The 277,135-nt window shown below is 45.7% G+C and overlaps 8 protein-coding genes and 1 pseudogene across 11 annotated transcripts; 5 read left to right on the top strand and 4 right to left on the bottom strand.

Annotated features, from left to right (window-relative positions):
- Nucleotides 1-12,124: 12,124 nt before the first annotated feature.
- Nucleotides 12,125-54,236, top strand: LOC142572289 (carbonyl reductase [NADPH] 1-like). Of its 2 annotated transcripts, none has more exons than XM_075681280.1 (8): nucleotides 12,125-12,271; nucleotides 41,696-41,777; nucleotides 42,905-43,083; nucleotides 47,308-47,420; nucleotides 48,403-48,528; nucleotides 48,623-48,764; nucleotides 49,197-49,260; nucleotides 53,940-54,236. In XM_075681280.1, the coding sequence occupies exons 1-8, from the start codon at nucleotides 12,248-12,250 to the stop codon at nucleotides 54,041-54,043; spliced, it is 834 nt and encodes a 277-aa protein (XP_075537395.1). In that variant the 5' UTR covers nucleotides 12,125-12,247; the 3' UTR covers nucleotides 54,044-54,236. The 2 variants fall into 2 exon arrangements, with proteins under 2 accessions (XP_075537395.1, XP_075537394.1); XM_075681279.1 differs by lacking the exon at nucleotides 12,125-12,271 and adding an exon at nucleotides 28,021-28,175.
- LOC142573526 (U2 spliceosomal RNA) lies at nucleotides 39,656-39,828 on the bottom strand (annotated as a pseudogene).
- A 2,478-nt stretch (nucleotides 54,237-56,714) lies between the features above and the next one.
- LOC142572288 (palmitoyltransferase ZDHHC20-like) lies at nucleotides 56,715-59,654 on the bottom strand. Its single transcript, XM_075681278.1, has 2 exons — nucleotides 58,463-59,654; nucleotides 56,715-57,332 (listed from the first exon to the last, which is right to left on the bottom strand). The coding sequence occupies exons 1-2, from the start codon at nucleotides 59,060-59,062 to the stop codon at nucleotides 57,036-57,038; spliced, it is 897 nt and encodes a 298-aa protein (XP_075537393.1). The 5' UTR covers nucleotides 59,063-59,654; the 3' UTR covers nucleotides 56,715-57,035.
- Nucleotides 59,655-59,688: 34 nt separating this feature from the next.
- LOC142572287 (palmitoyltransferase ZDHHC15B-like) lies at nucleotides 59,689-60,955 on the top strand. Its single transcript, XM_075681277.1, has one exon. The coding sequence runs from the start codon at nucleotides 59,768-59,770 to the stop codon at nucleotides 60,737-60,739; it is 972 nt and encodes a 323-aa protein (XP_075537392.1). The 5' UTR covers nucleotides 59,689-59,767; the 3' UTR covers nucleotides 60,740-60,955.
- A 17,843-nt stretch (nucleotides 60,956-78,798) lies between these two features.
- On the top strand, nucleotides 78,799-93,347 carry LOC142572285 (uncharacterized). Its single transcript, XM_075681276.1, has 9 exons — nucleotides 78,799-79,028; nucleotides 79,132-79,209; nucleotides 79,292-79,339; nucleotides 79,459-79,513; nucleotides 79,584-79,673; nucleotides 79,742-79,799; nucleotides 79,967-80,033; nucleotides 82,346-82,466; nucleotides 93,028-93,347. Exons 1-9 carry the CDS (start codon nucleotides 78,959-78,961, stop codon nucleotides 93,137-93,139), a joined length of 699 nt encoding a protein of 232 aa, XP_075537391.1. The 5' UTR covers nucleotides 78,799-78,958; the 3' UTR covers nucleotides 93,140-93,347.
- Nucleotides 93,348-103,967: 10,620 nt separating this feature from the next.
- On the bottom strand, nucleotides 103,968-112,612 carry PIG-M (Phosphatidylinositol glycan anchor biosynthesis class M). The gene has a single exon (XM_075681272.1). It carries the CDS (start codon nucleotides 112,481-112,483, stop codon nucleotides 111,212-111,214), a length of 1,272 nt encoding a protein of 423 aa, XP_075537387.1. The 5' UTR covers nucleotides 112,484-112,612; the 3' UTR covers nucleotides 103,968-111,211.
- Nucleotides 112,613-114,003: 1,391 nt separating this feature from the next.
- Nucleotides 114,004-180,693, top strand: RasGAP1 (Ras GTPase activating protein 1). The gene is made up of 20 exons (XM_075681270.1): nucleotides 114,004-114,102; nucleotides 114,715-114,835; nucleotides 118,719-118,920; nucleotides 120,458-120,537; nucleotides 120,627-120,786; nucleotides 123,072-123,139; nucleotides 124,436-124,748; nucleotides 129,188-129,336; nucleotides 135,396-135,510; nucleotides 138,284-138,358; nucleotides 149,911-150,141; nucleotides 151,680-151,757; nucleotides 157,454-157,537; nucleotides 157,823-157,896; nucleotides 158,698-158,804; nucleotides 161,408-161,490; nucleotides 162,581-162,741; nucleotides 165,325-165,476; nucleotides 173,006-173,198; nucleotides 174,492-180,693. The coding sequence occupies exons 1-20, from the start codon at nucleotides 114,051-114,053 to the stop codon at nucleotides 174,694-174,696; spliced, it is 2,703 nt and encodes a 900-aa protein (XP_075537385.1). The 5' UTR covers nucleotides 114,004-114,050; the 3' UTR covers nucleotides 174,697-180,693.
- Nucleotides 180,694-185,002: 4,309 nt separating this feature from the next.
- LOC142572284 (GPALPP motifs-containing protein 1) lies at nucleotides 185,003-197,642 on the bottom strand. 3 transcript variants are annotated; one of them, XM_075681274.1, is made up of 7 exons: nucleotides 197,512-197,642; nucleotides 197,169-197,292; nucleotides 196,650-197,047; nucleotides 196,185-196,352; nucleotides 193,884-193,985; nucleotides 193,746-193,808; nucleotides 185,003-185,215 (listed from the first exon to the last, which is right to left on the bottom strand). In XM_075681274.1, exons 2-7 carry the CDS (start codon nucleotides 197,197-197,199, stop codon nucleotides 185,072-185,074), a joined length of 906 nt encoding a protein of 301 aa, XP_075537389.1. In that variant the 5' UTR covers nucleotides 197,200-197,292; nucleotides 197,512-197,642; the 3' UTR covers nucleotides 185,003-185,071. The 3 variants fall into 3 exon arrangements, with proteins under 3 accessions (XP_075537389.1, XP_075537388.1, XP_075537390.1); XM_075681273.1 differs by having other exon boundaries at nucleotides 197,486-197,626; XM_075681275.1 differs by having other exon boundaries at nucleotides 193,884-193,982; nucleotides 197,486-197,626.
- A 57-nt stretch (nucleotides 197,643-197,699) lies between these two features.
- Nucleotides 197,700-256,717, top strand: U2af50 (U2 small nuclear riboprotein auxiliary factor 50). Its single transcript, XM_075681271.1, has 11 exons — nucleotides 197,700-197,889; nucleotides 202,333-202,423; nucleotides 215,799-215,932; nucleotides 222,556-222,791; nucleotides 229,200-229,316; nucleotides 236,323-236,461; nucleotides 243,734-243,813; nucleotides 253,537-253,659; nucleotides 255,181-255,270; nucleotides 255,379-255,609; nucleotides 255,926-256,717. Exons 1-11 carry the CDS (start codon nucleotides 197,862-197,864, stop codon nucleotides 256,055-256,057), a joined length of 1,401 nt encoding a protein of 466 aa, XP_075537386.1. The 5' UTR covers nucleotides 197,700-197,861; the 3' UTR covers nucleotides 256,058-256,717.
- The last annotated feature ends 20,418 nt before the right edge of the window (nucleotides 256,718-277,135 follow it).

The following is a 277,135-nucleotide window of genomic DNA, read 5'->3' as shown; positions in this document are numbered from 1 at the left end:
AGAAGAATGCAAGAACTCTCATTTACTTGAGTTATGTACTACATGAAAGGGCCAGGGCAAGGGGCACAAGGACAAGGGCTACATGAAAGGGCAAGGGCCACAGATTGTACCAATCTATTTTTTTCTTTCTTTTTCTTTTTGCACTATGTCCTTGTCTTTGTCTTCAACATTGCTATGCTGCTGTTGTTGCCACAATCAGTAGCTTGATGTGGGGTTTGATGAGGAAATTGCATGAAATAGGTCATCACACAGTAAAGCTCAAGGTATTCAAAATCAGTTTGTAGCTTTCCACTGTGGCATCCCTCGTATGCTGTACACGTTTGGTGCATAAAATCTTATCAATCTATTTAATTGAACCTTTTTTTTTTGTTTTGGTGCTGGATTAAGCGTGCTTTCAGGCATAGTTACTGCTTTACTTGCCCATTTTTCTTTTGGGGATTAAGAAATAAAATTTTTCTATGATATAAAGGACTCGTTAAGTAATGAGGGAGTATGAAAGGTTTATGTTATGAGTACTCATGATTTCTGTGGTTTGACAGAATTGGCATTTTCACCTCGGTTCGGAAAATTTCTTTATTTAGGTGCATCTGTAAAAGTATGCACACTTTAATCTTTACACGAGGGGAAGTGAAAAAGTGAAAGGTCTTTTGCAATTTCTTGCACTAGTCTTTGATAACATTGCTAGTATCCAGCGCTGAAATAGTGTCGTCTGCAACATTTCTTTGGAATGTGTCACTTTTATTTCTGCTTTAGTTGTTAGTGTAGCAGACCATTAAACATGGCAGCTTCAGTGTTGATCTGCACCAAGGAGGAGATGGGGTAAGTAATTCGCTTTTTGTTTGCCGAAGGTGTTAAACCTGCTGAAATTATTTGTCGAATGCGAGCATGGTGTGGTGAGAAAGCGTTTCAAACAGGGAAGAACTTCTTTATGTAACGAGGAAAGATCGGGTAGGCCATCGACGTCACGGACTGAGGGCAATTTGAAAGTAGTTGAGAGTATGGTGATGGAAAACAGATGAATTGCAGTGGACGAAATCGCCAATACTTGACATATCACTCATGTTCCAGCGTATTCCATCTTAAACAACAGACTAAATTATCGATAAGTGTGTGCAAGTTGGGTCTTGAAAGAATTGTTAGTGCGGCATAAGGCACAAAGGTTGGACATCTTTCGTAAGCATTTGGCCCGTTATCGTCGTAAGGGGGATGGGTTTTTACAGCAAGTTGTTACTGTGGATGAAACTTCAGTACATCATCACGAACCGGAGAGTATGGCTGCGAGCATGGTTTGAAAACACTCATAATCACCAGAAGTTAAGAAACCTAAACTTTAACCATCAGCTGGTAAGATTATGCTAACACTATTCTGGGACATGGAAGGTGTGGAAGTCGTTCATTTCACCCCAAGAGACGAAACTGTGAACAGTGAGAACTATTGCGATGTGTTGCGAACTAAACTGATGCCTGCAATCAGATGTAAATGTCATGGAAAACTGCGAAAAGGTGTCATCCAGCAGCAAGATAATGCTAGGCCATATTCTGCCAAACAGGTGACCGAAACAATAAAGGAGTTGGGATTCGAATTGCTGGAACACCCACCATACAGTCCAGACCTGGCTCCAAGCGATTTTCATATGTTTGGGCCATTGAAAGAAGCACTCAAGGGAAGATTTTCAACCGATGCAGAAGTCATTGATGCGGTGCAATATTGGTTACAGGTGCAACTAAAAAAAACCTTTTTTTCTGACAGAATGAAAAAACTTGTAAAACGTTAGGCAAAATGCATTGAAGTGCAGGGAGGTTATATAGAAAAATAATGTATGTCTCAGTTTCTATCATTAGAATAAATATACCTTTTCTCAAAAGTCTTCTTACTTTTTGACTTCCCCTCGTATTTAAAGAAAAAAAAAAACTGGTCATTGCAAATCTACATTTTAGTACAAGCTTTATGTGAAGCGTATTGTGCATTTTACAGGAGTCAAATGCACTTCCCTCTCCTCTATCTCTGGCAGACACCTGTGCTTGAAAACAAGTTGCAGTTTTGGGAAAGGGACATGAGTGTCGGAAAGAAAAAAAAATTAATTTCTTTTACTTTTTATCTACATATCGTGGTGCACCTGCTGGCAGAAAACTAGCTCGAAACAACACGTCGGTGTGGAAGAAACATTGCAGGCATGCTCGACTCTTATGCGTCCTCTGATGTTGTTTTCCCCACATGGTTGTCGCATCAACTGTAATCCGGCTTGTCCCCATAGCTAAGCGCCGGTGATGGTCGGTGTGGTTGCAGCATATTACGGGAGACGGCGTGAGTGTTGCGCTGCTAATGCCACCTAACGGCGGGGTTATTCGGGTGCAACAGGGAGTAGGCTCCATAGATAGGCTCTTTCTCTTTGGCTTGGGGTGGTGAACTTCCGTGCGTGCGCCAAACCACACTTCATGGAACCATCCAGGGAAAGCAGCACTGGATTAAGGTGGGGCTAAGGGGGCTGCAGCCCAGGGCCTCACCTCGGACAGTAGGAGAAGGGGGCCCATTTATTCTAACCTGCTTAGTATATAGAACCATGGGCAACGGAACTTTGAGCAACATGTATGAAGCGAGAAAACCAGAACGAGCAGACAGGGCCCCCCCCCCTCGCCTAATGTTTAGCCTGGTCATTTGGGGAGAGCTTGTCGAGCTGTAAAAACAGAAATCCCCCGCCACCCCGACAGGGCCCTTTTTCTTACGAAGCGAGGTGCATTTGCTTGGAAGAGTTTTCGTGGTTTCCTGTCAGTCCGTCTGTCCAGTGCTTTCTGGAGAGGAGGGGCAAGTGGGAAACACCTAAAACATGTAATGTGGGATGAGGACCTAAATCTCCCTTGCCCCTCATCACCACCACGCCACCCCTCCACCTCTCATGTAGTTCCGCCGCTGTCCTTCTCATAGAAAGGATGTGCTGCAGTACCCAACAGTGCCTCCCATTCGACTTTTCTTTACCGTGATGGTAATTTGGGTGAGGAGGATGAGTTCAATAGCAGATGATGATGATGAGTCTGATGGCAGAATCTAGGCAGGAAAGGAAAGAAGACGTCACACATGCTTTTGTCCGGGTGACGTGGAGCATGGAATGGTCACTGTTCAGGCTAAGGTTGTGGAAGAGTGAAGGGGGAAGTTGGAGAGCTGGAGGCCTCCAGGGCCCATTCCTGCCTAGTGGCTGCGCACCCTCGCGTGCGCTCGACGGAAAAAGTAGGTCAGACTGGCCGCCGAACTTTCCAGAAAGAAGTAGAAAAAGACGACTCAGAGGCGACGGAGGGCACGTAACTTCGCCCGCGCTAGGAGTCACCCTCTCCCCTTCGTTTTCGCGCTCAGCGTCGACGGGGCGAAAGAAAAATCGAGAACCTCCCAGAACAGACGATTGCTCCTAGCCAATAGGAAGACGAGACCGGAACGGGAGAAGGAGTGAGTTTGTACAGAAAAGGAGGGAATTTGTACAAGGAACTCTATGTGTATGTGAACGCCTGTTTGGCCCGTGGCGCGCGTCTGTAAAAGGAAGTTGATCGCGGGCTGCGATTCAGTCCCAAGCCACCGGTTAAGCTTGCATAAGCCCGCCCGCTGAGGAGCTCCCAGGGGACACACCACTCTCGGCTAGCCATGGCCGGACCATCCAGGCAGCGTGCGCCAATCATCAAGACGGCCACTGTTGGACACCTGTGGTCGTGTCGGACTGACGAAGTGCCCGCGGTGAACAATTAGCATCCATTCATGAGAAAATGCTCGGTCGAAAGCATCAAAATGGTGCGTCTAAACGAAAGGCTAGGTTAGAAAGAGAAGAGCGTGAAAAGAAGCTACCAAAGATGACAAAGTACCTAGCTATATTGAATGCAGCTTCCGCGGAGCAGTATATATATATGATCGCTCTACCCAGAGTGCGTGTCAAACTCCCAATAGTACCGACTGTGCTTCTGTGGAGGACTTGCCAACTCCATCATCACGGTATCCTGGCAAGAAGCAAGGTTTGACTCACCTTGGTTGTCTGGATCCTGTGAAAACGGTGCTAGCCTCGGGCGTGCATATTTATGAGCAACCGACGCTAACCGAGCCCTGTCCTGTTTCTGAGTCAGCAACGTCTATGCTACTCGGCCGGGCCCCTGCCACAGAACTCCAGGTGTCCGGTCCGCCACGCCCGATTTCTACTACTGCTGATCAACAGGTGCTAAACCTCCCCGATGAGCCTCCTTCTACTGACGAGTGCCAGGAAACAGAACTCCAAAAACCGACTCACTTGTTTCCTGTTAGTTTGGCGTCAAATAATCATGTTCCCACCCACAAAGTGTGCCTCGAGAGGATGAATGAGACGGCTTCTCGTTGCGGCAGCGGAGAAGTACAGACACCCCCGCAGCAAGAGGTACGTTGCGAGATTCTCCGAAGTGACCCTGCTAAGTGGCCGGACATTATTACTGACAGCTTTCAGAGTGCATGTCTTGAGAAAGGGCCATTGTATTTTCAAAATCGGGCGGAAAATATTCCGTTTTCCGAAAGGCAATACAAAACTCAGAAACGCTATATATGTGACCTCATCTTTTGGTGCGAAAGGCTGTAAATGGGGAGGCATACGAGCGACACTGGTTAATGTACTCAGAGTTCAAAGGTTCCGTTTACTGTTTCATGTACAAACTATTTTAGTCTTCAAGCAACCCCAGTGCTTTCACCACGCACACAGCTTTTCTGATTAGAAAAAAGCAGAAGAAAAGGTTTGCGCACATGAAAATAGCGTCGACCACCGGAACTATGTGGCAGCTAGCATGGCTCGCCCGCTCTAACTCGAGCAGTGCAATTGACAAGGAGCTGGTTAAGCATCTTGTCACTGAAACCACTTACAGGACAGAGGTGTTGAAGCGCGTAGTCGTTGTAGTTAAGGTTCTAGCTGAGCGCAACCCAGAATTTCGGGGCAGTGAGGAGATTTTTGATTCCCCGAGAAATGGCAATTATATGGGAGTGCTTGAGGCCATTGCCAAGTTTGATCCCTTTCTAGAGGAGCACATCAAACACTACGGGAACAAAGGAAAATGTCACCCATCGTATCTGTCAAAAACCATTTGTGATAAATTTATCGAGCATATGGCAAAGGCTGCCAAGGAACGTCTTGTTGACGAAGTGAAACGCGCAAAATACTTCTCTTTAATTGTTGATTCGACTCCAGACCTTACTCACGTTGATCAGCTGTCAGTTGTTTTACGATACTATTTAAATGGGAAAGTGTACGAACGCTTTCTTGGATTTGTTCCGATTGAATCGCATACCGGCTTGTATCTTTTCGATACCATGATGTCCCTCGCATCTCAACTGATGATTGTAACAAGCTTATGATAATGGGAGTAATATGTCAGGAAAATACAAAGGACTGGAAGCTCAAATCAAACACCTGAACGAATTGGCAGTCTACGTCCCGTGTGCTGGTCATTCACAGAACTTAGTTGGCGCGTGCAGCGTTGACACTTGCCTTGAGGCAGTCAAAATTTTCACTGTAATTCAAAGACTGTATGTGTTCTTTGCTGCCTCACCTAAGCGATGGAGGTATCTTTTGGAGAGCATGGGCGGAACTGGCCAGCAGCTTGTTTTGAAAAGGGTCTCTGAGACCAGGTGGTAAGACACGCTGAATCATGTAAGGCCATTCTGAAAAATTTAGTGCTGTCTTTTAGTTGCGCCTAAAGCACAGAGTGCACAAGGTGCAATAGGATCTAATCGCACTCGGACTTTATACGGAACAGGATGTGACTCCACTTCAGTGGGCGCTCTTGCCACGCGGCGCGCAATTTGAGGTGCGTTTGCAAGCCTCCACTTGTAATTCAATCATTTGACCGTCTGCGTCCCCGGATGTTTCCATTTGTTATCTTGGCATTCCCTTGCGGCGGCAGTGAAATTTTGTTATATTGAAATTGTGTACAAATACACTTATTTATATTGAGGTTCTACATACATGGTGTTCTATGGACAAGACGGTATGAGAAGTTAAGTACTTCGCTATATTGAGAATTTCGTTATATTGAAGATCGTTATATTGAAGATTGTTATATCGAGGTTTAACTGTGTGTAAGTAGCACAAATACACATCAACGAAAAAAGCCATGTGACATCTTGTGCGCTGTCTCCCCGTGCGCCTAGTGTTTTGTTTTCGCTGGTGCTTATACGGTGGATAATACGCTTTCTTCTCAGCTTCAGGCGGGTTCTGGCGAAGTGCCAATAAGTGATGTGCCCACTCTTGGCTTTGTCATTGGTGCTCATGCTATGTTTGTAGCCGGTGCACATTGCGACCTCTGTAGCCGCAGTAGAGGTAACTCGACACATGTTTTCTATTTCTAGTTTTATTGTGATATCAATTATATTGACACTCAGGGTAAATTTTCACTGTCGTCGCCATGATGTTCCGTATAAAGTGGAAAAGCCATATGAATGAGTGACCCATACACTGTGGGTGCGAGAGAAAGCACGCAACAGGGAGTCAAAAAGGATGGCAGTTTGATGGGCACTATCTTACCGCGCACTCAATATTCAGGTTAGTTGGAGCTCATGTGACCAAACGCGCGCTTGGGAAGAAGAGTGCACGTCTTCTACTCTAGCCTTGCTGTAGCTGTGAACGACTGTGCGCGACTAACACTTACACAGCCCACGTGCCATACCTAAATTTTGGTGATCATTGGTGGATGCAATGATAAAGCACAAGCAGGGATGGCTGTTAACCTCATGTGCGATGTCTAACCTCCTGGGTTGTCTTCCCATACCCCTAGTGCTGCAGATTGCATAGTCTAAGAGACAGGGGTTATTGGAGGTCGCTGACAGATCGCTGATCGCTGACAATCGTTACGTCAGGGTGCCACTCAGCGCCAAACGCTGTAAGTATACCTGCTGCGTTTCCCCTCGCTGGAATAAAGAAGATTCTTTGTCTGGTCCCTGACTCGAGCAGTCCGGCTCTTCTCTTACGGCGCTTCGCACCAGGTCGTTAGGCCTCATGCCATAGGCCTCGCGTCTGCCCGCCCCGTTGAAGCTACTACAGTATATTTCTGCGTTTCTGTCCTGCCATGTTACTTTTGATATTTCTTTTAACAGATAGGATTGTCAGGACGTCCTACACCAAGAGAGCATTTGCCATTCATTATATCTGCCATTTTTCCATTTCTGCATAACCAAAAATAAACTGTTGTGATTGTTTTATAATATCTGAGAAAAAGACCTGATGCTGCGAGTGTGTCACTTGCAAAAAAACCTAACTCTGAGAGGGTTAAATGCACTTGAACAAGACATTTTCGGTTGTCCTAGCACAGAAGGAAACTTCAAAGTAATTGTCAGGAGACCCTCACCCTCAAAAAGTGAATAGCAACTAAGATAAAAATAATGCACATGCGAGTGTCAGTAGAATGTGCTGAAATGTCTGAGAAAGAGTGTTAGAAATGTTTCATTGTGGCCCATGCAGCTATCATAAATTTACACTTTTAACTGAAATCTAAAAGGAGTGCAAGTCATTTATAACCTTTAAGTGTGCTTACCTGAGTCATATTGTTATATAGCTCTGTTTCAAGTTTCTATATCTAGCAAGTTTTCATATCACTGCTGATATTTTCACTAGAAAAGCAGGGACGGTGACTGCCAAAAATTTTTAAAAGCAATTATTAGTGAAGATGGACAATATGTGAGGGGCTGCAGAGAATGCAGCATGCTTGTTCTATTTACTGTATATATACATTGTTAAAAAAGCTTGGAGAAAAGTAATTGATTACTTTTTAGTAATTCATCGATTACCTTTGTGGGTCAATAATTGGTCACTCACTATAATCAGGTATCTATTTTAAAAAAGTAATTGCAATTTTAATCTGCAACTTTTTTTTCCATAAAATGTATTAGTCTGGTTCCAGAAACGTAGCTTCACATGTGATTATTGTATGAAACTGAGTGGTTAAATCTGATCAATATTTCATAGGCATAGTTCAAGTGCTGTCTCATGTTAGTCCTAACTTTGTGATTTCTATAGAAACATGAAAGGGCCTTTTGCAAATAACTGGTGAGGTCTGCTGGCAATGATGCACTTCTGACGGCATGCTTCTTTATTTCTCTATGTTCATAAACATACTTGCAAGAAGTGCCTGCATGTGGTAAGCTCTTCCAGATGATTGGCATAACTGTCGTGTCCCAGGGAATACATCCTTGAAATTAGCTCAAATTCCTTTATTTTCTTTCGCAACATTTGGTTGCCAGTGTATATAGGCTAAGGGTAGTGTTTCTAACAGACTGCCGTGAACTTGTTTCAGCAGACCCAGCAGGATCCTGGCATCCCTCCAACAGTGGGCATGTTTATATGCGTAGAAAGGGGCCACCATGCACACAGCTAGGTGTGTCAGTGTGGCAGATTCTAGGAAAGGATATCTGGTACTGGGACTAGTCCTTCAATTTCTTTTTTTAATTTTGATATGTTTTTATTTTGATTATAGCAAACATCTGCCTTTGCCTCACCTGGTACTGATTCTGTCCGCTATCTGTCTCTACCTCAGTATCTTTCGACTTGTGTGAAGCTCTCATCTTAATATGCAAAAAATAAATAAATGAACGCATTAAAGCTACAGTCAACTATAGACAAGCGTCTAGTTCACTTTATACAGCCCTCATCATAACTCACCACGATGCATGACACAGTTGTAAATCAGCGACCGAGCGGAAAAAGTTAGTTAAAGGCCAACTGCAACGAAATTTCACCTTGGCTAAATTAGTAGTATATACAGCTGAAACAATCATGACAAAACTGCAGGGTGGGTTGGTGATTGTCTAAATTTAATTATATTATTAGCGGCTTTTATATAGCCCCTTGGCATTCAACTTACGCACTTGGTGGTTAGCAGATATGGTGTGACATTCTGCACATAGCCTCCGAAATGTTTCATCATGCGACAGGCAGCTGTGGGCAGCGCCTAATCTCGGAGGTCATGCCGAGGGCTGTAGTCTAGGTCATGTTTCACTTCCAAAAACAGTATAGCTAGGGGGCATGTTTTTCAGTTTCAGTATTAAAAGTGTCTACGTTTTCAAGCTTTTCTCGATGCATCCGTTCGTATTTCAAGCAAAGCCTTGCATGGAAGCTGCTCTTTATTTGCACTATCTGAATCTGTGCTTTTTACACAATTCAAAATTTTATTGCAGTCGGTCTTTAAATGATACTGGCAGTTGTTAACTACATGTGCCGATGGATGGATGGATGGATGTTATGAGCGTCCCCTTTGGAACGGGGCGGTGGCTTGCGCCACCAAACTCTTGCTACTATGCTGCCTAATATCCTACCTTGGTTAATCAATGAGAAACAAAAAAAAAGACACTATGAACTACCACGTCCAAATTTTCTGATACCCTATTGCGAACTGTGCTTTTGTACGTCTCCGTCTTTTGTCGTTTCCCTACTTTTCTTCCACCAATCCTCCAATCGCCTCTTACTGATGTCTATTGCGGACCTGTTTGCTTTACCACTGCTCCCGCTGAACCCAAGGGCTTCAAGGAGGCCAGTGGTGCCTAAATCGACCGCTGGATAGACGTCTTCACATTCTAATAAAATATGCTCCGTCGTTTCCCTAGCTTTACCGCAGCAAGCACATGCTTCTTCTTCCTTCTTATATCTCGCTTTATAGGTGCGTGTTCTAAGGCATCCCGATCTCGCTTCGAAAAGTAATGAGCTTCCCTTTGAGTTATCATAAATGGTTTCTTTCCTAATTTCGTTTTTTCCCCTTAAGTAGTTACTCATGGCAGGTTTCTTTTCCATTGCCGCCACCCATGAGATTAATTCAGCCTCTCTGACTTTCCGCTTGACCTTCTTTGTTGCTGTGTTGCCCACCCCACAGGCCGCATACTTGCTGGTAAGCTTCCTAGTTCTTTTCCTCCACTGTGAATCAATGTTGTGCCTGTACAGATACCTGAACACTCTCCCAGCCCATTTACTTTCCTCCATATTCCTCAGCCGTTCTTCATACTCAATTTTACTGCGAGCTTCCCTCACTTCAAAACTAGTCCAGCCCATATCCCCTTGCACAGCTTCATTTGTAGTCTTCCCGTGAGCGCCCAATGCGAGGCGACCCACTGACCTTTGGTTCCCGTCGAGTCCTGATTGTACCCCTGATTTAAAGCAAACAACCGCATTTCCAAAAGTAAGTCCTGGAACCATTACCCCTTTCCACATACCTCGGAGGACCTCGTACCTATTGTATCCCCATAGCGCTCTGTGCTTCATTATGGCTGCATTTCTCTTCCCCTTGACTGTTATGGTTTTTTCCTGTGTTTCCATATATCCGTTGCCTTCGTTTATCCATATACCAAGGTATTTATATTCTGTTACCCGAGGTATTTCTTGGCCCTGTATCTCCACTGTCTGTTCACTGTTATCATTGAATACAATAACACCTGATTTTCTAACACTAAATTTCAAACCTAAATTGTTGGCTTCCTGTCCACAGATATTAGCCAGACGTTGCAAATCACTTTGCTTGTTTGCGAGCAACACAATGTCGTCCGCATAAAATAAACCTGGGAGTTGCTGCTCTATTACTGTACCTGCCTGTTTGTATGATAGATTGAACCCGATATTACTTCCTTCTAGCGCCCTCTCCATCCTCACCATGTACATCATAAACAGCAGCGGAGATAAAGGGCACCCCTGCCTCAGTCCCTTGTTGATATGAACTTTCTCCGCGCTCCTCCTCCCTTCCCATTCAACGCAAACAGTATTTTCTAGGTAAATCTCTCTGAAAAGCTGTATACAATCGTTACCTAAGCCTTCCCCTTCCAGAATATCCCACAAAATGCTGCGGTCTACGTTGTCGTATGCTCCTGTAATGTCCAAAAAGGCCACATACAACGGTCTGCTTTCTGCTTTTGATATTTCAATACACTGAGTAAGAACAAACAAGTTATCATCCAAACGCCTACCTATTCTAAAGCCATTCTGAAGCTCTCCCAAAATGCCATTATTTTCTGCCCATGCTTGAAGCTTTAATTTGATTGCCTGCATTGCTAGCCTGTATATTACCGATGTAATGGTCAACGGTCTATACGAGTGAATTCTGTCTTTCTCCCCCTTACCTTTATAAATTAAATTCATTCTACTTTGTCGCCAACTGTCTGGTATTCGTCTATCTTTTAAAGTTTTTTCAACTGCTTTCACGAGAGCTTCCTTACTTTTTGGTCCCAGTTCATTTATCAGCCTAACGGGAACCTCGTCTAGCCCTGTGGCTGTGCGCTTAGGAATTTTCTCTTCCGCTTTCTTCCAGTTTAAATTTGTAAGCACTAGCTCCTTTCCCCCTTGGGTCTCTTTCATGCTCTTTTTTTCTTCAAATACAACCTCGTCCTTGCCTTTGAAAGATTCGGCTGTTACTTTTTGGATGTAATTTATTGCTGCTTCTCCTTCCAGTCTGTTTTCATCTTCATCTAGGATATGTTGTTGTATTGTTGTTGACTTCCTGCCTAATGATTTTATGTGATTCCAAAATATTCTAGGTGCGGCCTTCTTTTTCTCACGTATTTCTGACAACCAACTTTCGCTTTCACCTTTTAATTTTGCTTGTACCAGTATTTGAACCATAGACTTTTTCTCCCGGTATATTTCCCATTTACTGGTTACTTCATCCTGTGGCAACTGCGCCTTCTTTGCCTGCCTGTGCTCTCGAGATGCTTTCTGTCGTTCGGCGATCGCTTCTCGTATCTCCTTGTTCCACCAGCTTTTCGGTTTCTTTTTTCCTTTCCAATGAACATGTTGTTTCTCTTTCCGTAATTCTGTCGTTACTACACTTAGAAGCTCACCATATTCCCACCCCTTACTTGGCGACTTGCCAATTTCTTCCTCCACTCTAGTGACTATATTCGCTATTTGTTCAGCGTTCAAATTTGGACTGGCCATTTTGCTTTCGTTGCTCTCTTTCCCAACTACATATCCCATTTTCAAAATGATGCGTTTATGGTCACTCCCTATGCTGCTAAACCCACCGCCCCGTAGCGGTGTAGGCAGCGAAGGCAGCGAAGGCGTATGGGGGAAAATATACACAGGTAACCAAGGTAACGCAGGCACAACCATGCAACCATGGCAACAACTCCGGTGTCTACGATTGGCGTCGGGCGCAGCAGTCGGCGGCGTTACACTGTAGCGGCGTTGAGGCAGGTGTTCTGTGGTTGAGGCAGTTGAGGTGTGGCGCGAAGTTGGATATCTGGAGCTGCAATCCCTTCGACGCGAAGCAGAATTTGAGTCGTCGTACAATGTCATCGCCTCGTGTCGCTGTGGTAAGATAAACAGTGTAATCTGTTCTGTGCTATACTGAAAGATATGGGCATTAATTACTTTTCTCTTCAGCACAATGCATACGTGCGCGTACGATACACACTAACGGAAGTGACTCGCAAACGGTGGTTGGCCTTGAACTCGGGTCAGCCTCGAGTTGTTTCCTGCGCGGCTTGATTGATGCATGCGCTCGCCTTCGGCATACGTAATCGTGCACGCAGTCTCGGGCCCGTTACTTGCGAAGAACGCATCTTAAGTTGTAGCTGTAGCACATATCATGTTCTTTTATGTGCGCTTTTACGCGCATCTACAGTCTTTAATGTTTTACGCTGCTGTGCGTGCTTCACGTGTACGCACACAAGTGGTTACGTGACACATATACCGGGTGTTTCAGCGATCACTCTCAAACAAATGTGTGTTTTCTTTAATTGCCTGTGTCCATGAGCAGGTCTACTCGAAGAGGCGGACATTACTAGCACAAGAAATTGGAATACATAATCGAATAATTAACAAAAATAATCTAATTAGGTTTTTAAATAGTTACATTATCGCACATATTGCAATTTACAAATTCTAGCCGGTGAGTTCGCAAGACTAATTTTGGAACTAATTTTCAGAATGACACCAGTTTCGAGATATTAATTCCCGAAATTTGCGGTGAAATGCTAGCGGAACGATCGACAGTGCATTTGTACCGGAAGTTTGATGGCGCGCATATCTATAGTAAATGCTACGTGTCATCCGCACAATTCTTTTCAAGTGCATATATGCCTTGCAGTCTCACCCGCTAGAATTTCTAAATTTCAATATGTGCTATACGGTAATTAGTTAAAAGCTTAATTGGTAAATGCTCGTTAACTGTCCGATTACGCTTTTTTTTTTTTTTTTGTGCAAGTAATGTACGTCCGCCTCTTTGAGTAGACCAGCTCATGGACCAGAATTGTGCTATCTGCCTCAGGCAATTAAAAAAAAAAATTTGAAAGTGTTCGCTGAAACACTCTGTGTTTGATAGAGGCTGTTTATAGGAACCGAAACGAAAGATGTGCATTATATGCGAATTTAGCCTCCGGTTTCGGCTTCGCGGCAATGTGAAGCGCATTGCCGGAAAGCAGCCCCTAAAGGCAAAGTTTTCTTCTGTTCATTGTTGGGAAGCTGGACCTGATGGCTAAATTGGCGTACAGTGTGGTTTACTCTTGAAGGGAACACATGACTGTAGAGCATGGGCGAATTTCCCTCTCTGAAGAGCGTGCAAATGCCCGACTTTACAACATATAACTCAATGGTGGTTATTCCATGCCATGGCGCGTACCCCTCTGCTCACGTGTGCAAAGTGAAGTCCGCACATTAACGAGTTCCCTCTAGCAGTGAACTGCACTGTACAAATGCATAGGTGTGCGTTGCCGTGAAGCTGAATCACGATAAGACAACAGCAGTGAAAGCGGTGATGACTCAACAGGTTGCTTCAGGAGTTTTTATTTCTGCCAACAATTATGCAGGGTTGCTTTTAGAATCACCTAAACTATGTTGCATGCTTGCGTGCATTTATTTGCTTTGGTTATACGCATTGGCCTATTTTGCGCCTTTATGGATGACCTGATAAAGGTTATGTGCGTAGTGAATTATACTAGTGAAGATGCAGCATTTACACGAATACATGTTTCGCGGACAGTTAATTGTACCCAGTGAACCATTCATGTCCCATAGATTTCCATAGAACATCACGTTTTAGACATTGCACACATACTATAGATATCTATATTTCTGCAAACAACATTACAAATACGTACTGTGAATAATCTAAGTCCCATTAAGATCACGTTGCTGTAACGTTGAAATGATGTCGCAGCTGAACATAAGTGACCTCTAATAGATGCTCCTTTTAAAGATGCAGGAGGTTCATAGAACATCTAATAGATCATTCCAGTTCACGCTATAATGAGCTGCATGTATACATACAAGTGCCACAGCTGATGTACTATCGAATAAAAACGAAATGCGAACAGCAGAGCGTGTGGCCGAAGCTTAACTGGGGGGGGGGGGGGACAGTGTGCGACGTGGGCCAGCCATCATTGTACACATGCGCGGGCACATGGTTTCGACGCAGAATGCGGGGCTGCTTGTCCTAGAGCAATTACGTCACTTGTATTTTGTTAAAGCTTGTATTCTCACCCCGCCATCGCAGTGCCATTCTTATTTACGATTACTGTTAAGGTGGCTAGCGCTGTTATTGCTCCTCCAGTGCAATACATTTATGATGCTATTCAAATTACGATTAGACACTGGCACCTTTGGTGGTGGTGGTGGTGGTAAATATTTATTACTTGAGTCTTTTGACAACATTACTTGTGAGGGGGCTCAGGAGCGCGTAGGGTGTCCGGGAGTTTGTGGCCCTCGGCGACCCTCAGAGCCCAGTCCACCAGCCGTATTTGGTCGGCTGGGTTGGAGCTAGACACCGCGGTTTACGATCCCTCGACGTCGGTGAGCTGCCACTCAGAGGGTGGCTGGAGCTCAGGGCATAAGAACATTATGTGATGGAAGTTGGCTCTAGGCGCGCCGCAGAGCGTACATTCCTGTCGATATAGGCCTGGATGAACCAGGGCGAGAAAAGCTAGAGAAAGGAAGGTTTAATTGTGCCTGAAGCTGGCGCCAGGTACTTTGTTGGAATTTCGTTAAGGATTTATCTGGGGGAGGATATCTCAACCGCATTTCGCGGTAGTGAAGGGTGATCTCATGATATTCTACCAATCGGTCTCTGGCGTTATCCAGATCATTGGACGGCGTAGCTCGGTTGAGGGCTACTCGAGCGATAGAATGGGCCATCTCATTGCCTGGATGGCCTGCGTGCGCGGGCACCCAGATGAGCTTAATTGGTCTGAGGGGTGTCTGATGATTGAGAATTTTCCGTGCCGGTTCATGAACTCGGCCTTTCGAGTAGTTGCGGATTGCAGTGCTGGAGTCGCTAAGGATAACCTCGGCAGCGGTGGTTGAGATGGCCAGCGCTACGGCAGCCTCCTCCGCCTCTATGGACGTGCGCGCCTGTATTGTGGCAGCTCTGATGTAACCAAGTTGATGTGACACTGCACTTACGGCATAGGCCGGTTCCTGTGGGTGGCTAGCGGCGTCGACACACACAGTGAGGTGGTCGTGCTGGTGTTGTTTGTAGAGTTCTTTTGCCCTGGTCTGCCTGCGTGCCTCGTGATGCACGGGGTGCATGGTTTTAGGCAGGGGGAGAATAGTGATGCAGTGTTGTGGTCGCACCGATGGCACGAGTTGTTGGGAACTCGGCGCTGACGCCCGTTGTTGCACCTGGGTCGCAAGCCCCACGGGTAGCGTTGGCCTGGCGGCCTGGGGTACAACTGGAAGCATCCGAAGGTCCCGGCAAAGCATGAGTCGACTGGTAACAACAAAACAACTTGTTTATTCTAACATCGCAAAGAGTTGGCGGTCAGGTTGACCGAAGTAGAGAGACGGGAGAGCACGTTACTCAACAGAAGAAATCGGAGCCCTCCTTTTGGCGTCCGGGGGCAGCTGCTTTTATACTCTCGCAGTTGAGGGCAAGAAGGAACCCCTCTATAGACGAGCACGTGACTGTGCCGCTCGGGCACAATGGGATAAGGTGACGCATACTGTCGTGTCGCCGCCGGTCGGGCACAATGGGGAGGAGAAGGTGGTTCATACTGTCGTGTCGCCGCCGGTCGGGCACAATGGGGAGGAGAAGGTGGCTCACACTGTCGTGTCGCCGCCTGTCAGACCCCCTCGCTTCACAGTTGTTGGGAGCTCCTCTCCCCGGCTGCCGCGCTTCGACAAGCGTGGGCACCAATATGCACATACACTCACACACGCACATGAAGACACGTGGCATCGGAACATGCCTGGACGCGCTTGGCGGGGAGGCGTAGCGGCGACGCCGAACGGGCCAAAATGTCTGCCGCTTTGTTGCAGCCGCGCCGGCTAAACCGCGCGTCGTAGGCGAAACGTAACAGCAGTTTTGTATGTCCGATGGTAAGGGACATGTCTGATTGGACTTGGAAGTAGGGACTAGTCCTAGTTTGTCCAGGATGTGCCGACCTGTGGTGGTAGAGGACAGCCTCTCAATTTGGGCTGTGCGATGGGCTTCCGTGAGCTCATCAAATCTGTTATGTACCCCCATGCGAAGGAGGCGCTCATGTGGCGTGTGCCCGGGGAGGTTAAGTGCTGTCTTATACTCTTGACGTATAAGGGCATCCAATTTTTCCGTTTCCGCCCGGTTGAGATGTAGGTATGGGAGCGAGTATACTACACTGCTTATGACAAAGGCCTGCACTAATTAACTTTCTCAAGTCATGCTCTGTCATCCCATTGTGTCTATTGGCTATCTGCTTAATCAGGCGCATAGTGTGATGTACTGTGGTGGTGAGTTTGTTGATGGTCGCCGTGTGTCTGCCGTTGTTCTGCATGACCATGCCAAGCACTCGTAGCTGTGTGACCACTCGAAGCACTCGTAGCTGTGCACTCGTAGCTGTGTGACTTGTGGATACGGATGCTGGGGGGTGGAGTTGGGTCTGTGCGACTCTTGGAAGGGTGAAGTTCCAACTTAGTGGGGGAGCACGCGAGGCCTATTGCCGTAGCCATCGGCCCATCGGCACATCGGCCCCTGCTTGTAAGGTCGCCTCCATGTCGCCTATGCTGCCTGTAGTGGTCCACAAGGTAATACCATCTGCATACAGGGACTGCAAGAGGTTGGGAATATTTGCCAGGTCTCTGGCCTTGAGAATGAGAGTAAGGTCGAAGAGGTGTGACGAGAGCACTGATCCTTGCGGTGTGCCTCTGGTATACCCAGTTGAAGCTTGTCTGTTGGGAGTTCTCCCACAGTAAGGACCGCAGTCCTGGCCTGTAGGAAAGCTATGACATAGGCGTGAGTTCTCCCGCCTACGTGTAGATCGGATAAGGCGTTCAGCACTGCGGTATATGTTCCACATTGTCAAAGGCCTTGGTGAGGTCGAGTGCTAGTATGGCTATTGTGCGTTTGGCATGCCGGGGGTGCAGGACTTCTTCAGAGAGCTGAAGCATGACGTCTTGCGTGGACAGATGCCCGCGGAAGCCAATCATTGTGTGAGGGAAGAGATTATATGTGTTTGCATATGCTGTTGGAGTCTTTGTAGTATCACATGTTCGAAGAGCTTACCTAGACATGAAGTGAGTGAAATCGGACGTAGGTTCTTTAATCTAGCGGCTTGCCTGGCTTGGGAATAAAGGTTACTTTTGCATGGGTCCACTGTGGTGGGAGGGTTCCTGCGGCCCAGTGCGAGTTAAAGAGTTGGGTTATCGCCTATATCGATCTGTCATCAAGGTATCGAAGGGCTTTGTTCGTGATGTTATCCTCCCCTGGAGCGGACGTGGTTCTGAGCTTATATGTAAGGCGGCGCGGACTTCCCAGGCAGCGATGTCTGCATCTAGTTCTGGATTGTCCTGGCCGGTGTAAGGAGGTAAGGGGACCCTTGTGCTGTCCGCCAGATATAGGGTTTGCCGAGAGACCAGTAGTGCTTTGTCTTCCGCTGGGTTGCTGTGCAGCAGCCGCGAAAGACTCTTGCGCTGTTGGATCTTGTTATTTTCGGGGTTTAGCAGGCACGTTAGGAAACTCGGTACGTGCCAGCTATACCGTGCTACAGATGTGGCGATGGGGCTAGCCACCATAACAGTGTACGGCCAGGTGCTTTAAATTAAGATGCCTTAAACGATGCTGCGCGCTTTCTTGTGCATGCCTTAATTATGTCCATTGCACGTACAGTGATTGTGTCCAGCGTTCGTGCCTGCGTATTTTACGGTCGTTTCTATGGGGCCCTACCTGTACCACGTTGATGGTATCATTCGTTCCAAATTAAGCGTTCTGTTCGCCGCAATACTTCGGGTCGACGAAATCGATCAGCGTCCCCTACATGATGAACGCAAAGAACAAGAATGAAACATTGAAACGACGTTGGTGGTCGACACGTACGTACGGAGTAAGTAAGTACTAGCTCCAGCCATATCGTGTTCCTTTTTCTGTGGAACACTTAAAAACAAAAAGAAGAAAAAGCGAAAGAAGGAAGAAGAAAGAAACTGTCATACAGGCCTCTGCTGTTTCTGCTGACATTAGCAGCAAGAAATATCTAAACGTTGATTTTGCTTATTAACTAAATTAATTGCTTTTATAATAGTAACTGAATTTAGGGCACATATTTTATAATTGTGAAGGAAGGAAGGAAGGGAGGAAAAAGTGGAGAAGAAAAGGCAGGGAGGTTAACCAGTTTAGCTTAACCGGTTTGCTACCCTACACATGAAAGCGGGATGGGGGGATGAAAGATGGGGAAGGGAGAGAGAGAGAGAGAAAATAGCACAGCACACAAATCGTCAGTTAGAGTCAATCACTCTTGCGTGGTACGTGATATCACTGTCACAGCCGCTTGTCCAATCCCGTCTCTTTCAAAAACCGAAGTATTCCATTCGTCACCTTCAGCTGCGATGTCCTCTGTCGCCGGCATGTGAAAATCGTTTCGAGGGACAATGGTCTAGTGTCAAGGTGCGCTAGAACGGATGCCAGGGATTGTCGCTGAACATTATATTCAGGAAAGTCTCACAGAATGTGTTCCAGCGTCATAATTGCGAAAGTGAAGCCGATGGGTATAGGGAAGCCACGTCTGCATAGCGGAAATACATACAGCCAGGACTAGCATTACTTTAATTTTCCGTCCCGAAAATCTGCTGAAAATGCCTCGGCGTCCCATTTATTTAAGGTCGTCTTGAACTGTTTGGGGCACGCTTCTGGGAAACTTTCGCGATTACTTGTGCCCTAAATTGAGTATTTAAAATGTTAATTACGGTATTATATAATGTTATAGCGAAATACCGTTCAACATTTTTCCTGTTGCTTATGTCCCCCTAGGAGACCATGGTCTCATAGGGGGACATGACACGTGTTGCTGTCTCCGTCAATAGAACGAGAAACACCAACCATCTGCGCTGGCCGGGTGAAGTAGCCGTAAAGAAAGCTGCAGCTTTTAAAATGAAAACTGGGGCACTTTTGCCTGGCGGCCCACCTATAGACATGCCACTACAGATGCGTTGAATAGCGTCCATTAGAGCTATCGTGTACAATGAATGGCGATCGAGTAGCAATCATCAACACAGAATAGGCAGCGATTCTTGCCAGCAAAACAAAAAAAGTCATCAATAACGTTTAATTACTATACTGTCATGCTCCGAGGACACCGGGCGAAACGACTGAATTAAGGCGAAGTGCAGAGACGGCCCATTGAGGCAAGGGAGTGTGCGCCACTGATATATATATATATATATATATATATATATATATATATATATATATATATATATATATATATATATATATATATATATATGTATGTATAGATATATCGGAGTATCTTATTGATTTCACTCTCTCGCCGGAAGGTTAAGTAAAAGCGCCTTCGTATAGCGCCGGACTCGCAGGCAGCGATGTTCCACGTGGGTCAAGGTATCGCTGCTGAAGGCGTAACGCGATGCGCACATCTCACACAAGAGCGGTCCTGCGGAATGTACAAAGAAGCTGCAAGAGCAGATTACAAGCGAGTTGTTGTTGCACTCGTAGAACACTGGTGAGTCCGAACGCTCAACTTTATCTGCAATCGAATCACCTTCACAGCGAGCGCTTGACGCCTCCAAAACACTTCGTTGTATACAGGTCACTTCGCTGTAAAAATCGCGCGCCGTACCGCTCGCAATAGATCTAGGTATAAGCATATGCACGTTCAGCAAAATAAGACATCTACTTGAAGATAATTCAATGCATAATTAGGGAAATGAGCCGCTAACTTCCTTCTGCGCACTTCGTCCGACGGAATGTCCCGTCGAATGTCAGAAGGTGTCGTGTGCGACTGCACACGACACCTTCTGGCAACGATGTCCACGGCGAAGTCCGGGAGCGGCGTGAAATTGCAGCTGCAGAGCGTCGAATGTCGCTATCGCCACCCCATTCACCCCCCCCCCCCCCCCAAAAGAAATAAGAATTGCTTCATGTGCTATTCTGAGGGCGTCGATGGTGACGCCGGCCGTCAGTTCCGAGCAGATACGTGACATATTTGCGGCGGAGTCTGGACCCTCTCGCGTGCTCTTGGTCGTAGATATATACGTGGTGATCAATTTTAAGTATTACGGAATTTTTTAAATATAGACCATTGCAGATATCGTAATTCTAGTCCTTGAGCTGGATATTACTTGCACGAGAACTCGAAACACATATGCAACTAATTGACGAAAATTCGCTAATTAACTTCTCAATTAATTACTTCATGGCACATATTGCAGTTTACGAATTGTAGCCGACGAGCTTACAAGGCGTATCCACTTGGAATGAATTTCCAGAATGATGCCAGTTTGGAGATATGCGCCATCAAACCCGCCGTAATAATGCACTGTTGTTCCACTTAATTTTTTACAATACGTTCTTTTATATACTGAACCACAAAAGTAAATGGAACGCCCAAGTATTTCGTCCCACACTTTGGGAAATATCATCTCGAAACTAGTGCCATCCTGGAAATTCATTTCAAGTGGATACGTCCTTCAAGCTCAACGGCTACAATTCGTAAATTACAATACGAGTCGTAAAAATAATTAAGAAGCTAATGATTTAATTTTTATTAATTAGCTGAATATATGTTATAATTTCTCGTGCATGTCCGCCTCTCTGAATAATCCAGCTCAAGGACTAGAATTATACAATCTGCAACGTACTATTTTTGAGAAATTCCGTACAACTTAAAATTGATCACCTTGTATAACGTGGCGTTGACCGGCGCTCCCATATATATGCACGTCGCAGCTCAGTGGCGGCTGCAGAGTGTGGCACCACTATATTTTTGTGCGTTGGTTGTAAAACAGCAAATCAGACGTCGGGGACTCCTATACTTGGAAACTATACTCGGAAAAGCAAGTTTGTTATAGTCGTCGTGGAAGCGTTCACAATACACATTATACAGATCGATCGGTATTCGGCCAGGACATATAAGCAATCCTACGTTTTACAGATAATTTCGTCGTATAACGTTGTTCCACTGTATAAGAAACACTAAGAAACACTAATGGCGCGCCATTACACGCCATTACAGTTCCGCACGAACGCGGCGTGCGGAACTGTAATGGGTCATAGGTGAGGACAGAACCATGCTGCTGCTGCTGCGAGTCTGTCCAGATGACACGCGATTAGCTCCACGCGAAGGAGACGCAATAGCTGATCCATCACATCTATAATAGAGGAAAATATAGGGAGTCGCGCTTACGAGTTGTAAGCAGAATCAGCAGCGTAGTCAGCGTGTATAGTACATTGGCAACTGTGCCGCAGACACGTTATCGAAAGTCCAGGAATACACCTATTGTGACATGGCGTACAACTGCGTTAATTACGCTTGACGCAGTTGGCAAAGGATGTTATCTTGCAATGATGTTGCGGCCTCCGGAAGCCTTATGCATATGTGGGGTGTCGGAGATGAGATGGGAAAGGCGGTATAATGTCAACTGGGTGAGCATCTTATGTCTGTGGTTCAAACCAGTGATAGCCTTTGTCATACGCTCGGGTACTCGTCATAATTGCCTGCTCCTTCAAGTCTCACTGATCACGTACGCTCTTTTATTTACGTGTTTTGTCCTCCTATAGCTCATATCGACAAATTTATGGCCTGATTCCACCGCGATTAATTTCGTCCCATTCATTTTGGGCGAATCCAAGTAGCAGAAGAGGTGCCGAGAGTTGGAAGAAGAGGTGCCGTTGGGTTCCAACCTTTGGTAAATGCAATAGATGCTTTATGGAAGATGGCAAAGTGCTGACTGCAAAAGGGAACAAGATGAGGACATACGTAATCGTTTACGCGATTAATATGGTAGACACCTTTGCATGTTCCTCGCCGATCGAAACGTTCGCGTTAGATGTACTATAATGCGCAGAGTACAAAATATATGGCGCTACAGCCTGAGGCTAATGTGGGCAATTACAAGTGAAGGAGCCGCCCAGTGTTTTTCCCAAGATACCGCAATATATGAAATACGGCCCGTTTGACATACCCCAGAGGTCGCCGGGACAGCTGGGTTTATCTAAATTCATATGCAAGCCAGGCCTCGTCGGTTACCACGAGTATTCCGACGAATTGTTAAGAATCAGGATCGCGCAGACTTGGCAATTATACAATAACATCCTAAATAAAAAAAATCATAACCTCGTTATCTTTTTTTTTATCAGATTTACAGCTGTCGGGTAATCAAAACGGATAGCGGATTCTTTACGCATTTGTTAACTCAGTTTTCTACTATACCGAAGGTCTGGTCGGTAGTTGCGAACAATAAGACACAAGCCGTAGCTAACGGCAGCCTATAGAGCTCTTTGACACGTTGGTTTTAAGTCGTCGTCATTACCGCACGTTGAGCAGTCAGCGCGGTGCGAAGTGCCCTCAGTACAGGGTATTTGTTGCCGCATTCGCCGAGGTAATCATCAAAGTCCAGGTCGAACACGGCCAAGCCGTTGGCCAGCTCCGTAGTGAAGCCGGTGCTTTGAGGCCCCAGCGAGGACATCCATCCTCGGTCGCCATCCCAGGCCACGAAGCACTCGCTCACGTTGTCGTGCCAGTGGCGCCAGCGCTGCCTGCAAATCTCGCGGTACGGCACGGTGCGAAGGAACGTGGCCGGCGACCCGACGTCGTGGCGGCTGCGGTTCTTCAGTTGAAATTTGAGGCCGCCGAAGGAGACGCCGATGAGGTAACGTGGCACCGGGGTCCGCTCGTCCATCGAGGCGGCGCGGCCGAACGCGTAGTCGGCGGCGTCGTCCGCCACAGAGGACAGCAACGTTCTCGAGAGCTGGTAGATGAACTCGAGAGAGGAACCCTCGCGGACGCTGCGCCGAGGGTGCGGACAGGTGGCGAACGCCGGCCGTGGCTGTCTACCGCCGTAGCCCTGCGACGGTGGCGAGATGACCAGCATGTCCTTGGTGTTGGCGTAGATTTCGGTGCGGTAGTAGCGCACTTGCTGCTGCAGGTCTCGCGGCAGCACCACTGCCACGGACACGCCCCGCACGGCCATGAGGAGGTCGTGGACGCGGAACGCGTGCTGCAGCGGCTCCACGTCCTCAATGTAGACAGCCAGCCCTCCGGCACCCATACTCTGCAGCTCTTCGGAGAGCTCGGTAGCAAAGCGTGCGGTATTTCCCAGGGCTGCGTCCAAGTGATGGGCCAGCACGCGGTGGCCGCCCAAGGCCACGAACAGGTGACTTGGTGGTAAAAACTCGTGTCCCACGACCTCCAGGAACAACTTCAGTTCCTTGCTGACCACCACCCGACCCTTAACGTTCACGTCGACGCAGCAGAAGGCGACGTCCGTGCACAGCTGCACGGGAAAGTCATACACCGAGAAGCCCCGAGAGCGGATGGCACTCCGGTCGTCGTAGAAGCAGAACAGCAACCGCGACGAGGTGCGCGAATTATGTTCCGCTGGCTTTGCCTCGTCGTCCACGTTAAGGTCAAACATATCAGCTTCTCCGACCAGGTGCATTCCGCTGCTGGCCTGGCTGCTCCCCGGCGCCTTTGTTTGTAGTTCCGTGATCTTAAAAGAATCTGGAAACACCTCTGTGGAAGCCGCCGTTCTTGTGCGCCTTGCCGTCGAGAACTGGCTTGCCGACGATTCCTGCGATGGAGACGAACTCGAAGTCTGTCCTGACGAGCTCTTTTGGTGTAGTTCTATATCACGCGAACCTTCCACCCATGTTTCGCCGCCGTCCTTTGCGGACCCATTGAATCCATTCGCCCCGGAGTAGTCATCACTGGTGATAGTCGGTGCTTTCCTATGAGCTACGTGGGTGGCGTTGTGCTCCTGAGTAGCAGGAGCAAAACCGTCAGGCGTTGTGCGGGCTCTCCTCTTGGTACGAGCTTTCCTCTCGGGAAACGTGGGCGCGCTACTTGCCTTTCTTGCTGCGTCAACTTTTTTCCCGTGCTTCTGCACGACGCCCTGAATCTCGTCAGCCGACAGCGAAGCAGAGTGCTTAGGATGGACGTGCAGTTTGTCTGGCACCGACTGCGGAGGCGCGGCGTCTCTTCGAAGCGGAGCCACGGGAAGCACGCTTCTGTTGGCCGCAGGGCTCGCGGTCTCCTCCGTCATGTCCGCCCCCGACTCGCGCACGACGAGCGTCAGCACTGTAGCGGTGCCGCACACTCCCAAGAGAGACAGCACAGAGAAGAGAGCGATGGCCGTGCCCTTGCTGATGGTCAGGGCGCTTCGCCTAGCGTAAGTTTTGTGCAGGAACGCGGACGACTCTTCGCTCATCCTGGAACAGGCGTACAGAGCAAGGAGCAGCAGAGCGACAGGAGCGCGTCCGAGCTGACGGGCGGTTTAGGAAAAGAATAATAATTAAAAAAAAACCCTCGCGAGAACACCGCGCTCCATGGTTCATGCTGCACGTGCGGCGCCGAACTTCTTCGTCAACCGTTGAGGTACACACGCCGGTGCCGTCCGTTAAGGAAATGAAGAGATCAAGCTGACTGAATATTTATTATTGCGACTATATGGGACACCCCAGGCGCATTTCCGCCGTCGCCGCCGCCGCAGCGTTTTAACAGCGAGTGCACGTCCGCGGTCATCGAATGAGATGTGTTTATGTTGGCCATTGTGCGCGTGACTCCGTGTTTGTTAATTTAGTTAGTAAGCGAATATTGGCATGCTTATACGGCCGGTAACACTGCTATCCTAACTTTGTATAGCTGTCTAATAATTCGCTATTGCAACCGATGCTTCGCCTTTCGAGCGAAACTGCGACGTTCTTTGTTTTTTTTTTAAATTTAGTTGGATCACTTATTGTTATCCAACAATGAGTTGACGCCACTACGAGCCCACTCCACTTTAGTATTGAGAGTAGCAGACCCCGTGAGGATATTTAGATGCCTTTTGTTGTATGCGAGATTCCAGCGAGACAGATTTCTATAAACTGGGTAGCTATAGCGGGTGTTCGAAATTAGGCTTTATGGCTTTCTTAAGATTATATAGGCACTGGGAGGCACGCGAAGGCCACTTGTGCAAATAAGTTATGTGGCCAGAGGGACACAAAGCGAGATGATAATTATCGCCGTCAGCAGCTCAATTAACTAAAACTGAATAATTAACTTTCTGTTAGCAGCATTAAGTGGGTTTGTTTGCATTGAAAGGTCAGAGGCAGTCGTGTTTATACACACTATCAGTTGAAAGAATTCTTCTATAGCGTGTCCGTGCTCTGAGATATTCGACTCCAAATTTTAATTGTCGTTCGCATGATTACGCATGCAGGAGGGTGAGGATCGGCGCAAAGCTCCTCCCTGATGTGACGCGGCTATTGCGTGCGGCGTTTCGTCTGACAACAGCGCGGAGGCATAAAGATGATAACTGTTCTCCGTCCCCTCTAGGCGGGCGAAATAAATATATGACAGCGCCGTGCAGTTGTTGCTCTTGATTTCAATAACACTTACAATACTTGGAAATCAGCAGTCACTTCATTTGCGTAGCCCAGGCAAGGACCATGCACACACACCATTACGCACGCACACTGCCCACCGGCTTCTCCGCTCGCGCCATTATCTTGGTACGGCAGCTGCCGCCATCGTTACATGTTGCGCGGTCGCGTGTTACGACAGGGGTTCCGGGTTCTTCGATTTTTTATTTCGCCAGCCTAGAGGGGAAGGGGAACAGTTATCATATTTGCCTATGCCTCCGCCCTGTTGTCAGACTAAACGCCGCACGCAACATCCGCGTCACATCAGGGAGGAGCTTTGCGCCGATTCTAACTCTCTTGCATGCATAACCATGCAAACGGCAATTAAAATTTAGAGTCGGATATCTCTAAGTATGGACAGCTGGGCTAGTTGGTTATGATTAGCATTATGAAACATCGTTCCAGCGCACAATTGAACACGGACGAGAAGAGAAGATATCTCGGAGCACAGACACGCTAGAAGAATTCTTCCAACTGATACTGTGCAGAAACACGACTGCCTCTAACCTTTCAATACAAACATACCCACTTACTGCAGTCAACAAAAAGTTAATTATTCTATTTTAGGTAACTGCATGCGCTGCTGACAGAGATAATTATAATTTCACTTTGTGTCCCCCTGGCCACATAACTTATTTGCACAGGTGGTCTTCGCGTGCCTCCCAGTGCCTAATTAAAAATACCATAAATCTTAACTTTGAACACCCTGTACATGTATACCACATCTCGTCTCTTAGCGTTCCCGGTCAGATACCAGCGAACCAGCCACCAATTGAAGGATTGAATCATCGCAAAGAAGCTAACGTTAAAGAAAGAAGAAAAAAAAAAGCGACAGAATCCATCTCATGACGATGAATGTCGACGTTAATAAGATTAGCTAGCACAAACGAACTGTAACAGCACCGTGTTGCTGCCACCGAAACGCGTGATACATGAGGCCCGTACTGCAGCCGGGCTCCTCTCTTCCGCTTCCCTCTGGGCACTCTGCGCCATCTAGTGGCGGCGACGAGAAATCCTCGCGTAGCCTCCGAACTACGTGGCGTGTCGGTTCGTGCGAACACTGATAATTGTTCGCTCTCTCCGAGCACGCATGCATTCATTGCGCAGAGCTAAAGCGTCGGGCTGCTGTGGTACAGGAACACGTGTGTCGTGGGTTCGATTCCGCCCAGCACCGAATAAATTTTAAGGAATTTCGTTGTTATTGAAGAGCGGAGTGAGAGGGGACAGATACGGACATACATAAACATACATGTATAACGCAAAGTGGGGGAAGTTGCCCAATAATGCTAATAGCATATAAACCTGGGTTGTTCGCGCTAGCGATGGAATTGGCAGGTGAAAAATCCCATAGGAAATTCGCGCGCGTTGCCGTAGCCAACGTCCTGAACCTTCTAGGAATTATATACGCGCTATTTATTTACACATACCGCAGCCCCTGGTGGGGCTATAGCAGGAGTGGATAATACACTATAATACAAGAAATACAATAGGCAACAAAGAAATAAAGTTAAGCGCAATGTTGAGGGAGCACAGACAAGAATTCATTTAGTGGGAGAAAACGGTTGGTTCCTGGTAGTGAATTCCATGTTTCAATTGTTTTAGGGAAAAAGCTATACTGAAAAGTATTAGTGCATGCAAAAAATTGTGTAATGTTACCCGCGTGATGTCTCCTACTAGAAGAGATCACGGCCACTGGACCAAAAAGCAGCCGTGGTATTGTACACTGCGCACAAGTCCAAAGCGTTGAGAAAAACTGGCAACTTAGGTCATGGCTGTATGTGCTTCAGTCGAGCGCGGACGCATAGAGAGATCGCTCCACTAAACGCACGTGCGGCGCACGCAGAATTCGCATAGGACGCGCAGCCATAGACAAACGCCGGGACTGCTTGGCATCGGGGAGGCGCTCGTCTTCGCATGGTTAGCACGATGCACACAGCTACGCAAACATATTCTCGCGAACAGAAATCGTGACTGCCCGAGCATCGGGGCGTACCGGCGTGCGAGTTACATCAATATATACCGCCGCTTTTCCTGTCGATGACGTTACCCTTAACATACTGCCGCGCACAGATATATCGGTAGTGAATAAATCGGTAGTGTTCCCATGGTTTTAGCGGCTCTGCGCAACACATCTCCACACCCCGCCCACCTCCGCTCTCACTGCCGCTACGTTCGCGTCCGGGCAGGTGCGCCAAGTACTTCCGTAGCGGCAGCAACGCGAAGGAAGAGCACCCCGAGCGCCTCCTCTCCTTGGCCCCTCGAATCGAAGTGGACAGCAGACGCGCACCAAGCCAACCGCTTGCAGTCAGTCCGTTAGGCTGGGTGTCCGGTAGTGGCGGCTGTCTATCCTCCGAAGAAATCGTCGAGCCATGTCGTCGCCTCGGGTCGCTGTGGTAAGATAAACATCGTGTCGGCATTCGTATGGTAATGCGCCTACGCACCGCGTGCTTAGATTGGCCTTCTTTTTACGAGTGATTCGAAATGCGCGCTCGCGATACGTGTGTATACGATCCGAAATAGCGTATACGGAACCCTTGAAACTCGTGCCGGCCTTGAGACGTTGCTTGCGTCACGTAATCCCTGCATTCTCTTCGTGCGTCCTTGTGCGCGACTGTCGCAAACGTCGGCGCTCTTGTGCCGACCTGTTCTTCGCACCGGCGGAGTCGAAACGGACGCGCAATCGGTCGCGAGCGCGTGAGGGCAGTTAGACTCTTCCCCTCTGCCACCTCCTCTCCTGGCAACGCCCCGCGCGTGTGTCCGGCTGTCCGTTCGAGATGTGACCATTGATTTACTCGTACTTTCATCTTCTTTTGTGCAGTCTACTATCTCTCAGTGCATATGTGCTTGCCTATTTTTATACGCTTTTGTGTGCGAGGGAGGGATTGAAAGGGACTTTTTCAACTGCCATATGCCACTTATGGTATAAAGGTTATAAACCGGGATAAGGTTCCTCAGAAAGGCTGGTGGCCAGGCTTTCTTAGGCACCTTATCCCTGTTTATAACATACCACAGTGTGCTACTTCATTTGTCAGCCCCTTTCTTGATTTTGGATTTCCATATGCCACCTATGTGCTTTTTCTGTGCACTTGCACTGCGTTCTTTTCTTGAGCCGACGTTAAAATTTGAGTTTTTTTGTTCCCGTTTATACATGTGTGTATCAGATTTCTCACGCTTTCTGTGATGTTCGTACGTCGATGACCAAACCAACATACAATCCTATTGTATACGGTGTTTGGATCCGACTGCTGGTACGATCGGTTGGGAACTCGGCGCTGACGCCCGTGGTTGTACCTGGGTCGCAAGCCCCAAGGGTAGCGTTGGCCTGGCGGCCTGGGGTACAACTGGAAGCCTCCGAAGGTCCCGGCAAAGCATGAGTCGACTGGTAACAACAAAACAACTTGTTTATTTTAACATCGCAAAGAGTTGGCGGTCAGGTTGACCGAAGTAGAGAGACGGGAGAGCACTTTACTCAGCAGAAGAAATCGGAGCCCTCTTTTTGGCGTCCGGGGGCAGCTGTTTTTATACTCTCGCAGTTGAGGGCAAGAAGGAACCCCTCAAAAGACGAGCACGTGAATGTACAATGGGCTAATGGTGACGCACACTGTCGTAGCGATGCCGTAGCACCATGTCGAGCACGATCTCGTAGCACCCTGTCGTGGCGCTGCCGGTCGGACACAATGACTGTAATGAGAGGATGGTCCCTGCTTTGGCATCGCCTGTTTCGGGCACAATGACTGGAACGAGATCCCTGCTTTGGCATCGCCTGTTTCGGGCCCAATGACTGGAATGAGATCCCTGCTTTGGCATCGCCTGTTTCGGGCACAATGACTGGAATGCGAGGATGATCCCTAGGCGGTCGCATCGCCGCAGTCGCGCCTGGAAACACCTGGCGATGAGTGTTGCGGCGACGACGATCGGGCCAAAATGTCTGCCGCCCCGCCGCAGTCGCGCCTGGAAACACCTGGCGATGAGTGTTGCGGCGACGACGATCGGGCCAAAATGTCTGCCGCCCCGCCGCAGTCGCGCCGGCAAAACCACGTGTCGCAGGCGAAACGCAACAGACCGCCCCGCCGGGGGAAGGAGATCCCGATGGACAGGGGACTGCATCCGCTGTCCGGAGGGATGTCGCTCGATGATGCTCATAACCGAAGTCGGGCGTCCCTCGACGTTTCTTGAGCGCAGCGCACAGAGAAGGCCTCGTTCTCTTGTTCAGGTTCGCACGGGACACTGCAAAGTGACTTCGGGAGAGTTCACATTTTTGTTCTCGTTCCCGGCAAGCGTTAGAACTACGCTGAAACTCAACCGCTCAGTCAGCAAGCACGGCACAACCCTCACTAAGCCCTGCCAGGCTCTTTCCCCTTTTTATACCACTGCCTAGTTCCTTACAGTAGTCTAGCATCACTCAGAACGCGTCCACAAATTGAAAACTTGCACTAGAAAGCATATCATCACTTTGAAACACTAAACAAAAGCAATATGTTAAAAAAAAATCCTGCCTCAGGAAGAAAAACATCAGTAACAAACAATTTTGAGGCTGATTCCTACGTTAGGGGCTTCGACTTAAGCCATCGGCGTTACCGTTGAGACTCCCCTTTTTGTAACGCACCTCAAAGGAATATTGTTGTAAAGCGAGGCTCCAGCGCAGGAGGCGGCCATTTTTGGGAGAGATGGTCTGCAGCCATTGGAGAGGGCAGTGATCCGTCTCAATGATAAACCTCGAGCCGGCTAGATAGCATGACAATTTCTGAACGGCCCACACGAGACACGCACACTCTTTCTCGGTGGCGCTATACGCCTGCTCACGACTGGTCAGCTTACGACTAGCATACAGGACGGGGTGTTCTACTTCTCCATTTTCCCGTTGGCACAGTACAACGCCCATACCTCGCTCACTAGCATCGCACTGAACAATGAACCCTTTTGTATAGTCTGGCGATCGTAGCACAGGCTGGCTTGTTAGGGCACTCTTTAGGGCGCTAAAAGCTCTTTCCTTTGTCTCGTCCCAGACGACTGTTTGAGGCTCGGTCTTTCTTAGAGCATCCGTCAGGGGAGCCGCGATATCAGAGTACCTAGGGATGTACCTCTGATAGTAGCCGGCGACACCCAAGAACGACCGAATATCGGTCTTGGTGCGCGGTTGCGGAAAGTCTCGCACAGCGGCCACTTTTATTTCAGAGGGGCGGCGACGACCCTGACCAATCACGTGACCGAGGTAGACAACCTCGGCCTGTGCTATCTGGCACTTAGGAGCCTTGACTGTCAAGCCCGCTTCGCGCAGGCGGGTTAGCACTGCCCGCAAGTGTGCCATATGCTCAGACCAGGATGCGGAGAATATCGCTACGTCGTCTAGATACGGTAAAGCGAATTCTTGCTGTCCCCGCAACACTTTATCCATGAGACTTGAAAAACAGTATGGCGCGTTCTTCAAACCAAAACTCAACACTTTAGGACGGAATGTTCCCATTGGTGAAATGAACGCCGCATACCTACTAGCCTCTTCTGTAAGTGGAACCTGCCAATAACCCCTGACAAGATCTAGGGTGGAAATAAACTGAGCGCTACTAACTTTCTCAAGGCGCTCCTCGATGTTAGGGATCGGATAAATTTGATCCTTAGTGATGGAATTAAGCCTGCGGTAGTCGACGCAAGGACGAGGTTCCTTGCCCGGTACCTCAACTAAAATCCAAGGGGAGGTATAATCACTCTCACCTGCCTCAATAACACCGAGCTGTAGCATTTTCTTTACCTCAGCCTCCATAATATCGCTCTGGCGGGGTGACACCCGATACGCCTTGGATCGTACTGGCTCTGGGGAGGTAAGTTCTATATCATGAGTAAGTACAGAAGTCCTACCAGGCCTCTCAGAGAACAGACCTTGAAACTCTTGTAATAGCTGGTGTAGTTCGGTTTTCTGCTCGGGCGACAGCGGTGCTTTACTGATAAGGTCACTAATGACTTGACCGGTGTCTTCCCTGTTCGTCACTGAGCCTAGTCCTGGAAGCTCGACCGGAAGTTCTTCAGGAACGTTTATCATCATGCACACCACTGCTTCCCTTTGTCTATAAGGTTTGAGCAGATTACAGTGGTAAACTTGCTGTGCTTTCCGCTTTCCTGGCAGACTTACCACGTAGTTAACGTCCGACAGTTTCTGAACAATTCGCGCTGGGCCCTCCCACTGCACGTCTAGTTTGTTGTTTAGCGATGTGCGCAATATCATGACCTCATCGCCAACCTCAAAACGACGGGCCCTGGCTGTCCGATCGTAATAAACCTTGGCCCTCTGCTGGGCCTTTGTCATTGCTTCACCTGACAACTCCTGTGCCCTTCTTAAGCGTTCGAGGAGCTTAAGCACGTACTCCACCACGACTGGGTCGTCGCCCCTACCTTCCCACGATTCTCGAAGCATGCGAAGCGGAGATCGAAGCGAGCGACCGTACACCAGTTCAGCTGGCGAAAACCCCGTAGCCGCATGCGGCGCGGTCCTTAAAGCAAACATCACCCCAGGCAGACACAGCTCCCAGTCAGTTTGATGTTCAAAACACAAAGCTCTCAACACGCGCTTCATGACGGAGTGGAGCTTCTCAACGGAATTCGACTGTGGGTGGTACACTGAGCTGTGTAACAGCTTTACCCCACACCTTTCGAGAAAAGTTGTCGTCAAAGCGCTAGTAAACACTGTGCCCTGATCTGATTGGATTTCCGCAGGGAAACCAACTCGCGCAAATATGGACAGTAGTGCATTAACTATCTCAACTGAGCTGAGTTCTTTAAGCGGCACTGCTTCAGGGAACTTTGTCGCTGGGCAGATCACAGTCAAAATGTGTCTGTACCCCGTGGCTGTTACCGGCAGAGGTCCCACTGTATCAATAACGAGCCGTCTAAAAGGCTCCGTTATGATAGGTACCAATTTCAACGGCGCCCTCGATTTGTCCCCTGGTTTGCCCACCCGCTGACAAGTGTCACATGTCCTCACGAAATGGTCTGCGTCCCGAAAACACCCTGGCCAATAGTACTCTTGCAAGAGACGGTCCTTAGTTTTCTTAACTCCTAGGTGTCCGGACCACGAACCCCCGTGTGACAAGCGCAACAGATCCTGACGATAGCATTGAGGCACGACCAGCTGATCGAACTCCACTCCTCGGCGGTCTAGATACTTCCGGTACAGGACTCCACCTCTTTCCACAAAACGCGCAGTTTTCCTGGCGATACCTTCTTTGACATTGCAGCGCACGTTTTCCAGGCTGCCATCCTTTTTTTGCTCGGCTATCAAAGCCGACCGGCTGACTTTTAGCAACCTATCAAGTCCGTCTGACGTAGGCGCGATGAGCAAATCAGTAGATAGCTCTTCTAACTTTCCCGAATCGGGATTTTCCTCTCCAGTATCTGGCGCCTTCAACGCTACAGACTCAATTTTATTCTGTTCGGGCGTGCTCTGAATATCAGCTTGCTGCGCCTCTGACCCTTTTTCGTTGTTTGATAACGTCGGCCCCGCAACTACCGCCTTTGCAGCGAGCTCCCGAACCTTCGATCTGGTTAAGGCCTGAACACTAGCTTCACCAAACAAAAGCCCCTTCTCGCGCAGGAGGTGATCGGACCTGTTTGAAAATAGGTACGGGTACTGGGGTGGCAGCATAGATGACACTGCCGCCTCTGTCTCAAGCGCTCCGAAAGGTCCTTCAATAAGCACCTTTGCTACTGGCAGACACACGCTATGAGCTTCCACGGCTTGCTTGATCCACGCGCACTCGCCCGTGAACATATGGGGTTCTACGTAAGACGGGTGAATTACATCCATCGTAGCTGCGGAATCGCGAAGCACCCGGCACTCTTTCCCGTTCACGAGGAGGTCTCGCATGTAAGGCTCGAGAAGCTTCATGTTCTCGTCAGTGCTGCCTATTGAAAAAAACACAACTTTTGGTGTTGTTTCCGGACACTGCGCCGAAAAGTGACCCGGCTTCTGGCACGTATAACAAACGCGCGCTCGCCTCATCTCGAACCGCTTTCTGCGTTTGGCTGCCGCCGTCTCTTTACGTTTGGTCGGACTGCTTTCACTCGCATCCTCACTACGCGTGTCCCCCTTTAATCTCATGGGCGTGAATTTCGGCCTCTCAAACTTCGAGCCAAATTCACCCTTTTGACCGTCCTTAGCTCCGCGAGCCCGACGCGTCACAAACTCCTCGGCTAGCTCAGCGGCTCTAGCCACCGTACTCACGTCTGGCCTATCCAAGACCCAGTATCGCACGTTCTCAGGTAACCGACTATAAAACTGTTCTAGCCCGAAACACTGCAGAACTTTATCGTGGTCACCAAACGCTTTCTCTTCTTTGAGCCACTCCTGCATGTTCGACATAAGCCTATACGCAAACTCTGTATATGACTCACTTTTGCCTTTCTCATTTTCCCGAAACTTCCGACGGAACGCTTCCGCAGACAGCCGGTACTTTTTTAGAAGACTCGATTTCACTGTGTCGAAATCCTCTGCTTCCTCTCTATCCAAGCGAGCGACTACGTCGGCCGCCTCGCCGGGTAACAAAGTGAGCAAGCGCTGTGGCCACGTTTCCCGAGAGAACCCCTGCTTCTCGCACGTTCGCTCAAAGTTAACCAGGAACAAACCAATGTCCTCTCCAAGCTTAAACGGCCGCATCAGGTCAGTCATTTTGAACAATACTCGTTCTCCTGCACCGTGTGCCTGACTTCCATTACGAGCGCGTTCCATCTCTACCTCAAGACGCTTCATTTCCAAAGCGTGTTGACGGTCACGCTCTTGTTGCTCTCGCTCTTTCTGTTCTTTAAGTTCGCGCTCCTGTTTCTCTTTTTGCTCTTTAAGTTCGCGCTCCTGTCTTTTTGACCTCTCCTCAATAGTCTCAAGGCATTCCGACAGCTCGTCATCCTCAGCCTCTAACTCAAGAATAGCCTTTAGCAGTTCTGGTTTTCTGAGTTTGTCTGAGACATCCAGACCCAACTCTCTTGCAAGCTCCAACAATTTCGGTTTGCGCAACGACTTCAAATCCATGGCTGCTCTGAATGCTGCTTTCTCTCCTGCTTACTATTGTCTTGCCGCAAACTAACCCGGCAGCAACGACAACCACAATTACCAGCTCTGTTTCTGACACTAACAAAAGCCTGGCAAAGCTCAGAAGAAGAAAGTCCCGCACTCACCAAACCTCGCAGGCAGGAATTCCGCGCAGTCGTTCCGCTGCAGGCAACCAGTCGTCACACAGGGCTCGTTGCACTGCTCCCGGATCGTCGATGAGCTGCTCAGCATACAGTCAACTGCATCTCTTCGCTGCTGGCCTCCGTTGTCGCGATCTCACCGCTGGCAGACAGTTGTTTGAAGTCGTAGGCGATCTCACCGCTGCCAACCAGTTGTTTGAAGTCGTAGGCGATTTCACCGCTGCCAACAGATGTTTGGGATCGGACTGCTGGTACGATCGGTTGGGAACTCGGCGCTGACGCCCGTGGTTGTACCTGGGTCGCAAGCCCCAAGGGTAGCGTTGGCCTGGCGGCCTGGGGTACAACTGGAAGCCTCCGAAGGTCCCGGCAAAGCATGAGTCGACTGGTAACAACAAAACAACTTGTTTATTTTAACATCGCAAAGAGTTGGCGGTCAGGTTGACCGAAGTAGAGAGACGGGAGAGCACTTTACTCAGCAGAAGAAATCGGAGCCCTCTTTTTGGCGTCCGGGGGCAGCTGTTTTTATACTCTCGCAGTTGAGGGCAAGAAGGAACCCCTCAAAAGACGAGCACGTGAATGTACAATGGGCTAATGGTGACGCACACTGTCGTAGCGATGCCGTAGCACCATGTCGAGCACGATCTCGTAGCACCCTGTCGTGGCGCTGCCGGTCGGACACAATGACTGTAATGAGAGGATGGTCCCTGCTTTGGCATCGCCTGTTTCGGGCACAATGACTGGAACGAGATCCCTGCTTTGGCATCGCCTGTTTCGGGCCCAATGACTGGAATGAGATCCCTGCTTTGGCATCGCCTGTTTCGGGCACAATGACTGGAATGCGAGGATGATCCCTAGGCGGTCGCATCGCCGCAGTCGCGCCTGGAAACACCTGGCGATGAGTGTTGCGGCGACGACGATCGGGCCAAAATGTCTGCCGCCCCGCCGCAGTCGCGCCTGGAAACACCTGGCGATGAGTGTTGCGGCGACGACGATCGGGCCAAAATGTCTGCCGCCCCGCCGCAGTCGCGCCGGCAAAACCACGTGTCGCAGGCGAAACGCAACAACGGATACCTGTGTGGTTGGCCTACTGATACCCGTGGGGGTGGCGTTTTCTTTTAGTCAATGGCGCTTTACGCACATTGTTGTAGTGTACCTATTTTCTCCGTTGTCTGCGGACTAACTGTAGCAGCTCTAGAAGCACGGATGAAGCTTGTGCGTAAACATGGACAGACAGGTAGACGCGATGGCTCTGTAAGGATACTGGTGAGCTTGGACTTGATAATTCGAACGTAGCTTTACACACAGAAGCTTGCAGTGTTAGGTGCAATATATATTTATGGAGAAGACTGGTTATAAGGCGGTAACTTTTCTCCCGGCCTGAGCAGAGCTTGTGAACGAACAGGAAGCCAGTAAGCATTCAGTGGCGCGAACACAAAAGAAGGAACGAGCGCTCCTCCGGCGTTTGTCCCGTCCCCTTCTTTCACTGTTGTGTAAGCATCTCTTCCCTGGTTTTCTGTTTATTCACAAGAATGCACGAACTCGCAAAGCAAGAAATTCTGCTGGACTCAAGATCAGTAGCACCTGACCTTAATAAGCTATATCGGACCCCGGGAACCATTCCGAGGCTTCGTTTTAGAGACACGGAAGTCTGGCATCGAACCTGCGTCCTTGTTATCGGCAAAACGGCATAGCGCATCAGCCGTACTATATTTTCTATTTCATTTTCCTCTAGTCACCAAAAACAGCCTTTCCTATATATATATATATATATATATATATATATATATATATATATATATATATATATATATATATATATATATATATATGCAGCTCTCGATATAGTTACGTATATATCAGTTATCCAATACGACAGCATTTTGTGATACCGTGCTTGCTAGCTATTGCATGCTGTAGGTACCGATCTAAATGAGCGACACTATATGCAGCACTTACCGCGAGTTCAATGTTCTCCAGCCATTTTCTGCATACAGATAAATGTACCAGAGACAAGAGAAAGACAGGAAGACACACCGCAGTGGCTTAGCTGCTACGGTGTTGCGCTGCTAAGCACGAGGTCGCGGGATCAAATCCCCCATGGCCGCGGCGGCCACATTTCGACGGGGGCGAAATGCAGAAAACGCCCGTGTCCCGTATATTGGGGGCACGTTAAATATCCCCAAGCGGTCAAAATTAATGCGGAGACCCCCCATTATATGGCGTGCCCCGATCATAATCAAATCGTGGATTTGGCACGCAAAATCCCAGAATTCATTCATTGAAAAAGACGGGAAATGACGTATTTAAGAAAAACGATAAAATAACGTATGCTTTATTCCACAACAATTGCTTACTTAGAGCAAAAAAAAATTGCGCTGACTGTTGCAGGTGGGCTTTGTACTGTGTTGTTTTCTTATTTGAGCTGTATACATAGCAGTCCATACTCGGTCGCCTAAGTTGCGGGACGGACAGAACGCGCACATTGTGAGCTGTTATACGCTGCTCTACCCAAGAAAACTGCAGGGCAGTGAGTGGCTGAGTAAACATGCACTATAGATAAGGGGATTCTTGCACAGACGCCGCGTCTGTGCAATCTTCGCTGGGGGAGCGCAATCGGCGCGTTCGTCGGCTGCGAATTTTAGGCAGCCGACACAACTCCCGTGAAGTTCCCCCGCATGCTGGATTCGGAATTAAGCCGTGTTTACCGAGTGTCCCAGCCAACGTTAAATATTTAAAAAGTACGGCGCAAGATACAACTATATAAGGCCTACAGTGTTCGGTCGTCAGAGTTCTGATGGCCGAACGCCGAGGTCTTAAAATCGTATCTTGGCATCATGTTAAAAAAAAAAAATTCTGCTTGTTCAACAGCTCGGCTAACGTAGCTGGGACACGCTATATATGGTGTCTATTCATGAACGTACGAATACGCGCGCACAGAAATACACATACGCTCACAGAGGATGCCCAGAAGGTCAGCGCATATAATACTGTAATAATTTGTGTAATTGTGAATCAACTTTGGCGAAACATGTTTCGCTATAGTTTGCGCTAACCTAACCTAGCAGCATCCACTGATATTCGCTATAGGACGCCTATAGCATACGTGCTCCTTGTTGATCCACGGTTTGCTGCGTGGTTCGATATGCATGTATATATATGCGTTCACGCATACAATGGCCGTTTGATAAGTGTGGTAAGAAGTAATTACATATACTATGTTTGCGGAAAACAATATTTGATTTTGCAACATACTTCCCTTCCAGCTCCACACACTTCTTCCAGCGGTGCTCCAATTTTCTTTCCCCTCAAAAGAAGGATGGCACGAGGCCCTTGAAGTAGTAATTTATCACAGAGATAACCGTTTCATCTAACAAAAATTTCTTTCCACTCAGCCAATCCTTCAGGTTTGGAAAGGGGAAAAAGTCGCATGGAGCCAACTCCGGAGAATAGGGTGGATCAGGCACAACCTCGAAGCCTAACTGGTGCAATTTGGCCATTACAACAAGCGATCTGTGAGGCGGAGCATTGTCTTGGTGAAAGAGGAGTTTTTTCCGTGCTAACCCAGGTCCTTTAGTGCGCAATTCCTTTTTCAGTTGATCTAGGGGTGTTGCATAATATGGTCCTGTTATCGTTTTGCTATTTTGTAAGTATATATAGTCTACAAAGATTATTCCTCGTGAATGCCAATAGACAGTCGCCATCACCTTTCCGGCTGAACAAATAGTCTTTGCCTTTTTAGAACACCTTCATCAGGCCCAGTCCGTTGCTTTGACTGCTGTTTAGACTCTGGAGTGTAATGATCTATCCGCGTCTCATCAACTGTCACAAATCGACGGCAAAAGTGCTGCGGATTGCGATCAAGCATCGATAAACACAGTTTCGAGATGTCTACCCTCATGCGCCTTTAGTCGATCGCCAGCGCAGTCACGGCACCCTGTGTGCGCAGATCTTCTTCATCTGCAATTTCTCTTGAAAAATATTGTGAACTCTCTCTGCCGAGATGCCTACGATGTCAGTTATTTCACGTACCTTCACGCGGCGGTCTTCCATGACGATTCCATGAATGTTCGATACCGTTTCTGGCGTAGTGACCTCCACTGGACACCCAGGATGTGCTTCATCTTGCATCGAAGTTCGGCCACGTTCGAATTCATTTATCCAGTAGTAAATGGTCCTCAGTGATAGTGCAGAGCCTCCATAAACTTCGCTCAACTCGGATTTAATTTGGCAGCCGTCCAGTGTTCTAAGTAAAAATGTTTGATCACTGCTGGAAATTCACCTTTTTCCATTTTGGAGGGAATCGCCACACAGATCAGTGCCAATGGCCATCAGAAGCTTACTAACTGTCGCTACCCAGCATAAACAACTTCTGCCCTCATATGAAGGGTGCTTCTCGCGCACCACTTAGAAGAAAACAGAATTGAAGCGCCATCTCTTGTATTTTTACCATACTTATCAAACGACCCTCGCACTGCGATAACTTCGGCAGCGAAAGCACTGACCCGCGGCGTCCGCTAGAATGTGTCCGAATGGTGTGGCTCGAGGCGGCCTCGTATATGTAGCAGACGGCTCGTCATTTCAGGATTCGGGAGCACTGTCGTGAGGAAAAGATCTCGAGACCACAAATGCCGCATTTTTTTTTTTAACAGCGAAGCTGTATATGGGGCTAGGTTCTAGCGGATCGATGTCCGTAGACCAAAAACCGTGGGCCGATCCCGAAGATAATGTACTACGGGGCCGACCCGCGGCGGAGGTGATGCAGGCTTCATGCTCTGCGCCATCTTGAGAAAATAAGTTTAATAGGTGCAAACACAACCGGTATCAGATATTAAGCTGATAAGAACAGATATTACACTGACTCGCGTCGGCCATGTCTACTTTCGCACCACCCTGCCTTTGTCGGCGTTCCAAGCGCTTGCGTATCTCCTTCCCTTTCCTTCCGCTCTCCCGTGGTGGCGGTCCCGTCGAAACGTCACGCGTGTCTAGTTTCCTCCAGCTCCACGGGGCGGCGGTCCCGTCGTCCACGCGAATGTAATAAAAATCACTGTAAATGAGTCCGTAACTATGTTCCAAATTTTGTGTCACCTCTGTGTCGTATGCTAAACAGCTTCTCTGCAGGGTCATCCACTTTCACAGAGTGGAATGGCTCATGATATTTTTTTTCGCGCGCTATAGACATATACAGGATGAAACCAAGTGATGCAACTTACTTGTACCTGTTCGACCAATGCAATGCGTTCACAGTTGCACGTCGCACGACAGCGCTAAAAGTTTGTATATTTATTTATATTGCTACATTGCTGATGTGGCCTATATCGACCATTGATCCCACAACTGCACGTCTGCGGAAGTCAGCATCGCCGCCTTCTTTCTCCTGATGTCATACCCATTTATATATATATATATATATATATATATATATATATATATATATATATATATATATATATATATATATATATATATTGTGGGGACGCGTGACTTTCACGCGTCCTCTGATATGTTGTTTTCCCGCATAGCTCCCGTCTCCTGTAATGCGGCTTCGCCGCTGGCCTGGTGCCCGCGGCAGTCGGTGTGGTTGAAGCGCATTGCGAGAGATGGCGCGAGTGTGGCTCTGCTAACGCCACCTGACAGCGGGGTTACTTGGGCGCGGAAAGGAGAAGGTTCTTCCTCTTTGGCTCGGGATCGGCAAGCGGCGCGGACGTTCAGTGCGTGTGCCGATCCATGCTTCTGCGAGACCGTCTCGCGAGGCCTACCCCGGAATGGACGAACACGAGCGTTCGAACGCGCCACCGTTCGCGTGACCGTACGCGCGAACGACCAGGCGTTGGTGTCCAGCATGGGGCGAACACATTCGCTCCTTATCCGGTCGCGGTGAGTCGGATCGTGTTGTTCAACTAAATGCCATAAGTTGACTGATGAATTTACTTAATTAATGGACACGGTCGGGTTCTATAGTTAGCGAGAGCGGGGCGAATTTATTTAAGGGAATTCAAAGGCAGGCTTGAGGAAAGACTCGTCTAGCCTGTTTCTGTATAAGAAAGGGGAACACATGTCAGATTTCTTCTTAGGTGGACAAGCTGCAGGCATGGGCTCGGTTGTTGAAATCGAATTTTCCAACGCACCCTATTGTTGATACGTTTAGTGCTGGTGGTAATGGTGTTGCAGCTAGTAGGCGGCGTTAGCCAGGCATGTTCGACGTTGGTTAGCAAGGATGTGTCACCAAACGTTGGACAATTCTGCGCCTTGGAAAAAGGCAGTTAAGAGTCGTATAACTTTCCTGATTACTCCGGGCTCTTCAGAGAACACTAAGTCTTGGAAGTTCATATGTGTTGCGGAAGACCTTACTTCTGCGGGCCCTGCTTTCAACATTGAACTACGGGCACCACTAGGCGAAGTGTTCCACATCATCGATTTCAACACGTAATGAACAAAGTGGGGAAGCGGATCGCCCAGTCTTATATAACTAAGCCTGCGTGTTTGCGGAGATAGCTCTAACGCGATATAGCATGTGTACCTCCTTCACGAGTAAGTCCTTTTACCACAAACGGTTTACGTATGTTGGCAGTGGCAACAGTGCGTCTTTCTGTGTCGACCTCCCTGTCATGCACGCGCGGATCTCTTGACCCGCTCGCAGACAATTCGAGAGCCTTCCTCCAAGTATACGTTTGTTCTGTCAAGAAAAAGCGTGCTCACAAAGTCATCGATTACAACAGAATGTGCGCTTCCCTATGCGCAGGTCACAGGTAGCAACAAGGGCATTGGGTTCTGCATAGTGAAGTTCCTGTGTCAACAGTTTGAAGGAGATGTCTTCCTGACAGGTAAGTGGATTGTATTATGCGTTAATGCAATGTTACGGCATATATAATATGTGTTTTCTTCGAAATTGTTTAATATAAACAGGCAAAAAAGGATGGATGCACGTTTTAATTGGTTCTGACGTCAATGCAGTTAATTGTACATTATTTTGCTTTTTATTGTGTTAACGATTTCGTGGATGCAGTTTAACGTTACAGGGAATTGGATTTGTTTTGCTTTATAACATTTTATGGGGCACTGAAATGATAAAAACAAATAATGAACGCTAGCTTCAACAGACTATAAGAGAGCGTTGCAATTAATAAGTGGGTGCAAAAGGCGCATTTACGCACGGAGCACTTTCTTCAAAGGAAACGCACCACGCAGAGAGCATCCAACACTGTAAAATATAAATACCGGTGCATTTCCTTTTAGCGATATTCATATTGCTAAACAGGAATTTCGCCTTGTGCACTGTTAATTACTCCACAGAGAGAGAAAGTTTAATGAGATGAAAGACGGAGAGGTTGGCTGGAGGAACAGATCTCTTGTCTGCTATTCCATGCAGGAATAAATGCGAAAGTAAAAAAATAAAGACGCAGGAATACAGAAAAGGAAGAGGAGTGATGATGGAAAAATACTATAAAAATACTGGAAAAATACTATATGTGATAAGCACCTGGCTGTCGTTTAGTCAAACTTGACGTGTCCCTGACAAGCGACACAAGAAGGCACATACCATAGGTATAAAATTAACGCACACATGCATAATCTATCTATGCACACAATACTATATAAAAATATACATATACATACGTTATCTACATGCGTCATAGCTCGAAATCGCACGGCTCATAACAATCAATGGTAGACATCACACCATCAGTTCACTTGTCCAGACTGCATGCATGCCTTCACGTGAGAAGTCTAAAACAGCTTTTGCTGCTCGTACGCGTATACCCAACTCCCGGCATTTTCCCAGGCTCTTAGAAGAGTCTCCTGAGAAAAAGACCTGAAGTCTATAGATGACGCAGTCGCTACAGTCAAGAAGGCGACGTTGTTAACTGTCTCCATCAACGCGGTCTTTTATAGCGTTATGAATGGAAACTTTTGAATTCCTGTATTCAGACGTGTTCCCTTTTACGAACAGCCAGGGATGAGAAGCGCGGGAATGCAGCTGTGGCAGAGCTCAACAAGCAGTTGCTGCGCCCAAAGTTTCACCAGCTTGACATCGACGACATTGAGAGCATTCGCAGATTTCGCGACTTCCTCAAGAGCACGTACGGTGGCTTGGACGTGCTCGTGAACAATGCTGGCATTGCTTACAAGGTAAGTGAATGCAGCGCACTATTCTTAAGTAGAATGCTGTTGTGTTGAATTCTTGAATAGCATATGTTAGATGTGTTTGTTTAGTACTCTGCGGAGACAGTGCGGAAGAGTCGACTTCTCGCCGGAACTGTCATGACCCGCGAAAGACTGTATGTCGAATTATGGTGGTTTTATAGTAGTTAGTTCCGCTTTTCTGACGCATCCGCTGTCTCAAATCGGACTCAGGCTACTGAAACACAGAGCAACCATTTCCCGATGCTTACCTGCACTGGCGATGCATATTCTCGTCGACTCGTTTAATTCTTTCGAAGCACCAAACACTGTTGTCACTGTTACGTGCACCTCAACACAACCAGAGACGTTAATTAGACGTTTGCCACGAGGCAACCACCTCCCATCCATCAGCGCCTACCAAGAAGTCAACGCAGAGTTGACGCCGACTGCTGACGGGTCTACAAAAGGCACCCACCCCCACCACTACCTCAAAGCCTGAAGTAATGATGAAGAGGGCCAACGCCTAATGTTGTCGAAGGACAGCGCCGACCGCGGATTCCCAGGTTGCTATCCTGTCCCCTGAACGGAGGCTTCGGACATGGGGAGACGCGGAATGTTGCGATAGCATGGGCGTGGTATCGCAACCGATTCGACGATTGTGATTGGCTGTGATAGAGCCATCAGATTCCCTATAGTCGAGTCGCCTAGAGAAGACGACGGTATTAAAAACGGAGATTTTTCGTGCAGTGAGGCCGAGGTGTCCTGATGTGAACTCGGATGTTTAACTTAATTTTAATTGCTCCTGCATGGAGTGGGCTTCCGTAACGGGAGCCGTGTAAATAATGTTAAGTAAACCCCTTTTCCTTCATTACTACTACTGGGCGTATTCGTCGATAGGCTTGGTGGATTCCTTGCCCTAACGCCACCCCGAGTCGCAACATCACTTCGAAGGCGAGCCTTTAATCGCAGTACCGAGAGAACTTGCACACATGCTATTCCTTGCCCGTTTTACCCATCCTTACGTGTGCGCGCACACACTTGCGTTTACTCGTTGCCAGAAACCTTCCAAGCGCCCATATGTTTCTGCAGAGTATCGTGTGAGAACACGCGTCACTTTCCATACGGTAACTGCCGCCTCGTGTCGCACTCCATGCACGAGTGTGTGTCATTACGACATGCTGGCTTCTCAGCGTGCCATGCTAAGCCTTCTTGCGCGACTCCTTCTGTCTTGAGTGTGCCGCGGGCGCGTACTTACGCAAGGTTCACTCCCTGCGCTGCATAGACGCTGGGTGTCTGTGCGGCTATGTCATGCGTGAGTTTGTGAAGCACTGTCTTTGTTGCTGAGAGACTGGGGCGCCTCCTTTCCATGCCGATGACACTTGTAAAGGGACTATTTCACGAAGCTCGAAGCGAAGGGCGGGCGCGTCACGCTTTTCTCGAAAGAGCCTCGTCTGCCTATCGGCTCGTACCTCGTAACTGAGCGAACGAGCACAGCGAAGGATAAAAGCGAACGCCGAGTGCAGCGGGAGATTAAGGACGGCGATAAAGAATAGAGCGCGAGGAGGAGGGCAGGGTGAAAGCGTGAGAAGAAAAGCATAGTGCCGCGCAAGACGGGCTTTGCGGCGACGATGGCTACGAGATGGCGCCAAAGTAGCGCGCGTCGTCAGTGTGAAAACAAGTCAATCCATGAGTAGAGGTCTGTTTGCGGTGGCTGGTGCGAATCGTGCACACGCGTAACCCACGTGCTGCCTGTCGTGATCTCCCGATTAGCAAGACAGTGGCGCCACACTTCTCGCTCCGTTTGCAACGTGCCGCAGGAGACAGATTGTTCGCGCTAGCCGATATATCGCGAAATGGAAGCATAGAGCCGCGTTCAAATTTCGCGTTATGGAGTATCGTAATCGTCGTTGAATTGACAGCGATAGTATCGCGATAACGTGAAAGTTGACCTGTGCTTGGCTACACTTGTTTATAATATTCGCGATCTGATGCACTGTGACAGAGGCAATCCCGGTGTATGGAGGGCCAGCAAGCGATATGCGTAATAAAGTGCGCATGTGCAATAACTTGTATTTTTTTTTACCGTTTGTTTTGCGGATTTCCGAACTATCTTGCAATAAAGGCGCCCATAAAAGATTGGGACCCGTTTTGTAAAAGCTTTTTCATTTGCTTTTCATTTGCTCTTTCTCACTCAGCGTAAGCGAGTGGTGCAGAATGCAAATAGAATCTTGGCTTATTATTTAATCGTATCTTATGTTTAATGTTCATGTACGCAACTATATTACTGTATGATCTGTTTGATGCTGACGTATGTAGGCTCAGAATCACTATTTTAAAGCGATAGTAAATATGGGGCCGACAAATGAAAACACAGTGTGGAATAATATTTGGATAAACCGGGGTAGAGCAGCTCAAATAGGCTGACCGGCGTTTCGATAGGTGGACCATTGACAAGTCTACCTATCGCCGCCACCAGCCTGTTTTAGGCACTTTACCCCTGTACCTATCTTCGAAAGAGGTGTATATGTCTACCTATCGAAACGTCGGCCAGCTTGTTTGAGGCATTTTGTCCCTGTTTACCTATAACGTTTCTACCATTATATTAAAGCGAAGCTTTCTTCGGCTCGACTCACCTATATATCTGTGACTCATGCAACTGTGAACAGACGATCCAACACACGTTGCGGTTTTGCAATCTTCATGCTGTCTAACACGACGTTCTTCGGAGTGTGTTGAACCGACTAGATGATAGACCATTTGCAGAGACAAAAATCCGTGAACCATGCCCCCCGCGCATCGCATGCTTACAAAGCGACGCGGGCATTGCTGCGGCTTATGAAATCGACTGGCCTCAATGACCGATCGCAGGCGTGATGGACAACCGCATGTGTTCGCGTTGTTGTGCCACCCTCCCTCACTCTTCTTTTGTAGCGTAAAGCTACACTACGCGGTTTGGAGCCGAGCTTCGCGTGCTTCTGCGCCTGTCATACTGCGCATGCGCGAGAGCCGCGTGACGTCACGAGAGGCGCAGCTGCGTCGCCGTCGCTGCTACCGCGGCCGCAGCCAGCGCGCTCCTCGCCGCCTCCTCGCCGACTGCAACGCATTCCAGAGGTGTGACGTCGCAGTCTCCGCAGACGCGCCGGCGCCGTGTGCGCCCGCTGCTGCATTTACGATTGCGGCGCCGTTAGGCACTGCGCATGCGCGAGGAGGGCGCACCATGCGTATAGATGCGAGGGATAAACAGGTGCAGCGCGCTCGACATTGAGGTTAAGGATAGTCGAGCCGCTGCCAGTCGGCGCGAAAGACTGGAAAACCTAAATTCTTCAGACCCCGAGGTTGTCGCTTGGCAGTTGGCCGTCGAGCGTGGAAAGAACGAGCGTGCCAAGGCAAAACTTGCGGTCGAGACACCGGAGCAACGCGAAGAACGCCTAGCGAAAAGATGTCGCCAAGAAGCTCAACACCGTGCTATGACCTCCCAACAACAGCGGCAGGATCAAGAGAGTGTCACAGACGATCCCAAGACTCGTCGGTGCACTGAACATGCTGTGAAACTCGGTGAAAGTGCGAGTGCGTCTACACTCTTCCTCTCGGACTTAGTGAACAATCCGTTTGGACACATTTGTGACGTATGTATGTGAAAGATTGTGGCATTTGAATTACAAGGCCAAACAAGACCATAGCCGGATAAGCTAAGGTTAGCAAGCAAGGTAAGATATTAACCAAGCATAACCGTACCTTTACGCTACGTATATCCTGGCATAGCTGAGCTAAGCCACTGCCAATTTTTTTTCTTTTTAACCATTAATCCCATTTCCCCCTGCGTAGGGCAGCAAGCGAGCCGCGCGTCTGGTCGACCTCTCTGCCTTTCCTTCCTTCGTTTTCTCCACGCCCCCCTTCTTCGGCTTTCCTCTCCACCGTTACCGCGTAAACAAAGCCGATCTCGGAGACAGTGAAATCAAAGGTGGTGACTAATTAGGGTGCCAATCCTGATACCAGTGCTCGATACGTGTCCTCGAAAGTATAACGTAGGCCGATCACGGAGGCAGCCAACGTCGCAGCAACGACGCGCCTCATGGCATTTGAACAATAGATCTGATCAATAAGCGTCCTCGGCAGCACATTTCAGGTCGTCTTCGGGTAGCTATCGCCTAACTGTGACAATAATCCTATGACGGAATTTATGTCCAAATTTCATTTCTCGTGTGCCTTCTGTTCTTCCTTTAACTGCAGCAAGCCTCTACAGCACCGTTTGCAGAACAAGCGGAGGTCACTGTTAAGACGAACTTCTTTGGGACGCTCAATGTCTGCAAGGAGCTCTTTCCTTTGCTGCGGCCACACGCCAGGTTCGTTTTTCTAATCTCATGCGCTGAACTTGGGATTTAGTTACGCTGAAGGTATAGTAATCTGAACTAGCGATGCATAATGCAGACGCGTAGCTGTGCTTTAGAATAGAATGTGCTTTTGTAACGTGATTTGGCGACCGGCTATCGCATGCTGTAGCGTTTTAACATAAACGCGCAAAGCTGTTTAGACTCGGACGCGCTTGTGCGGCTTTGTTCGCGCAGATGAGTCCGCACCGCAGCGCATCTCGGTGGGGACTGCGGCTGCTTAACCGCGTCTGCAGCTGCTCACACGATTACCGTTCACTATTGGACATCGATAAGTTCGTTTTTCCGCAAGACGTAGGCTTGTGGTTGGTTGAGCTTGTTGCTATAATTGAGGCTCGAAATCGGGAGTGGGAGGACAAATATTTCTCGTCTCCGTTTATCTCTCGTAGCATGTTTCCGTATAGAACGCGGCATGCATATTTACGGTGATTATTCTATAGAAACTACCATACCGCACTTAAATAAAAGAACATACAAACGCGGTACATGCAGGCTATCTATGTGTATAGTCTCTATCGCCAATTATTTCGCCGCGATGTGAAGCGTTCGGCTGGCTGTCATATCGGCTGACTGTGCACCCGACGTGCCCGTGACAGACAAAATCTTCTCAAGCACCAGCCACTAATTTCAGCAGAAAAGGAACAGCCGAAAATTCAACGCGTCATTCCTAGCTGTTCCATACTTGCAGAAGAGCAAAAACAATAGCGGAAATGTTTAAAATGAGAGGGAGCCAGACATAGTGCTCTTATCTATGGAAGGACTCTACACTGAGTCCCCTTGATTTGTTTATTCGCTTAGGGTCAGAAGTTTGTCGAATGTGGACATAAATACTGCACTCAATGTTGTCGTGGATTCCACATGGGTGCATACGGGCTGTATTATGCGCACCGATAGGCTAAATGTTTACTTTGTGATTGTGTGCGCATCCTGTTTACAGAGTGGTTAACGTGAGCAGCTTGGCCGGCATGCTCCAGAGAATTCCTGGAGAAGAACTCAAGAAAAAGTTTAGCAATCCCGCAATTACTCTGGAAGAGCTTTGCAGCCTCATGACGGAGTTTATGCAGTGAGTATCTACTCGTCTGTACTATGGAGGGTTTCCTTACATGCGCGCCGCATGACTGTATCTGTGCCGTACCGTAATTTTTATGACAAAATAGGGCTGCTAAGGATGGCAAGGCTGGTGAAAAAGGATGGGGGCAGTCGTCTTACAGTGTGTCAAAGATTGGAGTCACTGTGTTGTCCTTCATCCAGCAGCGTGAATTCAACGCAGACCCTCGAGACGACCTGGTTGTGAACGCTGTAAGTATAGGGACGTTTAATTTTTGTTGCAGCCATTTATATCGAAGCGCATCGAAGCAATATGAAATGCATATTCACGCACGCATGCATGCACACAGAACACACAAGTCACATGTGCGGACCTACGCTTAAACACGTGCACTTACGTGCAGATGATAAGACCATTAGTCTTTAGGCTAGTTGATTCGCACTTATCTACGACAACGACCGAAGCTTTTGGCCTGCTTATAAACGCGGAAGTAAATCCTCGCATTAGCTTCTTTTTCTTTCTTCAATGGGTATACGTTGTGCACACTGAATTCGTAGTCGATGCAGAGCGGTAAATTTTAAGTTATGCATATTATATAGCAGACATTTTATCTTTGCGCACACCCAGAAGACTGGACATTTTTTGGCTGCGCAGTGATTTCTTTCTTGAATTTTTTACCAAAGGTGCATCCAGGCTACGTGGACACTGACATGTCAAGCCACAAAGGGCCCTTAACACCCGAACAGGGTAAGCAGCTATATGTGTATTGAGCACTTATTCCTTTCGCTTCGTTTTTTATTGTTATCGTTTCCTTTCCCCATTGTCGAGCCTTTTCATGGATAAAATTCTTTCAGCTTCTTTTTCAAGAGCTTAGCATGCAAGTACATTAAGCAAGCTTTGCTGAGCCTCGTTGCTACACGCGTCTATGTAGCGCATTTAAACAACAACAACAACAACAACAACAACAAAAAGCAAGGCTGATTGGCACTTAGGTTTACTTTTCTCAGCCGTGGCAGCTAGGTGTCTGGTACGCGACGCAGTTCTTTCATCTTTACCACTTAATTCACCGGTTTAGGCTATAACATGCCAGTTACCTGCACATACCTGCATCATACCAGTTAATGAACTTACGAGCTCATTTACTGCTACTGGTGAACTAATCAGTGGAACTGGTGCTGCATTGCACCCCTCCATGGTGCAGCAACAGTTTTTTCTTTGTTGGTTTGCACTCAACGTTCAGCAAAAGAGACCCTAAACCATACTGGAGGAAAACGTAAACAGGAGAAGAAAACACTTACGTCGTATCGCTTTGTAATTGATTGCAGTTTCAGGGGGACTTCCATCCGCATCCGACAAGAACCTTGTGTTATTACCGAAAATTATGATAACCATGTCGTCCTGCTATAAGAAATTAAGGGCCGCGGCACTACTTTGCTATGAAGAGGGCACCTGAATGATTTAGTGACTTTATCGAAGTACCCCCATGGTCGCTGTTCAAGGAGCATCGTGCCGTCGTGTTCGTCAGTCGTCGTAACTAGAGGTGTTACGGGTGGAGCTTGAAGCTGGGTGACACTATAGTTACCGTATGTGCTCCCAAACGGAGCATGTGAGACTCTGTGATTTATTTGTTGCGTTCCGTTTCGTGGCGTTTTAGAACAGTCCTCGTTAGTATGACTCCGCGAGGTGGCATTTATATCAAAGCGCCCACAGCTTCAATAGTTCATTATACGAGTGAAATACTTAAGAGTTGGTTCGTAAAATGAATTTCGCGTATTCCAATATCTGCCCATGCACCATCCAAATAAACACCGAGAGAAACCGCAAACAGCTCGAACAGTTTCGAAAACAAAGGTTTAAACTATGCACATCAAAAACACCATAACACATTACTGAGCACCGTAAGTAGGTAGCGAATATCGCCGTATGTAGGTTCGGTATTGTACTGACTCCAGGATTGACCCTGGCGCCTTGGATAAGTGTCCTTGAAGACGGGAGCTGTGAGTGACGGTTTCTCGTTGTCGTGTTCATGGGGCGTTAGCTGTCTGCGCCGTGCCAACACCTCCTGAAGGCGTATCCTATTTTGTTGTAGCGCAAGCTGAACAAGGACAACAGCGCTGTGTGTGTCAGATGCGCCTTTTTGTTGTCCTTGTTCAGCATGCGCTACCACAAAATAAGATATGCCGTACCAACAAGCCCCGGCCTATAGCTATCCTCTTCGACTCCTGAAGGTGTTGGCTGTAATTTTGCGCGTGTACGTGGGAGACACAGGAATGGATGGATGGATACAACTTTCTTGTACGTACGGCAAGGTTTAACGCGACCCGGGCTAAAGTCTCCCACGGGGGAACGTCAAGGCCCTACCTCAACGCCGCCTCACGGAAGAGAAAATAGAAATGCTACAGAAATTCTCAGAATTGTCTACTAATGCGTAGGCATTCTTTGGCTCGGATGCAGCTTCGCTTTTGCTTACTTGCTTTTCCTAGCGTTGTTGCGACCTTGACGCGGCGACGTCACCAGTCTTTTTTAACTCCAACAGTAATTTATTACTATTATTATTAAACTATATTAACATGTACCAGTCACTTATTCTTATTTCTATACTGGCACCGATAGCATGGTTCAGCGTTGCGATTGAACTCCTCGGATGCTGTTGTAAATATATATGCGGGTGCGATGTTGCTCGAAGCAGCACGCAAGGCAACTCCTGCTGGGCAGAAGGAGAGAGGGGATCTGCACCTACCACCAGATTACCACGTATTACAGGGATGGTAGACGAGATTTACCTCCCCCTCACCATTCCCTTACCGCCCATCAGAGTTCAATCTGGCGCCAGATCCAGACCAAAGTATTTATTTATCCCTATCTGGCACGTTTATATTACCCTAGTCTCCGTAATCCACAATGTACCACCTGCCGAGGGCTTCGGGCATGTCTTTTCCACTGTTTGTGGAGCTGCCCCACGCCCATGGCGGCAGAGCCCATTCCCAAACCTTCCTCTTGCTCGTGAAGGACAGCTCATCGGGCCACTTGCTCGGATGACCAGCTCTGGCTGTTGGACCGTGCTTGCCTAGAGATGGCGGGTAGGGGCTTCCCGGACGTCTAGGGGCCCAACCAGATTTAAATAGATCCAATAAAGTTTTATCCATCCACCCATCTTATACTCCGTTCCATACATAGCGGTCAACGCTGTGGAGCTACGCAAGAAGTTTGGTCAAGAAAAGTTATCACTTCGCGTTTTCTGTTTATGCTTCGCTGGGCATTCCGTCCATGCGTCGCTGCGCGCCAACAGCGTCCTCTCGCGCGAGAATATGCACGTGAGGCTCCTTGCGACTGGTTGCAAATATAAAACCCGAAAAGAAAAACAAAAATAAAAATGACCTAATACAACGCATTAGCAGCCGCATACCACAGTGTGTTTGTTTCTAAGGGTTAAACTTGTTTCATTACTGAGCCTATATAAAAGTTTTGGTTTAGCTTGGTTAACCTCTGATTTAGCTGTAATTATATTACTTAGGTATACAATCATTGTTAAGCTAGGTATGGCTGCTGTGCCTAGGTTGATGGCTAGACATGATTGTGATTCGGCTTGGGTAGACACAGATCGTTCGACAGTACGACGCCTGTTTGCCACAGGGAAAGCGCAAGTGCTAGACGTGCAAAGAGACGCCCCGAACATGCAAACGGACAGGGCGCGAACGCGGTCGCTACATTGATCTCGACGTTGCTACGCCTGTTGCATTCCGGACCCTCTCCAGAGAAGCAGCATGCCGGGCGATATCCGCGGGGTGGTCAGACGCCGCTTGGCGACGACGGACGACGAACGCTCAGAGGAGAAGGCCCGGCCTCGTTCTCATCTATGGCCAAGCTCGCACTGACTACATAGCTGACTAGGCGAGCGCGGCGGTGGCTCTTCTCTTAGCCAAGCGCGCGGTGAGTCACGTGGTGAGGTGGCGACCCAGCTGCGGAGAGCGCATGCGCGAAGCCGGTGGCTGCGACGGAGCTCGGCGCGGCGAGTCACGTGATGCGTTGCCACGGCTACGGCGCAGCTGCGGTCAAATGAAGGTCAAATGGGTGGTGAAGCGCCGAGAGCTTTAGCTATAAAAATAGTTGCGCGCGGTCAAAAAGCATCAAACGATATCCAAGCGCGAACGAGCCGCTGCAAGAAGTCTCTTTAGCCTCCTCAGCGTTGACTGCTATGTATGGAACGGAGCGAACGGAGTATACTTTTTTTTTTGTAGACGCTGCATGCACGAGATGAAACTGTAAGAGTTCGACGGCAAACCGTCGGCATTAGTCGGCGCCCAGTGAAATATTAGATCCGTGAAATAGTACCACTTTGAGATTGTGAACCCAAGTATCGTTTCGTTTTTTTTAATGGTTCAGGATAAAAGGCATACACTGTGAACGAAATGTTCTGTGACTGCTTTTTGGCGCCCTACAATTGCCTAAATTCTGATGAATAGACCCGTCAAGACCATAAAATCTTGTTAGAGCCACTTTGGTGCGTCAGTAATAAAGCGTATATCTAGAATATCGAAAAATCTGTGCGGACCACCACACCGCGACGCCCGCGCCGGCTAAAATTCGCCAGCGCAGTGTCCATCTCACTGCTATCGCAATAAATGAATGCAGGGCGCTTTCTCTCTCACCCCAACAACTCGCATCGTCAGTCGTTGTCTTTGCCTGTCGTTCACTGCCCAATGCAGTGAACTTGCAACTTTTCGTCTTTCCCTTCCCTAGCGCTGACCCTCACTCTGTCCTTATTGTCCGAACATATCACCTCCGGCGGGACATGCTGGCCCTCATATCCTCATCACGTGTCCCCTCCCCAATCCCACAATGTTTCTCGAGTGGAGTAAGTCTCACTGCGGAGACTGTGAGCCGGGGCGACCCTTACACCAGCCATCACTTGTACCTAAAGCCAACCGCGCGAAGAACCTGTGATGCCCAGTGTCCGAAGTGCTCCGCTCCCGTGTATGCAGCGGATTCCCGCCAATTATTTTGGACATATGCTCACGGACAGACAGTCCATGAAAATGTACTTAGGGATGCGAAGTTAAGAAATGACCAACGCAACGAATATGGGCGATGGCTCATAGACAATACGTTTCATGAGTTGCTATTGCAATATTTGAATAAAACTGGCCTCCGTGCTTTTGTGTAGTTTCAGTCCTTCATTATGCCGCGTGGCAAACCGAACGAATAAAAGAGAAAAAAAAAGTTATAACGTTGTTTATGCTTTTATAGGGGTGTGTATATAGCTGCAATGCGTCTAACCTACCTTCCTACCTATGTGCAGTTATTAAAGAAAAAAAAAGTCGGCTTTGCCAATGCAAGTGTAGCGTGCAGACTTTTTTTTTTTTCATTGGTTTCGCATTTAGCTGTAGTAACTGATATTTTTCCTTACTTCTCACTTATCAATACAGGTGCCGATGCTGCAACCTACTTAGCTCTCCTGCCTCCAAACATCCAGTCACCCAAAGGAGAGTTTGTCTGGCATGACCGCACAATTACCCCGTGGGACAAGTAAAAGAAAAAAAAAGTCCTGAAGGCACTGAACTACCTCTGATCTTGTAGTCGTATTATCCGGCACTTTCTTGCCCCTGAAGAACAAAGCCAGTAAAAACGTGCTCACCGATTACTGTTATTGCCGAGGAGGAAAAGCGACCTGTTTTCTTTTTGTATTTTGTTCTTGTGAAAATAAAATTTGATCTGAATTCATCGCTGATGGCAGATAGCTGCTGAATAGCACATCAATTTCTAACGTCGGCTTTAGGCTTGGTTTAACGAACCACAGAGCAGCGCAAAAATTAGAAATTTAACGATCTCTTTGCCACTACCATAAAGAGCTTCCAAATAGACTACTTATTATCTTTCTCGATATGGAGACATAATTTTACCTCGCAGTGCGAGATTGGCATAAACTTGTGCTTTAATTTTCTTACGAAAGCTCCTTTAAAATACCACACTGTCACTGTATTTTTTCTTCGCCCAGTCGCCTACTTTATCTGGCTCGTCTTCATTTTCCTCTCGTTTTAAGTTTCGTCCTTCCGATGTGCTTCCTTCAGCTTCACTTTTAAAAAATGCGAATAAACTATTTATGTACCTATACGCTGCTACGTATACAATGTGCACCACACGTGGCTATGCATACACTGCGCATAAACATGCATGCACATGTCGCTTCAGGTCCTTCTACATACTCGAAGCTTGCGTTTCTCGTGCTTTATGTTCACGTATATTTTTGGGGTTCATTCATACCGGGTGCTTGCGGTGGTCGCGCGACCTATTGCGACTGGCTACCAAAAAAGCGACTCATAGGTTGTGGGAAGCTCATCCGTGCTCTTGGGACAAAGGAACGACAACAAAGTAGTGCAAACAATCACAAGGGCATCACAGTTGCTATCCACAAAACATGCCGATGGGCGCGCGACAAGCCGCGGAAGACCGACTCACCTCGACTGGATAACGGGCGAATATGTTCGCCCCATGCTAGACACCAACGCCTGGTCGTTCGCGCGTACGGTCACCCGAACGGAGGCGCGTTCGAACGAGGCCTGGCGAGATGGTCTTGCAGAAGCATGAATCGGCACACGCGCGGTACGTCCGCGCCGCTTGCCGATTCCGAGACAAAGAGGAAGAGCCTTCTCCTTTCCGCGCCCAAGTAACCCCGCTGTTAGTTGGCATTAGCAGATCCACACTCGCGCCATCTCTCGCAATGCGCTTCAACCACACCGACTGGCGCGGGCACCAGGCCACGCGGCGAAGCCGGATTACAGGAGACGGGAGCTATGCGGGAAAACAACATATCAGGGGACGCGTGAGAGTCGCGCATCCCCACAAGGTCACCGACGTTCACACCGGCATGTGCGACCGGCCCGTCGCAACACCCAAATATCTCGCGATTGGTGACGTTCACGCCTGCTCGCAATGCTGTCGCCACGTGAAATAATTAAGCGTCAGCGTATATATAGACGCCCCGTTGCTGCGCGCCTGATTGGTTCAGGTGCTTTGCGACTGTGGTCGCGCGACTGGAAAATCGAGCAATGAGCGACTGGTATGAAACAATAGCTTTCCAAGAAAAGTGACCATTTGCGACCGGTCGCTTTTTGCGACCAACTTGGTCGGATCACTTCGCCAAGTCACCGGTGTGAATGAGCCCTTATAATGTTAATCTGGACATTCATCCGAAGAAAACATTTTTTCCATTGTTTAATTATTTTAGAAGTGTTCTTTTCTTTTTTAGGTAAGCAGAATTGCACCCTCCTGTTTTTCTGCCTGTTGATACAAGATACGCATGCACATATGCGCTTTCGATGTGATGTCGCGCTGAATCGGAAGCTGTGTGGTGGACTCATTAGGTTGGACATTTCAAAAAGAAATAATAATGAATCGTTAGTCACAGAACAAACTTCACACTGAAGCGAGCCACGATGACAAAAGTGGGTGTCGCGGCGGGCCGCCGCCCCCGGGAGCCGCTGACCTACATTGATGCCGCTGCGTAGCGCAAATCGTAATTGATGGCTAGTATATTAGTGTATCGAAGTGGCCGCCAATGAAGGGGAACCTTTGCCTAGTGCAGCAGCGGTGTGCTGAATTAGGATATTTGCTGGCGTATATACAGGATGGAGTCGGCTGACATAGGGTTAGGATGACTGGATGTTGCTATGAGTGGCCTTCATACTGGCGTGAACATATAGGCTGACGATAATAAATCACAGATTGCGACATTGCATTCACGCTTACATGAAGGACCTATAATTCCGTGGTCAATTCCGTGGTCAATTCCGTGGGCTGGCACGGCTGTATTTATTGTCCCACATGCTGTCACCAGAGGACAGCTGTGCAATCGCAAAGAGTGCTGCTTACACATCACATGGTGCGTTGTGTGTTTTGCTCCACCCATGACGACTCCAAACACAAATCACGAGCTCCAGGGATGCAAGAGTTTGAATTTGACGTGTTGCTACGATCCTGCACGTGCTACAGCTCAGACAACGTGTGAACAAGCTGCCAGATGCCACGTCTCCATAAGCTTCATTACTGAATACCGTGCACACCTTTTTCTTTTGTATTCTTGCTTCAGATTTGGCTTGTTAAATACACAGACCGGCATGAATACGTTCGAGGCACCTAAGCAAACGAAAGTCCCGAAAATCTTTGTGTTCTTGGAAAGTTCAATAAAGTATTTATTACTCGGGGACATATTAAAGAGGGCATACAATATATTCTTAAGTCATTGCAGAACGATTATAGTTACGAGCATGCTTATCTTGGCTTATTATTCATACAACGGGCACGACATAAGCAATTCACGGTACGATATTTAGAGGAGTTTGATGTGACGTAAGAGGTTGCTCAGTTCCAGCAAAGTTGACGTGCGCACAGTCAAGAGAGCACGCGGCAACGAATCCTCCACACTGCACCCACGACACGCCGGCGGTAGGTTTTACAGGCAGGGCTTTGGCTTCACAGAGGCACTTTGCGTGTCAGCGTGTACGGGGCGCAGAGGAGGCCGCACTTTAAACGGCGCCGGGCCGGAAGTACTCGCGGTTGTGCGGGCGCAGCTTGGTGGGGAAGCGCGAGCCGTCGCCCAGGCTCGTGAATACGGGGAACAGCCACAGGAGCCAACTGCGGCCGAACACCTCGACAAAGTTGTTGCTGCAGCCGATGTCGAACGTGTCGCCTTTGTCCACGAACCGTGGGCTGCGCAGCGACTCCAGCGTGGTCCGGTTGAGCGCCAACAGCGTGACGTGGAAGTGGAAGAAGGAGCCGACGGACACTGAGAAGGCTACCGCCACGACAGCCATGGTGGCGACCTGCACATAAAATAAAGAACCAACTGCACACGGGCTTGCCGACTGGTCTCTCTCTCTCTCTCTCTCTCTCTCTCTCTCTCTCTCTCTCTCTCTCTCTCTCTCACACACACACACACACACACAAACACACACACACACACACACACGCACGCACGCACACACACATCGCATTGCGATGAACGGAATGCGATTCCTTTCGCGGCTGCAGTTAGCGTTACGGGAACGCTGAGTGCTGGCCTTGTTCGTAAGACATGCTCAGTCTAAATGCTCAAGAGCAATAAAATGCACAGGCAAAGCGAGTAAAAGTATACACACGAGTGGGACACACATGGGTGTGTCGCTCTGTCGGTGTCTTATTGTTGTGCTTTAGAAACCGCAGTAAATTAGGGACCGCAGTAGCTCATTCTGTGCTGCGCCTGTCCAATGGGTTCTATTGGACATGGTCAAATTCTGCGCTTTGAGCTATTCGCAGACGCCGTAGCAGCCGCGTAAGCCAGTCAGAGCTGACAAGACGACGAATTCGATAATATGACGGAATTCGGCAGTCTCTATAGAATAGCATCCATGATGATGCATGCGAATGTTTTTGCCTGTGCCGGCCCTCGGCTATAGTGCAGAAGTGACCAAATGAAACATATGAGCTCCGACTGACTACCACGATATATCGACGCGGCCTGACGGACAACCGCTATCTCATTTGAAGACGGCTTCATTTATGTCCCCAAGACAAGCTGAGACGTTATGATGGTGCCATTGTCTTCGTGCAGACAGGACAGTATTCGTCTGCGGAGGGTTCTTCCTGAGGAGGCTATACTTTCGCATACATGTATTTTTGGGCTGTTTCCAGAGGCGTGTATGATTTAAATAATACTTGTTGTTGGGTGTGTTGCTTAAAGTTAACTTTACTCATGTTAGTGCAACGAAAATATCCTACACGGAGAAGAAAGGTGTTGTGTTCCTGTGGTAGCGCTTGTCGCGTCACGTCTCCACATTGCACTATAATCCATATCAAAGTATCTACGTTTCCCTTCTGATAGAGTTTCGCAAAGATTTGCTTGCAAACCTTTAAACAATCGCTCGCTTTTTCCTTCGCTGACGTGTGTATACACACACAGCCACGGCGAACTGACCTGTACGGCGGGCCCAGTGACGCGCCAGTGGTTCCAGGGCACCTCGTGGAAGTGGCTTGCGGCCGTGAACAGCGCGTACGTGCACAACAGGATGACGTACAGGTTGGTCAGCAGGAACGCCTTGTAGGTGCTGAAGCAGACGCAGTTGTTGAACCACGGGCAGTGGTGGTCCATCTTGAGCACGCAGCGCCGGCACACGGAGCAGTGGTGCGCCCGGTCGGGCTTGATGCGTCGGCACACCTCGCAGTAGCGCACGGCGCCGTCCAGACCCCGGGTGAGGACGCCGCGCTGGCGGCCCAGGATCTCGAGGAAACCGTTGCGCTGCTCCTCGGTGCGCGCCTCCTGCAGCAGCTGCAGGTCCAGCTCGCTCAGGGTGAAGTAGGCAGGCACGGACGGCGCGGGGGTGACGATGGTGGCCAGCTCGGACCACAGCAGCAGCGCCAGCAGCACGTGGAAGCCTACGATGAAGGCCAACCGCACCGCGTCGTCGTTCACCACGGAGCCGCAGAACACGATCACGTAGGCGTAGTAGCCCCACGCCTTCACCAGCCAGCCGCCCACCACGGGAAGCCAGTCGATGCACTCTGTGTTGCCGGTCATATGTGTGGGCCCTTGCGAGCACTGCGCGTGTCGTTCCTTCTCGTGAGACGGGGCGCTCCCGATGATGCAACCGCCACGCGCTGTCTCATTTTTCTTCTTCCTCCGCTGGCCTCAAAACGTTGCGCGTAACCACGGGCGTCAACTGTTGGTCCCGACGTCCCGAGTTGGACGTCGTGGTTGCTGCAGCTCGTGACGCTTATACCCACAATGCATACCACAATGACCTCGATCGCACAGTTAGCACAACACGGCACACATCTGCGAAAAGGGGTAGACCATGGAACCTGAGATACGAGACGTCATGTACTGTTAAAGGAAAACAAAATACACATAGCCAAAAAATTATTTCAAAGAGCGTTGAACACTGATGTTGTTGTTGCCTTTTACACATGGCACGAATGTACCTACAAATGGCAGCATTTCTCCTAGATCTCTTCTTTGTCTTCAACCTCGTCCGACTACACACCTCCTCGCACTTTTAATGTTTTATTTGCAGTTATTTATTTCCTAATCCTCAACATGCCGTGTTTCTTTTTTTTTTCTTCAGGAAACGCCTTAATATTGCTCGATATTAACTAAACGATATGCGCACCTACACCGGCATCTCATAGAAAGAAGAGGAAGCAAACGTTTCGAGTACACCACCGGCGCGGCGCGGACGTTCGTCATCGGCTCCTCCGTTTACTTGAAGAAGGTTTACTCGCCATGGCGCTACTGGGTTCCGACGGCAGCGGGGAGACCGGCGATCTCCCGCCAGCCTTCCCGCGCAAACCTCGCAACGCCTCTGGTCGGAACCCCTGCGTCACGGCCACGGGCCATTGCATCGCCGCTCTGGTGCGGCTCCTGCGGGCCTTGCTTTGCCCGATAGTCGGCTGCCACAAGCGGTTCCGAGGCGCCTTCGCCCTGTTGCGGCTCATGCCCATCGTTGTCGAGTTCATCGTGCTCGGCTGGGAGTACCACACGTACGTGCTGGTGATGTGCCGGCACCTGCTGGCGGACAGCGGCCTGGCCTACAGGCTGTCGCGCCTGCTCGGCTTCCACGTCACGCTGTTTGGCGCGCTGTGGCCTTTCGAGCGGCTACTGCGCACGCCGCTCAAGCCGGTGCCTGTCTGCTTCTACGTGATGCAGCGCATGGACAGCGACGACCGGCGCCGGCGCTACTGCTACCGTTGTCACGTGATCAAGCCCGACCGGTGCCACCACTGCCAGATGTGCGGCACGTGCGTGCTCAAGATGGACCACCACTGTCCCTGGTTCAACACGTGCGTCTCGTTCTCCAACTACAAGTACTTCATCCTCTTCCTCTTCTACTCGTTCGTGCACTGCGCCTTCGTGTCCTGGACCACGTTTCCCCACTTCGGCATCACGCCGCGCCTCGTTCTGGGCTTCTGGCCCGAGCTCAACATCACCTTCCTCTTCCTCCTGTCGCTATTCTTCGGCCTGGCCTTCGTCGGTCTGCTGCTCTACCACCTGTTCCTCCTGTGCTTCAACTGCACCACGCTGGAGATGATCGCGCGGCAGGGGTTTCGACGCTACGATGTCGGCGTGTGCAGGAACATCGCGCAGGTGATGGGACCGCGCAAGCTGCTCTGGCTGGTGCCCGTCTACACCAGCCTCGGAGACGGGGCAGTCTTTCCCCTGCGCTCGGACGTAGCCAAAAATGCGTGGGCGGTGTGAGCCTGCAACGGGCGCGTTCGTTCGCGGGAGTAGGTCTGGCTGCGTATTTGTGACCAATGGGAACGTGACGCGACCCGGTTGGGACACATGGTTCGTGATGCAAGCTGGGATGCGCGTATGGCGTTGCGTGGAGTAATATTTGCGAACTGTCAAGGCCACCTTCCACGGCAGACCTTCGCCGGCCTAAAGCGAGGAGTAAACGTGGTCCTTTCTTTCTTTCTGTTCGTTTAATCTCCAGTACTTTGTTAAAGCGCTGAAGAACGAGGACAGACTCGGCTCGTTGCAAAAATAGGTCAATAGAGCGCAGCTCTATCATATGCAGAAGTTTACAACGTTTGCTACAAAAGATGTATACATGCAGATAAGGCATATTCAATTTGCTAATACTGGGAGTCGAGGACCGTGCAATGAGCGATGAAATTAAATATGGTAGTCGTCCCGTTAAGAGACACAATGCAACGGTAGAGCAAACGGGTGTCGCCGATGATCTAGTTTAAGAGGAAGAAATGGAGTTGGGCAAGCCATGTAATGCGCGGGGCAGGTAACCGGTAGTGTATTATGTAGACTTACACGATTGGTGCCAACAGAAGGGAGGTGCAGTCGAGGGCGGGAGAGAACTGCGATTAAATTTGAAAAAATTGGGGGCATAAGTTGGTGCCATGCTGTCGCAAGACATAGGTAATTTGAGATCGCGGAGAGGGGCTTTCGTCCTGCAGCGGACATAAATAGGCATGTGGTAATCATGAATATTGAAAAGTTTTCCCACTCGGGAGACCCGCAGATGCATAGCACCTGACTTTTGGTCAGAACCCTGAACAATGGTGTTCTGGGTTTCATATTAAAGCGTGATATTCCGCCCGACAAATAACAAGTAAGCAGTTACGCCGTTGCCGAAAGAAGTGGCTTAAGGCCGCCCCACATTCAGCGTTTTCCCGGCGTTTTCTGGCGTTTTGTCACCCGGCGTCGCTCGGCGTCGACGCTGAGGCTGGCGCCAAGCCAAAACGTCGTGCTCAAGGGACACCAGATCTCGCCGCCGCCGTCGGAAGCAGCTCGACAGCGCCGACCAATCAGCGCGTGGCAGGGCGTGGCCGCGCTGCTGGCAACTCTTGCAAGAAACTTCCGCAGATTCCGGCAGATTCGCAGTTCGCGCCGCCATTGCTGTTTGTTTGGTTGCTTCAATCATGCTACCGGCGAACATCGATAACGAGCTTCTTATAGCCATTGTAGAAGCAAGGCCGATATTGTGGCAGACCAAACACAAGGAACACAAGAATCGTGTTAAAAAAAAAAAAAAACGTTTTGTGGATTGAAGTCGCCGCCATCGTCCTGCCGGGTGTACCAAATGAGAAGCAGGAGCTTCTTTTGTAGCAGCAAAAGCTGCTGCCTTCTTTCCATGATGTGGCGTATGGCGTCTAGCAATAAAAAGCACCTAGTTCCCCCTCTATCATAGAATAAAGAACCCTCGATGCTCAGCTTCGCACGCCGACGCGCCGACCGCTCGTGATGTTCACGCCGATATTGCTGCCAGTTTTCTGAAGCTTAGCCGTGTGTAATTTTTCTACACAGCCCTGAATATTTTATTTAGCGTAAAACTATGCAAAAGGCATAAGTATTGCATTGAAGAATACTTATGACAGCTCTTTTCATTGATATTACACAATTAGCTTAGGAGGTATCTGGTAAAATAAATCTGGTCACATTGTGCGACGCTGCGCTGGCGCTGGTCCGCGTGCCGCTCGTGTGGCTGGACGCCCTCTCTGGCGCCGTTCATGCGACCACGCCGGGAAACGCAACGCCAAAAAACGCCTGTAGAAACGCTGAATGTGGGGCGGCCTTAAGGGGCGTGCTGTCAACTGAGACACGCTCGTCAACATTGATACCGCTACAAAAAATTTCCCTGTTAAAGAATAGCAGAGAGAACAGAGTAAAAAAGAAAGTACATATGTATTGAGGGCGAAGCATCGATTGCGATGGGAAATTAGTACACAGCTATACCAAGTAACGATAGATAGTAGCTTTATCGGCCATATAAACTCGTAAACATTCGCTTACTAACTAAATTATTATAACAAGCACGGCGTCGCGCGTGCACGCGTACACTGGCAAATATTAACACATCTCACTCGATGAGCGCGGACACTCGCTGTCAAAACGCTGGCGTGAGGTGATGATGGTGATAAACTTTATTGAAAGGGGGGAGGGGAAGGAAGAGCGGCAGCAGCAGCTAGCGAATAAAGCCCCTTAAACTTCTTTTACTAGCGAATTGATAATCCTGCTCCCTCTCGCTTCAACGCGAACTAAGCGGCGAGAACACAGTGCACACGAAGCTATAGACGAGAAAACCATGGCCAGGCGGCGCTACTGCGCCTCCTGACATAAAGCTCCTTAAACTTCGTAAAGTAGTGCCACGCTTTGAAGAACGCCGCCTCCTCCTCCAGCGCTCTGGCCGAAGCCGACGCCGCGTCGCTATTGGCCTAATGGCATCACGTGGCCCCTTGCGCCGGCTTCGTTTGTTTACAGTCGCGCTTCAGTGCCATCTTTGCTCGTGAAGCGGCGCTTGTTGGCGGCATTCCTTCCGTTCCTATTCTGTGTTGTTTTGATCTTGTGAACGCCTTGAAGGATGTTTTGTGGCAAGTGCGACTTCGCTTCACGTCATTTTCTGTTACCATGACCGGCTGCGCGTTTGGATGCCAATACAGTCTTAGCAAAGGCAAGAATATGTTCGCGATACCGTCCGGTAAGCGCAACGCGTTAAGAAGAAAGACACGGCTTCACCGAATCGGAAGGGAGAACTTCCGACCAACTTCCTCCGCGCGACTATGTGATGTAAGTTGTGGCTCTCTCAGAGTATTGTATGTGCCAGGCTTGCGTATTGTGCTGCGGGCAATAACGTAGTAGATATTGCACAGTTCACTGTGCATGTTGTCATTTGTACGCACGCTTTAACATGATTTTTACGCAACGTCTGCTTTGCTTATATGCGCACTACGTGGTCGTGTTAGTCATATTTGGTGCGCTTAATCGTTTTTAACGCCAACCGGCTTGAGTTCGCGGGCACGCGAGGTTGCGTACGATAACGTGATTACGAAATTTGTAAGATTCAGCGCAGTCCTTTTGATAAAATTTCAGTCTCGATCATGAAAGCGCCTCAGGAGAGCAACTCTCTGCCTCTTGTGGTTACTTACTAGCCTTCTTTAGATAGACTAGCTTTGTTTGCCACATTTGTTCGTGTTCCTCGTTGGCGGTCGCCCGGTGGATTTGCGATACAGAGGCACCGATGAAAAGCGTGCGTGCTCTCCCAAAACCGTGTTACGCGGTGCGTTCGTCGTCGAGCGACCGCATCATAGGTAATTGAGACGTATGTGCTAATTCGCGTGAGCTTTAAAGTGTGCGAAGCTTAAGATACGGCGGTGGAGCACTCGCAAAGAAAACGTGCGGTCGCCCGCCCGTTCCCTGGCTGGTTTAGTCGTCGTTCGTGCTTAGTCGTTTGCTCGTTCGTTCGCACGCTCGTTTAGTCGTTTGCTCACTCGTTTAGTTCGCGCGCTCATATACTCGTTCGCTTGCTCGTCTATGCCACTATTAGTTTCTACAGTCATTATGCCTAATTGAGACGCGCTTGCTGTAGGACTCTTAGGCTGGTGCGTTTATTTACGCAATGAGACAATAAATGGTGCACACGGACTTGTGACTGCAAAGGCAAATCTGTAATGCATCTATGTGAAAATAAACTGTTAACTTGCAACTCGAATGCCGTTTCATATCATTTTAACCTATGGATAAAACATCATTTCACTTGCTGCAATTTCGACCGCGTCATGGCGGGGGGATTCTTTGCGCGATCATGACTTCACTAATAAAGTCATGTCTCGCAAATGTTACTTCGAAGGGAGTGCAACCGTCCTGAATGCATGCACCTCAGTGCAACTCGGTTCGCGACAAGTACGTCACTTAGTAAACGGACGAACCAACGCACGATGAAGGGTTATTCGTGATAAGTCATTAACCTGAAAAAATTACTGAAGGCCACAGCGGTCTTGTTTGAGATTGAGTCAAGCATTGTTATCGCGCTCCCGCTTCGCGCACGAATGCTAAAAACTCATTTTATTTTCTTGTGTACGCACAGTCCCGACTCGATGATCGGCCGCGGTATTTCTGTCGGCGTTGAGACACGAGAAACATAATGACCAGCGCCCACCTCTGAGGCTTTGCGCGCGTTTAGATTGGCAAGCACGCACGTTGGCGGCACTGTAGCTTGTAATACACTTTCGAACCTCCAGAGCAATGATCTCCGTCAGCCTTTGTACGTCATAGCTCATACGCGCCGCGAATTCACATGGTAAGGGCGGCGCGGATTCTTTAGGCTGAGGGCTTGCTGGAAGCCAAGAGGTTGTCATTCGATGGTAAACGTGTTATTACAACCATTCGCAACAAGATCTTGCGACACGCCCTTGACAAATGTTGCGTACCTAATTGTAGGGCACGCGATACATTCGCAGTCGGCAATGCACAGCGTTAACACTCCATACTTTTTTAAGAAATAGTTATCAAAAAATGAAACAAAAGCTGCCGTTACCGAAGTTGTACAAGCATCCGAATAGAAATTCTATGCTGCACACGAAGTTACGCGGAACTGGAAAGCCAACGTGAACGCCTAAAGAGCACTGCCTTGCTATGCGTGCATTCACTCTGCGAAAGGTCGTCTGCTGCGCTCGAGCATCGTAGGCGGCGCCATGGTCGAGGAGTGAGCGTGAAAGAGAGGAGAAACGAGGAGGAGTGAAGGCGGAGGAGGAGAGTGGCACTACTTTACGAAGTTTTAGGGGTTTTATCCTGACAGCGCCCCAATGTGGAAACGCCAAGCAGCGCGGTCGCGTCGTGGCGCAGTCTCCGCTTTGTTTACATTGTGCCGTCCGCGCTTTTCTTCGCTGCTCGTTCTCACGGCGCTCCGTTTTCGACGGCGGCAGATCGCCTGCTTGCGCAACAGCGATGCAAAGATTGCCGTGCGGTTTCAAGAAGGTTGCCGACGCCGACAGCTTTTTTTCGCGGCGGCAACCTCACGATAGGGGAGCGTCTGCTTCCGAACGTGTACGGCGTTGAACAAATTGTGGACGGTGATGTGAGAGTGAAAGCCAAGTGCGTGTCACAGGTGTCCGACAAGATCGTTGACGACGTCGAGTTGGAGGTACGCACCATGTTCAGAAATTTAGCCACCTTTATTTCAATTACAACATAAGTCACACTGGCAGCAGGAACTTCTGTTGTCATACTACTCGATGACTGCAGATCCATTGGGCTGCTTCTCGACGGTTCCGTCACTTCACAAAGGCATGTTCTGGAGTCTGTTTAACACGTGTCTTGCTGCTGCTCAAGAGCTGTGTCGCTGCAGCACGAAAGCAAATGTCCCGGTGGTGCTGACTGCTGAGAAGATTGTTGTGATTGCCATTGGTCTGTTTGGCGCCGCTTCCATCTGCATCGCATATAAATGAAACAGTATGTGTGCCTATTTGTTGTGGGGATTAAATTACTCCCATTATTATGTTTGCAAAGGTAACGTTCCTGTGATTGTGTGCATATATTATTCTACAAGAGTGGTACCACTACAAGTTATGATACTTGCACACTTAGATACTTAGAAAGCATGGGCAAACAACAAACATAACGCGCACGTCTCGAGCGGCTGCTTTCCGATCTGCCGCTTCCCGACGCACGCGACGACCGCGGCTTGCATTAAATACGGTCTGCTACCACACAAAAGTAGCGTGCGGCCCCTTTCGTGTTACCTGCACTACTAGTAATTTAAGTTGCAGCGTTTGGAAAAGGGAAATAATTCTCTTGAGCTCGTCCATGCCGATCGCGAGGGAAGGCACAGTGCAATAAAATAAATTCGGGGGTTCTCAGTGCCATAACCACGCCAAAACCACGAAATCATTATGAGGCCCGCTGTAATGGGGAGTCTCAAGAATAATTTTAACCTCTGGAGGTTCCTTAACGTGCATAAAAATCAAAGCACACGGTAACAAGGGTGTTCTTGCATTTTGCCCCTATCGAGATGCGGCCGCCGTGGCTGGGAATCGAGCACGCGTCGTAGAGCTTAGCGGCGCAACACGCATGCATTTACCGCTAACAAACGGCGGATGCCATCACAATTCAACAACGCGACACGACTAAACAAACGGCCGTGCACTAAAAACAGGCATATGACTATTCCGCTTTCAAGATATTACACGCGAATGGGAAAGTATGAGACTTACTTGACTCGGCGCACTGCAGTTATCCATGCTTGTCGTCTGTCCTTCTCGTACCACTTCCCAGGAAATCTGTAGAACTTCACGGGCGGCGTACGACCTTTCGTGTTTTCGAGGCTGCTGTGGCAATCAACAACACATCAGTATTGCGTGCCACCTTTCCTGGCTGATGAGGTCGCACTCGGCATCGCAAAAACCACGCGCACGAGCGCTCCCGCCGTACTGAACACGGGCGCGTGCTAGCGCAGCGACGACCCTCGGAACTTCCTTCGGTCCGCTAGGGGAGCATTCGGCGCTGGTGCCGCGCGGGCAAACTTTAGGTTGCCCCGGTGCGCCTAGACGCTGTACTCATCGCAGATCCATTTCGAGATAGGGCCTACGTGGCAGCGCGCTACTGCGCCATAAGCAGCAGCCGCCGGAGTAGAATGCCTCCCCCTCCCTCCCTTCCTCACGATGCCTTGCTCGCGCGGGAAAACGGCGCCCTTCATCCCCACTTCCCTCCCTTTCGCACGCGAGATTGAGCCGCCATCGTCGGCTCACCCTCGCGCGCTTTCGCTCGCACATACAGCTCGCGGCGACGATGTTATCACCCTTGCACTTTATACGGCGCGTCACGGCTAGGTCGACAGCTGAAAGGCGCCTGCATGGTGCGTTCATATAATGTTATCACAATAAAATTTTGGTGCAGTTAAAAAAAAAACGCCTGGTATCTTTCACTGCGATTGGAGCACCCTACAACTACGCAGACAACCATCTTGAATTGAAAAAAAGTCGAAGTTTCGCCAGAAAGACGAAGCATCGATTGCGATAGCACATTAGTAGACAGCTATGTAAGGTAAGGATAGTAGTTTTATCGCAGTCAGCGAAGTGACCTTCGTGCGGTCTAACGCTTCAATGCAATAACGGCGAGAACACAGCAAGCACAAATGTATGAGCCGTCTGTAGATCCCTTTCGTAGCGCTAAACAGTCCTTTAATACCGAACTATACCCAAGATCCTCAACAGTGACACAATAAAGTTCTGGAAAATAGTAAACCCTAGGAGCACTTATGCTATTACTTACAAACACAGTGAGTCAGTGACGCTGAGTGTGTTGAATATGTTAATGTTGCTTTTTCATCCGTATTCACAAATGAACCTGGCGTCACATATCACCTGCCCCTCCAACTACTGCACTTCCACCCTTGCCCTCTATAACATTCTCCAGTTCTGGTATTCTGGCCCTAATCGAAAATATGAAGTTCTCGTCATCAGCAATACCAAACTGTTAAAGAACACTAAACACATCACTGTTGAATATTTGTCATTGTTCACGCAGTCAATTTCTACAGGTATCGTGCCAAACCAGCGGAAAGAGGGGAAGGTTGTTCCAGCGTAGGAATCAGGCGACAAAAAATCTCCCCTTAAATATCGTCCCATTTTTCTAACCAGCGTACCATGTAAAATCATGGAGCATGTCATTCACTCCCAAATCATGAGCTTCTTGGACGCTAACAATTTTTTTACCCTTCACAACATGGCTTCCGCAGAGGCTTCTGCGAAACCCAGCTCACACTTTTCGTCCATGATCTACCTGCTAATCTTGGTCGTAATATCCAAACTGATGCCATTTTCTTGGATTTTGCAAAAGCATTTGACACATTACCTCACGCGCGTTTAATACTAAAGCTGGAGAGGCTAAATTTGCACCCTAACGTCCTCGCATGGATCAAGGAGTTTCTAACTATAATCGCTTGCAGTTTTTTTCCGTTAACAACCAAAATTATACCACCTTCGCTGTAGCTTCAGGATCTGTCCTTGGACCATTGTTGTTTCTTATCTATATTAATGACTTACCAGAGCATCTAACATATAACGTTCGCATGTTTGCCGACGATTGCGTCATTTATCGTACTGCGACTTACAAATCCCAGCAAGCAGCTCTTCAAAATGATCTTAATCGCGTTCAGGAGTGGTGTGAACAATGGCTCATGAAACCTAATGTTAATAAATGTAAACTTGTCTCCTAGCTTTCACCGTCGCCGACAACCCCTCGTATTTAACTACGTTATAATGTCCTCCATTGTTGAACTTGTACGATCTTATAAATACTTAACCGTTAGCAGCGATCTTTCCTGGTGTACTCAATCACTAACGTCATATCATCAGCAAACAGATCTCTATGATTTCTGAAACGTCACCTACGACATGCACCACGGCACGCTATGCTGCTAGCATGCAAATCGCTCATCAGGTCAAGGCTCGAGTATGCATCTCCAATCTGGCAGCCACATCAAACTTATCTAGCTAACGCAATTGAAGCCTTGCAGAATCGCGCTGTCAGATTCATCCATTATGACTACTCATTTAATTCCAGCGTAACTGCATTAAAACTTCAACTCGAACATTTCAACCTCACAACTCGTCGTCGGATCGCTAACATTTGCCTCTTTCATAAGGTATTTCAGAGTTCGTTAAATCGTCCTCTAAACCCACCCTCACGCATATACCACCACACTTGACATCCTTTTCATGCTGCCCGGCCACTAACCAGAAGAGCTACGTTTGTAGGCTCATTTTTTCCCCGAACAGCTATCGATTAAAACGGCCTTCCTCACAACGTTGCCACCGTCACATGCCCCTCGACGTTCGCAAGTACCGTGACATCTCATATGCAAGACTTGTGATCATCCCTTATATGTTACCGCACCCCTTATGTAATACCCCAAAAGGGGTCTTTAAGGAAATAAAACAAAACGAAACTAAGATAGGGTGCGCGGCCGTACAAAGTACGCACTTGTTGGCAGAGTTGAAGCCGGCCCCCCTCCTTCCTAAACTCCCTCCAGCGCTGCCTCCCCTCTTCCTCCATATACGGCACGCGATCGAGATTGAGCTGTGATGATCAGTCGCCCTTGCGCCTGGTCGCTAAATGTGCAGTTGCTGGCGGAGCATAACGCCGCCCCCCCCTCCCTCCACGACCTTTCGGGCGACTGAAGACGGCGCATTTGCTCTCCGCTTTTTTCCTTCGCGCGCGCCAGATTGAGCCGCGATCGCCGACTTCTCTCGCATGCTCTCACTCGAACATAGAGCATACGATGCGCGGCGACGGCGTTATCACCCTTAGAGTTTATGCGGAACGTCACGGCGACGACGACGGCAGAAATGCGCACGGAGTGTCCATATAATTGCTCGCAATAAAAATGCCCGCACGACGTCAACTGCATCTTTAGTATACCTTCTGCGGCAGTCAGTCGGCATTCCGTGGTCCATCGTGACGACGGATTGCAATCCCACGATTCCAAGCCGTTGCGTCGATGCAAGCTATGTATAGCTATGTGTCCGAAAGGTAAGAGCGCCAAAGATTTTTCAGAACTCTAAGAATGCAATCCGCATTCACTTTAGGGCGATCCACCAGACTCCACACCTAGCCTGTGTGGCCCATGGACTTACTCGCGAAGAAGCAACGCTGTTGCACCACATCAGAATCGACTCCGCTTACACCCGGGCTTGGTTATTCAAGACTGGACGATGCGCTTCCCCGCTCTGTGCCTTCCGCGGTGATATCGGCGACATCAAACATTTCATTTGGATATATGCCTGCAGTTTGACACAGAAAGAAAAGCGATGGTTGACAGCCCGCAAAGTGATGGTCTTTCGCAAAGGACCTTGGAAGACGTCGTTTTGCCCGGAGGGCCGGCGGCAATCGGTAAGAGTGCAACGACTGCTGACTGCCTTCGTGAGATACACGGAGCTCTTCGACATCTGATGATACGCATAGTGATACTCACAGGAGGCTCAGGCGGAACAATTGCCGGCTATATATGCCAGTCTAATCCCGCCTGTTTGCAACACCACCAGCCAGTCAACAGTCTAACCCAGTCTAACCCCGCTTGTACCCAGTCCACATCCTGAAGAGTGCGTATCACTGTTAGGCTTATGCAGTAATGAAGAAGCTGCCTTTATAGGATGAGTTACCTCCAGCCCAACTACGATTTACCCTATTCAAATACACACGAAATAATTCTGTAATCACAGCAGCCAGTGCCCGTTAACATTTTTATGTCTATATATAGATATCTCACTGGTCCTTTTTTTTCTTCAATTAACTTTTTTCGCTGTTTTCACATCATCTCATTGACTTGCATTGGAAGTAGCAAGCCCTGCATGTATAGTAGGGCTGATCCCCATCTTCATAGTTATTTAATTGAACTTTCTTTCTTTATTGAATAACACTACCGATGAATTTATTTAAATAAAATTTGCTTCATTTAACGGAGAAACATTGTTGTGCATATACTAATAGAGCAAAAACAAGGGAGAGACAGGTTAGACACAAGAGCACAGTGTTGACCAAGAATGTCGGGTGCAGTTGATGAATTCTGAGCTTTTACGTACATGTATCGGTGGGTGGCATGAGAATAAACAGTTGCTAGTAGCGTCCGTCCTTGTCCACTTCGTTCCTTTGTGTCCGTGTATCAACATGTGCCAATCTACTGTAACTATAACTCAATAAGACCAACTAGCCAAACAGTCAGTCCTCCCGAACAATAACTTGCCGCACACAAATTGCCCGACAGGACACACCAGGCGCTGTTGCGTAAGGACATATTGACAGTAGTTAATCCAGAGATAAGTTCGCGCCGAAAGGCCACAACAGTAACAAAAGATGTGTTTTCTTGGCGCAGCTGCGTCCTCTTTCCTCTTTATAGGACGCCCATCTATGTGTGAACACAGATTCCGAATGGATAGTTTACTTATAGTGCCTCATAGTACAGGCCTATAAAAACCATCGCCTCCGCAAGTGCGTTGCGTGTGAAATGTATAGGGAAGTTCTTTACCCCCTAGCTCTCCTGCCTGAAACTATAAGAAGAAGCGATGGCGCGGCGTAAGGTCCGTATAGCATGCGTGAACTTCTGCTCATAAGCAGCCAGTAGAAAGCAGCCGAGGGTCACGACGGCGATGTGGCAGGTTTTCTATTGGTGGCACAGAAGCAGCGGCATTCCCGCTTTCTTATTTCTCCCTCTATACTGAAGCCGTTTACAAATCGTCGACTTCTGTGTGCTATACGGGAGCGCGATCGTATCAGAATAGTCAATTAAGGTAAGTTCAGTGACTATCTGTATACTCTTGCTAAATTAAGCAGCTTACTGCTGAACACAAATTTAGTTTTTTCCGGTTCTTTCTCTCTTTTCTTTTTTTTTTTAATGTATACCCTGCAAAGCTTCAGCGCACCACCCTAAGTCCTCTCTCTGTAGCAATTGTTTGAAAATAGTTGTTCAAAGTTGGGACTAATGAGGTGACAGTGAGAGACGGAACCATCTGAGAATTAGGCCCACTGTAGATGTGCTTCTCATAATCTACCGGCGAAGAAGATAACCGACGCTCCGGTGAGGTGGAGATAGAGGGGTGCCCCAGGAGGCTGTTCTGTCTCCTGCATATACTGTTTAACCTGTTAATGAGTTCAGTTCCGCTGCGCCAGGGTGTGCATCTGTATTTGTATGCAGACGGCGTCACACTTTTCACGGCAGCGCGCGACATCGATTTCCTCTGCAAGCGTACATTTGTATTCTAGAGACGTGGCTTCGCAATCTTCATCTGTCACTAAACAAACAAAAGTGTCGTCCTTGTCTTCCCGCTTTCCGGGCCGATACAGTTATCAGTAGTATATAATCAGAGAATAGTTCGCCAGGTAGAGTCGCTTAAGTACCCGGGGATCACGCATGACGGGAAACTTAACTGGTGTTTTCACATAGACCACATTGCAACTAAAGGGACACGAGCCGTAGGTATACTACATATAATCAGTAACCAGCGTTCTTTTGTGCGAAGTGAAACGCTAATCATGATTTACCGTATGTATGGACCGATTGTGTAATTTTGCTGTGTTTTGTTTTCCGGAAGTGCAAAATATAGAATAAAACCACTTGTTCTTTTAGAGAGGGAAGGTCCTCGACTATGTTTAGGCTTTCCTAAATTTGTTGCTAATAATGTGTTATACCAGGAAGCGCGCCTACCTTCTTTTCACACGAGATTCCGCATGCTTATGGTTCAAACCTACTTAAATGCATTTATTTGCGAACCAAATTCATTTTTTGAGAACACGTGGCCACGGTTGCACACCCCACATGTTGCGTTTAATTATGCAGGCACAATTAGCACCTTTAAATTTTCGTATTCAGGAGCTCATTCCATTCGATAGTTCCACGTCGTCGGTCAAAATTTAATTTGCGGACATTTTTTTCCAATAACACTAAACTGCTACCCCCAACATATCTGAATGCCATTCTGTAAGACTATTTGGCCCATTTCGCAATAAACGTAGTAGCGACTGATGCTTAATTCCTCGCGTGATTAGAAGGCAGGCGTGGAAATCTACTCACCAGCCCTCGAGTGGACTTTTTCACTTCGCCTGCCAGATTATACAACAATTTTTCAGGCCGAACTTTTAACAATTGTTCTGGCTTTGCGAAAGTTAGTCCTTTATTCTACGAGAGAAGTTATTGTCGCATATTCGCAGCTTTGAACACATTTTATGCATTAGCTCCGCCCCGCTTTAGTTCTTTTAGTATGGATACCAGGGCACCAAGACATTAATCTTAATGAAAGAGCTGATTCTCTATTACGCGCCTCTTTAAATGGCCCGGTGATATATCAGGGCTATCGGCAACTGCGCATGCGCATGTCACTGCGGCTAGACAGAAACAGTTTTCTTTGACCCAAGACAGAAAAGCCTCTCATTAACGAAGTCTGCGGACGTGATGCGTTTGTTATTCTTGGAACCGACAATGGTGTCGTATACCCGACGATTCGAAGTGTCATTAACAAGGCTGCGTTGGTGTATCGCACCGCTTAACTTTTACTTGCAGAGATGCGGTCTGGCGGTAGCTCCTTTATGCTACCTCTGCAGTGAGGCGGAATCCATGGATCACATTTTAACGCGATAGCGTTAAGGACTCCCTGTCGCAGATAATCCGGCGTCGACGATGTCCGTATGCGAAAAATGATCCCGAACCACGCATCCCGATCCACGCAGGCCCTCCACGTGCCGCACAGGCGTTATTGAACTAACTGAAATTCTCAAAGTAAAATGCGTCAGAAAATTCGTAAAGTACGACTTGCACATAACATACAGACATGATAGCGTCGGATTATAACTTGAACTTACACCCGCCGTATAGTTGCTTAGTGGCTTTGGTGTTGCGCTGCTAAGCATGAGGTCGAATCCCGGCCACGGCGGCCGCATTTCGATGGGAGCGAAATGCAAAACACCCGTGTACTTAGATTTAGGTGCACGTTAAAGGACCCTTGCAGGTGGTCAAAATTAATACGGAGTTCCCGACTATACGGTGTGTCTCATAATCAGATCGTGCCTTTGGCCTGTAATGTAAACCCCCATAACTTATTAATTTTTGGTAATCTGAATATACGAGGAAGCATAATTCTGTTACGCGGAAACCCCCTTTCCAGCTGCTGTTTGCTGTCTGTATAGCCTATAGGAGCGGCGCGTCTCGCTCGGTTCCTTGCAACACCATCCAGAAGGCGCTCGCCTCCGCGCATCCGCGACAGCGGCGGCGCCCGCCATGGAGAAAGAAAAAGAACCAGAAAGCTCGCTTTTGTGCATAGCGTTCGCCACCAGCGTTTCCAGGAATACATTACTCTAAATTTTTTTTTCTGTCGTGGCGGCGGTTTTCAACTCAACGAAAAAGTTGTTTGGAAATTCCGCTTCGTAATCCAAGGTTGCCTTTACGCAGTACTATTATACTCTCACTTGAAGCATTGGTATTGCGATATACAGCCACAGGAACATTTGCCGAGTCATTTATAGTTACTTCTGCGACGCAAAACGATTACCCTATTAATGTATTCTATGCTGAAGTAGATGTAGAGCCCTAGACATTAGTGGCACCTACCCACTCTGGGGGATTGGCCAAGAACCGGGTAGTTCCACATAACAATAAGAAAAAAGAATGATAAAATAACTGTAAACAAAATTGGCGTATAGGTTACGAGGGTAACTAGGTAGATTCTGGCTTATGAATTTAATAGAATGTACGAATAAGTGAAAACAAAATAGAGCTAATATAATGGATTTTGTAGAATTATAATAAAACCTTAAGTTTTGATTTTTTTGTATAAATCTTTCGGAACCTGCAATAAAATCCTGGATAGCATTGCCAACCTTCCTGTCGCTGTGATCAAGAGTCGAGGACCCCAAAGATAGTAAATTTTGAACATTTAAGTCTAATATAAGAAGGTGGAACGGTGTTTCTAATGCCAAGCTTTTTCGCAGTTTAAAATATATTTGACAATCAATGAGAAAATTATCTATTGTTTCATGTTCCCCGCAAGAGGGGACAGTTCGGTCAGAGAGCCAGACCAGCTCTGAGTAGGTAAAAATTTAGAAATGGAATTCGGCAGCGTAGTCTAGTGATTGCGACTTCAAGTGCTCGCCTTTGTCAGAGTTTACTATCCCAATAATGTGGCAAGTGGTGAAAATCTCTAGAGTTTGTTAAAGAAGGGGCGTGGAATTCGCGCAGCGTCTTCTGCTTCGGAAATCTTGCCCCTATATGATGGAAGCTGATGCCGGTAGGATTTCAATTACTGAGCCATTTTTTTAGGGACGCTTTCGCCAACAAATCTGCCATATCGTTTAGAAATAGGCCCTTATGTCCTGGTGCCCAAATCAATCTAATTAAAGCTAAACGAGGAGGTACTGACGATTTGAAAGCTCGCAAAGCGTGGAAGTCATCAGAAGCAGTGTTGATGTATTTAGTTTTCAAATCACTAGAATTACAGCTAAAGAATTCTTCTAGAAAAATTGATACGATGTCTGGGAGGCGAAGAGAAACTTACTAATCGAGAATAGGAGAAAATATTCCGATTCCACACTTTTCTTCATATTATGAAGCGTCGGTGCCAATAACTGCCTTGATCGGTACGTGCAAAAAGTAATCATTTAAGATAGAGTTTAGCATGTGGTAAGATAGTGCCTTTTCATTTTTAGGGAACAAGTCATCGAACTGAACTTTAATGGAATTGGTGTTGCAACAAACAGGAGTCACCTCACAAATTTGAACGTTGAACTGATCTAGGAGAGTTTCTATAAAAATAATTTGAGGTGTGTGGAATCGCGGCCGATACAAGCCAAAAAAAAACAAACAAATCCGGCTGGGAAATAAAAACTATTTGTAAACGCCTTATATAGGATAATCATATAGCATTTAAAGTCATTGCACAGCTAATAATCGAAAACGCGTTACAAGAGAAGGGATCACATATGACTTCCAAGTATAAAACTTGATTCGCTACAAATGTACGTAGCCCTTAACATTGTCGCAAGGCCTAACTTTTCATAGGAAACGAAGTTCCACGTTTTTCACGTTTAAGTGTGTAAATTATTTGACAGTGCAGAGCACAATACGCACCCAAATTCCAATACCGGGCGAATACACATGCGGTAGGTTGATGATAGCGTTCTTCTTCGCTTTCCTGATCGACTGCAGCTCACCCTACGTAGCAAACCAACCGCACGCACACCCTTTGCTGCAATATATATCAATGTGCGCCTTCCAAAATAGAGAGCCGGCATATATCGCTCCAAGATACTTGACAGTCTCTGCTTGTGAGATGGCACCTAGATGATAAGAGAGAGAGAGAAATATATATAGTATCCTTTAATGGAAATGCGAGCACCGAGCATTTGTTAACGTTGAGACAGAGATGCATCGCATCAAGCGATATTTTCATAATAGACAGGTATGCCTGTAATACGTTACAAAGATTTTAGATGTCATTTGCGATGAGAAAAACGCTATGTCATCAACATACACCTAAGTATGGGCATTATCATGACGTGGGGTGGAGCTCATTAGCATATTAAATAAGACTGAAGAAAGTGCTGTCCCTTTGGAACGCCCGCGTCTTGTCTGCGCGTTGTTAGAAACGGCCTGCAGAGGTGCCGACATGCAGAGTTTTCTCAGCCAGCTGCAGCTGCGAGCGTGGCGAGCTTTCCCGAAGAGATTGTGGAAGCCTTCACCACCTGCCGCGGTGACTAGTTTCGTAGGGACGACGATGTGCCGCGTCAACACCCCCTCGACGCCGCTATGGCTAAACGCGATCGGCGGACCAACTATTGTTAGTGAAATCGCCAACACCTTCGACTGAAGCAGGAGGAATTCCTGGAAGGAGATGCTTTGCGGTGCCTTCTCATGAGCCTTTGAAGACTCCAGACAATGGAGAGCCGAGGCTGCCGCTGTACGAGGTCAGCTCGGGGATTAATAAGAGGCGCCTGCTCGGGCCAAGCACCGGGACCACGAGAACCCACTCTCCTCGACGTGGTCAGTAAAAACTGTGTGGAAGTGTGTCTAACCCTCCCCCTAAAAGGCGGGTCGACTACGATGACGTTGGATGCTGCGAATCGGCGGTGAACTGCCGTTTTCCCTCCCCTAGGGATCTAGGGAGGACAGAGTGTTTATAAGCAGCTGTTGTCGGCTGCTAGACAGTGCTCGTGAGCGGTGTGCTTGTGCTCGTGAGCAGTGTGCTGGGTGTGTTTGGAGCTTCGTGCTCGTGTGCTGTATGCTTCATCTTGCGGGCTCCATTTGGGAGTCACGCTAGACTGTCGAAATGTATCTCTTGTTTTAATGTAAATATGTAAATAAATCACGTAGCGCGTAGTTCCTCCCGAGTTCCTCCCTACGACCTTCAACTCCGACGACTGGATGCCAGCGGTAAGATAATCCTACAACTCTTACAACGGGTCATAACAGCTAGGCAATCACGTATGGATACCCACCGCGCTATTCTCGAATTAGGTGCGACTTTAAGCAAATTTTAAGCAAATTTTAAGCATGAGGGCGCATTAATATGTGACTGGCTTCAATATGTATAATCGCACTTCAAAAGTAGTCTAAGCTAAGACGACTGTGAGCAATATACCGTTGTTATTGTTGGTGTAAGGTGTACCATTCTATTTTAAACGTTTCGTTCAAGTCCGTAGCACGTACCAACTATATTTCGGGAGGGGGAAGTCTCTCTCTCTCTCTCTCTTTATATATATATATATATATATATATATATATATATATATATATATATATATATATATATATATATATATATATATATCGCGTGTCCTATCTAACTTGGACCAAGATTTTGAAAAAAAAAAAAACCTATGCGTTCTTCAGAACAGGAATCGCGTGGATGTTAGCGTTTATCTAAACTTGCATGGGCCCTATGGGTCATATAGTTTCATACAATAATTGCTATGGGTAGCTTATCCTCTAAAGCCAGTATAGTAACTCTATGTACCGTTATAGTGCACTGTAGCACCCACCGTTTATAAAGCTTTAAAGGATCTATAAACGGTGGTGCCATCATTCCCATGACGACACCGGCGCCCCTTTGGAAACTCCTAAACTCCCTTAGACGGTGGCGCCAGATTTCTCTCTAGGTGTTGTAGAGAGAAACTCTATGGCTGTGGCAGATAATTTAAAACAATATTCAGGAGTTAAGAAAGAAATTGTAAGAGTGAAAAGTCGGCAGCGATAATAATTCAGCATTGCTTTGTCAAACACGCAGTGATGGCTTGTTCGTAGCGAAAAATGCTAATCTCGAAGGCCATGCTTCTGCATATTGCAAATGGCGAAAGCAAGTGAAAAAAAAAACAAACCAAAAACCCATGACAGCCATGCTTCAGACATTACTTGTTACATGGTTTGCTATCCCTCCTGCAAAATTTATTTATTTATTAATTCGATTGTTTGAAACTCCTCGATACCGCGAAACGACTATCGCACCATATTCCTATTATTTTTTTTTGACGTCATGCTATGACGTAAAGCCAACCGACGCGACCTCCGCGTCTGTCGGAGGAGGTTGTGATCCGTGCGAGTGCCAGTGTAGAGGATATTAAACAGCAGACGACCATACAATAGGTTTGATAATCTTGTGAGGCATTGCGAAGCCTCTGAGTATGATTCAGTTGTAAATCCCCGTTATGTCGGACGACAGAAGTGAGAACTTCGACGCTTCGCGCTTCGTCAGTCTCCTGGAAAGTGCTGCAGCGGGTGCGTTCGCCGCTCTTGCCTCGGTTGGCCGACACGCCTTCCGAACGTTCATTGTTTGCCCATCGCATTGTTTGACGTGTTATCGGCTCACTTTTGCCTTTAGAGCGTGCGGTCGTGGAGCAGGACTTGCGGTCGCTGGAAACTCACAGCTCACAACCTCTGAGAGATGAAATCTCGAGCGGTACGCATTTTTCTAGAATCACAAACAGCGCTAACCTTTGACTATGTTCGGTTCCATTTTCTGTCACTTTTCGTTTCTACAGTGGAAAATGAACTTGCTGCTCTGAAAACAAGACAAAGCAGTGCTTTAGGTAAAGCTATACGTCTTTCCTTACCTAAATGATACTTTATACTTTATCTGTCAGACTCGCGTTATGCGTTGGTATTTCACCCTTGCTCTGAACGAGATATTGCCTTTTTAATACCCCAGATGATCTTGACACATTGAAGGCTGCGGCTGACAGTCTGCAGACCCAATCTGAACAGTGAGTATGCTGTGCGTTTTTAGAACCTGTCTACAACTTCATGCCCTGATGACTGACCCTCACGTTGCAGGTTCGTCAAAGCAAACGAAGAAGCTTCTACAAGGATTATAGACCTCTCAACAAAAATTTTTCAGGAAAGGTCTTCAAGGCTTCAGAAATTGTGAGGTTTCCTTGCTGCCAATGAGCTTTTGTTTTGTAGAGTAAACATCTTAACTTTTTCTTTTTCAGGACCACTTTTGAGCAGTATATCAATGGGATTCATAATGCGTTGGAAAAAATTGTATGGGTAAGAGACAACCTTATCTCGCAGCATTGGGTAGCATTAGTACTACTTGTGCTTTCTTGTTAGCTTGATGTAAGTCAGAGCAAAATCATTACACGAAATGTAGCCTTAGACCATAGAGATTGCGTTGAGTTCATATATGATACTGTATTTTTTCTCCTTTGTTTTAGACTCCAGAGGCTCTAGAAAGGTTGGCAGCAACCCTGAGGATGCAACTTCCAGAGTTAGAGCAGCGTTGTAAGTGATCTAGCATTGGACTACTTAATGTACTGTCTATTTTTGCCCAGTTATTGTGCATGGCAAACATTTGTGATGAAAAAAGAAAATGTGCAGCTTTGCAGGACTTTAATGTGGTACTCTACTTCCATCTATATAGCTTATTCTTCAAGTTAGAAAGAAAAATTTAGGATCAATCAATTCAATCACATGTTGTATTGACAGGTAACAAGTCCACTGAATGATATCAACCTACATTTAAAGCAGTAAATGGAGATAATTGGAGGAGCTGCTGAATGATGCTTTTGCATCTCTGAGATGCCAGAGGATAAAATGAATATGCAGTAGCTGTGGCAGTTGAAGGAACGATACTAAAGTGAATATGAAGCAGTGTTATACAAAAACAACACTTGGTGCATTCTAAAAGAAATTGTGCATAAACCATTGATAATGAGCTTCTGTTTAAGCAAATAGTCGAACACTTAAGCTATTTGCTTTATTATAGTGACTTTTGTATACTTTGTATTTCTTACAAACTTGGGATATTGTACTCACGGTAATGCACCCATATAAACGATATGTACTTTGAGTTTTCTGTTAACCACTGGGTGAAGTCTGCCTATAATGCTCTCAAGAAATGCGTGAACCAACGGTAGGACTGAACCTTAGTTTTGCAGCGCAGGAGCCCAATGCTCAAGCCATTAGGCCACAGTCGCACGAATACTTCTATCTTGCCAAAGTAGCTCTTTGGAATGTCTGGTGCGTGTGTCACGTACCAGTCTCCTGCATTGTTCTCTTGTAGCAGCTACCACTTTGAGATGCTGTGTTAGACTGCACTGACTTCGCAATCGGCCCATAAAAACAGTTAGATGCAGGGAAAGAAAACAAATTTGATAAGCCAAAGATAGCTACAGACTAGTGCATTTACAACGAATGCCTGTACATTGAAGTGACTTGTATAATGAAGGAATAATTCTGGTTCTGGTTATATTGTGAGCTGTGCAGTGTGCGACTTATAAAGTCGTTGGACTTTATTCGCTTGAATAGTGGCAGTGCTAACAGCATTAGATATCGGACATTGCAACAGTGTTTCTGTGTCCCTTGGTTAATAAAAATTTTCTGTACTCTGAATTACAGGTGTGCGAGGCTTCATCGATTCAATTAAAAATGGTCTCCAGTGTATCTTAATAGGCACAAGCAGTTCAGTTAGTATGGACCTCGTAATAGAAGGCTACAGCTTTTCCTCTGCCTAACGTGCTCAGCAATTGTCTATACTGTATAACAGAAGTACCATACCACAATGACTACTATACTTCGTTTCATACTTATAGCAGGCAACACATTAGAAGTGATGCAAGTAGTGTGGCTGTAGAAATCTCATTCGGCGTGTTTTGCAATAGTACAGTTTTTGATATGCGATGCTTTCTGTGGAATAACTATTTAAAATATTGCAACTTTTGGGCTAATATGACGTCAAATCACGTAATATTTGTGCAGCTTTGAGCTTCCTGTATGTGACATGCTGTGTTTCGTCTGCAAGCGGCAGCAGTGCGCTGCATCTGCGGCTAACCAGTGTGCTGCAGCTTGCAGAAATTTGGTACTCTGCTTGTTCTGTGGTAAATAGGTTCAGATCTGAAACACGTTCCTTGTGTTGATTTCATGATATTTTGCATCATAAAATTGAGACCTAATGTTACATCCAGCTACATTAAGTATATCTATACCTTTCATATGTGATGCACAACTTTTCGGTCACGAATGCATGCAATGAGAGAACTCTCTAGACTTTGCAGAGTTGCCTGTCATGTTTGAAAACGGAGTACAGTAAAAGAAAATGGACCATTTTTAAAATGTGCTGTTCACTTGAGCTCCAAGAGAACTTGGTACTTGGGCTACCTGGCTGATGGCTGTTATCAGTTTACAGATCAATGCTTGACACTAAAAGATGATGAAAACTATGCGTAATGAAAATGATGCATCAAAGGTGACATACAACAAAATGCAACATCTGTTGTACATGAACAACTTCCTATAGGCCATTTGGTACTCACTTTCGTTGGCCATTTCGTTTTTGCAGAAGGATGCCGAAGAGACTGATAGCCTTATCTTGCATATAAGGTGGCACTACGAGATACCCTTCGGTGTTAAAAATCGATAGCTTTTTCTGTTTAGATTGTGTAAATTTCTTTGTGGGGAATGTTTCACGCTGTCGGATGTTTTTGTCGCCCGAGCCAAGACTTAATTTATGCAGCATTTTTGACTTTGGGGCCTGTTGACTGTAATGGGACAGATAGCAAATGGATAAAGTCTCATTTGACTTCTTATCTTTGCAGCTGCATGTTTGGATTCGCATCGAGAGAGCAAACGGGCTGAGCTGGACCAGTTGCAGGGGCAGAGCACTAACTGCTCAGCAGAAGATGTTGCATTTAGACCTGAGGAGCAGCAAGCAATCCTGTGAGTTCTGGTCCATGAAAGTGGTAGATACGCACATTAACTTCACTCCAACATTGCTTTCTTCAATAATGGAAGAGTTACAAGAAACTGACTTTTGGAAATAGGAGGCGTTCATGAAATAGCACCTCCTGAAAAGGTCACTTTTAGTGTTTCAAACTATGGATCACAGATCATCAGGATTGTGAGTGGTTAAAGTGATTCTGCTATCGGTATGAAATTCATTATTAGTATATTAGCACAGTATTTATTGCAAAATCGTCATGCCGAATAATGATAGCTTCATGTGCTCCAAGACCGCACACCTGTTCACTTTACGACAGTAGCAAGGAAAACCCATGGTCATCATTTGTCACAGTGTGCGGTAGGAATGACAGTCTGTCACTGAGATATTGACACATGTACTTGTTTATCGGGTGACCGCGTTTTCATTCCCTAGCAAATGTCACTCAGCGCAGGACGGGCCTGCATATATCGGAAGTTTATAGAATGTTATCGATGGTTCTATCCACTGTCTGTTGTCACCGAACCTTCTGTAACCTAATTGCATGTATGCGTGACGCGAATGGTGTAGAACTTTCTGGAAGACATGCGGGCACCAGCGATTATTCTGGAACCTATGATGACTGTTGTATAAAAGCCGACGTGCTTGACCCACTGATCAGATTTTCCACAGTCGCCGGCCGTGTTGCTGCTATTGCTGTGCTTTGAGTGTAACTTGCTTTTGTGGGCACAAGTTTGCCCACTTAAAAGTTAGCTTTGTCATACACAGTTTTACCGCTGTATTATTCAGTCACTACCGCATGACACTTGGTGGAGGTGCTAGTGCTAGTGTACCCAATGCCCCCGCAAAGCCGTGATCCAAGTTCGAACTACGAAGACAACACCAACGTTGCCAAGGACCAGCAAACTAGCCGCAGTCTGCAAGGACTGCCACCGAAGCACGGACATTTGCCTTAGACGACCAGGAAGAACAGCCACAACCAGGCTTCAACAACTGAGGGAGCCACCTGCCTTCCGTGGAGCTTCATCGGAGGATCCGGAAACCTGACTCGACGCTTTCAAAAGGATCTCGGTCTTCAACAACTGGACCTCTGAGGATAAGCTGCGCCACGTGTACATCTCCTTGGAAGATGCCATGAGGACATGGTTTGAGAACCAGGAGTCCAACATTACAATGTGAGACGTGTTCTGCAGTAACTTCCTGAGTACCTTCACAAGCATCGTTTGGAAAGAAAGGGTCGAAGTTCTATTGGAAGCCCAAATGCGGCTACCTAATGAGAATGTTGCCATCTTAACGGAAGAAATGAGCCGTTTATTCTGCCACATCAACCTGCAAATGTCCGAGGAGAAGGTCCGCCTACTCGTGCATGGTGTGAAGGAAGAACATTTCGGCGGAATGATACGAAGCCCACTGAAAATTGTTGAAGCGCGACACAACCAATACTGAGAAAACACTGGAAATGCGGAAACGACAATTCAACCGCCGCATGAACTAAAAAAACTGCGCCAGAGTTCATTCACTGGCCACCGACGACCTGCGTGAGACGATCAGAGCGGTTGTGTGGGAGGAGTTTCAGAAGTTGTTCCCTTCATCACAGCCTCAAGTGGCTTCGATTGCTGACGTCGTACGTGAGGAGCTCTGACAATCACTCGCAGTCCCTCAATTGCCACAGCCGCAGCCGCAAGCGATGACATACGCTGCCGTTGCCCACTGTCACGTTCCCCCTCTGTGCCCGCAGCAAGGCCCGGTAATACCACAGTTCCGTCGTCCACCACCACCGCCGCCGCCAGCACACCATCATCCTGCGCAACATTCCAAGGAAGACTGACGTTTGGTGTGCCCCTCACCCCCGTCCACTTTGCTAGAAGCCGGCCACATCTACCACCGATGTCCTTACCGCGAGATGGGACTGCGAGGGTTCGTCGTTAATGCACTGCGCACGCAGTAAGGCGAATGCCCATGTGACATCACCGACTACCTCGCTGCTACGATTGAATACATAGAGGAAATTGTACAAACCAGCAGTGTGTTTGTCCTTTCGGATTCTGCTGCATCTACCCCGACTACCATAGTTCCCGAACCAGACTTAAACATAGATTCAAGTCTCCCCATGAGTAAGCAGCAACAGCTCAGAAGTCTTCTCCGATGAGACAAAGACTGCTTTTCGACGTCACCGAGGATTCAATGAACACCAGTTGCAAAGCATTGCATAATAACTGAAGAGTGCGTTCGACCACTTCACTGGAGCCCTTTCCGAGTTTCGACATGAGAATGTGATGCTATAAGGCAACAAATAAACGAAATGCTGCATGACATCATCCAGCCGTCGAAAAGCCCGTGGGCATCTCCTGTAGTCTTGGTGAAGAAAAAGGACGGAACCCTGCCTTTCTGCGTCGATTATCGTCGACTAAACAAGATAATGAAGATGGCTGTATGCCCCCTCCCATGGATAGACAACGCATTGGATCAGCTCTGCAATGCTAAATACCTCTCATCGATGGATCTCAAGACTGGCTACTGGCAAATAGAAGTCTACGAGAGGGATCGCAAGAAGACCACCTTCATAACACCAGACGGCCTTTATGACTTCAAGGTCATGCCATTTGGACTGTGCTCAGCGCCTGGAAAGTCCCAGCCCGTCATGGACATGGTGCAAGCAGGATTGAAGTGGCAGACCTGTCTCGTTTACTTGGACGACGTCGTCTTCGCCAGAAATTTTGACGACCACATCAGGCGGCTTGCGACAGTACTACAAGTCATCAAGTCATCAAGGCTCACTCTGAAGCCAAAAAGTACTGCTTCGCTTACGACAAGCCACTGTTCCTGGGCCACGTCATCAGAAAATCTGGAGTGCGCCTTGACCTGCAGAAGACAGCTGCTTTCACAAAGTTCCAGCAGCTCATCAACAAGAAGGCAGTGCATAGATTCCTTGGCATGTGTGACTACTACAGGCACTTTATCAAGGACTTTTCATGCATTGCTGAACTTCTGACACACATAACTAAAGGTGATTTTGAGTTCAAGTGGAAAATGCTGTAGGCCGACACATTGCAAGAACTCAAACGACGTATGCAGTTGCCACTGGTATTTGTGCATTTCGACGAGGACGCTGATACAGAAATCCACACTAATGCCAGTAGCCTAGGCCTTGGTGCTGTCCTGGTCCAGAGGAAAGACGAATTTGAACGGGTGATATCTTAGGCTAGCTGATCGCTGTCAAAAGCGGAAGGCAATCATTCTACGACTGGAAAGGAATGCCTCGCCTGCTTATGGACTACAACAAAATTCTGCTCTTACCTATATGGCAGGCCATTCAAAGTCATCAGTGACCATCATGCACTGTGTTGGCTAGCAAATTTAAAAGGCCCTTCAGGACGCCTAGTGAGGTGGAGCTTCAGACTACACAAATACGACACCACTGTAATCTACTAGTTGGGATGAAAACACTCCGATGCTGACTGCCTGTCTCGCGCTCCTGTGGACCCGCTGGTCCAAGATGACAAAGACGAGGACGCCTTTTTGAGTACAATAAGTGCAGACGACTTTGCCGAGCAGCACTGAGCAGACCCGGAGCTCGGAAGATTTGCTGAGTGCTTGCAAGACAAGGCTAACGTTGTGCCGAGGGTATTTAGGCGTGGATATTCTTCATTTTTCTTACAAAACTATGTCCTGGTGAAGAAATTTTCACCAGCCCGCGTAAGGTACCTTCTTGTTGTGCCCACAGCACTCCAGTCAGAAGCGCTGCACACCCTGCACGATGATAACGGCAGCCTGGGACCTCAGGTTTTTCGATATGCTCACAAGAATATATGAGTATTATTGGCCCCGCCTGAACGCCGACGTTGCGTGCTGCGTCAAGACATGCCGAGACTTCTAGCAATGCAAGACACCACCGACAAGGCCGGCGGGATTATTACAGCTGATCAATCCTTCTTGCTGACCGTTTCAGCAGATCAGGATGGATTTGTTGTTGACGTTGGAAAGGGCCCCACCTGGAAACAACTGGATTGTTGTGGCTACCGACTACCTTATTCGCTGCGCCTAAACAAGAGCTCTGCCTAAAGGTAGTAAGGCCATTGCTAAATTCTTCGTCAAGAACATCCGGCTGCGACATGGGGCCCCAGAAGTCCACATCGCCGACAGAGGAACAGCCTTCACTGTACAGCTCACCCAAACCATTTTGCAACAGTCAGAGAAGCCACAGGAGGATAATTGCCTACCACCTGCAGACGAACGGTCTTATGGAGCAACTGAACAAGACTTGCCGACATGCTTGCAATGTACGTCGACGTCGAACACAAGATGTTCGATGCTGTCCTACCATATGTAATCTTCGCTTACAACATCGGATCATGCTGTTCAAGCTGGTTTACAGCATGAACACTATGATGACTCTTGATGCCATGCTCCCACACGTCACTGACGGGGAGAATCTCAACGTCGCTGCCTATCTCCAACGTGCCGAAGAAGCCTGACAGCTCGCCCGCCTGCGCATGAAGAACTAGTAGAGGATCGACAGCTGACACTGCAATCTTCGACGACGATACATGGAGTACGAGCCTGGCGAACGTGTTTGAGTTTGGACCCCGATACGCCGACGAGGTCTTAGCGAGAAGCTTTTATGCCACTATTTCGGACCTTACAAGATAATCCGACACATTGGTGCACTGGACAGACGGCATTTCGCAATCACAGCGCTGCCGCTCGTGACCTAAATTAGTTTCTGTTGTGCGACTTAAGCCATTCTACCTGTGCTAACGAACTTTGGGACTTTGCATAGCTGAACTTTGGACTTTCTTTGGACTTTGTTGCTTTGTACTTTGTTTCTTTGTTGTTGTGTTAATGTTTCTTTAATAAGTGTACTTTTGTTCTTCCCTCTCCTTTTATGTTTGTAGCATTGGGATGATGTTTCTTAAGAGAGGGGTATTGACACATGTACTTGTTTATCGGGTGACCTCGTTTTCATCGTCTAGCAAATGTTATCGCTCAGCACAGAATCCGCCTGCTAGTGTCTGAAGCTTCTGGAATGTTATGGATGGTCATATCTGCTGTCTGTTGTCACCGAACCTTGTGTAATCTGATGCATGTATGCACAATGCGAATGGTGTAGAACTTTCTGGAAGACATGCTGGCACCTGTGATTTCTCTGGAACCTTCGATGACTGATGTATAAAAGCCAACGTGCTTGACCTGCTGATTAATTTTCGACAATCGCCAACTGTGTTCACCGCTGTTACTGTGCTTTGAGTGCAACTTTCTTTTGTGGGCACAAGTTCACCCAGTAAAAAGTTAGTTTTGTCATTCATAATTTTACTGCTCAATTATTGACCCTCACTTCTACGTGACAATATTTAGATATGAAGTCTGGGCCATGTGGCAACCAAACCATTCTTGGAAGCCATGAAACATAGAGACATGGTGCCAGATAATTCAATTTGTGCCATTTCTCTGAACATGCTCCACAATCCAATCAGCAGCATCCCTGCGTGGTTTAAATGACTGCTTGTTTTAAGTGACTCATGGTTCAAATGCCTGTTGTTGGTTCCAGTAACAGATGTTACTTCCTATTATTTTATTGAAACTGTTCCATCTCTTCCGCAATTGTTCATTTTGTTCTTAAACATACCTTCACAGTGCCATTTAGGCAAGGAGATAAGCAGTGTGTAGTTTGTTGAAGTAAATATGACATGGAATAATCTTTACGAACGCTTGACTTTGCTGGTGCTGTACTCCATATTTTGTTGAGCAGAGGGCCACTGGTTTGATTTCGGGCCGAGCTGGCCACATTTTGGTCCGTTGAATTGAAAGAAAAAGGGAAAAAAGAAGCACTGCATGTAGATTTCAGACCATTTAAAAAGGCCCCTCACCAGGTCTGGCCATTTTGACAGTCACAAGCACAGAGCATACACTATGTGCTAACAAGCGTGTTTGCAAGGTATTGCATCGCTACGCACTGTGGAAAGGTCTGAAATTTCAATCTGAACGCTGTCTTCCCTTTCCCTTGTGGTGACCGCGCTCCGAGCCGGATAGTGACGTACTCGTGTCCCTGTGCCTGCGTACTCATGTCTGCAGTGTGACGTAGCTCGTGGTAAAGTGTGACTTCGAGAATTATTCAAGGCAACATCTGTTATTTGTGTGATCTGTTGTTTGAGCTGATGAATTGAAGTTTAGAAAAATAAGAAAACGCACAAGTGGAATGTCTGAGTGTTTTTTGTTTTACTTCGCTCCGAGGCAAGAGAGATGTACTTCCGCTTCGCCTGCTTTTTCGCATGGTCGTGCAGCCACGTGAGCAAGTACTAATACTATGCCATTTTCTACCGTGTTCCAGCGCGTGATCATGCTCTGCGATACGTTGTTCTGCCTCAGTATTCATGTCGCACTCAATTATACCGCTAGTCATGTGTCCTAGTGCGCACCGCGTAAAATTGTGCGCTCCACGAAATGAGAGAATCGCAACAGCTGGCGCATTACGCCGTCAGTGGAAGTACGCAGTGCTGCAAAAAAAAAAAAAAAAAAAAACCCAGTGAGGATAAAAAAAAAATGAAGGCGGGGCCCGTGGTGTGTGCGTCACGTGATCCTCGAGGTCCGGTATAGGAGAACGCAAGGAAGGAATTTCGCTTGCGGCGCCTAGACAGGACAAGTGGAGAGAGTCTCACTTTGCAGTGGAGCTCGCCTTCTGAAATCATAGGTTTGCAGCACTGAAATATTTCTGTCTCGGCTATTAATGAGCTGATTTGAAAACTGTTTGCAGCAGAACGCTTCTTAGAGGACACATAAATTCCAGTATATAACAAAAATTTGCTATGGCGCCTGGTGAGGGGCCCTTTAAGGAAAACCGTGTGATCAGGCTTGATCCAGAGCCCTCCACTGCGGTGCCTCTCATTGCCAAGCTGTAGCACTAGGATGTTTAAACCTAGCAGCCAACCAGTTGAATTCCTGTTTCCACTTTCAATAACTTAGGTGAATGTCGAATTCATTGTTTGTATATACTAGCTATAAACCTGACTTTCCATATTTTTGTCTTGATGGGTACAGCCAACTATACTATTAATTCAACCTATTAGAAAATGCAGAATCGGCTCAAGTTATTCAATGTTCAAATGAAATGGCGAGTCCTGAGTATGCCACAAGATAATCCTATATATATTTGAAGTGCCTTCTGATGGTGGTCTGAACTTGGCCCTTTCATGCAGCAAATAATATGCACAGTAAATGTGTCAAAATGAAATTGTGGTGTTGAATGCGCCAAATCCAACACATGGGCTATGAGGAACATCGTAGTTGTGGGCCCTAGGTTAATTTCAACCATCCAGGGTTCTTTAACGTGCAACTAAAAATACATGAGTATCGTAGCATTTTACCTCTATTGAAATGCAGCTACTGAGGTTGGAAATTGAACCTGCTATTTCATGCTTGGCAGCATAATGTCATTGCTACCAAGCCACCAGAGCGGGTGCAAGTGCAATTGGCCTTGTGCGCAAAGATGTGTTGTGCCACTCTGCTTCCCTGCCAGGCACCATCATAGAGATATGTGTGCATGCCTAATTGTGCACCTGGACGAAGAAAAAGTACTTGTGCTATGCTTGTTAAGACAGGAAACATGTGGAAGACATCAAGGAAAGCCAAGCATGGCAGTGAAACAATGCACCAATATATGAGGAGTGTTTTTTTTTTTTTTTTTTTGATGTGAGCCAAATTTATCAAAATTGAAATGGAGAAAAACTCAGTTATGTTACGGTGGAGTTACTAAATGTCAATGGCAAATAACTTTTTCTGGGCTCACTGGCAGCAGCGAGATAAGTAACTGTTAAATTTACTGATCACCACTCTCCTAGTCAAATCAGCTTCCTCGACAGGACGGTCTACATAGAAAATGGAAAACTGAGAACTACACTTTACCGGAAGCCTACGGATAGCCAGCAATATTTAGACTACAATAGTACTACAAGCAACACTTCAAGCAAGGAATTTTTGTCGGACAAGCGAAATGAATAAGAAGAATCTGCAGCAAAGACTATTATATCCTCCACCTAAATGACCTTAAAACAATGCTAGCAGAAAGAAACTATCCACAAATTGCTATTGATAGAGCTTATAATGTCGCATCAAAATTGGAGGGAAAGTTGGAATTAGCTAAGAAACAGCTGACACAAGAATCTCACAGACTGCCAGCCTTTATAACAATATTCTAATGCCCTCCCAAACATAAACAGCATCTTACGAAAATACCACCCAATATTATCAAGTAACGAGCGTCTGAGAAAAGTGTTCCCAAATGTACCAAGTGTTACCTATCACTGCAACAGAAACATTAAGGACATGTTAGTGCACGCAAAAGTCGGCCAACATGATTCCCCCGTAATAAAAGCCCCAGGTGCAAAACCTGCAGGCGCCTTCAACATTAAAGTCAAAAGCACTGCAAATAGTTATACATACTAGCTTTACTTCTATAAGTTCGGATGTTCGGATGTGTTCAGTCAAAAGGGACAATCAATGAACGTCTGATTAAACGGATATTGTGCGGACACAGCTAAACAGCTTCCCAAAGCCGTCGCTGAGCATTTCAACCAGCCAGGTCAAAACTTTGATCAACTTAAACTCTACATCTTAATCAAACTTACGTTCTGAATGAGAAAGAAAATAGATTCATACCTTATTCATAAGTTCAAGACATTGAAACCAATAGATATAAACGTTTCAAAAGGAACTTTAGAGCTATTCGCTATGCTAAATTTCAAGCTATAGGCAACACTTAGTTTGGTTGCTTAGTGTTCTTTTTCCTCCCTTTCTTTCATTTTTTTCTTTTATTTATATGCTGCTTATTCCATTTCAGTAATTTTATATATATATATATATATATATATATATATATATATATATATATATATATATATATATTTATTTATTTATTATTTTTTTTTTTCATGAGCACCGTTTTCTGCTGCTCCTTTTATTATCTATTTCAGACACACGATAGCCCACGACCTCTAGCGAAGCAGATAATATTGCACCCTTTTATTGACATGTTGGCTGACACACGGCCATGTCGCCGGCCTTGTGCCAGCACTTCTTTGTTCTCAATTCTACACCCTCGCCACTAACACACCTTTGGTTGTTGGCATACCCACCCGCCTTACCCTGTCTGCCCTTTAGAAGTACCCTACTTATATATACTGTGCCAAGGAAAACACATGTCGCGTTCAAAAAGGTCAAGTCCACTTGTCGAAACGTTGGCTTCCGCTTTTACCTGGTTCTCGTTTTGCTCATAATCCTGAATTTCCATCTCCTGCCTTCCCCATGTCTTTCCTGGTAATAGGGACTCGTAACCTTACACAGTTTAAGTGCAGTTTGACACTAAATCTTAGATTTGGCTCTTTTTTGTGTCACAGCAAATTGTCCTACTTTGAACGCAAATACTCAATCGAGGCGTTTTGGGTTATCTCGATTTTCTGCTTTTGTCTTGTCTTTGTTGTGTTGTACATGAGAGGTCGTGTGAGTATACTATGGCCAAATGCAAGGACAGCACTTAATGTACATGTCTCTGTAAAAAGCCACCTCTTTCTTGTTCTCGAGCCCTATTTTGCAGTGCGCCGCTAAACTTGGAACCGATGTGCGATTTTCGTTAGGCCCCTAACACGTGAACCCACAAGCTTCATAAGCCATTAAATTGAAGTTTGCTTGCTTTGTCAAACTATTCACAGTTCACTAAATTTCGCTCAACTTTTCAATGATGCCTCTGATACAAGCATGCATATAAATGCTTTCTTTGTGTGGTCACATTTTGGCAGAGGTGCAGCTTTTAGAGTTCTCTTAGCAGATGTACACTTGCCCACAAAACATGCCAGGGCACGCGAGAGCATAACCGTACACCAGAGAGAGACAGTGCAGTTTGCACAGCCGTGTGTCAAAGCAAGCCTGTGCACGTGCAGTGACTGCTAGATGCGTGACTGTATACTCACCGACAAAATATTGCAAGGCACATGAGCGCAACCACGCTCATGTGGATTGCAATATTTTGTCGGTGAGTATACCTTTCAAGGACCACCCTGTCTAAGTGCCAAATTGTCGCCAACTTCTCCACAGACACCGTAATCTATAGCCAGGGACTACTACACTGGCAAAAACGAGCAAGACTAGACAACATCCTCATGCAAGAGCTCACATAGCACGTCATACTGGTGTAGTCACATAGTGCCGTTGGAGCACTGCAATTGGATAATTAAATTTGGCTCACATTGATTAGTGCAAACAAATGACTTGGCTCATTTTCGACTAAAACACTATGTTCTAGCATGTTTTTACAGCCTAAAATGGCCCATTTTTATATAACCTGATCTTTTGGAGTGTTTGAAGGTCCAGCTTTGAATTCAAGTGTTTCTGGTTTAGTTTCAGTTTTTGGATTTGGCTTGCTTTGAAAACAAGAAGAAAAAAATGAACACTTCTCATATACTGCTCTTTCAACCATTTGTGCATGGTAAATAATAAAAAGTGCATTGCCTGAATTTCGTTTGCAGGCATTACTGAATCACATTATCTTTGCCTTCTCTCTTCCCATTGCAGACAAATCTTCAGAGAAGAGATCAGCAAACTTCAGACTATGCTTAGGCGTCTCACATTGCAGAAAAAGCACTTGAAGGAAGAGGTTGATCGTCTTTCACGTATGGGTAGTTAGCTCACCATTAATGACCATGCCCAACATGCCAAAGAGCCTGTGATAACTGCCACCAATCACACTATACCTGGTGTACCTTAATTTATAGTCATATACATGACCTTGCTGAACTATTTTACTTTCTATAGATTGATGTAGCACTCAACTTTTGTTTTATTATACGTCATGGAAAATTACCGTGATGAGTGAAATAAAACATTCCAGCAAATTTGATGATTCACTGCTTTTTCCTAGGAAACATAAAAAGGCCTCCTGATGCATTTTATCGCTGATAGCAAGCTGGTGTTTACATGTTCACTAAGATAGGATCATTCAACTGAGTACAGTTGCGTACCCTATCTCTGCAGCTTTCCTGAAACAACAGCATGCTACCTGCCACTTCAGTGTGCAGGCTAATTTAAGTGTTATGCAGCCTTTCTGTTTGTGATGTCTGAACAAAGTGCATGGGCTGCTTCTTGCAGCCATTATTGCAGAGGTGCTATGTAGTGCTCCCGGTTCAGGCAAGTTGCACCTTGTTAGTGTGGTGCCCCGCTTTTCCAGTGACAGCATTCTGTGTACCACATCCCCGTCTCCACTGTGTTGCTTTACAGCTTTTGCACAATGAAGGCTAGACTGTGACTGCAGTGTTGTGTAGGCATAGCAAACATTCCATAGAAATTGGAAGTGTTATCATGTTAAACTGATGAAAGTAAGTGCATGCACAAATTATCATGACCAAATTGCAGGCATTGGAAAATCATCAGATAAGTTGCCACCAGAGAAGTTAAACAGCCTGTTGTACCACCTGATAACACAAGTGGAACAAGTACAAAGTAGAAATTTACGAGGGGTGTACTATAACGAATTGCACTTTTTTTTTTTTCGGCAAACAAAAATTTGTTGCATATCTGTCTGAATGTCCACTTTCTCAACGTAATCACCCTGGACAGCAGCGCACTTCTCCCATCTGTGAGTCAGTCTTGCTAGGCCCTCCTGTAATGACTTATTTGGATTGATGCACATCCACGCCGAGACAATGCCTTGCAGCCCCTTTATGTTAGCGATATGCTGACATTGCAGGGGTCATCTCCACGACTCCAAACAAGTTATAGTGGAAAGGGACCCAGTCGGGGGAACATAGTAGGCGCGGCAGCACACGAAAGCCCATTGTGGCGAGTATCTCGGTTGTTGCTCAACTGGTGCAGAGGCAGGCGTTATTGCGTTGCAGGAGCTTGCCTTTCGCCGACTTCCCTGGCTCGATTTTCAGCCATCCATCCAATTGTAGACAGAGCTTTGGTATGCTGCCTGCTCGCCACACACTGCCACAAGCTGCCAGTGAATCTCCACTCTCTTTCCACAAGAACCATCATGTCCAGCGCTGCCCCTGCTAGTCATTCTCCAGGCTGTCCACTCACCTGTTGATGTGCGGGCAACATGTGTGTTAGCGACCACAAAACAGATGCTGCCAGCACGTGCTGCCGTGTGGTGCTGAAACAAGCTCTCCCATACTCAGTACAGGCACGCCAACAGATAAGGCGACTCGTGTAGTGCGGGAGATTCACTGGTGCAGTTATGGTGTACGCCTCTTATTTCTGTTGTGCCACTGTCGAAACAAATCTGACAGCTATGTGCACTTGCAGAAACAGTTTTCTGAACATATTCGCTAGGCTATAAACCTGACTTGTTCGAACTACAGATCCCTCCGGCAGTATTCTGTACGATGGGCGCACAGGTAAGCACTGAAACAAAAATTAAAGGCCAACTGCAGTGAAAGGGTGGATCGTGGTAAAAAAATTCTTGTGGCGATAGTTTAGTTAGCGAGAAGGCTCGATGCGAAATTTTTAGTTCGTTGTCTGAATGGTTGCCTCAGAAAAAACTCAAAAATGTGTGTTCTGCATACTGAAACTGAAAGAAATGCTGCCATTACAGCTTTTTGGAATTGTTTATAGTTCAGAAACACTTTCTTGCTGTGCTAAAAAGTGTTTCAGTGCCCCTTTAAAATGCAAACAATCCAGCAACAAATGCCATCAGAGTAGACATAAATGTCAGTATTGATGCCTGTATGCAGTGCGTAACCTGCATAAGTACGAATACAGAGATGCACTGCATAACCTGCTCAAGTACAGATTGTTGCCAAGCTTTACAGGAAATAAATTGGCTATGAATAAAAGGGTGTGCATGGATACTCTGGAGGGGATGATGATGAATCAACATTTATTGGGGCCGAAATAAAGTTCTCTAGTTATGGGACCCATATGTTCCCAGCAGCTCCTGGCCCCTGTCCGTCAGTGCGAGCTGAATCGGTAGGGCGGGGCTGGATAACAAGGTCTCCCATCGCTCAAGGGGTTGGGGATTGGGGGTGCTGGTGGGAAGGGGAGGAGGAGGGGGGGCCTTGAGTTCTGTGCACTCAGCCAAGACATGCGGCAGGGTGCCCTTTTCTCTTTTGCAAAAAGTACAGAGCATATCGTGTTCTGCAGGGTACATGTGGTTCATCAGTACGGGATGCGCAAGTGATCCCGCCTGCGCTCGAAGCAGGATCGTCTGTTGTTGCCTGGTGAGTTTGGGGTGCGGTTCTGGCAGTCTGCACCTTACCTCTCGGTACATCCAGGTAATGTCTCAAAAGCTGGTAACCGGTAGCTCCTCTGGCTCGTGCTCGGCCTGGATTGACATTTCTCGGGCATAGTAGTCGGCGATGGTGTTGCCTGCTACCTGCGAGTGAGCCGGGACCCATATGAGCTCTATGGCTCTTCCCGGAGGCTTGTGTTTGGATAGAATGGCTCGGGCCATGGAGATTACCCCCCTGCGAAAGCTTCCGTAGCCTGTCTTTGAGTCGGTGACCACGGTGTCCATGCTTGGCTGTGCGAGTGCGAGGGCCACGGCCGCTTCTTCGGCAACTGCGGGGTCTGTTGTCTTCAGGGACGTGCTGACAATGAGCCTGTCTTTTGACGTAACCACCACCGCTGCACGGTCACTGTGTTTTCGGAGCGAGGCGTCCGCATAGAGGACCCTGGGGTTCTCTTCCAGCTTCCGGGCTATGGCTTTGGCCCGCGCGGTGTGCCTCTTGTCGTCCTTGCCCTAAGAAGTTCCCCAAGTAGGAGGCATTTAGGACTACATGCTGTAGCACAGCATGAAACATTGCTCAACTGCACTGCAGTGCTAGATTAATTGCAATGTTTCACAGCATGCAGTGTTTCAACAACCAGGTGCTCAAACATGTTCACAGTCTTGTAAGCCACGTTTCAAGTAAAACTACAATGCGACATGGACAAAGCAGGGCATGTAAACAACAAGGGCGATTGCGGACTTGCAACAAAGAAAGTTCAATATCTGCGATCGTTCCTGTCGTTTATTTGTTTCACATTGTCCAAATTGAACTTCATGGTATTGCTTGAAGCTTTATATGCACCAACAATGCCACAAGGCTGATACAATGACCTACTATGTTTTATTACAATAGCACTTGTATGGACATTCCAAGCGAGTGTTTGCTGTTGCTCTGAGGTTTCGTATGAAGTTAAAATTCGATAAGATCCTATCAATGCCATGTGTCATATGCTGTGGGTGCAAGGATGAGCGAAGAAGGATGGTGGCTTGATGTATGCTGTCCTGGGGGGCCACGTGCTTAAGCACACGCAAGAGTGGGAGGGGGAAGTTGAGCAGTCTGTAACATGGCCAAGCGTGTGCTATGGAGGCAGATGAGCACGCTTCCCATCTAGCCTGGCTGTGGCTATGTGTAGCTGTCCTTGCAGCTGACTGCATCTGCGGTCTGCGCACCCTATCTTGAAGATAACAGGCAGTGGGTGCATAGTTTGGTTGAGCTGAGATGGCACGTGGCTTTATGTATGCTGTTATCCTGCGTGCCTGTGGTGTTGGAGGTTGTGCAATCTCTAGTTTCGGGGATGCAGTGAAGTGAGAGGCAGTATGAAGAAGTGTCTTTGCTCCCTGAGGCCAGCGATTTTTGTCGTGCCAGCGTTGAGACAGCGAGTGTTCGCGGTCAACGAGTGATACCTGTTCATGTTTGCTGTGCCTGCGTGACACCATGCTGTTGTTAATTTAATTAGCAAGTGAATGTTTACTGCAATTTACGCGGCCGATAAAGCTACGAACCTTGCTTCGCGTAGTCTGGTGTACTTCGCTATCACTATCAATGCTTTGCCTTTTGGGCAAAACTACAACTTTTTACTAGCCATTGTGACTGGATTAAATGTCTTTGTTGCTCTTATGGTTCCAGGTTCTGCCCAGATTTTTTTGCAGATAATCTAAATATGATGTCCAAAAAAGATTTTATAGCCAAGCACTAAAGGTAACTTTTTAGTGACATGAAATTTTGTTCTCCACATTACCCGATTGCAGCTCTGGAAAATACTCCACAGGGAAAAAATATTGAGGAAGTCTTACCGCTATGCATTACTAGCACATTTTTGGGCAAAAATATAAATGTTTGAAACTTTAATTGAATGGTGCAATGTTAAATATTAGTTGTACAACAAACCTTTGAAATGTTGCAAGATTTGTGGTGCGAAAAATTCTTTAGCAGAAGCTTTATTTTATGCAATAGACTGCACATCCAGCTGAGGTTTAATGCGGGATTTACTTTCGCATGGCGACCTGCTGTTGCTTAAGTTGCTGTAGTGAAGGCAGGTATGTTCCTCTGCGGTGCTCTTGACAAAAATGGGGTAGATGGAATTACATGGACAAAGCTTATTTCTGATCACACTGTCATCCGCCCTGGTTGCTTAGTGGCTATGGTGTTGGACTGCTAAGCATGAGGTTGCGGGATCGAATCCCGGCCACGGCGGGCATATTTCGATGGGGGCGAAATGTGAAAACACCTGTGTACTTAGATTTAGGTGCACGTAAAAGAACCCCTGGTGGTCCAGGTTATTACAGGGTCCCTCACCACAGCGTGCCTCATAATCAAATCATGGTTCTGGCACGTAAAACCCCCATAATTTTTTTTCATCACACTATCGTATACAGAGGTCTACATGCTGAAATTCAGTATTCATTTTGTTCAAATTGCAGTTATTTGTGATTGTCTCTTTTCAGCAAACCTGTTCACTACTTCCATTGAGCACTTTATTTTAGAATGACAGAAAGCTTAGCAAGTTGGTATGTATTTGTGATACTGAAATGCAGGCATACAAAACACCAATGCAAAAGGAGGAACAACAAGAACGTTTGTGTTGCTCTTCCTTTTTATAGTGTGTGTGTTGTATATGTGTAGCGTAGTCACATTTGTGCACCCTGTGCGATGAAGCCAAGTTTTAACTGTTGAGTCTCTTGCATCCTGCTTTCCTATACCATGAAGCACTTCCCCCCACTTCCCTCACCACTATTGTTTTTTCTGTTCAATTCTATTTAACCGTTATTCTATCCTAATACACACTTGATTCCTGGCTTATCACCCATAGTGAGTTGCACAATTTTGGTTGTGCCCAAAACAGATTTGTGGCCGGCACATCATTGCCTTGGTTGCTTTTGTATTGATAAGCCCTACATTTATTCCTACAGGGAAAGTTCGCCTTGCATGAAGATTGTGTTGCAGTGTCTGCACTTGTAAGCATCTGTAAAATGCATTTCTTTCATAGAACTTTAGTCTGTGTGATGAAATGTGGTGTTTGTCAACGTAAACCTGCCGCAACAGTTTAATCCACTGTAAGGCATCTCAGGACTCAATGGGGAAAGAGGGAGGGGGACACCTACCATGTTGCAGACATCGTAAAAGTGCTTTTGCTGTGACGAAAGTGCAAAACCGGATTTGCTGTGTCGGCCCTTTTCGTTACACTGAATTCGTCATGGTGTAGTTGTCAGATCATCTCCATATCCTACCTTTGTCGTATGTTGAGGAAAAACTGAAAAAATTTGGCAGCTTCACCTGAAGGGCAAAGCATTGACAGCAATAGGAAGATTTAGCATTGCACTTGAACTCCTTGGATGCTGTTCCAACTATAAGCGAGTGCGACATGTTAGTGATGCAGCAAGCAGGACAACTGCTGCTGGGTAGAAAGAAGAGTATCCTGGCAGCTACCAGGCATCTCGCAACGCTGACCTGATGAGGAGCGGCACCAGTAGCATTGGAGGCGTCAAACCTCAGTGGTGCACGAGATGAAATGAACTAGAAACCATTGGCGTTTAGTCGGCGCCCAGTGAAATACTATATAACAATAACTTGACATTATTGTCGGCTCAGCAGGAATGTTAGCGTGCTTATAATGTGCATTTGCACAATCCTCATGCCAGCAGTGGAAGGCAGAGCACTGTCCTGGCTGCCCCTCTAAGCAGATTGAATGGAGTGTTGATGGCACTGCCACCTTGCTTTGACATTTTTGCAACTGTGGGCCAATTTGTGTGGAGTCTTGCATCCCAGATTCTGGGAGTCCATGCACATATTTTGGAGGCCACAAAGACTACGCAGTGTGCACCACAATAAAGTTCTTGAGAAGGCACTGTTCACTGCGACGGCCTGGTACTGTCACAGTAAACAAGTTCAGAGCCAAAGGAATTGCTGAAGTCTGCCGTTTATTCTGTGTCCGTCATTTTCCTTTTTGTTGAAATGCTTGATTTGCACGTTTGGATTAACACAGTCCTTTGACATCAGTAAATATGTTAAAGCCATGGTGTCCTGGAGCTGAACGGAAAGCCTACATCTCCTCACACAGACATATAACATGGCTAGTTTAGAAGAACCTTTTGCTGGGTGAGTTTATGCACGGCTATGTTTTAGGAAGAATTGCACCTAAGAAAGAACGAACACAGGAAAAAACAAGGTAGATAAAGAGAGCACGAACTATCAACAGGGTTTGTGTTGAATTTGCATATATAGGCAGTGTTCACATGTGACAAAAAAAAGGAAGGGGGAAATGAAGAGGAGAGGGCAAGTCAAGCCTGCCTCGTGTCGGCACAAGCTGCACAGGAAATTGTGTTCAGCATGATATGAGGCAACAGAAGCGTCACTTACGCAGTCATTGCCCTTTTTCTTGATCTGAAAAGCTTGTAAAAGCTCGCGAGCTATTTTATTCTCGCTTCTGCCTAGAATATTAATTTTGTTGAACAGTGGTCTACATCCTTTGCATGCAATGAGCGGGCAACTGTGCTCCTTCTCTTTTCCTAGTTGACAATGCATGCTCCCCTGTGTGTTCATTAACGCAGCACCCTGTTTGGCCCTCATATACTCGCCACATTTTAGCGGGATTTGATTACCACGCCTGTGGCGCATTTCACGAAAGTTTCGGCATGCTTTATTCCCCAACCGATTCGTCGGGCTCCTTCTCCGCGTATCCTCGGACATAACCCAGCAAACTTATTTGGGGCAGGACAAAACCACAGGGACGTCATGCCTTTTTGCCACTTTTTAAATGTTGTGGGTGGCTTTGCGCATATATGGCACAACTGTGGGTTTCTTGCTGAGCAAGCATTCAGTGCTGGTGCCACGTATTTCTTTTTTTACCTTCTTAAGAACGTTCTCCGCCACTGCTGTGATGACCTCGCAGGAGATGCCGGCTGAAAGCAGCCTGTTAATTTGATCATGGAAACTGTCTTGCATTGCATGCGGGCATGATTTTGTAAGAGCAGATTCCAGGCACGAACTTGCAATTGCCCTCTTAGCTATCTTCAAATGTACAGAATCATAACGTAAAAGCTCTTTCTGTGCTCGTGGTGCATAATGCCAGCAGATACGATGCGAGCCGAACTGCATTTTAAGATCTAAAAAGTGCAACGAACCGTTAGTAGGAAGTTCGTGCTTGAAAGCCAACTCCTTTCCATATTGTCTAAAAAGAGTTGAAGTACTGCTCACTGAATCAGTACAGGTCAAGGTACTTTGTTTGGCTACAATTAAAAAGTCTTCAACCTGTCCAAAAGCCTCAAGTGCCTCCTGGTTAGAAAACTCATGATTCAGCGAGTGGTCAATGTCAGCTAAAAATATATTGCACAGGATTGGGGTGACATAAGAACCAATACAAACGCCTTGCCATTGAATGTAGAAGTCATCGTTAAAAGATATAAAGATGGCTTGCAAATAAAATTTGAGCAAAGACTTGAAGCTATCTACTGGTACTGTGGAGTTCTGAAACCCTATTTCACCATTGTTTTCAATGCATTCTCTGAATGCTATGAACAGTTCATCCTGAGGCACTGAATAAAATAAAACCTCCACATCAACAGAAAAAAAACGTAGCCAACATGAACATTGACATTCAAGAAACGTACATCACCAGACTTTTTGTGGCGACTGAGTCTTCAACCTGTAAAACACTCGAATGTTTCTGCAAATTCTGGATAATTAGGAGCTGCCACGAACCCTTTTCACTGACAATTGTTCTGAATGGCAGAAAGACCTTGTTGGTTTCTGTAGTAAAAAACACCGAAAGCCCTTTCTTCCTACTATGAATTATCGAACTTGCAAGCCTAGACAGTTCAAGATCCCTGCATAGAGCTGCCGCTCTGCTCTTGATTCTTGTGGCACTGGGTTTTACGCATACAAAGTTCTTAGTGATAGTTTGACCCACCTTTTCGTTGAAATCTTGTTCTCGTAAGACGATGACGTTTCCATTCCTATCAGCCTGAAGAAACCACAGATTGTTTTGCTTTAAGAACGAGATTACACTTCTAGTCGGGTCGTTGGTGTGCTCACTGTTTTGTTAGAGCATCTACGCCTTCTAGAAGGCATCTTTCATGCCCTTCTTGGTCAGCCTTGCTTGAAACACGCCGGTTCAGCGCTAGTAGGCCAGGGGCTGGAACTGAAGGTTCATAACAGTACTTTCGAACCTCGTTAAGTATGCTTGCAATTTCTTCAGGCAACACATTTCCAAGGACTACAAAGCCTCTTAGCCCATTCTTGCTCGTTGTTCTGGTACAGGTGAGAACTTGGTGAAGGCACCAAGCCCACCAAAATTCAGTTATCTGGATGGCAAATCTTCTGATGGAGCGTAGCTTGATATTGGCTAGTCAGGCCGGGTCGGAGGCATAGCAAAGTGATCTTAAAAGTTCTTGGAACCTTTGTGCTTGGCGCCACATTTCCAATCTTAAATATCTGCATATGCGCTTCAAATGTGCTTCAATGTTATTGAACATTAGGAAAAGAGAAGGAGCACACTTGCCCGCTCATTGCAGTAAGATTAAGATTCCAGGCAGAAGCAAGAATAAAATAGCCTGTGAGCTTTTAGAAGCTTTTCAGATCAAGGAAAAGGGCGATGACTGCGTGACACTTCTGTTGCCTTATATCATGCTCGGCAAAATTTCCTGTTCAGCTTGTGTTGACACGAGGCAGGCTTGATTTGCCCTCTCCTCATTCCCCCCTTCCTTTTTTTTGTCACGTGTGAACACTGCCCATATATGCAGATTCGACACAAATAAACCGAGTTGATAGCTTGCACTCTTTTCATCTACCTAGTTTTTTCTTGTGTTCATTCTTTCTTAGGTGCAACTCTTCCCAAAACATTAACATGGCTAGTAACCACTACACAATGTCAGTGGCTACTGACCCCACAAGAAACTAGAAGTGGAGCATTTATTTGTTTCTGTGTCAAATGCTGATTGCCGAGGAGGTTACTGACCAAAATTTACTGGAGATGTGATGGTATACCAAGGCTGAAGGTCTACACTACATGGCAAACTTTTTGACGCTGATTCGTTCGAACATGGCATATACACGCTAGGGGGATTGTCCAAAAATCTGGTGGCAGCAGTACAGTGCTGCTCACTGATGTGTATAGGACCTGGACAACCCGCTCAGGCATAACGAAGGCGCTGATTAAGCGTCAACGCTCGCAAAGAGCAACATTTGCAGTCTTACATAATAGTGTCGCCACCCATGCGCTGAGGCGGGATAAGCATGGGTGATGTGGAAATCATTAGCCGCAGCCAGTAGTTGATCGTGTAACCGAACCTAGTTGTTCGTGCGCTATACATAGCTGTGAACGAGACTGTACATTTTAGTCAAATAGGCCACAACCTCGCCTGTTGTATGTATTTATTCACTTATGTGCACTTTTGGTCTAATATGTTTATCATAGCCATGTTTGTGCACCCTGTGTGATGAAGCCGAATTTTGACTGTTGAGTCTCTGTGCATGTATTACATCGTCTGTGCATTTTCTTAATCTGTGCGCCTGCTCATCTTGGGCCACATTGCGGCCTCATGTACATGTTCGTAAATCATCATACACATGTGCTGGGGCTCATTATTGTGTGAGGTGCAAGCTGTCCTTACTTTTGTCTCTCTATGTTGTAGTGTGTCTAAGACGTCATGTACTCGCTTACCTAACTGCTCTCTACATTTTTCAAACCTGTGATGTTACTTATCTCAGTGTTTTCCTTATTTTTACTATTGCATGAAAAGCAGCAGCTGTCACCATTATATAGGTGAATAAATCTTTCATTTTAATTTCAATGAAATGGAACAAAAAGCACTAGAGCACTGCAGGCATCATGTGGAAGCTGTGTCCTTTTTTATTTCTGTTAAGAATAAGAAGGTAAATACAAGTTTAGTGCCCATCCATAATTTCCAGTCATCTTAATTAAATGGTCAATAATTACCCTCCTTGGCTTCTGTTGGCTTGCGTAGTGGTTACCTGACTAAATATAAAGCCTCTCTCTCTGTGCATCAAAGAGGTTGCCGCACATGTACCAAACTACCCGTTTGTGATGCATTGCATCTTACAACTCAATGGACATTGCATCATTAGAGGGGCATGATGCCTCCATTTTTGTGAGGTGTCCATATAGTTCTGTTGTGACTATTGGCTACCATGCAAAAACTTTTGAAACAGAAGTATTTCTAGTAGAGCTGTTGGCATGTGTTGGCGATTGAGGGGCAGTTAAAAATAGCAAAGATGTGCGAACACTGCTTTTGTTTTGCCTCTTTATTTCCCTTTTCAAGGGATGCACACGTCAATGCAAGAAAATGTGTAAACAATACATTAACAAATAATCCTTAATTGGGTGTTTTGGGCCATTTCAGGAGCAAAACAATAGATTTGCATCTCTGAAATGCACAGTCACACAAAAACAAGCGGGTGCATATTGGAGAAGAATCACAAAAATAGCTTCATTTGACCATAGATACAGCCATATTTGATAATACAACCAGGAAGTGCATACAAACGGGCAATACAGAAACTGATAAGCTACAAATTGATGTTTGCACTGAAGGAAAGCACTTACGAATCAAAAACCAAAGGGTGTTTCTCAGCTGACTAGGATATTTACAATGTACAGAGCAGACCATCCTTGTCTAGAGTGTAGATGGTGCACTATGGAGAAAAATATGGTGGAAATCTCACCACAACTGCTGGGTACGAAGTGCAATGGTCATCAGCATGGATAGTGGAGAGGATGTGTGCACTCTCTCTCTTGTCACATCTGAACTGTTACCCAACACATTGACAACAAACCAGCTAGCCTAACTTCACACTGTTGTATGGTGCTTGTGTCTGTCTGGCTTTTACCTCCAGGCAGACGTGCCTTTTCAAAGGCACAGCCACTTTCTGAAATCTAGCATCCATAGTTAGATGTTGCTTTTTTTCTCTTCTTTGCGTTGCATCATACAAGCGTTTAAAAAACTACTAGCCACCTACATTCCTCTCCACTACTTTTGCACGCGAAGGCAAACAATAAACACTTAATTCCTCACAATAAATACTAAGTACACACAACAGAATGTTCACATCACACAAAATGTGCAGCAGCACAGCTGGACTTCATACATGATTTTGGACTTCATACATGACAATGTAGTGGACTCGAAGCTTGCAGCACTGCCTTTTTGGTTGCGTAATGCGTGCATCTGTGTCATCGTCACTTCTCTGTTTCCCATTCCCCCTACATAGAGCAGCAGGCTACAGTACACTAGGTCAGACTGACATCTCTGCCTTTCTACAAGTTCTCTCTCAATGGGACAAGATCACTGAAATGTTGCAGAAAACACAAACTGAGCTGGTTCTGCTGCGAGGCGTGCTATTGCATCTACGTAACACTCTTCGCAGGACCAAAGTTGCTTACTATATTTAAGCACACATTCTCATGAACACTGCTCATGGCAGCATAACACTGCAACTGTGAGCCACCATAGCAATGAAGAAGGGAAGCAAACTGCTCGCAAATGACATGGCTAACTATTACAGGTAAAAAAAAAACTATTATGGTAATTGGTGCACTGAAAGTGGCAAATTAGTTGCTTCCATGTGAATTACTGACAAGGACTGAGGTAACGTAAAACTATTCCAATCTATTTTTATTCCAAGGTCAAATTGGCTTGGGCTGGTGGGGCCTGAACTATTTGTTATTGCATCGAGCCAAGATATCACATAAATTCTGTGCTGTGACAACAGCAGCTTGTAGCATAGAAAATTTTCCTGAGGCTGTAAATCTTGTAGGTGTTGTGGCGAGCTTCCAGCAGTTCTGACTGCATTTTATTCCTTAATTTTTAAGCCAGAATATCTGCTGTCTTCTAACAGATAACATTCCTGTGCAGAAATAGCATATCCAACTTTCAGGACTACATTGCTTAAGTAACAATTGTTTAGCAATGAACACTGCTAAATCTGGACAGTATTTTAGCTGTAAATATAATTACATTTCTTCATATCAAAAGCCAGAAATTCTGTAAACATAAGTCAAATGGTGACACTTGTGACATATGTATATATAAAAGTATTTTTAATTAAGAAAACTACTACAAGAAAGAAAACGACAATGCAAGGACAAGATGCCAACTTTTTCAAGAGCAATAAATGAAGTGCTATAATATGAACGTATGACCTTTGGTACTATCAGCATAAATTCAAACATGAGTGAAGAAATGTGCAGAATATAACCAACCCTTATATATAGCTTTCATTGATTACGAGAAAGCGTTTGATTCAGTCGAAACCTCAGCAGTCATGGAGGCATTACGGAATCTGGGTGTAGATGAGCCATATGTAAAAATACTAAAAGATATATATAGCGGCTCCACAGCCACCGTAGTCCTCCATAAAGCAAGCAACAAAATCCCAATAAAGAAAGGCGTCAGGCAGGGAGATACGATATCTCCAATGCTATTCACAGCGTGTTTACAGGAGGTATTCAGAGACCTGGATTGGGAAGAATTGGGGATAAAAGTTAATGGAGAATACCTTAGTAACTTGCGATTCGCTGATGATATTGCCTTGCTTAGTAACTCAGGGGACCAATTGCAATGCATGCTCACTGACCTGGAGAGGCAAAGCGGAAGAGTGGGTCTAAAAATTAATCTGCAGAAAACTAAAGTAATGCTTAACAGTCTCGGGAGAGAACAGCAATTTACAATAGGCAGCGAGGCACTGGAAGTCGTAAGGGAATACATCTACTTAGGGCAGGTAGTGACGGCGGATCCGGATCATGAGACGGAAATAATCAGAAGAATAAGAATGGGCTGGGGTGCGTTTGGCAGGCATTCCCAAATAATGAACAGCAGGTTGCCATTATCCCTCAAGAGAAACGTATATAATAGCTGTGTCTTACCAGTACTCACCTACGGGGCAGAAACCTGGAGGCTTACTAAAAGGGTTCTACTCAAATTGAGGATGACACAACGAGCTATGGAAAGAAGAATGATAGGTGTAACGTTAAGGGATAAGAAAAGAGCAGATTGGGTGAGGGAACAAACGCGAGTTAATGACATCTTAGTTGAAATCAAGAAAAAGAAATGGGCATGGGCAGGACATGTAATGAGGAGGGAAGATAACCGATGGTCATTAAGGGTTACGGACTGGATCCCAAGGGAAGGGAAGCGTAGCAGGGGGCGGCAGAAAGTTAGGTGGGCGGATGAGATTAAGAAGTTTGCAGGGACGGCATGGCCACAATTAGTACATGACCGGGGTTGTTGGAGAAGTATGGGAGAGGCCTTTGCCCTGCAGTGGGCGTAACCAGGCTGATGATGATGATGATTCTGAAACTACCACAATGCATTGTTCCATTTCCAGGTACACCTGCATTTGCAACAGTGCCTTAATTCAGACTCCAAAACATACAGTTGGGACTACTTCACACTTAGAAGCCGGCTACACAATAATTACACGTGGCATTACGATCAGATATTTCTTGTTCGCAATTCAACTTGTGCTAATGATACATTCTGTGCCATGGTGAAAAATTGACGCATCTAGAGTTGCGAAGAAAGTGAGTAACTCATCTAACCACAATCCTTTGGAACTTGAGAAAAGTTTTCCAGCAAGCCAGTGCAGATTCCCACTTCAGACTACACTGTCATATTATAGCACTTCGTTTGCTTCTGAGTGCTCGTACCTCTTAACACAACGTTAAGTACCACAGCACTTCTGCTCAGCATTCGAAGCTGCAGATTTGGAGTCTAGGGTGCAGAAATACACGATCTCTTGGCCTGCAGAATTAAATGCATAAGCTTGTTAACAGTCCTGAACCTGGGGGGGGGAGGGGGGGGAACTCTGTAAGTGTCCACCTAGTGGACATGTCCATTTCATTGGCTGCTTAAGTGCTGATTGGCTTGGGGTGCCTGTCGCCTGCTCACGCGTATCCCAGCCCAGCCTATCAGAACTTCAGCAACATTGGGAGCTCCCACAAGCATTAACGCTGCATTTCCATATGGCAATTTTTGCCAGTGAAAAGTACCATTCTCCATGTTTGCTCATGCAGCTTCACTACTGTAACAGAAGTCGCACTTATCTCAACGACCACCCGAGTCACCATTTCAGCCCTTCACATGACTTTGGATCATTCACAATGCACATGCTTTTGCATGTTACCACATCTAGATGGTTTAAACTAGAAAGTGTCCTGTGATTTTAGAAATTATAAATAAAATCTGTGAATGGCTCGATACAAGAAACAAAATAAAAAAATAATGTTTAAAAGAACATGTGTTTACATTTTCTTTATATTTTATTCCCTTGTTTGAAAAAATAAACCAGTTAGTCTGCGCTCGTATTGTGTACTTCCTTTTGTCCTTCGTCCGGGTTGCGCTGCCCATCCATAGGAACACATGCCATATTGGTTGCATTGAGATCATACAAGTTATACATAAAACGTGTGAACTGGCTGGACACAAGGAAAGAAAAGGGAGGGGGGGAATAAAGAAAATAGTTACATTTAAAAAAAAGACTAGGATGAGTGTGGAGAGGGCCTATCGAAATGGCTATGCATGTCGTGCTTGTTGCACCTGTAGCTTACATTTTACGCAAAAGAGAAGTCACTGTTTTGTTACAGGATAAGACAGCCCAAAAATACCCAGTAGCCATCACGATGGGGCTCCACTGCACCAAGTTCAGGACCTATCATGTTCAGAAGGGGGCATTTTGGTCATTTCACAAACATTAAAAGTTCCAACACGAATCCCTTTATGGGGTTATTTCTTTAAAAGAGCAGAGAGTAAGTTTCCTTACATCTAACGTCCATGAAGAATTTGATATTTTGTTGAGAAGGAAGCTATTTTGCAATTAACAGAATTTGTGATAAAAGAAGGTGCACCGTACATCAATAAACTCTGGTGCCAGGATCTTTAGAAATTCGATTTTGATTACCATCTTGCAAAATGACATTTTTTTTTTCCAAATTTTCTGGACTTAGATTGCGCATCAGGCATGCTCTTCAAGAACTGCTGAGAATACCACTGATACTTAGAGGGATGCCAAAAAGAAACATTTAATCAGTTTAGAATAGCCTGATATTCCTTAAAAACTCCCTCTTTGCTAATTTTGTGGTAATAGGTTGATTACTAGAGGAGAAAATGAAGGTCAAAGTTCCATGTTTTCTCATTTCTCGTTGAAACTCTAGTGCGCGTACGTCAGTGTGACACCACAGATTGTAAAATATTTTCTCATATTTCGACTGGTGCAGCTCAATAATAGAAAATCTCTAAGTTCAGGCTCTGGGTCCTTTAGAATAAAACACATTCCTTCTAATAAAAATTAACAAGGCCCAGGTAGACGCAGTCAAAATACATCATGGCAAGCTGGTGTGGAAACTTGAAGGAATGCGTCACTGGCCAGTCTTTTGTTTTTGCATCCTTTATGGCTTATTAAGCCTCCTCCCAGAGTGAGGGTGGCTTTTTTCGCATTGTAGAAGGGTAATTACAAATACAGCTCAACCTACTTTTCTCTTTAGCATCTCCTTAATCTTAACAGAGGAAAAAAAGAAAAAAACACATTGCCCTTTGCATGTGCCTGTCTGAAATCTTCTATACTTCCTTCACAGTATACCATATTACCGTGATTGAAGAATATTTGCAGGCATTGAAAGATTTCACTGTCTGACTTCGATATACCCACCCCATTTTAATGATACACCTGCAAATGTCCCACAACATTTCCAGCCTTGCATTCTTAGAGGTTCTTCTGCTTGGCAGACTAAAGTGATTATTGTGCTTCAACAGATACAATATTGATGCTCAGTCTTACGAATAAAACCTTGTAACTGGGCACTCCTAACACCTGCTCTTCTACTTGAGAACACAGGAATGGAGATGTATTCCAATCGATTCTTTGTTTCAGGAATAGCTGAAGAATGTTACTGAAGTACAGACTGTTTCAGTCAAGGAGCTGCCCTGTCCTACAGTAGATGAAGTTGAGAAATTCAGCTTGAGGTCTGTTTGTGAGTAGGGAGTTCAGGTCATTAAAGACATTAATCTCTCTCCTTCACATAACTTCCATTGCGGAGTCCTTAAATAAAATACTTATATTCACCTAAACAAGCAAAGCTTGTGATTTAAAGGGGGGTAAAGGTGTGCTTAGAATTCATGGATGAATGTGTAGATCACTGAGCACACTAAGCTAGTCAAACAAAAAGGTACTCTAACATTCGCATGTTCTTTGCTGTATTGAACTGTCAAAGGAACTTGGTTGTGTACAGATGCTACATCACAACTACTGATTGTGTGTGCTTTCTATGGTTACAAGTAGCTTCCCCAGATGATGGTCACTTGCAAATACGCTCCTGTGCTGGGTGCCTAAAGTTAACTTATTATATATCTGGCTGAAGGCATTGCTTACATAGAGTGGCACTAATTTTTGACAAAAATATATGATAAGGCCATGCAAAATGAATTTGGTTTTAAGGGTTCAGACTGTCACTATGAGAACAAGCACAGAGATCAGTCAACAAGCCATTTAGCTTGCCCATGACTTAAAAATCAGCTTAACGGATACATAGACAGATGTTCATATGGTGGTATTATATGTACAATATGTTTTCTGCATCATTATGAGTACATACTACAGTGTACATGTGGGAGACATCTACAGTGTTTTGTCACACAGCCTTTACGCTTGCTGGCAATAGTTTCTATGGTAACCTTCAACTTGCATGGTCTCCTAACACATTGTGTATTGTCATATCTTCGTGGGCAGCTATGTACACAGGCATTTGTCTGTGGCCCTTAAATAATGGCATACTTTACTTTTGAGTAGTCAGTGACTGACAAGCTTCTGCACTTTAGGCATCAGTAAAATTTCTGTGCTCAGTTCAAGACTAGCTCCGACAAGCTGCGTACGACGTTGAGCAACTCACGAGACAAATTGTGACCTTACTGGCTTACAAAATAATGTCGGATGGCTTATGGAAAAGTTCCATGATGGTACGTCCAAGGTAGCTGCATTGCCTTCCTGTTGTCCCATCTATTAGATTTACATTTAGTGCTACCCAGCCTTCCAAAACAGGGTGACAAAGCTCAGTGTTCCATCTGTGGTGCATATGCAGGGGTTCTGTGAAACATACAGGGCACAAAGCTTTGCTCACGACACCAAAAACCCTTACGTGAACTGCACATTCTCATTGTGCTTGACATGCATCACCTCTATTTACAAATTTGCTAGCTTTACCATGCAAGGATGCCGTGCCAAAGTTCACAAGATTGTAATTTCACATACACAGGCATAAACTGCTGCTTGACAGGCCAGTGTGTACCTTCCATCAGCTACACACACTACTGCAGGTTTGAAGACACAGCCATCTCTGGTGGACTATGCTGCATTTGTAGTTCTGAGTGGCTACTGTCAAGAACAAAAATGAGCCTGCTGACTACAGTTGAGGGACACAATTCCAGTTTTGGTTGCTCTCCAACAACAACAACAAAAAGCAAACTAAATTCAAACCGGTACATTCACTTGTTCTTGGCCTTCTTGCTTCTAGGTATGTGGCTCTGGTAGTGGGCCATCATGAAGCAAAGGATGAAAGTGTTGGCCACAAGGAACATGAGGCCTGCTACCCAGACGTGAAGGAAGAGAGGCTTGCCGCCAAACTCGAGGTAATATGCCTGCACCAGCCACAGTGCCTGGCCTCCCAGCCACATGAGCAGCAGAAGTACACCACGCCTCATGCTCAGGCCCAGCTTGGGCAACACCAACGGCAGCAGACACAGATACCACAGGAAGTACTGTGATGTGCACACCTTGTTGAAGCTCACTAGCACAAATGTGACGCAGAACAGGGCAAAAGGCAGGTCATTCAGCTGGCCATACTTGAAGGACATCAGCAACATCAGCAAAAGCTGTGGCAAGAGCGCAGCAAATGTGTTGCCACCACTGCTGTCGGACGTGTTATGGTTGGCCAGATACAGTGGGTAGAAGAGAGGAGAGAAGTTGTGACGGACATCTCTCCGGGAGACATGGTAAAGGAACACCTCCTGGATGTACTCTCGACCATAAGCCAGGTAGCACAGAAGGGTTGGCAGGAAAAAGGATGCTGCGCTGGAGCCAAGGAAGATGAGCTTTCGTCGGTTGGGCAACAGCAACCGGGACAAGTAAGAGCGCCAGCTCTCCAACTCTCCCTTTGCTGCAGACCCAGAGGGCAGTCTTGTCTGGAGGGCTAAGTAGATGGGGAGCGCATAAACCACTGTGTACATCTTGAGGTGCACCGAGAAACCATAAGCCAGGCCGGCAGCCGTGTCTCTGCTCTTGAGCAGGGCGAAGAGAGAGAACACGACGATGAGTGCCAGGATGGAATCGGAGCTACCACGTGTGGAAACGGCGAAAGTAATGGGGTTGTAGAGCCACAGGCAGGCACAAAGCACAGCCTTGCGTTCACTGAACTTGGCCGTCCGCACGATGTGATAGGCGTAGTAGCCAACCAGGACATCTACTGCAGAGAAGAGGACTTTTCCGAAGGCCGGATGAAGAAGCACGTTCGGAACAAGAAGCATGGCCAGCAGGGGACTGTACCGGTAAGTCTCCCTCAGGAACGGCGACTCCCCCTTGGCCACGTACGCAGCGCCATCGGTGAAGACGTGGTAATCGACATCGGTGTACTTGACTTGCAGGTTCTGGTCTTGCCATTCCCCGACGACGATCAGCCCGGCGCGTATGAGCCCCGCAAGCACGAGGTGGTGGTAGAGCTTCACTTTGCCCACGTTGAACCTGCTCGACTGCTGCACCATTGTGGCACCTAAAACTGATGGCCGTAGAAAAAAACCGTGGGAAACACAGGCGGATGGAAAATACTTCTAAGGCCAGCGCTCCCGAATTCTAAATCCCGCCAAGATGTTTCGTCGACGGTTGCAACCTACTTCGACTTCTCGTCTTTCAGAAACCCGGCGCAGCAAGCAGACATTGTTTTCCACTTCTCACAACACTTCAACATCTCCTTGATGAAGGACGAGCAGGCTTCTTCTTTGTAGTTGTTTGCTTCGGGAACAAAAGAGAACAAACAACAAATTGGTTAACTAAGGCGCACAGGTTTGAAGTCGGTCACGCCTGTGTACTGCGGGTAGGACGTTTTTAGTTGGAAAAGCTTTCTCAAACCTATGCAAGCGGACCATGGTCTTAATCTAGCATGCGCAGCTGGTAAATGCTTGCATGCAACGGTCTAACTACTACCACTGTTCATTATTCACATGCATGTAGTTAGGATGCGTGCAATGGAGGCGCGAAATCGAGTCATCCAAAGCGATGTTGCGATCGATCGAAAACCCACAGTGGCTTGCTTCGAAGGGGTATCCATGATACCCAGATCTTTCGCTAACGTTATTTTGGCGAGCATATGCCTGCACAAGCAGCACGCTGACTATTATAAATCATATATTGGTTTACCTTGCAGGCATTTTTGAATGGCACATGCCTGTTTTTGGCAAGGGTCGACAGCGTCTTTCATTTTCGTAATCACTGCAAGTAAACAAGCAAACAAACTTCGGGTTCAAGTACAAATTTTAATACAAATATATCTAGTGCCGATTTACTAACTAAAGTTTACATTTTGAATAAGTTATCACCATGGACTTTCTAAAAGTAAACATCGGTTTAGCAAAACCCAAGTTTTGTTCATTTGTGCATATGATTTGTACACTAACCCGACGCGCAGCGGTGCGGCTGTCGCAATTTTTACTTCAGCGCCGACACTTAGTAGGCGTCTAAGCAGCTGAAAACAAACTTATAAACTTGCAGTTTGTGAAGCGTCTGCGAGTTTAATATAATTATGACTGTGTACTACCTTGCACAAAATTTTGCTGCCGATCGGTTACAATCTTATGAAGCAGCTTCACCACGAGCTTCAGCTTACAGATAAAACTCGTGCAGCACCGCCAACAATAAGTTTCCCAAGTCGTTGACTTCGTAACACTTCTACAATAAAGTACAGATGTTGGAACTTTTTCGTGCTTAATTCTTTTATGGAGATGCAATACAGCGTAAGGATATGTAGCGTAGCCGGAAATCGTTGCGAAAGTGAGAGTGGTGTACATACATATATCCAAGAGAAAACCGATGAACAAATAAATAGCAGTACGGGTGTTTAACTACTTAAATCCCGCTAAGTTGAAAGATAAAAAGTTTATTAAACCGCTATAGCCACCTCAGTACGAAGGAGAGCTTTCGCCATATACAAAGTATGTCTATCTACTGCAATCTTTTGTTTGTATCGCCGTGCCGCCGTGCGCTCTCATGAATGAGCTCCGTTGCTCTCGCGAATTCTCGCGTAGTGACGGGATTTCGTGAAGTAAAACATGGAAGATGGCGGCTGATAGTGATGTGCGGTTAATAGAGCGATTACGCGTTGTGATCGGTAAGTCATTCGTTTTATTTTGGTTATTCCGAATTCTGAATGTCTAGTGCTATGGTTTAAACCCTAGTTAAGGCTAATGTGTTGCTACACGCTGTTTTCTAGCGTGTGCAGAAACGGGAGCTTCGAGTAGGCCTATCCAACAGGTTGCCGCTTGCTTCGTCGTAGCGTCAGTTCTCTGTACTTTAGATTCGTCCGGTCCGTTCCGCGTGTCTTTATATCGTGATACGCCCGTCATCAGTGGCATTTGATGCCACCGCTTTCCGGCCGCGTGGTTGGCGCCAGGAACGACCTTGGGCTCTTATGAATGATCCCGGAAAAATTTTTTTGCTTCCTTCATTCATTCATGAGAGTTGTAGCGAGGATTTGTGAATGGGGTTTCGCAAGCTGCTCGATCGTCACACCCCCGTTCTTGCCTCGCGTTGGTGACTCCGTTGTCGATGCCGCGCCCCAAGATGACTCCTCGAGACTACCCACGGGTCCTACAGGTACCCGAAAGTGTGGCAAACTGAAAGCAAACAAACAAAAAGGCTGCGATCGTCCGAGCTGCGTTGTGGCGTCGTCGGAGAAAGAGGCCTAGTGTGGCATTTTCTTTTCTTTCTCGGTGCTCTCCAGGCGAAGCAAAGAACCTGCCGCCTAGGAGCCATGGCTCGGTGGAACAGCGTGACGTCTACTGCGCCATCAAGCTCGACCAGGAGGAGATATTTCGCACGACGACCAAGGAGAAAACCCTCAAGTGAGCCCCCCCGTTGCTTCTATTTATTATTTTTCTTTGAAAGCGGTTCTTTCCCACGCGTTGCGCTAGATCCGCGCTGCACGCGTGCGTGCCCGTTTCCGGTCTCCTTTGAAGGCAGATCGTCTTAGATCGCCTCACCGTTTCTTACGCCCGATAAGAAACACGCAAAGCGTCCTCTCCTCGTCTTTTATCGGCGCGATGCTTGTGTCACGGCGCTGGGCGCGCGCACACATACACACCTGTTATCTTGCGGGTAGTCGGGAGTGGATGTGACAGTCTTTTTCACCATTTAATTACGCTCGCCACGAACCCGATAAGGGTGACCTGTTTTCGCCGGCAACCCATTCTGTTTTCCGTCTGGCTTTCTCTGCGGCCGCTCGCACACGGATGTGCGCGCCTCCCTTGATTATGCAGCACACGTCTGCCTCGCCTACATCCGCGGTGCCTGTTGTAGCGGGCCTGTCCTGCGCTGACCCGACGCTGCACTGAAATCAGATTGTCTTGAACGAAACTGCGGTCGCTTCTGTTGCTTATAGTCGGCCCATTTGAGCGACCGAAATGTTTTCACGACTGGCCCGCCGTGATGTGAATGATTGTTGCTGGGACGTTTCTTTTTTAATCAGCTGCACCTTGCTGACAACCAAAAGTGCGTCTGGGATAAGAGCCGTCAAATTCTTTGTTTCAGTTCAACACACAGTTGCATGGTAGTTTGCAGTGGTAGTGAGCCAAGTCCCTTGATCGTGCACGCTCTTTATCAATCAGAGTTGTTGAGTGTCGCTTGTAACGACAACTGAATATTTGTGCTTTGCTCATTACAGCAGTGTAACTAAGAAAAAATTGACCTTATTTCATTAGTGCATTGCATGCTCTTATTTGATGACACAGCTATGGTCATCACTTGACAAGAGGCTGCAGTGGCAATTGCCTGTTTTGTACAAACTTTGATTGCGATTGCCGTGATGCACATTTCCACGCACACTCTCGAAACGTTGCGATCATTATATAGTGAGGTAGCTTACTTGTGTCAAGCAAAGCAGGCTGCTCAGGGTCGTTCGTGTATAATAATTAAGCTGCATTTGAGAAGCACATACAAATACGTGAATGCAGAAAAGTACACACATAATGGCTGGGCTGGAAGTTGGCACTCTACATGTCTGTCTTTTCCTGCTTTCATGTCTATGTGCACATTTCAAAAATTTCAAAATGTTTCCTACAGGTCTAACTGGGTGAACACCTTGGCATTCCATTACATGCTGAGTCACCTCTGAACTTTTGCTGCAGTAGACACATGCCTTATCCTGTTTCTAATATTTGCTTTGATATGTTCTTATCCTCAGGCAGCCAGCTCGGTCCTCATATATTTATATTTGAAATCTTTATTTTCCACCATGTACATTAAAGATGGAGGACAACGAATAAAAGCTGACAGTACGTGGTTGTGTTATTGTACGGATTTGTATTGTGAAATACAAGAGAGGTAGCCACCAAAATTAGAGTTCGAAATAGCTTGCAAATTAGATCTTCCTGATTTAATAGTCTCCACTAGTGGGCACCAGTTTACATTGCATTCATTTGCAATAAGCTCTCCGACTTCCTGAAAATTGAACCAGAGGGAAAATGTTAGGTTTAAAAAGCTGTTGCGTTGCCCCTTTATACTTCAATGTCTGGAAGGCTCCGTGGCTTAGTACATTCCATCATTGTTTTCTCAACAAGCCTTTGTTTCCAAGTTGTTTCATGTATTCTGACATAATCACCTTCTTAATGTGCCACGGTCAATGACCACGATTGAATACTGCTTGCAAGTGCAAAATATTGAATTGCAATCGTGTCCGTAAAAGTGATCCCTAAGTACATGTTAGATATTCCAGGTAGGGTCCTGACTAAAGATCACAGCGCCAATCACACGTATAGGGCCAAAGGAACAGTTGCATAGTTGTTCATGCAAGGGTGGCAATTTGGTGACTCACTCCCACATACCTGCAAGTATGCAGTGGCTCACTATTGCGCCAATAAGATGTTATTTTCTGCCTTAACCACTGTCATCGCTTCATTTTTTCATGCCCAGTGAGGCCACATTTTCTTTTTCGTTTTTTGCACATCATTATCATCTTTCTGCCTGCAGCAGAGTCTGGTGGTAGAATGTTATTCCACACTAGCCCTGTGAATGTGGCTTCAAAATACACCACGTGACAAGGAACAGGGGCAGGAATTTAGTGGTTCGCCACCCATCTTTCATTTTAATGTGAAAGCATTACTTGACTCATTGTGCGACTCCGCCATCATCAGAAAGCCATGGCAGAAAAATGGCACACAAACTATGTCACCTTCATCTGACTAAAAAGAAGAAAAGTTGCCACGGTGAGGATTTGATCCTCTGCCCCACCGCCGTTGCTACCACTCCGTACTCAAGCGCGCTAACTACTGTGCTGCCGTTGCGTTGCTCCTCTATTACAACGGGCAACAGTGATGAATATTTTTGAGCCTGTGCATGTGGTTCTATGCCCAATGAGTCCACATTTTTCTTCACATCATTATCATCTTTCTGCCTGCAGTGGAGTGTGGTGCTAGAATGTTATCCCGCATTTGTGAGTCTAGTGAATCGCCCACCAGGGTGATTCACTAGATGGCAGAGCGAGCCACAGCCGCCTGCTCTGCCTTTTATGTTGTTGAGGACCCGCAGACACCGTTGCCGGAGCCCTTGGACGACGACGACGAATAAGATGCAACGCGCTTCAAGTACTCGTCAGATGATGACCACAACACCCCCCCATAGTATGAGGTGGAGTTCACCTACAAACCCAATGAAGAAATGTAGTGTCAACACCATGGTACCGCTTGGAAAAGTACTGTCGTCGCTCGGCAAAGCTGTGTCATCGTGCTGAAATAAGGTGTCATTGAGAAAGAATGCTCAATGCAATGTGCGTGAAACACTACTTTAGTGAGAACACCACAAATAAAACTCAGCTGAGAGATCGGCCAGTTCGTGTCTAGTGTTAATGCGACCTCATAAGCAGCATCATTACACTCGGAAACATAACACAGCAGCACTAAACTCAGCAACATTTCACCGCAACACTAAATTCGGCGACAAGTAATCCACTCGCATTTACACATCATGAGTATTGATAAAGTGCCTCCATAGTTCTTTTTTATCCTTTATGGTTTATTAATCAGATCACAGTTATACTGACATATTTGGTATTTCAGAAGCACAATTTCTCAGTCTGGTTTAGTTTAACTGTGTTCTTTTAAGTAGCAGTTATTAAACACCAATCGACAAACCTAGCTTGCTTTTGGTAGACAAGCACTTTTTTATTTAAGGAAGTGCGAAAGAGAATTATTAAGTTCAGCTGTATCAGTAAATTGCACTTCTGCGATAGCAAAACGACCAGTCTTGCCATGACAACATGGTGAGGCAAAAGAAACGAAAGAAGGGTGGCAACGCTGCCATAAAGTTCTTTCACCGGCTTGCAGTGACGGCATGGATTTTGAGAGCTTCTACACAGGTCTTGCTAACCTTTTATCATTAAAGGACTACATTGCATCGCAAAACAACAACAACAAAATAGTACAGCTGAATGAGTTTTGAGATGAGTAAATACTTCGAAATCTGCTGTGTCACACAGTTGTACTGAAGCTGAGTTTTATGTGCAACCTTCAAGAAAGGGAATTTAGGCCTTAATTTTCTGCTGGAAGAGTCAAGCTTTTACTCCTAATAGAATGAATGTAGTGTTTAAAAAGATGCTTTACCAGCCTTGTTTGTCTTTAGTATCCCCTTGAACTTTGAGTTATAAGACTGTCTCGCTAAACTTCTGTTAGGCTGACGCTGCGCTGGTGTCTTGAGAGCTAGTTCACAATATCCCTGCACACTTCTTTCTTACAGTCCCTTCTTCTCCGAGGACTTCCAATTTGAAGTGCCACGGGAGTTCCGGTACCTCTCAGTCTATGTGGCTGAGCGAGAGCGGGCCTCTAACAAGGACAAAGTGTTGGGCAAGGTCTCTATCAAGAAAGAGGGAATGCACAAGTTTTATGGCAAAGACAACTGGTTCCCTATCATGCCTGTAGATGCCGACTCAGAAGTGCAGGTAGGTTGAAAATTTATAGGCGCACCTGCTATGTCTTTGGTATCACTGCAGAGTGACCAGTTCGCCCAAAGCATAAACTGAGAGAAATGGTGGTGCAAAGTAGGCATGGCCGAAAAGAAAAGATAGCAAAGGGTTGCAGACAGGTATAAAACTCTGTAAAAAAAAAAAAAAAGAAAAGAAAAGGCTCCTTGATCACATTTCAGTGCCTAGTTTCATTTGGGGGAGGCAAATTCGGAAAGGTTTGGACAAAGGTGCCTTTGTGGGCACACATATGTGAGCATAAGCTTTATTCCCAACAGCGCTTAAGTGTACCATGTTCCCACCCACCTACAGAGTAGAAATGTGCAACTACGTGGCAGGGCATGCTGTCGTTACTGTTTTTGGACACTAAAATTAGGACACTTCAACAAATTTTTTTTTTACAGTTACCTAGCTGAATATAACCTTGTAATTTCACAACTACTTTTCCAAGAAGTTGCTATCAGCATTCTACACGTCTTTAAATGTATACATGCAAGAGTTCATTAGTATAGGACAATTATAAATGCACAAGGTTATGCTTCATGTGATTGTGAAAAAAATTTGTTGAAGTGTCCTAATCTTTTTTGCATAGTTCCAGTAATTGTGCACGCTTTTCAGTTAGTTATTGACACTTTGCAATCTACAAAGAGCAAAATAAGCTACAGCACAATGCTTTTTGAGAAAATTTAGCGCACAAAAGGTGCCCACAAGGATCCTATATATTGCCATTTTGCAGGACATAACTCAAGAACTACAGCAGCTACACAAGAACTGAAGACATATTTCGAATCTGCTTTAAAAACTATAACATCAGCTGAATTTTAAATTTTCAGACCACTAGAACATATAATACAAGTATGCAAAACCAACTCGCCCACATCAAGCTTCTGCTGCTTCACATAATAAGAAGTTTTTTCGAGGAGCATGCTTGACAATTCCTTTCAGTGATGTGCAACCTGTAAATACTGCACTGACAATAACTGCAATAAAAGTTGCGTGTGCACGGCCACTACATTAGGGGCTGTCTATAGCAACCAAGCACCGACGTCAAGAAACTATGCAGTTATTTGCTCATCCCCAGAAGAAAATTTTGCGATAGCACCATCAGAAGATTTTGTTCTGTACCAACATTTACAAAAGGCAACGTGTTTCATAGTAATTAACAGCAAGAGAAGTATGCCTGGTGCCATGGAAAAAATGCGTAGCCGTGTTGTGCCTCCTTTTATTTTTGGCATTTGTTCCCATTTTTTTTCTCATCCACTGTGGTGGCTCAGTGGCTAAGGCATTGCGCTGCTTAGCACAAGGTTGCGGGTTCAATTTGTCAGTAGCAGTGGCCACATTCCAATGAGGGCAGGTTGCAAAAGCTCATGTTTACTTAACATAGATTTGGGTATGTGCCACTAATCTGTGGCCTCTCTACTACAGCATCTGTCATAGCCTGCATGTGGCCTTAGGGTGTTAAACCTCCCCCTCCCCCAATTTAATCATTCTTTTTTTCCTGTTTTTGTGCTTGCAGGGAAAAGCTCACATTTCAGTTAGGTTAGAGCCGTCAACGAAGTCTTCCATATACGGACCCTGTGCAAAACTTGTTGTAAGGCAAGTACATTTTACTGTTTTATGTTTATTTTGAGATTTTGCTCGTTTTCATTGCATTTACCATTGCTCTTGTCACGTTTGCCCACTAGAGTGACAGAATGCAGTGACCTGAACTTGGTGAATGGCTCCTGCAACCCATACGCTCAAGTGACCCTGTGCCATGGCAGCACTAAGCAGGAGACCCGCAAAAGCAAAGTCCGTCGGAAAACAGTCTGCCCCCGCTTTGAGGACACCTTCTTCGCCTTTGATGTGAGTGTGCAAAACAATTAATTTTTTTTGTTTAGCCTGTAGCTTAAAAGGTGTGGTGAATGAATAGTACTTGAGGCTGAACATTGGATATAAGCAGGCTTAACTGTAACCATTTCTAGAGCGGAGCTTTGCTGGCCTCTTCTCACCTCTTTGTGGCTGCTGGTTGCTGGCTTGCACGACGGGCTGAGGCTGGAGTTAGTGCAAACCGACGTAGCTCAGGGCAACCAGGTGCATGATGGCCCAGATGCAAGTGCCAACAGAAAGAAAAGTGGCAGAAGGGTCTGTGGAGGAGACAGTGGCTCAGAGGAAGCATCGGTCAGAGTGGGAACGCCTTCAATATGCAGCAAAGCGTGGTTTAGAACGCAAGTGCCTGCTAGTTCGTAAACACTAAATGGATCAGTAGTAGTGATCAGCACTGGGGAGTGCAGTGAACATTTTTCCCAGAAAAGTGAAGCGGTCTAGCATCAATGTGCAGTAAGAGTGCCTTCTAGTGTGAGTGGCAACTTGCTCGTAAATGTGAAGCTGGGTGTCATTTACGCACAGTCAAGAAACAGTGCTGGAACTGGACTGTGTCGTTTACGGGTGCAAACGGGTGGTACTTTGAGAAAGACTTCGTGCAGGGTGAGTTCAGTGGGGTGTGAGAGTGCGCGATAGGCTCTGGTTTTTGTCAACCTGTCTGTGGTGTTGAGGTGTCGCAGTTACGTTGACTGAGATGTTTCCTAGTGGAAAAGCTTGTCATGGTGCTCCATACTCGCAAATGGTCACTAAACAATAACGGCATTCCTTGCAAACACCCCAGGAAAGCATTGCTTTAAGCAATAATATATTTAGCCTTGAATCTAGGGTCGCGCATGTATTTCAAATTTCAAATATGAATTAAATAGTTTTTCCTGTTCAAGTCCTATTTGATTTGATAATTCACAGTTTGAAATTGTTGAATATTTGTTGCTGTTCGAATATTCTGGACTCACTTCAACACTTCAAACCCTTGAGGGAAAGAGACCAATATAAGTGATGAGTGTTCTGAATGATTTTGTTGCAGGAGAGCCGTAATTGTTGCTCAGAGGAATCAATTTCTAATTGACTGCATGGGGCAGATAACTTCTGCTAACTGTTAGGCAGTTTAGATGCAAATTTGTTATCTCAATGTAAGCAATGTAATTTATAATTTCACCAGTTAGTTCCACTCTGTTTGCATGCTTTTAGAACAATGTGAAGCTGCCAGGCTTTTTCGTTCAATGAATATGACAATCTACATGCATCTGGTGACAGTCTGTCCCCTTGTTTCATTACTGTCAATTACAAGCTCTTTAGTTGGCTTTGCATTCAGTTGTGAATGGCATTACATGCATGTATAAAATAAATAACAGCCTCTTTGTTTTTCAATCTTTTACAAAACGGACTCCACTCAAACTATGTTCACTTTGTTTAGAAATAAGAGGTTATTCAATATTAGGAGGGCATTTTTTTTCTTGAATGTTCACATTTGATTAAAAAATTTTAGTGTTCGAACACACCTGCTTAATCTCAGCAGTGTGCTGTGTTCTCCACTCAAAGGGAACACCCTATTAGTGTAAGACAAATGTTGCTAAAAGAGTATATCTAAGGAGATTAGAAACCACGCTGCTGTGCTTTCTTCCAGATTTGTGATCACTTTTGGTTCTGTAAGTAAAAATATTTCGTTAATTTGATCAGTAAGGTAAAGAACTGCATCATTTGTTACATGGTCCAATAAGGATGGAACGAAAGTATGGGACTTTAAGCAGAAGGATGGACACAGTGCTGACATATATTTAATTGTGCATTTTTAGGCCGTCATTCTTGATCATTGGTGTTTTGTGTTTAGTTTATGCGTGAAAGAAGTAATGTGACAAACAAAAGAACATGTGCACCACATTTATTCACATAAGAAGCTTTACTCAAGTTTTTTCGAAAATTTGACGACTGCAGGGCTCATTGATCATATTTTTCTCTTTCTTTTCATAAGTTTTAATCTTCAGTAGTTAAATGTCATTGTATGCAAGTTGTTTAGTGATTCCTTTGTGCAAGCTTCTCTTCTGATGATTTCTGTTGTATAACGTGCTAACATCATGGAAATTGCATGATAGCACCTGTTTCAATAGGACTTGTGTGTATTATGGTGTGTTTGAAGAAATGCATGACCCTTGGCTCTGTAATAGTCATTTCCAACTTGTATGTTTTGTTCTGGGCAGTTTTTTTCACTTTGCCTATGTTGTAGTTGGTTATTTTCATGTGGCAGCATTCTTTGATATGCCTCATTGCAGCTCAAGCCGCAGCGGTCAGACAAGCAGATACGCTCTATAAAGGATGAGCTCAGCAACCTTGAACTTAGGTGAGAATAATTTTGATGTAAGTTTTGTAACAGGGGCTTTGTTAGCTTGACACATGTATTTACGCTGACTTTGTCATGGATTAAAATATTTAGTTGTCATTGTGGTGCTCAAACTGATCTTGTCGTGTTATTACTTATTAGATTGAAAACATTTTGTACCAAAGTTTTTCACATGAAATTGCTTCCATGCTTAAAAGACGTGAGGTGTTCCTTATCAGGCTGAAAATGTTGAAAAATAGTTTCAGTGGAAATCTACATTTTGCCCGGTGTGGGCCGGATGTTTTCATAGCAATAGTCTAGACTTCTAGAGGATTCTGAGAGTGGGCTGCATAGATAGTCCAGGGCTTTGTGTGCCTTATTTTGCATTGGCCTGCTGCTCAAAAAGTAGCAGTGCTTGCCTGTTACGACTTGTCTGTTGCCCCACACAAGCTACAAGAAAGGCTTCACACACATACTCCTACCTCTGGCTGAACTTCAAGAAGAGTTAAAATACAAGGGGTGGCTCACTAGGGGGAACATAAAAGCGCTCAAAACCTGCTTTTATCACGCCATGCACCATAGAATCAAGACAAGTGCTCAAGGCACCATTATGCCCAGGCATGTGGCTTATGTTTTGTTTGTTGAGAACAAGGAAGTCGGGGGTTTGATTTTGCTGTGGCATCTCCAATTACAACATGTGGAATGCAAAAATAGTCATGTGCTGAGATTTTATAGCATATTAAAGAACCCCAGATGTTTAGAATTTATTAGGACCCCTCCTCTGTTATGTCGCCCCTCGTAGCCTACTGTTCTTGGGACACATTATCACAAACTAAATATTTCACCTCACTCTTCAGATGAACCAGCAGTTTGATTATATTTCCTAGAGTCAGCTGATAGGCGATGCATAGAAGGGCTTTGTTTCTTTTTACATATGCTGTAAATGCTAGGGCATGCAAGTTTGTGCACCAGGTTCTTAGCAGCCATCCTTGAAATAATAAATTCAGTTTTGCATGTTTAGTTTTTAAGCCTTTTCGTTTGCTGTGCATAAAATTATTCAATTTTTATTTTGTCTAAGCTTAGTAGGATAGCAGCTGGTCCAGTCCCATTTAATTAGTTTTGTGGTGGTTAGATGTGGGTTGCTCCCTTGTTAAAACCTTTAGCCCTTGAAGATACTTTGTCACAGACTTGGAAGCCTTTGAAACCCTTTGACTTCATTGTAAAACATGCTGCTATGGTCATAGCAGCTTTGCACAGCTGGGCTGGCCAGTGGTCACACTCATTGACCTCCTGTTGCTGCCGCTGTTGTCATTGCAGGGTGTGCCTGCAGCATGACCTGAGTGGGGTAGGTGGCATGTTTGGAAGCGTGTTCCTCGGGGAGGTGCGGATCCCCGTCCGCGACCTTGGTTTGGAACGAAGCTGTTCCCACCAGGCCTGGTACCTTCTGCAGCCACGCTCAGAGGGTCAGCGCTCACCCCCAACTGCCATGGGACCATCTTCAGCCAATGGAGCGGCAGCAGTCAGCCTCGGCTCCCTGCGACTCAAGCTCTTCTTTACATCGGACCGGGTCTTCTCTAGTCACTTCTACATGGACCTTCGTGAGCTCTTGCTCATGTCACCCACTATAAAGGTGAATTTTTACATTCTGGAATAAAATGTCGCTAATCCTATACTACTCATAGAAAAATAATAATAAAATGGGACGTTAACTTTGTGATTTAAGCAAGGTATATTCATTGTTGTCCCTTGCCATTGTATACTCTGTGGTCCCTGAGTACCCATTTTAGTACCACTGTAACACATGCCTTCAACCCTTTTCAAAACTACACCTATAGCGATTACGTAAAACATTCATCCTGGGTATAAGGTCAGATCCATGCACATCTGTATTGAAGGGTTTTAATGATATTCCTGTCGTCAGCCTTTCATGAAAATTGCCGCTGATTTGACCTAGACTGTTGTGTCATCGCAGATAAAGAAATGTACCCATCAAATAGTGTGGAAATCCAGAACGTACTAGCACCAACATGTCAGCGTGCCACATGGTGTTGCACCTTCAGCTCTGTGTTTAGGCAAAGAAAGACATTTTTCATAACAAAGAAAACATAAGAAAACAGTCAGTTTCTCCACATACATGAAGATGCTGGCTTCAGCATCGAACCGTGGTGTGCAGTCGCCGATTGATTTTTCGGACTCCAAAAATTCGGGCATGCTCGATTATTCGGTCTGGTTTCGCGGCACCGCCATTCTCCCCATAGACCATAATGTATAACTGCCGAAAGTTCGAACACCTTGCAACTTCTTGTCTGATTTTTCAAACACTCCTTGAGCCAATTCGATCGAGAGCACCATGCACCGACGCTGACCGGTGCATGGTTTGACTTGCTGAACGCCGTTTTTGTTTTGAACGGAGCCTCCTTGCTGCCCCACGAAGTGGCGCTACTGCAAATCCCCGCTCATCATCATCATTTCTGCCTGGTTCGTAGCTACAGCGGTTCCGGTCTCTGCTTAGTAAGCCATGTCAAGACAATCCAGCAGCTGATTTGTTTCTTTCTTCGTGCACGACTCTGCAAGATGCAACCTTTTTCGTTTGTGCGACTAGTGTTGGCGTGACGGCGCGGTGATGTTTGCTTTGTGTGCTGTGTCGAGGTTGCGGTGATCCAACGCGGCATACGGAAACATCATGTCAAGTGTCTAATGGCGCCGACTGTGCCCGCACAGACTGCGCACTGTGCTGGGGAGTGCCGGCAAGCGGGCACCAGGAGGCCTAGGATTTGTCGCCTTCCAATGTGCTCTCTACTGACGCCGAAAATGTTCTGCCGAGACCTGCGCAGTGGTTGGATTGCGATTCCGGACACCGTCTCATTTGACAGTTTCACAAGTGCTGACACTGTTGTACTGACATGCGCAGAACGCGACGACGGCGAGATCATTCATCAGGTTTCTGCTGCACCGCTGGACGATGACTCCGAGTCGAAAGATGACGCACCATGTGCTAAGCTGTTGTCGCATGCAGAGCGTGTACAAGCAGTGACTGTACAAGCAGTGACTCTTCTGTACGGTTATTTGCTGATGACTGCATTGTATACTGTTCAACTAACTGTTCCGCTGACTGCGTGGCACTCCAAAATCATCTTGAACGTATAGTATCGGTGATTGGTGCGCTGTGTCGCTCATGTCCCTAAACGTGTCGAAGTGCAAAATAGTTTCCTTTTCACGAAAAACTTTCAACTCTTACTTTTCTTATCATTCTGATTCTAACATAGTTGACCACACTACAGAATATAAGTACTTAGGAGCTCTCCTTAAGCATAATCATTCATGGACTAGTCACATCACCTCCATTTCATCTAACGCCTCCAGATTTTTAGGATTCCTGCACCGAAACTTAAGAACTGTTCTTTCACCACTACGAAAACTAAGTTACATAACTATCATATAGCCACAAATTGAACACGCCTCTTCTACATGGTCTCCTCCTCATCAAAAATACCTCATCGAACTACTGGAGAGCATCCAGAATAGAGTGAGCCAGTTCATTTTAAGAAATTATAGTAACCAGTCAAGTGTAAGCCAAATAAAAGTCTATCTTTCGTTGCAACCTCTAACTACTCGCTGTGATATTTTCCTTCTATTATTATTTTGTAGATTTCTTCACACAGTTGGCCTTTCCTTATCAAACCTGAAGAAAGCATCAATGTTGTCACAAAGATGGAACAATCAGTTCAGCTAAACCCAAATTTATGGCAATAGATGCGCTTTTAATTTTTCAGCTTTGCCTCGTGCAGTTCGTTTATGGAACGCTCTCCCAGACAACATCGCTTGCCAATCAAAGCTAGTGCATTTTGTAATCTGCTAATCGATCAATATGCAGTTTAAACCGTGTAACACATCTTGCCTTCTTCTCTTTCCTGCATTTCTCTAGAAGCTAATTCAAGAATTGCAGTTATCCTTTCTTTTACTGTATTTATTACTGTATGTGGGCAAAACGTTTTTAATGTTATCATGTTATTGCTTTTACTGTTCTTTAATGTTATGGCTCTTGATATTGCATTTGCTAATAGCGTATTGATGTTCCATAGTGCTGTGTTGCGTGAATATTCCTTCCATTGTTCTGATGCTTTGTTTTGCTTCCTAATTCCTTAAGAATATGTTAATCCTTTCCCCCCCTTAAACAATGCCTTCTTAAAGGCCTGTGAGGTACTTGTAAATAATAATAATAATCGTAATAATAATAATAATAATAATAATAATAATAATAATAATGGGGTGTGCTTTCAAAGTCGCATGCACAGAACAGACTTTTTTAAAGGGACAGACAACCGCTCAGAACATGAATCAAGATAACCTCGCCGATGGAAAGATTGGCTATCGTAGTGGCTAAAACGAGCCATGTTTTTCTCATTAAACATTAATTTATATTTTTAATTCATCTCTAAAAGTTGCAAAAAATGACCTTTGGCACCCCATGTGGCATAAACATGAAGCTGCATAAGAGGTCCCCACGTGCTTTACTACTACTAGTGTATGTACTAGTTATAGGTGTACTAGGTGTACTAGGCATGTACTAGGTGTGTGCTAGTTCTACTAGTGTATGTGGTTACTGGTCTTTTTATTAGTATTGAAATGCAGTATATTTTTATTATAAGTTTTTCCTGACACACAGTGTGCAGATAAGCCTTCGTTTGCAGTGAGCAGAAAAGTGGCGCTGCCTTCGTTTTCACTGATTTGGCTTGGCTCGTCTATTGACAAAACGCGACGACGACGGGGGCCAGCCAGTCATGATGTAGGCGTGTATTTGTGCAAAAATGTGGTGCAAACATAAGGAATGTCTGTACAACATCGCGAACTTATTGCACCAGCTTCTTGTTTTCAAAAGTGGTTGAAAAGGTCGAAATGTAGGGGTTCAACCACAGTTACACTCACTCCTGTGAACGCAGAACGTTTGGTGACTTTCACAATTTGAGAGGCGGGCTATCGACGTCGCTCTCACTTCTCAGCATTGCTAGAGGAGGGACTCTTATTTTTTTAGAGGCTGCTCAGATTGAAAAATTCTGCTTGATAAATATTCATGTGCTTTTGGAAGCAACCGCTTCAGGTGTAAACACTACTGAGGGTGAGTTTGTGTTGCACCATAAAAAACTAAGTCCTTAAAAATTGGTTATTAGCCCCTTTGAGAAATAAACACTGCTCTTAATTGACTTTTTATTTTTGTTAGCAATATGGAAAGTTAACTTACTACGAACTCCGAATATAACAAATGCAATTAGTACCGTTAGGTTTATTATAAGTCAGCTCGGCTGTATTTGTGCAGAAACACGTGCTTTCACATTCGTAACAAAACAGACAGTACAAGTAAGAAAATTCTGAAATTGTGTTTGTGCGGTCCTGGTACAAAAAAAAGGCAACAGATTTTTGCCTGTGTAAAAGGGCATGGGCATCTGGGTTTCTCACGAATGTGTCACTAGCAATCTCACTTGTTCATTTGTTTGTTTCATTACATTTACTGGTAGTGACCAGTGGGCTGTAACAGGACTGGCTAAGCAATACTGAAATGTAGGAAATGATACTTACAAAAACATGCCCAGGCTCGGTCATCAAAGAAACAGGCAGAGTGCAAACAATGATGCGCATTGCACTGGCATTGATATTCTCTTTCCTGTTCAGTGTTCAGCAAGATTTAGCAGAATATAATGTTGGGCAAGTTGGTGCGTAGCTTTATACTTGGTTTCACTTATGTCTTAATTAGAGAAATTGCTCTCAGTCAACAAAAGTTATTATGCATCTTCATAGGACGGAAACCAGCCATGGCAATGTTGTTCTGTTTAAGTTGCTGTCTTTTTTTTTCTTTTCTTTGTTCTTTGTTTAATTTGCGTTTTATGTATTTGTGTGGAGATTTCATGCATCACCCTTATTATGTGAACTAACGAGTTGTGTATGGTGGCCCCAACAACTCCAATATCCATTTGAATATGTATTTTTCTGTCTGCCTGTTTCTTCTTTGGGAGCTTTTGTCATACGCCGCAAAATTTGAGATTGATTGCCCACCTTGTGTGCATTTACTTGCAGCCAGTGACATCAAGTGCAGCTTATCTGTTGGGCGAGATGGTGCAACACAAGGACGACGCTGCTCAGCCTTTGGTTAAAATTTTCAAGAGCCACAGCTCTGTTCTGCCCCTGCTGCGAGCACTGGCGAGCTGGGAGGTGGCTGGTGCGACGTAAGTGTGGACTGTTGTCATGTTCACTGTGCTGTACTGCTTTCATAGACTTCAGAATGACCGCGTTGCCCCAACAACAACAAATACAGTAGTTCAGATGTTTAGACCACAGTTAAGGGATTTTATAAATTTTTGTTATTTGTCTAGAGAGAGAGTGCACTCTGAAACCCCAAGTACTGTCAGCATTGCACAAATTAAGGAGGTATGGTAGGGTAAATGGTACATGTTAGCTTTAATGTAATATTTTAGAAACGGCTGCAGATATTTGCATCAAGTTTCACGCGCTTACAAAAGATGCTCTTTGGTACAACACGAGATACTTTGTTTGTGTCTAGATGGTTTGCCTTTCCTGTGGCCCACTCCCCAAATTTCAGGTGTGTTTAATTATTTGATGTACCTTTTCTCCGCAATCAAGCAGAGGAATGTGATGATATTGCACAGTGTTATGCTAAATACCCATAGGTTACATCTGAACTAAAGAGATATCATATCCACTTTGGAGTTCGCACCCCAAAACAAATAATATTTGTTTTGGGGTGCGAACTGGCTGAGACGTGTGGCTGAGACGAATGCCAAAAATTACGACGCACACCAACTTACTCCATTCCCTTGCCCCTCCCTTCATGCGCATTTGAACCTCTGCTTGCACAAAACCACAAGGTGGGTTTCTTGCGGTGTAAATTTTTCCAGGGTTATCATTCATATCATCAGAAATTTTTTTAGTTCCGAATATTTATGACTGGTTGTAGTACATGTGTACAAAGTTTCGCTGGAACGGGATGAATACTTTCTGAGAAAAGGTACCTTGAATTTGACAAATTCATAAGAAAAATGCAATTTGAGAAAAATGAAGTTTTATGTTCGAATACTGCTTGTGGATGCTCAAAATGCCCCAAGAGAAGACATTCCACTGCAGGTGTTTCCATAACCCTTCTTAAGTGTTCCTTTTTATCCGTCATGCTTCCTTGATCTCGGCAGAGTCATAGAATTCTGCCCTGTCAACACGCTCTTTGTCCATCCTGTCGAGGGCAGTATTACAAAATAGACCTGGAACAATTCCAAGTGCCTCCAGAACAGCTTTTCATGCAGAATTACCATCATTGTAGTAGGCTACAGCATTGTTGGTTGTGTAAGCACTGACAAAGTTTTCTTAGGGCAGTTGCACCGGATGAGTTGGTTCAGCAACTCATTGGTGGTCTGTGTTCGTCTATGAATACATTTGCTCAGAAAACTGACTACCTTTGAAAGTTATCTTTCTGCTCCATTTGCTGGATGATCGTGCCATTTTCTGGGCAAGTAATACATTTGAAACTCGGAAACAGAAGCGACCACGACCACATAAGCAATACCAAGAGTTTGACGTAATAGTTCTTTTCTACAAAGGACTATTACGTCAAACTCTTGCTTCGAGTTGTTAACAAATTCGACTTCGCTGTGCCATCTGCTAGCCGCCTGGTTAGCTCAGATGGTAGAGCGGCTGCCCCAGAAAGGCGGTGGTCCCGGGTTCGAGCCCCGGACCAGAACGAATTTTCCATCAACTGCGATGCTTTCCTTTCAAAAAACCTCTATGGAATTTCTTTGTGGCAATTGCCACAATTGGGTGAATGTCTCATTTTCTTTTAATTAATATATGATTTTTTGTACAAATCATTAACTTATCACCCACACACACACATAAGCAAAAAAGAACCACGCCATAATGAAGAAAACTGCGAACGACGACGATAAACAAACCGGCCTCCGCCCACGATTTTTAAACGTCAGGGCGCATGGCACATTTCGGCGTGACATTTGAACCGCTTTGAGTGGGCGGTCGAGGTCGCACTTCCGCAGGTTTGTTCCTCATAGTGCAGTCGATTTTTCTGTGCCAAATTGCAAATTCGATTTTTTGGGGGGGTTTACCTTACCATACCCCCTTAAACATTGAAAGGCTTGGTGCACAAGGCTTCTGCACCAGAGCCAATGGAACACACTGTACTGTATCTTCCGCGATTGGTGAGAAGTTGACGAGGTGCATCGTGGTGTAAGATAACGTCGTGAAGCAAGAAGTCAGCGACAGCTGTAGCGCAACTGGTCAGTAGGGCTCTAGTAATGGCATAGCGGATTGTATAGTCTGTAGTGACAGCAATCCACCTATTTCCGTCATTTGATATAGGGAATGGTCCGAGAAGATCAACGCCAACCTGAAAAAAAGGGTCGGTCGGTATATCCAAAGGCTGCAGCAGACCAGCAGGATGCACAGCTGGTCTTTTCTGGCGTTGCCACAACTCACATGTGGCAACATAGCGCCGGTTGAGACGAGGCTAGGAAAACCGTAGCCGAAGTCGGTCATAGGTCTAAGTGATGCCAAGGTGGCCAGTGATGGGAATGTCGTGCAGCTGCTGGAGTACAATCTGTTGAAGATGAGATGAAATGACGGTTAGGAGCATGAGCGCGTTGGGGTGCATGTTGCGGCGATACAGGATGCCACTTTGTAGCACGGAACATGTGAAGGGATGGGTCAGATGGATCAAAGAGCTGACATTCGATAATGTGCCATAATGATTCATCGCGCCATTGTTCAACTCCGTCGTTCCAGCACCAAGAAAGCAGATCGGTGTGACATCCACTAAACTGTCCGATGCATCGACAGGATGAGGAGGCAGGCGGTCGACGTCCTGATGTAGACGACCCGACTTGACCACAATGCGTGTATTCCTGCAGCCGTAGGGCCCAGCGACCGAGGTGTCCGGTGGGATCCTTGAGGGAAGAAAGCCAACAAAGGGCGTGGTGATCGATAGTAGCTGTAAATGGTCAACCATATATGTAGGGTCGGAACTTGCCCGCCACTCAAATGAGAGCGAGACACCTGCACTCGGTAATTGAGTAATTGTGCTCGGCTGGAGAGAGGAGGCGGCTGGCATAGGTGACAATGCGGTTGTGCCCACATTGGCGTTGAGCTAAATTATGCCGATGCCATAGCCACTGGTGTCGGTGCAAATTTCTGTCAGAGCGGAAGCATCAAAATGGGCGAGAACACGAGGTGTGGTGAGCAGCATGATGAGCTGCAAGAAAGCAGACGCTTGTTCAGAGCCCCAGCAGAAAGGAACATCTTTCTTGAGGAGGTCAGTCAGGGGACGGGCAACATGGGCGAAATTTTCCACAAACCTGCAGAAGTAAGAGCAAAGGCCAAGAAAGCTTTGAACAGCTTTGGCACAAGTTGGCACAGGGAAATTCTGCACATCATAAACTTTAGCGGGGTCAGGGTGAATGCCTGACGAATCAACAAGATGTCCGAGCATGGTTATTTGGCGGTGACTGAAGTGGCACTTGGACGATTTGAGCTGTAAGCCAGCGGTGCGAAACACAGAAAGAACAGATGAAAGTCTTTCAAGATGGGTCGCAAAAGTTGAAGACAATACAATGACATCATCCAAGTAGCACAAACGGACCATTTCAAGCCACGCAAGAGCATGTCCATCCATTCAAAGGTCGCCGGGGTAATGCACAAGCCAAAAGGCATTACCCTGAACTGATATAGGCCGTCTGGTGTGACGAATGCGGTCTTTTCACGGTCCATTTCATCCATGGCAATTTGCCAATATCCAGAGTGAAGTTGTATAGATTAAAGATAAGTGGCACCGTGGAGACAATACAGAGCATTGTCAATGCGGGGAAGTGGATATACATCCTTCTTGGCGATCGGTGTTTGGATGATGATAGTCAACGCAGAACCACCAGCTGTTATCGTTCTTGTTGACGAGAACAACAGGGTTGGAAGAGTGTTCAATAATCCCTTTGGCAAGTATTTTGTCAATCTCGCTCATGATAACTTGTCACTCAGAGGGCAACACCAGGTATGGGCATCAAGAAAAGGTGCTGCATGCCAGTATTTATATGCTGCTTCACGACCGTAGATTGACCCAAAGGGCGATCGTTCAGGTCGAAAATGTCGAAGTACGACTCGAGGAGGCCACGGAGCTCTGTCGCTTGTTGGGTTGAGAGGTCCAGTGCAATCATCTTTGTAAGATCGTTGGTTGGGGCATATGCAGAAGGCTCAGAATGAGCACTGGTCAAAGACGGCACAACAGATAAAGATAAAGCGCAAATGTGGCACTTGTGTGACGGTGACATGGCAAGAGACATGCCTTGAGGAAGTACTTGTGGGCAGTGTCTGAAATTTAGGATGGGAAGACATGTCTGATTGTCCGCTACAGAAACAATGGTGTGTGGGAAGGAGACAGTGTGAGAAAGCAGAACTGAAGTCGTGGGAGTAAGGACATAGTCTCTGTCAGGTACAGGTTGGCAGGCTAAAACAGTGATGCAGGCTGCTGCTAGAGACGAGAGGCGAATAAAATCCACAGAACAAAGCTGAGTTGGAGCTTGAGCAGGAAGGTCAACAGGAAGAGGTAGGTCAAGTTGTACAACACCGGCTGAACAGCCAATCAGAGCGGAATGGGCAGTCAAAAAGTCTAGTTCGAGAATCACATCGTGAGGGCAACGTTCGAGCACACTAAACAAAATGGGCGTATGGTGGCCGGCGACACTCACACGTGCAGCATGCTTTCCAAACGCAGCTGGAGTTCCACCGTCAACGACCTGGAGCAGTCAAGCGGGAGCAGGAGTAAGTACTTTCTTCAAGCGCGTTCGAAGCTCCACACTCATGATGGAAATTTGCGCTTCAGTGTTGATGAGTGCTGTAATAGGCAAACCATCCAGTTGGATTTGGACTGCATTGGCTCCTGTGAACAGGGGCAGAGGCAGCAGACGAAGCAAAGTCAGGATGGTTGGCAGAGCAGATGGACGGAAGACCCACATTGGCAAGTTCTTGGCGAATGACCAACTGAATGAGAGACACAAGCGGCCGAGAATCATCAAAGCACTGCGTCACTGGCATCGCAGGAGACACTGCTTCGATATCTTGCCGGACGATATGTACGACGTTCTCGGAGGAGGTGGGCTCATGCGGTAGACAAATGTCTTCACACGTAGATGAAGCTGCGGTATTTGGTAGACGCGTAAACTGTTGAACTTTGCCGGCGGCTCTTCGTGTCTTCAAAGAGAGATGACATTCGTTAATGACCTCACTGACCATTGTTATATTCGTGTAAACAAGCGGGTTAAGCACGTCGTCCGCGATGCCTTTTAAAACATGGCTGACCTTGTCTGTCTCTCCCGTATTATTATCCACCTTGCGGCAAAGAGCGAGGACGTCCTGGATGTTCGCCACGTAACAGTCAATGGACGTCAGTGCACGGGTCCCTAGGTCCTTCTTAGCAGCAGGTTGGCGGTCGACGGGATCGCCGGACAAATCTCTAAACTTCTGTTTGCACTGGTCCCAACTTGTAATCTCTTCTTCAGGTGTCTTGAACGAGACGTGTGCTGTTTTCTTTAGGTAGGATATTGGCCAGCATAAGTGTGCTATCCCACCTGCTGTGTGCGCTGACCTGTTCATAATTGTGCAACCAGTCATCGATGCCGACGTTGTCAATACCGAAAAACATGCCAGGGTCGTGAGGCTGGGCTAGGATGACCATCGGTGGCGACGACAGAGCTGTGGTTGAAGACTCTCCTTCGGATGACATGGTGGCCAGGTTTTGTCCACTGCGCCACTCCATCTTTTTGCAAGTGGTTACCCAGCACCTCCACCAATGCGGTTACGAGAAGGAAGAAGCGTTTGGCTAATCACAGATGGCTTTTAATGGTGAGCCAACAAGCGTAGACCAGCGAAAAAATTAAACTCTTCTTCTTCGTCTCCAAGGCCACCATCAGCATCCTCTTCTTCCCACATTACAGACTGTGAAATTATGTTTTTGAAAAAAACTCGAGCTATATTCCGCACTATGCGGTAGTTCTGCTTGGTAACACAGTCACACAGTTGATATATTGCTGATCCCATAGCCACTCTATTTTGTTTTAATAAATGGTTTTGCCTTGTCATAGTGCTAAGATTTCTTTTGTGTGGCTGTATGAAAATTTGCAGTTGCAAACAAAGGGGTATATAGTTACCTGTGGAGCTTGTTTTTATGTTTTTCCATTTTGTATATATATTCTTTTATTTTGTCTTTGACTGGTTGCAGGGACCCGCACACCATTTTCCGAGGCAACACGTTGGTCTCCAAGTGTGTTGATGAGTACATGAAGCTGACAGGCATGCTCTACCTGCAAGATACTCTCAAGACAGTCGTGGCAAAGGTGAGAAAAAATAAACGTCTTCTGTGCCTCCTGACTTTTTAATCAAACTGTTGCAGGCATGTCAGTACAAAAACTGAACTGCACGGGACATACGTGTGCAGAGAAGAGTGTTCATTTGTTTTTTAATGATACAGTAAAGCCTTGTTAATTCGAATTTCACAGGACCAAAAAAAGATTTACAAATTAACTACATGCCGAATTACCGAGGGTATCAAGAAAACAATAACATATGCTTCAGCAAACATAGTTTCTATTTTGCACAAAAGCAGTGTGGAAGCTGCAATTCTTGTCATCTCGTGATTGTGAAGTGCTTGTGAATTAGTGCTTGTGAAGGCGAAAGCCTCTTGACTTACTTTGCAGTGTGGCTGTGGCGCACATGTTCACCTGAGACAGGCATTTCACTGCTGCCCACACATCCCGATTATATTGTCGCCAATGAACTGGGTTGCCAACAGCTTGTCCATCCATTATGATTTAACTGGTGCTCTTCAGCCTCTGTTTCATCATCTTCTGCCATGTTTGTGGCATTGCGTGCAAAGCCATACATTACAACTATCATTTGCTACAGCGGTTGCTGACGAAACCGTGGTCGCTAGCGATGCGATCATGGATTGTGACTGCAATTCAGCAGGCATGTGGCCAGATGCACTCACCGAGTCAAAACTAATATGCTTGCCGCAACTGCTGTGGATGAAACTGCGGTCACTATCAATGCGATCATAGATGGTGATTACACAATTTGGAAGGCATGGGGCCGACACGCTTACAGAGTTGTGACAAAAGTACTGTTTGCCGCAACCTGACGCGATCATTGATGGTGTGACCATGCAGTTCTCAAGGCATGCAGCCAAAGCACCCCGAGTATAAACGAAAGTGTGGTTTTCCACAACCGCTGCAGATAAAACCACCATCGCTGTCAACGCGATAATGGATGGTGTGGCCATGCAGTTCTGAAGACAAGAGGCCGACACGCGCACAGAGTCAAATTGAAACTACGGATTGCCGCAACCACTGTCAACTGTGGTCTTTATCGACGCGATTATGAGTTGCGACTACACAGTTATGAAGGCAGCCACCATGGTCATGTTATGCGCGGCGGTAAACTCGAGACTAAAGGCTTTAAAGGCACGAAGTCTTTCTGGTACGATTTCCGCTGATGACTATAGTGATGTGGAATCCACCACTTCTTTTCAGTTGGATGCTGGCACTGCTTGTGCTCATATGCATCAGTCCGTGCTCAGAGAGTTGTCTGAATTACCGTATTTATTTGATTCTAATGCGGCCTCTATTGTAGCGCACACTTGTTTTCCATGACAAAAAAAAAAAAAACTGCGCACGATATTAATGGTCACTCGTTCACCGAGACCTAAGTCCTTTACAGTACTGCACATATCATTCTTTCATAAAGAAATACAACTTTCTCCTATTTGGGAAAACAAACATTTACTTCCAGTGCACTAAAATTGCGATGAATGAAAGAAGTCGTAGTTTTGCACAAAAAGCGAAGCATTGATTGCGATTTTTAAATTTGTGGACAGCTATATGAAGTAAGGATATAAGTTTTTTCAGCCGTGTAAACTTGTAAACATCTGCTTACCAATGAACAAGCATGGTGTCACGCAGGCACAAGCAAACATGAACTTGTCTCACTCAGTGATCATGGAGACTCGCTATCAAAGCGCTGGAGTGAGAAAGGGCTGTAGCAGGAGCAAGCGAATTGGCGTTAGTGCTGCTTCTCACTTCAGTCTGAACTAGGTGACAAGAACACACCGCTGTGTGCCTAGACACGTAGGCTCTGTGCTCATCGTAGATCGCTTTCAAGATAGCGGCCACGCCGTACGAAGGAGCCGCCGGTGTCGAACACCACTCGTTATTGCACCAGTCTTGCACGCAAGTTTTGGGAACTCCGAATGCCCGTGATGCGGCCCAATTTCCGTCCGTCTCCGCTCACATGATCACTTTCCTTTTATTTGAGGCATCATGATGAACTCGACATATGTTTGCAGTCTGCACTTTCATGCTGATAGAGCAAACACAGAAAATGAGAAGACTCATGGAGGACTAATCTAAGCACACCTACTATTGTACATGGAGGAAGCTACAAAAGCTAGGCTCGAACCACGTATGAGACGGCCATTTTTAAATGCTGATGGCGATACGGTAACACAGATTTAGGGTTGTACTCGATTCTAACGTGCGCTCAACTTTCGAAGCCGCTTTCTCGGAGAAAAAGCGGGCATGAGATTCGAGTAACTACGGTAACTGATGTGCGGCCAAATATGTCCAAATTAACAATGAGAGTTTGATTCCATTGAATAATGCGTACGTCTGCCAGGACGAGAGGATGCGACTGAATTATCCGATTTTCTGGGTTAAGGAGGGTCTGCTGAGGTTTTAATTAATGAGGTTTTACTGTGTTACACTGCTACATCACATTATGCTGATGCATACTCGCGATATCTGCTTTAAAGCTGCAATACTTGGCAAATATAACATAAAGGCACGTGCAGACCTTCTGCTCTTTTCTGAATCCAGGGCATTTATTTAAGCCATAGAGTTACCTATTTAGATGGAACTCTTTTCTGGGTAGGAAGTTGTGGTATAAGTGGACACACAAAAACAGTTAGGCATACAAAAACAGTAAGTGATAAACTGCTTTTTTGTTTGTCGCCCTTCAGGATCGTGTTACCTAGTGCACTTTTCACCTTTTGACTGTTTGTTTAAACCTTAATAGATGCACACAGGACCTTTCTTTTATCTTCCTTTTCACCAGATTCTAACTGAGCGGCTACCGTGTGAAATTGACCCCACAAGGCTGAAGGATGGAGAGTCCCTGAAAGTAAATGAGGTAAGCGTACTTCACAGGCGGTTACACTGTATTTGATACCTGGAATGGACTGTTACTATCTTGTATGTGTGTGGTCATTTGTCTATATTTTGACTAGATTTGTGCTGACTATGTGGCAATGAAGTACATACGATTCTCGTTACAATGGACTCTGAAATTCAACAAAAAACGCTATTCGAAATCTGTAATATCCAAAATACCTCACTTCTAAAACTGATTACGATGTCTTACAACGTTATTGCGAAGAGCGAGTGACAAACGTTCAAAGTAAAAAACAAACTAGAAAAAGGTCGCAGTTTCGCTCTAATGGCAAAGCATCCATTGGGATAGCAAATTAGTAGACATTTATGCGAGGAAGGATAGTGGTTTTATCTCGTTTGATGATCGCAGAACGTTGCTGCCAATACGTTGGAGTGAGGAAATGTGGCAGGAGCAGCAAGCAAACTGACCTTCATGTTGTCTCTCACTTCAGTGCGAACTAAACGTCGAAAGTACAGCTCATACGAAGCTACCGGCACTGGGTGCAGTTTGTCCACATTGCAGATCGCTTTCAAGATACGGCAGCTGCGCAGGCGAGCTCTTTGTCCACATCACAAATTGCTTTCAAGATACGGCAGCTGCGCTGTAAGCAGCAGCCGCCGGAGTAGAGCCCCCCCTCTTGCTTGCCTCCCCCGGTGCTTCGCGTGGGAGAGAAGATGGCGCGTTTTCGCCCCGCCTTCCTCTCTCTTGTGCGCAATATTGAGCCGCGATCGTCAGCTAACTCTCACAAGTCAGTTATCAGCCCATGTCGACATAGCAAAAGATACTCTTAAGGTGCCAATACACTTCGACGTGACTCGGTGCGCGCACGCGGTGGTTGTGCTACGTCACGCCAGGTCGGCTACGCCGCGTCAGGCGTAAATCCATCCCGCTACAGTACAACGCCGCGCATCTGCCGCAGCTGGAATAGCGCATGCGCAGAACACCACGCCTCTCCGTGCTGCCTGTCGTGGAACGTCGAAACAAATCTTTTCGCGCGCTTTCTCTGTCGTTAGCAATTGCCACCGCGGACCGGACTGTTGCTCGACGATGGCACGGACGCAGACACATTCCGCAAGATGAAACCTCGCTTTGTTGGTGCGTCGTCTGTGTCGCAAGAGGAACAGGTCTCTCTACATAACAGAGACACGTAGCCGCTGCCACTCCTTTTCGTCGCTTCAATAGCTTTCAGTTCACGAGTATAGTGGTCCCTCAGCCACTTCCATAGTTTCAGGCACTCTTCGACTGAAACAGGGAAAGCAATACAAACAAACAGGCGCTGAGTGCATAGCATGTCCGGAGACGTATACACACACATGCATAGCATTGACGCTCCTTTTGAGAGGCTGGAGTACATGCGTATCTACTCCCACGCATTGTTTTCCTCCTCCGCATCCCAGTAGTCTTTTGGTGTCGTAGACACAAGGGTGTTACTGGATGGCGTCCAGAAACTTTTCGATTTCGGAGCCGCACAGGTCGGGCATGCTTTCTTGCGAAGAGGCCATCTCGTTCTGGCTCAGCCTGCCGAGTAGCGAGTCTCTACCTCGACGAGAGAGGGCGCTAGGCGCTAACTTGCTTGGCGCGGTCGGCGTGAAATGCAGTCAGTTGCATTCGGCGCCGGACGACGTCCAAGCGCGCTGAATGCTGCCGGTCGCGTCGGCGCCAGATGCCGCCGGACTGTAGAGGGTCGTGTTTTCGCCAACGTAACGTCACCATGACGAGCGCGCGTTACTTCGGAGTGTATTGCCCCCTTTATACTCATGATTTGGAAAAAAATTGACGATAATTTCGTTTGCTGTAGCCAATAGCTAGTTGTAGCGCTGTCCATTAAAAGCTAACTTCGTTGCATTAATAAAATAGGTAGAACCAACTAAGGTTGAAATATGGTCCGTTACATCCGAAAGTCTGTTGTACTTGGGTCCGTTGTAATGATCATAGACTGTATGCAGTATTTAATTGGCTTGTTCGTATACTTGGACCCTGTGCATGCCCTGCTTTATTGAGCCAACTGCAAGCTTATAGGGAAGCATTGGGCCATATGATGATTTGTTATGTGTGCTTGGTTTTGGTGTTTCTAGTGCAACATATTGGCGTGACAAGGACATGAGTCGTTCCCATTCTTGCCTTACTTGCCTTACTTTTAAATCACTAAGTCTGCACTTCACTGGCCTTGCCTTTCACCAACATCAATTGCAGCATGTGCATTCCAACCAGTTGTAACATATGAGTAGGCTTTGGGTTCACAATATTTGTGACGGGGTGAATTAGGCCACCGTGTTTGTGCCAAGTTATTCTTTCTTTCTGGCAGCAACAAGGCAAGCAGACGTTATGGATAAAGTAGCTCCCCATGTTGCTCTTGCCACAAGTATCTTGCGATAAACTGCTTTCTGTCTTGCTTCTGAAAAACTGTTAGCTGCTTATCATAATACAGTACAATCTGGTTAATTTGACCCTTGTTAATTCAGAAAATCGGATAATTTGGACTCGTCCTCTGGTCCCAGCAGGTCTGTGCATTGTTGAATCGGATGAAACTCTCCTCAATTCGGATGTATTTGGCCGCAGAGCGGTTAATTTGCACAACCCTAAGACCATGGCAAGTGTGGAGCACTGTATGGCCTGCCAGTACAGTTATTAGGCGCCTCTGTGCTCGTACTGCGTCAGGAGACGGCAGGTGTGCATGTGTATAATTTAACGCAGTTTATGGTCCCGTGACTGTAGTCCCTTTGCACTCTTGGAATGCTTCACCGCAATACATTGCATATACATTCGCCGACCATTTATTTGGACCTCACGGGGACTGCGGAAATGTCTGAATAAACAGGTGTCCGAAAAAGCAGATTAAGAAAAAAAAAAAAGAAATCCTTTATTTCCACGCACTCATTCAGGCTCGGCAGTAGGCTTGAAGAAATCTTGAATGCGCCATTGCACGCTGTTCCGTTTACGCGCAATCAGATAAGCCTGAATCTCGGAGAGGGTCTTACGGTCACTATAGGCGGCTGAAAGCACAGTCACTGCTTGTGCACGCTCTGCATGCGACGGCAGCGTAGCACATGGTGCGTCATCTTTCGACTCGGAGTCATCGTCCGGCGGTGCAGCAGAAACCTGACAAATGATCTCGCCGTCATCGAATTCTGCGCATGTCAGTACAGCAGTGTGAGCACCTGCGAAACTGTCAAAAGAAACGGTGTCCGGAACCACTGAACAGGTCTCGGCAGAACACTTTCGGTGTAAGTAGGGTGCACATCGGAAGGCAACAAATCCTAGGCCTCCCGGCACCAGCTTGCCAGCATTCCCCAGCTTAGTCTGCGTGTGCACTGTCGGCACCATTAGACACTTGACGCGATGTTTCCGTATGCCGCGTTGGATCACCGCAACCTTCACGCAGCACACAAAGCAAACACGACCACGCCGTCACGCCGACACCACTCGCACAAACGAAAAACGTGGCCTACTTGCAGCGTCGTGCACAAAGAAAGAAACAAATCAGCTGCTGCGTAGTCTTGACATGGCTTACTAAGCTGAGACTGGAACTGCTGTAGCAACAATATCGAACCATGCAGAAACGATGATGATGAGCGGGGATTTGTAGTAGCGCCACTTCGTGGGGCAGCAAGGAGGCTCCGTTCAAAACAAAAATGGCGCTCAGCTAGTTGAACCATGCACCGGTCAGAGTCGGTGCATGGTGCTCTCGATCGCGTTGGCTCAAGGAGTGTCCAAAAAATCAGACGAGAGGTTGCAAGGTGTCCGAACTTTCAGCAGTTGGTATACATTATGGTCTATGGGGAGAATGGCGGTGCCGTGAAGCAGACCGAATAATCGAGCATGTTCGAATTTTCAGAGTCCGGAAAATCAGTCAGCGACTGTATTCACGCAAAGTGAATAGGCATGAACCTTACAGCATGATGAGTCATTGCATTTTTTGCTTGCTTATGAGGGTATGAGCCATTTTTGACAGTTTTCGACATACTGTTCTGTATGTTGTGTGCGTGATTAGAAAGAATTTAAGCACTCTTCGCTTGACTTTACTGAGTGCTTGTAGTCTCTGCCTTATGGGGCTATGAGCCATTGCATTTTTTGCTTGCTTACGGCTTGTATGAGCCATTGATATTGATAGTTCTAACTCAAGAGCGTTAAGAGCCCTGTGTCGCAGAAAATCCGGCGTCAGACATCGTTCCGGCAAAGTTTTCGAACCAGGCGCTCCCTCCATGTGGTGCAAGGAAGCTATTGAACTAATTGAATTACTCAAGTTAAAACACATAGAAAAATCGTAAAGTACAGCTTACACACAACCTACAGACATGATAGCGTCGGATTGTAATGTCACTATACACGAAAAAATTATTCTCTTCTGCGAAAAATGAAAGAAAACCTTTTTCCAGCATTTCTACCATTCATAGGCTGGTCACGGCATCTCCCATTTGCGGGTGCCTTTGTGTGAGTAGCTCGGGGGGCCATGGAGTGGCGCTCCTGGTTCCTTGCTATCGCTGTTACGTTCCTCACTGCTGCGTTTTCCCGGCTGCTACGTCGTTTTCATCCGGTCCCGGCATAGCTTCCATAGGATTCAATGTATAAGGAACCCCGCTGTTACGTCATAGCTGTGAAAACGTTCCCGCATGATACGTCGCAACTTAGCACCCCGAACCCGCCTGGGCTGAAGTAGGCAACGCGCTCCAACCGCCATTTTGGCTTTTAACGAGTTTTGGCTGGGCTTGGCCGGGCTTGGCTATGGAACTGGCTGCAAAAAGCCGCACGCCAGTTCGAGAGGCCGCACTAAGTGGCCATTCGTGAAAAATGCTCTCACTATCATCACTGTGATTAGAGTCACCGCATGGTTGTTGGACGGGTCGACTCACGGAGGAAGGAAACTCGGGAGAGGCCCTCACGTCACTCTTTGTAAAGCAAAAGTGAAACCGGAAGTTGGCGTTGCTCGTGGCGTTGCTCCGCCTACCGGGACGCGTACACGCTACCGGGACAGCTCTCCTCTCTTGTTTACATTTCTCCCACGCCGCGCCGCGCGCAACCGGGCTGCTCGGACGCGCGCGCTCCGCACCAATACTAAACAGTCGTTAGCAGGTTAGCATGATTACGCCAAAGAGGGCAAAATTTCCCGCGGATATTCCTTCGTCCGTTGCCATTGCCGTGGCGCGGTGACGACGAGGAGCACGAGCCGCATGATGCCGGGCAGTGGCCAAATCCTAGCTTTGGAGAAGCCGTCGCGGCTCTAGACCTCCTCTGCAGGTACGTCGCACCTCACAGCGACGCTGACAGCAATGCGGCCTTCCAGGCTATTGAGAAACGTGTGGCGATTTCTACCGAGCGAAAGAAACGGCAAGCCACAATTCTGGACTTTTTTTTAGGTCCTAAGCGCACTCTGTGGAAATAAATTGTCTATAGTTGAAGCTGCCCTTTTTTTCATTCATTTTCGGAGCTTTCCTCACTGTTGCGTTTTCCCGGCTGTTACGTTTTTTTCCCCCGGTCCGGTGAAAAACGTATGAACGGGGTTCCACTGTACCTCCAGATAACGCTTGCCTCCGTCACATTGCAGCCCACACAAGAGGCTATGTTTCTGCCAGAAAGCCCGCCTTCGTGCATAGCGTTCGCGGCCAGCGTTTCCTGGTAAACATTGCGGTTATATAGACTCTAGTTCTTGGGAAGTGTGAGAAGCAGTCATGGATCTGAGAATGCTCTCATGTTCCACTCTTAAAGGCGAAGCTTAAGCGTCCTCCATCTATTTTATTCATGGGGAACAAAAATGCACAGAACCCTAGTCATATACAGCTTTGCTGTAAAAGGCGCCTTCCACTTCGGCAGTGCTACTTCGCCCGTGCATGGAGAATATGCAATGCCAACAAGGAATCTGCCATGCAAATGTTTGTCGAGAAGAGGGGGCTGGCTTAAAAGCTGGCTCGCTGCTTCAGTAAGCTTGGGACTGCTGTCGTCGCTGCTAGGCCGCCTAGGCATCAAATGAAAATAACAGACTTTTGTTGCGTGAAGTGAATATATATTGTATATCTTTGCCCTTTCATCACACTCCTTCCGAGTCTGTTTTTGACAAGTGAGTGGGCGATCTCATGCTATTTCAGTAAGCAGTACTACCATTTAGTGCGTACTTTTTCCATGCTCCGGCCAACAACGGTTTTTTGCCTCTCAACAGGCCACACAGGAAACTTCAGTTCTACACTGGAAGTTGTTACGTGTCGTCTAGGGAGCATTCTGCCACAAAAGATTTTTCAGATCTTATTAATTGCCGAGATAAAAATATTTCGGGGACGCAGACCCATGATTTCAGAAGGCAAGCTTCACCGCAAACAGATGCTCTCTCCACTTGCGCCATCTAGCCTCCACAAGCGAAATTCCTTACCTGCATTCTCTCATACCTGAGCTCGAGGATCGCGTGATGCATACGTCACGGGCCCTGCCTTTATTTTTTCAGTTTCTCCTTGATTTTTTGTCTTGTGGCGCACTTTCGCTGATAGTGTCGCGCGCGAGCTGTTGTGATTGTCTCATTTCGCACAGCACACGATTTTGCACACTGTGCATGAGGACACCTGACTAGCAGCATAAGTCAGTGCTACACAAATACTGAGGCAGATACAAGCAGATCATAGAGCATGATCGCGCGCTGGGACATGGTAGAAAATGACATAGTTTTGGTGTCTGCGCGCGCGATTGCATGACGTGGGAACAAGCAGACTAAACGGAAGTATGTACATCTCTCTTGCTACGGTGCGAAGTCAAACAAAAGACACGCTGACATTCAGTTTGTGTAATTTATTATTTCTTTAAGCTTTAATTTGTCTATTCAAGCAACATATTACACAAATAACAGATGTTGCCTTGAATAATTCTTCAAGTCACGTGTCACCACGAGCAATGTCACAGCATGAACACGTGTGCATAGGCGCACTACCACATCTACGTCATCCTCCGGCTTGGAGTGCGGCGGCCGTGAGGAGAAGGGAAAACGGCGTTTGGTTTGAAATTTTATATCCTTCCGCGGTGCGTAGTGGTGTAATACCAAGCAGACACAATAGTTGTGCATTGTATGCTCTGCACTTTTCAGCTAAAGATGGCCAGACCTGGTGAGGGGCACTTTAACGAGGTTTCACTGTACCCACTTCAACTGGTTGGCATTCTTTGAAACCAATATCATTGAAAATGATTGGTTAATAACCACCGTCACAAGGACAACTTTCGTAATTTGTGATTTATGAATATGATGCATCAAGTGATGTTAGGTTCTTGTAGGACTGTAGGAATGGTGATGTTGCAGAGACAGGAGGCACAAAAAAGGTCATGATGTATTGGTGAAGCATTTTTTAATTATGCATTTCTTATTAAGTACTGTAAAGACCAGAATATAATAGGAGCAGATTTTGGACCATATAAAAAAAAAAAAGAACATTTTGTCCACATTTAATATATATCACGAAGGCTTGCCGCTTTTACATATTTTCTTATTAAAGCGGCAATGCATGCTTATTCACCCTAGCTTTTGTCAGACAAAGCATTGCCCAAGGAGGTCCATCTTAGAGGTACTCATCCGTGCCATCCAATGTGTTCAATATTCTGCACTTCTTGCACTGACATAATGGGGAGCCAATGCGGCTCATAAAACAGGCAGCCCAGTGCCTACAGTCCTTTGGCACATATCACAGTGCTCCGAAGTTCTAAATGAACGAGCATAACACAAGTCTGTCAAATGCTACAGGAATATTGCTGAAAGTATCTCGCTCGCAGTGAACGAAACAGATTTCCGAGTGGCTGCAAGTGCATTTAGCATTCTTGTATGCACGTCATGCAGCCAAACAGGAAGTGTTGACCTACATGACCTAGTTCGTACATAATTATAATCATTACTCTTTCAGAATTGTGATCTCCATTGGGTTTTGCTGCAGTAACCTGATGTTCAGTGTAAGGAGCACAGAGCATTGCTGTAGGCATAGGCTGCCAAGTCTGCCTTGATCTTGGAAAGGCTTCTTAAGACCTCGAAAACTTTTTCCACTGCACATTAAAGGGACCCTGAAATGGTTTTGATGACTTTGTACGCACATACTGAGTCGTTAGGCTAGGTCCTTCAGATCATTAAGTGACTCATTTAAGTGTTCACGTAAAACGTGTAATTTATTATAAGGTTTTAAAAATGTACATCACTACCGGTCGCAGCGGGTACCGCTCCCCAGAGTTTTCAGCCACCTGTTCTAATCTATACATTTGGCCCCACTGATATCAGTTGGACGAGCTATCTGATTGGTCTACAGGTCGTGTCATCGATAATTTGTCCAACATTATGGTGAACAAATGATGTTTTTGATAGTTGGAATGTTGGTTAGCTTGTTTCTATGAAATAAAAGTAACAGAAAGAGAATACACAATGACAATTTATCATACACTCAAGCAGTTCCGGCACACAGCAAGTGTCATCTATTTGTGTTATGCGCTTGGTGTCAATGCGAGCTGCGCAGTCAGTCAGAGCTTTCTTTTCGTGAGCATCATGGGTCGCCCTTATTGCATTGTGGGCTGCAAACGTAGCGATTGGCGGTATTTCAAAATGTGACATTGTGTCGCCCTGCAAGGCAGCAGACGAGCAAAGGCGCTACAGCGCATCAGACTGTCGGTAGCCGATTGGCGCCAGGATCTACGTGTTTACAGTTGTCACTTCATGCCGCAGGATTGGTACCACAATAGGGAGTTTTACCATGTCCAGTATTCAGGTAAACGCAAGTGTAGTAGGACAGGGTCTTTTACCAGATGAGTGGAGGTGAAAATGTGAATGGCCTAAAGCCCCTCAATCTCTAAAAGTAGCACCAATCGCTTCCCTCCTCCTCCGCTCCACTCCCGTGTTTGGCGCGGCCTCGACACTGGCGCCGCCTATGCTGGCCCTACCGTAACAGACAACGGCTAATGCGCTACCAGAGGAAATCTGCGGTAAAGCTTGTTCGAGCCCTGTGGAGCAGTTTTTGAGGCGAGATTTTGCTTCGTAAGCCGGTAACTGCCTTTGATAATGTCGTGTTGGAAATGCACAGAAACATAGAAAAAAGGACCATTATTTAAGACGTAAAGTGCCCGCACGTTGAGAGTTTGTGTTGCAGAAACACGACGCATGCACACGGTGTGCTCAAGCACGTGCGTAATTACCTCAGTTTCAGGTTTTGACTGTGTGAAAGTATTTGCATGTGGTTTCCTAGGTTCATTTACGTACTTGCGGGATACTTTTGTTCGGCCGGCTCGTGAGAGATTCTAACTGTCTGGAGCCAGCAATGCCTAGAAACGTGGCCGCTTCTGCTCCGCGCCTTTTGCAGATGTGTGTAGCTCATGGTTGAGGAGGCCATGAGCAATGTTTTCACATGTAGACAGTATTGATCATTTGAACAACACACCAGCACATGAAATCGTTATTTATTTATTTATTTATTTATTACCATGCAAGTTGTTGGAATTCGATAGCAAGAACGAATTTGTTGGGACAACTGGACAGATGTTCCGAAAAAAATTATTCCCCACCCCCCTCACTAGAACCAGTAACACTTTTGTTGAAGTACTTATTTTATATCTGTATACTTTCTGTATCTGTATTGTAAGTTTTCGCAGGGAAGCAGTGTTGCTTTAACTGGAACACTCAAGGCACACAAGACAGAAAAGAAATTATTCTTAGGTTTTACGTGCCAGAACCACGACCTGATTATAGGCACGCCGTAATGGGGCACTCCAAATTAATTTTGACCAGCTGGGGTTATTTAAGTGCTCCCAATGGACGGGACACTGGCGTCTTTGCATATCGCCCCCATCGAAATGTGGCCGCTATGGCCATGATTTGATCCTGTGACCTCCCGCGATCAATCCGTCTGCATGTACTTTCGTCGCACTGGGCCAGCAATGGCTGTCGGAGCGCGCCGGAAAGAAAAAATATACAAAAGCGCTACTCGTGCTTCTCTGTAATACAGATTGGCCAAAGGGGGAGCGGAGAAGGTTGGGGAGACGCGAGGTGTGGAGGAGAAAACGGTGGGGAGAGCGGAGGGGTGGAAAGATCTAAGAATGTCGCTACTTTTGGAAAATTGAGGTGCTTTAGAATGGCCTGCACGGTGCAGCCAGCTGGTGGCACAGCGCTCAACCAAACACATACAGCTGATTAAGCAGTAACCAAATGTATTCTACTTTGCTGCTGGTGTAAATTTTCGGCAGGTACGTAATCATGAGCACCTGTAAAATGGTTTAAATGGTTGCTGTGGTTTAAATGGTTGCTTGTGTAAAATGGTTTACACTTGGTTATAGCAATAGTAGCTCTGTGTTTGGTTGGTTAAGCTCTGCACCACCAGGTGGCTGCACTGTGTGGGCTGCTCAGGCTGCTCATGTTTATACTAAAACCCCTTCATCAAAGTCGTATGTAGGGGCTTTAGTCTACGCCTCTGCCCATTCGTCAAAACGCCCAGCTCACCTGTAGTTATTGGAATACCAGACACACTCGGCGCTGTGACAGAATGCTCGCAACGCAAGCTGCTTGGATAGCAATTGCGGGGAATTGACGGCCAGGTGGCTGGCTGAGAGGTTAGAGAAGCTTTGCGCACTGGCTCCAAGACAACCGGAAGTGGATGACAGGTCACATCATGACACAGAGCCAGTGAACGTGGAGCTTAGCCCTGATCATTTGACGAACGAGTCGAGGAGAAAAAGCATGGCTAGGGAGGAGGGTAACTTGTAATCATCTGTAACTCTCTTAATACGAGACGCTTCACTTAAATTGTGGTGGTCATGTTTTACTGTATCTGTACCCTATGCGTTTACAAAATTTGTCTAAACCATTTCAGTGATGCAAGCTGTCCAGCGGCGACAACAGCAGACCAAATCATACAAGAGTCCATTACTAATGCACGCTATTTATCCAGACATATACACAACAGATAGATGCAAATTGTGTGGCACCAGAGCCGCACTAGAACACATGCTATGAAAATGCTGATTCGAAATAAAAGTTTTCTCACTCACTCACTCACCCTTTAAAAAAGCTCTTTGTTGCTGCCAGCCCCAGCTGCTCCCTTGAGTCACTTCGACGTGTAGTGCTGCAGCACTGGTTAGTTCCTGGTAGTTTCAGCAACCAAAATTGCTGTTTGCTTGTTGCCATTGTGTAGCTCGGTAATGGGGAAACTGAACGATTGTCAGACTTGGTTAGTATAGTCACTGGCGTTGGCATGACGGGCATAGGCGTCTGCGGTTTTGGTTTTCCACTTCTACTATCACAGTACATGTTGCCAATAGACATGCGGAAAAACAAGGGAAGTTTTCGTACTTGAATATAATGCAAGGAGGAAATTATGCAAGTCAAACTTTGAAAAAATAAATCTGTTAATAAACTGTATATGGGTTTCCTGGTACTTTTTCAGAGTTTTACAGTAATCAACAAAAATTTTTCCTTTATGTTTACTTAGTTAAGCGATACTTGCCTATACCTAGTGAAGACGGGGTGCAAGGTAGCCGGTTTGGTACACTGCAGCCAAACTTGGCCACATGGCAGTTTCCCTGTTCCCCACTGCATGCAGGCACACCTCCGAGGCTACGTAGGTTCAGCACTGTCAGCCATTGTGGGCTCATGGGTGGCCTGCCCATGGGAACTATGTGACCTATTCTCCATGCTGCGGAGCCTGGCAGCCGATCGTTTCCCTGGCCGCAAGGAGCTGCAGTACTCTGTGATTTCTGTCTTCCTCTTCCTGCGCTTCTTCGCGGCAGCCATTCTCAGCCCCAAGCTCTTCGAGCTTTCCTCCCAGCCTATCGTGAGTACCATTGGCTGCTTGTACAGGCATGCATACCTGCCACCTCTCCTGAATTTTCTGTAATATTTATGAATTTGTATCCATTTTACGATTTTACTAATGTTTTGTCACGTTGTACGAAAAATAAATTCTGTTAGCGAAAAAGATTTGCTTGTCAGTCTCCGACCATACCCTTTGAAATCTGATAGTGAAAGGACGCTAGAGGGGTACGAGGTTGTGGCGAATTTGTTCAGATGAGATTTCAAAGCAGACAAGGCCAGCAACATTATAATCACTGCAAAAGTCACTGTGATCTAAAAGACTGTGTGTTGCTTAACAGGTCGTACTGTTCCAAATTTGGTGCTACAATTCAGCCTCATTTTACCATTCATTATTCATTAGTTCAACCTCTATTTAACGAAGTCAGTAAAAATGGCACTTCACTTTATTACAGATGAAATCTTGTTATAGTATTGAAATTGGACCTTTTAGGCAAATAGTACAGCCGTGAATAGATTTATGTACTCGGAAGAGGCCATAAAGCTTGCCAGATTATCGGGCAACCTCCACCCCCACCCCCCCACCCCAAGAAAAGAAAACTAGTTGCAATGAGGAAAAAATTCATTTAGCCGAGTTTGAGTTGGCGACCAAAGATTGATTTCATGCCTTGTCGTCGATGATACCTTCACATTGGCAGTATGAAGCGGAACCTGTGAAGCTTTCACATCCGCTCTGCCACCATGGCTGATAGTGTTGTCCGCAGGGGGATGAAGCCATCATGAGCGTGGCCAGCAGGGAGGGAACGCTTTGTCTGCCTCTTGCTTCAACGCGTCTCCGAAACCCTAGATTACGGGACCTCCAGCACAAAACACACATGAAGGTGACGCACATGAAGCCACAGGCCAGCTTGGCTCGGCCACTCTTTGCACCTGTTGCAGATTACACTCCAAGATTAGAGCATACAGGATGCGTATGTGCTCAGCCTGCACGCATACGCACTGACAGCCATGCGCAGCCACAACCGGGCTAGAGGAGGAGATGCGCACTCACTTATGGCTATGACACTGAAAGTGGACTTTTTTGTTTGTAGTTTGAATTATACTGGCCGATGGTACCTCTATTACATTATATGATGCAGCAATCAAGCGTATTCATAATTAAACCAGAAGAGAGCACAGTTATGCAGTGTCAATAAATGGTAACAAATATGAGTTTCCGACACAGTGTTCCATATATGCGGGTATGACTGTATTAAAGGATGTTCAGAAAGTATTATTCGCATTCGCAAATAGTGTCTATTCGATTTCTTCTTTGAGAGTTTAGAATATTGGCGCATCCCTTTTGTTTATCTTAGGACCAAAGTACCTGCAAGTCTGAGTAGCTATGCTGGCATACACAAAGCATTTAGAAGTGCCCGAAGAAAATGTTCATAATAACTTATCTTCCATGTGTGTTTTCTTTCCTCCTTAAAATTGGGAATCAAATCTACATGCAGTATTCAGACCTGTCTTTGATTGAGCCGCTCTCCCTCTCCCTCTTTTTTTTCGTTCCTTTTTTAGGATGAGCAGTGTCACAGGACACTGACCTTGGTGTCCAAGTCCATACAGACCCTTGGGAACCTTGTCAGCTCCACATCAGTAAGTTTTTTTCTTGCCTGCCCAATGCTAAAACGTTTATGTAGAATTCACTTTCTTGTTTACTATTTCTTTTCTTAGATAATAGAAATGGACATATTTTAATGTTGCAGTGATGGTGAAGAACCAGACAGGGCTAAATATATGAGTCTTTCTATGAATTTAACTCTTTATTTTGTTCGAACTTGTGCCCAGAAAAACAAGTAACACTCAAAGCAAAACGTTAGCAGTGAGCACAGTCGGTTGTCAAAATCAGATCTACAGCTATTTAACATGTCATTGTATATTCCGATGTAATCACTATTGCTCACATATGTTCAGAAAAATATGCCACTATTCATGTTCTGCACAATCTAATTAGATAGGACCCTTTCACTTTAGAATCGGCGATCATTCAGGATAACATTCAGGAAATTTTGGAGACATTTAGGCATGTTTCGCAACAAGTGTTTGCTTTGTAAGAGTACAGGGTGTCTACCAACCAGGAAAACCGAGAAAACCGGGAATTCTCAGGGATATTGAGTAGTCTGGAAAAACTCGGGGAAAGCTCAGGGAATTTGGGCCTCTGTCAGGGAAAATTAGCTGTAATTTTATTGAAAGGGTCGAAAGTCGTGGTAATGATGGTTCAAGTAACAGACAGGAATCGTAATGAATCGTCTTTGACGCCCTGTCGTCAAAGGCCAAAGGGGTTGCCAGTGTACAGTCAACGACCGACTTTCCGGATTCCCAATAATTTGGATGGCTTCGTGGCACCAGCACGTACACCATAGAGTCAATGTATCAAAACGTCTGAAATTTCGGACGCAAGAACTCTTCGCCATCCAATTTTCCAGTGGTTTTGCCGTAACTGCAGGTCTGAAACGGCATTAATCAAAGCCACCACCGCTGGCATTTTGATTACCTCGCCGCCTCGAACCGGCGCTCTAGCACGCAGTTCCACTGGCAGCCATAGCCACCACTGCGGCAACGCTAGGCCTAGCTGCTTCGACGTTCGCTATGAAGCTTCTTGCCGTTGGGTGCCAAGTTTTTTATTGAAAGAATTCGCTGCTGTCAGCAATGGCACGAACTCTGCCCTTGTGGTCCTCGCGATTGGCTTAGAAGCTTGGAAAGCACGGTGTGTTGCATAATGCCGGCTCCCGAAAGTCAGCTTCGCCTCTGTACAGAAACGTTACTTGGTGAAGCATATGCAAAAGTATTGCAGTGAAGCATAACAAGCATGGGAAGGGGCTATTTCCACGGGACACAGTATGTATTCCTTAATTATACACGTGTGCACCCGGTATTTCCTGTCACAGTATGAGCACTGATATGCCTAATACATGTACCAACAGGCCTTCAGAGCGTTTCGAATGTGCCTGTGGCGGTTTGAGCTCCTAATGGCAGTAAATGACATGGAATTGTTTTTTCCAACTGGCCGATTTTTGATCGTTTTCGCAACTCCGAGGGAGTTTGAAAAATCGGATGTGGACTGTCCAACTGACCAAGAAAATGCTTCAAATGGTCTGCATGGTGAACGAGTGGCGGAAGGAAGACAAGAACAGAAAGGACCTACGCATTGAGGAATAAAAGGGAAATGAAGCGTGATGCCGCTGTTTTGAAGGAGCTTGAGCTCAAAAAACAGTTGGCTGATGCCGAGATGCAGGTGTCCCTCATCCAAACCAAAACTCTTTAAAGCAGTGAAACACAACAATCAGGCGTCGTTCGCGGGCTGAGAATATACCTCAACTCTCCTGACATATATGTCAGGACAGTTGAGGTTGATTTACGACCTATTGAGAGAGAATCTCAAATGTGAGAAAGTTCAGGCCTCATACCACTGAGCTTGCTATCAGTTCATATCATAGAAATATCATAGAAATAGTTCATATTCGAAAATATTTGCTTCTGCATGCATCTCCTTTTTATTCATATCTGATAATGTCAGACTCCATTTGTAATTTTTTTCGAAGACATCTTATTTGGTGTGCATTTTACTATCCCCACTACCCCCTTTCTATTCTCTTTTTGAATAACATAAACACCACTCCTTAGTATGCAAAATTGGATTAAGTCGTTTTTTCAAAATTTTTTTCATATGCTTACTAGAGAGTGACAGCATTGGGTGATATGGTTTCAGCCTGTCTTGACATAAAACATAGTTCTTAATCACTCAGGGAATTTTGCAAAGGCACTCAGGGAAAAGCTGGAAAACTCGGGGAAATTGGAAATGTCACCTTGGTAGACAAGTGGTTGGACAGTGAAAAATGGTCACTGGAAATAAATGTAGTATATAGGTACAGTCAAACCTTGATATAATGAAATTTGCGATGTAACAAACTATTTTCATTACCCGATCTTAGTTTAATTGAAAACCGTGTTGTTTTTCTTTTTACAAGTTAACGAAGTAATTTCATGGCATGGTTCTGATTTAATTAGTATTCCGGCCATTTCATGCATGCACTTTTATCCTGTATGGCTATTAAACCTAGCAGAAAACTGTCAAAATATCGAACAAGCCACAGATTATTTCAAGTGTTCTTCCGCATTAAATGTTTGAGCATCAAAAACACTGTCAAAGTGAGTGCGCCGAGTAGGCAGGAAACACTGCTGTGCTATTTGTCGGGTTGGTAAACAACTTGACAACTTGCAGATGCCGGAGGTGCGCAGCTGCTTGCAGCACTAGGAGAAACACAAGAGCTGATGTTCCTTCTGCACAAAGGGGATGGGGAGGGCATGAACATGGTGTAACGTGATTAAGTGGGAGGAGTGGGGGGGGGGTGCAGGAAGGCACACCTATCTGCCTTCTCCTCCATCACGCATGCATGTCCTCCTTGCATGCAGGCCATGTGCAGTATCTTGAGGGTAATCTATGGCAACTGCAAAGGCTGAGCTGAGATTGTTTTTGCTTTGATGTGCATTGTGTTTCTGCTCATATAGTGTTGGCGGTCCTGTAACTTCAAGTTTTCAAGAGACGGTGCGGTGCAAAGCATTCAGTTTGCGTTTTGACAGCAAGTTAATGGTCATTGAGTGAGATCTGCTCATGTTTGCCTCTGGGTGACATCGGTAAAGCTACAATCTTTGCTTCTTGTAGTTGTCTCTTTGCTATTTCCATCAACGGTCAGCCTTCATGGTGAAACTGTGACTTTCAGCCTATCTGGCAAAACTCTGACTTTTTATTTTTTTATTGCTCATGAGGAAGATCCGTATCGGTTTGCACTTCTCTTTTTTAATTCGTGGGCACCATCTGATGACAGCTGCAGGCACTAAGCTTGGTCGCCCATGGTGTCCGAAATTTACAGCGCTGCACGGTGCAACAGGCAAATGTCTTAACGCCATGGGCCCCATCGATGCATTGCTCTTGGCGCAATCTGCGCTGCATACGCGATCGCTCATAACTGCTCTGTTATGGCCCCATCTCCTTGCACTTGTTTATAAGTGCTTACTGACATATTATCCACCAGGAATGCTTCGGAAAATTTAGAAATTGTTTTTACGGCTGAAACTTTAAAATCCCGAATGAATTAAATTTGCAATTTCGCGATGTTTTTAGCTGCAAGCACAACTTTGTTATATAGAGCTTTTACTGTATTTGCTGTATTATGAGGACCCAGCAACCACAGTTGCTGACTTATAATTTGGACTCATGAGGTACTACTGAAATATATGAATAATTGTGAGTTTGAAATGAATGGATTGTCAAAAATAAGTGAATTAATTTCACAAGTGCCGAAAGTAACTTGTCATTATGTTGTTGCATGCGCATATGCTTTCATGCAACTTGGTCAGTCTATATTTCAACCATTGGCATGCTGTTGCTACAGGTATAGATGAAAATACAATCAATACATGCTTCAAACCTCCATTCTCTGGCAATCTGAACAAAGGTTGACTGTTCTCATATAGCTTAATCACCAAGGATTTCTTTACAAGGACCAGTGTCTGGTACTTTTATAGCCACCCTTGTAGCTGCAAACATTGAGAATGGAGTTGACACCATAGGAACCCAGTTTGGTGATCCCGAGTGCCAAAAAATTTGTAATAGCAAAAAAAAAAAAAAAGAGTGGAATGAAAAAGCTTCAGACTGTGTTACTATTTACCGTATTTACACGATTGTAAGTCGACCCCTTTTTTAAAATTTGAAAGTCTGAAGTTGGGGGGTCGACTTACAATCGAAACCAAAACATGGCCCCGCCAAAAAAAAAAGCGATACCAACGAGAGCTACAACGTAGTTACAATTTTATGTTTGCTCTATGGCCCTACCCGTATCTTTTCGCTATCCCGCATGTTTGTTCGCTTTTCAGAAGGGTTTTTCAACATTTTTGAGAGTCTTACAGTGCATGCCACACTCATGGGGGGGTGTCGATAGTTGATGGAAGCGCCGCTGTTCCCATTTGCGGCGGCAGCCTCAGAACGGCGGCGCTTGCGGGGAGTATCGGTAGTTCATGGAAGAGCAGACACCGCTCGCGGGTTTCTCTTTCTCTGTTTAAAGGCATTGGTATTGGTTTGACAAACTTTTTGACGCGCTCCACTTGACTGCCGGCTACGTGCTACTTCTATGCTTCCCCAGTCGTCATAAGTGCTGCAGGCCCACTAATCTTTCGGCACTCGTTCACAGCAGCGTTCAAGAGAGCTGCCATCCTTTACGCCGAAGAAACAAATCACTGCGCAGCGGGCCGCAATTTCGATGTTTCTAAACGGGTGGTGCGAGAGTGGCGACTGCAGCGAAGCGAAATTTTCACCCTGTGGCGGCAAGTGAGAAATTTCCCACGTGAAGTCTGGACGCTTTCCGGAGCTGTAGGCTAAGCTTGCGGCGTACGTCGCTGAAATGCGTGATCGGTCCCTGCCATTGAAGTGCGACGTGGTCATGAAACAAGCCCGGACCTTCGCCTTAATTTTAAGGTTCTGCTCCGCCGTGAGTACAACGAGTGGCTGGCGGCAGAAGACTGCGAAATTACGCCAACCGGACCTGTCAAAAGAGCCTCCCTGACGGCTGCGTGTGGTTGGGTGCATTTGGCGTGGGCTGCTGTTCTGCAAGATGTCCTGGTGCGGTCGTTTGCCAAATTTGAAATTTCGTTGGACCACGACGCGCTGTGGCACCGCAGCAACGATGACGATGGCAGCACTAGTGAAGACGAGTAGTCCAGTGACCATGTCGGCTACTAATAAATTTTCGTTATCGAATACGCCCTCGGGTTTGCTTTTTTTTTTTTCCCGGTGAAGCGATATGGGGGGGTCGACTTACATTCGAGTCGACTTACAATCGTGTAAATACGGTAACACCATAAGGAAGAAATGCTGGATGCACATAACATACACATCACACAACAATGCAGCCTCTACAATTTAGTAGCCTGGCATTGCTTAGCTTGTCATTGCTTGGCTACACTTGGCAACTATTGGTTCGACTAGGCTCCTCATCAGTTTAAAAGGCGTGCCAATGACTTCTCAAAACAGTACAACCACTTTCTTTTTAATTTTGCTCTAACCAAGGCTTCAATTAGCACATTGTGATCCAGCCAATCGGAATTATTGAAATTGCACACTGTATGGCTCTGGTCATCTTTGTGCGTCATGATTATGGGGCGAATCACAGTGGTGGCAAAGATGGCTGAATTATCGCATGGCAACTGTAGTAGGAATTTTTGTTTAAAGGTCCTGTGGGAGCTGCTTAAGACAACACAGGCATGAGTTTGATATCCTTGCTTGTTGTGTGTTGCAGGCACAGCCGTTTTATAAAGAAGACTACATGAAAGAGTTTTATGAAAACTTCATAACGGACGAGCACAAGGAAGCTGTGAGACAGGTATGACTGTGCTTGTAACCTTGTCTAGCTTAGAGAGTGTATCGTTGATGTGATGGCTTGCACTGTTTTAGCTTATAACATAATTTTTTAATGAAGGTTTTGCCAAATGAATGAGTGAGAACTTGTAGGGAGATGATCATCAACAGTGCACAAAAATTACTATGTCCGAGTAACTGTTCCTCCCTTTGTGAATGTGGACCATTAATTGGTAAAATTTCATCTGTGTGCGTTTCCATTGAATTTGTTATCTAGGTGAGTTTATTTCTCTCATTCTTTCTTTTGTAGTACCTTGAGCTCATCTCCTTGAAGAATGTCCCAATGCGAAACCTTGACACACCATCCATTGTCCTGAAAGAAGGGTAAGCACTGACCTGTCACCATTCTGATGTCAGTGAAGGAGACATTTGTCATGGTGAACACAGTGCTTTAGACTGGCATCATAAATGTCTTGATTCAAAATTTTTTCATGTGCCCCATAGTTAAAGCAGAGTGTTGTAATTACATTGCTTGAAGAAACGTCAAAATTGTTAACTTTTGCAACATAGGTATACTTGGCTGTTATACCATATTTACTCTCATAATGCTCACATTTCTTTTTCTCGGATACTTGATCTGAACTTGGGGTGGGAAGTGAGGTAATTACGCAGGGCAAGTTTTCCGAATGTTCGCGGTTCTAAATAGAAAAGTGAAAAATGAAGTGGCTGTAAGTTGGGATTGCGATTCTCACACCAGCCACTGTAAGCTCAAACAAAAAACATTACTTCCAAAAAACATCTACCTTTGTAAGAAGAGCACAGGTTCTGAACTGGCACTGGCCAGAAATATCAGGCAATGGGAGTCAATGCAGTTATGTTGTACAGACTATGTGATAGTCTTTATTGCCTTATGCCAGAGGTTTTGTACTAACAGCATAATTAATTACTACACGTATATTAACTGCGCCACCATATCAATGGCTCTGCCATCATGTGTATCGTCCAGGGAAGCCAAACATCAGGATACATGAGAGTTGTATAGGGAGGACGAACAACAGGGGACACGAGGAGTTGAGCATCCCCACTACCTTGGGCTTGATACTAGATGAGTTGGTGCCTACGAATAGCTTAAACTGAGTGCCCTGCATAGGTGCTCTCCTTGAGCTGTGACCCTGTCTTGTACAGGACTATGACCAAAAGGGCGCAAGGGCGCAACAGGCTTGGCCTCAAAAACTTCAAGCGTCGCTACTTCTGCCTTACCACCAAGGAGCTGTACTACTCAAAGACGAAAGGTGGGCCCCAATGAATCGAGATTTGTCTCCTGACCTTGAATATTGGTCATGTGTTAGCTGTGGTTCTCAAATAGGGGATATGCTGTATATATATATAATTTTATTTTTGGTATACGGATGGCCGCCATGTTGGGCTGTAACATGGGACATTTTCTCAATTCGGTGCTCAGCAATGGGAAGATGTCACCCTCCTTAAACACTGACTGTGTGTGCAAAGCATCTTCTTTTTGTGCATACAATGCAACCTTCATATCATGCACTGACGTATTGTGATCGATTCAATAGCTTTAAAAAAAACCTGTGGTACTGGCACTACAGCACCTACATAGAATAGTCCGTAAGCAGAATAATGACTGTTGTTGCAACATGTTTGGATGAGCAGAAATAAGGACAGGAAGAAATGAAATGGACAGGATGCTCAAGAGAATGTCTGCTCTGTCCATTTTGTTTCTTCCTGTCATTTCTTTTTTGCTCAACAATGCAACAATCTATAAGCAGCTGGCATCGCTTGGAAATATTAATTTTCTCCGTGAATTTTCACTGTGCACACATACATGGGATTTTAACTATGCAAATTTAACAGAAAGCTATTCTTCATTCCGCTATTCTCCCTTAACAAAGCACCTTAAAATAAATATAATGGTATTAAATGCCGAGGGGTGTGAGTTGAGCGCTGTAGACGTACGAGCAAAGTTTTTGAAGGGTGGTGTTGCTGCATGCCAAGGCTCACTGCGTAGGGGTCTCTTGCACAGTCAAGTTACTACACCATGAGGAACACAGTACAAATGGAGATAACAACAAAGAAAGAAGCAGTGAGATAGGCATTGTTGTCCCTCCATATGTTTGCGTGATGTTCGGTATGATTTTACACTGTGGGGGTATGCTCTGCGTGCAGCTAGGGCTGAAGGTGAGCTTCAGGTGTAGCTACGTACACAGTCGTTCCGTGGTTCTCCTCAATCCATGGCGCATGTAATCGCAGCTACGTCGGGTTCGAATGAATAAGGCAACCGGCGGCGTCAACTCTAACAATGTTTATTGCTACAAGCAATAAGGAACACTGGCAGAGGGAAGTCCTGTCTGTAATAAGTAATAAATAGGCTTGCCTCGTTGCCTGGTATAGTCAGGCAAACGAGGTCACTCACAGGTTGCAGCTGGAAAATCCAGCAGGTTACGGGCCGGGTGCCCGAGAGAGTGGGTGTCCCACAAGGCTCACTAACACTAGGCCAAACCGATACCGATTTCTGTCTGCTGACTGTCAGCGACAGCGTTTTTCCTTCGTGTCGACGCCTCTGTCACACTGTACCGACACCAGCAATCTGCCCACGGTGAACGGAGAGCTCGGCGTCGGTGCGGTGTGACAGAGGCGCCGACATGAAGGTAAAAAAACTGTCGCTGACAGTTGGCTGATTGAGATTGGTGTCAGGTTGGCCTCGTGTGAGTGAGCCTCCAGTTACGCTGTTTTATACCTTTTTAACTTGGTGAGGGGAAGGTCCTCACCCATCGGATATCTTCCCGTGAGTCGGTGATGGAGGGGGGGGGGGCAATAGCGAGGCAGAACCGCGTGAGGGCGAAGTGCGCCTCTCCCGTGTCTACGACGGCTCTTGATGCATCCACAGCATGCGTCCGCAGCGGCGTGAGTACGTGGGGGAAGATGGGCACATGTTCTCCCCACGACACGAACTTGTCCACCAGTTCAACCGTTTGACGGTTCTGTCGAACAGTTCCATTAGGACAGTGGGCACTTGTTTTACAATCCATGCTTGCACTGCTCTTGGCTTTTTGCAGCTACAAGAATGACCCTGAATGTGTTGCTTCATCTATTTAGTTGTCGTATAAACTGAAATTACGCATTAGTTTTGTGTACAGAGGGCAGGTGACAACGAATGCAGCCATTTCCTCACTTGGCAGACTGGCATAGGTATGGTGTACGCACCTCATCTTGGCAATGCCAGACTTTAGAAATCTTTGGTGAATTTCAATTTAGATGAGGGCAAAATGTGCTAGCAGGCCCGAGTTGTTTTCTTTATAATACAGCTGAAAACTGATCAAGTTTAACCTCTCGACGAAACACAGGGTTAGGATATGCTGTAGTTAATCGCTCCAGATAAACTTTGACCTCTTGTGCTTTTCTTTATGTGCCCCAGAATGTAGTGCATGAGTGTTATTGCAATCTGTCCCTGAATGCACTCACTGCAGCCAGGACTGAAACTTGCGTCCTCGTGGTCAGCAGCAGAATGCAGCTGGAGAGTTCCCAGAAAACTGTTTATAAGAACACTTGTGAAGGTTGGGAAAGGTTTTAAGGTAGTTTCAATTCTGTTCATGGCAAAATTTTTCCTAGTGAATAAGCCCTCTGTATATAGAGCCAGGTAGTATTGCATGACTAGCATAAAATATATATCCTAAGTGTGCAAAGGAAAGATTAGGCATCAGAGCAATGAGGTGCTCCCTAAAATCTGGCACTCCTCAAGAGTATGAAGATAACAGCAGATAAACTTTTCTTTGTTGTTGCTGCTGTTATATGTATATCTCTTGTGTTTGTGACATCGCATGGATTTATTTGGTGCTTTCTCGATCTCTCTCACACTTTCTCCATTTTTTTCCAGACTCGAGTCCCCTGTGCACAATTCCACTGGATGAAATCTTGGGAGTGGAAAAGGTGCAGGAAGACTCATTTAAGATGAAAAATGTGAGCATTCTCTTACCTTCTTTTGCATTGGCTACCTTGGAGGTCATTCAAATAATGGCAGCGGCCTAAAGAAAGATGCCTTTCAAGGCAACCTTTATGTATCTTTGAACCAGTTGCCATCTTGCAGATGGCATTGCTTATTCTCTGAGCAGCCAGAAAAAGTGTTGCAGTAGACTACCATTGGTTCGACTCAAGTTAATTCAATTTTTTGGCTAATTTGATTTTTTTGGTTAATTCGATCCCGACCAGAGGTTCCCAGTCAGCGCTGAAACTTTCATTTTTTGATCCTAAATAGTCCTTCGCCGAATAATTTGGACGTGACAGCATGCATGCACCTGATCCCAATAACAACCATAATCGCGGCGACCTATTCAGTGGTAGCATCTGTCTTGCCCGAGTTCAGGGGACAGGGAATACATTGAGCACATGCTGTTTCCTGCCAAAAATGCCTATATTCAGACTGCCATAGGAAGCATTTTTAGGGATAGTGGTAGCTTGCAATAATTACCGTATTTAGACGATCGTAACATGTTTTTTGTTTTTTCAGTGAAGTTGGCTCGTAAGTGATCTGTAGGATGAACAGTTTCATATTGTTGTGGGGTCGTTCGAGCACAGTGGACTGTACGGAGGACATATTGTAGTTCATAGTGATAAAGTGTTCTGTGATGGTCATGATGATGCTCATAAGGCAGAAGTAAATCTCTGTTCTGGGAAGATAAAGTTTGCTTGTTTCATCTTTTTCTTATTGCCAGTATGGGAGGCATGCTGTGCTTTTCTTGTAAAAAAAAATTGAGTGCATGTTCAATTTATACTAGGTTTAGGAGCTCTAATGTCGCTTCTACATTAGTTTTCTGCTTTGAATGCATAGAAAATGGGGTGTGCATTTGATTTTGGGAGTGTGTTAGAATCTAGCAATACTGGCAAATGAATTGGTCGCATGTTTCAGCATTATTGTTTTGCGTCTTGTTTAATTATGCTTATTTTGTTGGTCCTGTCGGGTTCAAATTAATTGAAGTCTACTATATTTATATAGAACAGAAGAGCTGTAGTTGCTTAAGGATACTTAAATTGAAATGCATTATCATTTCAGGTGTTTCAGGTGATCCAGAAGTCTCGAGCATTGTACATCCAGGCCAACAACTGTGTAGAAGAGAAGGAATGGCGGACAATCCTCACCCGCATCTGCCACTTCAACTTATGCCGCATCCACACCTACCACCCAGCTGCCTTCCTCAAGGGCCACTGGCTCTGGTTAGTACTGTCCCTGCCCGAAATGGCTGTGATGCACATTGCTGGTCTCATTACTGGTCACACTACCAGTCTCATTGGTCTCAGTATCTGCACCGTGGGAAAACTGCCCGACTGTGCTTGACCACAGATTTACTGGCTACGGCAGATAAGACGTATAGTCGGTGACAAGTCAAGAATGCAGGAGGCGCTCCTTTCACAAAAGTGGGCTGTCTGTGTTTTCCCATCTCTCTGCGCTCGCAGTAAAATTCTCTCATCCATCAAAACTTCAGCAATAAAAGAAACATCACATTCAGGCTTGCACAGTCGGGAAGGACAGCAGCAGGTGGCACAGACGCTGAGTAGAGAACTTGCTGCACAAGCTCGAGCACAGTGTAGCAAACCATTGCAGTGCCAAGTGGGGCGGGTGAAGTGAGCATGCTGTCACAGCTGTGCAGGTGTTTAGCATCGAACATTTTGTGAACGGGTGCGCTGTGGTTTGTCTTCATGCTTGAAAATGCGTTACGGTCCTCACTAGGAGTTGGTGATGAGAGACTGCTGCTTGACAAATGTGCTCAAACACTTGTGCACACATTATGAGAGGACAAAACTAGTTTAATTAAATTCTGGGGTTTTGCATGTCAAAACCGTAATCTGATTATGAGGCATACCATAGTGGAGACTTGGTATCAATGTCTACCACCTGATTTGACGTGCACCGAAATGTAAGTACACGAGCCTTTTTACATTTTGCTTCCATTGAAATGCACCCGCTGCAGCCAGGATCAAACCCATGACCTCAAACTCCAGAACGCAATGCCATAGCCACTGGGCTGCTGCGGTGGGTTATGAGAGAACGAGTGAGCAATACCAGTTGTCAGGCCGATGAGCACCACATGCTTTTTGAGGGGTATTTGCTGCTGCATTCTTGACTTGTCCCTGCTTATAGTACTCCGAATAAACATTGTATGTGAGCTTTGTGACTACGTTATTGGTGTGCTCCTTTTGGAATCAGCTCACTGACTGCTGTAAATAAATGTTGTGATGTTGGCTAGTTGGTTCACCTTATTACGCAATGCTAAGATTAAGATTACGCAACTGAGGGCAGAAAGTTTCTGTCCTGAACTTTTTTCGGCTGAGGTTGCATGTTAACATTGTGTAATAAGGAGGTTGTCAGGAAAGACAAGTGTGCCAAGGGCAATACGAGAATGCGGATTTGAAGTGCTGAGGAAACATGCAATACTGTATTTACACGAATGTAATGCGAAATTTATTTCAAAATTCCCAAAATACTGGTAGGGTAAAGGCATGAAGTAGAATGCATGCAAGAAGGATTGAGAATAGGAATTGGAGTACCTTGCACCTATTAAAACAGCCATTGTGGAGTGAATACATTGAGTGATCCAAAGATCTGCATCATCTGAATAAATACAGTAGAACCTCGTTCATACGTTTTGTAGAAAACCGCAAGCAAAAACATACTAACGGGGAAAACGCGCGATCCACAATAACTAGGAAAATTTGACAGATTCAACTATTGTTGACAACCAAGTAATGCGAAGCGTCACATGGATCGTTGCGGCACGAGACACTGACGCGCGTTGGGCTGGTGGTGCTCTGGCGGCCGGAAACATGTTTTGTTGTTTTCGTATTGCATGGTCTTTTAAGAGGGCGACGGGAAACTGCAACGAAATTGACCTGGAGGGCGAAGCTGGTTGCCGCTGAAGCGAAACGTGAAGCCCACATCGCGCCACCTGCAGGAGTGAACAGCAGCGCGTTTGGATTATCACCGCCTACTAAATGCGTGCAGTATGCTACCAATGGCACTACGCACCATGCACTGTAATAGATAGGTGAAGATGCTTATCGCAATAGGTTTGGCGCCGATAGCTGTGAATGCAGCTTGCGATGACCCAGCCGGAGATTTGCTGGTACCGAAATAAGAAACTGTGCACACATCGTTTTCATGCGAGACGGGTGACTATATACTGTTCGCGATAGCGCGCGCCTCCCGCATTTTCTTGTTTACATGGGATCTAGAGGCCCGAAAATGTGTTGTACGGTCACAGTTTGGCGACGTACTGAACGTTAGTGCCGAAAAATCTTGTTTTCCGGGAACGCATGAACCGGTAAAAAAATTAATCTAACTCTATTGGGTCATTTTTTGTCTTCTCAGTTGTGAATGTTGGCGCCGGGAAAACATACGTAACGGGAACATATCAACGTGGTTCTCCTGTATACACACGGACCAAAGGCTGTTGCCGGTGCTTTCTTTCACAGGTCATGCAAGGAATTTTACGATTTCTTGTTATTGAAATGTATACTGATCTAGACCTTTTGAAAGACTAACTGGTCAACATTCCTTCTGCTTGCGTTGTTGTGGATATATTCACAGAAGAGCAAGCATTTGATTTTAGCATGATCCATCATAGCACCCTTACATTGGTGCTGCCTAAATGGGACAGGAAGTGGACTGTAACAATCAGCCACCCCCACTCTCCACCCTTTGCTTTCATTTTCTTGTGTTATTTGCCCCACTAACTTGCAGTAGTAGATAAGCGCCATCTGCATCTCGACTTGAAAGTGTAAAAAGCTGTCTTGTTACAGCTGCAAAGAAGAGAGTGAAACGGCACCTGGCTGCTCGCCCGTGACCTCATATAACCTCGCTGACATCAAGGTGACCATCGACACAGACCGAGAGATGCAGCGGGTCCACTCTATCTTCCTCAACCAGATGCACATCATTGAAAGGCTTATAGGTGAGCATCCAGCTGCATGCCATTGTAAGTCTGAATGTAAGCAGTTAGGGCATTGGGGCTCCTAAACTGGCTTTGCTCACACTGCTCACTGACATAGTCGTGGAATATGGAGGGGTATCCTGGAACAATAATTTCAGTGGCAGTGAAGGTGCCTTTTTTCTAAAACAGTAGAAGTCGTCAAAGCAAAATATAATTTATGGTTTACAGGGTTTGTCCATAAGGTAATGAGATAGTCTGGTAAAAATAATTTCTTGATCCAGTCGGTACATATGAAAATTCTTCAAAAGTAGTCTCCTTTGGCATCGCTACACCGCCGCCAATGCGATTCCCATGCTGCAAATGCTCCCTAGAAGTCAGCTGCTGTAATCTCTTTCAGAGACTGTAACAGCGCATTGGATGGCAGGAACATCGTCGAAACGGTGACCTTCCAGGCTGCTGTTCAGCATTGGGAACAGAAAAAAATTCTGCCGGTCTCACATTGGGGCTGTATAGTGGCTGCGGCAAGGTTGCAACTCCTAGCAGGGCCAGGCAGGCGGTCACAGGCGGTCGCATTGTCATGATGGAGCCTGCAGCAATTGGCATTCTCCGGTCACTTCCATTTGACGACTGTGTGAAGGTGCTCGAGGACTTCTCTGTAGAGCACGGCATTGATGGTTCGTCCCGGAGGCACAAATTCTTTGTGGACCACCCCATGCTTGTCAACAAACACAATGAACATTGCCTTTTCCTTGGACTTTGACATCCTCGCTTTCTTGGGGTACGGGGAGTTCGTGGTAGGCCACTCCAAACTGTGGCGCTTGGTTTTTGGGTCGTACTGGAACTCCCTTAATTTGTCGCCTGTTATTAAGCCGTTGAAAAAGTCCCATTCACTTTCTAACTGCATCAACATCTCAAGGGAAACGTCAACTCGTCAGTGTTTTTGTTATCACACAACACTTTTGGCACCAAATTTGTGAACCATTGTTTTACACATGTTGAGGTCTTCGGCGATTAATCTGATGCTCAAGCTATGGTCGGAGTGCAGGAGATCTTTTACTTTGGCCACATTTTCGGCCGAACTACTCGTTGAAGGGTGCCCAGGTCGCTCCATGAATTCAACAGTCTCCCGTCCATTGTTGGACTCAGGGAACCACTCCAAAACCTTGGCCCTTGACAGAGCATCATCTTTGTAAGCCTCCTTAACCAATGCAACCATCTTAGAAACGGTTTCGCCCAGGTGAAATCAAAATCGCTATACCACTCCTCCAGCGAACGCTCCATTTTTGATGTTTTCTTATGGAGGAGCATCCGCCCTCTTATGGAGGAGCATCCGAGCTCCAAGAAATCGTTTTGGATCGTATTGGTTAGGAAAATAGTGTGCGTACAAACAACATGCTCGTAATAATTTTATTTTTATGTTTTTTCTAATTATTCATTTTCTATAAAATTTTATGACGGTGTACAACAGCAATTGCTGATCGTATGAAGTTGAGGTTGTGAGGTCAAATCCCTTTACTAAAGGGTGCGATGGGGCATTTAGGTGATGCACGCTTGACAACGAACGATTGCATTGCCATTTGTTCATTGTTTCCCGAAGCTGTCCAAACGATATCTGGAGAAGCATGTTGCTGCTGACAAAGAAACGCAAGATTTTGTCCCTAGAAGGGAAGGCTTGAGTTATCACTCAGGCTGAAGCTTGAAAGAAAAAATCAATTAATGCGGAAGAATTTGGAATTCTGGTGAGCTCCTTTTCAACAATATTGAAAAGTAAAGATGCTATTGCGAACACGCTAGCTTCAGGGACGTTGGTGAAGCACAAGAAATTGACTCAGCCAGTGCATGAGGCCTTAGACAAGATAGTTTACGCCTGGTTCATGGAGATGCGGGCCAAGAAAATTGCCCTTAGTGGTGATATTGTGTGGCAAAAATAGCTGGAGTATGGATGCATGCTGGGAATAAACGTTTAGTGCAGGATAGGTTGACTTAACGGGTTTAAGTCTCACCACAGCATCATAGAGAATGTTTTGTTTGGTGAAGCTGCCTCGGCAGATAATGACGGCACCGCTGAATTGATGTTAGCCAGCCTCACAGGCATTCGGAAAGATTATGCACCATCGTATATTTAGAATGCCAATGAGACCGGGTTCTTCTATGAGATGCTACCCACCAGGACCCTAGCCCCAACGAGGATAGCATTTAGCGGACCAAAGAAAGGCTGTCACCACGAAGTGGAGATAGTTCTGGCCTACTTTGTTCGGACGCAGCGAGCAGCTGCCCTTCCAGTGACAACAGAAGTGTTCCAAGTGAAAGCTAAGGAACTTTTGAGGGAGCGAGGCCTAATGCCAAAGGATTTCAAAGCCAGCTGGGGCTGGCTTCGGAAATTCATGAAGCGCTTCGGCTTCTGCCTCCGACGTCGCACTTCAATCACCCAGAAGCTGCCAAGTGATTTCGAAGAAAAGCTGGTAGCTTTTCAGTGCTACGTGCTGTGAAAGAAAGAAGCGGCAGGCTACAACCTTGGGCAAATAGGCAACGCCGACCAGACGGCTGTGTATTTTGATATTCCAGTGGCGTACTCCGTGAATGAAAAGGGTGCCAAGGAGGTGAAGGTGCGCTTTGCGGTCTACGAGAAGCATCGCGCAACTGTGATGCTGTGCTGCACAGCTGATGGACATAAACTCCTTCCTTATATGATCAGGGTGTCTACCAACCGGGAAAACCGGGAATTCTCAGGGATTTTGAGTAGTCTGGAAAAACTCAGAAAAAACTCGGGGAATTTGTGCCTCTATCAGGAAAAATTAGCTGTAATTTTATTGAAAGGGTCGAAAGTTGAGGTAATGCTGGCTCAAGTAACAGACAGGAATCGTAATGAATCGTCCTTGACGCCCTGTCATCGGCTGGAGGAGTTGCCAGTGTACAGTCAACGACCGACTTTCCGGATTCCCGAAAGTTGGGCGGCTTCGCGACACCACCACATACCCCATAGAGTCAATGTATCAGAACGTCTGATATTTCGGACGTAAGAACTCTTCACTATTTGATTTTCCGGACATTTTACCGTAACCGCAGGTCTGAAACGGCATTAATCAAAGCCACCACCGCTGCCATATTTATTACCTCGCCGCCTCGAACCGGCGCTCTAGCACGCAGTTCCGCTGGCAGCCGTAGCCACCACTGCGGTAATGCTAGGCCTAGCTGCTATGACGTTCGCTGTGAAGCTTCTTGCAGTTGGATGCCGTCTTTTTATTGAAAGAATTCGCTGCTGTCAGCAATGGCACAGACTCCGCCTTTGTGGTCCTCGCAATTGGCTTAGAAGCTTGTACAGCACAGTGCGTTGCATAATGCCGGTTCGCGAAAATCAGCTTTGCCTCTTATACACAAATGTTACTTGGTGAAGCATATGCAAAAGTATTGCAGTGAGTCATAACAAGCGTAGGAAGGGGCTATTGCCATGGGACACAGTATGTACTGTGAAAGCTCATGAATTCGAACTTCAATAATTCGAATTTATAGATAATTCGAACTGTACAATTTGGTCTGGCCAAGGTACACAGAAGTCTATGTATAAAAAAGCCCGTTAATTCAAACGCAAGAAGGTTCCACCATGGTTAATTTCAACTATGCGCCACCGTGCCGGCAGCTTGGCGCCTGGCACACGACCAGAGAAACGGGCCCACTGCCTACACACAAGGCTCGGTCGCCTACAGAACGGAGAGAACTGTGAGAGAAGGCAAAATCGGAAAAAAATCTAACCGGCACGGGGTCGGCCAGAAGGCAGCGGCTGCTGCCTCCTCTCCGTTCTACATGTCCTCCGAGACTTCTTGCCCGTCGGGAATCTGGGAGGCTTTGCAAATCTTGTGTAGCTGCTAATGTTGTGCGGCAGACGGTGCGGCAAGCACCAAAACACAGCCAGGGTGTCTACCAACCGGGAAAACCGGGAATTCTCAGGGAATTTGAACAGTCTGGAAAAACTCAGGGAATTTGTGCTTCTATCAGGGAAAATTAACTGTAACTTTTATTGAAAGGGAACGAAAGTCGTGTTAATGCTGGCTCCAGTAACAGAGGAATTGCAACGAATCATCATTGACGCCATGTCATCGTCACGATGTATTGCCAGAGTAGTTAACGACAGATTTTGCAGACGCCCAATTTTTCGGATTTGCCCGATAATTTGCACGGCTTTGCGGCACCACCACGTACTCCATAGAGTCAGTGTATATTTCCCTGACTGCAGGTCTGAGATGGCATTAATCAAAGCCGCCACTGCCGCTATTTCGATTATCTCGCCGCATCGAACCGGCACTCTCATGCGCAGATTCGCTGGCAGCCGTAACCACCACCACCGCGGCAACGTTAGGCCTAGCTGCTTCTATGTTTGCTATTAAGCTTCTTGCCATGTGGTGCCTTGTTTTTCATTGAAAGGATTCGCCGCTGTCACCAATGGCACCGACTCCGCCTTTGTAATCCTCGCAATTGGCTTTGAATTTGAAGCTCGCAGAGCACAGCGCGTTGCGTAATGCCAGTCTCTGAAAGTTAGCTTCGCCTCAGTACAGTAGTGTTAGGCGGTGAAGCATAAGAAGTGTGGGAAGGGGCAATTGTCACGGGACACAGTATGTATTCCTTAATTATACACACGTGCACCCCCATCTCCTGTCACAGTACGAGCACCGACATGCCTAGTAAGTATACTGGCAGTCCTTAAGAGCTTTTTCGGGCGTGCCTGTAGCAATTTTAGCGCTTAAGGGCAGTTAAAGACATGCATTAATTTTTTTCGGACTGCCTGATCTTTCGGATGTTTTTGCGGCCCCTAGCGAGTCCGAAAAATCGGACGTTCACTGTACAACTGACCAAGACGATGCTTCAAATGATGCATGGGGTGAACGCGTGGCAGAAGGAGGATGAGAACAGAAAGGACCGACGCACCGAGGAATTAACGAGAAAGGAAGCGTGCCGCCTCTATTTGAAGGAGCTTGAGCTCAAAAAACAGTGTTGGCTGACACCGAGATGTAGGTGTCCCTCAATGAAACCAAAATAAGCTCTTTAAAGCACTGAAACCCAACACTGAAATGTTGTGTACGGGCTGAGAGTATGTCAGGACAGTTGAGGTTGACTTCCCAGCTGCTAGAGAGAACCTTAGTTGTGACAAAGTTCAGGCCTCATACAGATGAGCTTGCTATCAGTTGATAGAAATAGCTCATATTAAAAAATATTTACTTATGTATGCATCTCCTTTTCATTCATATTTGAATATGTTCAACTCAATTTGGAATGGGTTTTACCATTTCTTTCGCGGTGCATTTTTCCTTCTGTTTTCTTTTTAAATAAAAGATATAACTGCTTACTATTCAAACTGGATTAAGTCATTCTTTTTGTTTCAACATGCTTACTAGAGAGAGACAGCATTGGGCAACTAGGTGTCAGCCTGTCTTGACATAAAACAAAGTTCTGGCTCATTCAGGGAATTTTGCAAAGGTGCTCAGGGAAAACCTGGAAAACTCAGGGAATTTGGAAATGTCAACTTGGTAAACACCCTGACAGCGAATCAAGTGCATCGCAGCTGCGTTTGCAATTAAGAACTGACGAATCAGGGCCTTCGCCACCTTCACATGTTCAACGTCTTTGTCTCAGCAGTCTTCATCAGTTGTCCACATCTGTTTTCAGCTTAGGATGTACCGGCCGTTGCAATTCTTTATGATGGTGTTAAACCTCGGCTAACGTTAGTTTCGGTGGACATCGGTGGTGTGGCACAGTCGGACCCAGAGCTGCAGCTTGAAGATGACATGTGCCCGTGGCGGTTCGAATTAACGAGCTTTTACTGTATTCCTTAATTATACACGTGTGCACCTGGCATTGTCTGTCGCAGTATGAGCACCGATATGCCTAACACGTGTACCGGCAGGCCTTCAGAGCGTTTTTGAATGTGCCTGTGGCGGTTTAAGCCCTTAAGGGCAGTAAATGACATGCATTTATTTTTTCCAACTGGCAGATTTTTCTGACGTTTTTGTGGCCCTAGGGAGTTCAAAAAATTGGATGTGGACTGTGCAGCTGACCAAGATGCTTAAAGTGGTCTGTGGGGCGAACGAGTGGCAGAAGGAAGACAAGAACAGAAGGGAGCTACGCATTGAGGAATGAACAGGAAAGGAAGCGTGCTGCCGCCGATTTTAAAGGAGCTTGAGCTCAAAAAACAGTGTTGGCTGATGCCGAGATGCAGGTGTCCCTCATCCAAACCAAAATAAACTCTTCAAAACAGTAAAACACAACACTGAGGCATCATGCGCGGGCTGAGAGTATGTCAGGACAGTTGAGGTTGACTTACGAGCTGTTGAGAGAGAATCTCAATTGTGACAACGTTTGGGCCTCACACCACTGAGCTTGCTATCAGTTAACAGAAACAGCTCATATTCGAAAATATTTGCTTCTGCATGCATCTCCTTTTTATTCACATTTGAGAATGTGCAACTCAATTTGCAATTTTTTTCGAAGACATCTTATTTGCTGTGCATATTACTAACCGCTCCCTTCTGTTCTCATTTTGAATAGCATAAACACTACTCCTTAGTATTCAAATTGGACTAAGTCGTTTTTCTTTAAATTTTTCGTATGCTTACTAAAGAGCGACGGCATCTGGCAATATGGTTTCGGCCCATCTTGACATAAAACATAGTTCTGCATCACTCAGGGAATTTTGCAAAGGCACTTGGGGAAAACCTGGAAAACTCAGGGAATTCGGAAATGTCAACTTGGTAGACACCCTGATGATATTTAAAAGGAAGACACTGCCTGCTCAAGAAACTTTCCCAAGAAATGTCATTGTGTGGGCAAATGAGAACGGGTGGATGACGGGTGCGATGGTGGAAGAGTGGGTTAAGATTGTGTGGCGACGGCATCCAGGAGCCCTTTTGACAAAGAACTTGTTCCTTGTCGTCAACTCTTACCATGGGCACTTGACCGACAATGTGAAGGCTGCGCTCGCCCAAGCGAACACGGACCTCGCTGTCATACCGGGCGGCATGATGGGCCAGTTGCAGCCACTTGATGTCTGCATCAACAAACCTTTAAAGGATTGTCTGCAGAAATATTACACGGACTGGTTGACTGACGAAGACCACATGATAATGGCAATGGGCTGGCGGGCTGGGTAGCTGCAGCGTGGGACGACATCGCAGGTACTTTGATCGTGCACACCTTTCAAAAGTGCGGCATATCTAATGACGGTACCGAAGATAGTGCACTGTTTGAAGGTGACAGTGACAAGGAACACAGCAACAAGTCTAGCAGCAACGACGTCGTTGAACAAGCTCTGCACGTTCAGATTCAATAAATGCTGTTTGCATTTTGTGAACGCTGTCCTCGCTTTTCTTGTTCGGCCTACATTTGAGGTAATATATTTTTTTGTTGTTGGCTTCGGACTTTAGGGGGTCGGCTTAGAATCGTGGTCGGCCTAGATTCGAGTAAATACGGTCTATGGTGTACATTGGGAAAAAAAGGAAACACAACATGTGTTCGAAGTTTTGAGATGTTGAGAACGGCTTTGTCCTTTGCCTTCTCTCCAGAGACATGTCGGCAGCAGCTGCAAGGCCCTGCTGTACCAGGTGTTGAGTTCAGGCTTCCACCTGGGTTTGTGGTCGAAGACCCAGCCAGCCTGCTGACCACATTGTCTTCTATCAAGACTTTCGTGGAGACCATGGAACTCAAGCATGAACGACATCGGCACCATCTGTACCGACAGACACAATACGGCTCCAAGTAAGTGTCACTGAATACAGTTGTCAATAAATGCAGCAAGGCGACCTGCACAGAGACATTGTTTGTTTGTTTGTTTATTCATTACTTACTACTCACTCGCATCTCGCTCACTCCCTCATACTCATTCATGAACATCCAATGACTTAGGGCAGCAGAAGCATGCATACTAATGTCCATTGAGCTTGCCGCAACTCATCAAAAGCAGCCATTAAGAGCAAAGTAGGTGTGAGCGCATTTACTTGCCTTGTAAAAGAGATTTTCTTGAAACAAGGAAGAGTGCAATATTGTAGACTGCAGCTATTCCCATGCAGCTAGTTAGGTGCTGCGATAATGGTCTTTGAAAAGGTTCGACCACTCTTCTCGCAGAACTGCAGGTGCACACATGTACATGTAGCAGCAGTAATGGCAGCTGTTACGTTTTGCAAAACTCTACACGCTTCAGAACAGTGTTAACAGGCAAATTGATTAGAGCAACTTGGTAGCATCTGGCCTTAAACTATTTAACATTTTAATAGCCTTCAATCTCCCAAGCAGCAGTGAAAAGTCTCGTGCAGATTTAAATATTAGGTTACCTTGAAAGATGTTAGTTTGATTGTCACCCAAAATCACCCATGTGTTGGTGGATCTTAAAAGGATACTAAAGAGAAAAATTAGTTGTATTAGTAAATGCAATATGAAAATAGCCACTAATACCGTGAGAAAGGGGCTTGGTAAGCCAGAAAAGAGAGAAATTAAAGACTGCTGGCGATGCCACCTTGCGAAGTTTCTGTACCAGCTCACTGTGATGTCATGGGTTTTGACCGAGTCTTCTTGGGCCTCAATAGAGAGAGAGAGAGAAACAACTTTATTGAGCCGAGCTCGACATCTTCTTATACGCCGTCGATGGAAGTGGTTCCCTCTTCGCGGTTCCGTCTTCGCCTGGCCCCTGGAGATCAGCACGAGCTGGTCTTCCAGGGAGGAGCTGGTTAGCAAGGGACTCTGTTTTGAAGGAGCTGAAAACTGAACTTAGCAGGTTTTCTATAAGCTTTACTGTGCCAAAACGGACCAAATACAAGAAAATGCTTTGAAACCTGTGACGTTAGAATGACATGCACACACTGGGGTTTCAGCATGAAATTAAAAATTAAATTGAAGTTTGGTTTTCATTTTTGCTTCTGGTAATTGTCTTACTGTAAATTTAACGAAAATTAAGCTGACTTAATGTTTCTGTATAGTGTCCCTTCAAAGAGAGCAGTTCATTTTGTATTCCACCTGCAGCAGACTGAACCATGTCACTTCTATGTGTTGTTGCAGGCAAGCACCCATTGGGGACGACAACTACTTGCTCATGTTCGCGCGGCAGCAGCAGCAGAGGACCGCCTCAGTGCCCAGTGCCTCCTCGCTGGCGCGACCCCTTACCAGTGATCTCAACATTCCTCTACCACCTCTTCCTGCACCAGCGCTGCCTCCCTCAGGCAGTGCCAACGGAAGCCTTGTCAGCCACATGGACGTGCCTTAGCCGCTGCTTATCCTCCTCTCATCCTTCTGAAGCCACATGGCTTCTCTGCCTTCCCAGTGCACACTGCCGGTCCCGCTGCTATGATGGAACGGAACCTGCATCGCACCAAGCCCGAGGCCGTTTTGGTAGATGTGCCAACTTCCCAATGCCTTCTCTTACAGTGGTCCCCTGCGTGCCCCCCTTTGCATTGGCCAAACACAAGTCGGTGTCTACAGGGGGAATTCAAGCCATGTTGCTTCCTAGTCGGTCACCCGAGGTCCTTCTCATTCACTTTTGAAGCCCTGTACATATTATGTGCACTGTGAATGCTGAACTTGGGTAAAGAGAGAGAGAGAAATCTCCTCAAATAGTTACGACCCATGCCGGTGCTCTGTAGAGGAGGAAAGACTTAATCACGTACTCATTGCTTATTTCATTCCAGAGTGAAGGGGCTGTATGCTGCCACTATTAACGAACTTGGGACTGATGTGTAGTGAGCTGCACATGCGATGAATATAATGTGACCTTATTGTGTTTTAAGCTTGTTACTTGCAAAGCTGTCGGAAGGCATGGATGTAGTCATCTTGGACAGTGTGTAATGGACCCATGTGATGTATGTAGCAACATTGCAAGCTGAGTCGTTAGAACTTGAATGTTGAAATAGCGCATCTTATTGGGTCACCGTGCCCTTGCTTGGCTGTCATGGCTCGTTGCTTGAATGTCAAGGCCTGTTGTGTTGTTGCACGTGAGGCAATGGTCTGGCTGCACCACTTATAGAGCCTGATATATGATGGGCTGTGTCGTTAATGTTTTGCGCACAGATGTGTGGAAAAACCTTGCTGTATTATCCCATGTCATAATTCATCTCTGTGACATCACCCAGACTCCTTTCTCTTGCAAATTGTCTTTTTCACAAAGCGTACCAAGACATCGTTCACCTTGAAACAGTCACGCAGATAATGCACTGCTACGGCTAACCTGCGCACATTAGGGGCAGCTTGCAACAGCCATGAACAACATTATACTGTTTATTTGTTCTTCTTGTAAGCATGTCTACAAGGGACTTGTAAGCACACATCACTGGGAAATGTCTACGAAGCATGACAGTTATTGGCTTGCTAATTCCTCATACCTGGCTTGCAAAATTTTTCAATTCCTTTATTTATTACCGAGACGTCGCCTACCAAGCCTTTTCACTCACTAGATCATGTGGGCGACGACTCTGGATATTTTGATAGGTGCTTGTTACATCTGCTCACTGTTGCAACTCCAACAGCCTTGCATCATTATCGATTACCCAGAAGCCCCAGACTGTGATGTGTTAGTGTTTCCAACTGCTTGGTCAAACCTTTTTCTGAACAAGCACAGGGAATCTGTAAAACCAGTTTTCCCATTGTGGCAACATGTATGATTTAGAGGTTGGAGCTGTTAAAAGTGAATGCATCCCCTTGCAGGTGCACTTTAGAGTGGCACTGTAGCCTCAAAATTTTTCACAAATGAGTAGGCCGTAACACTGCAAAGAGGTTCCCTGAGCATACAGGACTAGCTATTTGCACCAGAAGCATGTTGTGTAGTTGAAAAGTAATACCGTATTTGCACGATTATAACACAAGGTTCTCTTTTCCTTTTTCTTGTGGAGTCATCAGCCTGTGGAAACATCTCACGTGATATTTGGAGTCATTGTTCTGAATATAGCAGAAGATTTTCTTTCCCGTTTCACCGTTCAATACACAATGAGCCCAACTATCACATACCCGAGTTGCAGGGGAAAAGCCAACCTTTCAGTGTTGTAGGAAGAACACAGATGTGCTTTTATGGGAGCAGTTGTGCGTCTCCAAGGAAGCAGGATCGGTACGAACGCTCGATCCACTGCAGAGCTGCAAACCTGTACAGAACCTGGCACATGTACAGGTGTTCCAGGACAATTTTGTATTGCTGTTGCATTAATACATTATATTTTGAACCTGCAGTGTGGTTTGCACTATTAATCATGTATATAAAATTTGTTGACATTTTTTTCTCATAAAAAGTCTCCCCTTGCATTATATTTGTGGTCACATTATGTTCATGCAAATACGGTACCTTTTTCAGTCCCAAGTCTACAGAGTGAAATTTGTTCTTCCTGTTGAGTTCTTCAACAACACCTTGGCCTCTGTATTGTTGAGGGGCAAGTTCATTGTTGTGGGCCACACAGATCCACAAACGGCTCGTGAGGTTTTGCAGCCAGACTCAATCTACCTTTCTGTGCATCTTTTATCACCTATTTTACCAAATAGACAATCTATCAATCCCTGTTAGCGCTCTTCTCATTTCCTGCATTTTGAGTTACGGCGCCTTATTGCAGTATACCTGTTGCCTCAGCTCGGTAGCAATCAGCCCCTGTAAAGTTTATTTCATTTGAAGTGGATGTAAGCACAAGTTTCTCTACTCTACACAGCTTCACAATGCAGCTGGGTCGCATCCTTTTTTGTTGCACAAATGCATGCATGGTGTATCGTGTACTGCTTCTCATAATCCACACCCTCATTCTGTTCATTTGAAATGTTGCATAAATACATGAGCAAGTCCTGAGGCTTTCTGCCACCAATGTCAAGATGTGCAAAGTGCTCTCATCAGTTAACTGTTAAAAGATATTCTGAACAAAGCAAGAGGACAAACACAGCTGCTGCTAAAAAAAAGTTCACTCATGTCACACACGGAGGCTTGTAACTTTTTCCAACCATGGCAGCGGGCAGTTTTGTTGATACTTTCTACATTTCTTGTCTGCCTGTTTGTGTATTTTTGTTTCTGCTTGTGTAGTAGTTGTCCGTGTTTTATATAATATATAAATATATATATAATATACATATATAAATATATACACATATACATACATATATATATAATATACATAATTGTAACATGTTACGTGTGAACCCATGAGTGATGTGCACACAAGGCCTTCCTTTTTTTTCTTTAGTTGAGTTGCATGTTTGAAGAAACGGAAGATGTGTTAAGGGTGTATTTTTAAAGGTGTACTTGGTGCATTTTCATTGCCAGGGGTGGCATTCACTATGAAATACGCATATAAATGAGGAGTGCAGTTTACTGTGAGAGTTGGCTTTCATTAACTTATTTCTGATTCAACGGGCCAGGCAAAATTGATTGTGATCACCCAGTGTTCCAAATAAAGGGCGCATTTAAAAACCTTGAATGCCTTTTGGTGCTACTGATTAGTCAAGCTATACTGAAGGCTGTATACTAACTGACATTGATGAACAAAAGTTGAAATGTAAATTGATTAGAATTGTTAACTGATTGATTGATTGTGCAACAGTTTAGTTTCCACTCAACTTCAGACCAGCTCATTTGGCCTCCATTGATTAGTCAAAGTGACACGCTGCCTGCATCATTGCTAAGGTTGGCCAGTCAATGCACTGAATGACAAAGGAATAAAGGTGAAATATTTGTGCTATGCCAGCCCTGCACAGCATCAGAATTACGTTGTTTCTTGAAGAACATGCCATAATGGCCTTTGCACCTTTATTTTGTGGTTCCTTGGGCATCTACATGTGCTGTCTGCCACTGTTTGATGGTGCAGAAGTAAATATGCAAGTGCAAGCATTCAAAAGAGCAAGAGTTTGATTTATTAGTTTGTTTTAAAATTCTTGCGGTCCATTATCAGATTTGCCCTGCCCTTACTAGACCCGACTGCGCTTCTTCCCATGCAACTTCTCACTTTAATTTATAAAATGTAAGCAAGTGTTACTAACCTAACCAGGAGCGTCTTTTCATAGCTACGATGTACAGAAATGGAACCTAGCAGGACTTCTTAAGTGCGGTGTAACCAACCACCCTCTTGTGTCCCGATACATTTTGCCCGACAGAATTGTGGTTGGATTGCCCATTTCATTAGCTTTAGACAAGAAAGGCACCATTTCACCAGCTCATTCATGCATTAAGTCACGATCATAATTGCACATAGTTAGGTCATAGATCATATCTTACCACGCTCGTTGAGTATTTTTCGCCTCTATGTTTTACTGCTTTGTTGCCTTGTGTTTCCTTTATACTGCCTCTGCATCATGTTTCTGAGGTGTCTTGTTGCGGTTACTCTTTTGTTGAATTGATGATGTGACATACCTGTGTCCCAGTGACTTGTGTTGAAAAGCGTAAAGAAATACTTTGCATGCTGCGTGCAAGCATTTTGTCAGATACAAGTCGAGTTTTACTAATTTGATTCCTATTTTAATTTTATTCTCTTTGGAGCTATAATGATGCTGTGCATGAAAAACTTTGGTAGTCAGTTGACCTGAGCCTGGTTTCATACTTATTGGCTCATAATTTTCTTAGCTGTATTGGTTTTGAGATCTTAAGCACCATTAGAAATCAAGTGAGAAAGGGTCATTGGCATGTGCTGTACACCTTCAGCTAGTCACAAAAGTTTACAGGACAGGTTCCTCAAAAAAATGTGAATTTCCGTTTTAAAGCAAGGCGCTTCCGATTGAATGGATCACTGTGCGGTTCATAAAAACTATTCCCAAAATTGAATTAATGCAAATCCATCAACACACTGCACTGACAAACTTCAAAGCAACACCGAATCGCCTGGTGTGCTTTAGTAGAAAACACATAACTTCCCATTTGCACTGCCGCACAAGATGCTTGCCAACAGCCTCGGTGCTTCCTTTGTCTTTTTGTTTCAGTACTTACATTTGTCGTGCCGCCATTCAGGTGTAGTAGGCGTTCGGTGATTCACAAAGTCCTCTTAAAACTGTGGTGAATGTACAAACTGACATTTATGTTTTCTTTTGTCGAGAAATACGGGCATACACTACACATACAGTTGCCCTTTGTCATTTGGCAGCACGTACTGTATAGAAACTTAAAGGGCATGTGTGATGCCTCAGACTTGGTGTCGTAAAGCGTTGGGTCACTGTGGTATGTATGCAGCTTTGCTCTTGCAAGGAAATGGTGATGGTCTTGGCGAGATAGGGCTGGTGGTGTGTTCCATGTCGGATAAAGGCAGCAATATTGCTTGTGGCAATGTGCTTTCTTTTTTTTTTTTTCCAGACGTTTATATCTAAACACACAGAACAAGTTTTATAGCAGATTGCAATGTGTAGCAAGTATAGTGTGTATACTACTAACAACTAGCAGCCATGTTACTACCACCGTGCCTTGCTTGTGCGAACGTACCGTTCATGAAAGTTGTGTACGTCAAATGCTCTAGAAATCTGCATGGGAGAAAGCCCTTGCAAAATTTGCACTGTAGAATCTTCAATAGGATGTTTTTGTTCACTTGGCTGGGGAAAGGTTTTCTTGTCTTAATTCTCTCAATTATTGCAACCGAGAAGTGCATTCACATCTTGCTTAAATTTTTCAAAACTGAGCTGTATGCACAAAGTCTACATTCTCGCTCATTTTTTATATAGAGAGAGCAGTGTGCCTACATGGCAACATTTTGTAAGGCAAGAAGCATCTATGCAGAAGTGTTTTGGAGCATTTTCTTGCCCTCCTCGCAGAGAGGAGGGCGTCATTTACATAACTCAAGTAACCATAGTGCCCCTGTCACACGAGCTGCATAAAGGTCACTTTATGTAAATGAGTTTACTTCCAGTGTAGTAGTCCATTCAAACCAGTGAAACAGCTCTGACTTACAAGTGCTCCCGAATAGCCATTACACGGCAACAAAGCACAGTTTCTATGTGACGCACGCGTCGAAATAAAATTTCCTTTTACGGCGCCCGTGTAACAGGGGTATGAACCTTATCGCCTATTCCACATTTTGCTGTTGAAGAGTTCATGTTAATGTGTTGCCAGAAGCTGCCTTCACGTCTTTGGACTCCATGTGGTGGCACAAAACATGGCTCTAATGGTCACAAGCGAAAGTTGGTTGCGTGGACACTATTTATTGATAACTAAACATATTTACTCCAACCAAGAACAAAGCTGTGGGAGTGCCTTTCTACTTCTCTGTTGTATGTGTATGTTACCATTGTTCACGTAGCGATGAGTAAATGAATTTTATGCAACAGATCTGCAGTTATGTTTCGTTCATTTAGCCTTCAATATTATTACCTTATTTTCTAGTATGTACAGTCAACACCCTTGCAACACCCTTGTTCGTGGTCGAAGGGGCTCCAGGGCTGTACGGGGGCTCTAACATGCGAAATAGCGGTTTAATAAATACCACTAATTGAAGCTGTGTTTAGGTCTGGAACTTATCCTGTGCCTGCACACCCATACAGTCTTGGAGCCCCTTCGACCACGGGAACCAGTGTTGCGGGTCATATTGCATGTGACTGTATGTGCCTATGCTTGCGGACAACTTTCTGTGGCAATGAAGGGAAAGCTACAGGGACAGAGCTTCTACATGTGTCTCACTGGGCCAAGTAGTTTGACAAAGCTTTCAGTTTCCTGAATCAGCACAGCTTCCACATGCAGTGGTTTCACATTTGCCCAACGCAGAAGATAAAGGCAGGAAAATAATTACCATAGAGTAACACGGAGTGGTAGATAGTGCTATTTTATTGTAAGTGCAGTAGCAAATAAGATGTTCGTTTTTTGTTCACCTTGAAATAATGCGAATGAAAATGTGGGACTGTATTCAAGAGCGCTCTAGTTGTGTGTATTTGCCTCTGTATTCCTCCCTTCCTTGCCACAGAATGTTGCCCAATATTTAGAGCTCATTTGCACATCTCGTAATACTACTGTGGTGTCGGAACGACAAGCAGTTTCTGGCGCAATGGAAAACCGTGATTGATAGAACAAAGACGACGGAAAACAAATGGACCATGTGCGACCTGCAGCCTAGCAAACTCGAGGTAGCAGTACATGTCTGGAAGTGATGCGCAGATGTTAAGCTTGTTGATAGCACATTGCAACATGACGGCAATCGGCTGAAACACTGCTGAAGTATGCAACATGGCATGATATTGGAAGCCATGGTATTTGCATACTGCGATTATAGTCATTTGCTGCCAGAGAAGCTGAACATTTTATTTGCAAGTTGAAATGCGTTGTAAAAGTTGAGTTTGTTCTGCTGCATGAAATTTTTGGCAACATAATTGTGGGAGCAAAATGCCAGTTGGTATTTGAATACCCAGGCAATGATATAGGGCATTTTGTAGCTTGTACCTATGTAATGAAAATTCCCCAAGCTACTTGATGAGACATCGTCTTGCATCTGGATATGAAGAATTGGAAGGTGCTCCACTGCTATCACATGGGACGATTTGAAGTCCGGAAAGGCAACATTCCAAGCAATAAATAAACTTAAAGCATTTTTCAGCTTTGACCTTTATGGCAAACATAGTAAAACATATTCCTCACTGTAACTCACTGCTGCCTAACATTGTTTCCATCTTTCCTGGTGAACACTCACAGTTCCATGGTCAGTACTTGCAAAAGCTGCATGTGCACCACCTCAACCAGTCCTGCAGTTTGTCTTCAAGAAAGAAAAGACTGAATGGTATTGGGCAAAGTTTAGCACGTCGCAAAAGGCCGTCATTCTGAAGAAGGTGAGAATGTCTGTAGCGATAGCGTCTTGCTGTTGCAGTGTCGAGTTCAAAGCTGGATCTGCTGTTACTGCCCCCACCTCGCGCCTCTTCTCTGTACCACCTTGCATGCCTGTCAATTCCTGAATTTTTCATAAAGTTCTAAGCTGTTGAAAGGTAGGGTGCTACATGATTGCAAGAAAAGAAAGGCATGCAAAAAAGGAATTGTGATGATACCTGTGCCATCCTATTGTGGCAATACAAGATGCAGCATACCAGAGGTATACATGTTTCAAGTAAGTTTATCCAGACAGGTTCTTGAAGCAAGCAGAATTGGCAACAGAAGGAGAGGAGAGGTAGGGAGGTCAACTAGATTAAACGGCAAAGTCGCTGAAAACGTCAGTGGTCTGAAAACAACGTCAGTCACTGCTGCTGCTTGTGTGTGGTGCCTAAAGATAAATGGTTGTTAATAAAGCGTGTATACATTGACCAAAAGCTGTGTGCTCAGAATAAACTTCTAAAACAAAGTTGCTGCAACCTCCCCTCCTCTATATGTCTGAGATTTTTTACAAAATTCTAAAGAAAACAGGTTGGCATTTATAACCTTGGCTCGGTAGCACAGCATCCTCGGTTCAATACCAAGTATTGGCAAAGGTTTCTTTTTAACACTGCCAAACAAGTTTTGTGATAGTCCACATTTTTAATTTTACACACATCTGATTTTGCAGACCTGCTAATTATTCACGCTTCTCCGTGGTACCTATGTATAATAGTGACCAAAATTTGGCTGTCGCAGTGTGTTGTTCAATCTTCAAGACTAGCCAGTTTCAAGTAAAAGCCCCATGCAAGCAATCTTGCATGTGACAGTAAGCGATGCCACGTAGATGGCTGTTGCGTCTGCCTGTCGAGTACAAATTCAAACCCATAAGAGCGACGACTTTGAGAAACGCCTCCATAGTTTTGCAGGTATGAGAGCAGCAAATACACATCGAAACTGGCGTGAAAAACGCTCTAGTAAGTTGATTTGTTTTACGGTAAAGAGCAACATAAAGTACTTATGAAGGTCTTCGAGTAGGTCTTTTATGCTTGCATGTATAAAAATTTGGTCGTTTCTTTGTTTTATGCGACAACCGATAGTCTCACTGTTGAACATCCTGTTACAGCTTCGCGCTATTGGGTAATATGGCTAGTCACTTATAGACCTTTTGCATCCGCAATGTGGCAGCAGTGCGTTCATGACCCCAGGGAACTTCCGGTCAGCCATTTTCAACAGTCCAGTTAGCCAAGAAAAAAAAAGTATTCTGTCGCATAGTATACTCCAGGCACATATTCTTGGTGTTTTCAGATATAAGGAACGTGCGCTGAACATTCAAGCTCATGTAGGGGCTTTTTTTGTTGCACTTAACACTACAATTCACCTGTCAAACGTTCCAACTCTGCAGCAAAACTGGTGCCAGCTGGAGGGTCCTATAAGTTTATAGGCTATTGTAACATATGCCACTACTGAGGGCTTAACCGGAAGTCTTCTGGTAACTCTGTTTGTAAGCATGAAAAGGGTCTATAGCACTTCCGGGCGACAAGCGACGAATTCTACATTTCCAAAACCGAACGATTTCTACATTTCCAAAACCGAACGATCTGCTCCCTGCAACGGCTGTTTTTATCACTCACTCGAAACCGTCGCTCATTGCTGGCACACACAAAATTGCTGTCATGGGGTTTGAGCTTCAGATTGTGCAATCTCGCTTTTTACATTGCAAGTGCGGCAGACATGCTGCCAATACGAGAAGCCTATACTCCATTCCACACACAGTAGTCAACACTGTGGAGGCTATATAGAGAGACTCCTTGCAGTGGCTTCGTTCACACTGGGATATAGTTCAATGTTTTTTGACCGCAATCCCACGAACTGTTCTTTATGTAGGCTCAGTATTGAAAGAAGTTTTAATTCTGAGAAACAAATGCACTGTGGTATATGGCCGATAATGCACTGTTCAAGATCATTTTTATTTTTATTGTTTTGAGGTTCTACTTTTTTTATTTGCAATCTGTCGCGAGGAGCCTCACGTACATGCTCGCGTGAGCGAATGCTGTTGGCGCACAACGAAGCATGGACGGAACGCACGGAGTGATAACATTTCTTGACCGAACTTCTTGTGTAGCTTCCACAGTGTTGACTGCTATGTATGGAACGGAGTATAGCCAAGAATAATTCAGTCTTCTACAAGGTGCTATGGCAATGCAAAGTTCGCATTTGGGAAAATTGCAACTTCTAAAAAAATGTTTTAACTGACAGCATCATGATGTCAAGGTAGCATACATATCTGCACCTCACGACAATCGGTGAGACACACTGGGCTGAGCAACGGGTGAAGTCGAAACACATCTGCAGCCTCAATCATCAGGAAATTTCAAATAGATATCATTATGAGGAGAAACTATATATAGAGGTTACATTTACACTGCAAGCTGCAAAACGCTGCAGCAATGGTACGACTAAAGTGTGCACACAAGAGATTGGCACACTGTTGTACTCATCCAAGCACCAACCACCAAATCGTCAGCATGTCACAAATCGCAGCAACCCCTGAGAATATTATTGCAATAAAGTTCAACACAGCAAAATTCTCTAAACAAATCCTCTGCTTTGTTGAGGTTGTAAAAAATGGTGATTGATTTTACCATCAAAACTCGTTTTTTCCAGACTGTTGGATTATTCAGACACTTTTGAGGCAGCGCCCATGTCCGAACAATAGGTCAGCAACTCGCCTAAAGTCGGAAAACGTAATGCGTTCAATACTGGCAAGCAGAGAGAGAGCTTCTGTACTGGCCACGAATTCAGCGAGCAGTCACTTATTCAAGAAATGGTTAATGTATTCTTTGGAAAGGGCGAATAGTACCAGATGAGTTCACGGAAGCTACAGAAACTTCCTTTCACCAGATGAAAACTTTGAGTTCAGGAAAGCAGCATTGTTGATCAATGTTTTGCTGGCTCTTGGGTCAATCCGGCTGATTTTCAGGTCTTCTTCACGACTGAACTCCCGCCGTTCTTTAACTTCATTCTGAAATGACACGGAAGGAGACAGTGTTCATACCCTTTCCAATGCAGGCAAAAAGTCGCCTCCCTCCCAACAGGCACATTCACACGACAAAACATACTAATATTGCATATACAATGCTCGGCATTTTAATGCAGTGCAGAAGACACTACTGATGACAAAATCTGTTACACAAACTCTCTTGTAATCTGAGCAGTTTGAGGACAAGTTTTGTTCTTGAATAAAATAATGTCTTAAAATGAACTGCTCATGGGAACAACAGTTCACAATGGACTGTAGCAAATTGTGGCAAGGAGTGCTTGCTTTTGTTTCTTGCAATAAACAAGACACAAACACTTAATAATTTGCCTCAATAATTTCTCATCCTTCAGATATTTGCATATGGTTGCACTGGTGCGAAGTAATGAAAGGGTATCAGTGGCGTAGCCAGAAACATCGTAGGGGGTGGGGCTCCCGTCGCAGCTCGGCCTCCTCCATATAGAATTTGTCGAGGGATCAAATACATGAATAATGACTGCACTGCCATTGCCAAAGATCCTGCAAATGAATCCTTGAACGCTATGCACTGTCAAAACAAGTAAAATATGTATTTTTTCATAAAAGAATGTACTCGTATGTCTCAAAAATTGTGCCCGAAATAACCGATATCAATGCTTCCCCATTTTGTCTAATAAATAAGTAAAGGAAATATCACACGAACTTTAGAACTATATCAGTTTGAAACCAGCAAAGCAGTGCATGTCGCTGACATGAGAAATGTAAAGGCCATGAATCGAACAAGTTGAGGACAAATATTTTAATGATACCTTGTCATTCAAGAACTTCGTTTGCATCTTTGTACGTGTGTAACAACCTGGAAAAATTTCTAAATGCGGTCCTTTGTTACAATGTATTGCGCAAGAGCACCTGTCATTGGTCGTATTGCACCGAAATTATAGTCGCAACAGAGAGCACATATCAAAAGCAAGAGTTCAGCAAAATATACGATGGCGACTCACCGACTAACGAGTTCCGTGATTCCTATCTCATAACACTCCTTGAGCTGCTGCTTCGAAAATTCTGTAACTGACTCCTGAAGAGTGCATATAGTTGCTACCACAATAATTTAATAAGAGTACCCGGCAACTGAAGTGTTTCGTGGCCCATTACTTTCCACAAAAGAAGGAGTACCAAAATCGAACGTTCACCATGCAACAATTTGTGGCACTGCAACAATGTCTTTCTTATTTTCTTTTGTGGGGCAGGGGCACGAAAATAAAAGCCACAAAGAAAAGCATGTTGGCCACAATCGAATGCCTACTTTGGGCACCTAATATGGATACCGAAGGAATATTGAAGAAACCGTGAGACGCTTGGCCCACACAGAACCACATGCATACTGCTCGGTAGCCTAAACTGGCGAGACAATATCTTCTGAAGAGAGTGCACTCAAGCGAACGCGCTGCAACCCGTCGAGTCCCCGCATTGATGGCGGCAAGCGACCATTGTTTCTTTTTCTCGTCTGCTAGCCAGAAAGCGCCTAAAACTCTGCCAGGCGAAAATCCACTCGGCCAGAAAAAAACGAAAGGTGCATTGAAGTGCGCTGCGGGGTGGTTGGGGCAACATGAGAAAAGTACATGCGCTCTGGCTGGCTCGGGCAGCCCGCGGGTAGCGAGTGAAAAAAAATTGAAGAGGCTTAATGTGTCCTCGCGAATAAAAGTCAAAGTAGAAAACTAAATAAGAACGTAGTTAGCTTTGCTGGCTTTAGTGTCTTGATATGGATGCTTTGGCACAGGTGAAAAAAAATGCTGATATTCTTTTCTGTGACACGACGGCACAGATGATCAACCACAATGCTTCGTCTTATCAGACTTCGCTGCATGCTTTGTCAACTTGTCTGATAGTGTGCTGATTTGGTTTGTCCCATATAGTCTGACGTACGACTTTAGAAAAGCCAATGCACCTTTGGCGTCAAATGTTTATAAGGACATTAAAGCCACAAAGTTCCGGAATTGAAAACCTAAAGCACGACTTTGGAAATGACAATGCACCTTTCGCATCAAAAGTTTCTGAGAACTTTATACCCATCAAGTTTCGTAATTGAAATCCATGAGCTCCGTAGATTTCACAGCCTCCACAAGATGCCGCGACGTGCCCACTAGTCATCAAAACGCCCTTGAAACGTTGTGCTCAGATGGGGCTCCTTGCATTATGTAACTTCAGGTGCATGGGTGCTACCACAAAATCAAGCCAGAGTTCACAATGTTTGCACTGAAATGTCTTTTCGAGCGTGAAAAAGACATTCTAGACAAAATCCAGTGTGATTTCCGGCGCCGGGGGTTGTTTTAGTCTGCGGTGCATGACAGCATGAAAAAATTTCAGGGGTTGATTGACCTCCCTGCCGTTCTTCACGCTGCTTTCTCTCTCTCCTGTGAATGCAGCTCTCAAATCACACACCTCGCGACAGATAGTGGCTGCTGAAGCAGAGCAACATCTGATAAACGTGAGTAGCGGCACTAGTACTAAATGGGAAACCCTCTTGCCATCGTGGTCCATATAAAGTCCAACTGCAATAAGATTTTATCGCACTTGCATGGCCTGTGTGCTGTAGGTATGATAAGGGTAAGATGGTGGCCTGGTGCATCCTGCCTTTCTGTTAGCCCAATGGAGCAGGCGGGACAGGCGCGCGATAACATGATCAAGCTTGCACGACCGTGGCTATGCATGGCTATTAGTGCAGCTAAGTGCATATAATGACCGCGCACTTTGTCCTGGAGGTAATATGGTAAATGGAGGTACCGCCAATGTGAAGATCTTGTCGACAAGGCATGAAACAGCATTTTTAGTCGCAGACTCTCAAATTCAACAAAATGGAAATATCTTTTAGTCATTGAAATGAAGTTTTTTCCTACTGCTTAATAATACAGAAATTCTTATGACCCTGTTACATCTCAACACAGCCAAGTGCATTAATTAGATGTTTGCCACGAGGCAACCCCGCCCATCCATCAGCGTCTATTTAGAAGTCAATGCAGCATTGACACCGACTGTTGACGGGTCCACAAAAGGCCCTACTACTATTTGACAGCCTGAACTAATGATGGAAGAGGGCAAACACAGAATGCTACCGTGGGAACGGCTTCAACCTTGGATTCCCAGGTTGCTATCCTGTTCCCTATTCCATACCATCGAAGGTGGGGGTGCATTGGAAGTGGGAGTGCTGCGGAACGATGTGATATCATGGGCGTGGTATTGCAACCGATCCGACGATTGTGATTGGCTGCGATACAGTCATAAGATTCACTAGTTGAGTTGCCTAGGAAAAATGATGATATAAAACACGGATACTTTTTATGTAGTGGGGCCGTGTCCTGATGTGAACTCCGGCGTTTAACATGCTCCTGCATGGAGTGGGTTTCCGTAACTGGAGCCATGTAATTAAGGTAAAACAAACCCTTTTTCCTTCATTCCTACTACTGGACATATTTGTCGATGGGCTTGGCGGACTGTTTGCTCTAATGCCACCTTGATCCACATCAACCCCTACTGTGTAAAAAAGATCCGTCAGCAACTGTACTTATTTTCATAAAAGGTAGAATATCAGTACAACAAAATTCCCATTACTGAAGTAAAGTATTGATTTTGCCAAGTTTGTTAATGAAGGTTTAACTGCATTTGAAGTTTCTGCAATATATTTGCAGGCCTGAACCATTGTTAAAAAGAATGACAACCATTCCACTCTGTGAAGATGGAATGGCAGCGAAAGCTGACGACAGCCAAGGCTCTCAAACGAAAAGCACAGTGCTTTTGTTGCCATTCCATCTTCACAGAGTGGAATGGTTGCCCTGGCTCGCAATTGTTGTTTTTGTTCAGCAAGGCGGGAACGTTCTTCGTCAGTGGTTGTTTCGTGCTGGCGCGTTTTACATTATCGTTGCTGTTCCGTCCGGTGCTCCTCGTATGCATGTTGTTCTTTGGGTGTATGAACTATACATGTCTGCCCAATCGATAATGCAGCTGTTTTTAACATAGATACCTCTCCTGCTTATATACTGTGATAACCTTGACGTCATGCTGTTTTTCACAGCGAGCGTTCTAATTTGTTCCGCATTTTGACATCTGCACCACTGCACTGTACCCGTACGTGATCACACACAAAGAAAACAATGAAACTCATTGTGTATGTGTTTGTTAGAAATCGCTAAGTTTTTTTCTGTTGCCGGATGCCGAAAAAACTACAGAAGGTTAGTCACATACAGTTTTCGCTGTAAAATATGTGCAAGAACCTGTTCAGGTACTACAGCACCTGTATCTGTGATAAAGAAAATAGCGCATCACATATTGGGAGCAAGAAGACTGGTAAGAATGCTAGGCGATTTGATGTGACATTAACACTCCGAATTCTGTCTTGACATGTAATTTTACTGCTGATAGTATAATCGTGTGATTTGTGAGCTTTATTTCTTTCAGGAAGAGCCAAAAAAGCGGCCAGGATGTCTTTCATTTTGTCTCTAGAGGCAACATTAACTTTCATAGCTACCAATTAACTAACCTTGGCTAGTCATTACGGCCATCAGTCAGATAAAGACCAGAAAATGCCAAAGGTACATGCAAGCAGCCATTTTCTATGCAACCAAATTGATGCATTTTTCAATTTCATATTCTTTAAAAGAATACTAAATGAAATGTTTAAGCCAGTGTAGATTATTAGCAATTACCTCTAAAATTGCAAATAGGCCACTTCTGCCGAGAGAATTTTGATGAGCTGAAGAATGGCGAAGGAATGATAGACTGGCAGTGACACCACCTTTGAATTCCTAAAAAGTTCCTGATTGATGGCACAGGTAGTGGAAATTGACATTCAAAGGTTCCAGCTAGGACTGGCCAATTTAACTACAAATTAGTAGTTACTTACGTTATTATAAGTTAGTACTCAATATAGTCCCTCTACAACAAGAGGACTTTAAGGGCCCCGCGACGCTTCCGTGAAAGCTTGTTGGGCAGCACCGATAGCAGCATCACAATGCAGCGATTTTGTGCACTTGGTGCGAATGACATGACCTCAGTGAGTCGCATTATGATCATTGGTTTAAAATGTAACATGCAATTTAAGTTCCTACAATATTGACAATATTGCGAAAAAACTATGGCATTACATTTTCCAACCATCTTAAGTATTGCCTGATTATTACACAGCCAGCGGTAGGGTGTTTGAACCACGGGAATGATGTAACAACATGCCAAGCTCATGGTACGTCAACAGTCACCTCGCAGAATCTGTTATAACCATATAAGTGGCGCCATGGCTTCCGAGGTCTGACTGCGCACTGCCCGATCACAGAGGCCATGGGAACACCATCAACAGGCTGAGCATGCATGGCAACCATGGAATGCCAACTTCCTTTATATAACATTGACTCCTTGCGACTATTGAGCCCCTCTACGTCATGGGAGAATGAAATGTGGCATCTGGAGTTGTGAAAATTTGAGTTTAGGATTACTCTCAGTCTGCATGTACTATATTAAATCTCAATGACCGATAACTTGGGGCTGTATGTACATATTAGTTACCATAATTGATTTGGCTGTTAGTTCATTGACATGCTAAGAAAAGTCCAAAAGCAAAAATTGTGGCCTTAAAAATAAGGGTAGTGCGGTGTCTTTAAAGAGTCCCTGAATTGGTTTAGACAAATTTTGTAGATGCGTAGGGTACAGCTACATGAAAACATTAGTGTCTCATGTTAAGAGAGCTATGGACGATTACAAGTTACCCTCCTCCCTAGCCATGCTTTTTCTCCTCGACTCATTTGCCGAATGACTGGGGATAAGCTCCGCCTTCACTGGCTCTCCGTCATCATGCGACGCTGCGGCATTCTACTTCTGGTTGTCTTGAAGTCGGTGAGCGAAGCCTCTATGACCTCTCCGCTCGCCACCTGGCGGTCAATCTCCTGCAAGAGCTACCCAAGGAGTGTGCATTGCAAACATTCTGTCGCAGCGGTGAGTGTCCAGTATTTTAATAACTGCACGCAAGCTGGACGTTTTAATGGATGGGCGGAGGCGTAAGCTAAAGCTCCGACATACTATTACCACTGTGATAAAGAGGCTTTAGCGTAAACGTGAGCGGCCTGAGCGGCCCACACAATGCGGCCACCTGGTGGCGCAGAGCTTCACCAGCCAAACGCAGGGCTACTACTGCTGTACCCAAGCGTAAAACATTTTACACATTTAAAAATAAAATGTGTTCATGATTATGTTCCTACTGAAAATTCTCACCAGTAGCAAAGAAGAATATACTTGGTTACTGCTATATTAGCTCTGTGTTTGTCTGGTTGAGCTCCGTGCCACCAGGTGGCTGCATCATGCAGGCCGTTCACGTTTTCACCTCCGCTCATCCGCTAAAATGCCCAGTCTGTTTGCTCTTGTGTTTACCCTAATACCGGAAATGTTCGAACACTATTGTGGTAATAATCCTCCAGCATGAGGCGACAGCCGCAAACATGCAGAGGCTGGCACCGATAGGATTCCAACAACCCGATGCATTGCAGCCACTCCGTTTGCATGTTGCCTTGCAGTTGGGCATGATGTTACAGCTTGACATGTCGCCGATCGGTAGGCTTGCAGCCCACAATGTAACAAGGGCAATCCATGGTGCTCGCGAAAAGAAAGCTTGAGACCAACGCTGGTCGCGCAGCTCACGTCAACCTGGAGAATGTTTTAACACGAGCAGACTATACTTGCTGTGCCGCAAGTGTTTAAGTGTAGTGATAAATTGTCATTGTGTATTCTCTTTCCATTATATTTTTTATAGAAACAAATTAAACAGCAATCCAATTACAGTCTATGCTCGTTACAATGGACCCGCGTACAACAGACTTTCGGATATAAGGGACCATATTGCAGCCTTAGTTTGTTCTACCTATTTTATTAATGCAACGAAGTTCACTTTTAATAGACCGCACTACATCACACAATCGGCTACAGCAGACAAAATTAGCCGAAATTTTTTTTCAAAATCGGGCGTATAAAACATACTTTTGCCATGGCGACACGGCAAACTCGACAACTGACGGTCGTGGCTCAATACCATGCACGCGAGGAGAAAGGTGGGGCGGAAACGCACCGCCTTCCGTCCCTCGAGAGAGAGGGCTACTGCTTAGGGTGCGGCCGCCTTATCTTGCAAGCGATATGCCATATGGACAAAGTGCTCGTCCACGCATGCGCCGTATTTTGAAAGCAATCTGTGATATGAACAAAGTGCGCGCCCATGCGAGCCTCATCTTCAAAGCAATCTACAATGTGGACAACGTGCGCCCAGTGCCGGTAGCTTCGGATGTGCTGTGCTTTGGACATTTAGTTCGCGTTGAAGCGACAGACAGCACAAAGGTAAGTTCGCTTGCTGCTGGTGCCGTGCTTATCTTGCTTAATTTGCTATCGCAATCAATGCGTCACCTTTCAGGGGAAAGTGCGACTTTTTTGTTAGTTTTTTTTTTTTACTTCAGTTTGTCACTTACTCTTCTGAATAAAGTTGTTAGACATTGCGACGAAAGTTTCAGAAGTGAAGCGTTTCAAATATTACGGACTTTAGATATAACGCACGTTTTTTGTCGGATAATCAGGGTTCTTTGCAATGAGAGTCGCCTGTATTACGAACATTTGTTCACCATTAAGTTGGAAAAATTATCGATGACATGACCTGGGTAGCCAACTGGATAGTTCATGTAACTCGCATAAATTGGGCTAACTATGTGGGGGTGGCTGAAAACTCAGGGGAGTGGCACCATTGAAATCAATAGCGATGCACAATTTCAGAACCTTATAATAAATTATGGGCTTTACGCGCAGTGCTAAAATGCATCAATTAATGATCAGAAGTACTTAACCTAACGACTCAGTATGCTTGTACAAAATTGTCAAAATCATTTCAGGGTCCTTCTAAGTTCCCCTATGGCTTATGTTGAATTCCAATGGCGGAGTCGAAGCAAGTTTTTCTGCTCGTTTCGGAGCAAGTTTGTTCCAATGACAGAGTGAGGGCAGGAATAACGTGTTCCAATGAGACAGTCGGAGGGGATTCAGAGCGGGAGTCACTTCGTGGAGCAGAAAAAGATGCTCCGCCAAAGTCGGCGGATTGTACCGGAACTCTGCGTGATGCGTTTCCTTTACCACATTTGCCTGCTGGGAGGCACCACCGGTCACGACTCGCGAGGAAGCAAAAGCTGCTGCCCGCTTGGCGAGATATCCATTCCGCACTTTTAAAAAACAACAGGTGAACGGCGCTGAAGAGACAAGTGATCGGTGCGGCAGTGCTGGGAGCAAACAGCAAAAGGAAATGACAACATGCAAGGTATCCTGGGTAACTCGGTGATAGAACTTCCGCTTCCGCCTTGCTCTGGCGGCGCAGGTTGTGTTCCACTCGCAGATCTGGAGGCGTTGCTCTATGCCAGAGTCGAGTGCTCGCTCGCGGAGTCCGTCGGCTGCTCCGACTCCGCCATTGGAATTCAACATTAGCTTCAACAACTGTTGACCACTCCAGCACCTTGTAAATGTAGTTTGGCCATACCTTTTTTTCCTCTTTCTTCTTTTTCCTGTGCATATCGAGAAGTGACTCTGCCCTCTTTTCCTTCTGCAGAGCCAAGAAAAGAAAGTAATCATTAGACAGCAAATTTTTGGTTTGACAAAATGCAAAGTAGATACGCACATTGTATTGCTTCAGCTGTTCCTCAAGCTCCATTTCTTGGTGGTGTCGCTTCTGATGGCGCGAGGTCTCAGCTCTATCTTCATCTTTTTTCGACTTTTTCTGCTGATTAACAAAATAAAAAAGTTGTTGACACAAACATGTGTAGACATCAAATACATTTTCAACCCAATGCACAAGCAACAGATATCCATAACATAATGGGAAAGCAACTGGGAACAGTAGACAAGTGGACAACATAATACGAATCCCCAAGTGTATTTTGCTTTGTGCCTTTGCTACAAGTATATCTATTCTAGACAGGCAAAAATGTGCAGAATCAATTTTCCTGTTCCAGCTTTTCATACCGTGCCGATTCTCAAACGAATTGTTGCTGAGGGCCACTGTGCACAGAGGAAAAAATATTTTCATATGTTCTAGTCAAAACTGCCCAAAAATATGTCTACAATATCTAGCATACTCTACATAGCTACAGCACAGAAAATCACAACCGAAGGCCACATTGCACTTTCACAATTTTCCTCTCAACATTGCTACTGATGCATAATTGTGCGATGTCACAGACTTTGTGCATATCTTTTTTTCCTTTGAGAATAGCCTAATAAGTGGTCAAGATACATCTCATCTTTAAAGGCAACATTAGTTTTTATAAATGCCAACCAACTAGCCTTGACCAGTCATTTCCAAATAATAATATCTTGAAGACCTCCTTTGGGGACTTGCTGGTACCGCAATCTGTCTTTTGTGTAATTGTATGCATCTTCCTTTGGCATGAAAAATCTCTGGTATCTACAGAAGCAACTTGTGCACAAAATTTTTAGTGAGTTGTTTTATTCCTGCTGTTATTTCTGCCCTTAATTTTTGGGTCATATTTTGCTGCCCCACTGCTATCAGCAGGCTTGTCTACTTAGCAGCATGGATGAGGTGATTACAAAACAATGCGAGTCAGAAAACAACAAAGAATTGCTTTAAAATACAGTCCCTGTTCAATATCTCAGTTGTGTAATCTACTGAACTACTGCTTGACAATATCTCCTTCTGGCATCCCTTAAGTACTCACATAGCTATGAACTAAACGCAGCCCAAGGCAAGGTGTCCGAGCTGCACAGAAACACAGCAGAAGTTTCTTTGGAGTTTCTTGTTCCCAAAATATAACTAGCAACTGCATGCTTTCAAAATAATAATTTGAAGCTCACACTCACAACAGAAGAGGAGTGAGAATGTGCTCATGTTAACACTTGCTAATTTACAACATACGACCTAGCGCCCTGTTAGAGGGAACTTTTTGTTCATGTGAAGTTGGGAAGCACCTATCTTTGTAGCAGATGACTTACAGTAGGTGGCATTTGGTGTTCTCTACGAGGATTGATGGCACAAGAGAATAAAGCACAGAGAGTGGCATACAAGATGAAATTGACCTTGTGTAAAATTGCAAAAGTGTCTTTTCCTGGTTTTCCATATGGGATATAAGATTATTTATTTATTTATTTATGATACCCTCAGCACCGGAGATATTAAAGGCCATTATACAATGTTACTAGATGCTTTGAGAAACGTATTATCATTTATATCATTATTAATCATTATCATTAATATCATTATCATTAATAGCAACAGCTGCCGGAAGGTGGTTACATTTTCCAGATGTGCAAGAAAGAGAAAAAAAAAAGTTTTTGTATGACATTATTGATTTCCTACCTTATGAGGACACACTCAATCTGGGAAAAGGGCAAAAGTTATATGATATAGGAGCTCCGCAGTTATGACAATTATACCATTTCACAGGGAATGCTCGGATGCTCATAGCATCCATTTAACCACCTGCACAATATGGTGGCACTTCTTCAGTTGACAGATCTGGAGCACCCCCTAGAATTGTTCCTGCTGAAAGTGCACAACACAAATGAAAAAGAAGTTTTATTTAAGGATGAAAACAATGATTACATACCGGCACCATGTTTTAATGTTCCACTATTTTCATCCCTCTAGCACACCACCCAAGCACTGCACAGCAGCCATCATAGCTGTACCCGTTGCTGTTGCTCAGTGATTAACAGTCACTTGCCGAGCATGTAGTCACAGGTTAAATTTGCAGTTATGCCAATGCCACACCGTCGGATTTATGTGCACATTAAGAAACCTTTTGTTGGCATAAAATAGCCTGATAACAATGGATGCTATTTAAATGCATCAGCAGACTGCAGCATTTTCTCTTGCTCTGAACATATTTGCTGCAACAGCAGCAGGCTCTCACGACAGACACTTTTATACTTAACTAGGGTCTGAACAGCAAACAAGTCACACCTCTGCCTTTCTGACTTTGTCTGCAGGTGTGTCTGTCCAAGCGGAGCGGTCAGCTGTCGGGTCTTCCATGTTCTTCCGAAATGTCCTAGACCCCAGGCCAATTCGAAGACCCAAGTTGTCTGGCAATGCTGTCATCCACTCTTCTCGGCGGGGTTCGGTTTCCAAATCCTTAATTATCAAGAAAGAAGCGTGTTATAATACTGACGCAGCACTTTTGTTTACTTAGCGATTCAGACTTGTTTTAAAAGTAAATTCCCGAAAAGTGCACTTTTTTTTTATTGTAGCATGCACCTGAATCATTACATTTGAAGTAAACCAACTCAAACTCTTATACAACCCTAGTAAATTAAAAATGAACAGTACACTCCTCGTATTCGTCGCATATCATCGTATCACATTATGCACTCTGTACAAGTTGCAATGACACACAAATCTCCTAAACAATGTGACGCATGAAGGGCGCACCTTTCCCTCGAGTCGCCTTTTCATTTTGGTCGCTCTACGGTCAAAATCCCTCGCAGCAGTGTCGTCTGTGTAGTCATCCCCAATAGCCTCAGATGGCATCGGGCCGATAACGTCGCCTGAATCGTCACTGTCGCTGTCAACAGCGTCCTGTTGAGAAGTCACTGAAAAACCAGGCGGCAAAACGGGTCCGATGATGCCTGGTTTAGGTGATGTGTCTGTGAACCCCGGCGGCAAACGTGGCCCGTACAAGTCCTGCGCACTTTCGCTACAAGGCGCCGGGGCTTCGACGTCCTGCCCAGACAGTTTTAAGCCAGGCGGGAGCACCGGTCCAATGACGGTGGTTGTTGATTCGCTGCTTTCTCCAGCATCTTCGCTACCGGCAGATGCGGTTTTGAAACCTTTAAGAAAAAAATGATTAGGACAAACCTCGACTTGGGAATCAAGTGTTGAACATTCGCGCTTGGAGTGCTACATCTCACGAACGCGCTTATTTTTCAAGTGTTTTGTTTTCGATCTCACCTTTTGGGAGCCGCGGCCCGTAAGCAGACATGACACTGAGAATCTAGATGGCACAGGCGAAGGACTATTGCTTTCTACGGCCCAGAGGAGCCTTCTTAACGAACATTGCAGTTGGGCTTTGCACCTGGAACAGAAACAAACGCATAAACCATGTGGCATGGCACAAAGCGGGCGCAAGGCCTGAAACAACACCGCGGTATCTTAAGGCTGTTTTGTGTTCCGATCATTAAGGACACCGTGATTACTACAGGTATTTGCTTCTGCAAGAAACAATGATCAACGTCATGAGCAAATTGCGAGCAAAGCATGCTACGCACACCTAGCGCTGATCACACTTGCCCACCATGCAATTGCCTCAGTACAGCACCCTCAAATGTCTCAACTCGCGCATATCAAGAACTTGTGGACCGCTGTTGCAAGTCCGCGCGCTTGTGAAGGTGTGTACATGGTGTGAGGTATGAAGCTATAAACTTCAGAGGTCCAGCAGTAACCGAAGTAATGAAAGAATTTCCGCTTCCTTCGTACGTCATCAAATGCCGGTATCCGGTGCATGTTGGGTAATTGGTGGCGAATGATGGTGCCGCTGTGGTGACTCTGTGTCTGCTACATTTTGGTATTTGTGGGTTAATAAATTCGGTATCTTGAGTGGCTGGCGTGAGGGACTACGCTGAAGAATTTCCTCGCTTCAACATAATGGGTGAAGAACGAGATCTCGACAAAGGTGTGTAACTCGCGCTTTCATCCCTTAAGCCTACTGGGCTACGCGTTTTGGCTTTCATTACAGCTTTCTGTGGTTATCGGCACTATTACTAATTGACCGTTGTTTACATCACTTGTAACGGTAATGCCCAAGTTTGTGTGCCTGTTCAGCTGAAACTTTTCCTGCTGTGTGGATCCTGCTGTTGTTGCAGCGCCGCGATAGGGTCATTCGCTCTGTGCGGTGTTTTCCTCAACAAAAAATTAATTTTTTTTTGAATGGTCATTTGTTGTGACTTGTAATTATAATCTACTTTGATACTGGCAGCATCGGGACTTCAGCACCTGTTCACTATTTAACTGTGGAAAGAAGCCAAGGCTACACTCGCTATGCTCTGGTTTGGCGGTAAATCAACGAATGTAGATGTAACTCATGGTGCCTCCATAATAGCGGTCGGTAACACAGTGCAGCTTTGCTGAAAGCACAAGAAGGCTGTTTTGAGCGTTAGCGTCACATTGCAATTATACTTTCGTGCAAGACAGTGTCAGTGCACTTGCGTGGTGAGGGCTGGACAAAAAATTCTAGCACAATATTTTATTGATGTATTTTTGTGCTTGAAATTTCTGTTCGTTTGTCAAAGATCAGCAGCCGTAAATTGCATGCGTATAGATAAGTATATTTGACATAGGCGCTCCAAATGTGTTCTCTGTATGCGTAACAGGACAAATTTGTAAGTACATGCCACCAGTAAAAAAATTAAACGATTATTAACACACAGGTAAACTCTCGGCATTCTTGTGTGCATTCCTTACCCAAGGGGGCCTCATAACTTCCCAGCTCTGGTACTTCTCGCATCAATCTGCAGCGAACCATTAAACTAAACAATTTACACTTACGTATGCACACAAAGCAGTTTTTTAAAAAGGTAAACTATTAAGACCGAAGTGTGAGTGTACAAAATGCATGCAACGGTGGAAGCCAACTTTAGAAGCATCTTATCTTTCTCTGGGCCAGACATAGTACCACTTGAAAAATATAGGGAAAGTTAAGTTGAGATAAGTTTTGGAGGTACTAGGGTGGTGGCCCAGAGCATGTAATCATAGCTGATCTTAAACAGGCATGAGAACTTGTATTATTTTACTGTATTTGTGGTAAGCTTTAAAGGAATGTGCTGTTTCTTGGAAGCTTTTTATTCTAAGTAGAAGGGAAGTGTGCAGGTCACTGATCTATTAACTGGAGTGTGCATGCTTTTCTGCTCTGGTGGTGCTTTCTTTCGGTCATTCGTTAGCAATACTAGTCCATCTTGCTATCAGCAACAACCAGCGAATGTAGCACCAATGTGCAGTAACTGGCATGCCGTGTATGCTGAAGTGACAGCATTCGCAGTGCTGGGGCAGAGTTGAGAATAGGTGTAAATTCAGGGTTGTCAGTCTTTAGAATACTTCAAGCAAGACTCGCTTCTGAGGTAATGCTGTACAGAAAGTGGAGTTTTCATCCGTGATATGCGAAGTACAAACACTTGCATGCAGAATTTTGTATAATTCCTGTTGAAGCTATGTTAGGCCTCATTTTTAAGACCTGCAGGAAAAAGTTCTTCCCCTTCCTACTGCACTGAATAAAATACACTATGCTCAAATTAATTTATGGTGTGTAGCTGGCTTTTAACAGGCTGCGCTTTGTGTTGCCCATTGGAACATACTCTGAGAATTGATATTGAGCTAAATGACTATTGTGGTTATAGAAAGCATATGCTTTAAGGAGGTATGGTAGGGTAAATGGTACATGTTAGCTTTAACATATTTTATAAAAGGCTGGATATATTCACATCAAATTTCACTCGCTTACAAAAGATGCTCTTGGGTACAACATGAGACACTTCGTTTGTGTCTAGATAGTTTGCCTTTCCTTTGGCCCACTCCCAATATTTCAGGCATGTCTAATTATTTAATGTACCATTTGTCTGCAACCACGCAAGGGAATGTGATATTACAGTGTTATTCTAAATACCCACACGTTACATCTGAACTAGAGAGATATCATATCCTCTTTGGACCCCTCAAAAAATATCACTGCATGTACTACATAGCCACATAAACCCATATGGGTTTCTTGCACTGTAATTTTTTCCAGCGGTATCATTCATATCATCAGAGATTTTTTTAGTTCAGAATACTTATGACTGGTTGTAGTACATGATATGATTAATAAAAATGGGGCCCCTCGGTTAATTGGCTTTCTTATTACATACCGAGGGTTTCGAATCCGGCAACATTGATGCCTTCAGGTAGCATGTGTGGGTTTATTGACCAATCGCCTTCAGCCAAAAAGATCACGTTCTCGTGACGCCTGCGGCAAAAAGGACGTTCCATGTCTGCCGCCAAGGTCTGTGAGTGGTGGCGCTGGCTAACACTCCCAGGGTTCTACTAGGACACATAAATACCCAAGAAAGTGGAAGGGGAAACGGCGCCGCGGTAGCTCAACTGGTAGAGCATCGCACGCGAAATACGAAGGTTATGGGTTCAGTTCCCACCTGCGGCAAGCTTTTTTTTCATCCACCTTAATTTCCACTAATTTATCGTTTCATTATTTCATTTATTAAGCATAAGTAACTTCCCCTATGTTGTCTTTGGTGTCAGTGTTGGCTTCTCATTATATGATTAATAAAAATGGGGCCCCTCGGTTTAATCGGCTTTCTTCTCGTTTATCTTCTAGGCAAGTAATACGGTTGAAACTCAAAACAGAGGTGACCACGACCGTAATGGTGGGAACAATAACAAAGACGAAGCACACTACAAGAGCACCACTAGTGGTACATCTGCTATAAAGGGAAATATTTTCAAGAATATATAATTTTGACGTAATAGTTCTGTGGAAACCCACAAGGAGGAGAGAAGTAATTAAGAGAAAGAGAGACATCCACACAATCGCAGCAGTTGCTACAGAGGAAACCCATTCGGGTTCTTTGAAAGAAAAGTCTCACAGTTGATGAAAAATTCGGCCCTGACTCGAACCCAGAACCACCACCTTTCCAGGGCAGCTGCTCTCCCATCTGAGCTAACCAGGCGGCAAGCAGACGGCAGGGCAAAGTCAAATTTGTCAACAATTCGAAGCAAAGGCAACAGTTTGACGAAATTGTTATTTTCTGCAAAGGACTATTACGTCAAACTCTTGCCTTTGCTTCGAGTTGTTGACAAATATGACTTCGCCCTGCCATCTGCTAGCCGCCTGGTTAGCTCTTATGGTAGATCGGCTGCCCCGGAAAGGCAGTGGTCCAAGGTTCGAGTCCCAGACAAGCACAAATTTTTCTTCAACTGCGAGGCTTTTCTTTCGAGGAACTCGTATGGGTTTCCTTTGTGACAATTGCTACAATTGGGTGGATGTCTCATTTTCTTTTAAATACTACATGCTTTTTCAGTACAAATCATTTACTTGCCGCACACAGACACAAGCAAAAAGATATGCCATAACGAAGAATACCGCGAACGACAACAGTAAACAAACGCCTTCGAACTCTGCCTGCCATTTTTAATCGCCAGGGCACGTGGCACGCTTCGGCGTGACATTTGAATTACTTTGAGCGGGCACTTGAGGTCGTGCTTCCGCAGGTTTGCTCTTCATAGTGCAGTCGATTTTTCTGTGCGAAAATTGAAAATTCAATTTTTTGGGAAGTTTACCCTACTATACCCCTTTAAAGGGTTCATCAGTTCGTGCTTTCTGCTAAGATGAAACAAGGGGCTATTTTATTCAGTTATCCTACTGCAGTGTGTGTTGTAAAAAAATAGCAACAAGAGTAATTTTTTTAAAATGCTGAACATGTAATGGGTGGAGAAAAACATTTCCTAGTGTCCTGTCATTGTGCATGTGATGAGTGTGCAGTGACTAGATTGTACCTCAGTACGACTACTATTTGCTTTTGAAGATTTATTTAGTGTACCTTCAGGTTGTACAATGCATTATAGATGGGATGGGTTGTAATAAAATATCCAAACAGAAGAGAACAAGCAAATAAACATAATAAAGCAGTTACTTTGCAACTCGTGAATAAATCATTATGGGTAAAGGAAAAAAAGTAAGACGCTGAAGAGATGCGTGTCCTAAAAAATAAAAAATTATGTCAATCAGATTATGTCTGAAAAGGATCTGTGAATGTGATCAGTATCTGTTGGGCTGACTAATGAGGCAGGAAGGTGGTCCCAGTCATGGCCTATCTTATGAACAAAGGACTACTGTATATACTTATAGCACATTCTAGCAGCAGATCCAACCATCTTTTCCTTTCTGTACTTTATTGCCAAGTTAGATGTTGAAAGATCTTGTGCCAAGAGATCTCCGTGAAGTTACTGCACGAGATCATGTCTTTTGCTCTTTAATAACTGTGTTTAAAAGTTTTAAAGTGTATGAGTGAATGTGAAGCTATCTGTTTTTGTCTTTTGGGTTAAGCAATTCAAATGGGGCTTTTCTCCTCAGACAAGGACCGGAGACGAAGGCGCAGTCGATCTCGATCCAGGAGCCGTGAACGCAGGCGTCGTTCCAGGTCTCGGGAGACCAGGAGGAGAAGGTACCCCCCTCTTTCTCTTTAGGCAGTACACATTTCTGTACAGAGAGCTTACAGAAGGACATGTTAAACTTCGCAAGAGCTTTCTCACTGTTTATTTGATTGTCAGTCTCTTGAGTCTGTTCTATTTTGATAGCTAGCTCTGCTTTCTGTTTGTAACATAGTCACCACTGGGATAGCATGTGTTCAGTATAAGCTACTCAGATCTTGTCAAAGGCTCCCTGTGTTGGTTCAGTGACTCCCCGCGGGGGCGTCTGTGTCAGCAGGTGTTTGATGTGTTGCGACACCATGTACCCGAGCACATGAGGGTTGGACCCTCCCACGTTTAGCCAGGCGCGGCTTAGCTGTGTCTGGGGAAAGGGCGATCCTGGTGTTTGAGCTGATGCCGGGTGTTCTGACCTTTAAGGCCCCCTGGTGGAGGCAACACACCTCTTTGGACTCTGCTTCATATGGATGGCGCCTCCAGACTGACTCACCTGGAGAGAATCGGCAGTCTCCTTTTCCTGTCTTTCTCTTCCACTTTTCTATCTTTCCTGTCTTCAACACAAGGGAACTTTGCTTCGCTACCAGACACAGTCAAAACCCTGAAGAAACTGTTAGAACTCTCTGACCGAAACACTAGGTCCCTGACACAAAGTTAAAGATGGCTAGCGGTCACCTCCTGCTTGAGGTCTGCGATAAACAGTGGCATGAAAAGCTTCCAAATTAGTCTCCTTCAGTGATGGGCAAATCTCAGTGACCCCACATTAATTCATGAATACAAGCAAAGGAGGGATTTCTGACAACCTTTTGAACTTGAGCGAGGAAGTAGAAGGGCTGAAAAGAACAGAATGTTACCAAATAAGAAAGGATAGTACAGTGAAACCTCATTAAACCGTAGTCGGCCATAGCTCAAAATCACTGTTCGAAATCACTCGAAGTACTGCGTAACTGAAATAGCGTGAGATCGCCCACTTATCTGCCAGATTTGTACTCCACCCCTGTTAAGGATCAGTCAGCCAATGGTACGCGCAAATTTTAAAAAATACGGAACTACAAGAGAGTGCGATGAAAGGGCAGAAAACATGCAGTATTTATTCACTTTGTGCGACAAAAGTCTGTTATTTTCGTTTGATGCTGCGGTGGGCTAGCACCAATGACGGCGGCCTCAAACTCGCTTAACTCTTTCCCTACCATGGGGAAAATGGGTGTCTTTTGTAGGTTACACCAAATTTTTTTTTTGAGGGAACTACTGCACTGAATATTTTATGTAACACATAAACAAAAAGCAGAAATTATGCACTTTTCATGCTTAAAAATTTTATGAACTAGATGTGTCATAAAAACGATATAAACTGCCACAATCAAGCTTGTGGAATAAGATTGAACAGAGTTTGTAAAGACATGCTTGTATCTACTATAAAAAACATGTAACAAAAATTTTGAGATATACAATATGTATTGCTGTCTAATAGGCACTATCTCCGAAAAAATCTACTTTTCATTGCGCAGGTGTTCCACTACAAAAATTTAAAGGGACCCTAAAACGATATTGATGATTTTGTGAAATGTACTAAGTCGTTAGAGCAGGTCCTTCTGATCATTATTTGACACGTCTAAGTGCTCCATGTAAAGACTGTAATTTATTATAAGGTTTTAAAAATGTACATCGCTACCGATCGCAGTGCTTCACTCGGCTGAATTTTCAGCTGCCCCTGACCATTTGACACAAGTTGCCCTAACCCTTTCAGGGTCATTTCTTTCGCCATATGCGAGAGCCCATGGTAGATTTCTTTTATTGCAGATTCCAATTCTGAAAGACCTATTTCGAAAAAAATTTACAGTCACCGACCGTTTATTCAGACCTCACGGGGACTGCGGAAATGTCCGAATAAATAGGTGTCCGAAAAAGCAGATTAAGAAAAAAAAAATGAAATCCTTTATTTCCACGCACTTATTCGGGCTCGACAGTAGGCTTGAAGAAATCATGAATGCGTCGTTGCACGCTGTTCCGTTTACGCGCAAGCAGATAAGCCTGAATCTCGGAGAGGGTCGTATGGTCACTATAGGCGGCTGAAAGCACAGTCACTGCTTGTACACGCTCCGCATGCGACGGCAGCGTAGCACATGGTGCGTCATCTTCCGACTCAGAGTCATCGTCGGGCGGTGCATCTCCGACGATATCAAGGAAGTCTTGCATAAATTTAATTCAAAGCTGCTGTGTGTTCAAGAGACTCATTTAAAGCTTACACAGACAGGCTTTTTACTGCAATTAGCCATTTTCCTCATTTTCCAATGAGCTGCCTGAGCCTTACACCCTCGTTGGTGATTTCAACAAGCAATGCTCTCTGGGGAGACCCTCACTGCAATGCAAAAGGCTGTTTAATAGGAGGTATGCACTGAGCTCGACCCGCGAGGCGGCGACAGTGTCGCTGGGGCAGCTGCGCCATGTTGACGGTCGGGGAGCATAGAAAAAAATGGCACCGGTCTTACTCGTGCGAACATCTGATCCCTATCTTTTGGCCCGCCGTTCGCCTTGTTTTCTTATCCAGTCGCTGATATATAAGCAGGACGTTTCAGTGTCTCGTGCGCAGTGCTGTTCTACGTCTATGAACAGGTCTACGTACAATGTTTACGTATCCGGACAGACTACGCTCCGGTGTGGCCGTGCGTCAACTGAGCTTCGGTGTCGCGGTGAACTGTGCTATTTTGGGATGCAGCAGTCGCACAAGAAACTCGGGTGATAGGAATATGTTGTCCAGATTGGGTTCCTCTCGACAAGTGGTTATTTCTATTCTTAACTGCAACCTTAATGTAAAAGAGCACAGCAGCTATGTGCGAGCACACCTCTGCCAGGCCTGCCTTGCAGGTGCAGTGTGCCGCCAGCATGTCGCCGTTTTATTTTGCGAGAAGCCATGGTGCGAGTGGCTTTTCATCGAATGATTGTGATTGACAAACCTGGGAGGGCAAAAAAAAAATACTGTTTTGGCAAGACCTGAATAATTGACGTAACATAAAAATTACGAAGCCTGTGTAAAATCAGTGTTTAGTTTTTTTGGGGGCGGGGGGTCTTTTTTTTTCCATTGAAGCAAATTTAACGTTATCCTTTGACGACGCAAGTGGACAACGCGGAGTAAATTCCGTAATGAAGGCGATCATGTTACGCGACCACTATGACTTGCGGCTGCTGCACCCAGCCGCTCGCCAGATCATTGTGGCCTTCCATCGACTTGTAGGCTTTCGATTGCTTGCAGGTCGTGGAGCTCGGTGCATTTGCAGTGTAATCCTTGATGTCTGCTACGTCCACGTGAGGCAGTAGTCTGACATTGCGCCGAAGCTGATGATCTTTGAGTTCGAGCTGGTCGACACAGTTGCACGAGTGCACTTCATTTTCATAACGCGATTTTTCTGGTTCACTCAACCTACGCACGTACGTGCTTAGGCCCATCGTTGACCTAAGACATACTACTCGATAGCCAAGTCAGAAAGGCACATTGAAAAGGTCGTTTGACGGTTCGTACGTATCGGTGGACCACTTGGCGACCCAGGCCTGCTTGCGTAGGCAGCGCGAACTTGCGACCGCAGTTATGGCGGCCTCCGTGGATGCTGCTAGCGCTCCTAGCAGATGATGTCATGTGCATACCCCCTATAGAAGATTTCCATGTTCCTTCAGGTGCATGCTTTTTAAATAAAAAGGAGCCAAAGTTATAGTACAGCACATAGCACTTTGTGATAGATTTAGCCATCTCCTTTGGGACACTTCTGCCATCCCTAGAATGGGATGTAATTAAAAATCTATATGGTCGTGATCGTTTTCCCATTTGTCTCAAAACATCAGAAATACATGATTTGTTCATATAGACCCCCTCGATGGAAACTAGAATCCACAGATTGGGGGGAATTTCACCAAATGACGCTTAGCCATCGAAATGCTTTTAAAGATTTTAATCTCAATGGTGCCGTTTCCTTTTTTTTTACCACTTTTATAATTGATGCCACATGCGAGTGCATACCATAAACAAATGGGTCTCCAAAAAAGAGGCAGGTTCCTTGGTGAAATGGAGTTTGCACGTAAAAAGCAAAGTAAAGCTTGTGGCCTGCTGTGAAAGTCCCCAATGGCAGAAAATTTCTGAAATTTCAAGCATGTGAAGTCGCAAGAACAGTAAATACGATGCAGTGCTGGAAAGGATAGCTGGGAAAAATGTGTCTCCAGTATAAACTCCTACACTTAAGTAGCAAAAGTATGGAACAGACTATGGAAGTTAACAAGTCGGCAACCTTACCCATTGTCTTTAGTGGACGTTCAAGGAGAGAGCCTTGAAGACCAGCCTAATGCTCTTGGAGAACATTTCCAGCTTGTGTCCAGTTCTGCAAATTATTCAGAGGCATTCGTCAGACTTACAGCAATAGCGGAAAAATAAGGCTGAACCGTAAATGTAGCCGGAATGAACCCTATAGCCTACCGTTTAGCACTGCCGAGCTCAAAGCTTTCTTGAACAACTCTATGAAGTCTGCTCTGGGACCTGATAGTCTTGTACACAATGATCAAACATCTTCATCCTGACACAAAAGTAGTAGTACTGTCCCTTTTCAACACATCTGGGTAACAGGATACATTCCACTGTGATGGAAAGGAGCTATTGTGGTACCTACCTTCAGACAAGGAAAAAATGTGTCCGTAGTGGCAACTTACCAGCTCGTAGTGCGAACAAGATCAGGGTGTCTACCAACCGGGAAAACCAGGAATTCTCAGGGATATTGAGTAGTTTGGAAAAACTCGGGGAAAACTCGGGAAATTTGTGCCTCTATCAGAGAAAATTAGCGGTAATTTTGCTGAAAGGGTAGAAAGTCGCGGTAATGCTGGCTCGAGTAATAGATAGGAATCACAATAAATCGTCTTTGACGCCCTGTCGTCGGCTGGAGGAGTTTCCAGTGTACAGTCAACAACCGACTTTCCGGATGCCCGATAATTTGGACGGCTTCGCGTCAGCACCACGTACCCCATAGAGTCAATGTATCAGAACGTCTGATATTTCGGACGGAAGAACTCTTCGCTGTTTGATTTTCTGGACATTTTACCGTAACCGCAGGTCTGAAACCACCATGTATCCCATGTAGTCAATGTATCGGAACGTCTGAAATTTCGGACGCGAGAACCCTTCGTCGTCAGATTTTCCGGACTTTTTGCCGTGACCGCAGGTCTGAAACGGCATTAATCAAAGCCAACACCGCTGCCGTATTGATTACCTCATCGCCTTGTAATCGGCGCTCTCGCACACAGTTCCACTAACAGCTGTAGCCAGCACTGCGGCAACGCTAGACCTAGCTGCTTCGACATTAGCTATTAAGCTTCTTGCCGTTGGGTGCTGTGTTTTTCATTGAAAGAATTCGCTGCTGTCAGCAATGGCACCAACTGTGCCTTTGTGGTCCTCACAATTGGCTTCGAAGCTCGGAAACCACAGTGCGTTGAATAACGCCGGTTCATGAAGTCAGCTTCGCCTCATTACAGGAATGTTACGTGGCGAAGCATACGCAAAAGTATTGCGGTGAAGCATTATAAGTGTCGGAAGGGGTATTGTCATGGGTCTCAATATGTATTCCTTAATTATACACGCATGCATCCGGAATCTCCTGTTACAGTACGAGCACCGATATGCCTAATACGTGTACCGACAAGCCTTCAGAGTGTTTTCGATTGTGCCTGTGGCGGTTTCAGCCCTTAAGGGCAGTAAATGACATGCGTTTGTTTTCGAACTGCCCGATTTTTCTGACGTTTTCGCGGCCCCTACCTAGGAGTACGAAAAATCGGACGTGGACTGCACAACTGACCAAGAAGATGCTTCAGATGGTTCGTGGGGCGAACGAGTGGAGGAAGGAGGACAAGAACAGAAAGAACCTATGCATTGAGGAATGAACGGGAAAGGAAGCGTGCTGCCGCCGTTTTGAAGGAGCTTGAGCTCAAAAAAAAAAAATTGTTGGGTGATGCCGGGATGCAGGTGTCATCATCCAAACTAAAATAAACTCTTTAAAGCAGTGAAACACAACACTGAGGCGTTGTGTGCGGGCTGAGAGTATGCCAGGGCAGCTGAGGTTGACTTACGAGCTCTTGAGAATCTCAATTGTGACAAAGTTCGGGCCTCATACCACTGAGCTTGCTATCAGTTGATAGAAATAGCTCCTATTAGAAAATATTTGCTTCTGTATGCATCTCCTTTTTATTCGTATTTAGGATGTCCTACTCGATTTGCAATATTTTTAAAAAATTTTATTTGCTGTGCATATCACTAACCCCTCCTCAGTATTCAAACTGGAATAAGTTTTTTTTATTTGTTTCATATGCTTACTAGAGTGACAGCATTGGATGACATGGTTTGAGCCCGTCTTGACATAAGATGTAGTTCTGCGTCACTCAGGGAAAACCTGGAAAACTCTGGGAATTTGGAAATGTCAACTTGGTAGACACCCTGAAGCTGCCTCTGCAAGTTATTTGAAAAAATGATTAATTGTTGGCTATCACATTTCCTTGAATAAAACAAATTACTTGACCCATACCAATGTGATTTTAGGCAAGGCCATTCTGCAACCGATCATTGCATGCACTCATGACGTTTTTATTCACAAAAAATTCTTTCTATCCATGTTCCTTGACATTGAAACAGCATATGACGCAACTTGGCGCTACGGAATTTTGAGAGACCTCTTAGAAATGGGCATACATGGTAATATGCTTAATACAAAGTTACTTATCGGACTGTGCATTCTGTGTTAAGAGTTCACAATGCCCTATGCAGGCTATCTATTCAGGAAACTGGTGCACCACCGGGTGGCATGCTTAGTTGCACTCTTTTTAGAGTAAAAATGAATCCTCTACGTACACACAATCCATGAAGTGTGTTTTATTGACTTGCATTAATGGACGTGCAAATAGGATTCAAATGCTGTGACCTCGCAGTCTGTAAGCAACAGATTCAACTTGGCCTCTCTATAAAGTATCAAAATGGGTGACTGAGAGTGGATTCAGGTTAAATCCCCTTAATAACTCCTGCGTCCTGTTCTCAAAAAAGAGAACCCTGCTCCCAGATCCTGATATTTAGCTGCATGGACAGTGTAATGGTTGGGGTCGGGCATGAAATAGATGGTAGCTGGCCCATGCCGTCGTCCAACTCATCTGTTCTGAGGACGTTGTTGAAGGGAGAGACTTGTTCTCATCGAGAACGAGGAATATGTGATTTATTTACAGTATCTACTTGAGAATGTTACTGTTCATCCGTCTAGCATGACTGAATGAGAATGCACGCCCAGCAGCCGCGTAACAGCTGCTTATAAACACTCTGTCCTCCCTAGATCCCTAGGTGAGGGAAAACGGCCGTTCGACCAAACGAAGCGTTCAAAGTCATCGTAGCCGACATGCCTTTGAGGGGGAGGGTTTACACACTCACTTCCGCACAGGTTTCACGGAACACACCGAGGTGAGAAGGTTCCTCGCAGACAGGGGTCTGCCCCGAGCAGGCGCCTCCTGATCCCTGGTTTGACTTTGCAGTCAGTGGCATCTGTCCATTTACTGACCACTTCTGGGACCCGTGAGACCGCACCGCAAAACTTCTAGGAGTTCCCCCGCTCCAAACAAACCGTGGCGGCAACAGCGAAGCGACTAACAATACTTGGTCTGCCGACCGCGTCTAGACATAGTGGCGCCGTACAGCTGTTGACACAGCGCATTGTCGTCCTTACAAAGCGAGTCGCCGCAGCGGGGTGGGAAGGCTTAGAGGTCGCTTCTCCTCTAGATCGCCAGCCCCGCAGCTGCGTTGGGCTGGGAGAATTTTGTAGGTCGGTACTTCTGCAGGTCAATCGTAACAGCAGCAATTGCCTGTGAACACCGAACATAAATTTTTAGGCATCATTTTAGACATGAAACGAAGCTTCATTCCACACGTAAAATACCTCAAGATTAAATGCCAAAAAACAACGAATTCTCTTAAAATTTTGTCACACACATGGGGCAGTGACAGAAAGTGCCCCGTGAATCTCTATAAAAGCCTGATATGCACACGCTTAGACTATGGGGCCATAGTGTATTAGTCTGCCATTCCAACACCCTAAAGATGCTGAACCCTGTTTACTATCTAGGTATACATCTGGTGACCGGAGCCTTCAGGACAAACCCAATAGAAAGTCTCTGCACAGAATCGAATGAATGGTCACTCCATCTGCAGAGGCGCTACTCCAATTTCTTGTATTATCTGAAAATACACTCAAGCAATGAGCACCCCTCCTATTCAACTGTATATGATATTACTTGTGCTAACCTTTTTCACAACTGACCTGTAGTGAGAGAGCCTTTTTCACTGTGTTTAAGGAACCTTAGTGAGGAAATGGGTATTACAGTCTTTCATTATCCTCCAATGGCTCCAGTGAAGCTGTTATTGCTGTGGCAGGGGTAAATCGTTAAATGTGACTCATCAGTTACTGATGTAACAAAATATGCTACAGATGTGCACATACAAATGCGTTTCCTAGAGCTTCAGCCAAAGCCATTCTTGAAGCCATATCTATGCAAAAAACTGAGGTATTGTCAACACTTGTGGGATGTGGAAACATTGAATAAGCTCCATGTGAGTAAACCACTTTTAGGGAATTGGCCATCATTAACAAAGTCACCTCAGAATAGGGCACACATATGGTACCCATTCATACCTTTTCACTAGCGCTGAACCTCCTCTTTGTGGTAGATGTGACGAGAGGCTGACCGTACTCCACCTCTTGCTGGAGTGTTGGGAAGCAGAAGCAGAACGACAAAAGCACTTTCATCTGGCATACCAATGGCTCATTCCTCTTCATCTTGCATTGTTTCTTGGATCACAACCATTTTTGGAAGAACAATCAGCATTAAATTATTTATGTGATGTTGACCTATTGCATGTTATAAGTCCACGAGATTCACAGCACAGAGGCTGCTGCTGCGATAGTAGCGTCTTGTATGGCACACATCTCCAGGCACTTGTGCTTAGGAACGCTGTTCAGGCAATAATGCTACGTACAGTGACATATTTTGGTATGTAACCTCTTCATGGTATATAGTTTGTACATAGCACACATCATTTTTCGTTGTCATAGTTTTAATATATATATATATATATAAACGAGAAGAAAGGAAGCTAACCGAGGGGCCCGATTTTGATTAGTCGTATCATAAGAAGCCAACAAACACTGACACCAAGGACAACATAGGGCAAATTACTTGTGCTTAACAAATGAAATAAAGAAACGATAAGTTAATGGAAATTAAAGTGGATGAAAAAACAACTTGCCGCAGGTGGGAACCGAACCCACAACCTTCGCTTATATATATACAGTCGAACCCGGCTATATCGAACTCGCCAAAAAACGCCTATCAGTTCGATATAGAGCATAATTCGATATAAGCCTGCTAAATAAGTGGATGTCATAAAAGCACATACCATTTATAAAATCACTTTATTGATGAAACTAGCTTAGTTTCGCACGAAATAGTCCTGTATTTTCTTCTGCTTGGGCAGTTTCGCTGCGTGCGAGGCACGCACTTTTCCACTTTGTTTAAGGAGTCGAAGCAGCTGAGGCCGCAACATTCCGCATTCGCGCAGAAGCACCGGACTAGTGCGAGCGCACCGGTCACTTCGGAAGATGTGGGCCAAAGACAGTCGTTGCTTTCCTCGTTTTGCCCATTTTCACTTGTGCTCGGCACGATGTCGGCAATATAGTCTTCGTTTCCGGACTCTCCCGTGGTCGCGACACCACCATTTGCGCTCACAAACTCGTCCACCGTTGATTCGTCAACAGCTCCCGGAAATTCTGACAGTTCGCTCCAAACTTCGGCAACAACGGCAACGGCTTCGTCGCATTAATCAGAATTTACAGTCATCACCGAGCACGCGGAAGTCGGTACGGCTGAAGCTATTTCGGATGAACCACTCGTACACGGCCGCGCGTACGCGTCCCGCAACATTCCGCATTCGCGCAGAAGCACCGGACTAGTGCGAGCGCACCGGTCACTTCGGAAGATGTGGGCCAAAGACAGTCGTTGCTTTCCTCGTTTTGCCCATTTTCACTTGTGCTCGGCACGATGTCGGCAATATAGTCTTCGTTTCCGGACTCTCCCGTGGTCGCGACACCACCATTTGCGCTCACAAACTCGTCCACCGTTGATTCGTCAACAGCTCCCGGAAATTCTGACAGTTCGCTCCAAACTTCGGCAACAACGGCAACGGCTTCGTCGCATTAATCAGAATTTACAGTCATCACCGAGCACGCGGAAGTCGGTACGGCTGAAGCTATTTCGGATGAACCACTCGTACACGGCCGCGCGTACGCGTCGGGCGCCACGGGCACTACGGGCACCGGGTCGCGAGTTAGGCCGCTTTAGCCCTAATTTCCCCCTTCAAGATCGTGCCGAGAGTGCACCTCGGAATCTTGTACGTTGCGGGGACATCCGACTTGTCACCGCGTTCGACCCGATTTATGATTTCGAGCTTCACGACGAAAGGCGAATTCTGCCGCTTCATCACGGCAACGCTGCGGGAGAAGGCGCACACAATGAATCAGATAAGCAGCGAGACAACTCGCACTTTCGCCATCTTGCACGACGAGGGCACAGGAGCCTCTGATTGGCTGTCTGAGCAAGCGGTGCCACAGAACACCTATACAAACTTAGAGAAGGGAAACTGTACCTTCCACAGTGCTACGGAAATAAGCGTAGCGGTGGCGTCGTGAACTAAAGTATGCGACCACAGGTGGCGCTGTACAACCGGAAACGGAAACGGGGTTTTGCGCAGCATGGCCGCTTTACCAGGTGTTCTGTGGCTTTACTGGGTTTCTGGCTGCTGCGCCTCGATCGTGCTCCCGCCAGTTTAGTTGCTATGTGGCAAACCTAGCGCCTAAATTTATATGTAGGCGCTACATTTGCCACACAGCAACCAAACTGGCGGGAGCACGATCGAGGCGCAGCAGAATACATGTAGCGCTGAGTCATATCGAGTTAAGGCACACTCTGAACTGACTTTTAAGGGCATCCCGAGCGGTTTTTCGTTTATTACGCCGCCGTTGCCCCGAGTTGTGCCGCCGCGCTCCAGCTGTTGCATTTCGTGTAGGGCTACTGACATAATGCGGTTTCCAGGTGGCACGATGGCCTCGACTGGAATAAACGCACACGACACCAAAGATTGAGCAAGCCTGAAAATATTTTATTTTCATTTTACAAGTACAATAAAAAGCACACGTCTACGCATCCACACAAACGCGGTTACATAGTCAAGAACATAGTCAAGAAATGGCTCATTAATAAGGGTACCACAAACGCACAAGAAAGAAGACCTAAGCTACAAAACGTACGGCCGGCTGCTAAGTATAATAATTTCCCTGTCACCGCGTGTCACTTTTATACAGCATCTTTACAGCACTACCAGGCCGGGTAGTTTGGCGGAAAGAACGCAACAGCTTACGGCCGTCAGCTGCCTCTTCCTTACGAGTGTCATAATTATCCTAATCTCCGCATCAACGTCGTGCAACTCCGCATACAGGTATCTGTATCTGAACCATATGTGCCAGCTTATTACATGTGTAGTGAAATTATCATAACCACTGCGTCTTATCAAACGTATTGGTTTTGCAAATGCGCATTACAGCTGACGGAACAACATACTGTAAGAGAAGCACAAGAGAACAAGGAAAAAAGGAGGGTACAACACTTGAAGAAGAAATGAAGAATTAGTAGGCGTACAGCAAACAAGCGATGACGGAGAACACACAATGATGCATCGGGTGTTCTGTGACATCGATTTGCGTAGTTACGGTGTTATGGAGATCAACGGCATAAAAACGTACCTTCAAGCGTACTTCCTCAACCTCCGCCGCATTCATTATGATAATCAACGCCTAAACAAAATGAGGCACTATTTTTTTGCCAAGCGTAGACCTCTTTACAGCAAGTCTATGTAATGACTCGCAGACGAAACCAGCATGCTTTCGAAAATGTTTTACCGCCGTAGTATTCGAACGCCAACGGCCAGGAAACACATCGATGCCAATAGGCTGTCGGCTGTCGGTGGTTATTCAAGTACAAAAACCTTGACGCTATGACTAAAAAGCAGCTTCAACAATCAAATTTAAAAAAAATCAACTGCCTATTTGCCTGAGGTAAAGAAACATCCTTAGACACCTCGACTGTTTATGTCAATGGTTTGTGTAAAGTAAAAAATTCAGCATGTTCAGCGCCCCTAGCAGAAAAAGCACAAATTAAAGTATTCGACCAAATTACAGTAACTCCACTTGCGCGCTCACGCTGAAACACGCCTCGATTGATTTTTCGCCCTCTGTGGCCATTTGTTGAACTTGAGAGTGTGCGGGGCCTGGCGGTGCGGGCGGGCGGGCCAGGATCATTTTTTGTAGGGGGGTGTCGGCGGCTCCGAGGTAGCGCGGTCGCGTAGGGAGAGCGGTTGGATGGAGCCGCGCCGCCGAGTTTTCCCGTCACCGCGAGGGAAAGCCAACTTCCGGGGGCACTTTCCGCCGCTTGACGTTCGATATATCGGGAGTCGCTACTAGTTTTGTTCGATGTAAGCGTAATTTTTGCTATATATACTCATTGTAACTATACCGTGTCCAAAAATTGTTCGATATATGGAATAATTCGATGTAAACGGGTTCGATATAGTCGGGTTCGACTGTATATATATATATATATATATACATATATATATATATATATATATGCACTTTTCACTTAACGTTTTTAGGCCTCTTTTCAGCCGTGTTTCAGCCACCACTCATAATTCACAGTTCATGTACCATTGACAAGCCCTTACTATCAACTTCGTGCTTTTTTGGCCACATCGGGCCCTTTCTGCAATAAAACCCACTAATCATCATCATTGGCTCAGTGACTGTGGTGTCCTCCTGCTGAGCACGAGGTTCCAGCTTCAATTCCCAACTGTAATAGACTGTATTACGGTGGCAGCGAAACGAAAAAGAATGCTTGTGTACATAGATTTCTGTACGAGCTAAAGAACCACAAGTGGTTGAAGTTAGTGTGGAATCCTCTGCTATGGCACCACCCATGGCTTGTGTATTGCTTTGGTATGTTAAACCTCTTTATCTTAATTTAGTGTCTTGTCAGACTATTATGTTCTGTTGCAGTGCAGTAATGTAAACAGGTTTGTGGTAGCAAAACAGTTCTCTTCCTTTTGTCATTATCACCCAAGTTATCAGGATTGTATGATTGTGAATGGTGGGTCATAAAACAGGACTAAAATTGAGTGAATGGAATGTTACATTATGCCTATACAGGGCCCTTGTCTTATTGAAGTCATGCATGTTAATGTATACTGCATCATGTTACAAGCCATGACATTGCTTTGGTGTTCGCTTGCAGCCGAAGTCGTAGCCGAGACAGAGGCGCTGCCGGAGGAGCAAAAAAGTCTCGCAGAAGGAAGCCCTCTATTTACTGGGATGTGCCGCCTCCTGGCTTTGAGCACATCACTCCCCTTCAGTACAAGGCCATGCAAGGTAGGCAGATGTTTCCAGCCTGGTCTTGCCTATATCCAACTTGATATTTCCCAGAAAAGGAAAAGGCCTGTAGTACAAGGCCTGTAAAGGGAAACTGAAGAGTCTGTCGAATTCAATAAGACACTCATATATGCATGCAGGAAGCGTATAAACCATGCAGGTAAAATTTTGGGGTGGATTTTTTACTTAGGAGCAATATAATCGTCGGTTAAAATTGCGCTGTCGCTCCGCCCCCCGTCAAGCGCCGCGCGCTGCTGCTGACGCTGAGATGCGAGCGGGGACCTGAAACTGGCGTAGTGACGTCAGCACTGGTGTTCCGTTCCTTCGCAGTCTCAGCGGCCGTGCCTGACCGTGCTTGTTTCTGCGTGCTTGCCTTTATTAGCTGCTTCGCTCGACCCTGCATTCCTTTGTTTGTGTCTATGTAGAGTGGTGGTTAACGTGCGCACCATCAATTGAAATGGTGGGCCGACAATGCCACCGTTCTGTGCAGCCTACAGTTGCATGAAAACTAGCGGCCACGACAATGTTTTCTTCCATTACTTCCCGCAAGACAAGAAGCTTTCAGCTAAGTGGGAGGCTGCTGTAAAGTGAAAGAATTTTAAGCGCTCAAGAACAACACTGCTGTGTTCTAACCATTTCTGTGATGACGATTACTACCAGAGTTTATCAATAATGCGTACTTTGGGTTCTCCTTCGTGTTAGCATGCTGAATGGAAGGTGCATGTTTATCTCCCACCTTTGGCGCAGGTTTCATGGCCAAGCGCCGCAAATTTTCTATTCGCACATGTGTTGTGAAACAGCCTGCATGCAGCTACCATAACACAGTGCAAGTGTAAAGTTTGCATGTGTTGGAAAGCCGGCTCACTCCAGCACGCTGCGCTCCCCCTTCTCTTGCGCACATAGAGAAACTGACCATCTCACGTAGCCGACGGAATTTGCCGGTTACGAGTAGCATGCAGATGGCGCACTGATGAAGGTTCTACACTACATGTGCTACAAGAGGCGGTAAACTTCTCCCGCATTTAAACCGGCTTTGTAGATTGCTGACAGCTTTGGGGCAACGCACAAATGCCGAAGATCGCATCACCGCTTACGTTCTACGAGGAGGCATGCAGGAACATAACACTACAGTTGTTTGCCCGGAAACGAACTCACTGGATCGCTGAGTGCAGCTTACCAAAAACATACTCACTAAAGAACATTTCCAACACGAGGAGATGCTAACGCTTCGCCTTCGTTTGCGTCGAAAACACTGCTTGCACCAGCATTTTTTGCTTCCTGGAGAGGCTGGCTCTTCGCAATCGGCTCGTACATCTAGGGAGTAAAGTATAAACCCCATGCAAGCGACCTTGCATGCGACAGCGACAAGTGAGGCGATGGAGATGGCTTTCGGGCTCACTGGTCGGCTACAAGCCGAACTCCATGCGAGCGACGGCTTTGAGCGACGACTTCCTGGTATGAGGGCAGCAATATATGCGCCGAAACTAGCATGACGCGTGCTTTATTAACCCTTTCGCTGTCGGACCTTTCTGGCCGTGACGCCCCCCCCCCCCCCAGTGTCAGCTTGGTTTCAGGGAACGAGCATAACAGGGAATGAACATAGCAATTTATTTTTGATTATGATTGGTATACAAACAACATACTCAATGCAATATGCACATTTCAGTGTTCTGCAGCTGTTGTTAGTAAACATCATCATTATCAGCCTGACTATAACATCCATTCAACATCCGAACCTGACGATGCGGAACTCACCTCTTCCTCGCATGAGTCTGTCTGAGTCCGAATCCGAGCTCGGCTCGTATTCTGAATCGGAATTGAGCCACCGCTCCAATGAACAGACGAAAGTCCGCGCTCTCAGCCATCCGAAAGTAACCGCGCGCAGGGAACATGCGCTTTCAATCGCCCGCACAATGGAGAGAAATGGGACGTTGCGTGATCAAGAAGACGGAGGGAGATGGAAAAAGGCTAAAACAAAGTTTGAAGGGCTTTACGTTTGCTGCTGCAAGTCGGAAGCGAGGGTGCGGCGAGAGAGCAAAAGCAGCAATCGAGTCACTCTTTAGAGAGGCAACGGTGCGGCGCGTGCCTCTGAACTTGACGCGCTGTAGCAGGCACACCAACAGAAGAAAAATAAAAACCTTCAAACCAGCGGAGATGGCAGAACAACCCTTGAACCCATAACCACACGCGCGCGACGCATGATACAGCGAACGCGGAGCCGCCGCGCCACTCAGCAGAGAGAGAGGGGCGAGTGGCAGTCACACCGTACTCTTCAATACATGCACTAACACAGGTCGAGGCGAAAATACGAACTTGTAGAAAGAGTGAACAGATGGCATGGCCAGTCCAGGAGCGCCAGCTTTACGCTCAGGCGCGAAATTTTGAACGCACGATAGAGCGTACCGGTACGTCAGTGACACTGTGGGGAGGGGAGCGCGAAGATGTTCTGGTACGTCCGTGACAGGGAAAGGGTTAATTTAAGTTGATGTATTTTACTGTAAAAAGGAGCACAGAATATTTCTGAAGGTCTTGCACTAGGTTCTTATTCTTGCACATGTAAAATTCAATAGTTTGCTCATCCCGTGCAACAATCAGTAGTATTTGAGTTATGTGCATCCAGTTCCGGCTTCGCGCTATTGGCTAGTCGCTCATAGCACTTTCGAGCGACAAGTTCTAGATTTCTAGAAAGGAGCGGTTGAGCGACAACGCCAAGCGATCTGTACAAGCGACGACCCGTAATGTTGCCCGAAGCCGTTGCCGTCGCACGCAAAATCACTGTCATGGGGTTTGGACTTAACGCCGAACTCCTAAGAGAAACGCAAGCTCTTGAAATTTTCCATTACCATCTCGGCAAAACAGCAGACACAAGAAAGACGACAGGACAAGGCGCTACTCTCAACTGACATCATTTTATTGCATCACTTCTTTATAGACAGCTGAAACTAGAGGAACATGCGCAGTGAGCACCATGTGGTGGAACCACCAACATCCGATCACAAGAGCGCACTCATGCGACAGAATCCAAAAAACCATATTCAGCACTCTACGAGGTTAAGGAACGCACACTAATGCACTGTGACCCCAATGACTGAATGACTGAGGTTGTTTTGCGCTAAACAAAGTATTCATGGATTCGCACCAACTAGCCCGCCAACGCATTGTGCTGAGCACCAAACTACCTTACACCGTGCTTCACGTGCAGCGGCAGCGGTCGGTCCAGACGAACACCATTGTTGACGTCACGAGGCGCGTGAGCTGCCCCGAGTCTGCTGCTGCACTTTTAGTCGAAATAAAATCTGTTTGCGCTTGTTTCGCTTAATTTCGTTGCAATATTCGAATTCGGAGGATTGAAAACCACGACGTACAGCTCTTAACTCATTTTTTTTCTGGAAAAGCTTTCAGCTTCCCTTTAAAAGGGCCCTGCAGCGCCTTATTTGGGTCCCCATATTTGCGCTAGGTTGGTTCTCGGCATGTCATAGAACACAACGAAAGGAGTTAGGAAAATTCAAGATACAAGCAAAATCTGAGTAACTCACCACTCAAATTGCCACGGCTTAAGGTGCACATTTCACTCCCCTTTATGTGGTATGGCATTGCCTAACAGCAGCAGTGCTTTGGTGTAAGCCGGCGTGCCATGGTTGCCAAGCCTGCCCAGCTTGCTGATGGCTTTATGATGGCCTCAGCGATTTGCCGTCACGTGGTCTAATCTCTGAGGCCATGGTGTCACGTATATAATTATAACAGCTCCCACAAGGTAGCTGTTAGCACTCCGAAGTGCTCAAAATGGGATGCATTGTTCTCGTGGTTGCAGCACCTCGCCTGTGGCTCTGTGATACTTAAAATGGTTTTAAAAGATAATGTTGTTGTAGCTTTTTTCACAGTACTCTCAATATCATGCGAACATAAGCTGCACATTACATTTTGTACCAACCATCATGCAACTCTCCCATTCATCATATCCTGTCTTCGAAGTACAAGATATCTTCGCATCAAGGCCATGTCATTGGCGCCATTTAATAAGCTTTTCCGTATGCGTTACAGGTTTTCAAGCCACACTTTTCAAGCCACAGTCTTTCTGTTCTAGGTTGCGTATGCTGACAGTTAGAGATGCTTTTAGCATAGCTTAAAGCACCAAAATTGAAATATTTAATATTTTAATCACGCAGACAAATCACTGCATCGCTGCTGACCGCATCATTGCCATCACCACTCACTCCTCCATGATTGTTTAAAAACAAATTTACAGATAATCACTGCATTGCGTCTGGGCATTGACGACTTTCAGGCATCGAGCGGGTGGCTGGATCGCTTTGAAAAATGAAACAGGTTTGTGTACAGCCGCTCCTGCAGAGAAAGCACTTCCGTGGACGTTTCGACGGTGAATGAGTGGTTGGAGTCGCTGCCGGAGATGATTGCTACATACAAGCCCTGCGACGTTTTCAACGCCGATGAGAGCGGTATTTTTTACCATATGCAGCCCAAGTAAACCCTTGCATTTAAGGGCGACAGCTGTCATGGTGGCAAGCATAGTAAAGAGCGTGTGACGGCACTATTCTGCGCTAATGAGGACGGTTCAGAAAGGCTGCCCGTGCTCGTTGTTGGAAGGTTTGCGAAGCCACAGTGCTTTAACAACTTGAAGACGCTGCCATGCAGCTACAACTTCAACATAAAGACATGGATGATGTCTTCGCTCTTCAGCAATTTTTTGCAGCAGCTGGATAACAATATGGGTGCTAAGGCGAGGAAAATATTGTGGACAACATGCTGTGCCACCCACCTGATACTTCCAGCCTGAGGAACAGAAAGGTTGTTGTTTTTTCCCACCTAACTGCACAAGCAGGCTGCCGCCGCTGGATGCCAGCATCATTAAGTGCATCAAGTAAGGGTACCGGAAGCAGTTAGTGCAGCTTCGGTTAGCGCAGCGAGTCGGAAAGAAAAATCACTGTGCTCGACGCCATGTATTTTTATTGCCGCTTTGTGGAACGCGGTGTCGCAAAGCACAATCGCTAAGTTGGTTTAAGCACTGTGGCTTTAAGCGAGAGACTGGCTCCTGTGCTGGGGACGCAACAACCTCGATGCCGCTCAAGGCTGATGCAGGCTTCGCCGGTGACGATTTCGAGGGTTTAAACCTTGCCACGACCTTCGCTGAGTCCGTAGAGGCCAACGACAATGTTGCGACCTGCGACGAGGTGTCGCTGGATGACGTCACTGAGGAGGCTTTGCCTCCCTAGTGCCGACACCGCTGCGACATCAGACGAGGGCAACGACAACGCTACAGATGCCATGCCTGTGCCTACCATGTTCGCCAAGGTGCTACAGCACATAGACGGCATCCGGAACTTCATCTGTTCATGCGACACAGTAGAAGACCTCCTTTTGGACGTTGCCCAACTCGAGCGAAAGCTCTTGGTTCACGGATCAAACAAGGTCCAAAAGAAACTTACCGACTTTTATTAAAGTTCGCGTCGGCTGGCGGGAATCGCGGCACTGGGCAGTGGAGTGCCGTAAAGGTTCGTTTGAATAAAGCATGATTGGTACCTGTACTGCAGCATTAATTCTTATTGCATTTACTTTTTTGGTAATTTGCATTTCCAAGCCCTGCAGAGTATGTTAGTAGTTTACATTGAAGTTTCTCGTAAATCCGTCGCGCGAAATAAGTAGTATTTTTATAGGCATAATTTATGTTCGGATTTTGCGACGCTTTTTCGCAGTCCCGAGAAAGTTGTTTAATAGGGTTCCACTGTACTTTTTTTACCCTGGTAACAGCATCATCAGCACACTGGAATCCAGGAACATAGAACATGTAGGCAACCATGCAGTGCGAACTTCTGCTACGTAAGCGGTTCGGGCTCTCACCATTGGCAATGAGGTGTTTAGGCCAGTGGCTGAGAGAAATGGGGCAGAAAAGCATGCAAAATTGGAGTTGAGGGCATGCATTTTTTTCTTGTATTTTCACATTTCTCGACTGAATAACTTTGGACTGCGTACAACTATCGCTGCCATTCTCATTGCATTTATCTCTCCAACCATCAATCTACAAAATCCGCATACATAAAGCTGTGGCTTGAAGTGTTTGAGGGCCCCTTTGAGACTGGCCTGACATAAAAGACGCTGGAAACCTGTTGTTTCAAGAAATTCAGCTTAGCTTCACAGCACTACCCTGAATCAGTGACAAATTGACCTATGGCTTCTGAAATGTTTATGTGTTGGAGAGTTCACGTGAAGTTTCTCACGTGGACTCTTCTGTAAGTTAAAATGTTTGTCTAGAGCTATTGTGCTGTCTTCAGGGACCTGAAGCTATTCATATTTAGGCAATGGCCATTTTGTGGGGAAAGCTAGCTTCCACCTGATTTAGAGAGTAGGTGTAAGTGTGGTTAGCAAATTCACGTTAACAAGAACTGAACCTGCTAGCACTGCTTAACAAAATTCCTCATAACGAACGCACCGGATTCTGCCTACTCACCAATTTATAGAAGTTTTTGTCATCTATACTCCTTGGAGGTAAATTGTGGTTCCAACCATACTGGTGGTTGAGACTGGTGCGGAGGTTGAGAAAAATGCTTTATTTATTGTATGCTGCACAACTTCACAGCAGGATGCTTAACTGCATGCTTCCCTTACAGCGTCTGGTCAGATTCCGGCCACTATGCTGGCAGCTACGGGCGCCATAGCCACAGTGGGCGGGACTACCACGACCATAGGCGGAGGAGGCCTTGGGGGAGGGGGAGGAGGAGGGGGCGCAGGCCCTGTTGCACAGGCAATCATCCAACCACCAGCTGCTGTGCCTATTGTGGGCGGCACCATCACTCGTCAGGCACGGCGTCTCTACGTGGGAAATATACCTTTTGGCTGCTCTGAGGCAAGTGCTCTCTCATTGTTTGTCACAGTAGTGTGTTGATCCCTTACGTCCGGTAGACAAACTAAGCATGTCCACACTTCTCGCACGCCTGGTACCGTGGATGTGCAACAAGGGTGAATTGAGAGTGACAATCTGAGCAGTTCCCAGTGTCTAGTTCGGGTTTTCAATGGCGCTGCAGAAATGAGAACAGAATAAGAAAAATTGACAGCGTTGGGTGCTGCATGTAGTGCCTGGACTTTGCACAAAGGAAGTGCCAGAAATAGGCAGTCAGCGAAGCTCCTGCTGACTCAATTCAACTTCGTCCTAAAGCAGGCGATATTACGAAGATTCTTGATTTAGGCTCTGAGTCCTCCAAAGAGGAGGACATCTCAGTCGGCAGACAGGGGATGCAAGTCAATATGAATGGTCCGCTGACTTAACTTCCATGCTTTCAATTAGCGCTAGCACCAGGCTTTCATTTTTTAAATGGCATAAGCTAATTGATACTGTTTGGAAGCCACTCACACATGAGAAACAAAACTTTTTCTTGCTGTAATTATTCATCAAGGAGTGCAGTAGAACCTCGTTGATATTATTCCGTCACCTATGATTTCCCAGCGCCAACATTTGCGATCAAGAACAAAAAAACTGCCCCAATAGAGTTACACTTATCTTTTACCAGTTCGTTTCGCGGAAAACACAATTTTTCGGCACTAACATTCCATACATCGCCAAACTGCAATCATATGATACATTTTGTGGCCACTGGATCCCATGCAAACAAGAAAATGCACAAGGCTCGTCACTTGAAAATGCCGGTGCGCACTCATTTTCTTATTCTGTGCCAGCAAATTGCCTCCGGGTTCGTCGCATGCCGTATTCAGAGCTATCGCTGGCAACCATATTGCGATAAGCATTTTTGCCCATCTGTTTCACGGTGTGTGGTGCCGTTGGAAGCGCACTGCACGCTTTTAATTGGTGATAACACAAACACATCGCTGTTCCATGCCGCAGACTGATCGTATACGTTTTCCGACTGCTAGAGCCTAAGCACTGTAACGTAAAACTATTCTAAACTTTTCAGAAGCTATTCTAAACAGCTATCCAGAAAAGTTATTTCTGGATAGCTGGAGACTGCCCCATTCTCAAAGGAATAAAAAGATGGCTGCCCGCCGATTGCTCTGGCACTAGCTAGTCGGAGCGGCTGGGGAGCATGGATTTATTTGCGTATAATAAACATTTTTGTGTTGCAGTATAACATTATCGAGACCTTTCGGCACATATATGACATCGCTATGCCACTGCTTCTTTGCTGAGGATCCGTTTTGATGACACCTTTAAGGTGCCATTGCATGTCACCACGATTTTTGACTAGCCACCGCGAGTAAGGGGAAGCGAATCAATCGCAGACACCGGCACCGCCCTGTTTATCTGGTTGTCTACTTTCACGGTGCTGGCTCAGCCCCATCGAAACCCTCTCCACTTCAGCTCCTCGCATTTTGTCAGCCACTTTGATAAGAAAATTTGCTGAATGTAGGCAATGTTATTCTCTTTGAAAGCAAAAAAGTCACCTGCTATAAACTAGGAGCGCGTTTGATTGGGCTTTTCAAACAACACTGCAGGTTACTGCCCGATGCTTATGTCGGTGGTTACGTAAATTTGAGGTCAGGAGAGTTGAATGAAAACAGATTGGAATAGTTTTACGTTATAGGGACCCCATGTAAACAAGAAAATGTGCGAGGTGTGCGCAATCGAGAACGGTATATAGCAGCCCGCTGCATCAGCTTCCCCGCCAAACTCGCTCACCTGAATTACGTGGAAACGCCGGCCTGCACTGTTGCGGCTAGACTGGTGTTCAGGACATGGAATCCACCAAGCCCATCGACTACTACGTCAGGTTATAGAAAATGAAGGAAAAAGGGTTTATTTGGCTTAGTTACACGGCCCCAGTACGGAAGCCCACTCCATGCAGGAGCAAGTTAAGTCCAAGTTCATATCAGGACCCTCTGTCCTTACTCTCGAAAAGTCTGTGCTTTTGATACCGTCGTCTTCCCTGCGTGTTGACTAGGGAATCTGAAGACCTTCCAGCAGCAAATCACCATCGTCGACTCCGTTGTGATACCACGCCCATGCTCGCAGTAACTCCGCCTCCGAAGAGACTGGTTTGGAATAAGTTGCAAGAAAGCAATTTGCGCCTCTCAGGTCGTCGACATCATTCCCCTCCCTACATCCTTCGCTCAAGCTGACCCATAAAGGGCAGGTGAGGGCCTTTTGTGGAACCCATCCAGAGTTGTGTCCATGCGGCGTTGACCTTTGGATAGGCACTGATGGGTGGGTGGTGATTTGACTTGTGTTAAACATCTAATTAACTGTGACTGCCAAATCATCGTTTTTCCCATCCTTTTCATCCTTCGTTCAGGCTGACAGGTAAAGGGCAGGGTGAGGGCCTTTTGTGGGACCCTTCAACAGTCAGTGTCCATGCTGCATCGACGTCTGGATAGGTGCTGATGGATGGGTAGTGGTTTGACACCGGGCAAATGTGCAATTAACGCCTTTGCGGTGTTGAGACGTTACAGCACTGAGTTTCTTATTCCGGTACCAGCAATTCGCCTCCCGAATCATCGCACGCCGAATTCACAGCTATCACCGCCATAGATGGAAGATAGGTGAAAATGAGCATCTTCACCTATCTGTTTTACAGCGCATGGGGCATAGCGTCGTTAGTAGTACACTGCACGCTTTCAGTAGACGATAATCAAAATGCATCACGGTTCCCTGCTGCAGGTGATGCGATATGAGGGTCACATTTCATTTCAGCAGCATCCGGCATCGCCCAACAGCACGATTTTGTTTCGGTTTCCCGTCGCTGTCTTTGAACACTGTGCAATAAGAAAACAACAAAACTTGTCTTGGGATGCCGAAGCCGTACCAGTTCGATATGCATCTGCATCTCGTACATCGTGCACAGTCGAACCCACTTATAACGATACCGGTTTTAACAATGTATTGCTTATAACAATAAGAAGCTGCTGCACCGTCAACTTTTGTATGTTTTCTATGGTGAAATAGCCTGCTTGCTACAATGCCACAATGCCGCATTATCTGTTATAACGATGAAGTTTGGCTGTTAGGTGTCCGAGCTGAACAGTAGTGAAATGCGAAATCCTGGAAAAGGAAACGAGAAATTCGAGCCGCTTCATGATAAGTTGCTGCTCCAACAGCCACCGTGCGCTCATTTTCTAGCCATAGATGTAAATTCTTGGACATTTCAATATTATTTCTCAAGTTCCGGCACACTGTATGTTTATCGGTCTTCTCAGCATGCGATTTCCCTCTGCTTCTTTTGCTAATCCAGTGCATTAGCGCCTAACAAAAACACGACATTATGCCATGCCTTTCTTTAATGTGTGTCTAACTGCTCCCTTTCCATTCCAGTGAATTTGCCAGTATCTAGCATCAACAAGTTCTTAGACCAATCCATCATGACATTAGCCGGGCACACCATTTTGTTTGGGCAGATTCTCCTCTGTGGCTTACTCCGGCGTACACCTACGCCGAGCTGCACCAAACGTGCACGCAACGTAGCAATCCAATCATTGGATCCAATCCAATGCCAATTCCATGTCAATGCCAATCCAATCCAAAGGCCATTGCCAAAGTCATGTTTTCTGAGTATTGTGCTCTAGCAATGAAATAAGTTCATGGCAAACTTGGCAAATTAGACCATAAGGCCAGTGTCTGCTGTTTCTGCCAGCTTTTGTGAAAATCGGCGCATTCTCAATGTACTGCAAGAATACACAGGCGGTGATTGGCATCACGCTTTACATAAATCACAACACATCAACCTATGGCCAGCTGATCTGCAGTTTAGCAGGACAAATAGTATGCCAGTCATGGCTTCGTTCTGCTTTATTGAACAAGTTTTGGGTGGTCGCACAGCGTGCCAACGAGGAGGCTAGCAGAAGTGAACACATTTAGATACTTGACTGCATCTTGAGGTGTATTGTTCCCATGAAGTTAAGCTTCACAGAAACAAAGTTCTGTGGTAGCCGCCAAGCGGTGATAAACAGTATGTGTGTACGCGTGTGGCTACCGCATTGACCAAGCTTGTTACGTGTGATTGACCATCAGCCGTTGGATAGTCGTGCAGGCGTAAGTTCTGTTGAGCCTTGTTCACTCTTGCACTGCATCCGCCAGTCTTCACTTCCCTGCGCCCCTTGGTCGCACAGATAACATGTCTATGGCAAGCAGAGTTCATTCCTTTATTATTCACTGCAGCTGCTTCTTTCTCATCCTTCCGCATAGCTGTTTTGTGTGCCACAAATGGATCGTCCGCTGTCAAAAGCAGAAACAGTGCACAACTGTCACTGACCTGCAAGGCATTTATTGTGCATTCTGAAACACAGCCGTTTCAGTCTGTGATGGCACGTTGGCATGAATCCACCGAAGACAACAACGTACTCCCAAATCGTCCTTCGTCCATGACTTGATGTGTGGTATGTTGTGTACAGCGTTGTACGTGCGCTCATTCCACGCTTTTTACTTCGAGTTCTATCTGTCCGCGACAGCAGGCGGGGAAGCAGGGTCTGAATAACCTGATTCACACAAAATGCAGAGACTAGTGCAAACTTGCACATATGACGCCTTTGCCACGGCACAAGATCTACACTGCAGCAGATCGTGCGACGAAATTCTGGTCACATTCCCTCGACAATTCTTCTCTGTTTGTCTGATTGAGCATTTAAGTTAAACTCAAGGATTGCTTCTTCTTTCTTTATTAGCATTTAAAAAGGGCAAGTCTGGCGACCGAGAGGGCAGAGGTTACATCTCAAAATGTCATTAGGCAAGAAAAGCAACCGCTTCTGAGCCTGAACAAAAGATGCCGAAAACAGCACAAGTCACACACACTAGCACACACCACCATAACAACACTGCCATTGTGCCCCAACAGCATGGCGACTACATTAAGAAATGCCACGTGACTTTTTCCTCAGTTTTCCTTTCTCCATGTGCCGCTGTATTGTCTTCTTGATTGTGCCGTTTGTGTTGCAGTTCGGTATTCCCAATACTAGCCTGGTACAGTCTCACTCAAGCAGGATGTTGGATTTTAAAGAAGCTTCAGATAATGTCCAGTCGCAGGTTGTTTAGCATAGTTATTCACAACAGGACTTTAAAAAATATCATGGAATAGACCGAGCTCAGCGGCTGACTTAAAATTTGAATAAGAGTGGGGACCTTCTTTGCAACCCTGCGTGATTGGAAAAGCAGATTTCATGTTTGTAATTTCATCAGCTTTTACATGTTTATATTCTAAATTGTAGAAGCGGCTTAATAATGCCAGAGTTGCAGGGAAAGCTATTCTAATAAAAATGAATGAAACTAGTCTGGTAATTTTTAGCTCGATTGCCTCATTGATGAAAAAAAAAAAGCGAGCTCTGCTATATTTGTTAACTACTATTTCAGTTGCAATGAAGGCCATATGTGGCATGTTTAACACTGCAGCAAGACCTGCGCTAAAAAGTTCAATGGCTGTTCGGGAAACCAGCGCATGTGCTGTCAGTAAATTATTGTCAAGCACTGACAATTTTTAAAAATGTCAATTTATATTGAACATTTGCATGACAGAAAACTGCAGTTTAGCACATTGTATTCAATTTCCCTATTCAAGAACTTGTACATTTTCCTTTTTCATGCAACTATGTTGCCACATTTTGTGCAGGTGTTTCACTCTTGCACAAAGCATGCAGTAGTGTCGGCAAAAGTATGACCTCTGATATTTTCAATGCAGTGAGTGTCGTTTGTCGTTGCGTGATTTCACTTGGAGAAATTTTCTGTGCAGCTATGTCATCACTTGTCATTAAACAACCATGGCAAACTAACCTTTTAGATTGATTTGATGTTTTCCCTTAATGTTCCTGTAACAATGGGCTAGTCATATTACCCGTTCATGTTGGAAGCAGAAAGAGTGGATAAACGGGATAAACTTTGTAGTTATCACTCGGGCACAGCCAATAAGCAAAGGTATCAAGTTGAACTCTGTATGCAAGACTTTCAAATGTTTTCATTGTTCGGGGCCCTGCAAAAGAAAAGCACCGAACAGGAATTTAGAGATGCTTCTTGTAGCAGTACTGTGCTCTCTGACTTGGTCTGCTATGCCTGCAAGTGGCATAGCAATGCATTTTGCTCACTGCTTGTGGATGCGATTCCTATTTGCAGATTCTGCCAAATTGCCCACTGAATATGAGACAGCTTTGCTATACATACAGTAAACATAATGCGTGGCCTTCTGTGAAAGCATCGAGTTTCAGTTAGGTTTGACTGCATAAATGAAAGATTGTTTTTTCACACTACTATATGGAATGTTTCTTTCACAGTTATGAGGGCTGAACGTTGAGTGTAAATTCACATTGTCCCGACATGTCTCTGCAGGAGGAAATGATGGACTACTTCAACGCCCAGATGCACGCCTGTGGCTTCTCCCAAGCACCAGGCAACCCTGTGCTAGCTTGCCAGATCAACCTGGACAAGAACTTTGCATTTTTAGAGGTAAACACTTCTGAATAACATATTTGACAATCTTCTTTGTGATCTCATCCATGCACTTTGGCTGTGCACGGACAGACCACTGCATGCAGTGGACAGGCTGGGTCATCTGAACTGCTTCACTAAAAGCGGCTAATGATGCTTCTTGCCATATTTATTTGTGCAAGGCCCGCACTCCTACTTTTGAAATATGAAGTCCTTGGGGAAAAGGATTCAATGAGTGCCGCTCGTCACTTAGCAGTTCATTGTGTGACTTGCTTTATGACTACGACATAGACACTGTGGTATTCAGTCGCTCTGCCTTCTAATGGCAGAGCAACTGCACTGGTAAAACTTCGACCAGGGTTGGATCCCTTCCACAAAATGAATTTTTCTTCTACTGCAAAGCTTTTTCTTAGAAACCAGTGTGGGTTTTGTGCTACAGTCGCATGGATAACAATTTTGTCTTTCGTGAACCTTCTTCCACCATGTGGGCTTCGGCAGAAGCGATTTGCCGATTTTACTAATGTTTCGTCAAGTTTTACAGAAAAACAACTTATGTTCGGTAAAAAATTTTACTTGTTGGTTTCCAAACCTTCTGTGGGAAATCTTTTGATGGTGAAAAGATGTTAAAGGGATACCTGCATCAAGCAGCTTAGACAAAAATGCCGCTATGATCTAAAAGCAATTTGTTGCTTGTCAGATTTAGCTGTTGAATGTTTGCTGTTGCTTGCGTGCTGCATATCAAGGTAAATCATTCTTGATAAAGTGTGTATGTATCCCTCACAAGACATGTGCTCAAGGCAAGTTATTAAAGGGGACCTTAAAATGATTTTGACGATCGCGTACAAATATATACTGAGCTGGTCAGGTAGGCCCTTCTTCAATCCGATTTCGGAAGAGACAGGTTTAAGTGCTCTGTGTAAGGTGCATTATTTATTACTGTGGACACTTGTTACAACGGACCGCGGTAATCCTGCAAAAAAGGTTCATGATAGGTTGTGAAAGTGCAAAGCGGCATATACCTTGGGTAAGCCGTAAATGATCGCAAAAATGGTAAAAATATCGAAATGAAAATAAATAACTATAGATAAATAGGTACATCTGGTACAGTCGCCGACCGTTTATTCGGACCTCATGGGGACTGCGGAAATGTCTGAATAAACAGGTGTCCGAAAAAGCAGATTAAGAAAAAAAAATGAAATCCTTTATTTCCACGCACTTATTCGGGCTCGGCAGTAGGCTTGAAGAAATCATGAATGCGCCGTTGCACGCTGTTCCGTTTACGCGCAATCAGATAAGCCTGAATCTCGGAGAGGGTCGTACGGCAGTCACTGCTTGTACACACTCCGCATGCGACGGCAGCTTAGCACATGGTGCGTCATCTTCCGACTCAGAGTCATCGTCCGGCGGTGCAGCAGAAACCTGGCGAATGATCTCGCTGTTGTCGAGTTCTGCGCATGTCAGTACAGCAGTGTCAGCACCTGTCAAACTGTCAAATCAGACGGTGTCCGGAGTCGCAATGCAACCACTGCGCAGGTCTCGGCAAAACATTATCCGCCTCAGTAGGGAGCACATCGGAAGGCGACAAATCCTAGGCCTTCCGGCACCCGCTTGCCGTCATCCCCCAGCGCAGTCTGCACGGGCACTGTCGGCGCCATTAGACACTTCACGCTATGTTTCCGTATGCCGTGTTGGATCACCGGAACCTCGACACAGCGCACAAAGCAATCACCACCATGCCGACACCAGTCGCACAAACGAAAAATGTGGCCTACTCGCAGCATCGTGCGCGAAGAAACAAATCAGCTGCTGGATTGTCTTGACATGGCTTACTAAGCTGAAACCGGAACTGCTGTAGAACCACTCTATCGAACCAGGCAAAAACGATGATGATGAGCGGGGATTTGCAGTAGCGCCACTTCGCGGGGCAGCAGGGAGGCTCCGTTCAAAACAAAAATGACGTTCAGCAAGTCGAACCATGCACCGGGCAGTCGGTGCATGGTGCTCTCGATTGAGTTGGCTCAGGGAGTGTCCGAAAAATCGGACGAGAGGTTGCAAGGTGTCCGAACTTTCGGCAGTTGTTATACATTATGGTCTATGGGGAGAATGGCGGTGCCGCGAAGCAGACCGAATAATCGAGCATGTCCGAATTTTTGGAGTCCGGAAAATCAGTCGGCTACTGTAATCGAATACAACCACGCAGCTTGGCGCCTTCCTGTCTGCGGTTTTCCGGACGCTGGTTGCTGACAAATTGCAGTTTCCTCGTACTAAAACATATGTATTACATCAGCACAGCAACTGGCACAATGTCAGCGAGCTGACCAGCCAGCACTGACATTCGGATCGTCCGGCCGGAGAACGTCACTGCCACCGCCGATCACACAAACATTAGAGTGTTTTAGTTGAGCGTCTTTACGGTACGCTCCGCTCCGAGCTGCCCCGCTAAGCCACAGCGGAAGGGCGGTCGAATTTTACGTTTTAGTTATACGTTCAGCGTAGCGGAGCGGACCTTTCGTAGTTGCAGCGCCCTCTGGCTAAATTCAGGGTAATGAAAGAAAATAAAAACACTTTATGATCACTCTTATACAGTAAAACATATATATGTATATATATAACTTATTTCTCCATGAAGTATCTAGACGTGCGCTTGTAATGCGTTACCGGTCCATTTTATCCAATGCAAAATAAAGCGCCGTCTTGGGGAACGCCACGTGTTAGCCAGCGCGCTTGCTTTCTGCATCCAATCCAATCCGTTCTGACGCCAACGCTAGCCAAAGTGCTGCGCGGCACGCTCCGCTCAGGCAGCTTCTAAGCGGACCGGGTTCCTCGCTCCGCTGTCCCGCTTACGGCTAAGCGGACGGCGCATGCGCATTCGCGCTTCCGCTCCGCTTAACTGCTTAGCGGAGTGTAAACACGCTCAACTAAAACACTCTATTGGCTATAGTTTGTTTCTTGCTCAACGCAGTGGCCAGTAATATAAACTAACTTCTTAAGGGGGGACACGCCTTTCGCAACGCGAAAAATGGCCAAAAAAGTTGATTTTTTTAAAAATCACATTTTCAGTTTCTGTAACACTTTTTCTATCTGTTTCCCAAATATCAACACTCTAAACCACGTATAAGTGCTCCAAAAAATTCATTTTGTCAGCCCAGGTGGCAAAAAAGTCCCGCGGAAATCAAGAAAGAACAGCGCTTTTCAAGCCACAGTATCTCTGGAACGGCGCAACCGAGCGCCGCCATCTTTGTCTCATTGGGAAGCGCATCCCTCCGTCTTCAAATCTGACGCTTCAGTTATCTCCTCCATACAGAAACAAGCGCACAAAAAGCAAATGATTGAATGTCGTGCCGGAGTCTGCAATTGGCCGTGCCCGCCGCATGACTCCAGCACGGTTTGCCATTGGTCTGGCGCTCGCGTCGTCTGCTCGGCTCTTTGCACTTAGCGAATCTAGACGTCTCCACTCGCCGTAATTTCGACATGTCAAAACGGGTGCTACGCAGACATTGCAGTAGCGTGGCCGATACCTACATCTGTGGACGTCTCAGACCCACGGCTAAGCCTTCCGAACATCGGCGACGTATACTTTGCAACCAAGACTTGCGCGCGAAATCCTTGGACATGCGGCTAAGCCTTTCAACACTCGCTGTTTGGAATTCGGGACCAAGCACATAGCGCACACAATCCTCGGACCTGCGGCTAAGCACTTCACGCATAGGGAGTCTCCGACTCGGCAGTCATGCACATCGCGCGCGGACTTCTTGGATCCTCTGCTAAGCATTTTGCACTTTGGCACCTCGGGCCCGCGACTAGGCATTTCACGCATCGGCACCTCAGACTGCACGGCTAAGCACATCGAGCATCTGCTCTTTGTATCTGTGGCTAGGCATTTTGCGCATCAGCACCTTGGACCCGCAACCAAGCATATTGCGCGTTCACTCTATTATTATATTGTCACAATAGCTTGTAACAATATCTATCATACCACCCCTTCCTAAAGAGAACCTCATCATGAGCTCTGTTCACTAGGCCCCTTGGGCTGGCACAGACACCTGGCTGCAGGAGTGATCGAGGCATCATACAGAAGAACAATTCTGGAAAGCACCTAGCAGCTCCATATGTATCACTGGCTCTCTGATCCCAAGTTCTACAGCCATTGTCAAGTAAAGATGACTTGGAAGGCTGCTGATGCTCGGAGCCTTCATTCAGTAACATGGTCAATTCTACCAAAATAAAAAAATGCCTCACTGATTGTACTGAGACTGCTATCAATTAGGCAGGCTGCAGGTACAACACTGGAACTATATTCATGCTCTTTGTAGAACAGCAGCAGCAAAGAATGCCATATAAAAAGAAAAGGGGGGGGAAGCACATCTGACCAGAGGCCACATGTACAAGAAGCCCCACATCACAAAACACCCTAAAGACTACAAATTTGGTGCCTTTTAGAGAACTGAAGAAAATTTGAAACTCTTGAGAGCCGTTTCCTCAAAACTTCCCTTTTTTTTTTTTTTTTTTTTTTTGTCTTTCTGCTTAGTTTCTGCGGCTAATTTCTTTGTTACCATTCAACATATTTTTAGTCCCTTTTTTTTTTCTTTTTGTCGTGTTCCTTGGGCTACAGTGCAGGTCGTGACATTCTCACTTTCTTATCTTGACTCTTTGCAAGTTTACGACATGGCTATTCGTCTACCCCGACAGTGTGCTTGATGCGAAGGTTACATAAAAATGACACTCCATAAAATTTGTATTGCGAGAAGAAAATGCAAGAATGTCACTACCTTCAGCACGCATTTAGCTATGCAGGGAATTGCGAAATAGTGCGGTACAGTTTACGCTCCTTACAATGGACCCGCGTGCAACACTTTCGGATACAACAGACCATAGTTCAGTCTTCGTTTATTTTACCTATTTTTTAATGCAACAAAGTTCACTTTGAAAGGATGGCGCCACAACGAACTATTGGCTACAGCAGACAAAATTAGCGGCAATTTTTGTCAAAGTAGGGCATATAAGATGGACTTTTGCCGTGTCGACATGTGTATAACTATTTGCAGTGCTCTTCATTTTAATGCCATTTTGAAGGTGCCTGCAAGTTTTGCACCTATCTATCTATGAGCCTCACTGGTGCAGAGCTTGGCCAAAAAGTGAGGCACGTGATAGCTTTCAAAATGCGGGCTCTAAGATGGGTCGCTTTCTGCCAGCCACCCCTGCTTTGTAATATGGAATGTGCCTTGCACTCTTGCTGTAGGTGCGCTCAGAAACAGCACCCCGTGTCGTGATTTTACTGCTTCGGCCGCCGGTCACTTGTACTAATCTTTTTTCGCTGGGACTGTACATTGCATGTACGCCCACAGCCATACGGCGAACTCCCATGGTGGTTGTCGTCTCTTTTCACTTTATGTAGCGCAAGCCAACAACAATTGCCTGAAGTTCGTCTTGAAAGTACGCTCCATGTAGCCCAGGCTTTATGAGAAAAACTGCGTAGGAAGGAGATGCGGGAACACGCTAAATTCAGATCAACCGGAAGTCGACAGCACATTGCGACAGCCACACGCGTAAATGTTGGGGGAAAACACCGTGGCTTGAGAGGAGGGCAATGTGTAACCACTCTTACCTGATTCATATGGCGTGCTGACACTGAATTCTTGTGAGAAAGCATTTCTTGATAGATACCCAGTGTCAAAGTGAAAGACAAAACCATTTCAGAGACTCTTTAACCCTTTGAGGGTCAATGACGTAAATATACGGTGCCGCGAACAACTCCAAAATGGTCGATGCCGTATATTTACGGCGCCGTCTGTACGTTTAAAAAGCGTACCTATTTCCTAACTCTTTCTTTTCTGTCATGTGCTGCCACTATGTGGGAATACAGAGAATTTTTTTCGTGCACTTCCCCCTCGGTTTTCGTTGCATGTTTTGTTTTAGTGCTAGCTTGCTCCCGCACGTCTGTATACTACCGCTCGCGCATTGGTGTGTGCGCGGGCAGGCGGCGGTTTGAGTTTTTTTGCCACGAGCGGCTTCAGCTTCTTGCGCTTGCAAAACTGATGGCTATCTCGTTACCAATTGCTCAAAGGGCGACCACTTGTTTCTCGCTCGTTTAGTGCACATAGGAAGAAGTCCACCGCGCATGCGTTTCCGTTTCTTTTGTTTATTTCTTTTTCTTTTTTTGGAGACTCGCGAAAACTAATTTCCCTAGCTGGTTGGCGATAAGATGAAGATTAGCGGACGTTTGTCACACAGTTTGCTTCTTTGACGGGCGCACAACCAAGCAGTTTTCTTGGGTGTGCGCACCTACGCAATTCGAATACGCTATGGACATACATATTAGTGTAAGAGCAGGAACATTTAAGGCTTGCGTAATATTCTCGTGTGCGGATTTTCAAAGCCTTCAACTATGTGCATAGAAATGCATCAAATTTTAAATTCTGATAAGTTTATTTCCTTTTTTATTGTTGTTATTCATGAATGAAGAGTACATGTATACCAACGCAAAATATTTTGTTCTCACTTTATGGTCAGCCTAGAAAAATTGCGGTAAATTTTTTCGAAATAAGTCCCGAAGAAGAATCAATCTGCAATAAAAAAAAATCGACTCTGGGCGGTCGCATATGGCGACAAAAATCGACCCTCGAAGGGTTAAGAAATGCTTGCTAACCCCATGTACCCCCCCTCCCTAGTGTCGTGCCTGCAGGATTTTTATGAATTTTGAAGTTAGCACTTTGACAGGCAGGCATAATGCATTTAGAGATGCCTGCCTGCCCTGTTCTTATGAGAGCACTGTGTGCATCAACAATGATCTTTTCATTTCTTGTGAGCTTGTGTGCTTGTAGTGACAAGCGTGAGTGCTCTGAGAGGATGATAAAAAGGTAGATGTTTCTGTGATTACTGAATAAATTCTTAAGACTGTGCCATAATATTTGTTATGTGCACACTGTCATGCACATCATTCACTGTGCCTTACGATGCGCATTTGCAGGTGTTGCATGAGATCGCCAACCTAACATTTTTCTTTTTCTGTTTCACCCCCATCCAGTTTCGATCAATTGATGAGACAACCCAGGCTATGGCATTCGATGGCATCAACTTCAAGGGCCAGAGCTTGAAGATCAGGCGGCCTCATGATTACCAACCAATGCCAGGCATGTCTGAGACTCCCTCGGTGGCCGTCCCAGGTAAGTCCTGTTTCCTCCAAGCCCTCATTATCTATTTTTTCATTCAACACCCTCTCCCCTTTTTTTTTTCTTTTCGTAAAGGTAGTAGCCTTTTTAAAACCATTATGAGAGAGAAACACCAGGTTTCTCTCCATTCTGAAGTCAAACCTTTTGAGTTGCTCTCCTGCCATCTGAAGAGCTAGTAACAAAGACTGGGATCAGTGTATTACTCTGTTCATTCACTTTCAGATTTATATTTGCTTTCTGTGCCCAAATAAGCCTAAGTTCTATGCAAGGAACATAGGAAGTTCTATTAACTGTGGAACATTGTTCTTAGTGCACAGTTTTTGGCCCAGGACATCGCTGTCTTGTTATGTGCAATGTTTGAAAAGGAACAACTCACCTAAAGTATATTACTTTTGCAACTTGCATTTGAGAGGGTCACTGGAAGAAACATCCTTTGTCTGAAAGCTCCTCAATTCTAGTTAAGCAAAAGAAGCTAAACGCTGTTTACTATATAACAGTACAACTGGCGGCAAATTTCAAAGTACATACACTGGAACCTCGTTGATACAATCCCATTTTGTACTATTTCCTGACATCAACATCACATTTGAAAACACAAGATGACCTAATATAGTTACACTTCTTTTTTGCTGGTTAATATGTTCGCTCAGAACGTAACCTTTTGGCACCAACATCCATAACATCGCTAAATTGTGGTCGTATATGTTTTCCCACTGCTAGATCGCATGTGAACAGTAACAGTGCGAGGCACACGGAATCGAAAGGAGTAGGCAACTACTACGGCAGCTTCCCTGCAGTCCTTGCACGCCCTTGCCACACCTGTGTGCATTCTATTTATTTATTTATTATTTATTTATTTATTCAAAATACCCCCAAAGGCCCTCATTACGAGGGTATTACATGGGGGGGGGGGGGGGCAATGACAAGCACTGTTCATTAGTTAGTGCATACTAAAAACAAGAGAGTGTAACAGAAGTAATAATACAGTGAAACATAGGTAATATACAAGATAATTAGGTCACAATTATTACAGAGAAAACATTAGTACATATTAGGAGAACATAAGGCAACTGCAATGAAAAACACCAACAAACATCGAAAACACTGTAAAAGTATGAAAAAAGAATAATAATACGATGAGTCGACAAGTTGTGAGCGAATTAAATGTTGAAACTTAGTCAAGTCTGGTTCCGTGGCAATGACTGATGGTAAGGCGTTCCATTCAGTTATTGTGCGAGGTAAGAACGAATATGCATAATGGGATGACATAACGTTTGACTTTGTATGGATGGTCACGGCGTGGAAAAATAACTGTTGGTGACTGAAAGAAATCATAGTGAAGTGATGGATGGTGATAAAGCTTATGGAAAAGTGTTAAGCGAGAAATTTTACGGCGAAATGCTAAGTTGTCCAAGTCAGCTTTATTCTTTAACGAGGTGACGCTGGTGTAACGTGAATAATCTGAAAATATAAATCGCGCAGCACGGTTCTGCAAGGCTTCGATGTTACTGATGATATAAGTTTGTTCGGGATCCCAGATGGCAGACGCTTATTCTAGTTTAGGACGGATTAATGTTGTGTATGCTAGTTTTTTAACATGCATTGGGGCTTCTCTTAAGTTATGTTTAATAAGTCCGAGAGTACGATTTGAAGAGGCAAGGGTAAGATTAATATGATTATTCCATGATAAGTTTGACAGAAGATTGATGCCAAGGTACTTGTAAGTAGTTGCGAGTTCCACAGGGTTGTTATCAAGGGAATAGGTGGTTAGAATTCGTAGCCTATTGGTGAAAGACATGAGTTTAGTTTTGGAAATATTTAATGGCATTAACCAATTAGAACACCATGTACTTATTGCGTCCAGGTCAGTTTGTAGTAAGTGGCTATCAGTGTTACTTGTTACGCATCGGTAAACTACACAATCGTCTGCAAATAGTCTGATTTTAGATGAGACGCTACTGGGTAAATCATTAATATAAATTAGAAAGAGTAAAGGTCCAAGTACGCTGCCTTGTGGAACTCCAGACGTAACATCAGAATAACATGAGTTGGAATTGTTAACTGATGTAAACTGAAATCTAGATGAGAGAAAATCGGTGATCCATGCAATTATAGTAGGGTGAATGTTAAGCTGTGAAAGTTTAAGTAACAACCTGTGGTGTGGAACACGGTCAAATGCCTTAGAAAAATCTAGAAATATTGCGTCAACTTGGAACCCGGCGTCTATTAGTGCGTGTATGTCGTTAATAAATCCGGCAAGTTGTGTGTCGCATGAGTAGCCTTTGCGAAAACCGTGCTGATGCTTAAAAATAATGTTATGGTCTTCAAGGAAGTTGACTGTGTATGATATGTTCGAGTAATTTACAAATAGTGCTGGTTAAGAAGATGGGACGATAATTAAGGGGAGAAGCACGATCACCCGATTTAAAAATGGGTATTATTTTAGCAATGCGCCACTCATTAGGAATACCACCAGTTGATAGTGACTGGGAAAATAGAGCTGTTAACATGGAACAAATACTATGCGATGTATTCTTTAAAATTTTATTGTTGAAACCTAGATGGTCGGCACTAGATGACGTCTTAAGATTGGTTAGTAGAGATAAAACACCAGCCTCACTGATGTTTACCTCATGCATTGTGATTCCCACTAATTTCTTTAAAGTTGGCAATGAGTTAACGTTTTCATGGGTGAAAATGGTTACAAACGTATCATTAAGAAGTTGAGCACAATCTGAATCGGGGATGGGAACACCAAAAGAATCTGTAAGAATGATGTCAGTGCGAATTGCAGGGTTCACCACACGCCAAAAGTGACAAGTATTATTTTTTAGCATGGATGGTAAATCATGAGAAACAAGGTTATTGCGAGTGGATTTTAGCAATGCCTTATAAGCCTTTTCATACGCTTTGTGTTTATCATGGGCACTGGCTAGACCAGTCAGCTTAGCCTGCCTATAAAGTCTTTTCTTTTTGTTATTAAGCCGCCGAAGCTTGTTTGTAAACCATGGACAACTGCTTTTGTAGGAAATGGATAACACAGGAATGTAGGTGTCAATGAGTGAACTGAGGGTGGCCTTAAAGAGGACCCAGTTCTGTTCAATGGAACGTGAATGAAAATCATGCAGAAATTGACCTGAAAATGTTAATTCATTGTTAATTGCGTCGAAATTGGCTTTACCGTAACACCTAATTTTCTTTTTGGTAATTATTTTTTTGCTCATGCAAAAGTTAATGCATCCAGTTATGACATCATGGTCAGCGATGCCTGCTTCATTTGGGCGACAGCCCAATTGTGCCGCTGTGAAGTGAGTGTCATATTTTGCTCTGGCAGCATCATATTCCAGCAGGTTTCCCATGCAATAGGAAAACAACACAGTGTGTCTCGGTTTGCTAGAAGCCCAACCAGCTCCACGCTCGTGGTCGTGTGTCTCTTGCCGCGAGAGCAATCTAATGCATTGGGCACCTCAAAACTCGTCAGAATGACCCACACGAAGGAACTGCTGACACAGGCCGAATTCCAGCAGCGCAAGCGTAAGCTTGGGGAAGCCGCGAAATCAACAATGTGCATCTCGGGCCACTCGGGCCCCATCCGCTCAGCGCGTGTTGGCATCTCGTTTCGTGCTGCTACGATTTGCACAACACTTCCCCTTACGTTGATGTCAGCTGCTATAGAGAATGGCACATTTTTAGTGACTTCGGATGGTCCATTTTCCTTGTTAATTTAGTTTCCTTCTCACATTTTTTTACAAAACGTATTAACGAGGTTCTACTGTATATACACCACCACTGCTTTGTCCCAGCCAGTTCCCTATTAGATCTGCTTCATGGGATATGGGTTAAAGGTATTACAGGTTTCTTTCGCCATGAAACATAATATTTGTCAAATGTTGCAAAATCACTGCATGTGATAGGTCCTGTCGTCAGACGGCATAGTGGGGCCCCTGCATAGTCAAAACTCAATGCAAAGAGGTTCTACTTTGAGCGAAACACTTTGTAAAGTGGAAAATTTTGCTTAAGTGGGACTCTATTCAGCAGTCTAAAGAACTCTGAATATTCCTAGCACACTGCTGGTGGCTGCAACCTTGTTAGTAATCATATTGCAAATAAAGTCTTTGAGGAAACTTTGGTGATAATTTCGCCATAGAGCATGCCATTCGGTATTTTGTATGCTATGAACTTGATGCATGATAGCACACAGGTAACCTACGGGAGAAAGTCAAGTCAGCATGTGCCACGTTAGTTGCTCATATTCACTATCAGATAGCACAATACGATCACTAACAGCTAATGCTGTACTTCTGTCTCTCAGTTGCTTACAAAGCCATAATAAAAGCTGGTACTTGTGCGTGCTCTAGTAGTGTATGCAAGGTTGTTGTGGCTGCCGATGGAAAGAAGACTCAACACAGACTCAACTTTCTTTTCACCAAAGTCCCAGAGATTGAGAGATGCAGTGCTGCTCACTAAGCTTCGGAGTGCCAAGCATAGGGGCCCTGCTAACAAGTTCTGGCGACAGATAATATCACTTTGAAGCATTGACAAATGCTGTAATTTGAGCAGTCTTGGATAGACATTACTGGGTTATCAAAAAATGTGCACTCTTTACAGACAATGTGACTATTTCTGTTGAGCATATTAATGCCGGGTCATGTCGATAGAATTTCTTTAGTGTTGTAGCAGGTAGATTGCACCGTATGTTTTCATATTGCTAGGGTAGTGTGTCTGTGTTAAGTGAAACACATTGTCTAGACGTTCATATCATGCTAAGAGCTCATTTGTGACAATTCCTTGATGCATTTGAGTGCTTTATACATGCTCCAATGCCAGCAATAGAAATTGAAAGTAGTAGTGTTTTGTATTTTTGTTTTTCCTGGTCTAATTAATGTTAATAGCCAATGAACAAAATTTTAGGATGTTGATGGTTGAAACAGTCGAACTTTGGTATTACGAACATATTATAGATCATATATAGAAGTAAATCTACAATTTGGTTGGCCTTGATTATTTTATAGAATATTTTATGCTGTAATGGAACCATAATGTAAAATCTAAAGTGAACACAGTAGAACCTCGTTGATACAATCCCGTTTCATACAATTTTTCAGCACTAACATACTTCACTATCTAGAACAGGAAGTATGACCCAATAATGTTACGCTTTTGTTTTGGGAGGCTAATGCGTTCCCAGAAAACACAATCATTCAGCATGAACCTTTAATATATTGCCAAACTGGGATTGTGTGGCATGTTTTCTGGCCGCTGGACCGCATGTAAACAAGAAAAGGTTCACCTGCAACCGCAGCTTCCCTGCATTACTCACCCACCCTTGTCACCACATGAATATGCCACCATGCACTCCATTTCGTATTCCGGTAGCAGGTAATCTCCACGCAAGTTGTTGCATGTTGCCATTCACAGCTACCTCTGCCACCTGATTGTGGTAAGCATCTCGCTCTGGCGGCATCGTATTACAATTTGATTTCGTTTTAGTTTGAAATCGCTGTTTTAAAATGACAGTACAAATCATGGCTCACTCAAGCCCCACCAACTAGATCCGCCCCACAATTGGCTATGGTGTTGGGCTGCTGAGCACGAGGTCGCAGGATCGAATCCCGGCCATGGCGGCCGCATTTCGATGGGGGCGAAATGCGAAAACACCAGTGTACTTAGATTTAGGTGCATGTTAAAGAACCTCAGGTGGTCGAAATTTCCGGAGTCCTCCACTACAGCGTGCCTCATAATCAGAAAGTGGTTTTGGCACGTAAAAGCCCATAATTTTTTTTAAAAATGATCCGCCCCACAATGTGTTTAGAAAAAACAATGCGCCTCTCGACTGGGGCCCCACAAGATCCCTTTGTGTTGCCGTCTCCAAATCACTCAACACTTCACCCTACATAGATAGCAATTACAATCACAATGCTGCCGTATTTTTTTTAGCGACTTCCGGTCGTACGTTTTCTCAGTAATACATTTCTTTTCTGCATATTTTCTTTTTACAAAAGATATGTGCGAGGTTCTACTGTACCTGTTCACTTGCAACTCAAAATATATATCCTAACGGCAAAAATGTCACATACCCAGCAAGAACTACTTGAAGCAGCTCATTCTGAATGTGCATGCGCAGTCAGGACAACGATGTGGCTGGGCCAGAGCCAACAAGCAATGTGCTTATTCCATGTGATCATTCTGACATCTTGGTATTGCACATTAACGACTGCATAGCATGTTTGTAATTTACCATTGTACATATGCAGTGAATTGGTGCAACAATGCACTGCCGAGCCATCAAAATTGTTGGGAAACCCTTTTCCTGGCTATTGGGAAGCATCGCACTTGTTTCTCTGCATAGACCTGATTGCTTTCTTTGTAGCAGCATCAGCGTGTGCACTTACAGTGAATATCAGATATAATGAAAGTATTACCATGTAGTATGTGTCTCCGTTGTACCAAGGTTCGGCTGTACTAGTATTCAGTGAGATATATGACTACATTTTTAAAACGTAGCTGAAGTTTGTGAAGCAGACTAGTGTTCTGTGATGTTTGCAATTTTTTTTTTCTTATTGGTAATTTGTCTTTAATCCATTGTAAAATTGGAATCTTCCTTTTTCTCCTTTTTTTTTTCCGCACAGTTTTAGGTAAAAAGGGGGCATTAGAAGCCTTCAGGTCCGAGCCCCGCATCAGTGGAGTCTCTGGACAAACGCAGTTTCTCTTTCTCTCCCTCTTTCTTCATTTTTTTTTATTTTTCCCTGCACCGTTCTTACAGCCATTGGAAAGTGTACGTCTTATCTTGCCATACGAGAGAGTGCATCTGGCAAGTTTCAAGCAGCATCTTGGAACATTAAATTTTATCTCGGCAGGAACACCAGATGGGTGGGCCATTCAATGTGAACAGCCAGTGGTGTGCCCAGAAAACTGATCGGCCCTGTATAGAATGTAACTTTTCATGTCAGCGCGTGGTGTGACCTTTTTCTACCACAAATTTTTTAAAAACCTGTCAATAATCCATGTAGGAGGCCAGAATGTCGGCATTATGTTAGTTCATTGCTCTTAATTTTTCATTGCTAGCAGCTGTAGGCTTGTAAGGTGCCCCTGCACTGTTCGGCTCAGCACGCCAAGCTTAAACTTGTTTCTGTGTTATGTTGCTTTACCTTCTTTCAGTTTCTTTCCACCGTGCTCCTTTCTTGTGCCTTTCGTCCTTTCCATTCCTCCCCAGGAACTCTCTGGTGGGTTAGGGAGGGAGACAACTGGATTTGGGTTCTCTTTCAGGTGTTATTTCAACGGTAGTGCAAGACTCTCCTCATAAAATATTCATTGGGGGATTGCCGAACTATCTAAACGAAGACCAGGTATGGTTGCCATCAGTTTTTGTTTTTCTCTCTCTCTCTATCCTTGCGTTTCAAGTTGTTTCACTTTTCTGTAAATTAAGTCGGAAAGCATTAATTATTGTAACATTAACTGCGTGCTCATGGCTGTTGCCGTTTTGTTGCTGCAGATTTGTATGCGTGCACAAGATGGTGTGCGCATTTTTTGCCACCTTTAAGTTACTTTCACTGTGGGCATGCAAAAATTGTGCCAAAAGAAATTGTTACCTAGTGCGTGGGAATTTATACAGCAGCTTGTCACCCTTCCTTATTTCGAAATACCTTTTGACTTATCACTTTTGTATAGAAGTCTCGTCTATTCTCAAGGTGGCAAGGAAGAAACATGCTTGCACACTAGGTGTTATTTCATATGATGGGTCTTTCACATGCTAAATGTTTGCAGTGGCTGGACTTTCTTATCTGACAGAGGTAGCTCACAATGTCGTTCATGTCCTAGCATTGTTATTTTGCTTATTTAATGGTGACCTCCTGTTTTTGTCGTGTTTTGGGTTAGAAACATGATGTCCTTGCTTTCTTGTTGTGTGATGTAATTTTGCATTTTGTGCAAGGCTTTTAAGTGGGCATCAGGCTTCTTTGCCATTCTTATTATATAAAGACTGGATTTTGATGTAATGCTGAAATGTAAGTATGCAAGATTTGATCCATGTGGGCCTGTTTGTTGGTGATGGCTTGGTTACCAGTGGTTAGTAATGAAACTGCGTTACGTATGTGATGCATAGGCTTACACTATGGGCACAAGGTGCTTGCGTGCATGTATTGCTTGCTCTGTAGGCAGGGACATCGGTGTAATTGAATGCTTAAAAGATTTGCAGCGATGCGCAAAGCGCTCTCCTGCTTCGAGTGCTAATTCTCTAAGGGAAGCAGGCAAAAGGTGCTAGTAAACACACTGTCGTGTAGTGCGGGAAGTTTAGCATTGGTATTGATTTAGAATTTCAGTTTTACCACAGTCATTGAGACAGTTTTTTGCGCTGTTTGTCTACATGTAGGCCGGCATGGCAAGCAGCCAGCTAAAGTGTTACATACTACAGAAGCTCTTCGAACAACTTCTTTCAAAAAGACTTTGCTCTTTTTTATATCTTTAGGTCTCGCCATATGCACACGATTTTTCTGCTAGTCTTTGTGCAACCTGTGCTTGTGATATAGCGTGCAATTCGCTGGCATGCTGCCCCAAGGGTCTCTTGTCATGCTAAATGTGGCAAATCCTAATGGAACTGTCATGATTTTTACAGAGGCTCTTCTTCCAAGAGATAGTTGCCAGCTGATACTAAATTGCATTTGTCATGATCTGGCTATATTCGTTTAAGTGAGGGCAAACCTTAAGCATTGAGGGACTTTGCCAACCATGTAAACCTAAATCTTTCCACTGGTGGCTCTCTGGGCACAATCGTATTGCCCATGGGACTTTTGTGAGGATATGTGAGCATGCACTCATAATCACTGGAAGAGCAGCTGCATGTGCACTTGGCACTTTCATGCAAACTTCCAGAGAAGACATGGAAGGATGTGTGCCGGACCAGTAGCAAGATATCATGTTCTCACAGTGGTGGCCTTGAGTGCACTCATTGTGTGATTTAATGTCTCTTGCATTGCCAGCCAGATCACTGAAAAGTTTGAGAATCTGATTGGTAAACAGAGATATTGTATTGATATGTTTCCAAGGTAAAAGCCCTATGATTTCAAATGTGGGAGTTGGCTGTTGCAATACCTGTGCATGTATACTTGTATGTGTGTGTGTGTGTGTGTGTGTGTAGCCAAGCGCCTTAGTTAATAGTGCTAGTTCTCTTGATTGGAAAAACCTGTACTCATTCACCTCCTTCTTTTTTTCTCTTTTTTTCCTCCCCCATTCTTTTTTTGGATTTCGTAGCAAAGGTTGGGAGGGTGATTACCTCTTCGTAGTTGCTAAACCAAATCTCGAGTCGCACACAACTTCCCCCCCGCCACTAATTGTGAGGCCCCTGGCAGGCAAGTTTAAGCTATGCTCTCGTCGGGACGGCCTCTTTACAGGACGAAGCAACGGTGGTGGCACAGACGGCGATGCCGTCGAGTACGCTTGCTGTCAGGACTGCCAAGTTGGCGCCTGTCATGATTTTATTTTTAAGGCACACTGTCGCGTGGTTGCTGCATAGCCAGGGTTGCACAAAACCTGCCCTCCGTTGCCGTCTGCGCCTTGTAACTAACGAGTGGCCAGAACGGGGCTTTTCGTTGTTGGCACAGTCATTGGGAAATTTCTTCAAAGCCCTGTCACACTGGGCATCAATTCAGCCACCACTACTGTATTGGCAAAGAAGTGTGTTCCGAGCAACCCTCTCAGACCAAAGCAACAGCATTTGTTATGATATATATTCTTTTTTGCTTCAGTCTGACGCAACCACTGAAAATGCACTAGTGTAACCTTGTAACAAAGTCGCAACAGCCACAAAAATAGCTTCGTTACTTCCAATATTTGTCTTAGATTTACACGCAGAGATTGGCAGAAAAAAATCGCTATCACGTTTACACAAAAGAAATGCAAGCAAGGTGCTCTCTACGACTCCGCATAACATCATTACGGATTTTGATGGCCCATCTTTATCTTGCTCTGCCAGTGTAAAGCACTGGAGCAACAATATTATATTTTACTGCATATAACCTTCATCCTCTTGTAAGCCACGCTCCCAATGACAGTACCTGGAAAAAAAAGTAAGTGTGCACTTATAACCCTCAGAAATAACTGCACACAACAGTACTGCCAGTTTGAGCTAGTCGACATGACGGTAGCATTGTTCATGGCCATTATGTTTGCTGTGTCATGCACGCAGTTCATGGCTGGAACGTTGTGCGATGCCTGAAATTTCAGTTATTAGAGAGTTTAGTTTAGGAGACGCAAGAACTAGGGGTGACGGTACTGCGCATGCGCAGATGGCTACGTCTACTTGCGTCCTTGGTTTGTTTGGCCGGCCGAAAACATCGCTGCCCCTAAGTGGTCACGTTACCCACGTGACTCTCGCGGTGTAAGAGAACTTACGAGTAACTAGCGGATAGATAATCGAATAAATCTTTCGCCAAGTGTCGACAGACGTCGTTTTTATATATATTAGAGGTTGAGCGTGTCTGGTATTCGGATAAACGCAGTTGGTCAAACGGACAAAAGCAGCTAATATTGCTTTAACCAAGTATATTCTACTTTGCTGCTGGTGTAAATTTTCGGCACTGGCGTAATTGTGTTGCTGCCAAAAATTTATACCCGCAGCAAAGTAAAATACACTTGGTTTCTGCAATATTAGCTGTTTTTGTCTGTTTGAGCTTTGCGCCACCAGGTGGCTGCACCATGCAGGACGCTCCCGTTCATGGCTCAGCCCCAATGCCCCAGCCTGCGTTTACCCGAATACCGGACACTGTAAACCGCTCTATTAACTGCTTTTAATAAGAATAGTTTTATGTGCTTTACTTCATATGCTTGATTTCATGTTTTAAAATATGATAACGCAGCAAAGATAAGACATTGATGGCGCTGCGAGCGCATGCGACCTCACTGCGGCTTGCGTTTGGGGCCGCTAACCTATAACGTGTTTCTGCTAGCGTACGCAAACGCAAACGCACCCAAGCACTAGGGGCCCCAACGCCTTGCGTCCCCTAACCTAAAACTCTCTATTATTATTGTTGTGCTAGGGGAAGGGCGCAGTAACTCAGGGAAATTCCGGTTATTGTGCAAGTCTGAAAAATCTGTCCCTGATTGTATTTGACATCTTGCACCCGAAACAAAAATTTCTGTCGCTATAACTGATAGTGAGTTTGGTACCACATATTTCATTTTGTTATAGCAGTAGAATGCCCCATTGGAATGAAGCACAACCAATCAAATTTGATATTTGCTTTATTATGTCCGATAATTTGTTAAATCCATGTTTTTGCATCAAGATTTGACTGTATTTGCCAACAGTGGTGGCCATTTTGTTGCCTTGTATGGCGGGAGCCCTTACACTCATTTTGTGCCACGACAAATGTGCATGCCAGAGTGCACCATCTATTTTAGGGGTTGATGCAAAGGCTGCAAATTCATGTAAGGCAAGCTGCACTTTAATAGGCAGATGTTTTTTTCTTTAAAAAAGATCGCCTCTTAAAATGCACTCTATGGCAGTCTTTTGGAGCTGCAATAGCATGGAGGGCAGGTGACGTGTATTAGATCTGTGTAGTAACATTAGTGGGGCAATGCTGCATTTGTTGTGGGCTGCTTGCAGTGTTCAAAGCCGTAGTTGCCAATTGGGGGGCACTTTTGATGATGGCAGGCATAGCGGCTATACAGCTGGCAATCTTTCAAGCAGCAGGTGTGTTGCCAGCCTGTGTAAGAAGGAATGAGAGGTACGCTTACCTACGTTTGGTGTAAAATCGCGGTTTACAAGGGCTGCCAATATGGGTGAATGCTCTGACTCCTTCCCCGCAACAATTACTCCCTCTCATTGCCAAAATTGTGCCTAGACAGGTTGCGTTGAAATTAATGTCAGTGACTGGATATTCAAAAAAATTTTATAATGTGTTGAACCGTATTTTTTTAAAGGTTAGATATAAATTTAAAAATTAAATGAAAAGATGGAGTGGACAATATTTCGCGATCCAGCTGCAGAAATATGGGAACATAAGATGGCAAGGTGGGCTCAGATTTTTTATCCAGTTGATTGTCATTGGGGGAAAACTGTTGACAGAATACTTTACGATAGCTGCCAAAAGCTACATCTGTTTCTTCGAGCATTCACAGGCCTTCTTGCTCACCTTTTAGAACTTTTGCAGAAATACCAATAGTAAAGGATACTTGTTTGAAAGGTTTGGAGGTAGGCTAGTAATTCTAGCTCTGTGCGGCATTGGCTTACCAAAGCAGTGCATGTTTTTTGTGATTTCACGATACAGAGCAGCGGACAACTAGACACGAACAAATAAATAGGGTGCTGGCTTACAGCTATATTTATTTGCCCATGAATGTATACAACAGTTGTATACATAAAAGTAGTTGGAAGTCACCACTTTGCGTGTCCACTTTATTTGTTTATGCCCTGTTTGACTGTTGCTTTGTATACTGAAATCATGTAATGCCATTTTTCCCACCCTGCTCAAGCAGTAGGATTTGATTTTTGAACTCCAGGAGTAAGGGTGAAAGCAATAAATTAAGGTGTGCAAGATTTGGCAGAAATTAACAATATGCCATGAACTGTTAGTGGGCAGGCCTTATCTGTATTCAGACCTTATCAGGAGGTTGCCATGGGAGTGCATTCTAATATCTTTTGCCCACCTATCACCTAGCATTAGTCGCACGGTAATTAAGGACAATTGCAGGAGAGTTGCAAAGCTAGTTCAGGTTATAGAGGCTATTTTCATATAAAGAGACCCTAGAACTTTTCAATGCAGTCATACGCAAGACTTATGTCATCTTAGTTCTGCAGAATTTTATGTTCCACATAAGAGTAATGCTAAGTTGAGGCAAGCAGAAAAATGCGATCAGCTCAGGTACCGAAAAAAGGCAAGAACGCAATTGAGGGTGTAATGTAGTGGGAGGACAATCGACAAGGCAGAGCACAAACCGTCCAACCGTTTCACAACACCAGTTATAATAATTCAGATTTGTTGGTTCAGGGTCAGCATTCTATGTCAACAGCAGAATGCCTGTAGACTTCAATTCTTGCTGTTCGTCCATGTGCACCAATTTTGAAATGTTTGTCTCACAAATTTTATGGACAGATATAGACCGAGCTATTAGAACAATGTGATTCTGCTGATTTGGCTTGGTGAAAGTTTTGCACTGTCAGCAGAAGTGAGCTGTAGCTGCAAGCTGCAGTGACGAGTGCCTGTAGGAATGGAGTCAGAGCACGGGGCCCCACTTTTCTGGGGAGTGGTACCTTAGCTGAAACGTGAAGCAACCAGTTGCCAGGTGTTGGCATGCAACAAAGACCATTGCATTATGTAGTATCTCTTCCTAGCTCTTTGCTACAAGCCCCCCCCTCGCTATTTTTCACTTCCACTTTCTTGCCTTCCCTCTGTTCATCTTCTTGTGGGAAACGTCATGGTTGCACCTCAGGTGCAGGCCTCAGATGTGTTTAACATTGTGTGATCAAGTAAGTGGCCAGCAGTGTACCATCTGTGCATTTTTCTGACCGCCACTTGTGTTACTGGCAAGATTAGGTATTGCTCCCAATGTGGCTCATGGTGCATGGGAATGTGGGCCCCTCCATTCTGGTGCTTCAGCGCCTCACATTTCTTGTCACACAAGCTGTGCAGGAATGCAGCACTGGTGACACAATGCATTTCCTGTTAGCTATTCCTGTTAGCTATGACGGAACGTGCCTGTAGCTATGGCATCCAACAATGTCAGATGATGCACTATTGCCACTAACATGGGTGGCTGCCAGGTAGTAAAGATCTAAGGCATGGCCATGTGCAACATGATGTTCTTGTTCACATTGACCGAGCCAGACAAATAGGGCTATTCTAGTTTAAGTCTCTGGCTGAAACATCAAAATAAATTTGTTGTTTCTTAATGTTGACTTGACCTTAAGAAAAGTCAACACTAAAGGGCAGACAAAGTAAAGGACAAGCTAAATTGGTATATTTTCAGTGCCTGCCTGCACAGGGACACTTTAAAAGAAACTACAATCAAATTTTTTCTCGTTTTTTTTACTGGATAGTTGTTGATTCTGTAACCACGATGCAATGCTTTGCTTACTGGGATGTTAACCAAGTCATTCAGCCTATCATATTTTAATGTGACCATTTCAAGATGTGCACCGAGTGGAGCTGTCATTTTTGACAGCAGAGTACTCGTCCTCTTCTGTCACTTCTCTCGGAACACAAAACACCCTTCACCTTCCTTTCCCTATTAACCTCCTCAATGGCATAATTTAGCATACAGGTTTTTGTGAAACAGTGTGGCTTACGACCACTAAACCAGGATGACTCACATGTGCATCAGTAGTTTGCAGTGCCATAGAACCACCATCACTGATTTCTGTGATGTGTAGAGGAGTCCTGCTCAACACACAAGCACACACTTTGAATTGGTATCAGTTTTAAAAATTATAAATGTGAACTTATAGAGAGTTCATGAATTGAGACCTAACTCTGCAATTACAATCACATCTCATCATGAAACCAAAATGTGAGGTAGTTGGTGCTCCTTCACTTTGCTGACACTAATGCACTACCCCTTGTATTGCACACGGCTGTAGTGCTGTCCACATGCTCACGCATTGGTAGCAGATCTCCAGTCTGTACTTCCTTGCAACGTGTTATTTTTCAGTTAATACTGTGCACACTTGCCTTTGCCTTCCTTTGATTTTCTGTCTCCCCAGCTCTTGCACTCTTTGAAGTTGTTGCAGTCACAGTGTTGGCTCTAATTGCTGAAAACCTGTAAACATTACACTTAGTGCAGAATGCAAAAGATCTGTCACTCTTGTGTGCAAGTATCATACTCTATTGGTTTCAGAAGCCACATTTAGTTATTGCTGCAGCTCAGTGTAACCAGAGAACGGCACCAGCTTTGCTCACAGCATTCTTATTGCTTACTGCGTTGCTTTATGACACATAGGCACTTTATGAACAATTTTTTTTTTCATTTCTAACAGCAAAGGAGTAAGGCTGGCAGTTGAAATAAGATTTTCCAACATGTTTTTGCCATCTTTAGCTTATTCTCAAGAACAAGGTTAGACCATATGGCCTTACTAATGACATGAACCCATATTAAAGTTGAAACACATCAGCAGTTGGAGAAGAAAAGAAATGTGCCTTCTGGCTTGCACTGTAACTGTTTGGTAATGTATTTTACAGATGCCAACTACATGCTTGCCATGAATAAATTATCCTATAAATGCTTGAAATTATAGACTTTTCTCTGAGAGCAACTGTAGCAACAAAATGGCTTCCAGCATTTGCAACAGTTGCAATCATGTATATAAGGAACAGAGCTGTGTTGCATTGAGCATTTCATGATAAGCGCAGAAAAAATTGCAGCAGTGTGTTGTTTTGAAAACTAGCATATGGATTGGATTGGACTTTCTTTTGCATCTATATGTACTCCGTTATGTACGCTTTCTCTGCATTTAAGAAGTGGTATTCTTAAGTCAGCCACGTGAAACTTATTTCCAGCACATTTTCAAGTGTGAAATTACCCAATGTTAGCATGTCCATTTTGCAGTGCGCGATAACCACCGCTGCTGTGACAGCCAAAACATGTACTACAGGGTATCTGTTATGGTCTGTAACCCACACTTTTCACTAGGAATACCCAAGCAAAATGTGGCACCATTGTCTCTGCTTGCATTTTGCATATTCAGTATTGCTGTCCAGCCAGCATAGTAATGATGGGCAGTACATCAAATGTGCCTAAACTTCATCCTTTTGGCTTTGAACGACTGATGGATCCTTACAGTAGCTTTTTAAAGCTCATCCACCACATATTTGTGTTAGTGAAATAATTAGTCTATTTTAGCCTCTGTCTCTACCGTTTGATTATTTTCGGAAGGTTGCAAAAGTAATTGTTTGAAATAATAATAAAAAAGAAAGTTATTTGTGATGAGTGTTACGTATCATGCATTTCTAGATTTAGTGGCACACACACACAAAAAAAAAGTTAAATTACATGCCAGAACTTATGTAATAAGAGAACTTGTCAACATAACTCATAAACTGCTCTAGAGAAACATGTGGCCAGTACACAACACACTTGAGCCACAAAGAGCAATAAACGAGGCTGCAATGCATTTTCTTAACTAGTTCATGCCAACTCATTAAGAAATTTGTGGTATCCATGATGCCTTCCCATGGTAATGCCACTCTAGTGATCTTAGTACATATAAAACTCCCTAGAGTAACTGCACACTTTGGCTGGGATTACAGTACTGCTGTTTGCATGCTGCAAAGCTGACAATGGGCACTTCCACCCCAGAAATATACTGAAAACATGTCAAACGTGGTTGCTGCTCCAGGATCTCTTAACTGCAGCCTGTTCCAAATGCAGCATGCATTTGGAACAGGCTGCCAGCATTATGTTGGCTAATGCTGGCAACAGTTGGTGTTCTGTGCGTTGCATCAAAGTAAAAATGACCAAGTTTACTAGAGTTCGATTAATTCTGGGGCAGGCAAATAATCAGCTGCCTAGTCAAATGCATGGCTCTTAGCTGCACACCACACACCTGGCAACATTTTCATTGCATTAGCTGTTATTAGTGTTGTAGCTTGCTTGCTGTCAAGAGAGCACTAGCAGCTCTATGGGACCTGTTGTTATAAGAATATAAACATGTGCACTCTGTGCTGCATATGAAGCAAATGAAATGTAGGAGTTTATTCTTTGCCACCATAGTAGTGCATTGCATTATGCAAAATTGTGTTTGTTCAAAATTACTGATAGTGATTAATTGATTAGGTTTTCACTGCAGTACTGCCTCCAGATTGTAATTCACGTGCATCAGATTACAAACTTTCTTATTTATCTTGGCAGTCATGCTTCTCTATGTTTGTAGGTTGCGTAAAACTTAAGTACAGTGTGCCTTGATATTACACGCAGCAGTGCATTTTTTAAGAAGCTTTATGCTTTCCAAAGGGAGCAATAATTCCTTCAGTATTGAGTGGGGCAGTTAATACTGTACCAGAAGGATTTGTTGTGTTTACTTATGTCCACTTTCTTTTTCCCACACCTTTCCTTGCTCCTTTTTTTTTATTATTCTACAGGTCAGGGAGCTTTTGATGTCATTTGGACAGCTGCGTGCATTCAATCTTGTGAAAGACAGCGCTACTGGACTCTCCAAAGGCTATGCATTTTGCGAGTATGTGGAGGTTGCTACTACAGATCAGGTGCGTACACTGCAGCTCCCTTTAGCTTTCTATTACCCTTTGTACAGTCCGCATTCCAGTGGAAGCATATGCAGTGTGGTCATTGGAAGTTTGCAGTTTCTTCAATGTGTGAGCTGTTGATCAGCCATGCATTTGACCTTCCACACAGCTGATAACATTCTGTTCAGCAGTGCGCTTAATACCTCAGCAACAGTTTTCACACATCTTGAAGACCTAAAGATAGCATCTCCATGTGAAAACTCATTTAGTGTTTCGACTGCCGTTTCTTTTTTCCGACTGCTCCTCACCCCCTGCCAGGTTTTGTGTGTGTGTGTTGCTTCAGGGGACATTTCATGCTGCATAGAAGCTGGTGCCTTGTCATCACTTTCATCTGAATCAGAATTAATCAACAGTTCATAAATGTTGGTTTCCAAAATGCGGATGGAGCTGTCGCGCTGAATAGCCATGGCTGCCTTCCCAAAACGGACAGAGCACTGAGATGCATGATCCACCTTCTGCCACAGATTTAACCCACCCTCTTCACAGATGACATTGTAGGAGGACGTGACGCGCGAACTGCGCAAACCATGCGCCAGCATAGCTTGACTGGAATGGTGGTACTGGTGGGCTGAACTGGGGCTTCAGGCTGGTAGCCGTGACACCGTGTTGCTCGATGCAAAGCACCTTCTTCTGCGTCACCACTGTAGGGGGACGTGACAGCGGAGTAAGAGCTGTGCTGTCATCTCTGCACTTATTTTTTGGTAGAAGGGCGAAGGCGGCGAGCCCAGTGGCGGCTATGGTGACCAATGCGGCAGGCTTCCAGAACAACACTGCGCATGCCAAGCTTGCCCCTCGAGCATGCGCCGTCCAATTTTTATCCTCATGTTCCTTCACTGCCGGGACTGAGGCGCCGGCTGAGAGCTCAGGCCAAAGTGTCCCGCGTCATGGTGTCAGTGGGACCAACAACGTAATGAGACTCCAGGGTGCAGATTTGCACAAGTTTCTTCAGGAGAGGCAGGGAATGCACTTACAACACGAAACGAGTGTGTTGTCACCCAGCTATTACAACTAAAACGGTTTACCACCGACAGATTGGCAAAAAAACGTCTGCCTTTAGTGATGGCTGGTCCTCGGAGAGCGCACGCGCAACCACGAACTTCGTCGTTCTCGCCTTAAGGGTCCCATGTCATCACGTGCAAACTTATTTCGCGTCAATATGACAACACAGACGAGCATAGTATAAGGGTTAATGTGTGTTGCTTAAGGACATCAGGCATAATATAGTGGCCAGTGGCATGGCATGGTAGCAATCACAGGGCTGATTTCAGACTGTCAGGGTTAGAGGGTGGATGCGTGCTTGCTATATTGTTGCCTATGCCTCCTGTACACATGGCCACTACAAGGCTGGAAACTTTGGATGCCTTGAGTACTTGTAGCGGGGCCCTGGCCTGGTATTCACTTCTTTGTGAGCTAGCTCTTTATTGATGCTGTCATACTCAGTGAGTTAGCATTACAGTGGATTCTTGTGTACTCACATTCCAGGCAATTATGGGACTCAATGGAATGCAGCTTGGTGATAAGAAACTGATAGTGCAAAGGGCAAGTGTCGGTGCAAAGAACAGTCAAATGAATGTGAGTTTGAAAATTGTACTCTCATTTCTGTGATTTCCTCTTGAATGCTCGGTAGAGCAAACAAGCTTAAACTTCACTATAACATTTTTAATGTTACCTTTATTGCAGCAAGCCCCAGTGCAAATTCAGGTACCAGGTTTGCAACTACAGGGCGGCGCAGGCCCTCCAACAGAAGTGCTATGCCTCATGAACCTTGTGTGCCCTGAAGAGCTGAAAGATGAAGAGGAGTATGAGGACATTCTTGAAGACATTCATGAGGAGTGTAACAAGTACGGCGTTGTCAAAAGCATTGAGATACCCCGGCCAATTGATGGTGTAGAAGTACCTGGTTGTGGAAAGGTGAGTTTCCCTTTGGCCCAGGCACGTCTTCTGCATTTTCTTGTTGAAGCAGCAGCACCACATTTTCTGGACAGTGTTTTTGTTTGCGTTCAAAAGTGATGTCGCGTTCCTCGGAGTGGCAAGACATAGTGAAAGCTTTAGATATTGCAGAGCAAGTGCCTTGCACAGCTTTGACCTTACTTGTGCATTTTGGAGATACTTAAAGCTGTAGCATTCAGTCCACAGTCTAGCAGCGCTGCTGTTTGTTAGCCTAGCCAGGAGGATAGGAAGCTTGGGTTTCACTATGTATATGGGGACCCTTCATGTGTTATTCCAGGCCTATGTGGAGTTCAATTCTGTCATCGACTGCCAGAAGGCACAGCAGAGCTTGACGGGACGCAAGTTCAGCAACCGTGTAGTTGTAACATCCTACTTTGACCCGGACAAGTACCACCGTCGAGAATTCTGAGCAAGCAACCTGGTAACTGCAGCTTGGTCTCTACCCCCTGCCATCTTCACCTGTTGCTGCATATTCTGTTTCTGCTGCACTCTTGTGGGCATGTATTTCTAAAGTGCAACCCTGTAGCTCATGCCCATAAGCAGTCATTGCTTTGAAGATGGCACTGCTGGCTGTCCTGTGCCATGCAGGTTTTAGCCAAGCTTCTGTGTTTTTCCCAAGCTGGATGTACTATTCCTTTTCTTACGGCACATTTGTTTCTAATCCTGGATATTTTCTTTGGTGACCATTGTGTGTTTTGTCCTACAGTTGTGAACAGTGTGGACACCTCAGCCCCAGAACGTTAGTTTGGTGTGGACAGATGGGGTAATTCATTTCGTTTTCATCATCATTGTCCTCATTGGAGGTAATACGTGATCTAAAGCTGCCAGGCATACAGCTGTTGGCAAGCTTGCATGAATGTTGGATCAGCCTGTGTGTGTTCTAAAGAAAAGGGAGCTCTTCACATGTGCTTCTGACCAATTGGATAAAACTACAATTGTTTTCATCACTACACACCCTGTGCTAGTGCACGCTCCTTCCCATTTTTTTCAAGTGATTCGCCAAACGCTTTCATACCTGTGTAGCCGTGTCCTCTACCATCATGAAATAAAGAGAAGCTGCTGTAAAGTTTGTCTTGTGAGCATTGTTTGTTAAGAAACTTAAGCACAGCCTGCAGCACACAGGCTGTGTTGCACAAGAGGAACTATGAAATATACTAGCGCATATTTGCATTGCACATGACCTTCTACAATTAGTGCCATTGTATGTAATGTTACTTTTACTTTAAAACAATACTCGGTAATCATTGTGACTGAAGATTTAGCATGACCAATTTAAAAACATCTACATATTCAGATATCTGCAGATGCATATTTAATTTTGTTCCACAATCATCATTGTGCCAGCAATAGGTAACTAAAATTTTAACAAGTGTCATATTGTGATTATGAAAACCTATATTAAAGCTGAGGCATTCATCAGGAAAAGGAAGTAAAGAAAACTACTACACTAGTAGAGTATGGTATTGCGTAAGGTGCGATACCCTATTGTGGTGAATACTACGGCAGCTACTGCAATTACTGCAATTGTGTAACGCACCAGTGCCTAGACCACTCTCTTTGATCTGAATTTGCCCCTCGCTCTCTGCCTTATATTTCGATTTCTACCTACCAGATGGCGCCACAGCATTAACATTGGCAATGCGAAATTTACCCAATTTTCTGTCAATCTATTTTAATGCCAAAGCACAGTTGGCGATGGTGGTATGCTTATGGAGAGATGAATACCAAAATAAACTAAAAATGCTATTTCTTATTCTATTTTTTATTTATTTTCTTTTTTACATCAAGATATGCCATTATCCATGGCAAATGTTTGCACCTGATGGCATCCTCAGTTGCGCACCAGAAGGTATTTAAGAACGGCGCCAAACAGGCCCCTCTGAGCTCCATGGCCTCGCCAGCTCGCCGCGCAACTTTGGGTGACACGCTCTGGCATTTGCTTTGTGGTTGGTTTAAGATGTGTAAGTGGCTTGTATAATCATTTGGAAATGTAACTCCTTTAACGTTTTCAATAGTTCAGCATATGCCCCAAAGGTGTCACAATAGTCACGATAGTTCCTGCATGAACACTTGAATAACACTCAATTTGGCATGTGTGCCATAAAATACTATAATTACAAAATATCACTGCATTTTAGAGTAATTTGTAAGGGACTCATCATAATCCAAGAGTATAACAGGTAGCCTGGACAAACGCATATAGCATAGAAGGTGAAAAAGATGCTGCATTCAGTACAATAACCAATAACGCACTTCATTTCTTCACCCATCAGTGTTTACAGACTGATGTATGGTTCAACTGCAAAGTAAAAAAATAAGTTTTCTACCGCACAAAATGCTCTCAAATTTTGTCATCTTGTGGGACGTGTATGGTCTAGCATGCACTGCGTAATCTTTTGTCATGGCCCCTCCATACTGGTACACTTCTCTCTTGATTATATGACAGCAGTCAAACAGGTAAAAAAGCTGTATCGGTATTCGCTTGTCGCATTTTCTTGCCTCATTGTACAGAGGTGGTCTACAAGGTCAGAATATCTTGCAAGAGGTTTCACAAGATGGCTTGCCGGTCAAAGAAATGGCAGAGTGAAAAATATATTTTCGTCATTAGGTCACAGATGCATGCATACTTTTACCAAAGAGTGGGCTAAATGCCTGAGGTCGTCCTCACGAGCAGAACTTATAGCAATTAGCGTTGCACTGCACTCGCTTATCGGTAGAAACGAAAACTCAGTAGTGATAATCACAGACTCAAAGGCTGCTGTGCAATGCCTTCGCAAGGATACAGAAAACTTAGCATTTGTCACTTGCATGAGACTAAAGCAGCTCCAATTCTGGCCGGCACAAACGTCACCATACCGTTCGTGCCGACCGATGTTAGAATTTCAGGCATTTATGAGGTCCGACAGTCTCGCTAGCTCTGCGCATTCCTATTCGCTGACATTAACTTTGCCTGACTAACCTGGAGAGCTTAACGGAGTGGTTAGCAGTCATTTTGCATCCATCTCATCGGACCTCTTGGCAAAGAGTTTGGATTACAAGAGGCTTCAATCGCTTGGAGAGCGTCACATTGTTTCAGATGCGCACCAACAGTGCTCACACGCCCACCTGGCTCCATAAAATAGGACATCTTGCGTCCTTAAACTGTGCTCAGTGCCACGTTGAAGCCGACCATGTCACACGTGCTGGCAAGAGGAAACCTACGCATGCCGCTTCAGGATGCACATTAGTTTCTTCCCACGAGACGATATTTGTGGAGCGCTGCTGTACAGTGCCACGCGGCCGTGAGAATGCATACTCCTCGGTCCTCGGACTTCTCGGCCTGCTGGGGCTTTCGATGACTTATCATGTGACTGTGCCAGACTGTGATGACTTTTTTTCTATCTTTTCTTTTTTTTTTTTTGAGGTGCACCAGTGCTACACCTCTGCTGGTAAGCTAACTGTGCCGCATTCTTTTTGTAACAAATCAAATCAACGCCAACCAGCCCTTCGAGGCAACTGGCGCGCGCAACGGTTTGCTTTAGAAAGCGAGGGCAAGCGCGCGCCCCAGCTTTCATTGGTTCCAGAACGCGGGAATGGAACGTGTAACTACTTGGCGTATGTCTCGTTGCGTAACAACACGTTGCTTATAGCGAGAGGGCTCAATTTTCCCCATACTGCCATGTGGCAGATGCCGCTTTCGGACGTAGCGTCACACTGCATCCGCCTTCGGGATCGGCCCACCTTCCCCTGTCCTTTTCCTGTGGCAGTTTCGAGACGCTAAGTGACTTCTTGCAGTCTTCAGGATCGGTCCTGGTCGTAAAGGAACAGATTGTAACGTTTGTTCGGCGGAGTGCAGTAAATCGGTTTGTCACCAAGGAGGTTATATACTAAAACTTCTGGAGTGGCAGCCGCTGCGGCCGTTTACGGGAGCGAGTAAAGCCACCGACTGCCATATAGCCAGGGGCAAAAGAGGGCAGGCCCAGCATATAGGCAGCCGCGGAATACGTGCGGCACTCGAGTGCATTTTCGGTTCCCCGGTCAAAAATTGCTCAAAAAAATATTTGTTTATCTTGCATAAATATTTTACTTGCGATGGGGCAATTTAGCTACAGTAATATATAATACATTTATTTTTTGTGAGCATGAAATCGTTAATGATTAGCTTCGTTTCGTGCGTAAACATCCTTTGGCGAATACCCAGCTTCGTCACCGGAAAAGTGTAATGCCTTGTACCTGCACAAGAATGCGTAATTTTCGAATACATTTAATTGTTATATAGAGTAAATGTAGATGATTGGTAGCTTATAAGCGATAAGAAACAATTTAAACCAACAAAGGAATTACCAGAAAAGATAGTCATAGGGATACATAGGGCTCTAAGAAAATACATGGGAAAGCTTTTAGTACGGGTAGGCCAACTAGAATTCGGCATTGGCCAACTTCAAATTTGGGGTTGGGCTCACTGCAATTTTGGGACAGCCCAACTTGAAATTAGGTGATGGATCAACTATAAATTTAGGGGTGGGCCACCGCAAACTTTGCAAAACTATAAAGGTTTTAAAGAATACTTTATCAGTCTAAAGTTCTTAAACTGATATGTTCCTATTTAGTTAACCTTCAAGAAAAAGTTTAAACTCAGAAGCTCATATTTAAATACATGGGAAAGGAGAAATCGTTTTGCTCATTTGCTTTCTTTCGTTTACAAAGAATGTTAGAAATGGCAAAATTGAAGAAATCTGAAACAGCTTGTAACTCTGCAACAGCAGGAAGAAAAATCTAAGATGCACCTATTGACACGTCTAAAGCGGACAGGATTAATGTATTATTCACCTTTCTGTATTAAGACTGATTTGTGAGTGGGACATTTGCAAAAGACCTTCCTGAATATTGCAACAATTTCCCATTGAGCTGTAAACTCTATCACATTTGCCCGCTTCAGTTGCTTTAACAGATATACAGGCTACAGAACTGCGATATCCGTTTTACAGAGAAGCTGTCTATGGCTAGGGTCTTGCGGATCGCGTCTGCGCGTATAGACCAACAATTTTTCATGCGTGGGCGGATCCTGAAAATGCTATGCCGGATTGACCTGCGGTGGAGGTGAATCAGGCGTTAAGTACTCCCTATACGTGGGCCGATCCCCAAGGTATGCAATACCGGCCCGACCCGCGGTGGAGGTAAAGCAGGCGTCAAGTACTCCCCATACGTGGGCCGATCCCCAAGGTATGCAATAGCAACCCGACCCGCGGCAGAAGTGAAGCAGGCGTTAAGTATTCCCCATACGTGGGCCGATTCCCAAGGTATGCAGTAGCAACCTGACCCGCGGCGGAGGTGAAGCAGGCGTTAAGTATTCCCTATACGTGGGCTGGTCTCCAAGGTACGCAATAGCAACCCGACCCGTGGCGTAGGTGAAGCAGGCGTTAAGTACTCCCCATACTTGGGCCGATCCCCAATGTGTACAACAGCGGCCCGACCCTCGGTGGAGGTGAATCAGGCGTTAAGTACTCCCCATACGAGGGCCGAGCCCCAAGGTGTGCAACAGCGGCCCGACCCGCGGTGGAGGTGAAGCAGGCGTTAAGTACTCCCCATACGAGGGCCGAGCCCCAAGGTGTGCAACAGCGGCCCGACCCGCGGTGGAGGTGAAGCAGGCGTTAAGTACTCCCCATACGAGGGCCGAGCCCCAAGGTGTGCAACAGCGGCCCGACCCGCGGTGGAGGTGAAGCAGGCGTTAAGTACTCCCCATACGAGGGCCGAGCCCCAAGGTGTGCAACAGCGGCCCGACCCGCGGTGGAGGTGAAGCAGGCGTTAAGTACTCCCCATACGAGGGCCGAGCCCCAAGGTGTGCAACAGCGGCCCGACCCTCGGTGGAGGTGAAGCAGGCGTTAAGTACTCCCCATACGAGGGCCGAGCCCCAAGGTGTGCAACAGCGGCCCGACCCGCGGTGGAGGTGAAGCAGGCGTTAAGTACTCCCCATACGAGGGCCGAGCCCCAAGGTGTGCAACAGCGGCCCGACCCGCGGTGGAGGTGAAGCAGGCGTTAAGTACTCCCCATACGAGGGCCGAGCCCCAAGGTGTGCAACAGCGGCCCGACCCGCGGTGGAGGTGAAGCAGGCGTTAAGTACTCCCCATACGAGGGCCGAGCCCCAAGGTGTGCAACAGCGGCCCGACCCGCGGTGGAGGTGAAGCAGGCGTTAAGTACTCCCCATACGAGGGCCGAGCCCCAAGGTGTGCAACAGCGGCCCGACCCGCGGTGGAGGTGAAGCAGGCGTTAAGTACTCCCCATACGTGGGCCGAGCCCCAAGGCGTGCCACAGCGGCCCGACCCGCGGTGGAGGTGAAGCAGGCGTTAAGTACTCCCCATACGAGGGCCGAGCCCCAAGGTGTGCAACAGCGGCCCGACCCGCGGTGGAGGTGAAGCAGGCGTTAAGTACTCCCCATACGAGGGCCGAGCCCCAAGGTGTGCAACAGCGGCCCGACCCGCGGTGGAGGTGAAGCAGGCGTTAAGTACTCCCCATACGTGGGCCGAGCCCCAAGGTGTGCAACAGCGGCCCGACCCGCGGTGGAGGTGAAGCAGGCGTTAAGTACTCCCCATACGTGGGCCGAGCCCCAAGGCGTGCCACAGCGGCCCGACCCGCGGCGCAGGTGAAGCAGGCGTTAAGTACTCCCCATATACGTGGGCCGATCCCCAAGGCATGCAATAGCGGCCCGACCCGCGATGGAGGTGAAGGAGGCGTTAATAATAATAATATTTGGGGTTTTACGTGCCAAAACCACTTTCTGATTATGAGGCACGCCGTAGTGGAGGACTCCGGAAATTTCGACCACCTGGGGTTCTTTAACGTGCACCTAAATCTAAGCACACGGGTGTTTTCGCATTTCGCCCCCATCGAAATGCGGCCGCCGTGGCCGGGATTCGATCCCGCGACCTCGTGCTCAGCAGCCCAACACCATAGCCACTGAGCAACCACGGCGGGTAGCAGGCGTTAAGTACTCCCCATACGTGGGCCGATCTTCAAGGCATGCATAGCGGCCCGACCCGCGATGGAGGTGAAACAGGCGTTAAGTACTCTCCATATGTGGGCCGATTCCCAAGGTATGCAATACCAGGCCGAACTGCGGCGGAGGTGCAGTTCGCCATTAAGGGGCCCACATACGCAGCTTCGCTGGTCATCCTTCACAGAGTGGAAAAGCATTGAGTTTCTTATTTCTTTTTTGGGGGGCACTGCGCTGAGGATTTGCAAGTTTTGTGCATCAGTTCGATTTTCGACAATTTATGTAAAGAAAAACTTGAGGCCCTAAATCAATATTTTGCTTCCTGTCCTCTTTAGGAGGTTTTTTTTTCGCCATCTTAAACAAATTTTATTAAACTATGTTCAGCGGTGGTCTAATAAGAGCATTTCTGAGTTTTACATGTATTTGAACAGTCGTTCTTAAAAACGACGCGTACGAATATGCAATATCGGCGATAAGGTTTACCGCTGCCAAGCCCTCTCCGCCTTCTCCCCTCAATTCGTTGCTAACTATATGTGTCTCTCAAAGTTATGCCGCGGTGTCAACTATACGGTGTCTACGCGGAACTATGGCCGCAGTTGTTTACCCATCGTACCGTGCTGTTGTATCCACATGGCCTCGAGATCGTGTGGCACGACGCTTCGCCGCTCTTACTGATCTGGAAGCAGTGGTACAGTTTCCCACCACAAGACGGGGCCGTCACCGCATCGGTAATCATCATGGTAATTATATTTCTGTTGTCGTTAACTTGCTTTCTTCTCTCTTAATGGTGATGTATCAGCCCGCATACTGTAAGGGTACAGGGTATAGCACCAGGACATCAACATCATCACTACAAGAAACATTTCATTCACTTGCTCTTTTTCTAATAGACAATACGCCTGTGCTTTCGGTTCTGCCAGAGGCTTAGTCGTGACCACGGTCGTGGCGTCGAATGAAGTCTGGCACGTATACATATATACACGAGAAATACTGGGGATATCTAGAAGTTTAAGTCTTTTGTAAGTCTGTTGAACAGAACTGCAGTCTCCTCGTTTACGAGCAGATGAATAATAACACTTGCATATTGACAGCATCGTCTAGCGGCCAAGCAGCTTTATAATGTTCAAAAACAATCGCAGTGCCTTTTTTTAAGTATGTGATACACATATTTGTCCGAAACGTAATAGCGACGGCAGTAGTTTCGCGCAAAAAAATCTGGCTTTACGCGACTTTCGCTTACAATGTCATAGACCTCCCAGCGTTTGTTCGTCAGAAAAAGATGACTCGTCTACGGGAAAATCGCAGTGGCTCGCTGGGCTTGGATTTCGTGCGCAAACCGCTAACACGCAATACGGATTTGAACATTGTGCGCCAAACACGGAAAACACGGAACACATAACATAACACGGAAAATGGCTGAAATGGTAATATTAACAACACATCGCATACAAGTGCACAATCTAACAAAAACTGATAGGAAGTTCGAGATGCGGATAAAATATGTTTTAATGTGCATCATGATTGTTTTAATAATCCCACATCGAGTAATAATATATGGCTATGCGGAAGTAATTTCCAAAGTTGCATTTCTAAAATGAAAAAAAAAGTTGCAGTTTCACCCGAAAGGCGAAGCATTGATAGCGATAGCAAAGTACTACACAACCATACGAAGTAAGATTCGTAGTGTTATCGGCCATATAAATTGCAGCAAGAATTCGCTTACTAATTAGTAAGCACGGACAAACATGAAGAAACCTCACATGATGGCAATGACCGCTCGCTGTCAAGCGTGATGAAGAGCGCCTGCAGATCAGAGCGAATGCTTCGTGTTGCCTCTCGCTTCAACGCGTCTCCGAAACGCAGGAAGTCCACGCGCACAAAGCCACGAGCTATCTCTGCTCGCCCAACTTTTGCACCCCCTGTAGATTACCTCCAAGCTAGAGCATTGCGCGGGCAAAGACCGGGCTCGGGCGTGAGGCCGCGGGCCCGAGCCGGACTCGGACCCACTCATTAAAGGCCAACTGCAACGAAATTTCCGACCGCGTAAAAAGCCTAGTTTTAGATAATTTAGACATGCAGTAGCCTCTGTGCAAAATCTTACGCTTGAAATGCAGCCCGCCAAAGAGCTGCTTGCAGCGTGCCAGGCAGCGGCCTGGCACGCTGGAAGCACCATGCAGACTCGTCGACCGATCAGACCGACCAGACAACTACCGCCATCTGTAGTGAAGGGCAGGGGCGTAGCGAGGGGAAGGGGGTGGGGTGCTTATGGGGCTTCATCCCTTCCCCGGATTTTTTTTTCTTTTTTTTTTTTTGCGCTGTCATGCACCGGCGACCAACACAACCCCTGTCGCCGGAAATCATTCTGGATTTTGTCTAGAATGTCTTTTTTTTTTTTCATGCGCGAAAAGATATTTCGGCGCGATCATTGCGAACTCTGGCTGGATTTCGTGGCAACGCCCATGCACCGGGAGACGCCTAACGCAAGGAGCCCCATCCAAGCACAAAGTTTCAAGGGCGTTTCGATGGCGAGCGGGCTCGTCGCGGCATCTCGCGGAGGCCGCGGAATCTACGGAGCGCATGGATTTCAATTCCGAAACTTTATGGCCCTAAAGTTCTCAGAAACTTTCGATCTGAAAGGTGCATTGTCATTTCCAAAGTTGTGCTTTAGGTTTTCAATTCCGGAACGTTGTGAGTTTAATGTTCTTATAAACATTTGACGCAATAGGTGCATTGACTTTTCTAAAGTCGTACATCGGACCATACAACGAGACAAGCCAAATCAGCACACTATCAGACAGCTTGACAAAGCACGCAGCGAAGTCCGATGAGACGAAGCGTTGTGGTTGACCATTTGTGACGTCATCTCACAGAAAACAATATCAACATTTTTTTTTTCACCTGCTCCAAAGTATCCATGTCAAGACACTAAAGCCAGCAAAGCTAACTACATTCTTACTTATTTTTCTACTTTGACTTTCATTCACGATGACACATTGAGCCTCTTCCAATTTTTTGTGCTTGCTATCCACGGGCTGCCAGAGGCAGCCAGAGCGCATGCGTTTTTCTCATGTTGCCCCGACCACCGCGTCATAGACCGCGTGGCGCACTTCGGTGCACGTTCGTTTTTCTCTGGCCGAGTGGATTTTCGCCTGGCAGAGTTTGGGATGCTTTCTGGCTAGTGTAGCACGGCTGAATCTGCAGTCGTCACGGCGCACCAGTAATCCCGTGATCTGTTACGTCACGTTGGCTTCTGTATATATGAACTTGCCCAACCGCAATAAACTCGTTGTTCGCCCAACTGCTGGCCTGTCTACATGGTGGCAGCGGAACCCAGCCGATATGTCGATGGCGTCCGCTCTACTACCGCCCCCGAAGTCTATGGATGCATCGCACGACCGTTGGATTGCCTGGAAAACTTGGAAAAGTGAGTTTCTGCTGTTTTCCACTGCTACGCAATTGAACAAGCAGCCAAAAGACGTTCAAGCAGCCACGTTGCTAGTTACCATAGGCGAAGAGGCTAGGAAGTCGTACAGTACCTTCAAGTTCGAGGAAGCGGAAGACAGGAATGACGTTGAAGTTCTGATTAAGAAATTTGAGGAGCATTACAAGCCTGCAACGAACTTAACATTCCAAGAATTTCGTTTTGGTTCAAGGAACCAAAAAGAAGGCGAGACGTTTAACGAATGGCTAACAGAACTGCGTGTGTTAGCGAAGAACTGTGAATTTGGGGAACTTGAAGACCGCATGTTGCGTAGCAGAATTATTTTGGGCACTCAGGATAAGAGCCTACAGCAAAGACTGATCGCGGAAAACCCGACGTACCAAAAGACGGTCGATATTTGCCGCGCGCAAGAACAAAGCAAAGAGCACTTTCGTGAGATAAGTGAAGCTACGGGCGCCATCGAAGGCACCATAGTAAACGCGGTAGCAACAAGAAAAAACATTTGCTACAAATGCGGGGGTAAAATGCACCGCAGTGACACGTGCCCTGCAAAAGGAAAAACATGCCGTAAGTGCGGAAGGCTGAACCATTTCGCTCTAGCATGCAAGTCGTCCAACTTTCCGCGCAGTGCCAACCAACAAATGCGAGGGTTACGAACCGAAGACGACGAATTTTTTTTGCAAACGTTGACTATCGGTGCGATAACCACCGATCACTGGAGCGCAACGGTCGACATCGAGGGCCATCCCATCATGTGCAAGCTAGACACAGGCGCCAATTGTTGTGTCATTTCAAGAAGCGACGTTGCAAAGCTGCCAAAAAAGCCTCAACAAGCCTGCAATGTCAAGCTCACAGCATTTTTTGGCCACACAACAGCCGCGCATGCGAAAGTCCAATTGATACTTTCAGCAAATGACAGAACCAAGGAACAAACGTTTTTTATTGTCGAACAAGACGTCCCTGCCACTTTGAGTGGCGCAGCAGCTGAAAGTCTCGGCTTCATATACCGTATGCAACACATACAGCATGAACTGTACCCTCCAGCGCAGCCTTTTGCAGACGTCTTCGAGGGACTCGGGCAGCTAAAAGATTTCGAGTACGACATGAAGCTCAAGCCACACTCTGTGGGCGTCGTCGTTCCAGCAAGAAGAGTTCCTGTTGCTCTTCAGGACAAAGTCACGGCTGAGCTACAGCGTATGGAAGCACAAGGCGTCATTACAAAGGTAACCGAGCCTACGGAGTGGTCTAGCCATATGGTTACAGTTGTTAAGAAGGACAAGGTTAGAATTTGCTTGGACCCTACGGCGCTTAATAAAGTGCTGCTGCGCGAACATTACCCAATGCCAACCCTAGAAGACGCAGCCTCGCAACTGTCCGGTGCTAAGTACTTCTCAACACTCGACGCAGCATCAGGATTTTGGCAAATTAAACTCTCTGAATCAAGCTCTAAACTATGTACGATGAGCACGCCGTATGGGCGATATCGGTTTCTTCGAATGCCCTTCGGCATTGCGTCAGCTCCAGAAATATTCCAAGCAGCTATGCATCGCTTGCTGGAAGGCTTACCGTGCGTAGCCGTGGTAATGGATGACATACTACTTTGGGGCCGCACGAAGGACGAGCATGACCACCACCTGTCGCTTTTGTTGGCACGCTGTCTCGAAAACAACCTCAAGCTAAACCTCAAGAAATGCACCTTTTTGCAGCCCGAAGTCCGCTACCTAGGGCACATCCTTAGCACAGAAGGCCTCCGCCTAGACCCTGGTCGAGTGAACGACATACTGGAAATGAAAGAGCCAAAGAACAGTAAGGAACTCCAAGTCTTTCTAGGCATGATGAATTATGTGCAACGTTTCATTCCCAACATGTCCGTCGTGACTGCACCACTGAGAACATTGCTGCGCAAGGACATTGCCTGGGTTTGGACCGAGGCTCAGCAACGAAGCTATGAAATGTTGCGTGAGAGCTTAGTTAACGCACCAATCCTTTCCTTTTTCGATGCAACTAAGCCGGTCACCCTTTCCGTCGACGCGAGCCAAATGGGAGTTGGTGCAGTGCTTATTCAAGATGGCCGCCCCGTCGCTTTCTCGTCACGGTCACTAACAGAGGCGCAGCAACGCTACGCACAAATTGAGAAAGAAACATTGGCGATAGTGCATGGCTGCATCAAGTTTCATGATTACATCTTCGGCCAGGAAAGCGTAACAGTCGAAACTGATCACCGCCCCTTGGTGCCTATATTTAGCAAACCACTATATCAGTGTCCACTTCGCCTGCAGCGCATGCGTTTGACTTTGCAGCGATATCCTATAAAGCTGACCTACAAGCCAGGGAAAGAACTGTTTTTGGCTGACGCCTTATCTAGATTCCCTAGCAAGAAACTCTTGCGAGAAGAAACTGAGCAATTTCAAGTAAATGTGCTTGATTACATTTCAGCTTCGCAACAGCGCCTGAGGGATCTTCTTGCGGCCACCAATGAAGATCCTGCTCTCGTCAAGCTTCGAGGTTACGCCGAAACAAGCTGGCCAGAAAGAAGCGAGGTACCCGAAAATGTGCGTCCGTACTGGTCCTACAAAGAAGAGCTGCATGCGCAAGACGGCCTTGTATTTCGCAGCAACAAGGTAGTTATACCATCTTCAAAAAAGCGAGAAATTTTGCTGCTGCTTCACGCTGCGCACCCGGGAGCGGAAAAAATGAAGGCACGGGCAAGAGACGTTATGTACTGGCCAAATATGTCGCATGACATAGAGCAGTTTTGCCAAAATTGCGCTGTCTGCCAGAAATACCAGCCGCGAAACACGAAAATGCCTCTTTACTGCCACGACATCCCAAAGCTGCCCTGGGAATTCGTTGGCATGGACCTGTTCTTCCATGAGGGCCGCGAATTTGCTGTAATTGTGGACTTCTATTCTTTCTTTTTTGAGATCCGGGAACTCCGTCAGAGCACTGCTAGCGCTCTGACGTCATGGTGCGCAGAGCTGTTCTCCACACATGGCTTACCGCTTAAGCTCTGCAGTGATAACGGACCACCGTTCACCAGCGCGTTTTTCAAAGATTTCCTGCTGAAGCTAGGCGTTGCCCATGTTACGTCAAGTCCGTATCATCCTCGCTCTAATGGTATGACGGAAAGAGCAGTACAAGAGGCCAAGAAGCTTCTAAAGAAATGTTCACGTAACCGAGTTGACTTTCATATGGCGTTGCTCGAATGGCGCAACACCCCCAGAGATGATATTCTAAGGTCACCTGTGCAGAGACTCATGGGACGGCAAACGAGGACCTTGCTGCCTGTGCCCACCAGCCACCTAGTACCAGAGGCAGTATCAAGCAAAGCCGTTCACAGCCGGCTCCAGGAGATCCGTCAACGCCAGAAGGTATATTATAACCGCGGAACCAGGCACCTACCACCCCTCTCTCCAGGCCAGCCAGTCACTACATACGACACCCTCCAGCGAACCTGGTCGCCTGCTATTCTTTTGAGGCCAGCCAATACGCCCCGTTCAGCGATCCTGAGAACGGATGATGGTCGAGAAATCAGGCGCACAAGAGAACACCTGCGGGGCTTTCCGACCCATCGTGAAGATAGTCCAGCAACGGCTCCCGGAGAGGGTTCAAGAGAAGACCACTCTTCCCAAGAGCCACGCAGAAGCACGAGGACTCGCCACAAGCCCTGTCGATACCCGCAACCTGAAAGGCATAATTAGTCTCCCAGTAAAGGGGAGATGTAGCACGGCTGAATCTGCAGTCGTCACGGCGCACCAGTAATCCCGTGATCTGTTACGTCACGTTGGCTTCTGTATATATGAACTTGCCCAACCGCAATAAACTCGTTGTTCGCCCAACTGCTGGCCTGTCTACAGCTAGCAGACGAGAAAAAGAAATGATGGTCGCTCGCCGCCATCACTGTGGGGACTCAACGGATTACAACGCGTTCGCTTGAGCGCTGCATCTCCGGAAAGCCTTGTCTCGCCGGTGTAGGACACCGAGCAGTGTGCGTATCGTTCTCTCTGGACCAAGCGTCTCAAGTTTTCTTGGATATTCCTTCGATGGGTGCCCAAAGTAGGCATTCGATTGGGGCCAACATGCTTTCCTTCGCGTTTCTTTCTTTTTTTTTCATTTCGGTGCCCCGCCCCACAAAAGAAAAAAATATGCATTGTTGCGGCGCAGCGAATCGTCGCATGGTGAAAGTTCGATTTTGTTACTTCTTCTTTTGCGGAAAGTAATGGGCCACGGGATGCTTCAGTTACCATATACTCTTAATATATTTTTGCGATAGCAATTATGTGTACACTCCAGGCGCATATCTGCTGTCGCCGCCTCCATCATGTTCCGTATAAAGTCCAAGGGCGATAACATCCTGACCGCGCGCCGCGTGCTATATGTGCGAATGAAAGCGTGGGAGGAGGGGGTGGGTGGGGGTGGAATGATTGAGCCGACGATGGTGGCTCAGTCTTGCGTGCGCAAGAGAGAAAAGCCCTGAAGAAGAGCACCGCCTTCCGTCGCGCGCGATTGTCAAGGGGAGTGAAGGAGGGGGTGGGGGGCTCAGGATATCTGTGAATGTTTATTTGCCTTGTTCGACGCATTATATACCGCGACTTTTTCTTAGATAACTAGATATATTGGAGACTTATACGTATATTTAAATATTTTGTTGCGAGGTTTTGTGTACACGTGCCGTGAACTTTGTTTCCAGTGACACTTTTTTGTCCTTTATCAAGCTGTATCTTCGCATTTGTATATTCCATTGTATCTTCGCATTTCTAATGTACGAGGGCGAGTAAAATGAAAGTGAGGCAACCGATCCCGCGCAATAACGGTTCTGTTCGTTATCTGCGAGGCATCTCAGGCATCTCTCATTTATACAAGTGACACACACATAATAAACACTTCAAAAGTTGAACAGCGTGGTGTCGTGAAGTTTTTGACAGCTGATGGTGTTCCCCCCGAAAAAATTAGTAGCATTATGGCTGCTTTTAAGTTAAACATTGCATTTCATTGGCCACTTTGAAGCGTTCGAGCAAATGGTTCAAAAAAAGGAGGTGAAAGTTGCAAAGACGATCCAAGACACGGCCAAAGCCACCGTGCAATCACTCCCAACACAATTGCAAAGGTTGATGAGCTGGTTAGACAAGAACGGAGTACGGGCATCGATGAACTGGCACAGCATGTGAACATCAGTCATGGTTCGGTTCACACCATAATTCATGAACATCTCGGTTATCGGCTCTTGTGTGCGCAATGGTTGCCCAAGATTTTGGACCACCGCCAGAAGACGGAGAGGTTCGGCGCTGCATTGACTCATCTTATCCGGTATCACAATGAGGGTGACGACTTCTTGACAACAATGACGACTTCTTGTCTGTAATTGACCGGGGACGAATCATGGTAGCACTACTACGAACCTGAAACTCGGTTCCAAAGCTTACAGTGGAAACATTCGAATTCACCACCCCCAAAGAAAGCAAAGGCCGTCATTTCCACCGGTAAAGTATTAACTTTTTTTCGATCGTCAGGGGTCCTTAGTGATCAAATTTGCTAAACCTGGAGAGACTGTCAATCGTTTCCGATATTGTGAAACGCCGGATCGGCTCCATGCCGCAGTCAAGAACAAACGACGTGGAAAATTGACGAATGGGGTCATCTTGCTCCACGACAATGCCCGTCCGCACGTCGCTGATGGGGTTAACACAAAACTGGCAAAGTTCAAGTGGGAAACGCTGCAACATCCGCCAGACAGCTCAGACCTGCCGCCTTAGGACTTCCACATTTTGGGGCAATTGAATAAATAGCTCAAGGGAACCTGATTCGCCTCAGAAAATGACGTGAAAGAGTCAGTTACAGACTTTTTGAAGCAGCAACCCAGGGAGCTTTATGAGACGGGAATGACGCGACCCGTTAACCAGTGGGACAAATGTCTAAATGCTCATGGAGGCTACTTTTAAATAAAGTACCCCGTTTGTCATATATTCGCACTTTTTGCCTCGCCCTCGTGTATTTTGCAGAACTGCTGCTTTTTATATATGCTCTCTGTTGAGACTATAATTTCGGTGCAATGACTGACAATACACCACCGGTGACAGGCGCCCCTGCGCAATACATCGGATAAAGGACAGCGTCAATGAGATGTTTCCCTGGCCGTTGTATATGTACAAAAATGTATACAGGGTTCTTAAATAACAAAGTTTCATTAAAGTATTTGTCCTCAACTTGTTCGTTCAACGGCCTTTACATTTTTCATATCAGCAGCACACACTGCTTTGCCGGTTTCGAACTGGTACATTTCGTAAGTTCGTGTGATATTTTCTTTACTTAATTATTAGGCAAAAAACATGGAAACAATGATATCAGTTATTTTTTTGGGGACATACGAGCATACTGTTTTATTAAAAAATACATATTTTACTTGACAGTGCATAGCGTTCAAGAATTCGTTTGCAGCATCTTTGGCAATGACAGTGCAGTTATTATTCATGTATTTGATCCCTCGACAAATTCTGTAAGGAGGAGGCCGAGCTGCTATGTTACAGGGTCAAGGCATCAGGTGCCAAGCTGAAGTGAGACGTGCTAAGAGCTGGATCTTGTATACCTTGTAACAAAGAAAATATAAAAACAGGTGAAGTTCACATTTTTGTCCACAAAAATGAACATTGTTTCTGCGCAATTAAGGAAAAATAAATTATAAAAGAACTCTCTTCAAACCATTTCCCTATTAACGTTTTTGCGGTCGCACGTTCACCAACACTATTACATTATTTTAGTGCAAGAGGTGTCTCTTTATAGTGGTGCGTTTATATTATGCTGCATGTTCGTGAATTCGACTGTTTGCGTGAACTCTTGAATTTGTGAATTCGCGTGCCCCTTGTCATCATAGGACCGAATCGTACGATCAAGATGAACGCATGCGCACCAGCGAAAGAATAACAACTCAGGCAATGGGCCAGATCACTGGCGTTCCCATGAGAGAAACAAAGATTTTGGTATTGTATTGCTTACGCACTGTAGCTGGTTAGACCCCGAGAGGGTGAGGCTGACACAAACCGCGAGTAGAGTCTGTAAGTAGCGAACGCAATTTTAGGGCAGCTGGGTACGTACTCCAAGAGAGGAAGACTTGCTGGAAGCCGGAGAGCCTGGACAACGTGCGGTTCTTGCGCAAGAACATACAGATTTTTGCCTTTTGCTGGGCTTCGCACAGTCCTATTCTCGTGGCATCGTCTTCGGGCATAGTCTTTTTTGTACCACTGCGTGTTATTTTAGGCGTATTTTCTGTCTTTATTTCAAAAAAGAAGGGAGCAACCTTTTATCTGGGATAGCCTGAGGCATGGTCTGCGACAGCTTCATTATACAGGGTGTCCCACGTAACTTGAGCCAAACATTAAAGAACATGCAAATGCCACGTAGCTGGACAAGAACCGAGCTAGTGTTGTTTGCCGTCGCTTGGAGATACTCAAATTATTTTTTTTCATTCCGTCTAATCAGATGATTAGTCTTAATTAATCAAGCTTCTTAAATATTATAATTAGATGAAAAGTGTAAATGAAAAAAAATTGTAGTGCAACATGAAAAACTCCCGATACAGCTTTCTCTTGCTCAATACGTGCTACACAAAAGTGTTTTTCCGAGCATGAGAGAAGCTCGCGAATACGCGCAAAGTGCCTCGAGCGGCCAGTCGCGCGGCAATTTTGTGTGCACGAATTTGTGGGATCATTATTATTTCCAACATGAAGTGCAGAGAAGAGCATTAAAGAGAATGTCATGGGTTTGCTTCTATCCTGTTCTTTATGTTAGTTTTCTTTCATGTTTTTTCATGATGTTTTATTGTCGGTATACTTCTATTGTAATGACTTTTCATGTACCATATAAGCAAACATTTCATTCATATTCTGGCGTATTACGTGCCAAAAGCACGATATGATTACGAGGCCCGCCGTAGTGGGGACCAGTTTAATTTTGACCTCCTGGAGTTCTTTAACGTGTGCCGAAGTTAAGTGCACGTGTGTTTCTTGCATTCCGCCTCCATGCGGCCGGGAATCGAAGCGGCGTCCTAGAGCTTAGCAGCGCAACAGCTTCACTGCTAAGCAACCACCGCGGGTAAAGCAAAATTTCAGTGCGTGTACAGACCGGATTTTCTGCCTGATCACTCGCTACAAAGGGGAAGGCACCAATAATAATGATCATCATCAACAAATTTCTTCCAGCGTGCCCGGGTCGGGCCCGGTCCAGCACACGCGGGCTCTGGTTAAGCTTAATAAATTCCCTGGGCCCGAGGCGGGCCGACGCTTGGTATTACGGGCCCGAGACGGGCCCGGGCCGAAAACTCAGGCCGGTGCAGTGCCCTACTGCAAGCTAGGGTGCGCCCCGCTCGTATGAGCTCAACCACGGCAGGCTATAGAGGAGGAGACACACGTTCTCCTTTTCGTAAGCATCCAGGTTTTTGCCCCCTACGTCAGTACTGGTAAGACAAAGCTATTATTCACTTTTCTCTTTAGGGATAATGGCAACCTACTGTTCATGATCTGAGAATGCCTGCCAAACGCACCCCAGCCCATTATCATTCTTTTGATTATTTCAGTCTCATGATCCGGATCCGCGGTCACTACCTGTCCTAAGTAGATGTATTTCTTTACCACTTCCAGTGCCTCGCTACCTATCGTAAGCTTCTGTTCTCTTCCGAGACTGTTAAACATTACTTTAGTTTTCGGCAGATTAATTTTTAGACCCACCCTTTTGCTTTGCCTCTCCAGGTCAGTGAGCATGCATTGCAATTGGTTTCCTGAGTTACTAAGCAAGGCAATATCATCAGCGAATCGCAAGTTACTAAGGTATTCTCCATTAACTCATCCCCAATTATTCCCAATCCAGGTCTCTGAATACCTCCTGTAAACACGCTGTGAATAGCATTGAACAGATCGTATCTCCCTGCCTGACGCCTTTCTTCATTGGGATTTTGTTGCTTTCTTTATGGAGGACTACGGTGGCTATGGAGCCGCTATATATATCTTTCAGTATTTTTACATACGCCTCGTCTACATCCTGATTCCGTAATGCATCCATGACTGCTGAGGTTTCGACTGAATCAAGCGCTTTGTCGTAATCAATGAAAGCTATATATAAGGGTTGGTTATATTCCGCACATTTCTCTATCACCTGATTGATAGTGTGAATATGGTCTATTGTTGAGTAGCCTTTACGTAATCATGCCTGGTCCTTTGGTTGACAGAAGTCTAAGGTGTGCCTGATTCTATTTGAAATTACCTTAGTAAATACTTTGTAGGCAACGGACAGTAAGCTGATCGGTCTATAATTTTTCAAGTCTTTGGCGTCCCCTTTCTTATGGATTAGGATTATGTTAGCGTTTTTCCAAGATTCCGGTACACTCGAAGTCATGAGGCACTGCGTATACAGGGTGGCCAGTTTCTCTAGAACAACCTGCCCACTATCCTTCAACAAATCTGCTGTTACCTGATCCTCCCCAGCTGCCTTCCCCCTTTGCATAGCTCCCAAGGCTTTTTTTACTTCTTCCGGCGTTACCTGTGGGATTTCGAATTCCTCTAGACTATTCTCTCTTCGATTATCGTCGTGGGTGCCCCTTGTACTGTATAAATCTCTATAGAACTCCTCAGCCACTTGAACTATCTCATCCATATTAGTAATGATATTGCCGGCTTTGTCTCTTAACGCATACATCTGATTCTCGCCTATTCCCAGTTTCTTCTTTACTGCTTTTAGGCTTCCTCCTTTCCTAAGATCATGTTCAATTCTATCCATATTATACTTCCTTATGTCAGCTATCTTACGCTTGTTGATTAACTTGGAAAGTTCTGCCAGCTCTATTCTAGCTGTAGGGTTAGAGGCTTTCATACATAGGCGTTTCTTGATCAGATCTTTCGTCTCCTGCGATAGCTTACTGGCATCCTGTCTAACGGAGTTACCACCGACTTCTGTTGCACACTCCTTAATGATGCCCATAAAATTGCCGTTCATATGTTCAACACTAAGGTCCTCTGCCTGAGTTAAAGCCGAATACCTGTTCTGTAGCTTGATCCGGAATTCCTCTATTTTCCCTCTTACCGCTAACTCATTGATCGGCTTCTTATGTACCAGTTTCTTCCGTTCCCTCCTCAAGTCTAGGCTAATTCGATTTATTACCATCCTATGGTCACCGCAGCGCACCTTGCCGAGCAACGTCCACATCTTGTATGATGCCAGGGTTAGCGCAGAGTGTAAAGTACATTTCATTTCTAGTCTCGCCATTCGGGCTCCTCCACGTCCACTTTCGGCTATCCCGCTTGCGGAAGAAGGTATTCATTATCCGCATATTATTCTGTTCTGCAAAGTCTACTAATAACTCTCACCTGCTATTCCTAGAGCCTATGCCATATTCCCCGACCGACTTGTCTCCAGCCTGCTTCATAGAAGCTTTCGTCTTCATAAAAGCTTTCGACTTCCTGGTCATCATGACTGGATGTGGGGGCGTAGACCTGTACGACCTTCAATTTGTACCTCTTATTAAGTTCCACAACAAGACCTGCCACCCTCTCATTAATGCTGTAGAATTCCTGTATGTTACCAGCTATATAATTATTAATCAAGAATCCGACTTCTAGTTCTCGTCTCTCCGCTAAGCACCGGTAGCACAGGACGTGCCCGCTTTTCAGCACTGTATATGCTTCCTTCATCCTCTTAACTTCACTGAACCCTATTATATCCCATTTACTGCCCTCTAATTCCTCCAATAACACTGCTAGACTCGCCTCACTAGATAACGTTGTACCGTTAAAGGTTGCCAGAGACTCTTAGCACCCTCTGCTGGACGGACACGTATAATCGCTACTAATCGATTCAGCCCGTCGAGGTGGCCAAATAAAAACGCGCCAAGTATCTCAACGCATTGGCTTGCCTGTGGGAAATTCATATGGGCGTTCTATGCTCCTTGTCAGTGCATGCGTTCGTGGCCTTATAGTTTCTATATCGGGCTCCAGTGGTAGAGACGCTGTGTTCGAATACTGCCGTCGGCCCGATTTTATTTAACCACAACCGTATGAAGCGAGCATATAAGGAAATCGCAGGGAAATTATTTT

The sequence above is a fragment of the Dermacentor variabilis genome, chromosome 2 (assembly GCF_050947875.1).
Source record: "Dermacentor variabilis isolate Ectoservices chromosome 2, ASM5094787v1, whole genome shotgun sequence".
NCBI classification, from domain to species: Eukaryota; Metazoa; Arthropoda; class Arachnida; order Ixodida; family Ixodidae; genus Dermacentor; species Dermacentor variabilis.
Note: the sequence above shows the minus strand (reverse complement) of the source record. Positions and strands in the feature narration are given on the sequence as shown.

Coding starts and splice junctions, on each gene's coding strand:
- LOC142572289 (XM_075681280.1), top strand. CDS start 12,248: ATGTCATCGCCTCGTGTCGCTGTG. Junction 43,084..47,307: donor ATGCTGGCATTGCTTACAAG/GTAAGTGAATGC, acceptor CTTTAACTGCAG/CAAGCCTCTACAGCACCGTT. Junction 48,529..48,622: donor CTCATGACGGAGTTTATGCA/GTGAGTATCTAC, acceptor ATGACAAAATAG/GGCTGCTAAGGATGGCAAGG.
- LOC142572288 (XM_075681278.1), bottom strand. CDS start 59,062: ATGACCGGCAACACAGAGTGCATCGACTGGCTTCCCGTGGTGGGCGGC. Junction 57,333..58,462: donor TCACTGGGCCCGCCGTACAG/GTCAGTTCGCCG, acceptor TTTTATGTGCAG/GTCGCCACCATGGCTGTCGT.
- LOC142572287 (XM_075681277.1), top strand. CDS start 59,768: ATGGCGCTACTGGGTTCCGACGGCAGCGGGGAGACCGGCGATCTCCCG.
- LOC142572285 (XM_075681276.1), top strand. CDS start 78,959: ATGTCGGACGACAGAAGTGAGAACTTCGACGCTTCGCGCTTCGTCAGT. Junction 79,029..79,131: donor CCTGGAAAGTGCTGCAGCGG/GTGCGTTCGCCG, acceptor TTTTGCCTTTAG/AGCGTGCGGTCGTGGAGCAG. Junction 79,800..79,966: donor CGTTGGAAAAAATTGTATGG/GTAAGAGACAAC, acceptor CCTTTGTTTTAG/ACTCCAGAGGCTCTAGAAAG.
- PIG-M (XM_075681272.1), bottom strand. CDS start 112,483: ATGGTGCAGCAGTCGAGCAGGTTCAACGTGGGCAAAGTGAAGCTCTAC.
- RasGAP1 (XM_075681270.1), top strand. CDS start 114,051: ATGGCGGCTGATAGTGATGTGCGGTTAATAGAGCGATTACGCGTTGTG. Junction 129,337..135,395: donor TGGGAGGTGGCTGGTGCGAC/GTAAGTGTGGAC, acceptor GACTGGTTGCAG/GGACCCGCACACCATTTTCC. Junction 150,142..151,679: donor AGCTTTCCTCCCAGCCTATC/GTGAGTACCATT, acceptor TTCCTTTTTTAG/GATGAGCAGTGTCACAGGAC.
- LOC142572284 (XM_075681274.1), bottom strand. CDS start 197,199: ATGTCTGCTTACGGGCCGCGGCTCCCAAAAG. Junction 193,986..196,184: donor ACAAAGTCAGAAAGGCAGAG/GTGTGACTTGTT, acceptor TTTGTTAATCAG/CAGAAAAAGTCGAAAAAAGA. Junction 193,809..193,883: donor AACAGCTGAAGCAATACAAT/GTGCGTATCTAC, acceptor TTGGCTCTGCAG/AAGGAAAAGAGGGCAGAGTC.
- U2af50 (XM_075681271.1), top strand. CDS start 197,862: ATGGGTGAAGAACGAGATCTCGACAAAG. Junction 215,933..222,555: donor TCAGTACAAGGCCATGCAAG/GTAGGCAGATGT, acceptor CTTCCCTTACAG/CGTCTGGTCAGATTCCGGCC. Junction 229,317..236,322: donor AGAACTTTGCATTTTTAGAG/GTAAACACTTCT, acceptor ACCCCCATCCAG/TTTCGATCAATTGATGAGAC.